Source organism: Heloderma suspectum, chromosome 2 (assembly GCF_057233095.1).
Source record: "Heloderma suspectum isolate Gila_16-S chromosome 2, 16-S_ref, whole genome shotgun sequence".
Classification (NCBI taxonomy): domain Eukaryota; kingdom Metazoa; phylum Chordata; class Lepidosauria; order Squamata; family Helodermatidae; genus Heloderma; species Heloderma suspectum.
In genome coordinates this window covers 100,547,292-100,821,460 of record NC_139459.1, presented here as the reverse complement: position 1 = coordinate 100,821,460, position 274,169 = coordinate 100,547,292, and the positions used below count along the sequence as shown (strand labels likewise).

Genomic DNA, 274,169 nt, shown 5'->3' with positions numbered 1-274,169 from the left:
AAGAGGTGGTCCATTACACCCAAAGGTGAGAGGAAATCCTGACATGGTTGGAAAAGTACGTCATGGAACTGGCAGTCCCTGAGAATTAACGGGCAGCTTTTGCTGCTGCGATGGTGACTAAACCTACCAATTCAGTCAGCAAAACATAGCAAGTCAATGGCATACTGAAAAGGACAAAACAGGAATTGGGAGTGGGGGAATGATGATTTTTAATTCCTGCAATGTAATATTTCTTTACTTCTTTTTCTATGCCTGGCATAAATGTACAGTTGCCTAAATATAAAGTGTTATTTATTTAGGAATATTGCCACCACTGCTGGTAATAGTCATGCGCCATTTTAGTATGAGGCCAGTTCAAATGCTCAAGCAGTCTTGTGGATAACCATTTAAAATGTAACCCTGTAGAAGTAGTTCTGTATGCAGCTTACTTTGACGATGTTGTCATAGCTCCTCTTTTAGTACCATGGTTAAAATTTGATTAAATTCTCTACAGCAGCCTCCCCAACTTGGTGTCCTCCAGATGTGTTAGACTACAACTCCCAGCTTCCACAGCCAGCATAGCTTGGGGATGCTGGGAGTTCTAGTCCAATGTATCTGGAGGGCACCAGGTTGGGGAACGTTGCTGGAGGGAGACTCGCTAGGAAATGGGTTGAGAGTTGTCTGCTTGAATGAGTCAGACCTAAAAGCTGTCTGGATAGGTCTGAGTGGCATATGTCATCTACATAAGCTTTATAAGGATGGTTCAATTAGGCATTTAAATAGAAAAATGTAGAATCAGCAAGCTCTTTGTGTGAGGGGCTTCCTCTGTGGTTTGGATAACTTTCAACCCTCCTCCACTATCAACACTGGCATAGTTAAAGTCACCAGAACTCAGTAAAGAGCCACAGATTCAAAATGGGAATAGGATTTTGAAGGGATGGAGTAGGTAGGTAGGTAGGAACCAAGTATAGATTTATTAATAACAGTATATATAACTTTTTATGTTTAATAAGTTTTATGTGTTTTATTATAAATACAAAATCCCATGTGTTGGTTTATTTGATTACATTACCATATTTTTAAAAACACACCTTATTTCTTTGTTACTTCTCCTATATTGGGTAGAATATGCAGAGGTGCATTTCAAGTAACCAGCAGCCCAGTCACTGTATAGAATCATAGAATAGTAGGGTTGGAAGGGACCTATAAAACCATCGAGTCCAACCCCCTGCTCAATGCACGAATCCAAGTCAAAGCATCCCTGACAGATGGCTGTCCAGCTTCCAGTGTGGGAGAGCCCACTACCTCCCTAGATAATTGGTTCCATTGTCATATTACTCTAACAGTCAGGAAGTTTTTCCTGATATTCAGCCGGAATCTGTCTGCCTGTAACTTGAGCCCATTACGCCATGTCCTGCACTCTGGGATAATCGAGAAGAGATCCTGGCCTTCCTCTCTGTGACAACCTTTCAAGTACTTGAAGAGCGCTATCATACCTCCCCTCAGTGTTCTCTTCTCAAGCCTAAACATGCCCAGTTCTTTCAGTCTCTCCTCATAGGGCTTTGTTTCCAGTCCCCTGTTCATCTTTGTTGCCCTACTCTGAATCCTCTCCAGTTTGTCTGCATCCTTCTTAAAGTGTGGTGCCCAGAACTGGACACAGTACTCAAGATGAGGCCTAACCAGTGCTGAGTAGAGGGGAACTAGTACTTCCCGGGATTTGGAAGCTATGCTTCTATTAATGCAGCCCAAAATAGCATTGGCCTTTTTTGCAGCCACATCACATTGTTGCTCATATTCAGCTTGTGATCTGCAACAATTCCAAGATCCTTCTTGCTTGTAGTATTGTTGAGCCAAGTATCCCCCATCTTGTAACTGAATATATGAACTGAACCAGCCTTAGAAAGCGTCCAGCTATGGCTCTGTATTTATGTTGCCATTTTGAGCAGCCTGGTCAACTAGAGTAATGTATACCGATGCCCTTGTTTTAAAAAGCCACTATACAAGATGCCGTTCCTTATTACAGTGCTTTTGCTGATTTACCAGGACTATGACCATTTTTATCACCCAAGGGTAACATTGCTGTTCAACATAGGAACAAAAATATATGGGTTGGATCCAGATTCAGGGGCATGCGACTGGATTAGACTTCCCTATGGCATTTCTTGCAGTCCCCTGAAAATGCTACACAGAGGGTTGGGGGATCCTTCTGAATGGAGTAAGGTGTGGTGTGTGTATCACAGCTGTGTGTGTGTGGAATCTCCCCAAATTGGGTTGAGCCACCTTTTGTGAGAAGCACCCTTCTATTCATGGAAGGCAGAGCCTGGATCCAATGCTGTATGTATTTTAAAATTCTAACTGCTACATTTCTTCCAACATACATGCTTCATATCTATATAAAAAGTATTTATGTATTTGGGCTGTGTGGAAGGCCAACGTTTGACTGGCACATCCCACTGCTACTAACATCAAAATGTGGAGAAACCCCATATAGGTTATTCCACTATTCACATCTGTTACCACCATAGAGGTCGTTTATTTTATATACCCCTTTTACCTAAGGTAGCTGGTCATTAGGTGTGAGACAAACAGACCAGAGATATAGGTATAGTAAACAAAGATATGAAATATTTTATTAAAAAGAAATAAAATGGGGAAGCTTATTAATTTATGGTTACTGATGCCTTAAAATGGGGGGCCAGATCCAGCCCTCCTGGGGTCCCAATATGGCCCTCTGGGGTTTCCCTTTTCTGTAGTAAACCCCTTTTCCCCAGCCACCAACTATGTGCGGTTTCTGGGCTTTTGTGCGGCTTTTCCCTATTCTAAATAGCTTCGTTATGGGCAGTAAGAGCTTTAAGCTAAAATATGCTGGTATTTTTGTTTTATTGGTCCTTTGCCTTTGGCCCCAAACACCACTGGAATTTGGCCCGCAGGCTGAATGACATTCTGCACCCCTTCTTTAAAACAAGGCTTTTACGTTGTTATCGTCGCCACCAATCAGGCTACAGAAGCTACAGTCCCTAACCCTAACCAAACCTAAGCCAATTCCCCTATCAAGCTCCACCCCAGTTAAATCGCACAGGTTTTGTACTGACATATATGATGTGTATTACTCCTTCTGGTAAAATTTGACTACTACCTGTGTGTACTACCTGTGACTACTACTTCAGTGCATTTTACCAACTGCAAAATTTTTACAGTTGGTAAAAAAAAAATTTTTTGTTGTTAAATATGTATTCCCCCCACTCCCAATAATGCCCAGAAGAGAGGAAATAGCTTGCAAAGTAAAACAACAACAACAACAGACCAGCTTAATTTACCACATTATAGAATGTGGCATGCTTTCTCTGTCACCTTTCTGCACCATCCTTCCCCAACCTGGTGCCCTCCAGATGTGTTGGACTACAACACCCATTAGGATGGGATGATGAAAGTTTTAGTCCAACACATCTGGAGGGCACCAGGTTGGGGAAGGCTGTTCTATGCTGCCCTATTTTTCTTAGACTGAGGGGCTGTTCACACAACACGCTAACCCACACTCAGTGGTTGAGTGTCAGTTGTTTTGAACTGTGGGTTGTCTGTTGAACCATGGGCTAGCATGTTGTCTGAATGCAGCCAGGGTGGCTTGTTAACCATGTGGTGTGGCTTTTTTGTTGTTGTTGTTGTTCAAACAAGCCACCTTGAGAACCCATGGTTTATTGTTGGGTTGTTCAAGGTGGTTAACAAGCCACATTGCATGGTTAACAAGCCGCCCTGGCTACATTCAGACAGCATTCAGTTCAGCAAACAACCTATGGTTCAGAACAACCCACACTGAACCACTGAGTGTGGGTTAGCATGTTTTGTGAACAGCCCCAACGTGTGGATGTCAGCAATACATGCATTCTATACAAGAGTGGATGAGTATTCACCATGGGCAGTGTGTCAAGCTTGTGCAATGACACACGAGGACTTATACAGCATTTTGTTGCTGAGACAGTTCTAATTTCAGAATTTCAAAAATGATGGCCTTGGACAATTCTCTTGCTTCAGGCCTCTACCCTTTCTAATGAGAATTCAGATACTGAAGCTGAAGCTCAAATATTTTGGCCACCTAATGGCGAAGAGAAAAGTCACTAGAAAAGACCCTGATGCTGGGAAAGATTGAAGGCAAAAGAAGAAGGGGACGGCAGAGAATGAGATGGCTAGATAGCATCACCGATGCAATGAATATGAACTTGAGCACACTCCGGGAGAGAGCGGAGGACAGGAAGGCCTGGTGTGCTATGGTCCATGGGGTCACGAAGAGTCGGACATGACTGAACGACTGAACAACAACAACTGTTCAATTAGGGAGCCACTATTCAATAGCCAATCTGCCACTTTCACAGTGGTGTGCTTATGGTGTGTATAATAAGGCATTGCTATTTTAGTATGTGCCCACTCTGGTCACTTAAGGAATAGCCCTTACTAAATGCTGCATGCAGCTATCATTCAGCACCTAACAGATACAGATGAGTATGGGATAAAAAAAGTTGCTAGTTCTATTTAATTACTTTAAAAAAAACACATAATTATTGGGACTCAAATACGAAGATCTGGGATTTTTCATTAGAGTATCTCTCTTGCCCCTCCCTCCAGATTTAGTGTCAGTTACAAATGAAAAATGGAGAGAAAAGCAAGAGCGACAGAGAGAGAAGGAGTCAAGAAGGAGTCAAGCAGAAAAGTTCAGTCAGGATCACATGCTGAATGAAGCTGTACCACTGTACTGTAGAAACGTTTTATCGAGATCTCATATGCACACTTTTAGATTCTTGGCTATGCCCATGTGGGCTAGAAACCTATACTTTTCTTGCTGTGATCTCCACTTGGTTATCATATTCGGTAAGTATGTTCCTACACTGGATAACAGGATTCAGAGCCTCATTCATACGGGAAGCCATATAAACCAAGCCTGTCCTTTTGTGTCATTGCTTGGAGAGCCAAGTCCCACAAATGGCACTAAGTAAATGCAGACCTCTTCAACAGTAGCATTTCAGAAATGTGCCCTTGCAGGCATTCTTGTCACCCTCAGAATGCCATGTGGGATGCTTTCTTCTTCTTCTTATAGCAGTCAAAAATAAAGACAGACATTGTTCTTTTGTTCTGAGCAGAATAACTCATTAATTTTAATGGGTGGTCTGTGTCACTTAAGGGGAGAAAAATGCCCAAGTTAGGATAGAAGGCAGCGCCTTATAAGAGTCCTTGGTTTGGACTTGGCAAAAAAGAAGCTTCAAGGTTCTGTTGGTCTTTTCTAGGGGTAGGTTGCAGTGGAGGCTCATGGCTCCGATGTCAGTGGGGCGGAGAATCTGCTCTGGGTTTCAGTCAGAACTCTAAAGTGCAGAGCTTGGATAACTCCTCTAGAGTTCTGACTGGTTTTGACTGAAACCTGGAGCTGATTCTCTACCCCACTGACATTGGAGCCACCAGCCTCCACTGGTAGTTTGCTTTCTACACTTCACAGCAGTAAAAGGTACATTTTGCACACCATCTCAAACTATACCACTTCTTTGTGCAACGGCAGGAGTTTGTAGACATCACCATAATGCAAATAAGCAAAGTTTACTCTTCTGTATCTTATCAAGCTTGTCAATCAAACCTCTTAATCTCTACCTTGTTAATCTTTAGATCCTCCAGTACCACAAATACAGCCACAGGAAAGCAAAAACTATCAGGCATAAGTTATTATTTATTAAACTTCTAAAATGTACATCAAATCAAGAAGGGAGCAGAGGGAAGGCTCTAAACAGTGTAGAAGAGGGGGCCATGGGTGAAGAGTGCTGAACTGGGGGGAGAGCTTATTGATGGATGAGTGTGAAGTGGGTGGGTGTGAATGGGGGGGTAGAGAGAGTATCGATGGATGAGTGTGAATGGAGTGTTCCTGCCCACTTTTGGCTTTGCCGCTGCCCATGTGGCCCTTGATTTTAAAAACAGCCCCATTCGTGGTCTAAAGTCATGCTGGTTTTTACATCAGCCCGATAATCTAGAAGTTCTCAATTTAAAATCCCAGTAACTAGCTAGACAAACACCCCCAATCACAGCATACCTTGCCTATGTAGGAAATTTTTTGACAAAAAATGCTATGGGATGTTCTTCACCAAATTTCTGTAACAGAATTATCCCACCCTAAGCACATTCCAAATACAGTGAAATGAGAGTCAGGTAAAACTGGATGTTGACACAGATCTTGTAGGACATTAAATCAGGGGTAAATTTGGGGTCTGAGAATTTGAGAAACTGTTCTGGGCACCACCACAAAATGGCTGGCATGGGAGGCACAAGTAACCTTCCCCAAAGACAATACCATCCAGAGGTGGGGTCTGAGAGCCAACACACTAAGCAACTCCTTTGAACTCACGGGTTTCAGCACCAACAGAAACTTATTTCACAGTGACCCCAGAGCTGCCAGTATGAAAATGTGTTTTTTTTAAAGTGGGAGGGCACATCGGTGGGTGCCAAGACAGGTGCCTGGGGACACATTGACTACCCCTGCACTAAATGCTCCTTCATATTCTTCTGTCCATGCTACCTTATTTTTTACTTAATCAGTTCTGTGAGGGGTGCTGCTATTATTAACCAATGAGGAACACAGGAACTACAACATTGTACTACATCCAATAAAGAGCCACTTTTTAATATTTCAGGTCTTAAGCAAACCTGAAAGGCCTTAATCTTGTTAATCTCAGATTTTATTATATCCTCTCCAAAAAATGTATTTTGGGTTGTTAACTTCATTCCTTGCACAACCATATTTATCTGGGTTAATGGTTAAACTTGCTTTCTAAATCCTACTTCCACTTTTAATATATTTACAAGCCAAATCTTTGTTTTTCCTAATCAAGCATCTCAATCTCATAATTAACAGCCCCTGTTTCCTTTATGATTTTGTAGGGGGCGTGCCACTTTGTAAATAGATGATTTTCACTAGTTGATAAAATCAGTAACCCTTTGTGCTCTGCAATATGCTTCCTCTTTTGAGAGTGTTGATCCTCTTCTTCTGAATATTGAAGACTTCCTCTATGTTTTAATAGTTTGCTCTGACTATTCCAACTTTATCCCATGCTATCAAGCTTAATTGTCTCCTATGAAGTAATTCAAAGGGCAAAACCCTAATATGTTTGGGATACCTCTGTATAGGCAAATGCCAGAACATGTCAATTAGTTGTGCTCCATCTGAGAAACCAAACCTTTCCCCTTCTTTCTGGAAAAGTTGCTGAACAAAGAAAATGGTCTGGTAGGATAGACACAAAAAATCACATAAGAACATAAGAAGAGCCATATTTGCTCAGACCAAGGGTCTATCTACTCCAGCATTCTGTTCCCACAGTGGCCAACCAGCTGCCCACAGGAAACCCACAAGCAGGACATGAGTGCAACAGCACCTCCCCACCCATGTTCCCCAGAGTACTGCCTCTGATACTGGAGTTAGCATATTGCCATCAAGACAAGTAGCCATTCATAGTCTTCTCCTCCATGAATTTGTCTAACCCCTTTTAAAGCCATACAAATTGGTGGCCATCACTACATCTTGTGGAAGTGAATTCCATAGTTTAATTACGTGCTGTGTGAAGAAGTACTTCCATTTCTCCGTCCTGAATCTCCCGCTAATCAACAGTTATGGGATGACCCCATTGGGTTCTACTATTATGAGAGAGGGGGAAAAAATGTCTCCCTATCCACATTCTCCACACCATGCAGATCTATGCAAAACTTGCTTGCCTAGTACAGGAACTATGTGGATATTGGCAAGGACATCACTAACAGTAGTGTGCAAAAACAATAGAACAAACAGCCCCTCCCTCATATTGTCACCCAGAGATTCCCTCATATTCCTTTGGCCCCCGCAACTTGGGGACTAATCCATTTTATGGGACATAGGCCTCTCCCACAGGTGCTTCTTCCTGAGAGGCCTATGCCCCATAAAATGGATTAGTCCCTAGGAGCTGAGAGGTGGCAGAGCCATATCTACTGCCTAAATTATGTATAACTAAATTATGTATAACTCAGCGGTCAACCTGGGCTTCACAAGTTCTTCTTTCTGATGACAGATAGATAGATAGATGTTATCTTGCAGGATAAGTGTTTACTGAGATAGGTGTGGTAAGGTATGCTTGTGTTCCCTTAAACCAGGGCTGGGCAACCTTTTTTCTGTCAAGGGACACACTCCCTCACAGGTAATCTGTTGAGGGCCACATGTTGCTGGTGGGCAGCACCAGAGCCAAAAGCAGGTGGGTAACCCCTGTTATTTTTATGCCACCCCTTTTCTCTCTCTTTATTTCCCTGCCACACTGCTTCTCTCTTTCTCCCTCTGTCTTCCCACCCAGTGAGCTGCTAGGGTAGGGACAGATCACTCTTGCCAACTGATTGCTTGCAGAAGGCTTTTGAAATTAGGCTGAGGGCCACATGATATTGGGATGAGGGCCACATGTGGCCCCTGGACAGCAGGTTACCCACCCCTGCCTTAAACCTGTGCTTTCAGGGGAGCAGAAATAACAGAGACTGGGAACTCCAAACAGAGAATTTTATTTATTTATTTATTTATTTCCATACCACCCCATCGCCAAAGCTCCCTGGGCAGTTTACAGAAGTTAAAACATTAAAATACAATATACAAAGTTTAAAAACCATTTACATAAAAGCATATGGACGGTATATACAAACAACATATAACTAAAAGCAACTCTGCCCTAAAAACAGTTTTTAAAAAATCCAACAATCCAAAACAACACAGCTTAAAAACAGTATACAAAAGGCAGCAAAAGGAACAAGAATTCTAAAAAAGGAAAGGCCTTCCGGAATAATAAGAGTCTTTGATGCCTGCTTAAAAAGCTTCAAAGAGGTCAGCAGGCGCATTTCAACCGGCTGGTCATTCCACCACTGGGGGGGGGGGCAAAGGAAATGGTCCTCTTGAGCGTGGCTGCCAATCTCACGTTATGCAGCCACAGCAGACAGCCTCCAGAGGACCTCAGGTGGCAGAATATGCTATTATGTACTTGTTCTGCTATCTGGATCTAGTCATGCTCTCAGGCAAGGTAATGGACCACTAAGCTGACCAGGTAAGGCAGACCACAAATCGAAAAAACTAAGAGTATTGGAACTCTTGGAAATACTTATGAACTATTATATAAGTTAACCCTGGGTATCTGACTGAACATTTAAATGTGACAGGAAACTGTTACTAGTGAATGAAATGAAAACTTATAATGCATCTTTGCATTGTTGATGAATTAAATAGCTTAGAAAACTAAACTCTTACCTTTGAATGAGATATACTTCTCATATGTGAACAGATGAGGCTTTTGTGGTTAATTAACATCCACTTAATGTTGTGCAGAAATTTGACACTAGGTGTCACTGAAGCAAAGGCAGGAAAGCTTGCTCCCAAGATTATACTTAACAGCAGAAATTAACTGACACCAAGATTTTTCTTTAGGGCTTCCTGTATGATCAGTCAAAGCTACCCCCAAATGTGTGTTGTTGTTTAAATTTATAGTCCCTATACAGAGACAAAATCCCCACATTCCGTCTATGCATCATCATAGATGTCCCCTCATATAAACTTGAGGAAAGATATGTGGATTGTGTAACATGAGAAACACAGTGGCTGTAAACGGCACAATGGTTCACGCTAACCCATTGCCAGTTGCGTTTGGGAGTGAACCGCTGAGGGTTAACATGTTGTGTGGGGGGTGTTCCCCCCATGATTGGTAAATTACGCACCCCAGGTACCCACCCTCAGGATTTTTTTTTTCTAATGATTTTTTTTTTCTAATTCAGGCATGATCTTCGAAGATTTGAAGTTATGAAGCTTCACAACTTCGAATCTTCGAAGATCATGCCTGCATTAGAAAAAAAAAAACATCGCTGAGAAGCCCCGATTCTGCAAGGATAACACCTTAATTAAAAAACAACAACATCCGGAGCAGGGGATAGGAGGGAGTAAAACTTAGTCTCATTTGAAGGGATAAAATAACGCCCTGCTCAGTGCAGGAAGCCTGATTCCCAGGCAGTCGCTCATCCAACTACTGACTGGGGCCAACCCTGCTTAGCTTCCGAGATCAGACAAGCGCGCATACATCCAGCCCTTTGCTTGTTGCTGAGGAAACGGGGGCTGCTGAGGAAGCTATGCGATCAGTAGCCAGAAGAACAGATGGGGCCGTTGAGAGCTATGATTGGACAGGAGGGTAATACAAACACCGCGGTATATGGACAGGCAGAGGAGGGGACTATGACTGGATACGGTAGCAAAGGCGGAAAATCAGAGCACATTAAGGGGAAATACCGGGATATTAGGGTATTGGAAGCGGGAGCACGGAAGTGGGAAATTCCGGTTCCAATTCGAGGTGGGTACTGCGTAGTGTGAAAGGCGGGAGGTGAAACCTCATTGGAAGCGAAAAAAGGCGGTAAGTGTAGATCCAGCCTGTCAGGGTGGACACTGAGCCCATAGAATCCCAGAGTAGTTCTGATTTGGAGGAAGAGCAGTCGCTCCTGGGAGAGGAGCGCGCCCCTTTTTCCCAGGGCCCGCAGCTGACAGAGATTCCTCCCACCAACATTCCTAGATTAGAAAGCAGTCCAGGGAGTGACCCAGCATTGATAGCAGACTGGTTGGATGTGCGGTGTAGACGCAGAGAGCGGCACCAAATGGAGAGCGCGGAAAGGAGGCATAGTGCCCAGTTGGCGCTCAAAGAACGGTTGCGCCCAGAGGATCCAAGGGAAAAGGGGAGGGATTCTCCCTAGTCCTTATATTCAGGGGTCTGCCAGTAATTGCCTTTCAAATGGGGACCAACTGTTCCAACTTAGGGCATAGGGATGCTGCTGCTCAGATCTAGTTGCTACCTGTAGAGTTGTAAGTTGTAAAAGAAGAATAAAGCTTTGAAAAGAATCCCTTTGTCTGCGTCTGGACTTGGCTACTGGATTAGACTGAGAGAGCCCTCCAAGGAGCCCTTGACAGTTTGGTCCCCGTTCCTCTTTTTTTCTCTCTCCTCTCTCCCTCTTTTCTCCTACTGCCTTATGGAGGGTGCTGGGAACCCAACGGTGCAAGCTCTGGCGCAAGAGAACCAGATGCTCCGTGATCAGATGGCTCAACTGATGGCTGCCGTGCAGAATCTACAGCCAACGTTTCACCCCCCCACCTCCGATTCCCCCACGCCACAAGTGCCCGGTGGCGTTGCCAGAGAAGTTTTCTGGTGAGAGAGGACTTTTTCCGATTTTCAGGGTACATGCGTCTTAGACCTGAGGATTTCCAGACAGAACAGGTTCGTGTGGGTTTTGTTATTAACCTGCTGTCGGGCATGGCCGCTAAATGGGCTTCGGGACTTCTTCTCGCTAATGACCCCCTGCTCGGGGACTATCAAGGTTTCATGACAGCCATGGCACGTTTTTTCGGTGACCCCCTGCGCACGCAGATGGCTTCTCGGGAGATTCGCCGCCTCCGGCAGGGCAAGGACTCAGTTTCCAGCTATGTGACAACTTTTCGCTTGCTGATGCAGGATTTACAATGGAATGATGCTGCGCTAGTGGCTCAGTTTTTGGATGGTTTGAACGACGAGATCTTAGATGAGTTGGCGTGCACGCCCTGCCCGCCTACTTTGGAGGAGCTCATCCAGACCTGCCTTCAGATAGATAGTAGGCTGGAGGGGCGCCACCAGACCCGGCGGGGCGCCGGGAACCGGGATTTCCCTCCTCCCATTCCCCCATGTTTCCTGCCTCCTTCCCCACCCCCCGCTCTGGTGCTGGGGGTGGAGGAGACCCCGATGCAGCTGGGGGCTACCCGAGCCTCACTGCCGCCAGAGGAGCTTCAGTGCCAGTGAGTTGAGCGCTGATGTTTTCGATGTGGAAGTCTGGGGCATTTCGCCAAGACCTGCCCAGTTAAATCCACGGCTCTGCTGCCTCCTCCTCCTCCTCGTCCCCAGGCTTGACTAGACTGCCCCCCAAGCTTGTTGGGGGCCTCCAGTGTGGGGGTCAGCTCCCCACTGGCTGGGTGCCTTCCCCAACTCCCCCCACCCTCCCATCTGCGGTTGCATGTTCACCTCCTCTCCCCACAGCGGGGTGGGGTGGAGGCACTAGCTTTAGTGGACTCAGGGGCTATGACCAGTTTCATGGATGAGACCTTCGCCCTCTTACACGGGATTCCTACCCTGCCCCTTCCTGCCCCCTTCGCAGTGCAGACCATTGATGGGCATCCTCTCTCTTCGGGCGAGGTGACCCGTATTACAGTTCCAATCACTCTACGCACCCAGTCCCACGTTGAGCAGATTCAATTTCACTTAGCCAAGGTTCCCTTATAACCAATTGTGCTGGGTTTTTCCTGGATCTCTAAGCACAACCCTCAGATTTCTTGGGGGTTTCGGCAAATGGAGTTTGCATCTCCCTACTGCCGGGAGCATTGCCTCAAGGAGGAGGCGCCAGTCCCTGCCCAGGCTTTCCCCCTTCCTCCCCCCTCCTTCTCTGCTTCTGGCAGTCCTTCAGCTACCGTCATCCTCCCAGAGAAGTATGCAGCTTTTCGGCATGTGTTTGACAAGAAGGAGACCGACCGGCTTCCCCCCCAAGGCCTGGCAGCAGCTGTGGTGCCTCACTCTTGGGAAGAGCTCCTTCACTCTGCACAGGCTCAGGATGATTTTGTTCGCACTAAGGTGCAGGAATTGGGTCTAGCCTCTGCCCCCCCCACTCTACCCCCTTTTCTTTGCGAGGTGGCCTGCTTTACCATTCCGGCCGGGTCTATGTGCCTTCTAGACCCCTCCACGAGAGGGTCCTCCATCAGTGCCACGACTCCCCCACATCGGGGCATTTTGGCATTGCCAAGACCCTGCATGGAGTGACGAGGGATTTTTGGTGGTCTCGTGTGTGTCAGAATGTCAAGTCCTATGTCGCCTCCTGCCCAACCTGCCAGCGAGCGAAGGCCCCCTCAGGCAAGCCCACAGGCTTGCTTCACACCCTGCCTACCCCCTCAGGACCTTGGAAGCTGCTCTCCCTTGACTTCATCACTGACTTGCCTCGCTCACACGGTAAGACCACTATTCTGGTGGTGATGGATTTGTTTTCTAAGATGGCCCATTTCATCCCCTGCTCGGGGTTGCCCACAGCCAGGGAGATGGCGGAGCTGTTCGTGACGCATGTTTTCCGCCTCCATGGATGGCCCGAGGGCCTCAGTTCCGATAGGGGGGCCCAATTCACTGCCCATTTCTGGAGGGAGCTACTGGCGTTGCTCCATGTGACGCTCCGTCTTTCCTCCGCCCACCATCCACAGACAGACGGTCAGACCGAGCGCACCAATGCTACTCTGGAACAATATCTGCGCTGTTATGTCAATTACCAGCAAGATGACTGGGTTTCCTTGCTGCCTCTCACAGAATTTGCTTATAACAATGCCTGCCATGCTTCCACCCACCAAACTCCATTTTTTGCCAATTTTGGTTACCACCCCAAGGCCTTCCCGTCAACCCTAGCTCCTTCTTTGGTGCCAGCGGCCCAGGACTTTTTAGAGGAGTTGCGAGCGGTACACCACCTCTTACGGGACTCCCTCGAGCAAGCCAAGACAGCTTACAAGGCCTTGGCAGACCGGCGCCAGCCGGGTCCGTCTCTGCAACCGGGGGACTGGGTTTGGTTGTCCACCCAATACCTCCCCTCTCACTCGCCCGCACGGAAGCTCGCGCCTTGCCGCACGGGGCCTTTCCAGGTTACGGCCCATATTAACCCTGTTGCTTTTCACCTGGCTCTCCCCCCCCTCCATGAAGATCCATCCTGTTTTTCACCGGTCCTTGCTGTCCCCCCTGGTTTCTGGCGATCCCCATCGCTCAGTCGGCTCCCCCCCACCGCCAGTGCTGGTGGAGGGGGAGGAGGAGTTTGAGATCGCGGAGATTCTGGACTCCCGCCTTTCTCGTGGCCGCTTGCAATATCTGGTGGACTGGAAGCGGTACGGGCCTGATGAGCGATCCTGGGAACCCGCAGAAAATGTGCATGCTCCGTTGCTGCTGCGGCGCTTCCACCAGCTGTACCCCCACAAGCCCGGGGCCCCAGGGGAGGAGCAGGAGGGGGGGCCTCATGGGAGCGGGGATGATGTCAGGGTGGACACTGAGCCCATAGAATCCCAGAGTAGTTCTGATTCGGAGGAAGAGCAGTCGCTCCTGGGAGAGGAGCGCGCCCCTTTTTCCCAGGGCCCGCAGCTGACAGAGATTCCTCCCACCAACATTCCTAGATTAGAAAGCAGTCCAGGGAGTGACCCAGCACTGATAGCAGACTGGTTGGATGCGCGGCGCAGACGCAGAGAGCAGCGCCAAATGGAGAGCGCAGAAAGGAGGCGTAGCGCCCGGTTGGTGCTCAAAGAACGGTTGCGCCCAGAGGATCCAAGGGAAAAGGGGAGGGATTCTCCCTAGTCCTTATATTCAAGGGTCTGCCAGTAATTGCCTTTCAAACGGGGACCAACTGTTCCAACTTAGGGCATAGGGATGCTGCTGCTCAGATCTAGTTGCTACCTGTAGAGTTGTAAGTTGTAAAAGAAGAATAAAGGTTTGAAAAGAATCCCTTTGTCTGCGTCTGGACTTGGCTACTGGATTAGACTGAGAGAGCCCTCCAAGGAGCCCTTGACACAGCCATATTTAGGCCACATCATCATTGAAGAATCTCGGTTGTTAGATCCAGGCCAAAAGGCAACGATTGCACATTTACCCACTCCAAAAACCAAGAAGGCTTTATGCCAAGTCTTGGGGATTGCAGGGTACTGCAGGCAGTGGGTTCCAAATTATGCCCTATTAGTAAAGCCACTGACAGATCGTCTGCATGATCATTCATCCGATCCCATTCCATGAGGCGAAGAGACTGAAAATGCTTGGCAGGCCCTGAAGACAGCTGTTGCCTCTCCTCCTGCTCTAGGGTTGCCAGATTTTAGGAAACCATTTTCTTTGTTTTGCCATGAGCAAGATGGCATAGCTTCCAGCATGTTGATACAACCCTTTGGCTCAGCTGCCCGTCCAGTTGCCTATTTTTCCACTATCCTTGATCCTGTGTAAAAGGGTCTCCCCTCTTGCCTCCAGGCAGTGGCTGCCACTGCTCTCCTTGTAGAAAAGGCTCAATCTCTGACTCTCGGACACCCCCTTGCCTTATTAGTGCCTCACTCTGTCTCTGTGCTCTTAACTGTGCATCATACTCAGCACCTTTCTGTCAGGTGGCAAACTACCTATGAACAAGCTTTACTCTCTAATCCTGCCATCACTATTGTTCGCTGCAATGTACTGAATCCTGCTACTCTGTTACCCGCTCCTGTAGCTGATGATGATTCTTGGCACAATTGTGAAGAAGTAATTGAACTTGAAACTAAACCTCGCCTGATTTAGATGATGTTCCTCTGCAAAATCCAGACATTGATGGATCCTGTAAAAGGCTGATGATACCTATGCAGTTGTTACTGACTCTGACACTCTAGAGGCTTTCTTTCTTCCAAAGATTCGATCCACACAAGCAGCTGAACTAATTACTTTGACCCATGCCTGTGTTTTAGTCTCTGGCCAGACAGTAAACATTTTTACAAACTCAAAATATGCCTTCAGAGTGTGCCATGCAACTAGGCAAATTTGGAAAAATCGAGGCTTCATGACTTCAAGTGGCAGTGGAGTAGCACACGGAACTTTGATTGCTGACCTATTAGATGCTATTTATTTGCCTCGAGGCATCGCTGTCATCCATGGCAAAACCCACACGGGCTTATCATATCCTATTGCACTAGGGAATGCACATGAAGATGCTGCAGCAAAGGCCGCCTTACAAGTGCAGGGCGCCCTTCCTTTTTCTCTGCAGGTGCCCCTATTCACCCCTTCCACTGTTTCTGAAATTCCCCTTTTCCAGACACAAGCCCCATTAAAAGAGCAGAAGGCATGGACCCTTGTGAGAGTCACAAAACACCCTAAAATGGACTGTTCTGTTTGACAGATGGCCGACCAGTTGCACCCCGCATTCTCGCCTATTGGCTTGCTCATGTGTTCCATCAGCAGGGGCACATGTGCAAGAGGGGAGTGGTTGCTAACTTTCTTAAGCATTGGTACAGTCCGAGTGTTTATGCAACAATTACAGATGAGATAACCCGAAGGTGTGTTTCATGTGCAGCTCACAATGTGGGCCAGAGCACCTGTACACACCCTGGTGTAGCACCACGACCAGGGGCACCCAGAGTGGCTTGGCAAATGGGTTAAATGGAGCTGCCCCCTTCAGAAGGGAAAAAGTACTGTTTAGTGCTGGTATGCATGTTTTCAGGGTGGGCAGAAGCTTTCCCAAGCAGGAGGGCAGATGCCACCACAGTAGGGAAAATCCTACTAAGCGAAATGATCTCGAGATTCGGCCTGCCCAAACATTTGGAATCTGACCAAGGCAGTCACTTCACCGCCAACGTGGTAAAGGCGTTGCGCAAAGTACTGTCCATAGAATTAAAATTTCATACTCTATATCATCCACAATCCTCTGGTATGGTAGAACGCATGAATAGCACTTTGAAAAATACTCTAGCAAAAATCAGCTACTCAAGAGGCCTAAGCTGGCCTCAAGCATTGCCTCTGGCTTTAATGATGGTTAGAAATACTCCCAATTGGTGAACAGGACTAACACCCATTGAAATTCTCTTTGTCATGTCGATGCCCATAGGCTTAAAGGTGCTAAGCAGTCCAAACATGGGAGAGTTAGTTTATTTACAGGTGGGATATGTAAAAGCTCTCACTAAAATTTTGTCAGGCTTTCACCAACAGACCCAGAAATCATGAGGTGAGCCGCCCGACGAGCCATGCCACGAGATTCGTGCTGGTGATTGGGTGTAGATAAAGAGCCATAGGTGCAAAATGTGCCTCCAGCCCCAGTGGGAAGGTCCATACCAAGTGCTGGCCACTTCACATACAGCTGTTTGAGTTGCCGAGAGGCTTACCTGGATACATGCCTCCCATGTGAAGAAGGATTCCTCCTGCCAGTGGAAAGTGAAGCCAGGTCCAGGAGAAGGCCTGAAACTGAAAAGTTCTCGCAGTGTACCTGCTAAGTGAAGTTTAGACAATGTAGCCTCAAAGAATATCTAGAATATAGCTGAACAATAAATATATTTCAGGTTCTGATGCCCCCAAACTCTACGTTCTGGAAAGTAAAGTGGACCCCCATAGCTAAAGGAAAGGAGCCAAAGGGAAAAACCTTAGATGTAGGGAAATTTAATCTCCAGGTATTTTTGAGTTGTTTTGCATTGTTCTTTGTGTGTTTGTACCTCATTTACAAATTGCTGCTTTGCCATTTTAGTTTATGCTAGGGTTACCAGGTACTGCAGTTGCGGCCATCATGGTACTAACCCCGAGTGCAACTCCCTTGATGCTAGTGGCAAACCTTCGGACCTTAGAGTGTTTTACTTGTTGTTTGTTGATTCTCTTCTTTTGTCTGATGATACTGTTTTGTGGAGGAGTGATCTAACGGGAGAGATGAAGACCAGTCTCCTGTTGGGATTGTGCTGGATAGGTCAAGTTGTTATGACCTGACTGGTGCACGCCCATCAGAAGCCTCTCCAAGCATTGGCCACAGGAGCTGAGCTAAAGAATGGTTGGATATGTGAGAAATTGGCAGCCCGAGAGGAAAGCCCCCCACCACTTGTGGGTATTCCAGCACTCCTGAAGGAATGGGCAGAAAAAAGGAACACAGGGTGGGGTCCTAGTCTTGTTCACAGAAGAGAGTGGACCATAGAAGCCTCATGCAAACATGTCACAGGAGAATTGAAGAGGGTGCGGTATAACCATGCTCTGTCAAAAGGCATTCCCTTTGCAGAATGCCTCATCTGATATTTTTCCAATATGCCTGGAACACTACAATGGGTCAAGAAAGAATTTGAGGTGGATACTTGAGAGACAATGTGCTCACGTCTTGTGGTTTGATTCTGAAGATGGGGAATGGATCAACCTTAACTGAAAATGGGGTGATGTAGGGATGTACGAAAGTCACTTACCTTTTCGCAGATTCTGTTCATGGTGGGGGGGAGGCATTCTGTACCTCCCCCCGGAATCCTCGACTGGGGGGGAGGCAATCCGGTCCTACCCCCCGGAATCCTCAGTGGCTGGCTGTGCTCCGCGGCGGCTCCACGGAGCAGCTGGCCAGGCCCAGGCCAGGGCTGTCCGCAGCTGGATTTCCGGCCGCGGAGGGCTCTGGGTTAAAAAAACGCGTACGCAAATGGCGGCGGCTATGGCCGCCGCCATTTGCATTCCTTATTTTTTGCCGTCTTAGTCTACGTAAATATTTACGTAGACTAAGATGAAGAAAAGAAAGGGGAACGCAAATAGCGTACTGGGCGCTATTTGCGTTCCCCTTTCTTGTCTTTGTCTTAGTCTACATAAATATTTACGTAGACTAAGATGGCGAAAAATAAGGAACGCAAATGGCGGCGGCCGTAGCCACCGCCATTTGCGTACACTTTTTTTTTTTTACCCAGACGTGATAGGCTACGTAAGTCTTTATGTAGCCTATCACGTCTATGGGGAAAAAAAGAAGAAGAAAAAAACACAGACTGCAAGTGGTGGTGGTGGCAGCTGGTCGGAAGACCAGCCGCCACCGCCAAAGCCGCCACTGGAGCTGCCGCCGTCCGAAACATCCGCCCCAGGTAAGTCTCGTCCCGGAGGGGATCTGCGGGGGGCGGGGGGTGGCAGGCTGTTCCGCGATGGATTTGGGGGGGCCAAATGCACTGGCATTTGGCCTCACCGAGATCCGTCGCGGAATTCTCTGACATCCCTAGGTGATGTAAGCCATTGTGCATGAGAACAAACCTTGGGTTTTTCAAGACTGCCCCCTTATGAGTTATCCAATGTAAGTAAAGATTTCTTGAATTTCTCAGACCCCAGTTAGACTGAAGAGTCTTCCTTTCTCTTCAACCATTCCCTATATTTTCTTTATGAGAATGGGGCTGTTCAAATGCCCTCTTTTAATGCTTCCTTATGTCCCAGCAATGATGATTTAGTGCCTTCTGTTATTCAACAGGTACATACAGGTATCCTGTGTGGGTATAAGAACAATAAAGCATGGGAAGAGACCACAAAAGAGTGGGTTACCACAAATTTTGCAAAAAGATGTACAGATCACTATTACAGTCGTGAGACACTGGAAGACTCAAGCCATCCAAAAGGGGGTAAGTTCTAGGCAAAAGGGAACACACTAACACTCGTCTTAAATACAAAAGGGCTCTATTTTCAGTGTAGAATGAAAGTGTACAAAGCCCTCCCTCCCTTTTAGTGGGGCAGGTGCACTCTCATGTATGTAATGCCCCATTTTGCTGTACACAAACGCCTGACTTCAGAAGGCATCACTAACCTAAGAAGCTTTGCCCATGAAGTCCAAGGCAAGCGAGAGGTCACTTGGATAGAGAACCCCCTCATAAAATGAAGCTCATGATTCTACACCTTCATGCATATGATGATCCCTGGGTGGGGGATATATGACCTAGAAAGAGCCATACTGAATGTGTCTATGGAGATGGAGATTTCTATAAATGCCACCATGGATGCCATTCGAGAGTTAAAAGAAAAAATCCCCTCCTTGAGTGGGGTAGTGCTACAGAATAGAATAGCCTTAGACATGTTGTTAGCACAGCAAAGAGGTGTGTGTGCAGTGATAAATCAGTCCTGCTGTTTTTATGTCAACCATGACAGCAAGATAGAAACAGACTGTCAAAAATGAAAGAAGCAGTATGTGTCCTGCATCAGGTTCACACCAACCAAGCCGTAGGTTGGTTTGATTGGTTAGATAACCTCCTGCTGGACATTGGAATAGCACGGGAACACCTACTAGCCAAAATCTTGATGGGAATACTAAGGGTGGTCATACTGATTGTGTTGGTAACCCTAGTATGGAAAGTGTGCTTGTGTCTCTGCCAAAAGGCAAAGAAGGTGAAGATAACCCCTGAGCATAAATATCTTAGTATGAAGATAACCCCTGAACATAAAGATAATAACCCCTTAGTATGAAGATAACCCCTGAACATAAAGATAATAACCCCTTAGTATGAAGATAACCCCTGAACATAAATATCTTAGTATGATAGCCACCACAGAAGAGGAACCCGAGTATGTAGAATTGAAGATTGAGTATGTAGAAATGCAAGTCCTTAGAGAAGATGAAAGAAATGAGAGGAGTATTTTGGTTGAAGAAGTAGCAGAAAGGTTAGGACAAATTAAAGTGTGATACTTACTCTTTTCTAAATATCAAATAGGTGATTGAGAGGATTTAATTATCCTAAGATAATTGAGAGGATATTGAGAGGATTAAGATATTGAGATATTGATATCTAAGATATTGAGAGGATTTAATTATCCTGGTCATTTGGCCAGGTTAACCTTGTCCTGGATCAAGGGTCAAGGTTTCTCGGTCCTGAGGTCTAATGGAAAGGAGAACTTGGTAGAGGTGCTCAAAAAGCTTAAGCAATATGCCAGATGTTTCCTGTTTTTCTCCTACAGTTCGAAATTGCTGTTTGCTAACCAATGGTTTCTGTAAGGTTTGCAAAATCTGTACTAATTTAGGAATCATCATATGATAAGGAATAATCTTGAATAATGTATGACATATGCTAATAGTATGCTGTATTATGATTGGCCATTAGGCTACAGTGTGATTGGCCCTTGGGCTGTCTCATATCTCAGGTATGACTGTGTGTTTGTTAGAAGAAGGTTGTTGTTCCCACCTGTTGGCGACCAACCTTTATGCATAAATAAAGGAGTGTTTAACTCAACCTTGACCTCCAGCCTCATTCCTTATTGAGTGAAGAACCCCACAATGCCCACAAACTCACATTATCTTGAGTCACTGTACTAAGATGGACAAACCTCATCCCTTCGTATTAGCAGAAAGGGTCCCGTAGGCTAGCTTAAATCATTTGGATAAAAATTAATTGGCTTAATTGGCTACACTGGCCTAAAACACTGATGTCACATAAGGAAAACAAAAACTCCTCTCTGCCTTTCCTGATTCTGAAAAAACTTAAAAAATTGTTATCCCATTTTAGGGATGTACGAAAGTCACTTACCTTTTCGCAGCTTGGCTTCGCGGTGGGGGGGAGGCGCCTCGCTTCTCCCCCCGAAGTTCAGGCGAGGGGGGGAGGCGTCCCACCTCACCCGGCCGAAATTCAGGCTGGGGGGGGAGGCGCCCCGCCTCGCCCGAAATTCAGGCCGGGGAGAAGCGCCCTGTCTCCCCGGCCATGAAACAAAAAGTAAAAAAAAAAAAGACCCCGTGATAGGCTACGTGACGATTTACGTAGCCTATCACGGCTAGATTTCCAAAGTCAGCCGTGATAGGCTACGTAAATTGTCACGTAGCCTATCACGGGTGACTTTGGGGGAAAAAAAAAAGCGCGTACGCAAATGGCGGCGCCCATGGGGCGCCGCCATTTGCGTTCCTTATTTTGGCGCATCTAGTCTACGTAAAGATTTACGTAGACTACGGCGAAAATAAGGGCAACGCAAATAGCGTGCCCTTATTTTCGCCATAGTCTACGTAGATCTTTAAGTAGACTAGACGTGCCAAAATAAGGAACGCAAATGGCGGCGCCCCATGGGCACCGCCATTTGCGTACACGCTTTTTTTTTTCCAAAGTCACCCGTGATAGGCTACGTGACGATTTACGTAGCCTATCACGGCTGACTTTGGAAATCTAGCCATGATAGGCTACGTAAATCGTTACGTAGCCTATCACGGGTGTTGTTGTTGTTTTTTTACTTTTTTTTTGCAATGGCGGCAGCGGCAGCTGGTCGGGAGACCGGCTGCCGCCCCCGCCCGCGCCGAACCGCCGCCGAACCGCCGCTGGGACCCGCCGCTGAGAGGGACATTCGCCGAAGGGAAGTCCATCCCGGGGGGGCTGGGGGGCCGGCAGAGAATTTCCCAACCAACTTTGGGGGGCCGAATGCGTCGGCGCTCGGCCTCCCGAAGATTCGGGGAGAAATTCTCCACCATCCCTATCCCATTTACAACAATGGTAAAAAATCAACATCTTCATTCAGTCCTATGGGAGAAACACTACCAAGCTTTAAAATCCAAAACATTTCTCTTCTGAGGAGCAGTTTATTATCAGATCCATGCAGCTTTTCTGTTACCCAGGAGGTGAGCCCCTCTGTGGACTGGTGCACTTGTGAACAATGACTGAATAAGGCACCTGATCTCTTGTTCCGTATGTTGCGGAAATGCTCACTCAGACGTTTCTTGGGTGGTCTTTGTGTCTGGCCAACATAAATTTTGTCACAGGTGCATTTAATAGCATAGACTACACATGCGCTACTGGAAAATTGTTTGATCTCATATGTTTCCTTGTCTGGTGGGTTCGTAAACATCTGGCATTTTTTGGTGTATTTACAGAATATACAATGGCCACATGGATGATGCCCTCTAGGTGCCGTGGCACCAGGAAGAACCAGCTGAGATGGTCTTATTCGTAACTGAGTGTTACTATGCACCAGCCAATCCTTCAGGTTCTTAGTCCTTTTGAAAGTAATGGAGGGTTTGTTTGTGGAGCCAAGTAGTTCCTGCAGCAAGTACCAATACTTATGGATACTTTTCTGAAGTTCCTTAGTAACGCCATCATATGTAAGACTGCAATACAATTTGCCATCATCCCGCAGCCCTTGTTTATTCATTAGGTCTGTCCTGCTTTTGTAAGATGCCCTTTCTTTTTCACCAGTTCTGTCACAGCAGTAGGATATCCTCTCTCTGTTAATTGGTCCTGTAGTAAATTAGACTCATGTTCAAACACCTGGACTGAGGAACAATTTCTACGAATTCTTAAAAATTGGCCATACAGTAAATTTTATCTAATAAAATGAGGATGAAAACTGCCATATGACAAATATGAATTTCTGTCTGTAGGTTTTCGGTATACTGATGTATGGAAAGTATTCCAGTCCCTCTCCACTGTAATGGCTAGAATGTTTATGATCCTTTCATCCTTCAGAATCTCAAATGCTATATTGTGGTTACAAGTATTGAGCCACGTAAAAAAGGCTAAAATAGAATCATGTGAGCCAGCCCAAAGCATAAAAATGTAATCAATATATCTCCACCATTGTATGATGTTAGACCTCCACGGGTTTACCCCACTATACGTATTTTTTCTCAAAATCATCCATGTAGAGATTGGCTATCTCAGGGGCCATAGCACACCCCATAGCCACCCCCTTTTTCTGCCAATAAAATTGTTCATTGAATGTGAAATAATTTTTGTGTAGGGATACCTCCGCTAAAGAAACTATATAATGGCTGGGAGGTAGGTTTTTTGGGTGTTCATCTAGGGTCTGTTCTATGATGTTAATAGCTCCATCCTGTGGAATGCTGGTATAAAGTGACGTCACATCCAAAGTGACAAATATTGTGGGCACTGATATATTGAGTGTACTTAACTTTGAAAGAAAATCCATGGCATCACGAATGTAGGACTTCATCGCTGGGATGAAAGCTTTCAGGAAAAAATACATGTACTGTGATAGAGGTTCAAGAATGGAATTGTTGCCTGAGACTACAGGGTGTCCTGGTGTGGGATGGGTGCCCTTATGAATTTTAGGAAGTGTAAAAAAAGGTGGAGTCCTAGGATTATCGTTCTGCAGAAATGTATATTCCATTTCTGAAAAATATCCCATTCGAAGGCCTTCCCCTAAAAGGGTATTAATGCCTTTTATTTCTGTTGTAGGGTCCTTTACACATGGTTGATAACATGATGTGTCTGCCAACTGTCTGCATATTTTGGCCTCATAGTCCTTACAATTTTGTATGACAATGGCCCTTCCTTTAAGTTGTTGGGATCTTTTTTAAACCAGCAGCATAAGAAGATAAGACAGATTTTTTTTAAAAAAAAAAAATCAAAGGAGGCCTCTTACATCTGTTGCTTTGTCTTACTATTTTTTAAAAGAAAAGTCATTCCATTTCTATTACCTGCCATGGCACGACAGCCCATTGTGGCTTAATTTATCTGTTGGCTGTTGTGTTGTACTGGGTGCCTGCGGGCACTGACTTTCCGTGGTTTTGTCATGTCATCTGAATCCAGGCAGCAAGGGTTGTTTGAGAGACCCCTGCCTCCTGGGTTTTCATGACATGACAAGCCATGGCAAGCTGGAGTCCCAAGGTGTCATCCAAAAATGGTGCTTGTGGGCACCCAGCACAACACAACAGTCCCCACGGGTAAATTAAGCCACGGTGGGCTGCCATGATGTGTGAACAGAACTGTGTGTGTATGCCTGTGAGAAGAATGCCCATTCCTCCTTCTCACTGTTCTCCTTGCCTACCCCATCCCAAGCAACAGGCCAGATCTTTTGAAGATAAGCTAACCACTATGATTCAAGACACAGCCAGCTGCAGTGGCTGGCAGCTAAGGAATGCCATTGCAAGCCGCTACCAGCTTCCATTGTCTACAAGATGTCGATGGTGCTAGTTTCAGTGAGTCTTTAAAGGGTTAGTTAGATTGTCAGATTAGGGCTGGGAGGCCTGAATTCAAATCCCCATTCAGCCATGAAGCTCAGGCCAGTCACTGTCTCTCAGCCTAAACCTAACTTGCAGAGTTGTTATGAGGATAAAATGGGGAAGAGACCCATGTATGATACCTTGAGCTTCTTGGAGGAAAGGTGGAGTATAAAAATGTAATGTTAAAAAAAGCAATAACAATGTATGTGCAGGGGATGGGGCTACATCATGCCTACAACTGAAGATACGGGCATTCTTCACTTGGAGCATTTTTCCTGTGATTGAGATTGCTCCTTCACGGAAGTCTGTGGGCTCTTTACATGACGCTGTGAACCTCCAAGGCATCTCCTGCACTAAATGCGTCTCCTTTCTTCCATTTTTAAATAGATTGCAGATAATGAGCTATGAAATTACCCCGTTGTGTTCCACTTGAGTTTCCTCCATGAAAAGAGGAAAAGCGGCAAGAAGAGGAGCGAGATCAGTGAAAGATATGGAAGACTCAGATAAGGGGAGAGGGGAAAGGAAGCAGGTGAAAAGTCCATTGTGATCCTGCATTTAAAATGGAAGCAGAGAGCCCCATTTTAAATGCAAGACTTTAGGCTGGTGTAGAGATGCCCGCGATGTGGTCCTGTCCCTTTGTTTCCACCCCACCCCCTTTCCCAGAAGGATATTTACATGCACTGAAAATGACTTCTCATACTTACTGATGATATTCCATCAATGTTTTTTTGTTATTCTTGCTTGTGCATCTGTGAGGTCTGAAATAGCTCGAGTAAAGACATCTGAGACAAAAACCGTGAAGCACAAGTGTGTGGGCAGCCCAATTATATTCCAGAAACACTATGTTTGGTTGGCAGAGTATGTAACCATAGTGACTGAAGATCTGCACTTTTATATACCAAGGTAATAGAAAATGGTCCAAAACTGTCAGTATTCTGTTGACAGACAGTGCCTCTCCAGCTGAGCTAATTAATTTACTTCTTCCTCCATACTAAAGTGCATTTAGACTAGGCAAAAAATACTGGACATAATGCTGGTAAATATAATGCACCCCTCCTTTTAAGGGTTCGTTATTACACAATTCAGTGCAATGGTAGAAGCAGAAGCCAAGTTGTCACTCAATGCAAAAGAACAGGGTGCAATTTAACAAAGAGACATGGCAAAAGATGGGATGGGATGGTGGTTTCTTTGTCCTATTCCATCTTAAATAAATTGGTTCTGGCAGCCACACTTCGCTTTCTGATCAATCTCTAAATGAGCAGCATTGACCATATCATAGGTGGTACTAGTGGAAGGACCACAGCATTCACAGCTGTAGGCTACAGCCTGTTCCAACTTGCTCAGGTATTAGCATTGACTATTAGATGCCCATAGCCAAAGATTTGGCTGGTTAATTAAAATCAGTATATGAATTTCAGCTTCTGACTGGATTCACACAATACAACAACCCATTGTGCATGTGTGAAAAAAGCCATGGTGGGTTGTCATGTTTTCTGAACCTGGACCAGTTCCCGCAGGGTGGCTTGTTTTTCACCAACAAGCCACCCTGACAACCCATGGCTTGTTCTAGGGGTTGTTTTACCCACAGTGGGTTGGTGTGTCATCTGAACCCGGCAGAGCCAACCCATTATGGGTTGCAGTGATCATGTACAGAGCCACTCAGCAAGAGTGGCACCCCCGCCCCCGCTGCTCTTCCTGATCGCTCCTGCCTGAGCTGCCTCAAGCCTCCCTTGCCAGTGACAGCTCCTCCAACAATGTCCGAATGGCACCTTGGAAGCGCTGTCACGCATTCACCAACCTCCTTTAAAAAAAATGGAGCTCTCAAAATTTGTGCAAATGGGGCCATTACACACACACACACTCACACACACGCGCCCCCAGGAATTTGCGCAGATATGTTCCTAATTTCTAAAAATATTTTAACTTGAACATATAATTCTAAAATATGTATGTCTATATATAAATTTCATCTTTGTACCCAAATGCAGTGTCAGATCTACACAGCGAGTGGCCCTATATTAAAGACATAGAAGCCTTATGCTAAGCTATATTTTGAGCTACGCATCCGTACACTCCTCATCCTCTACTTCTTGCAGTCACACTGACAGGTTCTACATAAAAATATATCCATCCATGAAAATATATCCATCCACTTTCACTGCTATTTCCCCATGTTGTCTTGCCCTTTTTAGCACATATGTTGTGATGCATCTTTTCCTGATATGCCATTACCACATGTGCTTTGTTTACAAACTGAGTAGATCAATATGGAGCCACAGTTGGGAACAGCAGCTCCATATTGGACAAGTGACAGCAGCAACAACAACACTGCCTGTTGGTTGGAGAAGCTGGCATTTTGCAGCTCCTGCAAGTCACTCCATCATTGCCCAGGCGGTCTGATGGAGTTTTTCTGCTACATGCCAACTACGTTCAGAAGTGCAGAAAAGAGAAATGAGCTCGTAATAAATCTCAAGTTCAATTATGAACATATCAACACTTTGGTAGGTCAGAGTCAGAGCTTGTTATACAAGCAGGAATTACACTCAGCCTAGATCTGAGGTATGGACCAAAGAATTATGAGATTCGTTGGCATGACTACTCCACACAGCATACAATGGATACTTTTAATCAAATGTGGAATGGCTGATCTTTTAACAAAAGTATGCAACATGCCTCTCAAATTAATTTCAGTACCAGAGGATTGGAAAACAGGCCATGGAACCCACGATTTTTAAAAAGTGGATCACAGGGGGATTCAGGAAAGTACAGGTCAGATAGCTTGTTCTGGGTAAATTGATGGAAAGTATTAAAACTAAAATTGTCAAGCTTATCGAAGAACAAGTCTTGCTGAAGAAGAATCAGTATAACTCCTGCAAAGGTAAGTCTTGCCTTTCTAACCCTTTAGGTTGCTTTGAGAGTGTCATAAGAACATAAGAAGAACCATGCTGGCTCAGACCAAAGGCCCACCTAGTTCAGCGTTCTGCTCACATCGTGGCCAACCAGCTGCTTGTGGAAAACCCACAAGCAGGACTTGAGTGCAATAGCACCGTCCTGCTCATGTCCCTCAGTAGCTGATGTACATAGGCATGTGCTATCTTTGGTTCCAGCATTAACACACATCCAACCATCCTCCAAATCTCTTTTTCCTTGATTCCAAACTTTTTGAATTGTAGGACAGCACCACCACAAGATGCTGCTAAACTGTTTTTAGAACTGGGAGTTAATGAACAGGGGTTTTGATTAGCCAAAAGACTTGTGGATAGGGAGCAGGGTCAGCAGCTCCCCAAACATCTTATTGCTGGAGATTCCAGTGCTAACCTAGATGTGTCTGTGAGGGCTCTGCCATGTCCCTCAACTCGGCGGAAGGGGAGGAGCTGGTATGCAGTTTCCACCTGGACTATGTTGGAGGCAACCCCACCTGGTGAAGCCTGCATGTAATTGCAAGCACAAATTCATCATTTGAGGCTATATGGAAGGATTTTGTAACAATTAGTATTTTCACTAATGAGTAAGTGGCCTGGATTCTATTAACTCTGCTTCCTATTAAGTTTAGATGGGTGAACTCAGAGATGAATTGTTCTGAGGTGGTCCTTAGTTGTAGTATTCATAAAGCCTATAAATCCTAAACATTTGAACTAAGGAGAAAGCAATGTAGGATGAGTTTAGATTATGAAGAAATATAAATATATAACACATTATTTTGACAGCCATATTTTGGCTACTAGACAATCCAAAAAACCTATTGCTGTAATAGATGAAGACAGGATACTGGCTATTGGGGATATTCAGAGTTTATTTTCCTCATAATTCAGAAAGTTGGAATCAGAATTAAGAGTTTTCAGAAAGGAAGTTATCTCAACCATCAAGGAAGTAAAAAGAAGACTTGGTAATAGACTAACATCTTTGGAACAGAAATGAGAGAAACCGAGAGAAAGAATGGTGTCAGGACTGGTTCCCTTGTGGCATTAACAACTTAGCACAGGTTTGAATAGACAATTAACTCTCTTTATTGTAGTGAGATTGTAACACAAGCAATTATTTAGAGTCCATGCCATGGAAACTTCACAGAGTTTATAGATTCAATATTTCATTTCATTCAGTTAGGAGCACAGACATGGTTGTAAATCCAGCATTAAGTTACAAGGCACAATCCAAACAGAAATTGGGAGCAGGATTCTGAAGACCAATGATGCAATCAAAACAGAGTTTCAAAACCACAGGTTTCTAGATTTATAAGAGTTACAGTTCAGGAATAATATTAATGGCTAGGTCCCACAAACATGAGAACTGAGGGAAGCCCAAAGATCAAGTCCAAATATATCCAAGCAAGAGAGTTTTCCAGTACTAAAGACATTGCATCCACCAAGCTCCCTGAGCACTGCAGCTGCTTTTAAACAAAGGCAGGGCACCTAGAGCTCTTTGCTAGTCCACCTATCCATTCAGGAAAACTTTGTTTGTAAGCAAGAACTATGCCAAAGTGGGTATATCTCTTCCAACCTCTTTAGATGCTTCCATTCCCAAGGTGACATCACTGCAGTCTTTCCTTCCTGTGAGAAATGAGCAGTTTTTCCCATGCTCATTTTTCACAGAATGTCTCTCAGTTCCCTGAGCTAAAGACATCCCTTCCAAGGTCGATTCTTGCAGCTGGCTAGGAATGCCAGACTCCTACAGCCTACTCCCTGCTGTGAAGTCAGGCAGAACTGAGCTCCACCATTCTGACATTCCACAGCCTGTGCAGGCCCTAAATTATCACCCCCTTCTATATCTGAATCTGAATCTTCCTCCAAGGCCACAGTGCCAGGGACAGGGAAAGGCATGACGGGGGGCAGGCATGGCAATGGGGAGTTGCAGGAGACAGTAGAACATATGCAGGAGGAAGCAGACAGGAAAACTGAGGAACTTACACAGGCATTTAGACTACTGGAAAATGATTTGGGAAGATGGGAAGAAGATCTAGATAAAATGTATAGAACTGTGGAGGAAATAGATAATAAGGTGAGGTGAAATAACCTCTGCTTTAGAAGACTGAAGAAGGCAGCTGAAGGGAATAATTTAAAAAGAGATTTGGGGGAGTGTTTTAGAGATATCACTGGAGTTGAGCTGAGAGATGAAATTTATGTTGACTCTGCTTATGGAATGAATAGTGGTTTTCTGAAAAAGAATAGAGTTCCCAGGGATGTGTTGATCAAGTTTATAGGTTTGGAATAACAGAATATTGTTATGAAACCTCTTTGATCTCTGCACAGGAATGTGGAGGGAATGGAGATATTTATGTTTGTTGACATTATAATTTCTTACATTAAAATGGAGAAGGGAGATTAAATTTCTCACACAGCAATTAAACAAAGATAGTACTGTGTACAAGTGGGGATTCCCTTTTCAGTTAATAATTCATTATAGACACAAAAGAATCGTATTGAAGGCAGTGGAGGAGGCAAAAAAATCCTTCATGGAATTAAATACTATAAGGAGGTGGTGATGCCTGAAGAACTGAATGATATTGATCATCAGAAGAACCCTCCAAATAGGAGGGCCTCTTTGACATTTACATATAAAGTGTGGAAACTACTGAAAAAGTGCAAGAACTCTTCCTAAGCCATTAGAAAAATTGGGTCTTTCCCTCCTTGTTTTATCTCTTCCCTTTTTATATATCTAGTTATCATCTATCTATTCTTTTGCTTTTGTTTTTTTAAAAAAACCTAAACAATGAATAAAATAATTTTGTATCCAAAAAACATAGTTTTAAGAGTCCTTACAAAAGAAGAAGAATAAAAAAGACCTTGGGTAAGAACAATCCAAATACTGTGATAGAGTCTATACAAACCAAGAAATTACCAATGTGTTTACACTCTTCTATGATAATCTATATAAATCTAATAATCCTTCTGAAGCAGAAATCCATAATTATTTGGATAGTACATATATAACTAAGCTTAACAAGGACCATCAGGACCAATAAGAGGCAGAAATCTCCACTGAAGAGGTTACAATTTAAATATTAATACTGGTAAAGCACCAGGCCAAGATGGTATTGCTGGGCAATTTTTATCAAGAATGTAGTGATTTGCTAAACCCAAGACTAGTTAAAATATTTAATGAGGCATTATTGAGAAAAAGAATAGCTACCTCTTGGAATGAAGCACATATAACTAGGATCGAAAAGCAAGGAAAAATGCTGAGAAGACAGAATCTTATAGACCAATATCCTTATTAAATGAAAACAACAATGGCCAACAGAATAAATAAAAATTTGGGAGATAATGTAACAGAGGACCAAACAGGCCTTATGAAGGAGAGGCAACTTGCTTGGAATACTCAGAAAATGATACATTTGATAGTTCATATACAAAGGACAAACCAACAAATAACATTCTACTTTGTATATTTGAAAAAGCATTTGATTCCATTGAATGGAGATTTATGGATAATACCCTTAGGAGGTTTGGATTTGGCCCATATTTGATTCCATTGAATGGAGATTTATGGATAATACCCTTAGGAGGTTTGGATTTGGCCCATATTTTTGTAATCTAATTCAGTTTATTTACATAGCACTATTTCTAGGATTCTGATAAATGGCATAATGTTGCCTATAATAACACTACAAAGAGGCACTAGATAAGGATGTCCGTTGTCACCATTATTTTTTTTAATGTCTGGAAATAATGGCTCAACTGGTGAGACAATAACGGAGAATAATAGGAATTACTCTAAATCAATATGAATATAAAACAATGCCAAATGCAAATGATGCTGCGTTTTTGTTGCAAGATCCTATAAGATCAGCTAGAATTGTCAAAAACAAGTTAAATGAATTTTGCAATGATTCTGGATATAAAGCAAACCCAGGAAAATCAGAAATATTATTATTATAAATGGAGAGGAACAAGGAGTAGAACTTGAATGCATAATAGGCTCAAAATGTAAAACAAGAGGGGTCAAATATCTGGGAATAATGTTCTCTGATAATGTATACAATCTAGTTCAGGTTAATTATATGACAGTGTGTTTTTAAAAGCTGTACAGGTTCACAAAAAGTGGGCAAAATTGCCTGCTTCATGATGGGGAGAATTGCAGTTGTTGAGATGAAGATTCTACCTAGATTTGTATTTCTCTTTCTTACATTGGCAGTTAAGGTTCCACAAGGGTGTTTGAATAAAATTCAATCAAGAATACTATATATGGGGATAGAATGTTCAGTTCTATAGGTCAATTCATCAGGACATTCAACTCTATTTCCTGAGGTTTGAATAAGGACAATGGTTTGGATTGGTTTCAATTACATTACATATGTTAATCGGCTCACCATTGCAATGATATCTGTCTTAACACTCAACAACAGTTTTGTGAATGGCAATTGTTAAGGTAATCATCACTGTCTGTACTTTTTGCATTTCAGTTCCCTCTGACAATGCAGTTTACATCTCCCCCGCCCCCCCACCAGCATGCATATATCTGAGGGTGGGGGCTGTAGCTCAGTGGTAGACAGACACCTGCTTTGCATGTAGAAGGTCCCAGGTTCAATCCCTGGGATCTCCAGATAGGGCTGGAAAAACTCCTGCCTGAAATCCTGGAGAGCCACTACCAGTCAGTGTCAACAATACTGGACTAGATGGACCAAGGATCTGACTCAGTATAAGGCAGCTTCCTATGTTCCTGAATCTGCCAACTTCATGCATCTGATGAAATGGACAGTGTCCATGAAAGCTTATGCCAGAATAAATGTGTTAAGTCTCTAAGATGCTACGAGAGTCTTTGTTGTTTTTGTTACAACAAACTAACATGGCTTTCTTTGGTCTTCCTTAGTCTTCCATTTTTGAGCTCCTGTACTATGGTACAGCTTGTGTTATTCAAGAAGTGCTAAGCTGTGGGAGAAGTATATCCACCAGCGGGTATCATTGTTAACGGAGAACATAGCGTAGATTCCTGTACACACTGCCAAAAATGCAGCTGCAGAGCATATTTCTGTAAGTGCAAGATTACAACTCAAAGAACATCAGTTACAGATAACTTACCATTTGTTGCTAGTGAACAGGCACAAATACCTCTCCCCCACCCCATAACTTTATTCTCTATTCTCAAATTTATAAATACCTATTTGAAATTTATTTTTCCCATCTCAAATAATATTTGAATCATGGAGCTGTGATGAATAAGAGAAAGTATCTTCACTCTGTTACCACAGCTGTGTCTGTTTTCTTTTGTAAGATAATAATTTCCATTAAAAGCTGTGAGATTTTATTTTGTATGTATCTTTTGTACCTGAGCAAAACACTTTGCAAAAAAGGGGGGCACTTTAACACAGGAAGCCTGCAAATGAATACAAAATGTCCAAGGGTAGCATTCTTGAAAAAACAAAAGAGTTGCCTATCTACTTTAGTCTTTTTTGCTAGAGCTCTTTAAGGGTGGAAGGAACACACATCCACATCAGAACTTTATCTGAGTCATGTAAATTATGAGTCACAGCCATGTTCTTCAGTTGTAAGACTGAATTATATATAGGCTGCAATCTTATATCCACTTACCTAGGAGTAGCCCCACTGAACTCAATAGGACTTACTTCTGAGTGAATATACATAGGATTGTGCTGTTTTTAACAAATCTAATATTGCTGGCACCCTTGAAGTAGCATTAATCTATAACAGCAAACTATGATTGGGCAGCTGGCAGCTCATTTCACGATTTTAGAAGAGACATTTCATTCTTACTATGGCATCCAAATCAAAGGTTATGGTAAAGTAACAAAAATAGCACACGTTCTTAATATGATGTTTCAGCACATTCTGGAAAACTCTGTGGTGACTTTTCCATTGGAAAACTTCATGCAAGTTCACGGTGAATTGGGCCAAAAAACAAACACCATTTTCCTTTTTAAGAAGTAATGTCATAGGGTATGGAATGTATTAAATGAATGTGAGCCATGCAGTCCCAGCCTATGCATTTTAACTCAGAAGTAAGCATTCAATAGGACTTACTCTCACATATGTCCTAAGGCTGCAATCCTATATATCAGTGGTGGGGAATATGTGACCATCTAGATGTTGGATTGCAACTCCCATCAGCCTGAGCCAGCATAGCCAATAGTGAGGGATAATGGCAGTTGCAGTCCAACAACATCTGGAGGGACACATTTTTCTCATCCCTGCTATAATACTTATGAATAAAACTCATTGAACTGCTTACTTCCAAGTAAACATGCGTAAGATCAGGATGACAAACTATAGCGGAATCTCTTGGAAATAATCACTAACATTCTAAAACACAATTTAAAATATTAACCTCTGCCATACAAATAAAAATTCAATGAACTCAAGGGAATTTATCTGATGCCAATTATTTTAAAGAGATTGATATCTCCTTAGTTCTGTCTCTGAATGGAGGAAGGAGCACTGAAATGTTCATTAATCAGGGCACCATCAGCTCTTCGGAGTAGGATTTTTTGCAATGAAAGCCTGGATCAGATAGTTCTTATAATTATGACAACCATATGACAAGAGGCACTTCCAGACAGAGAGCTCCTAGCATTACCAATCAGAAAGCCATCTTTTTTTTTCTTTAACAGATTTTCTGCTTTATGAAAAAAGATGGACGAAGTGGTGGGAAAACATGGGAGGGTTATGAGTGGAAGATGATAATGTCTGGATCCCAGCCCCCCATATAATACTGTGAATGAGGCAGGGTGATGGCACCGTAAAAGCCTCATCTGGAAGCATCCAAGCTGACACTCTTCATGATGAAATTTAACATGTTTATTGTGATAACCTATGCATGTTTGCATAGAAGTCCCATTGTGTTCAATGGCATTAATGCACACTTACCTTGAAGTAAGCCTCTTCAACAAAATGAAACTTTCTTCTGAGTAAACATGCATAGGATTGTATTGCAAAGGTTTTAAGGTTTAACATCATTAGGAAGACAGAAGAATAAATCAGAAGGCAGCATCACAGAAACCATGAAATCAGATGTCTAAATGCTTTCAGCCACTTACTGGAAATGCCAAAACTCTGGAAGCAAACTTGAGTCTTTGGAATCTGACATTCACAAGCAGCAAAAAAGCTGCAGTATAAATAGAAGCTAGACAAATATAGACCTGGAATAGCACTTGAAAGGAGGCAGCTAGTTTCTACAGGAAGTGAAAATGCAGATAAAATAATAAGATACAAAATCCTACATCAAAGCAATCAGTATATGAGGGAGCAATATTCTTGACAATGAGTAACAATATGCCACTATAAAAAACAGAAGAACACACATGGTCAACACGTAGTCAGTCACATTTACTGCCATCTATGTACATATCCCTCACAGAGGAATTGATGGAGTGGTTTGGATGCTTGGTTATATTCTTGAAATCTGCAGGTTTGGATCATATTTTTATTGAAGCATTTTCATTTAGAAAATTTAGAGTGGCCTACATGAGAATCCCAGTGGTCTCTGATCCAGGCACTGATGAAATACATACCCAATTAATTTCTGCAATACAATTGCATCAGGTATTCCCAGACAATTCATTCTCCCTGACGCTGAATTTGAGATGAAGAGCAAAAGACAATTGGATGGAATATTGGTCAGATCATTGCTTTGAGTACTATATAGAAATTAACCCATCATGTTAGATAGAACAACTTTTCACCTGTATTATGAACGATGCATCTTACAGGAAAACAATTGAGGGAGACCTGTGCAGGATCTTCCTCAAAGAAACAACATCCCTTAAATGCAAGCCCTAGATCTTTGTGTTTCAGCTTTCTCTCTGTGAGACTTTATTAGCATGTATTCTACCTAACATCTCAGCCTTTAATGCATTAGGTGAAAGGAAACCATAGCTGAAGAGAGCTGGTACATGATACCTAATTGTTCAAACTGAGAAGCTTCCCAGTTTAATCTCACCCCAATCATTAGTTCATTAGTTGACCTTAAGCAAGCCACTATCTCTCAGCCTCTGTCCCCTATCTGCAAAACAGAAATAATACTACTAGGCTGGCTTGAAGGATACCTTAAGGATTACTGTGGAAATGTATGTGAAAACTGGTGGGAGAACGTTGTTCTCCAAATATAGGATGATGAAAAGTGGGGGCAACACTGCTGAATGACTGGGTGAATGACTTTGAAACAGTGGAGGAACTTTGCCCTACACTGAAGTATAATTACGAAACAACCCATACCAGTAGAAAAATGAGTCACCATTACTATTAGGAAGTTAGCCAATATTGCTTTCTACAAAACAATAGCAGAGCAATTCAGATTTGGATCAACTGTCACAGAAACTGTTGTTGAGGTCTGCCTAGCAATGGAGCATGAGCTATTGAGGCATACCGTGAATCAAAGTATTATTCATGAGGTGCATATTTCCTCTCTTTGTTCAGAGGTTCAGTGCTGCACACCCCTGCAAGAACAAATCTTATAGTTTCTTTTTTCCCCTTCAGGTAATGGATGGAGAAAACTTGGTGTTCCTCACTCTATTAGTGCTGGTAATGGTGTCATGGAGTCATAGTCTCTCCTATTTGTCAGGGACATGATTTCATTACTAGAAAAACTTCTACTCCATAATCCTCCAAGGCATGATGGACCATTCATTTATTGAAGTGAGATGGGATGGTGAAAATGCACAATGCATCTCTGTTTAGAAACTCTGCACTTTGTGAAGCTATGGATGCGGTGCTCTTGTTCCACATGATACAACAGTAACTGTCAGTGGTGTGCAAATTCCTCATCTGATAGTTGTAGACAGTGCTGCTTACCCAGTACAGAAGTTGCTAATGCTGCTGCACAGCAGATACCTACATCTGCAGAAGGCACAGTTGAACTATTGCTTAAGTCACACCACTTAAGTGCTGAAGCAACTATGAATGGTCGCAATTATAATAATCTCTGTTGCATTAAGGAACATGCTCACATCCTCAGTAGTGTGTGCCAAAATGAACACATCGGCGTTAGGGAACCTCAACATAGATATTTTCAGTTCACAATGTGTTGGAGGCCTAATCCGCATGGTTTCCTTTATTATCAGCATCTCTGCAGCTAAGGAAGCAAATAATTTTGTAAACCTGAGTGGCAGATCCACTAGTTAGAGCTAACTTATACAAAACTTTAGAGAGAATTAGACAGTTCTTTGATTATTTATATATATATTTCTTCAAAGCATTTTTACCCTGCTTTTCAGTCAAAAGGCCCCCAGAGTGGCTTACAAGAGTCAATAAGTTGACAGCCCCTGCTTTCAGGTTTACAATCTAAAAAGACATGAGACACTAGGGAAGGTATTGAGAGAGAGGGAGGGAAGGGAGGAGGAAGAAAAAAGCATGGATGGTGATGCTTGATTCAGTTGCCCAGATGGATGGGAATATGCCTATTCTGGAACCAATTGTACTCGGGTTTGCACTGCATCGATTGTTCTTCAGTCACAGCTGGCCTGTTCTTTGCTGGCCTGTCCGTCTTTTCTTTCTTCTCTTCTGCAGTTTTTCTTCTCCTTTTGAGTTCAAGCATAATCTTTTTATACTTCAATCCCATCAAGGCCCAAGGTGCACTAGTTCTTCCTGTGGCCACTGGAGAAAGCAGGGGCCCCACTGGGAAATACATGGTGCCAGCTCACCTAATTGTGACTTCTTCTCCCATCCCCTTAGGGCAAAATGTTTTCTCAGAAGCCCTTCTGGTGACAGTTGTGGGAGGGAGGGGCTGCCACTGCTACTAGATGGTATCAGCTCACCAAGTTTATAGTATCATGTACTCCCCACTTTATTTGTTAGTTTCTTTGTATTTTGTTTATTTCGTGTTTTGTGCCTGATCACAAAGGTCTCATTCTTTCATTGTTTCCATTTTCCTAGATTGAAATCGTGTATTTTTATACAGTACTCTTATATTACGTATTACTTAGGGTGCAATCCTATGGGGATAGGCGGCCACCTCCCAACGTGGAGGCGACTGCTTATCCAATGCAGGGCAGGAGAAGCACAGAGGGGGTCATTCCCTCCACGCTTCTCCTGCCCTGCATTTGTGTCTAGACAGCTGATTTTGGCTGTCTAGCAGCAGGAAGGCGGAGTGGAGGAGGAAGCTGCCGGACAATACACAGGATGTGTCATACTGGCATTTCTGCCTTCCCCGCCCCGGGATGACTCCCGCAATGCCCCGTTTTGGCCACTCCGCACTCCTCTTCCGAGTGCGGAGCATAGGGCCATTCCGTGCTGCCTGCGAGCAGCACGAAACGGGGGGAAGGTCAGTTCTCAGGGAACCGACCTTGGAGCATGGGCTCCGAGGTCAGTTCCTGGAAAACCACATGTCCTATGGCTGTCTAGCCGCGGCGCTGACTAGTGGCCATAGGATTGCTCCCTTACTTACTTACTATTGTGTAAATGAACAGCATTTTGCAACTCACTAATATCCCAACTCCAAGTCCTCTTCCAACCCAACCACATGCTCAGGCCACATACAAAATTAACATGTAATGGAGTAACAATTGACTATCATACAGAGTAACTTGTAACTTTCTAAGGAAATGCTTTCAACTCCTGTCAAAGGTGACCTCTTCATGTCACAGAAAATACATATTTTCCATTCATACTGTGGACAAATGCCTGTCATCAGTTCACATTTATAATATAACAGTAATGCAAGGCTTGGAACACTTGGGTCATTCCGCTAAAGAGACATATTTAAATCAATTTCCTGTACAACAAAGGAGAACACAATGTACTGAGATGAATGAAAGATTCAAAAAGCAGAAAGGAAGAAAGAGAGTGTTCCATGTCTAAAACTGTGGCCTTCTCCCTGCTGGCTGTTTGTGTGTTTTCTTTAGAATGACTTGCACAATATTTGCTTGTGTGGTTCAGTTTCAAATCTGAATCTGAGCTCTAGTCTCAGCAAAAGAAAACAAAGGGAAGAGACCATAGCTTACTGCTGTATATGCAGAAGGTCTCAGAGTCAATCCATGGCATCTTCAGCTAAATGGATCAGGTAGAAGGTGAAAGGAAAGACCCTGGGGAGCAGCAGCATCAGAACAGAAAATACATAGTAATCCTCAGAGTAAACCACATGGAGAAAGAACATGAGTGTCAGCTTTTATGATAGTGTGTTACTCTAATTGCTGACAACCCACAAAATCCTACATTGGTTAGACTTTCTTTTCTGCTCAATAGCACATATATGAAAGCCTTTTAAAACTGTGGATAATTTATGCACTACTTTTAGTGTGAAAAAACAGTCCTCAGTTATTACTTTCTTCATCCTCACAACAACATAGAAAGGTAGCTCAATGGTGCTCCATTTTGTGAAGTGGTACTGAGACTACCCCTTCATGGATCACTGCCTTGTTGTGGCGAAGGGGCTTGCTTGCGTAACTCAGTGAAGCCATAAGCTATGCCGTGCAGGGCCACCCAAGATGGACAGGTCATGGCAGAGAGTTCTGACAAAATGTGGTCCATTGGAGAAGGAAATGGCAACCCACTCCAGTATTCTTGCCAAGAAAACCCCATGGAACGTATCACAAGGCTAAAAGAGATGACGCCAGAAGGTGAGCCCCTCAGGTTGGAAGGTGTCCAATATACTACTGGGGAAGAGCAGAGGGAGTTTCCAAGTAGCGCCAGAAAGAGTGAAGCGGCTGGGCCAAAGCCGAAAGGACACTCAGCTGTGGATGTGTCTGGTGGTGAAAAGGAAGTCTGATGCTGTAAAGAACAATATTGTTTAAGAACCTGGAATGTCAGATCAATGAATCAAGGTAAGCTGGAGGTGGCCAAACATGAGATGGCAAGATTGAACATTGACATCTTGGGAATCAGCGAACTAAAATGGACAAGCATGGGCAAATTTAATTCAGGTTACCATCATATCTACTACTGTGGGCAAGAATCCCTTAGAAGAAATGGAGTAGCACTCATAGTCAAGAAAAGGGTGGGAAAAGCAGTACTGGGGGACAATCTCAAAAACGATAGAATGATCTCAGTACGAATCCAAGGCAAACCATTCAACATCACAGTAATTCAAGTCTATGCCCAACCACTGAGGCCAAAGAAGCTGAGGCTGATCGGTTCTATGAAGACCTACAACACCTTCTAGAACTAACACCAAAAAAAGATGTCCTCTTCATCATAGGGGATTGGAATGCTAAAGTAGGAAGTCAAGAAATCACCGGGATAACAGGCAAGCATGGCCTTGGTGTACAAAATGAAGCAGGACAAAGGCTAATAGAGTTTTGCCAAGAGAACACGCTGATCATAGCAAACACTCTTTTCCAACCGCACAAGAGGCGACTCTACACATGGACATCACCACATGGTCAATATCGAAATCAGATTGATTATGTCCTTTGCAGCCAAAGATGGAGAAGCTCTAGACAGTCAGTAAAAACAAGACCTGGAGCTGATTGTGGCTCTGATCATGACCTTCTTGTTGCAAAATTTCGGCTTAAATTGAAGAACCTAGGGGAAACCACTAAACCGTTCAGGTATGACCTAAATCATATCCCTTATGAATATACAGTGGAGGTGAGGAATAGATTTCAGGGATTAGACCTGATAGACAGAGTGCCTGAGGAACTATGGACGGAGGTCCGTAACATTGTTCAGGAGGCAGCAACTCAATCCATCCCAAAGAAAAAGAAATGCAAGAAAGCAAAGTGGCTGTCTGATGAGGCTTTACAAGTAGCTGAGGAAAGAAGAGAAGCGAAAAGCAAGGGAGAAAGGGGAAGATATACCCAACTGAATGCAGAGTTCCAGAGAATAGCAAGGAGAGACAAGGAGGCCTTCTTAAATGAACAATGCAAAGAAATTGAGGAAAACAACAGAATGGGAAAGACTAGAGATCTTTTAAAGAAAATTGGAGATCTCAAGGGAACGTTTTGTGCAAAGATGGGCATGATAAAGGACAAAGAAGGCAGGGACCTAACAGAAGCAGATGAGATTAAGAGGAGGTGGAAAGAATACACAGAAGAACTATACAGGAAAGATCTGAATGTCCCTGATAGTCATGATAGTGTGGTCACTGAACTTGAGCCGGACATCCTCGAGAGTGAAATCAAGTGGGCCTTAGGAAGCATTAGTAACAACAAAGCTAGCGGAGATGACAGTATGCCAGCTGAGCTATTTAAAATCCTAAAAGATGATGCTGTTAAAGTGCTGCACTCAATATGCCAACAAATTTGGAACACTCAACAGTGGCCACAAGACTGGAAAAGGTCAGTTTACATTCCAATTCCAAAGAAGGGCAATGCCAAAGAGTGTTGAAACTACCGTACAATTGCACTCATTTCACATGCCAGCAAGGTGATGCTCAAAATCCTACAAGCTAGGCTTCAGCAGCACATGAACCAAGAACTACCAGAAGTACAAGCTGGGTTTCGAAGAGGCAGAGGAACTAGAGATCAAATCGCCAACATTCGCTGGATCATGGAGAAAGTGAGAGAATTCCAGAAAAACGTCTCTTTCTGCTTCATTGACTACACTAAAGCCTTTGATTGTGTGGATCACAACAAACTGTGGCAAATTCTTAAAGGGATGGGAGTACCAGACCACCTTACCTGTCTCCTGAGAAACCTGTACAAGGGACAAGAAGCAACAGTAAGAACCGGACATGGAACAACCGATTGGTTCAAAATTGGGAAAGGAGTACGACAAGGCTGTATATTGTCGCCCTGCTTATTTAATTTATATGTAGAGTACATCATGAGAAATGCCGGGTTGGATGAATCACAGGTCGGAATTAAGATTGCCGGGAGAATTATCAACAACCTCAGATACGCAGACAATACCACCCTAATGGCAGAAAGTGAAGAGGATCTAAAGAGCCTCTTGTTGAGGGTGAAAGTGGAAAGTGCAAAAGCTGGTTTGAAACTCAACATTAACAAAACTAAGATCATGGCATCTGGCCCCATCACTTCCTGGCATATAGAAGGGGAAGAAATGGAAGCAGTGACAGATTTTATTTTCTTGGACTCCAAGATCACCGCAGACGGTGACTGCAGCCATGAAATTAAAAGACACTTGCTCCTTGGGAGGAAAGCTATGGCAAACCTAGACAGCATAGTAAGAAGCAGAGACATCACCTTGCCGACAAAGATTCGTATAATCAAAGCTATGGTTTTCCCAGTAGCAATGTATGGCTGTGAGAGCTGGACTATAAGGAAGGCTGAGGGCCGAAGAATTGATGCCTTCGAACTGTGGTGCTGGAGAAGACTCTTACAAGTGCCCTGGACTGCAAGGAGGTCAAATCAGTCCATCCTAAAGGAAATCAACCCTGACTGCTCATTGGAAGGACAGATACTGAAGCTGAAGCTCAAATATTTTGGCCACCTAATGGCGAAGAGAAAACTCCCTGGAAAAGACCCTGATGCTGGGAAAGATTGAAGGCAAAAGGAGAAGGGGATGGCAGAGGATGAGATGGCTAGATAGCATCACCGATGCAACGAATATGAATTTGAGCACACTCCGGGAGAGAGCGGAGGACAGGAAGGCCTGGCATGCTATGCTCCATGGGGTCACGGAGAGTCGGACACGACTTAACGACTGAACAACAACAACAACAACAACTGAGACTAGAGGCCATTTGTGGTAGTAGTGGAAATAAAGAGATGAGACAACTGTGCTGGGTGGAAAATGGGCCACATTTATTTAATTATTAACCAAAATTTGCAGAAAGGGGAAAACTGTGCGTGAGGCTAAATCACTCCATTCAGGTCAGGCATCAGCCTATGAGCAATTAGGGCAATATGCCCAGCCTTGAGACAGGAGTGGGTCACATACTTCCACTCTTTCCTTAAGCCACACCTTCCAATGTGGAGGGCAGCCTTCTCGGATCACCCTCCCCCCAGTGCTGCACAGCTCCAGGTGGATGATCCAGGTTAGCTCCAGAAGCCATCCTTATCCTGCTATTAGGTTGCAGAGCCCTAAGTGACATGTCTCAGGGATGGCGAATCACCATAAGGGTGCCTATGGGTGCTCACCAATCCTGAATCCTACCTGTCACTTTCTGCACATCCCTGCCACAGGAGAGGGGCAAAACAGAATATGAACCCTCTACCCCGACCTGCCAGGGAAGAATTCCTGCAGCCCGTTATGTAGAGAAATGAATAAAGTATCATTATCCAGTTCGGATAAATGAATCCTGTCGACCCTATACAGTTCCTCTCTGGAAAAAAGAATGTTTAGATGGGGCAAAATCTCTCCTTCCCAGCCATTGAGAGCTCAACATATCTCCCTGTTAACTTTTTTCCTAGGATTGTTTAAACTTCTAGGGTTTCTAGCTCCCCTCCAAACCCTTCAAGGAAGCATATTTGACCATGTGACACTCCTGCCCTGGGTTCTACCTTCTCCAGCTTCCACCTAATGAAACTGAGAAGAAAACCTCCTCAAGACGTCTGCCTCCACTGGGTCAGTTGCCTTCACTGACACACAACGCTTCAACCCCTTTTACTCTCTGGGTTAAAGAGACACCCAATATGCCTAATTGGTTCCCTCTACCCAATACAGAAGAAGTAACAACGAAATGGGTTTTCTAATGGTAGTGCAATAAGCCAAACACACACATGGGATGTTGTATTAAAAACAAATAAAATGTATTTAACACAGGAAGAGTTATATATTTATCTTTAATCAATCTATGCTTGGTCCTAACCTATCTACTTACTCTACCCCTTCTAAATCCTATTCCCAAACCCCCACTCACTAAATGTAGCTTCCTCAATCCCTAAGGCCCTATCTATCTCCTAAGGTCAGTTCATTCCTTTTATAATCTCAGAATACTCACACACACACACACACAAGCCCCACCCACCTTTCACTCACTCTCTAACATTCTATTAACCCTGTCTTACCTGGGTCAAATTTAACATTGCAAACACAAACATTACTATTAACAGGCATATGTTACAGACCACATAATATGAACTACAGGCCATAACTGCCAAATCTTCTCAAAATCTGACCAGATTTTCAAAATAAGGCCTTGCTTTTCACATCACCAAGGTCGCTCCCTCCTAAATGAACAACCAAAGCTTGTGGAGGGGCACTTACATAACCAGATAGTATTAGGGTATAAATCAAATTTCCACATCTCATGCCATGTTTGCCAAGCCATTGCACAACTGCAAATTGGCTAAAGCCACGCTGCATTCTGATCAACGTTCTTGCTGCATGATGACTGGTGCAGAAGACCATACTATGGCCACAAGTCAACAAACACCCTTGCTTGCTCGGCCACCCTCCCGTGATCTGCAGGAAAAAACAAGAGCCCCACACCAACTTCAAAACTGAGAAAACGGGTGGACGTAACTCCGAAATGCATCCAATCGCCATCTACCCGTGGCTCTTATGTCCTGATCATCAAAACCTGCATGGGATGCCATGGAGGTGGCTCCAATTCTAAACAAATGCATGCCAAAACTGGTGCTGCTCAGTCTAATTGCAGTTAATGCCCTTTTGTCACACTCTCACTCTCCAAAAGTGGTAACGTGTAAGCGATGCCCCAGATTTATGACAAAAGAGGGGGCCCAACTCGGTGCCCCTTCTGGACATGAATGCCTTAAGGGCAAGCACTGGACAAAGGTTTGGGAAGGATGATTTATGAAGGGTAACTGTGGACTCTTGGAATATCTTGGATCAGTCTTGGAATACCTAAGTTGTATTGAAACATATAAGTCAACAATATAAAAATCCTGGAGTTGCAATGCCAGATACTAGGCATCTGCTTTCTTGGGGTAAAAATCCAACAACTGACTAAGCCGTTGGAAATTAATTGGGCTGGGCCCCTTTACCCCGATTCTGTGGTCCTGTTATGGGCTTTTTGGTTCCTTTCATGTCGTTTCCTGCACCTCTAAAACCCCTCGCCCTGGAGCAACTGGAAAATGGCTAGTTCCCACCACATATGGAACACTCATGGCAGAAACTACATGGGTACCTGGCATAGAACCCACAGGAACTGAACTCCCAAGAGCAAGTGAGAGTGAACTCTCTGCCCCGGGGGCCCACGGGAATGCCAGAACTAGCCAGTTTGGATAATAGGTGGCCACTATCTGCCCTCTCTCCTTGAACTGGCCAGGCAGAGATAATAAATTGCAGCCACAGCTCAGAGTCCTTTCTGTCCCAAGGCAGGGATGGATCAATGGATGCTCTAAGCCTGAATACGCCGCTGTAACCCAGCCAAGCCAGGCCCAGAAATTCAGAGTAAGCTCTGAATATGATGTCTAGGTATTTTGTCAAAATACTCCTCTGTGTGGGATGTTTCTCGTATACCACTCCCATGAAGTTAAGGAAATTTGGCCAATTTGACCAATTCCTATCCACTTTCTCCTTCTTGATTCTATCACGGTCCCTATCCTATCCCTTCTCCTTGTCTTCCATTTCTTGCTCCCTAAAGAGCAAGAAGAAAACATCCACAAATTCGCCCTTTCAAATCTTCTCTTTGGTGGCCAGTAGTAGGTGGTAACCCAGTGGAGATCTTCCCATAATGCACTTTAGCATCCTTGATGGAAGCATAGGGATCATGATCTGATGGCTGACTGGAAGTTACTGATGTTGCTTCTATGGCCACCAGGGGTGCCAGTTCAACTGCTGGAGTTGGAGGCACCACGACCACCGCCAGAGACGTGTGTGATGTTTGTGTACCCACCTTGGGTCTATTTGGGGCGGGAGTTGGGTTTGGCTGCCACACCTCTGCACAAGCTGCAGTAGCAAACTCTTGCTGATTAATGGGATCTGTAGCGGGGAGATCCTGCCCCATGCCCCCCACCATCTGAGTAACAGGTGGTGAAAATGGCCAAGCCTGTGGCGGGCTGCAAAAAGGAGGACCCAAGAAGGGAAAGAACCCCAGCCAGGCCAGCCCCCTGGCTGAGGTGGATAATGATGCGCGCCTATGGGAGTCTCAACTGGAGTTGGCGAGGCTGAGCACCTGGCCTCTTTCTGGGCAGCACAAACCGGTCTGGGTGTAGTTGATGAAGGAGTCGGGTGTTCCAGTTCCTTCTCCAAGGCAGCTAGCCAAGGTGAAAGATCAGGCCCATAATTATTACATGCCCTGCTTATGGACCTACCTTTGTGCCTGGACCTGCCACTCTGTTGCAAGTTGGCCTGTTTGCTGCTCTCAGCCAAAGCTTCTAGGGCCTTGAGATGGGACAGGAAAAGTCCTACCCACCTCCTCCTCCTCAGATGAAGATGAGGCTGGAGAGCGTGTGTGTGTTGCTGGGTGGATTTCACACAAGGGGATTTACCCTTCCCTTTTTTTCTCCTTTGACCCTTCTTGGGGGGCATGTTGTTTCCACAACCTTGACCCAGGGGTAAGATCCAATACCAAACATCAGACCCATGCAGGCCCAACTGATGGGCCAGAAGAACCAGCAGCTATATGGCCCAAAGGCTCACTAGGCCTCTCGGGCCTGCAGGTCAGTCGCAAAAATGCTGAGGCCTACAAGGCCAGCAAATGTGGGTCATCTAGGCCTGCCCAAGCAAATGCCTTCTGCCACCACAAACCAATAAAGGTGTGCGTTGGGAGGGTGAGTCATGCCCAAGATATGAAGTCACTGAAAAAACACTCCCCCCGCCCCCCGCCCTTGGTGGCAGCTGATGTCTGAGATTCCTCAAACCTATGGGCACAAAGGCCAAGGAATATAAGGCCCTGAGGTGTGCTAGGCTGTTTGAATTTTCAGGCTGGGTGCCAAAAATGCCATGGCCTGCAAAGGCAGGCAGAGGCAGCAGTGGCTAGGCTCTCAGGCAAACATCTCTCACCACAGATTAGCAAGTAATGCGGGGGAGGAGACAGGCGGGGGGGGGAGGCACTCTTTCAGTTCCAAACGCTTCCACTAGCATCAACTCGTCATCCAGCAAGGGGTGCAACCTCCCACTCTTTCACACAGCCTGGAGGAAAGAGGCTGAATCAGAGGGTGGAGCAGGCTTATAAATCTTCAGCTCTGCCCCCACTTCACAACCATGTGATGTGTGGCTATACACCATGCTGAAGAAACCTGGTCTCTCTTTTCCAATCCCACAAAGGCATTCTCTACCGGCATGTTCCAGCTGATCAGTGGAACAGTCTTCTAACATAATATTCAGAAGTCACATATTTTCAAAAGCAATCATGTGACCACCTCAGCAGGAAATGAGTATTAGCCATCCACACAACTGTTCAAGAAAACATACAAACAACTGTGTTTGATCACACCAAAGGCTTATCTAGTCCAGCATTTTGTGACCAACCAGATGCCCATGGGAGGCTCACAAGCAGAACATGAGTGCAACAGCACCCTCATGCTTGTATTCCCAGCAACTGGGATATAGAGTCATATTGCCTCTGATAGTGAAAGTATGACTAGCAGCCACTGGTAGCCTTATCTTCCATGAAGTTATAAGCATATGTAGGACCTGATAGAAATCTAGCATCCTGTTCATGGATACTCCATGTGTGTGTTTTTTTTTTTCCATTGCCTTCTTCAAGCATTCTTCCTTCTGTGTTGAATGAACACATTAGGAGTGCTCCAGCCCTGTACCCCCATCATCGCATATTTCCATTGCCCTTTACAGATGGAGGGTAACAGTCTGAACAGGAGAGCCTCCTGTATCCATGGGGGCCCTCCACGTGATCCAGGACCCTAGAAAATCCGGGTTCTTAATCACATGGATACAAGACGCTCTCCTGTTCAGACTGTTGCTTGCCATATGTACAGGGTGAGGGGGGTAGGGCTGGGGCACTCCTCTGCTCCTGCGTCCATTCAACATGGAAGGAAGAATGCCTGAAGAGGGCTCATTTGAAGATAGCTATGTGATAACTTCAAAACATTCAGCTGTGAACTCCATGTTATGTCAGAAACAATTTTGACAGATCGTAACTTTTACTTGCCCAAGGCTATCTGGCAACTCTGTTGTAAAGTAAAGATGTCAGTTTAGATATTTGAGGTACAAGCCAAATGCTCAGTCCACCACATCCCTCTAGCTTTTGTAACTTTCTCACAGCTGAGGGAGTATACAGATGATATTATTATAAAAGTCCTTAAGTGCTTGGTTTGGTTATGCATAGCAGTAACTGCTAGCCAGAGTGTAGACCAGCCTTCCCCAACCTGGCACCCTCCAGATATTTTGGAATGCAACTCCCAGCATTCCTGGCCATTGGCTATGCTGGCTGAGGCTGATGGGAGTTGGAATCCACAACATCTGGAGGGCACCAGGTTGGGGAAGGCGATACAAACAAAGATGTTATTAAGGATGAAGCCCCAAGCATACGTACTTGGAAGTACATCTTATCAAAATCATTGTTTAGGATTGTAGTGTACTTGCTAAAATATTAAGTGTCTACATAAATAAAACCATTCCTGGGTGAATGGTGTCCTACACTACTGCAGCTTAATATGTAAGATGGCTGACAGCAGGTCTATTTAAACTTGTTACAGCCAAGTCCTGTCCTTAAGTGAATTGTTCAGTAGATCATTTGCCAAGTAACTGGTGTGTCCTTGGCAGCTCTCTCATTAATTCCAGGAAAACTGGCAAATAAACCTTGAACTGCAGTGACCACTCTTAAGTATACAGTTCAATTCATCTAAAGAGTAGTTAGTGCTTTCCTAAGATTAAAAGAAACTCATCACTTGAAAATTCACAACTCCATAGTTTTGTTAGTTAACTCACTAACTCAGGGGAGGCAAAATGGTGTTAGTAGGCAGCAGCGCCTCCCCCCCTGCCCCTGCTGATACCTTTCTTAACATCCTCCAAGATGGTCTACCCTTTCCACTTAATAACAACAACAACAACAACAACAACAACTTTTCTTACTGGCCACTGGGATCACTTCAAATCAAGGTTACTCCAGCCTCTGCTATTTTCATTTATCATGAATGTCTCTGGGCCACATGTGGGCTCAGAGACATTCTTAAAAAATAAAGATGGTGGGTGGCTGCTGGCTGATGCTTTCCTCTGCAGTCATGTCCAGGAACCAAGGAAAAGAAGGGGGAAAGAACAAGGGACTTGTCATCTCTGTCTGGTAAGATGGGAGGGGGCCTAAAGAGAGCAAGAGGGGGCTAGGGATGGCAATGGGGCTAGGAAGGGCAGTCATAAGCCAGCTGGGGAGTCAGGGGAGCCAGCTGGGAGCAACCTGGGGAGTTGGGGAGGGTTGTGTGCATCTATGGCTGCATGGATCAGGGATGTATGTGTGTGAGAAAGAGAGAGGGGGGGGGTTTAGGGGGATTTTGGAGGGATCCTGAAAGACAGCAAGTGTGGTTTTTCTTGTGCTTGCAGCAAGGAGAAGGGGGCTGCTTAGTGTGTTGGGGCTCACTTCTGTCTTGTACTCAGTCTTTTTGGGCAGGTTACTTGTCCTTTGTGACTACCCATAGCAGCCATTTTGTGGTGGTGCCCAGGATAGTTTCTCAAATTGCCATATGTACCCACAAGCCCCAAATGGTTACCTACCCCTGATTCTAACTAATTACTTTTAGCAAAACCACAGATATGTTGCTACTTCATTCTGTATACCATGCACAATACATGTGTGCAAAATCACACACCTCCATATCTGAAAATGATCACTATATATTAGTCCTCAAATTGTATAAATGTTGTGCTTTCCTGAAAAAGTGCATGATTGCTGTGAAAAGTTGAGCTTAGGAAGGCACAAGGGGTTAGTTTTTAGACAGCCATACAACTGTCATAAAAAGTGAGAAAGGACTTTGCTCTTTGAATATGTTCAACTGGTATTAAAGTAGTCACAATTGCAAACAAGATCCTTGGCTAGAACAATGGCTGATTTTGAATTAAAATTGTATCTTTGCTCCAAAATGCAGATCTGTCCAATTTCCACTGAATGGATTCAATTTCACTGTGCCCTGTGTTATTCTCTTGGAGTGTCCCTCACCATAGCAGACTTTCAGGTCTGAGGAGAGTCCATAGCAGGCCTGAGAGACTGGAGAGTGAACAGCACCTGCCACATAACTGGAAAGACAACAATTAAGTATAGTCTTATCTAGCTGCATATGTGGATTTGGGTATGAGAAATATAGGTTTGAGTCCCACTTGAAAGCCACTGTTTTTCAGTTCCTGTTCCCCCTGTGAAAAATGGCCAAACTCTGCTTTGCAGGGTTGATGTGAGTACAAACACAATACAGAGTGTAAAGAATTCTACAGAAGTAAAAGTGAAAGATTAATGATTAGTGTTAGTGTGCTGCTATACAATGCTTGTTTTGTCTTATTGATTTGTCTGTTTATTACATTGATCAGACAAGTCATACAGCCGAGGCTGCCTGGGTAATGAACAATTAAAAACAAATTAAAATCACAATCCAATAAAACATCAACAAATAGCAGCATAACAATCCTAAAACCAGTCAGATTGTGACAGAGTGGGATTCATGCAATTTCAGCCACACTCTAATAATATTTATTTATTTATAGTATTTTACCCGCTCCTCAGCCAAAAAAACAAAAACAAAAAATCACACGCTTAAGACAGCCCCTGCCCTCAGGTTTACACTCTAAAAGACATGACACAAAGGGAAAAGGAACTGAGAGGGAGAAGGAAAAAAGCAAAACACAGGCACCAGTTCTTAGTTTCCAAGTTCTTACAGATGTTCTTTCTGGCAGGGAAAGGTGAAGCAACCTCCCTGCAGCTGTTCCTTCTCTAGCCAATGGATGGGGCTAGGTTAGTGTCTGCCTTGCCATGATCATGTTCTTCCTGGGAGGCAGGGATTACAGCCTCCTAGTGCCCCTTTATTCTTTGGCCAAAGGAGGAGGATAGATAATATAATGAAGACAGTGATAAAACATCTTTGTGGAGCTAAAACACATCCTAAAACCACTGTAAGATGGAGAGATTAAGATGTTAATATCTGTGATTTTTAAATCATACTTGTAAGAAGTCCAGGGAAATAAAAAGGTCTTTACCTGGTGCTGACAAGACATTGAAGTAGGCACTAGGCAAGCCTCCCTGGGAAGAACATTCTGTGGGGAGGGGGGAGGCACAGCAGAAAAGGTCCTCTCTATATATCTTGGAAGGAGGGCCTCAGCTGATGAGCTCAGGGCCTGGGTAGGTGCATATGGGAAGAGATGATCCTTCAGGTAACCAAGCTCCCAAGCTGTGAAGGGCTTCATAAGTCAAAACAAGCATTTGAACTGAGCCTGAAAATGAGACAGAAGCTAAATGATAAAGCACTGATATCATATATTCATAATACCTGGTCCCAGTATTCTTCCCAAGAACTCTTGCCACCATAATCTATGACATTTCTAGACTGTCTTCAAAGGCAGACCTATGGACAATGCATTGCAATAATCAAAATGGGATGATATCAGGGCATGGACCATTGATTGCCTTGACATGTTTTGTGGCACTGTGTGCACAAATCCTGGCTAGGAAAAAAGAAACTACCTTGTACCAAGTTGAAGCCAATTATTCATCTAGTTGTTAATGACCTAGAGCAGCAGCTGCCTCAAGGTTTCAAGCTCAATTTTGCTACCTGATATTCTTCCTTTTTTTTTTTTTTTTAAAGTCTTATACACACCCAATTCCTTTTTCCAGGAAGCTCAGAGCTGTTTACATAATCTCCCATCCAGGTAACTTTCAGGCATATATTCTGCAATTGAGGCACACACTAAGACCTGGGTGGATATATATTTTCACCGCCCGCCTACCAGATCATGAAGTAACTGTGGACAGAGAGAAACCTACCAGGCAGAACAGAGATATTTCATTATCGGGACGTGTAAGGAATGACCCCCTTCATGGATCACTGCTTTGTTGTGGCGAAGGGGCTTGCGTAACTCAGTGAAGCCATAAGCTATGCCGTGCAGGGCCACCCAAGACGGACAGGTCATGGCAGAGAGTTCTGACAAAATGTGGTCCACTGGAGAAGGAAATGGCAACCCACTCCAGTATTCTTGCCAAGAAAACCCCATGCAACGTATCACAAGGCTAAAAGAGATGACGCCGGAAGATGAGCCCCTCAGGTCGGAAGGTGTCCAATATGCTACTGGGGAAGAGCAGAGGGTATTTCCAAGTAGCGCCAGAAAGAGTGAAGCCGCTGGGCCAAACCCAAAAGGACACTCAGCTGTAGATGTGTCTGGCGGTGAAAAGAAAATCCGATGCTGTAAAGAACAATATTGTTTAGGAACCTGGAATGTCAGATCAATGAATCAAGGTAAGCTGGAGGTGGTCAAACATGAGATGGCAAGATTGAACATCGAGATCTTGGGAATCAGCGAACTAAAATGGACAGGCATGGGCAAATTTAATTCAGGTGACCATCATATCTACTATTGTGGGCAAGAATCCCCTAGAAGAAATGGAGTAGCACTCATAGTCAACAAAAGGGTGGGAAAAGCAGTACTGGGGTACAATCTTAAAAATGATAGAATGATCTCAGTACGAATCCAAGGCAAACCATTCAACATCACAGTAATTCAAGTCTATGCCCCAACCACTGAGGCCGAAGAAGCTGAGGTTGATCGGTTCTATGAAGACCTACAACACCTTCTAGAACTAACACCAAAAAAAGATGTCCTCTTCATCATAGGGGATTGGAATGCTAAAGTAGGAAGTCAGGAAATACCTGGGATAACAGGCAAGCATGGCCTTGGTGTACAAAATGAAGCAGGACAAAAGCTAATAGAGTTTTGCCAAGAGAACATGCTGATCATAGCAAACACTCTTTTCCAACAGCACAAGAGGCGACTCTACACATGGACGTCACCAGATGGTCAATATCGAAATCAGATTATGTCCTTTGCAGCCAAAGATGGAGAAGCTCCATACAGTCAGTAAAAACAAGACCTGGAGCTGACTGTGGCTCAGATCATGAGCTGCTTCTTGCAAAATTTCGGCTTAAATTGAAGAACGTTGGGAAAACCACTAAACCGTTCAGGTATGACCTAAATCATATCCCTTATGAATATACAGTGGAGGTGAGGAATAGATTTCAGGGATTAGACCTGATAGACAGAGTGCCTGAGGAACTATGGACGGAGGTCCGTAACATTGTTCAGGAGGCAGCAACGAAATCCGTCCAAAAGAAAAAGAAATGCAAGAAAGCCAAGTGGCTGTCTGATGAGGCTTTACAAGTAGCTCACGAAAGAAGGGAAGCGAAAAGCAAAGGAGAAAGGGGAAGATATATCCAACTGAATGCAGAGTTCCAGAGAATAGCAAGGAGAGACAAGAAGGCCTTCTTAAATGAACAATGCAAAGAAATCGAGGAAAACAACAGAATGGGAAAGACTAGAGATCTCTTCAAGAAAATTGGAGATCTCAAGGGAACGTTTTGTGCAAAGACGGGCATGATAAAGGACAAAGAAGGCAGGGACCTAACAGAAGCAGATGAGATTAAGAAGAGGTGGCAAGAATACACAGAAGAACTATACAGGAAAGATCTGAATGTCCCTGATAGCCATGATAGTGCAGTCACTGAACTTGAGCCGGACATCCTAGAGAGTGAAGTCAAGTGGGCCTTAGGAAGCATTAGTAACAACAAAGCTAGCGGAGATGACAGTATTCCAGCCGAGCTATTTAAAATCCTAAAAGATTATGCTGTTAAAGTGCTGCATTCAATATGCCAACAAATCTGGAACACTCAGCAGTGGCCACAAGACTGGAAAAGGTCAGTTTACATTCCAATTCCAAAGAAGGGCAACGCCAAAGAGTGTTCAAACTACCGCACCATTGCGCTCATTTCACATGCCAGCAAGGTGATGCTCAAAATCCTACAAGCTAGGCTTCAGCAGTATGCGAACCGAGAACTACCGGAAGTACAAGCTGGGTTTCGAAGAGGCAGAGGAACTAGAGATCAAATCGCCAACATTCGCTGCATCATGGAGAAAGCAAGAGAATTCCAGAAAAACGTCTATTTCTGCTTCATTGACTACGCTAAAGCCTTTGATTGTGTGGATCACAACAAACTGTGGCAAATTCTTAAAGGGATGGGAGTACCAGACCACCTTACCTGTCTCCTGAGAAACCTGTACGAGGGTCAAGAAGCAACAGTAAGAACCAGAGATGGAACAACCGATTGGTTCAAAATTGGGAAAGGAGTACGACAAGGCTGCATATTGTCGCCCTGCTTATTTAACTTATATGCAGAGTACATCATGAGAAATGCCGGGTTGGATGAATCACAGGTCGGAATTAAGATTGCCGGGAGAATTATCAACAACCTCCGATATGCAGACAATACCACCCTAATGGCAGAAAGCGAAGAGGATCTCAAGAGCCTCTTGTTGAGGGTGAAAGTGGAAAGTGCAAAAGCTGGTTTGAAATTCAACATTAAAAAAACTAAGATCATGGCATCTGGCCCTATCACTTCCTGGCATATAGAAGGGGAAGAAATGGAAGCAGTGACAGATTTTACTTTCTTGGGCTCCAAGATCACGGCAGACGGTGACTGTAGCCATGAAATTAAAAGACGCTTGCTCCTTGGGAGGAAAGCTATGGCAAACCTAGACAGCATAGTAAGAAGCAGAGACATCACCTTGCCGACAAAGGTCCGTCTAATCAAAGCTATGGTTTTCCCAGTAGTAATGTATGGCTGTGAGAGCTGGACTATAAGGAAGGCTGAGCGCCGAAGAATTGATGCTTTCGAACTGTGGTGCTGGAGAAGACTCTTACGAGTCCCCTGGACTGCAAGGAGGTCAAATCAGTCCATCCTAAAGGAAATCAACCCTGACTGCTCATTGGAAGGACAGATAATGAAGCTGAAGCTCCAATATTTTGGCCACCTAATGCGAAGAGAGAACTCCCTGGAAAAGACCCTGATGCTGGGAAAGACTGAAGGCAAAAGGAGAAGGGGACAGCAGAGGATGAGATGGCTAGATAGCATCACCGATGCAATGAATATGGACTTGAGCACACTCCGGGAGAGAGCGCAGGACAGGAAGGCCTGGCGTGCTGTGGTCCATGGGGTCACGAAGAGTCGGACACGACTGAACGACTGAACAACAAAAGGAATGACCAGTGAACGAGGGATGGGGTGGTCTCGACCACCACCCAGACGCTTAGAGAACTGGGAGGGGTCACAGTCCCTTCTTAGCGGACATAATAAGTACAACTGTATACTGAGGGCATGTACATCTGACTCAGGATTAAGCTCATCGGCACTAGTATTACATAGAGATGGCTGCTTCATGATGGTCTTGATTTTTTTTTTTAAATAAAGAAGCAGCCGGATGCTATTTGCGGCAGTGCTTGCCTGACTGCTTGTGGTAAAAAGGATTTATTTTAAAAAAATATAACGCAGAAAGGGCTGAGTCACTGCCACGTTGCACCTCCCGCGCCCAAGCTCTGCTGAGGGGAGGGCGACGCGCGCTTTCCCTCCTTTCCTCAGCGAGGAGGATGAAACGGGAGGGCAACTTGGGAGTCAGGCTCCGCCGGGCGGGAGGAGGGTGGCGAGCATGCCGGCGCTGGTTGTAACCACACCCCAAAGGGGGAAAGTCTTCGGGTGGCGGGGGAGGAGAAATGGTGACAGATGCTGTGGAGCTGCTCTTGGCACCGAAGGAGGACGGACTCCTGGGAGAAGCAGCCGCCGCCGCCGCCGCCGCCTGCAGGGAGGGCAGCCACCTGCATCGCAGGCGAGCGTGAAAGCAGCCGGCGCCCGTGGTGACCCCGTCCCGCTTCGCCCCGGCCAGCCGAAGAAGCGCGCGCAATGGGCTCCCCCCAGGCTTCGCCGCTCGCGCACATCTTCAAAGGGACCTTTGCGCACTCCAGCCGCTCCTCGCCAATGGACGTTCTGCAAGGCCACCTGTTGGGGGTGGCGGAGAGCGGGAAGGTGAGCCCGGGAGGGCGCGCGCGCGAGGGTCGGGGGGGGGGGGAGAGGCGCACTGAGGTGCCGGCTGCTGCCTCTTCTGGCACGTGGGCGGCTGGAGGATGAGCGTCTTCGAGCACGAGGCCGTGGGTGGCAGCAGCGCTGAGCGGAGCGCGTGGAGAAAGGTGCGGGGTGAGAGGAAAAGTAGAGTGCCAGCCCCTCTGGTCTGCACGCCATTCAAAGACAAAAGTTGTAAACTGCTTTTCCGTTATTCATTTGGAAAAAAAAACCGGGCAGACAACATTTAGGGGGCAGGCCCCCGCTAGCTCACTTCCAGACCGCCCCTGGCTACAGGCCCATCTCTTAGTGCTAAGACTGGGTTATATAACATCTGACTGTGGGGAAAGAAAGAAACGAGGTTGGAGAGGTGATGGGAGGCGAGGCTTAATTGAAACCGGGAAATGCACCAGGAACGACTTTGGACTTAGGAGACGGACTAAACAAATAAAGCTTATTCCATCGGGGAAACAAATAGCCGAACAGGGACACTGAACCACTAGTTTACGAGGGTCAACGATAAATCACAAAGCAGTGGCCTTGTTTTCAGGTTTCACAGAACTCTTCCTCAGGCTGGGGCTTAAACAAAAAGAGGAAAGTGAGGGTGGAGATGGGAGGTAAGGGGTTGGTGTTAGAGAGCATGGTGGAAACACAGTCTACAGTATCTTACAGTCTTAAAATGGTGATTCAGGGAGCTCATGTAGATTGTGCAAAGTGCAAAAAATTACAGGTTATGCCAAAGTGTGTTTGGATAGTCCTAGGAGGCAGTCACTGACATACATACACACACACACACACACACACACATCCGGGTAGGTCACAATGCATTATAAGTATTTTGAGTGACTTTTAAATGTGAGGACCTAGAAAAAAACATATGCTTAGAAAAGTGCTAAAGAAATTATAGATAATAATTACTGCTGCTCCCTGATCCTGCACCATTAATTGCTAACGTAGTTTAGAAACCCAGCTACATAAATATGCAATGAAAGAGTGGAGCACTTGTTACCGTTAGAACTCTTTTTCCATTCTGATTTTGTATCCATTTAAATTCTTCACATGAGTGAACTAATCTACATTAATCCACCTAAAGGATCACTTAATCTACATTAGGTGTTTTTGAGTATTCAATCTCAAAGAGCCTGAAATTGTAATAGTATTAGTATATCAGTTGTAAGGAATAAATTATTACTGGGGTTCTTGAGGGGAAGGGGGAAGGAGAATGATAAAAATACTGGGAAGTGGTGGAGAGAGAACATTAGATGTCTCTTTGAGGAAATGAGCAGGAGATTAGTGCTGAAAGTGGAGTGTGTGTATGTGTGGTTTATTATAGGGCATGTCTGGGTGTTCGTTGACGGATATAGTGGTTAAGTGTATTTGAGATACTGGGGCTTGTACATAGATAGTTTGTATAGACTTAGTACGTTTGATATAAAAACAGAAGTGGTGTGCATCTCTCTTTCCTGTGAAGGTTTCAAATATAAAATTATGGCTATGATGATATTCATTTCCAGCTGTAAAGTGGACTTGATCCTATCTGTAGCTCCAAATAATTATATTCTTTCTGGAGGTTATGTCCAATCAGATTAAGAATAAATTGAGATGATTCACCAGCAGCTCTTTTTATGAGGGGTTTACAAATCATATGGCTACAAAACTGGCTTTTAGTGTATTTAATGTTATTTTCTAGTATATATCTTAAATGCTTCAGAAAGCTATTTCATGCATACCTTTGCACAATTTGTCCAAATACTATTTATGTTTTTGTCTCCAACTCTGCAAAGACAATTTTTACTCAACCATTGGACACATAATATTGCTCAAAGCTTCCAGGTTTTGCCTCTTTGGCCACCTGGCCTTATGTATTCTTAGAGCCAGCAAACTCTTGTGCAATTAGATGTTCATTTAACAACTTGTCTAATTATATGTTTCACATTCATTGGAAAGTATACAGGTAGAGGCTTAATAGAGTATATATTGTGCATGATCATACACTTTCAAATATGTGTGGAGAACACATGATTGCAGTAGCTAATAACTGAATCTATTTGGCATAGCAACTGCTTTGTGATCTAGTTTCTGACACATTCATACAATTGTAAAGGTTGCTTTGCAAAGCTGGTTTTCCTCACTATCATATGTTACTCTCTCTGTTGGACTAGAGTAGGGATAAGAAACAGGTGGTCTTTGGGACCAGAACTGTCCTAGGAGGTATGCCACATTGCTGTCAATTACCAACTCAAGCATAAAAGGTGGTGGAGAAAAGAGGTGGTAATCTGGCTAAGAGACTTCTTGGTGTTGCACTTTAGTGGCTGGTGGTTCATCACTGTCTTTCTGAAAATGGTCCTCTGGCAAATCTGATTGCTGATCAGGAGACTAGAGCCAAATGTTTGGGGTAGGAGGAGAAAAAAGAGAAAAGGCTGGCTTTGGAAACGTTCCAGTGAGTTTCAGATGTGGACCTCTGAAATGACTGTATACAGGGTAGCTGTCTTTCACATGATTGACTGGTAGGGGCAGCTCAAACTATATTGCTACTGCAGGTGAAAACTAATTTTGCTACCCCTGTCATACATCTTTTGTATACAGGGATGGGGATTATGCTGCTTTCTGACAGTAGTATAGTGGTAAGATTTGATATGCAGGTGCTCTTCATGACAGTACCCATAGTCACGTTCCCAAGGAAAGCCCAAAGTTGTAGGCAACTGTATTGATCTATATGTGTGTTGTATGTACATAGCAGGAATACATAATACTCAATTAGAATAGTCTGGCAGACATACTATAGTGAGATGATAAAGGGCAGTATAATGGATAGAATGTTGGACTTTGGCTGGAAAGACCTGAGGTTGTGCAAGAAAGGGAAACAGAGGGATACAACATGTCATCAGCTCAAGGGATTGGATACAATAGGACCCTTGTGCTGGCAATCTAGGCCCGGTGGTGGCAGCCCGTCTGCAGCCCCTGCCGCTCGCAATGTAGTGCTTTCATGGTCCAGCGCTGAAATGAGCAAAAATGCTAGCTTCTGGAAGGGACAGGTCGTACCCCTTCCAAAACCAAGCATTTCTGCTCATTTCGGCACTTGGCCACCGAAGTGCTCCATTGCGGCCACCAGCAGCTGGGGCCACACATGCACCGCTGTTGACAGGTCTAGAGCACTAGCACAAGGGTTGTATTGGATCCAACCCAAGATTTTCTAGGAGTTTCTTTTCCCAGCACCAGGAAAAAACATTTGATCTCAGTCAGCAAGCCAGTTCCAGAAGTTTTCATCTCTATCAAGTGCAGGCCTTTTGTAATGCTAATGGGTGGTTGTTGTTATTATTTCAATGTATGAGCAGCCCTATAGCCAACTCATAAATTTATGATTTTAAAATACAGCTTTAAACATATCATTAATATTAAAACAAGCAGGAGTTTAAAAATTTTTTTTAAGGCCTGAGGGAATAAAAGGTTTTCGCCTGGCACCAAAAAGTCAACAAAGGAGGTGCCAGGCAGACCTCTCTAGGAAGGTATTCTACAGTTTGAGGACTACTACAGAAAAGGCTTAGGCACAAGTAGCTACCCACTGAATCTCAGGCAGGGGTGCTCAGAGCCAGGCTGCAGATGATTATCTCAGGCCACAGGCAGGAACATATGGTAAGAGGTGGTCCTATGGCCCCAAGCCATGGATGACATTTTGGGTTAAGACTGACACTTTGAATTGGACCAGGAAACAAATTGGGAGCCAGTGAAGATGGTACAATACTGGCGAAATATGGTCATAATACCCAGTTCCAGTCAGTACCCTTGCTGCCGTGTTTTGTACTTATTTTTATTATTAATTTCATTTCTATACCACCCCATAGCTGAAGTTTTCTGCGCAGTTTACAGCAATTAAAAAAATACACAAGCATTACAAAATACAACATAATAAAAAGAGTCTGAAATTTTAACACAAAAATTTAAACAATGTAAACAGCTGAAAGCAAATTAAGTAAACTATGTATTCCCTAATAGACCTGTTCAAAACCAGCAGACATGCAGTCAGGGCCAGAAATATTGGAACAAGGATAACTGTTTTGGCAGTTGGCCTCTGTACACCACCACATTGAAGTTGAAAGGAAACACACCCAGATGGGAGCGAAGTCAGGACTTTCAGCTGTAATTCAAGGGGTTTGACAAAAGTGGGGCACTAACCATTCAGGAAGTACTGCCAGTGGCATACGCACACACACCCATCGTTGGTGGCTCATAAGTAATGGAACCAACCAACATCATTTCAAACTTAAGGATCGCCTTTAATACCTGGATGAAAATCCTTTGCAATCAATGACTGCCTGAAGTCTGGAACCCATGGACATGACCAAATGCTGAGTTTCCTCCCTCGAGATGCTTTGCCAGGCCTTTACTGCAGCTGCCTTCAGCTGCTGCTTGTTTGTGGGTCTTTCTGCCTTCAGTCTTGTCTTCAGTAAGTGAAAAGCATGCTCTGTTGGGTGGAGATCAGATGACTGACTTGGCCATTGAAGAGCATCCCACTTGTTTGTCTTCAGAAACTCTTGCTTTTGCTGTATGTTTTGGGTCATTATCCATCTGCAATATAAAGCGGCGTCCTATCAGTTTGGCAGCATTCAGCTGAATCTGAGCAGAAAGTATAGCCCTATACACTTCAGAATTCATCCTGCTGCTTTTCTCAGCAGTCAGGTCATCAATAAACACCAGTGACCTGGCTCCATTGGCAGCCATACATGCCCATGCCATAACACTGCCTCCACCATGTTTGACAGATGATGTGGAATGCTTTGGATCATGAGCTGTTCCCTTCCTTCTCCATACTTTTCTCTTCCCATCATTCTGGTACAAGTTAATCTTGGTTTCATCAGTCCAAAGAATCATATTCCAGAACTGGGCAGGCCTTTTTAGGTGTTTGATGGCAAAGGCTAATCTGGCCTTTCTGTTCTTGAGCGTTACCAGTGGTTTGCACCTTGTTGTGAAGCCTCTGTATTTACATTCATAAAGCCATCTCTTGACTGTAGATGTTGACAATGACATGCCTACCTCCGCAAGAATGTTCTTGACCTGGCTAGATGTTGTGAAAGGGTTCCTCTTCACCATGAGCAGAATTCTGCGGTCATCCACTTAGTTGTCTTCCATGGTCTTCCAGGCCTTTTGCTGTTGCTGAACTTGCCAGTTAATTCCTTCTTTTTCAGGATGTTCCAAACTGTTGTATTGGCCGCTCCCACTGTTTTTGCTATCTCTCTGATGGGTTTATTTTGTTTCCTCAGCCTAATGATGGCCTCCTTCACTCGCATGGACACCTCTTTGGACCTCATGTTGGGAGTTCCAGTGAACAGCTACCAAAAGCAAATGTAACACTCAGAACCACCTCCAGGCCCTTTATCTGCTTGATTGGTCATGGAGTACCCAGGAAATAGGCTACACCTGGCCATGCAGCTGCTTGTCAGCCATTCATTCTATTACTTATGAGCCACCCACGATGGGGTGTGTGCATGCCACTGGCTGTCCTTCCTGAATGGTTAGTGCCCCACTTTTGTCAAACCCCTTGAATTACAGCTGAAAGTCCTGACTTCGCTCCCATCTGGGTGTGTTTCCTTTCACCTTCAGTGTGGTGGTGTACGGAGGCCAACTGCCCAAACAGTTATCCTTGTTCCAATATTTCTGGCCCTGACAATGGGTGCCCCATTATATACCATTAAATGCCTGGGAGTAGAGGGTGGTCTTTACCTGGTGCCAGAAAGATGACAGCTCCAGTGGGAAGCTCATTCCAAAGGCCCTCTCATAGCCACTTTCCGAGCTTCCCTTGAAGGTGGCGCTCAGAGGGAGGCCCCAGATGTTGATCGTAGTGTCCAGGTATGTTCAGGTCAGGAGAGGCATTCTGCCAGGTATTGCGATCCCAAGTTGTGTAAGGCTTTATAAATTAAAAGCAGCACCTTGAATCGGGCTTGGAAACATGCAGGCAGCCAATGCAAGTAGGCCAGAATTGGTCTTATATGCTCAGACCTTCTGGTCCCACTTATTAACCTGGCAGCTGCATTTTGCACAAGCTGGAGCTTCTGAACAATCTTCGAGGGCAGTCCCATGTAGAGTGCATTGCAGTAACCAGTACCAGAAGGCTGGTAGAAGGCACTCTGTGCCACTGAGGCGACCTGAGCCTCAAGTGACAGAGATGGCTCCAGGAGAACCCCCAAGCTACGAGCCTGCTCCTTCAAGGGGAGTGCAACCTCATCCAGAACTGGTTGAACACCCTGCATCTGGTCAGAAGAACCACCCGCTTACAGCATCTCAGTCTTGTCTGGATTGAGCTTCAGTTTGTTAGCCCTCATCCAGTCCATTGTTGCGTCTGGGAACATCCACAGCCTTATCTGGTGAGGATGAAAAGGAGAAACAGAGCTGTGTGTCATCAGCATACTGATGAGAACACACTCCAAAACTCTAGATGACCCCACTCAGCGGTTTCATGTAGATATTAAATAGCATGGGGAACAAAACCACCTCCTGAGGAACCCCATGCTGGAGAATCCACGGGGCTGAGCAATATTCTCCAAGCACCATCTTCTGGAGCCAACCATCCAGGTAGGAGCAGAACCACTGCAATGCAGTGCCTCCCACTTCCAACTCAGACAGTCACCCCAGACAATACTATGGCTGATGGTATCGAAAGCGAGCAAGAGATCAAGGAGAATCAACAAGGTCACATGCCTCCTGTTTCTCTCAGTCTCTCCTGACATAGGTCATCATTCAGGGCAACCAAGGCTGTTTCCATGCCAAATCCCGGCCTGAACCCCGACTGAAATGGATCCAGATAATCAGTCTTATCCAAGAGTGCTTGGTGTTGGTTGGCCACCACCCACTCAAGGACCTTGCCCAGGAAAGGAACATTTGCCACCGGCCTAAAATTGTTTAGATCTTCTGGGCCCAGAGAGGATTTCTTCGGGAGTGGTCCCACTGCAGCTTCTCTTAGGCAGGCTGGGACCACTCCCTCTCGCGAGGAGGCATTAATTACCTCCCTGGCCCAGGCAGATGTTCCCTCCCTACTGGCTTTTATAAACCAAGAGGAGCAAGGATCCAATATGGAAGTGGTCGCATGAACCTGTCCGAGCACCTTGTCCACATCCTCAAGCTGTACCAACTGAAAATCATCCAAGAAAACTGGACCAGGCTGTGCTCTGGACACCTCACCTGATTTACCCGCAGTAACACTGGGGTCTAAGTCCTGGGGGATGCAAGAGGTTTTATCTTGGAAGTGCCTAGCCAGTGCATTACAATGGGCCTCAGATGGGTCCACAGTGTCCTTTGGGCCAGCATGTAATAGGTCCCAGATGACCCTAAAATCCTGTGCTGGATGGCATATGGAGGATTGAATAGAGGTAGTAAAATGTTTTTTCCTTGCCTCTCTCGCTGCCTTTGAATATACCTGGCCATAGGCACACACCAGACTTCGATTGCATCCACTAGGAGTTTTTCTCCACCTGCACTCAAACTGTCTCCTGTTTTGTTTCATCACTCTCAGCTCTGGGGTATACCACGGAGCTGTACAAGCTCTAGTACAGAGAGGGAGCTCAGGAGTGATCATGACAACAGCCCTGGTCATTTCTGCATTCCACAAATTGACCAGGGCTTCAACAGGAGCACCAGCCAGGAAAGCCCCTAGAGCTCTCTGGAAACCATTTGGATCCATTAGCCTACTTACTGTAGTTTCCACAGAGTCTTCAAGGGCAGTCCTGCATAGAACATATGTGGGTAATCTACCCAGCATGTTACCAAAGCATGGATTGCTGAGGCCATAGTTGCTCATTCGAGACCAAGCCACCCCCAAATACTGAGCATTACAATATATTGTTACTAGGAAAATCCCCCCTCCCTGCCCCCACCAGCTACTGTGAGGATTGCAGCTAAGCTCAGGGGGAACAGGGAAATGGTGGAGGGCAGACGACATCATTGTCCCTGCTAATCAAAAAGTACTGGTGCTTTGACCCTGTGAGCCCTGGCTCCATGAAGCCCTCCGCTCCTACAGGAGAAGGGGCTACAGCTGAGAGAAATCATGGGGAAGGGCCGGGGACATACTTACTTTGAGTTAAGGCCCCCTTGTCCTGGGGTTCTGGAACACAGTGGGACATTATATTACCCTTTTCTGTTTTTCAGAGTTGCCTGAGGCATCTTAGAGTCTGACACCGGAGACAGCCACTTGTACTGCTTGTTGGATTGGACTGTACCTGGTGACAGGTTTTTCACCTGGAGCTTGTTTCATGAGAGACGTTCCTAGTGGCTGTTTTATTTTAGTTTGCTAAACCCTCTTGTCCCTACCCACAGTGAAAGAGGTGGGTGGGCATGTCACTGTTGTGGCCTGCCAAAGGAAGAAGGTGACAGAGGAGCATCGAGAGCTGACCTCAGCAGCCTCCTGTGGCCTGGTCAATGGGAAGCAGGCTTTGGCTGGGTATGAAGGGCCAGCTTGCTGCCTCACTTTGGTGCAGCTACATACCCACCCACCGTCCCTTTTCCCAGTTCAGGACTAGCTAGTCACTTCGGGGCCAAGTAGGATTTTTTACTTTCTTCTCACATAGACCTCTGGGTTTGCACATGTGTGTTCTCCTCTGCACTAGTGGCTTATTGCTAATTAGGTAGATTTGCCTTGGTCATACCTGACAGAAACAGAGAAGGGAGTAAGGGGATATTGGTAAGCACACTGAGGCATCAAGTGGAGGGTGAAAGGGCCTTTGCTAGACCACCCTTTCAGAGCTAGTGGGCCTGGGGGTGCAAGGAATGGGACCCTCTTGCAGCATGCCACCCTCACCCAGCCAAAGGTAATAATCCAAGGGGAGGGGGGTGGCAACTGATGGAGGTCTTCCTGAACACATCATGGGATGTGTGGTAATGAGAGCTGAGAGCAGTTATAGCAGCTGTTCCTAGGCTCAGAGCCAAGATAGAGCTCACCCACAAGTGGGGGTGAAGTGGCTGAAGAATTGGCGTCCACAGACAAATTGTCATCTCTGTTCAGGGAGTTTACCAACACCATGGGAGGAATAGTAAAAGTTAACAACAATAATAATGCTGTTGCAGCTCCTTCAATTCAGTTAAATAAAGTTGTGGCCCTTAATGAACCCCAGTAATGACAGAAATGGCTATTAGAAGTAGGAATTCAAGGCACCCATACTTAGCAGTACTATTAAGATCAGTAAAACTCATCACCAGACCCAGTGCAAGGTGTCTCGCAGCCTGAGGTGAGCGAGAAGACACAAGGTGGTGGTGGCAGCCCTGCTGTCTCCCCCTTCCCCGGTCTGTTGCCCCCTTACCTGGTCTGTTGCTCCCTTACCTTTACCTTCACTGCTGCTGTGTCAGCTCTGTGGACAGCCACACAGATGGAAGAAGCGGCCTCGGGGCTCTTGTGGGAGTTCATGCAGGTATTGTGACGATGGAAGGAGAGGGTCATCGGCTGCTCTAGAGAGAGTGGCTGGTGGGGCTCTCCAGAATATCTGCTGGACGCTGCAGCAGCAGGATGTCCTGGTGGGGGTGCAGAGCAGTGCAATTCGCCACTCCTCCTGCTCTGCTGCTTGATGCCTCACCTGTTTTATGGGCAGGCCAGCCCTTCTCATCACTTCCAAGGAAATGTGCTAGGACTGAGGTGTATGTGAAGGATAGAGAGCTTCTCTACATTAAGCAAAACCCCCACATCCTCACTGAGGCTTTCTGCTTTCTGTTTCTTTGCGGGATTAAAATGGGCTTCTTTACATGGTGGACACGTGGTTTGAATCGAGCAAAGCCCTTCCTCAGCAAGTTTTATATGTCTCTCTGTGTTTTCAGCCACTAGATGGCACTGTCATTATAGCACTATGCCAGCATTTCACACAGCCAGTAGATTGGAATAGCGTCCCTTTTTGCGTTATCTCCAAACTTTTTGAAAGCAGAACAGGGAAAACTGTGGGAAATGTCCTGTGGGTTGACGACGTCATGTAAAGGACCCACTACCATGAGTGACCAATCACAAGTGTGCAATAAATTACTCATATAGAGAAGCTGAAGGAATCTTTTTGTAACTGAGGAACTGTGTTTGTTGTTTTGCTTCTTTGCAGTCCTGGTACTTACCTTTGCTCAGTACAAGAACAGTTTGTATTTCCGTCACTAATTGTGACAGATCATTTGTTTGCCTTTTAATAGCCTGCAAACAAATATTTCAATGAATTAAACATCTATATTTGCATTTGCCTTACTTCAAACATTAGCTTGCATACTTGCTATTAAGCAGTGGGCTTCCCTGGAGACTTGCCAAAGCCTTGAAAATTGATGGAAGACCTTTTCATTTGGAATAGCTGATACTATCTTTTTGTACTCAAATGTCTACCGATAAGGAGCTATGCACATGTTGAGTAGAATACCTTACAATAAGTTCACCTCTGTGCTTTATTACTGATATACTTCATTCATTGCTCTGCACTAGAGCATCTCCATCAGATTTCCTGGGTACTAGTGCAGGGATGCAAATGCCTAGCAATATTTTTGTATGAATGAAAGTCACAGCCTCCTCTGCCTCCTTTTCCATTATGTTCCATCCCACCACCACCACCACCACATTTTTGTCCTTTTGACAACTTTGTGTAAGACTGGACATCTTTACCACCACCACCACCACCACCACCACCACCACCACCAATCAGTCTGCATTTTGATCACACAGCTCTCTTGAGTCACTGCCTTGAGGCCCCTGCTGCTTCCAGACACACCCACACACCCAGCTTCCTCAGTTCCAAAGGCAAGTCTCTTTTTGTGCCCCTAATGCATATGCATGCCAGGTAGTTCCTTATTATTTTCTGTTCAGTTTATTGATTGTCCCTAGGAAACACATGTCAGGTGGCTCATGAGCCAAAGTTTGGCAATCTTTCGGCTTGTTCACACATGGCTGTGTGACTGCATCATCAGATGGTAACTTGTGCATGCAAATGTGACCTTACAGATAAAATGTCACTGACAACATTTTCATATCACCTCACATCAGACCCAACCAAACACAAACCTTTCAGTGGAGCGTGTTTCTACATTCACCTGTGAGGCATCAAGTGATGAGCCTTAAGAAATCAAGTGTTGTTTGATATGCATTTTTGAACTGATCCCTGCTTCTTCCTTCTGATTAGTTGAATATTACCAACCAGGTCTGGTATTTAATGAAATAAGAAAATCTGAATCTTAACCTTTCATATCTTGTTTTTAACAGTTCTTTGTTCTGTCCTTGCTGCCTATATTGACTTGGTTGGCACATAACGCTAACCCATGGTTTATTTAATCCATGGGTTGTTGCATTCTGGGCTGTCCTGTTGTGTGAACACAGCCATACTAACAAACCATAGTTTGTTAACCACAGACAATCCAGAAAGAGAACCCATGGTTTGTTGTTGGGTTGTGAACTCTGGGTTATTTAAACCATGGGTTGTTATTACGTGTGACGACAGAACTGTGGGTTGTTCATGGGTAGTTTTGCCAGGCTTCAGAGGTGGTGGGCAAGAGTGATAGAAAACAAAACAAACAGCCACTCTGCATGCCAGTACTACAGTACCACAAAGGCATTTGGGATACAGGGAGGGAGCAGGCAAAGGAGGAGGGAAACAAACAACTCAGGGATTATGAAAACAGATCATCTGCCAGACAAACCCTGGGTAGGGCAACAAACCATGAATTAACTGTGGGTTAAATAAACCATGGATAAGCATTTTCTTCCTAAAACAATATTTGTATGATGAATATACTATTGTATTTGCTTCTTCAGATTGGAACTATTTCAAAATGCTTTGATATGAATACTGAATAGGCAGCTCATCTTCCATGACAACAAGTCTGCTTTCAACACTTGCCATCTGGTGTTAGATGTCTGTCTTTCTTTCACTTATTCTACTTATCTAATTTGTGTTTAGTAAATGGCATTAGCCATTCTCCTTCCAGTTTGACTTCAGCATCTCTGTGACACATTTGTTACTGCTCATCAGAAGATCCTAGTTATAAAGCATATGCATCTGTTAAGTAATTGCTTAGTGTGGGTGCATATGCCAGAACATGCCAGTCGTCATCATCATCATCATCATCATCACAGCCTTTGCCTTGTATGAACTGCTAATAGATTATTCTGCCTTTTGTACTTATTATGGGCAGCAGCAAATATTTGCGTTTGAGTACTACCCAATACCTCAAGAAAGTTTTAATTAGTTAAAAACGAGATTTAGGCTGCAGACCTATATACACTTAACAAACACATGCTAACACTCAGGGAGTTGGATTCAGACTTAGCCATACTTAGAGCAGACCCACTGAAATTAATGGGAAATAAGTTAGTAATGACCACCTCCTATCCCATTGATTTTAAACAGTCTACTCAAAGTACGACTAAGTCCAGATCCAACCCATAGTTTGGAACCTGCCTCATTAACTTGTATCAGGGAGTACTTTGGTTTGGAACTTTAGATTGATACCATGTTCTGCCTACGATTGAAAGCAGAGCCTCTCAGTTTGTTTTCCAAAGCCTTGGATGTGTTTCTCCATTGATGGGAAAATCAACAAATCCTTGTAATGGCTTAAATTTTTTTAGGCAGAATTGGTTGAAATATGCAGGCATCTTCAGAGGGGATGAAGCCTGCCAAATTGCAGACAAATAGGTGTAGGCAAGTCAAACTTGCCTTCCAAGTTTGACTTAAAAAAAAAGATGCTCTACCTTCTCTGTGGATTAGTGGGCAATTTGCATGAACGTGATATACAGTTAGAAGTAGGTAAATTACCTGCACAATTTCAGAAGGATAGCTGCAAATAGTTATGCATTAAAAACCCCCCAGTATTGAGGCTTGATGGAGTGGACGGATGGGATATGACACTTCAGTGAAATATATGAAAGTGTTAACTTTCCTGATCTAAATTCTTACCACAAAGTGTATCTTCTGTCATGTGCAAATGAATAGCATGTCACCCCGTCTTCACAGTCACCTCCCTGGGTGGTTGTAGAATCTGCCTGCATATCATATTTTTCTAAGTGGATGACCCTGGGCTCTACTCATATAAATAAAGAGAGGGTTACCCACCTTCAATTCTGGCAGCCAGAGAAGTGAGACAGTAGCTTGGTAGCTCCATTTTGCTCCCTTTGCCAACAGCAAATTAATGCTGTGGTGCAACCTTCATTTGAGAACTGCTGTGCAATTTTTTCTTTGGAGGTGCTGGGCCCAGAAGGTATTATTACTTGGACCAATTGATAGGTGGGGAAAGTGTGTTTCTGTCGCTTGCAGACTTAAAACATAGGTTTCAGATACTTGAAAGTGCAAATTGGCAATATCTTCAATTAAATCATACGTTATTTACTGTTTAAGGACCAGTGCCTTGGAGCCTCCAATGTTGTTGGAGAACTTAATTGGCTCAATGAAAATGCTTAAGCCAACAATTGTTGTATATAAAAGTTTACTGATACATGGTAAAATTTATATCCAAGAGCTTAGAGGGGAATGGAACAAAGAATAACAGCTGGAGTGGGCAATTTCTGGCATGTTTTGGCCTACAACTCCCATCAGCTCTAGCCAGCATAGCCAGTGGTGTGAGTTGATGGGAGTTGTAGGCCAAAATATCTGGATGGCCACAAGTTGCCCAACCCTGAAATAGAATGTCATGTGCATCCATGCTGTAACCTCCATACGAAGTGTCTCCCCAGAACTAAAATCATGCTCAGTACAGCAGAAACTGGTATTCCACACACATTGGACTCCACAGAGTCTATTCAGGAAATTTTTCACCTAAGGCAGGGGTTGGCACTGTGGCGACACACGTCACTGGTTCATTTCATGTGGGCTTGCCCAGTAGTGGCCACACTACTGGATTGTGCAAATTAATTTTGTCTTGGACACTTGGCTAAAAGTTACAGATGTCCACGCACCTTTAAATTATATGCCCGTGGTATGGAAACTGCCAGATGGCCACCAAAAATGGATCCTGCAAGCTTTTACGATTGCTGAGAGGCTCATGCCCCAGGGAAGGAAAGATAAATCTTCTCCATCTGTTATACAGTGGACCAGAACCCCTTGGTCCTTGCTGCATTTGAGAGAACATTTTACCACCATCACCATTGTGCTGCAGAATATTTGGACATTTGGTCAGTGTACCAAATGTGTAACAAGAACCAGGAACACCAGTTACTGTATAACTGTAATATGGTTTGCTTGTTTTGTATTAAAATGTATCTTTTTTTGTTAATATAAGAAAAATATGAATAAACACTATTAATGGAAGGGGGAAGAAATGTATGAGATTGCGCACTAATGTAATCCTTGGTGCACAGCAGTAACACTGTGTCTGAACAGTCACACAATGCTCACATCAAAGACCACGGACAGTTTTTTTCCGTCATTGTTATGTTTTTATTGTGTTTTAATATATTGTTTTATTGTTTTAATCCATCTTAATTGTTTGTGTAAGCCTCCTTGAGTGCCATTTTGGCAGAAAGGCAGGGCACTAAATAAATAAATACATACAGACAGGCAGAATCCTACAAATATATTAATTCTGAAATTATTAAATCAAATGCTATTGGAATGGTGTGTGTGTGTGTGAAGAGGAGTGACTTACCTAATAACTTAAAGACAGATTAAAGACAGAGCTATTCTACATGAGGCATTTATTGTGTGCTCATCGTTTCTTAGTTGTGGTTGTGTACGGGTTCTTCAGATGACGACGTGACCCTCCAGTTTCACTTCTGTTTTTTAAGAGCACTTCCATGGGGTTTTTTTTGAAGGGGGGAAAATGGAGTATTATTTGTGAAAGTGAAAGAAAACATATTTTCCTACTTGTGTTATTCTGTTATTGCAAGTCTCACCTAAAGGTTATGTAGTGGAAAAGCAGGAAAGAAAAAACTCTTTGTGTAGCTTGGATCTCAGTTCTACAACGAAACTGAAATGGATTAACAACCTTGTGTAGAAAAGCTCAGAAACAAACCATGGCAACAGTTTAAAAAGGCAGGTTGCAAAGGGGATTGGAGTTTTGGAAAGGATTTTATAAAAAGTTTGGTCTGGAATAATAAATGAAGGAACAAAAGGAATAAAGGAGGTCACACAAGCAAAACAACTAGTTGCTGCTATATCACTCTTAAATAGTACGCAAACAACACACAAAAACCAGAGAATTCACTGAAGAAGCTTCAGATATATTCCTTCAATATCCCTTCCAAAAGCATTGTTAATGGAGATCCCTAGAGAAGTCATTCCTTAATTGAAGCTAGAGCATTCAGTCATAAAACTACACCTGTCCTCCCCCCGCAGTATTTTCAATTTACAGAGAATTTGGGAAGGGATTCAAAATTGCATTAAATTGGACACACACACACACACACACCTCCCTCCTAGGCCAATCTGAACCCTCAGGACCTGTCCACTTTGCCTCAGGCCACTTTGGATTAGAATCACCTTGGCTTGGAGCACTGATGTGTGATACTAGGAATTCCATTCTGTTTAAGCCCAACGGGATTCTGCAGCATTTCCATTCCAGTAAGCAGTGGTGGACTGGAGCAGATTGTTTTTTCCAATTCTGGAAATATTTTGTGCATTTTTCCAGGTTTCACCATTTGTACAAATTGTGATTGTAATTTGCACAAATTTGGGCAGGAGGGATCTTGAAATTTGCACAAATGGTGCCAGAATTTTTTTTTAATTTTTTTTTTATTGAGGATCTTGGGAAAGTGCAGAAAATAGCAAGTCTGCCTGTCAGCTATGTAGCCCCACAGAGGCATACTCCCTGTTGTCAATATATTTGTGAATTTCATCCTCTCCATGCACTATTTCATTTAGCCCAGCAGAGCCAGATTCAGTTCTTGTGAAGGAACTTGTCAATTTCTTCTTCCACTTCTGCACTTCCTCAGGGAAGTGGGGGGATTGACAAATTCTTTGGCAAGTATGGAATATGGCTGTCCTGTGCTAAACAAAGTAGTGTGTGGGGAGGATAAAACTGACAAGGATATTGACAAGAGGGGAATATGCCTGCGGGGCTTCATAGCGGGGTAGGCAGACTTGTGATCGTGTGCACTTGTGCAAGATCATCAATAATACCCCCCCCAATTTTTACAATACCATTTGTACAAATGCCAAAATCCTCCCTCCACCAAAGATTGCTCAAATTGCTGCCATTAAACCCCCCAGAATCTGCATATTGGCTCAACTCTCTACAGATCAAGTCAATACCAACAGGGGGAAACAGAATGAAATTTGCAGGGATGAACCAGAAAAATCCATTGAACTTTCAGCCCCCAAACAGAATTCTCATATATCCCTAGTTTGGAGGCAGTCTGAATATCTCTAAAGCAGGATATTTGTCTTGGATATATGCTCTGTCTAGGGATGTACGAAACTCACCTTTTCGCGGAATCTTTCACGGTAGGGGGGGATGGCAGGAGGCAATCCGGTCCTCCCCGCCGGAATCCTCAACGGCCGGCTCCGCTCTGCGGCCAGGCTGCAGAGCAGATGGCCAGGGCCCTCCACAGCTGGATTTCCGGCCGCGGCCGGGCTGCTGTGGACGCAAATGGCAGCTGCCATTTGCGTCCAGCCAGGCAGCCGTGATAGGCTACGTAAGAATTGACGTAGCCTATCACGGCTAACCCCCCCCCAAACCCCCAGCATACGCAAATGGCGGCGGCTACAGCGGCTGCTATTTGTGTTCCCCTATTTTGCGCCGATTTATCTTACGTAAATATTTACGTAAGATAAAACGGCGAAAAAAGGGGAACGCAAATAGCGTAGTGGGCGCTATTTGCGTCCCTTTATTTTTCACCGTTCTAGCCTACGTAAATATTTACATAGCATATGCAAATGGCGGCTACGGCGGCCGCCATTTGCGTTCCCTATTTTTCACCGATTTATCTTACGTAAATATTTACGTAGGCTAGAATGGCAAAAAATAAAGGGACGCAAATAGCGCCCACTATGCTATTTGCGTTCCCCTTTTTTTCTCCGTTTTACGTAAGATAAATTGGTGAAAAATAGGGAACGCAAATGGTGGCTGCCGTAGCCACTGCCATTTGAGTACGCTGGGTTTTTTGTGTGTGGGGGGTTTAGCCATGATAGGCTATGTAAATTCTTATGCCAGTGCATTCGGCCTCACTGAAAGCCGTGGCGGAATTCTCCACCATCCCTAGTCTGAAGTGAATGCACAACTGCCGAAAACACAAGAGATGGCATCTTAGAAGAGATATTCTTCCTTCTCTTACATGAAGATGGAAAGCCTCTTTTAAGATGGCGCCTTAATTAATTAATTAATTAAAACTCGTGTGATTAATTGACTAAGGGCACAATCCTATGGGGATAGGTGGCCGCCTCTGCCTATCCAGTGCAGGGCAGGAGAAGCACGGAGAGGATAATCCCCTCTGTGCTTCAGCCGCCCTGCATTTACAGGTAGACAGCTGATTTCGGCTGTCTAGCCGTGGGACCTCGGAGCGCGGGAAGCAGTAGCCGGTCGACATGTAGGATGCGTCATACCGGCATTTCCGACTTCGCCGCCCCGACACCCCCCCCAGAACACCTGTTTTGCCGCTCCATGCTCTTCTTCGGAGTGGGGAGCATGGGGCCGTTCCACGCTGCCTACAAGGCAGTGCAGGAAGGGGCAGAAGTTGATTCTCGGGGAACCGACCTATGACCATCTAGCCGCTGACTAGCAGCTATAGGATTGCTCCCTAAGTTTTTTTAATTGAGTGACCGCACTCATCTTCAGACATGAAAATGCCATGTGAATATAAGAGTTGGCTTGATGGATGAGACCAGAAAAATGAACTTAAAATGATATCGAAGAAAAGATATGGAAAATGAACTTAAAATATTATATAATAACAAAACTTTACTATTTTGCCTTTCTGGATTCTAAAGAAAACATTTAACACACACACAGAGTAATAGCAAACACATAAATTTGAATACCTTATCCTTTTTCTGTGTCTTAGATTGCATTTTTGGAACCAGTTAAAGAACAAGAGAAGCTGGCAAAGGAGTGGGGATTCAAATCATCTGATATACGAGAACTCAGTAATAAGTAAGTATGCATTTGTTTTATTTTCCCTTTGTCATCAGATACTTCCATCTGTCTTTTCAATGATGATGACAATTATATTTATGAAACACTTTTTCTGAGTGTTTAAAGTATTTTACATTTTCTCCTGTCATCCTTAACAATAGTTTCTTAAGGTAGATTGGTATGAATATCTCCATATTACCCCTGTATTACAAGGTGGGAGGCAGGACTGGAGCTGAGAGATAGTGGTTTACCCAAGGTCAGACAGTGAGTTCATGGTTGAGGTGAAATTTGAACTGGGAACTTCCAGCTCACAGGTTACGCTCCAATTGTCTTGCACCTTAATAGGGTACATATATGCAGCAACATAGACCCAATAACGTGGGGGAAAGTCTCTCTTTAAAACGTGCATTTCTGCCTGGTCAATGAATATGGAATATACAAAATGTAGGTAGTGGTTTTACATTTCATTAAACCTGTAAGGGCTGCAGCTTTGATTGCATCCATAATGTTTTGTTTTTTGCATTCTAATTTCTCATCTGAGTTGGGTGCTGCAGGGTTGTGCATTTCAGATAAAGCAGGGCAGAGCACCCGATCCTATGGCTGTTTTAAATGCTAAGTAAATGCTTGACGGGGGCGGGGGGGGGGAATGGCAGCTTGGAGCTGGACTACTTTAGTTTATTTATTTGAAAGGCAGCAAGAGGATCCCACAAACAGAAGGAAATCCACAGTCTGTCATGGTACAACCCTGACACAGATTTACTGCTTCAGCAAGAAGTAGATCTGGGATGCTTTAATACCATTGCGTGTTGTATTATATGTCCTGGGTCTTGTAGTGGAACAGTATAGAAGATGCACAGATACAAGCATTCTAGGATACTGGGGAAGAGAAGAATGCAACCTGTTCAGCCATGGATTTGGCCTAGTGGTGCTGTGATAGCTGCTGTTAGCTGCTGGTGTCCGCTACAAGATCTCCACCTGGGCCTGTAGACACACAATGCCACTGGTGTACATCCCAGCTAGAAGGTTAACTTGATCAGAAATGTTTAGTTTCTGCTGTGCTGACCAGCAGGCTCAAAATGCTTGTCTGAGCTAAAGGAAAATCCCATTTACAGGTGAATATTTGCATACTGCAGCAGGTAGGAAAGATTGTTGGTATATTTCTTCATAGTGTTGCCGCCTATATTTTCTGGATTGTTAAAAGGGATGTACTAGAATTTCTTTCCCCTTACACAAATGCACATTTATGCTAATGTGCACTTGTACTAATGCGCATTAGCACAAGTGAAAATTTGTACAAATCCCCCCCAGTAAAAAAACAGTCTGTAGAAAAAGCCATTCTGCTGCAGAATCTACTGATCAAATTCATGGAAATATGAACTCATTTGAATCTGTTTCGGATTTCTCCGACATCCCTAATCCTCAGCAAACACAAACTTATGAGATGATTTTGCATTTCTTCCCTAAACCAGTGATTGGGAATGTGTGGTCCTGTAGTTGCTGTACTGCAACTCCCATCAGCTGTAGCCAGCAGCATAGCCACTGGTGAAGGATGATGGGAGTTGCAGCCCAACAACATCTGGAGGGCCACATGTGCCCCCACCTTGCTCTGAACAGAGATACTTAGTAAGAATCCGTCTTTCGAAGCTCATAATGAGTTTTTGCAGGATCGTCTTTATTGGTCTTGGAATTTCCTTCTCTGTTTGCCCCGGGGGGCGGCGGCGGGGAAACCCCACTTATCTCTCCTCTAGATCCCTGCTCCAAAACCTAAAATAACACCACACAGAGGATAGGTCTATCAACAGATATTAGCCATGACACTCAGTTGTGGAATATCCCTGTTCAGAAGCCATGTGCCTCTGAATACCAGTTGCACAAACAAATAATGGGGAGTGAGGGCTATTGCCTTCAAACCCTGCTTGAGGGATTCCCAGCAGTATCTGGCTGGCCACTGTTGGAAACAGGATGTTGGGCTAAATGGACCCTTTGCCTGATCCAGCAGAGTAGTTCTTATATTAACTTCTCCCTCCCTCCCTTTGCCTCAGGTGTAAAGGGGAAATTAAATATAGGAATGAGAAAGTGTGGGATGAAAGAGAAAACCCTTGAGTGTTTAGGAATGACATCAACATTGATTCTGCTACAGGAGGTCTAACCCTAACTGCCCAGAGAGCTTTGGCTGTTGAGCAGTAGACATGTAAAACCATTCTGGGGCAGAATCCACTGAGGTTAAATAACTAAGGGAGCAATCCTGTGGCCCCTAGACAGCATCTGGGGGACATAGGATATTTCGGATTCCTGGATCCAAGGCCGGAGAAGCACTCTGACCTCGGACCCAGGAGTCCGAGCTGCCCACCCCCCCTTCCTCTCCCCCTCGCAGTCAGCATGGAGAAAACCGCACTGGATGCCTGTATGAGCTCACAAAGACGGGTGAAAGGAGGCGTGCTGGTGGGCAAGGTGGGGAGGTCACTGGGGACGCGGGGATATGAGCTTCCCCAGCTGTCTCCAGCCTCCTTCCCTGGGCTGGGGTCGAGGGCAGTCCTGCTGAGAGCCCACATCCCAGCAGGGGCCCACCGACAAGAGTCCCTTGGACTTACACTGCCTTTTCATCATTACAACCTGGTTGTTCACCTGCCTCTCACTCTGGCCCAGACCACGGTGGTGGTGAGGAGGGGCAGTAGATGCCCCTGCTTCCTTGCTCACTGACTCCCTGCCTGTCATACAAGCAAGTGGTAGCCATGTTGAGAAAGAGGAGAAGGATCAATAGCAGCTGGTGGCAATGGTGGTGACAAGGTAGACTCAGGGATAGAGGGAATCCGTAGAGGGTGCCTTGCCCAAGAACCCAAAGAAACCTGAAACTGGCACTGCTTGTATATGACCTTTGTTTACGATTACAAGAGGTATTTAAGTGTGCAGGTTTAGATATGTGCAATGTGCCAACCATTTACCCTGCAGCCATTCCAGTGAAATAATGTGTACTGCTAAAAAGTGGGTGACTACAGCCATAGGGTGTGGGCCTTACTTTCAAGGAAATGCATTTAGGTGTGGGGTGTTAGTCTGTACAGAAGACGGAATGTTATTTTAATGTGGAAAAAATGTTATTTTTCATCTTTAGTGATTTGCAGCATTTAAAAAGCTTTGCCAGAACAGGTTGGCTGTGATCTCCAGCTGAGTTAATAAGTGTGGGTTGTCTTAGGTAGCAGGAAATTGGCAAAGCAACATGATGTCTCTTTGTTTTATTTTCTTGTACCACAGAAAGGAGGCTAGTTTTCAGTGTGTGCGGGAGATGTTTGTGCATCTCACACTGCTGAAATCTAGCTGAGTAACACATTCACATGCAATCCAGCCAAAGTTCATTAAAATTAAATAATAAATCTTGATGCATAATAAATCTTGATGCAGTCATGTCTGTAATTTGTTCACATTTTCTTTCTTCAAATGTTAGCATTGTCAAGATTTACTAGTATCAATACTCATGGAAAGCAAACCTTTTAACGGTGTTTAAGAAAAAACTGGCTCGTTTATGATTGGGCTGCTGCAGAATTAAAACATCCAGAAAAAGCTTGAATATTTACTGGAATGTTCATGAATCACATATGATAATAGACTAAGGGCACAATCCTATGCATTTTTAGACAGAGAAAAGCAAGCTGGCTGGGGAATGCTGGGAGTTGTGGGCCTTTTCTCTGTCTAAACATGCATAGGATTGCACCCTAAAATGCTGAGAATAAGATATGACGTGTGGAATAGCAACAGAAGTAGGCATCTCCCAGAAAGCTGAATCAGTATTATGCAACTCATGGAATTAACCAACATAAAGCAAACGTTGGGTTAAAATTATCTAGGAATATGTTCAAAATTATAGGCACAATCCACACAAGGGGTTATTTGATTTTCTCCCCCATTCTGCATGCCAGTGTGGGTGGTAGAGCCATGACAAACCCCAGGCACACCTTGGAGCAGTGATTACTGTGCAAGAGGGATGCTTGGGCTTAGCTCTGCCTGGAAATAATGTACTCTCATCTGCAAGCCCTTTCCCTCATCTGTGATGTCTGGGAACTGTCTTCACTCACTCATTGATGATGGAAATTTATTCTACATCTGTTCAGGGGCATTTTCATCCATACTTACTTCATATGTTCCAGGCTTGGTGAGCCCTGAAACAAATTAAGCCCTGCATTGGAGCCAGATCTTGGGTTAAATTCAGATTTAAACTGGATCATCTGTGCTGGCAGCAGTGGAAGCATTGCCCTATCCTTCCCATGGCAGGCTGTGCAGTCCTCTAAAAATGCTGCACAGAGACCAGACTGGGTGCTCACGGCAAGTTGTGGGTTTTAGGGTGGGTACAAAGCTACATCTGCTGCGACCTGTGCACAACACATCGCGGGATATTACGCAAATGGTGATCGCATGCATGGCACGCATGGAGGTGGGAACAGGAACCACAATGATTCCTTCCCCCACTGTAATTGTCTGAACCCAGGTGAGGGTGAGTTGTTGGTATGGTTAACAAACCACTCACAACCCATGGGGTGTTCTAGGGTTGTGGGTTGTCAAAGTTCCACTTATGACCTGGACCCCTTCAGCAACTCCTTAAGGATCTGTTGCCTCCTTTAAGAGTCCCACATACCTTCTTTTAAACTTCCCCTTCTCAATAATGTGGGGTTTAGGCTGTAGATGTGGGGTGACTGACACTCTAGACACAGGGTTTAATCACAACAGTTTACTGGTAAATTTAAAGCTAGCAAATCACAACTAAAGGTATGTACACAATAGAGCTGAGTGATACAAAAGGCATTAAAAGAAAATAAAAGTTGCAAAATGCTGCAAGTTCCTTTACCCTAGCTATTTTTAGACTTTTCTAGGCTGCTTCTTCTTGCTCACTCTTCAGATTCTGCTCTCACTTCAGGCTCTGGCTGACTCTCTGACTCTCTCTTGCTCTTTCTCTGGCTGAAGCCTGATCTTTCTGACTTTCTCTTTTTGTACCCTCCTCCCAGCAAAACCGAAAATAATGTGTTAAACCTAAAGAAATGAAACTTAAGTGGAGAATTGAAACTGACACTTAGCTGGAGAAATGAAACTACTCCTTTCAAGGTTGCCCCCTCCCAGTAGAAAAGTCCAGGCCTCTAAGCCTGACCATTTTTCCCTTTTCCTCTGTAGGCCTCAAGCCTTCACAGGGTGGTTTGTTAATCATGCCAACAACCCACTCTCACCGGGTTCAGATGACACAAGAAGCCATGGTGACCACCTGCTGCGGCTTGAATATTCAAAATGGCCGCTGGCACACACTACAACCCACTGTGGCTTGAATAAGCCATGGTAAGCTGTGCTGATTGCATAAACTGGGTCAGAGAGTAAGGAGACCCTGCTGAATGGGGTGAGCTGTAGTGTGTGGGGAGAGGGGGATCCCCCCAAATTAGATGGAAGGACCTTCCATGAACAGAACCTTTCCTGTTTTGGAAGGCAGATCCTGGGTCCAACCCACCATGTGGCCTACAAGCATGCAGTTGTCATTAGGAAATGAGTACCTGAAGTATTCTCTGTTCCCACATCAGCTTGCCTATGCTCTGCAGTCATTTGGGGGGCTTTCCTCTGGGTGAGGCTTTCCCCTGCTATCTAAGCAGCGCAGCGACTGGAGGGAGGGTCAGTTATGGTGCCTTGTTTGTAGATCTCTCTCCCCAGGAAGGCTCCTCTGGCACCTTTGCAGATGTATTTTTGGTGCCAGGCTTTTAACATATGATGCAATTAAAATTTCTGCCAGATTGTTTTTAATTCTGTCTTTTCATTTATTCATTTTTATAACAAACATTTCTACCCTGCTCTTCAGCTCTAAAACAGCTTCCATCAGGGCTAACAATTAAGTCTGAGCCATTGCCTGGATGCAGTGAGGGATTAGATGTGGGTGAACAAACTGAGGCTCAGCCCAGACAAAATGGAAGTGATGTTGGTCAGTAGATACAACCTGTTCTGGATGGGTTAGCATTTCCTCGGAAAGATCAGGTACACAGCTTAATCTGGTGTGCTAACAGCACTCTTTCTTGGAGAAGGAACACAGTGATTCATGCTGACAGTGATTCATGCCTTAATCACCTCTTGTATAGATTATTGTATTGTGCTCTGCATGGCTGTCCTTGAAAAACGTTTGGAAACCACAGCTAGTGCACAATACAGCAGCCAGACTTTTGTTAGGAGTGGACTTTGAAAACCATATTACACCAGTTTTGGGACAATTCCACTGCCTTCCACTTTGTTTCCAGGCACAATTCAAGGTGCAGGTTTGACCTACAAAGCCTTAAATGGTTTGGGTTGAGGATATCTGAAGGACTACATCCTTCCATATGAATCTGCCCACAACTAATGGTAATTGTCAGAGGCCCTGTTATATGTCCCAGCACCTAGACAGGCTAGGTTGGCAGGTACTCAAGACAGAAGGGCAGTTTGCACAACACACTAACCCACACTGAGTGGTTGAGTGTGGGTTGTTTTCAACCGTTGATTGTTTCTTGAACCATGAGTTATTGGGTTGTCTGAATACAGCCAGGGTGGCTTGTTAACTATGCGTGTGGCTTATTTTCTCAAACAAGCCAACTTGAGAACCTATGGTTTGTTGTTGAGTTGTTCAGGGTAGTTAACAAGCTGAGTTCAGACTGTGGTTGAGTTCAGACAGCACGATAACTGACCCTGCAGAAAACGTGCTGTGTTCAGACAACATGGTAACCCATGGTTCAACTAAGTGTGGGTTAGCATGTTGTGTGAATAGCCCCAGAACCTTTTCAATAGGAGCACCCTGATTGTGGAACTCTCTTACGGGGAGGTAAGATTTATTCCCTCCTTGCTCTGCTTTAGATGGGCAGTAAAAAACTGCCCTGATCCGGCAGGCTTTTAATGTTTAATGTTTTTGCTGACCTTTTATTTTAATGCCACTTGTAAATTTTATTGTATGTTTTTGTTCCTTTAGTTCCTTGGGGTTTTTGTGAAGTTTTAATGTTATTATTGTACATTGCCTTTATTGTACATCTATGGTAAAGGTTGGGGATCTTATCAAGTGATAAGCCATGCCCATGTTAACCAACTGGTAAATTGGTCATCTGTATCAAAAATCCATGGCAGGTGACATTTTGGACAGGGTTGCACCCCCTTGAAAAGAACAGCTGCAGTGTTTGGAGGACTCCTAGATCCAGCTTTGTGACTAGAAGCCCAGGTGGCCTCAGTAGCATCAGCTGGTCTGCCAACTGTGGCCATTGCCCTTCTCCGTGAGCCCCTGCCAAAGGAAGTGGGGTGGGTGGCTACTAGGAGGAGGGCTTTTTCTGCTGTGGCACCCCGGCTCTGGAATGAGCTCCCTAGTGAGGTTCGCCTGGCGCCTACATTGTACTCCTTTCGGCGTCAGGTGAAGACCTTTTTATTTTCCCAGGCATTTTAGCTTTCTAAATTTTTATCTTTGCTGTTTTAAATCTGTATTTTAAACTCCTGTACTGCTGCTAGGTTTTATTGTGGTTGTATTGTTATATTGTGGTTTTAATGTTCTGTATATTTTAAATTGTTTTATTGTGTGTTGTTTGGTTTTAATTTTTGTGAACCGCCCAGAGAGCTTCGGCTATTGGGCGGTATAGAAATGAAATTAATAATAATAATAATAATAATAATAATAATAATTGCTGGACAAAGATAATCTGGCCATGGTGACCATGTTCTGGTAAACTGCAGGCTTGATTACTGCACTGTGTTTTGCATGGGCCTGCACTTGAAGACAACCCAGAAGCTTCAGCTGGTGCAGAATGCAGCCACCAGAATGTTGACTAGTACAGCCAGGTTTATGCATAGGATATCAATTTTGAAAGAAATTCATGGGCTGCCCAATTCAAAATGCTGGTACTTAGCTTAAAACCATAAACAGCTTGGGGACCAAATATCTGAAGTAGCATGCACCTCTTCCCCTATCAATCTGCCCATGCTTTGAGATCTCCCACTGATCTCAAGGCATGTTGCCTCTTTTATTAGAGGTACAACAAAAGAGTAAACTTTTTCAGTGTGGCATCCCAGCTATGGAACATTCCACCAAGAGAGGCCTGCCTTACACCAATGTTGCAATACTTTTGGCATCAGGCCAAAATCTTTTTGTCTACCCAAGCATTTTAATCTGTTGGAAGTTGATTTGATTAGTGTCTTTTTGTTTGTTTGATTGTAGACTACCTTGAAATCTTAAAAAGAATGAAGGGTGGTATAAATTATTTTAAGTAAATAAATAAGCAGGGAAGATATTTCTCTAGACTGTAGTCCCATGGCTAGAGTTGGCTCTTAAGGCACAACTTGTCTTCCCTGCTTTTTCTTAGTGGTTTCAGATTTTAAATTAAGATTTCTATCGCTATTTCAAATGTTGTATATATATTTTGAAAAAAAATGTATTTACAGTTTTTGTGAGTTTAAAAAAATGCACTTAAGTTTTGGGGTGTTGTTATAGGAACACCTTTTATGTATAATAATAAAAGAGAATGTGTGTGTGCATGTCTGTCTGTCCATCTCTCAGTGCCATAGTGCCAAGATTGTGGAACTTAGATACCTGGAGTCTGCACCTTGAAGTTATTTTATTCTAAAAACACATTAATTACTTAATGTGTTTGAAGCCTGCAGTGACATCTTCAATCACTAGGTGGCAGATGTCTCTAACCAGTGCACAGCTTTGCAGTTGATACTGTTTGCCACAGCAGATTAGGAGGCAAAGGGACAGAGTTATATGGCTGCTGCTCCTCCTTGGTCTGGGGCAGCACCCCTTAGGAGAATGGAGTGGACAGACCCCTCCCTCAGGGGGCTATAGGGGTGCACTGTGGCAGGGGCTGTGCCTAGGGGTGCCTGCAGGGATGCCTTCACTCAGACAGGGCAGGCACAATGTGCCCTATTCTGACAGTTGTGTAAGTTTGCTTGCGGGCTTCACTGTATCAAACTAAGGTCTTTTCCAAACGTACAAAGCCAGGTCTGCTCACTAGTAAATAAATAATCAAGGAGATCCAAAATCCACAGTTGAGCAATACCTTTATTAGGACCAACCAAAATGTCACAGAAGTGTGTGCAAATTTTCACATTGTCCAGAACTCTTCATCAGACTACGTGGTACAAGAAGCTGCAGCTGGGGGAAGAAACAAAAAAGTCCAAAAATTAGGCCAGATATTAATGGCCATGAGGTCTGCATTTTAGACTTAGTCTCAAGACGGAGATTGCAAACTGAATAAATTAGTCACTGCTAGGAGCTACAGATATCAGATTATACCCAGGATTCTGGGACAAAGAAGCAATAGCTAAGCTGTAACCCAGATCTCTCTCTTGCCTTGGGCAAAACATACAGGTTCCTGAATACATAGAGAGTGGAAGTAAAGAGAAACATGACAGTCTTTATATTAGTAAAGCTAGAGATTCATTTTAGGTGTTGTACTCTGTGAAAGAAGTCAATTGAAGCCAAATTGTGTAGTAAGACCTAGGAGCTGGAGGGAATGGAGGAATTATTCCTTTTGTACAATAGTAACATTTGATCTTTAGATGCTGAGTTTCTTATGCTTTATTATACTCTCAAGCTGAGGCATGTTACACAAGCATAGTATGTTTCCAAGCCTGATTCAAGGTGATGGTTTTAACCTATAAAGCCTTACATGGTTTGGGACCACAATACCTGACAGAGCGTCTCTCCCAACATGAACCTACCCGTACACTATGCTCACCATTTAAGGCCCTCCTCCAGCTGCCTACTCTGAGGGAGGCTCGGAAGACGGCGACAAGGGAAAGGGCTTTCTCAGTGGCGGCCCCCAAATTATGAAATGATCTCCCCAACGAGGCCCGCCTGGCCCCAGCATTGTTATTTTTTTGACTCCAGGTTAAGACCTTTGACGTTATTTTTTTAAATTTTTTTTTTTGACGCCAGATTAAGACCTTTGTCTTCTCCCAGGCATTTGGCAGCATATGATAAGTTTTAATTGATCCCAAATGGCATATGGTTATGGCTGTCTGCTTTGAGATTGTTGAAGTTGTTTTAGATAGATGTTCTTGTATATTGTTCTGTTCCTGAGTTTTTAATGGAATTCGCTTGTAAAATCTATTTTTAAATGTTTTAATCTTTGTAAACCGCCCAGAGAGCTTTGGCTATTGGGCGGTATAGAAATGTAATACATAAATAAATAAATGTTATTAAGACCCAGGAATCAAAGACTTAGGATATTTATAAGAATAACATTTTAAAAGCTGAGCTATTTCTCTCTCTCATGCTTCTCTTCCCTAGTGAATTCTTCATGCCGGGTTTGGTTGATGCACACATCCATGCTCCCCAGTATTCTTTTGCAGGAAAACAACTACAACTGTCACTTTTGGATTGGCTAAAGAAAATAACTTTCCCAACAGAGGCCATATTCAAAGACATTGATTTTGCTGGAGAGGTGTACACTAGAGCTGTGGTGAGTAACTTCTTTCCCTACTGTTAGAATAGCATTTTTGTAAGCAAGAGTATTTTGGGAGAGTTTTTTGAAACCAACGCTGCCTATCTAACCCTTCTGATAGCTCCATATACATATTCAATAAGAGCATGACCTTGGCCGAGCCACATCGTGTGCTTGCTGCATCCTCTTTGCATCCACTTTCATAAACAATCTGGGAATGCCCCATTCCTGGGTTGTTTGCGATATATGTTGAGGGACAAACAGCCCAGAGTTTAAGCCAACAAACAAACCAAGGGGTTCAAACTCTGGGTTGTTTGATCTCAACAACCTAAGGTTCTGGGTTGGGACGTTGCATCAAACAACACAGGAATGGGGGCTTTCCTGGGTTGTTTATGAAAGCTGATGCAAAGCAGATGCAGCGAATGGGCAAGAGGGCTCCAACTAACTATTAATTAACTATTGTGGGTTGTTTAACCCATAGTTAGTCATTCTGTGCAAACCAGGTCATTATGAAGAACAGTGACTCTTTCTGATCCTTCCAGTTTAAGCTGAGCCATGAACAATTTATGGACAAAATATTACCAAATGAAATATGTACTAAGCACCACTCCAAAATCACTGATTTGTGTCACTGACCTCTGTGCCAGTGTCAACACCCAGATTAATAAAGCATAATAAAGCAAAATGGAGATTTCTCTTTCTTTTTAGCCCCTATACTGGGGTGGGGAGGGGGGATTTAAGGGGAAATTTGGCTGAGTGGAAAGGTTTAAACCTCTTCTAAACACACACAATGGTCCCAGTCAGGATCAGGCCCCTACATGCTCACTTTGAGGTTTAAAAAAGTGAGGACCCACTGCACACAGCATGTAGTTTAGTCCTCTGTGACAGTTATGTTGCGCATTATATTTGAATGGCTTAGGATGCAATCCTATGGCCACTAGACAGCATCTAGATGGCCATAGGATTTTTTTGAGTGTATAAGGTTCAGCACCTTGGATAGCGCCATTAGAGCTTTGGCTGGTGGCAGCTAACTCCGAGCCAGTGCTCTGAGCTTGCTTCCCAGAAATCCGACTCCCTGCCCCACCTTGTAGGCAGCACAGTTCATCCCTGGCTCCGCACTTGTAAGAGCAGCATGGAGCGGGCAAAAGGGGGCATTCCTGGGGGTGGGGAGGGAACTGCAGAAGCACCATTATGACACCTTCTATGCACTGTCCGGCCTCCCCCCACCACATGCCCTAGCTAGACAGCCAAAATCAGCCATCTAGCTGTAAATGCAGGATGGCTGGAACATGGAGGAGAGCATCCCCACTGTGCTCCACCCACCCTGCATTGGATAGTCGGCCGCCTCTGAGTTCGGAGGCGGATGACTATCCCCATATGATTTTGTCATCCAAATGCTGGAAGGGTATTTCCAGATGAGGCTTTTATTGTGCAATCACCATGCCTCATTCAGATAATTTTATGGGGGTCCAGATGTTGCAGTCTTCCATTTGAGAGCCAATGTGGTGTAGTGGTTAGACTGTCGGACTGGGGAGATGCAGGTTCAAGTCCGTCACTGACTCTCAGCCTAACCTACCTGACAGGGTTGTTGTGAGGATAAAATGGAGAGAAGGAATTTCATGTATGCCACCTTGAGCTCCTTACAGGAAAAGGTGGGATATAAATGTATCAAATAAATAAACAAAAAATTGTAACCTACTTCTGTTTTCCCACTGGTTCTTCCATCTTTTTTCTTAAAATCTGCTAAGGAGGGAAAGACGGAATAGCTGCACAGTTGGTAGCTTTGATTAAGAGTGCTAGGAGCTGTATGTCTGGAAGCATCCTAATAGTAAAAGGAAAAGAAAGACACAAAGGAGGTATAGTCAAGGAAGAACAAACAGAAGGAAGAGCAGACTGATAAAAAGAAGCCAAGATAAAAAGATTATGACAGAGGGAATGGGAATATGCTTGTACAGCAACTAGCTCACATTGAGTACTAAATAGGATGAGAATAATGAGAAGGAGGAGGAGGAAAAGGAGAGGAAAAGAAGCAGAAGGTGAAAACGTAGAACATGAGAGGTATGTTTTAAAAGTACCTCACAGCCTAGAAACAGATCATTTTTAAGTGAGTTGGAGGTGGTTCAGCAGAGGTATTATTGCCTATAATGTACACACTAATTAATGTATTTTCTGACTGTTGCCTCCAGTCAAAACATTTTGCAGTTTTCTGAATCATTTCAAAGACCTGCCTAACCTGTGATGACACCTGGCCCAAATATTGCTGTCTAATACTACTCATTGCATGACTTCTTTTGCAAATAACTAAACTTTTGAGTTCTTTTTACAGAGGCGAACACTCAAGAATGGAACAACTACAGCCTGCTACTTTGCCACAATTCACACAGATGCCTCTTTGCTTCTTGCTGATATTACAGGTAAAATTATGAAAGGCTTTTAGAGGATTTCTCAGAAGTCTTATTGTTAGCTGAAACCAATTTAGCTATCATTTCTCCGTACAACACAGTGGTTCATATAGAAGTCTTTTGTCTCTCTGACTCTGGCCTGTAGAGTGCAAATGGAATGATGAATGTAGCCTTTTCAAAAGTCCCCTTGTGTGAGATCCAATTCAATTGGATCCTGCCTGTGAAAGGAACAGGAAGTCTACAAGAGCTTTAAGTGTGCTTCAGATTATCGCTGAAGTTTTGGATTGGGACATTAGATTATTTACCCTGTGTTCCTCATCATAACCCACTCAAATTCTTCAAGTGGTTTTCCATATGGTTAATCTAAGAATTACATTGCTGGATCAGATGAACAGTATCACTCTGATTCTGCATTCTGTCTCCAACAGTGGGCAGTTAGATTTTTGTAGGAGTCTCATGAGCAAAGCACGATAGAGACAGTCACTTACGTTATTGCCCTTAGCTCAGTGAAGGCTCTATGCAGATATAGCTAATCGCCATTGATAGATCTGTCCTCCATGAATAGGCCTTTTTAAAAAGCCATCTAAGCTTGTGGCTGTCACTGTAACTTGTAATGATTCTATAACTATGCATGTTGTTGTTGCTGCTGTTGTTGTTAATCCACTGCGACTTATATAGCACTTTTGGGTGTTCAAAGCTCTTCACTCGGCTAAGAGATGGGGCTTGCCTGTGTGCACCTAGGGAGTTCACAGCTGAGATTTGAACAGAGGGATTCATATTTCACAGTGCACACTTGTAGCCACTGGATTCCACATCACTGTAAACTCTTGCTTTCAGAGACAGAGTTGTGTTGTTATGGTTAAAATGCACCTAAATTGCATGGGAACCTGGTCATACAAATTGTTGACCATATGGTACACCTCCAATGCAGTTGGGTTCCAAATGGATGGGTACCGCAGGTACAAAGTCTGCTTATAAGGGCCAAATTTATTAGCATGTTTTCAAAACGAAGACTTGTTAGCAGTGTGGGTGGAAAACATTCTTTTGAGTTTTGTTCCCTTTTCTTCTTCACAGATAAATTTGGCCAGCGGGCATTTGTGGGCAAAGTTTGCATGGATTGCAATGAGAGTTTTCCAGAGTACAAGGAGACCACCACAGAATCTGTCAAGGAGACTGAAAGGTAAAATGCTGATCATTCTTCCTGGACAAATTAGGCAGCATTTTTTTCTAAACATAATGAAAGAAGAGACTGTAAGATCTAGAACAAAGACTTGATTAGAACAAAAAGACTGAGTTTTTGTCACAAACTTTAACATAGCTGTAGAATTTGATTCTGCTGTTACAGCTATTATTATACTCATGTAACATTGTTCTGAATAGTTATCACCGAAGTAAATTGACGGAGGCACATTTCTTCTTGAATGTATTTTCAGATGCACTTCTACATTTTAAAAACATTGTCTCTGTTTCTATTTCCCATGTTTCACCTGTTTTAGTAGGTGAAATTATTTCCCACTGTTGGGGATTTACCTTAAGTCCAGTTCTTAAAGAATATTGTCAAAATTAGCCTCTTTAAAATGAATGGAGATAGTGGGTGCTTCTAGATGAGGCTTTTGTCCTGGAATTGCCCTGCCTTGTTCATATAATTTTACAGGCAGTCCAAATGATATTGTCTCCAATTTGTAATCCTCCCATGTTTTCCCACCCCCCTTTTCTGTCTTTTTTTACCAGAAAAAAAATCTATTAAGGAGGCAAAGAATAACAGCACAGTGTCTTTTGATTGGTAGTGCTAGGAGCCCTCCATCTGGAAGCATCCTAGTGTTAGACAAACTATTGCCTGTGTTCACTTGAAAACATACTAATATATTTCAGACAGGTTTGGCTGATTATTTATACATATATAAATATGTTCACATATTTTTAAGTTTCAGAAACTAATGTTCCCATTACATTGTTTTTAGGTTCCTTCATCACCATATTAGTATAAGTGTTATTATTAGAATTCGTAGGCTATAAAGTACTTGACAAGTATACTGTGTGTTTTAGATTAAAAGCAATAACAAGGTCTTGCATGCATGCTTATCGTCTAATTAAGAACAAGAAACATAAAGGAGGAAAAAGGTAAAGGAGAAATGGGACAATACACATTTCCATATTGAGATGGGGGGAGATACTAATGTCCTGATTAGTGTTCCTGGGAAACTGCTGGTCAACCCCTTGACTTCATATCTCCACCATTTCAGAAGCTTCACCCTACTGCCATTCCTATGCCATTCAGTGGTGTAGTGGTCCATTTTGAAGTGCAGGTGCTCATCATGACAGTCCTCATAGCCATACCTCAAGAAGAGTCCAAAATGCAGGGGGATAACCATGCTGTGTGTTGATCCATATCAATAAACTAGTTCTAACAGTTTTCAAATCCACCAGGAGCAGGTCTTTTGTAAAGTTAATTGGTCTTTATTGCCTATTCAAGATATTCCATTGCCCATTCAAGCCACCCCCAAATACTATGCATTACTGCAGGGAACAATGTATTGTTGCTGGGAAAATTCATTTTCCTCCAACTACTATGAGGATTACAGCTAAGCTCAGAGGGAGCAGGGAATTCTGAAAGAGGGTAACAAATGACATCAGCATCCCTGATAATAAAAAACTGCTGGCGCTGTGTTCCTGCAGATCCTGGCTCCACTACACCACTGCTGTCGTCCTTTCAACTATTTTTCATGGGATTCCAGCCAGTTAATTAATTGGATTAATTGGAGATCTCCAGCTGGTGACAGTTAAAGAAATATCCACAAGACTTTAGTGCAGTGTAGTACAGTTAATTCGACTATAATGTTCCCTGAACATATTAAAAGTTTTGAAGGGAATGTAAACAGTTTCTTTTTAAAGGGGCTTTAAGGGCTGGCTGATACAGAGGTGCTGGCATGAGTTCAGCCTTACATTTCATAGGAGGAACATTCCACCTCCGGCTTTCCTCATGATAAGTCAGTACGCCCCAAAGCCTTTATGTGATATTCTTTTCACACGGGAACATAGGAAGCTATATTATATCAGGTCAGGTTATTTGTCCACCTAGCCCAGCATTGTCTATTCTGACTGGGAGCATTTCTCCAGGGTCTCCTGCGGAGGTCTTTCCCATCAGCTGCTACCTGATCTTTTTAACTGGAGACACCAGTGATTGAGCCGGGGAACTTCTGTATGGAAAGTAACTGCTCTGCCACCGAGCTGTGATCCCTTAAATCTCCAAGGTCCACACAACAATAATTGGCTCTAGAGAGGGATAACTATGATATGGGACTGGCTGTATGGCTGTTGGTTCCTACTTCCCGGCCATGAAATTAAACAAATGGATATGTGGTTCAGTACTGGGGGGTACTGCACAATATCACAAAAACACTACTAGGGGCTTGCCCACATAACTGCAAAAACTCATTTCATAGACTAGAATAAGATTAATTGGAGAGCTTTAAAGGGGCCTGTGTATTTCCCCTCACTTTAGGGGCTGTTTCAGGTTGGGGAAAATCATGTGGGAGGTTAAAATGTTAACTCCCACTCCCCCAACCCCACTTCCTAAGCAACTGCCTGGGGCTACAAATTAGAAAAAAATAAAAAATCCAGGAGATCCATAATCCAGGAGATACCTCATCGTGTTTGGCTTGGTTCTAAAAGTGTTCTAAAAGTTTTCAATGAAAAAGTGTTCAACACTAATCATCAGTGGTTATCAATAAGGAGCTGGAAAAGCCCTATGATTTGGTCTACATGTGCACATCTGAGAGGCACTGACCAGTTCTCACAATGTTCTAGGTGTGTTTATAGTGGTTCCTTGAAGTTTCTGCATGCATATGCAGGCATTGCCGTGCATGGGAGCATTCTTTTAGCACCCTCACTTTGGATGGCTCTCAGAAGCATGCAAAACAGCCAGTATTGTGTATGGTCATGTCTATACAAAACTGGCTTACTCCTAGTAAGGAGCCTGTGTCCTCAACTACATCAAAAGGATTTAGAGCAGCTACCACAAATGCAGTGATTGTGACGCACCCATGGTATTTTTTTTAAAAGCCCTGCTGTTAATACTGGCTATGCAGTTAGTCCTATCTTCATAAGTGTTTAAGAGAAGTATCTTTTCCCTACATACTTTAAAAACAAATGAATGCTCCTAAAAGAGGCTGCAGGGGAGGCAGACAGTATCAAATAAGTGAATGAAGGAGAGATCTAAAATTAGACCTAAAATTTTCAATACACATAAGCACTGTAAAGGAAGCAGGTTTATGCCGTCTAAAAATAGGACTATAAAAATAGAACACATTCAGTATGTGATACAGAGCCAAAATTAAGTTTTTACTTTAAAAAAAATACTGTCACTGTCGTATATAATTATGTTTTCACTTGATTTTGCATGTTAACTATTTAGTTGTCACAGGAAGCATAGTAATGACCACTTGTCTGATGTTAATTACCAACAGCTTGTGCAAATTTGAGGTCAAAATCTTTAGCTGGTGTACATTTGCACAGTCTTATTAACCTCCATAAAACAATGGTGATTTACTGTGGGACACACAGGTCACACTTTCAAATGATTCATACACAGATCTCTGTATCTGTGTAAGTATACATACAAATATACATCAAACTTGTAAATATAAAAAACAGTGTATATTAAATACTAAAATACAATACAAATATCATTTCTATATGTATTAACCCCCCTCCCTGATCTTTTCAGGTTTGTTAGAGGAGTACTGGAAAAGAAAGTAAGCAGAACTACATTTTTTTCTACATTTCGAGCAATAACTAATTATGCTGTGCTTTCAGTGTATGCCTTTTACTATGAAAAAAGATAGGATGTTTTCCTATGAAAAAGGTTAGACTTTAGACTGCTGGTAAAATGCTGAGCTTAGGGGTTCAGGTCTCAGCTTAGGGCCAAACTAGATCTGATGGTAATAGACCCATCTCTTTAAATGCTGATCTGCCCCATCATGTATAAAACTAGGGGTTGGAAGTCCACTTTTCAAGGCAAAAGGGGCATGTGCAGGGCCATTTCCATGGGGAGGCAAAACGAGTGATCACCTGGGGTACCAAGAGATCAAGGGCACCAAATGACCCCTTAGGCAGGCAGCAACAGTAATGGCTGGGCAAGGCTTGGCATGCAGCAGTGTTGGCTGGTGACTCCAATTCCAGAAGGGCTGTGTTCCCTTCAGTCTTTTAGTTACCAGTGACCACCAGCCAAACCTCTAACGGCGCTATCCAAGGTGCTGAACCTTAGCCCCAAAATGGGTTCAGCGCCTTGGATAGCGCCTTTAGAGGTTTGGCTGGTGGCAACTAAAACACTGAATGGAATCACAGCCTTTCTGGAACTGGAGTCACTAGCCACCACTGGCACGCAGCAAAGGAAAACAGTGTGTTAGCCAGTCCAGGCTGCAGCTGTGTGCCATTTTAAATCACAATATTTCCATTAGCGCATGAGGCAGCAAGCTGAACCAATCATCTCACTAACTTTGGGGGGTGCACAGCCAATGAGGACATTAGATTAGAGGTGCCATGAAGCCATTCCATGCTGTTCAGGAAGTAATAGTGGTAGCGCTGGAGGGGGTTACAAAATTGTACCTTGCCTAGGGTGCCAAAATGCTTTGTGATGGCCCAGGACATGTGGGAGCCAACCCCTCCACCCTCACTTATACTATACCTCCTAGCCAGATTAATTTCCAATATGTTGGTGTATAGACCAGGGGTGCAGACCCAGAGGTGGAATCTGGCTCTCCAAGGTTCCACACCTGGCCATGCCTCTTCCTCTGGCCCCATCCCCTTTCCCCAAGCAACAATTGGCAGTTTCCCAGCTTTGGGGAAGTTTTCCCCGCATTCTAAAAGGTTGAAATGCCACCCCTGCTTAGTTACTGGCATTAAGAGCTTTAAGCTAAAATATGCTAGTATATTTGGTATTGTATTTTGATTTATTTATTACTTTTCTATACCACCCAATAGCTGAAGCTCTTTGGGCAGTTCACAAAAATTATTTTGGCTCTGCCTCTTTTGCCTTTGGCTCTTCCCATCACTGGAATGTGGCTCCTGAGAGCTTTTCCAAAACAGAATGTGATCCTCAGGCTGAAAGAGGTTCAGCATCCTGGTATTGTTGTTGTTGTTCAGTTGTTAAATCATGAACATGGGGGTAGAAAGCTTTACCCCTGCACCCCTTTTGCTTTAAAAAATGGACCTGCCACCACTTTATACCTGATAGGGGTAGAATGACATTGAAACTGTCACCATAATGTCTAGTTTGAGCATTAATCATGGACTTCAGGTTGTTGTCTTTGGGCAAGTCCTTGCGTCTTCCGTAATTTACTTCTGTAAAATGGGATTGCCATGTGGACAAACAAGATACTTTGTGCTTTAGAAATAAGAGTATTCATATTTGGTGCTTTCAAAATAGTGAGTTCTCCTTCATTTATTCTCCTTGTATTCCTCACAATTTTGTATTTTATATATTTCTCTGTGGTTATCAATATACATATATGAAAACAATAAGTAATTTTAAATACATAATAACCTTGTGATATAAATCAACAGACTGACCTTCTGATAATTAAATAGCACTCTCCTTTTAAATGATGATGAATTAAAACCTGAATTTGCACATACTGGGTGCTTTGTGCTTGCGAGCTGATATCATTGTTTTGGTATGTGTATATATAGTGATTTAGCCACAGCAGAACAGAAATTACGTTCTTTGGAAAAAGTAATCTGTAGTGCTGCCCTTTTAATAATTTGAAAAGAAACAAGTGAATAATAGATATAGGTCAGCATGCTTTTGTGCATAAATATCTATTGTATATCTTTGATATTATTTGAATATTCACAGTATCCAAGGGTGCATCCCATAGTAACACCCCGCTTTGGACCATCCTGTACAGAGGAATTACTTAGTAACCTTGGTAACCTGGTGAAAACTCATGATATTCATGTGCAGGTAAGTCTTTTCTTATTGTATTTAGTGAAAACCCATCAATTAAGCAGTTTAAAATGTCTTAAGACAAGAGCAACCTTTGCTTAGCTCACTAGCTCTGAAGTCAGGCTTTGCAGTCATGATACACATGGGAAATAGTCCAGTGCAATTTTCCTTCAGGTTCATAGGATCAGCTTCAGGTACAGTAATTTCTGCCAAAGGCAGTGCACATTCAAATACACCCAAGGAAATTGGGAAGTATGAGAATGTTCTATATTTACTTCACAATGCAAACTTTAGCATAGGGAAGAGTAAGAAGCTTTGCATTTACAATGGGCAAGTTCACATGTCATGATAAGCTCCCTTGAAAATAAGCCACGGTGGGTTGGTTGTTCACTTGCTAACCCATGTTACTCTTGACAGATGAACAGACACTCCTTGGCTTGCTGTGCTTTGTTTCTCCCATAGTCCTCCCACGTGCTCCTGGCGCATGTCCCCTGAGAAATTCGGTGAAATTATTCTCCCAGTTTCTCTCCTTACAAATAGGTTAGAGCATTTGAGAGGCCATTTACTCACAGCTGTAGTATTTATCGTGAAAATTGGTTTGGTCTTTTTCCTGTCCTTCGCAAGTGTGGATGTGTGCACTTGCAAACACAACAAATGAAAAAAAAAATGAACCCAGTCACTTCAAGAGAAACTGTTTGGTGGTACTTCCATTCTTCTTTGTAATGAGCAGTGGGCATCTTTGTAGCAGACCTATCCTCCCTGACTTCATCTTCTCCTGTACAGCAGAGATCCTCCCCTTCATTATAACATTTTTCTGAGAATACACAAAGTTGCTAAGCAAGCAGAAGTAAGCATGTCCTTTAAATCACAACTCACTACATCCTACCCATGTAATTAACATTTTAGCACTTTTTCTATATAAGGCATTACTCATGAACACCAGATGTTTTCTTTCTGTCCACAAGATTCAGCCACAAGAAGACATCTTCCCACTGACCCTGCTTGCCTCTTCAGGTCCCTGTTTCCTCAGGGTCAGATCAGAACTAGGCAGCTGAAACAAACTGCTTGGAAGCCAGCCTGGTCATGCATGTTTCATTATGTGCCCTTCTACCACCTTCACCGCTTCCTCTGACCATACCTGTTGGTACATAATATTAGGCAACCTTCATGCCGCTCTTTAAAATGCTGAAATCCTGCTGATCAACTATAGAGGAGGGAAGGCACGGTTGGATTCAGTCCTACCAGCTCCTCCTTCCTATTAAATAGCTGATATAGTCAGGTCCTGGATTGTCTTTGGTTGATTGTTTAAAAGAATGATTTTTAAGATAGATGTTGTCTGTGTGTATGCTATCTGTTTATATGTTTTTATGTAAATGGTTTTACACTTTGTATAATCATCATCATCATCTTTATTAGAGTCACTGACCAGACTTTGAACATACACAAATACAAAGAGTTTACAAACACATTTGGAAAATATACAGTAAAATCAGTTCTGAAGAGATCTTATTCTCATAGCATTCAAGAAGAACTTAGCAAAAGCCTCGATTGTATCCCTATCCTCTGTTGTCCTAAAACCGTAGAGAAGTACAGTTATATCTGATCTAGTATCAGACAGTAATTTCTCTCTAATCTCTATATAAAAGGAGCAGCAAAGTAAAACATGAATAACTGATTCGATTTCATTCCTTCCACTTGGGCATAGATGATCTAAAAGGCTAGTTTTCTGAAACCTCCCTTGTAACAGAGCAGGCGGTAAGACATTTTAAATCTTGCTAAGGTAAGTACACACCAATATTTGGGAATGTTAAGGATTGAGAGATATTTCGCTTCTACCAGCCCATAACTCAGATTTGCATCCAAAAACAGAGCAGAACAAGTTCTATCTGCTGCAGAACTTAAAGCTTGTAGATCATAATCTCTGACCCTTTGAGTCAGAAGAGCTCTGGCCTGCTTACCTTACATCATTCGTACAGACTCTGGGCATACTTTGTATAATGTATTTTAATGGTTTTTAATGTTTGTGAACTGTGCAGAGAGCTTTGGCTATGGGGCAGTATAGAAATGTAAAAAATGAATGAATGAACAAATGGATATGAGATTCTAGAATTTCAAAAAGAGTGGACAGCCCAGGCAACTCTGATGGGCTTTGTTGTACTGAAGCCATTACACAGTTGTTAGGACTGGGGGTTTCTTCCTGCTGCTGCTGTTGTTTCAACTGAACAATCCTGCTTTTATAATGAAAATCATGTAATAAATTTCATAAATAAATAAGCAAGCAAGCACACATTGAAATGCTGACCATTTTCTTTCCCTTCCATTATAGAGCCACATAAGTGAGAGTGAAGAGGAAATCAAACTAGTAGAAGAAATATTTCCTTCATATAAAAATTATACAGAGTTGTATGATAAAAACAAGCTTCTTACAAACAAGGTATGATAAACACAGAGATTTATCGATCAGGAGTATGTATGAGTAAATCTTATGCTTTTTTCCAAGAGGTGAAAAGTACTGCTGAGATAAAATAAAATGTTGGTGCTCAAACTGGTAATTAACAAAATAGGCATAATCAAAGTGGTGTCTGGGCAGTGTCCCAGCCAGGCACTGATCAAATCCAGGCCTGCCTAGCTTCAGTAAAGTGATTGCATCATGTGCCTTCACATCATGTCCTGGCATCCAAACCTATATTCTAACCAAGCCGTAGGCAACCTGGTCTTCTCCAGATGTTTTAGACTACAACTGCCATAATCCCTGACCATGGGCCGTGCTGACTGGGGCTTATGGGAGTTGTAGTCCAAAGCATTTGGAGGGTACTAGGTTGACCGCCGTTGTTCTAACCTGATAAAAATAGTAAGGGTCTCTTGAAACTTGTAGGAGTAAAATGCTTCTAAAACTACTCACACAAACATATGAAGACATAAACAACTTTTCCCATAACTTACGTTTGAATTAAGAAATTATTTAACACTCAAATCATAATGCATGTAGTTCTTTGAGTGGCTTATGCATAGTTCATTTTAAATATGTTATATAATTCATTTTAATATTTCTGATGATGTATTATAAATTTCTATGTATCTACCTTTTAATATATTGGAATGATTAATATCTGCTTGTCTTCATTAGGACAGCTGCCAATCTGTTTTTTTCTCTTGAGACCTTGGCCTGTTCCATTATGTCAAAGCCACTTTGTTTTAAAATTCCATCCCATCCCAGTTTTCAGATATTGTTATGGTACTTCTAAAGTAGTAAGCAAATTCCCATTACACTAAAAATGGAGGATACATATATATATCTATATCTATATATATCGTGTGTGTGCATGCACGCACATGTACATTTGAATTAATTTCACTGTTAATCTCCACGATTTTCAGGCAGTTTTCTTGTGATTTCCCTCCACCACTGGAAGCACTCTGAAATTAATTATGACCTCATTAGTGAATGCAGTTTTACAAACCTGACTTTGAGGCATACATTATAAACTCTTTTATTCTTGTAAGGGAGTTTTTTCCAAAGACATGCAAGACATTTTCAAGTGCCACTGAAAATCTTAGGGGAATCTGACTAGTTTGCCTTTGAAAATCTCCCTTTGGATTTTCAGATTTGCTTAGCATTTTATTAGCTGAATTAGTGTCAATTAGCAGCTTGTGTATACAGCATTAATTAAGTTAATGAGATTCAAATCTAAGCGCTATGCTTCTAAATAAAGTCATTAGTGATGAAGGTTTACTACCAACAGTTCCCAGGTTTGCATATGTCAGTGCTCTGCTATGCTGGTTTTTCATATATAGCTGGGAAGATGTTCTTTGATTATCTGAGAAGCAAACATTCCTTTCTGTTGTAAGGAATACCCTTTCTTTAAGAAAGCATTTAAAAACCACTATAAAACATAGTTTCAGAATTATTACTTTTCATTTGTATTTAGTTATTTTGATAATGTACCAAGGATATATGACAGCTTACCCTAGACATCTAAGGGAGCAGTCTTAAGGGCACCGGACAGTGTCTGGGGGGTAGTGGGGGATAGGATTTTTCAGATTCCTGGATCTGAGGCTGGAGACAGTGCTCCGACCTCAGACCCACAAGTCCGAGCTCCCTGCCCCCACCCCCTCAGCATGGAGAGAACTGCGCTGGCTGTGTCTATGAGCTCACAAATGTAAGCTCAGAAAGGAGGAAAAGGGGCAATTATGTGGGTGGGGCAGGGAGGAGACCAGGCCAGCCAGCTTACAAAGAATCCTCTGGCTGCCCCAGCCACCTTCTCTCCCACTCTGCAGAGCCCCAGCTAGATGGGCAAAATTGCCCGTCTACCAAAAATACAGGGCGAGAGGAACGCAGAGGTGATCATTGCCTCCATGCTCCTCTCGCCCTGTATTTTTGCTAGATTTGCCCTTGTAGCTGGAGCTCTGCAGAACAGGAGAGAAGGCGGCTGAGAAGGAGATAATCTGCCCTGCATAGGATGATCATAAGCCACCGAGTTCAGGGGCTTATGATCATTGAGGGCACAACCCATAGGATTGTGCTCTAAGAGGTCAAAAAAAGAAACAGGAAAGGTAAGAACTGCACATGCAACACACATGGATGGCCTTTAGGCACATAACATACCTGTGTATACATGGGGTTTATTTTGCAGTTCAAAAAGGAACAGTCCTTTAGGACCGAGAAGTCTTATAAACAGGTTGGAGCAATGTCATGCTAGAGTGCAAATAATCCTAATCCTATCAGTGATTTTAACACAAGAAAATAAGAGTCATGCTGGATCAGACCAAAGGCCTGTCTCGCCCAGCAGTCTGTTTGCACAGATGCCTATGGGAAGTCCACAAGCAGGACATCAGTACAGTAGCACTCTCCTGCTCATGTTCCCCAGGAACTGGCATACTGAGGCATACTGCCTCTAGTACTGGAAGTAGTATTTAGCTGCCAGGACTAGTAGCCACTGATAGCTATCCTCAGTGAACTTGTCTAGTCCCCTTTTAAAGTCATCCATTTTGGTGGCCATCACTACATGTTGTGGTTGTGAATTCCATAGCTTAACTATGTGCTGTGTGAAGAAGTGCTTCCTTTTATTTGTCCTGAACCTCCAACCATTCAACTTCAAGGGATGACCCCAGCTTCTAGTATTATGAGAGAGGGAGAAAAACATCACGCCATGCATAATTTTATGTACCTCTATCGTGTTTCCCCTTCCCTTTTTTCTAAACCTTTTCTAAGCCCCAATCCTTTCCTCACAGGGGAGTTATTCCAGCCCCTTGATCATTTTGGTTGCCCTTTTCTGCACCTGTCCTGCTGAATTTTCACAAGAGATCCTCAAATCAGCATCTGAGATAAAATCTAACTTGAAAAGAAGGGTTGTAATTCACAAGAACAAGAAGTAAATTACACTGTTTTTATCTTTAGACCATAATGGCTCATGGCTGCTATCTTTCTGATGAAGAGCTGGAGGTTTTTAATCTGAGAGGCACTGCCATTGCACATTGCCCTAATTCAAACATATCGTAAGTAAAATAGTGTGATTTACTATATGTAAATGAGTTAAATGATCTAGAGCTGTGTTTCAGATAGTCATGTCTTTCATACCTATATTTTAAAGCTGCCCACATTTCACTATGGATAGCTGGAAGGCTTAGATAATTTTAAAATGAAGTAAGCACAGGACCAACCTCTTCACCGGGAAAATGGACATTTGCACTGACCCTTTTGGGCGGGCTCGAAGCAGTCTATCACCAGGTGTTCCCATCACTGGAATGAATCCCAAGTGTCCTAAAGGCACCATCTTTTTAACCAGCCCTGCTCCTATGCCTTTTACAATCAATTCAAGACATGAAAATTATGCTGGAAAAGCTATTTGACAGAGTTTACTTGCTGATATAGTGAATATTGCTTTTAAAGCTACAAAGAGAGCTGCAGTCTGACACCATGCCTGCTTGCTGACAGTATTGAATTGGGATGGCAGAGGACATTTGCTGAATGCAAAGGTAAAGCTGGGCTTTCCACAGTGGCCTTGCTGAGCCAAGGAGGGAAAAGCTTTAAAAATAAGTAACGTATCCAAAACATAGTAGCTCGGAGGCACACCTAGACTCCCTTGGAGCCCTGAGTAGACTAAGAGCAAAACAACAAATGTGGGGAAGGGAAACTGAAGGAAAGGAGGAGGGAACAAAGCTAGCTACAGGTAGAGGGCTGAGAAAAAGAATAATTTTTAAGACCTTGGTTTAGGGAAGGGGCTTTCCTTTAAGAACAAAAGAAGGAAAAGGGGGTATCTAGGGTAATAGTTGGGTTGCCATGAGTAGTGTGTGTGCAAAGGAGGAGGTCCATGTGGAAATCCTGGGCGTAGGACCATCTTAACAAATGCAAATGAGAGGAGATTTGTTTTTATCGGTGGTGGCAATGCTCTGTCATTGTGGAGAGAACCACAATGGCCATCCAGAACCTCTTTATGGTATTGGATTGCCAATTAGTAGTGTGCCTTGAATGATTTGATCGGGTTAGGAACTGGGCAGGAGAAAGACCTTTCCATAATTCCAAAGGTGCAGTGCTGATTACACAGGAGCGCAACCGTGTACATCAGAAGAGGAGAGCTTATGTGCAGGTGCTTTATTGCCCTGGATGTCCAAGCTTTTACTAGACGTACCTTTCTCAGGCCATGTGGACATTTCTAGGGTCAAGGCATTGGGAGCTGCTTAAAATGACAGTGAGGCTGAGCTCCTCATTGATAATACTTCTTTCTATCCTTTGCTTATAGGTTTCACTTTTGGCTTACACTTTATGAATGGCTTTTAATGGCAAAATGTGACAATGCATCTGTCTCAACACCCTCTTCCTTAATTGTAAAGTTGGTGTCTTTTTCTTTTCCCCACTTCCAATCCAGATTGCATAGCGGTCTTTTAAATGCTAAAAAGGTTCTGAAGCACAATGTGAAGCTTGGCCTTGGCACAGGTTAGTAGTTTACTGCTCAATTGCTTATTTTAAATAATGGTTTAAGACCAATCACTATATCTATACTATCACTATATCTGCTACCAAGAAAGCCACAGTCCTCCATATTTTTTCTTATTCAATAGAGATTTTAAAACATTTAAAGCTTATGATAGACTGGAACAATAGAGCATCTCTCTGTAGAGAAGATTACTATCAGAATAATATCCTTCCCTTTCAACTCACCTGTAGTGGCTCAACTGATGAGGATGGGAATTTCTGTGGGATAATGACTAGAGAGGTTAGCGGAACACAGCTGATAAATCAATCATTGTCAATTATAACTGTGGAAATGGGGTGCATCTGGAAGAGGGAGGGGAATGAAGAAAGGCTTTAATATTATTACCTATTAGCTTTAATATATAATGGAGTCTCAGTAACATTAGATAATGCATTAAATACAGAAAATGAGTAAGATTGTTATCCTGTTTCTTTGGGTGAAGTGTGTCCATTGGGTTGGTGTTCTGGAAGAAGATAAAGATCCCTGATTCAAGATGGCCCTAGAGTAGAGGAACAGTATTCTGAGCCCTGTAGAAGGCATGAGACAGATGGTTCAATTTATTTAAAACATTTTTACCCTGCCTTTCAATTAATTTAAATTTCCAAAGTGCCTTGCAACCCAAAATAAATAATAAAACAATCTTAAAAATATGGAACAACAGCAGAACAGAATACAAATAATAAAACCAGCAGATAGCATCATCATCAGGATTAAAGATTTATAAAAGTCTGAGTAAATAAAAGGTCCTCAGTAAATTCTCTGTCTAGGCATTTATTACCTGGGCAGAGCATTCAATTAATGGGGCATCACAGCTAGCACAGCTCTTTCCCCAGAACCTTTACCACCTACCTAAGGGGCACCCTGAGAAGGACTTCAGATGATGATCTTAAGAACTGGGCAGGTTCATGTGGGAACAGGTAGTGGTACTTCAGGTACAAGGGCTGCAAGCCATATAAAGCTTTCAGGTTTCCAGGACTGGAAAGGGGTTGAATGTAGCACTGGGGGAAGTAGTGACAATTCTTGGGTTGGGAAATCTTTGTGAAAGCTTCCTTCTAGGCATTCACCTTATTAGCTGGAGTAACGGATCAATAGTGTTACCCTGGAGTTTGGGAGAGAAGACAGAGCCTTGTTGGCAGGCACGTCTTTCCATCATGGTGTAGGCCCAAAGGCATCTATAAAGGACACCTTTGGAAATGACCAGCAAACCCAGAGCTAGGTAGAAGTTTCTGATGCATCCAAGTGCTTTCAGATAGGCATGCAGGCCTGACAATGCAGCTGACATTCAGGCATGCTCATGCACCCTAAGGCAGAATAACCTGCAGCATGGGCATTATTTTCTAGCTAGGAGGATACCGTACAGGAGATACTGCAGTTGCCAGGGAGGAGCTCCTTAGTAGAAGCCTGATCCATAACATATCTATGTCATAATATTCAGCCGGCGTACTGACCTGCCATGTTGAATGAAACTCACCTTTTCACCCAGGGTACATTGCTTGCAGGCTGATTTTTAATATTCTGTTTTATTATAGATGTTGCTGGTGGCTATTCAGCTTCCATGCTTGATGCAATCAGAAAGGCGATTATGGTATCTAACACTCTTATCATTAATAAAGAGCTTGAAACTGCCTTAACTCTGAAGGACGTTTTCCAACTAGCAACTCTTGGAGGGAGCCAAGGTAATGAAGCTCTCCCCCCACCTTTAAAAACAAAACAAAAACAAATCTGTGTCATAGAAAATGCAGCAAAGTTTAGGATAATTTTGTCAAGGAACCGCTGGTACAAAGTCAGAACTTAAACAAATGCAGGACATATTTTCTCTCATATTCTTAAATGATGACATTTCCCTAATAACTGAAGATCTCAAAATCTGAATTTCATATTTGATATTTGACTTTAGCTCTGAATGAATTTTCCATTTTGGAGAGAGGACTTCAACATGTGTGAGTTGTTTTTGTGACAATGTCTGTTTTAGGAAAAATGTAATTTTTAAAATGTGCATACTTTTCTGCTTTTATTTCCAGACAGCGCTTCTGTTATTTTTCCCCTGATTCAGCGTGTAGTTACGTTAAAGTTTGTAGTATTTGCTCATCTCAACATCACTACAGAATACAAAATCCAAAGTGGTGTCTCAGGGCCAAACTAGATGTTACATGCAGATACATATAGTATTATTGGAGCAGCCCTTTTCAGCCCACTTCTGGAGGGGTGAATAAGACTGGAGAAGCAGCAGTAAGGGATAGAGAGCTTAACTGTTTCACCATCCACTGTTTCCTTGCCCCAAATTGCTCTTCCAAGAGGCTTTTTCTCCACAGGGTTCCAGAGCTGTGTGTTCTGTGAGGAATAAGGTGCTGGGGTGGCTGTGATTTGGAGAAGGGGAAACTGTGGTGGAAACGGTTTAACACCTTCTCTCTCCCTTGTCTGTAACCCTAACCCCCTCTCCTCTAAGCTTGTTTTCCTGGTTAAAAAAAGGCACTTGAGGTAATGTTACAAAGCATCTCTGTATAAACTGCTAGTTTGGGTCTCTTCTGCTTTCTCGGATTCTTCTGACAGACAAGACTCTTGATCTCCTATTACCCTCTTGTGTTTAATATGGAAACTGCACCAAAGACACCTTAGGTAGGAAGCTATGCCAAGAGACACAATCATTTATTGAGTTACAGTGCAATCCTATACATGTTTACTCAGAAGTAAGTTCCACTGAATTCAATGGGACTTATTCCCAGGTAAGTATGTATATGATTGCAGCCTTAATAACTTTCAATATTATGAAGATAGCATTGTTACCATTTCTAAAACATGTATCTCCCATTGTTCTATTTTATTTTCTGTGGCTGAAATGCTACTGCTAATCAATGCAACATTTAAAATAATAATAAAATAATTATGTGCAGTTGCATTGATGCTTGGGTATAATAAATGACATTTATTCAGATCAAAACTGGAAAAAAAAAAAAAAAGGAAAACAAGACCAGACATCTCACAAAAGAGCCAATATTTTAAAAAAACAGATACACTTGCAATATTGAACACTCAATTCTTGCATTGACTGTGTTGTGCACACAGTACTTTTGGAAGCCAGAGGTCAATGGTTATACAATACATGTAAATATAAAGGGAGCCTCCTCACACAAACTAAAATAAAATCATGTCACAGCCTAGAGCAACGGGGCAGAACTTCTTTCAGTCCAAGGTCCACATTCCATTTTGGAGAAGCTCTCAGGGGCCACATTTCAGTGGTGGGTGGGGCAAAATAGACAGGGCCAAAATGCAAAAATACCAGCCTATTTTAGCTTAAAGTTCCTACAATCGGTAACTCAGCTTTAGGAGAGGCACTTCAACCTTTTATAATGGGGGAAAAAACTGCACAAAAGCCAGGAAACCACCACATAGTTGGTGGTTGGGGGAAAGGGGATGGGGCCAGAGGGCATGACCTTCTGGGGAATCCCAGAGGGTCAGATTCAGCCCCCAGACCTGAGGTTCTGCACCCCTGGCCTAAAGTCTCAAGAGCTGCTTTCTGTGGAATTTCATATCCAGCAGCTTCCTGTGGGTTTTCCAATAGAATGTACTGGCAAGATGCTACATTTGTTGGTGGTGAATCAGAAAGAAAAGACAAAGTGACTTACTCCAATCACTGATCGATGGAATTATCTCTTAAGCTTATAAACAACTAATAGTAACTCACTTCCCTTTATTCATATATTCCAAATATTTCCAAGCTATTTATAGAGCTAGGTGAGCAAGAGCATCTCTACACCAGCCTAAAATCCTGCATTTAAAAGGGGGCTTTCTGCTTCTGTTTTAAATGCAACTGACTCCCTTTACACGTGCTCACTTTGCCCCCTCCCCTCCTTCTCCCCCATAGCTGAGTCTTCCATTATCTTTCATTGATCTCGCTCCTCTTCTTGCGGCTTTTCCTTTTTCACAGAAGGAACTCAAGCGGAACATAAGTGGGGTAATTTGATAGCTCATTATCTCCGATCTATTTAAAAATGAATAAAGGTCATTTAGTTAAAGCAATATATTACTTTTCCGCTAAAGTGCAATTGCGCATTTCTTCGCATGACATTGCTGGCGTAGACACTTTAATGTGTTCCCAGTTGCGCATTTCACCCCATAGACACTACTGAAATATTCCGTGTATGCTGTTTCCACTACAGAGAGAATGCCCATGAGTAGAATGGCAGGAGTCAGGATGCTCTTGCAGCACAACTCTGTAGGTGACCAAAATAACCCATGATGACCACCAGATGACACAATAACCCACAATGGGTTAAATAACCCGTACTGCAGACCGTGGGTTATCAGAGTGTGTTAGTTTGGCCCATTCTCTGTATTAGTGGGTCTTGAGGAAGACCCCACCCCTTGATCCATTGGCTCCATCAGAATGGCAACAGTCAGTGAGTGTTAAGATAGCTTTTATTGATGAGGACTGCCCTAGTTATATTCAGTGGTAGTCCCCGTAAAACTATACCACCAAAGGGATTAGCTCTCCATAAACAATAACAAAACAGTCTCTGACATTCAAAGAATGGATCTTCTCCTCTCTGGAAAACAGTCCTCATCCTCAGTGCTAGCTGAAGAAGGGCTCTGCGCTAAGCCCATCATTGCTCACGTCTTCTCAGACAATTCCCCTTGCTGCTTTGCCTCTAATATGCAGTCCTGCTCATGCCTCCACCTTCTCCACCGCCCAACAGCTGAGCCACAAGGTCGTTCAGTCCAGTAGGGTTAATGACAGGAGGTTGGAAAGCCTCTCTTTCCCCCAAGGGAGCAGCGAGAGTGGTCCTAAATGGACTGTGCATTAACTCTTCACCCCATTTGGAAACCCCCTGCCAGTATTCCTTTTCTTTGTCTTTCCCAGGTTCCTTCCTCTTTCCTTCCCCTTCCTTGCCTTTCATTCTGTCTGTCTTGCCTCCTCTGCTGTCCTTGCTTACAGGCAATCTCCCTCTTCCCACAGCCACCACCTTCCTTGCTTTCCTGTCTTCCTTTTATCCTCCCCACTTTTCTCCCTTTCCCTGCCACCCATGCCCCACCTCAAGTGATGCTCATTTTGGTTGATGGGGCCAGCTGCAGGCATGCAATGGCTGGCAATGCCCTCTGTTTAAACTGTTGCCATCCTTGGTGCTCTCTCCATGCCCTTTGCATTGGCACGGGAGGCTCAGCATGTGCAGGGAAAACCAGTGATGCCATAAGTGACTCGTCAGGCATTTGGTAAGAGGCAGCGAGCCCCGCTGACCTTCACACTCTGTTAGAGACTTCTCATTACCTTTGCAAAATGACAGTTCCCAGCATACTTGGGAGGAGGCCATGGCAGTTAAACTGGTATAAAACCAAAGCTGATGTTAAGTCTATATAGGGCATTTCTATACCAGCCTAAAACTCTGAAGTTAAAATGGAGCTTTCTGCTTCTGTTTTAAATGCAGGATTGCAACTGACTCCCTTTACACGTGCTTCCTTCTCCCCCTCCCCCCTTCTTCTCCCCGTATCTGAGTCTTCCAGTATCTTTCATTGACTTCGCTCCTCTTCTTCCCACTTTAACTCTTTTCACGGAGGAAACTGAAGCGGAACACAACGGGGTAATTGGATAGCTCATTATCTGCGATCTATTTAAAAATGGAACAAAGGGCATTTAGTGCAGGGTCACTGCGTCATGTAAAGAGCCCACAAACTTCTGTGAAGGAGCAATCTCAATCGCAGGATAAAAGCCCGGCTTGAAGGAGCCCATAGTATATACCCGGCCATTGTGAAGAAGAGACTGTCCTGAGTCTTATGTTTTAAACCATTATGTACCATTACATATTGGGCAGAGCTAAATGCAGAATTTGTGTTCAGTAGGATTTTTCTAAAGTCAATTGAATAAACATCAAACTCTTCATATAATTCCCATTGACTTTTAATTCTGCAATATTTTCCATCATAAATCTAGAATCAATTCAGTTTCCTTTTCCTCCAGTTTCCAGACAGGTATCCATATTAGTCTGTTGCAGCAAAAGCAATTGTCACTGCCAGTACTTTCTGCATTTAATTTCCTTCTGATCTCACTCTTAACCCCCTTCCCACCATGTGTACTGTGTATATTATACCTGAAACTCTCGATAACATTTCATGCATCTGGTGAAATGGACTATAGTCCATGAAAGCTGATTCTATAATAAATGTGTTAGCCTTTACAGTGGCACAAGACTCTTTGTGGCTTTCCCCCACAAAGTAGTTTCTGGTGCCATTCCATGCTGGATGACGTTCCCCTCTCAATAGGAAGCAGGCTATAGCAAAGATTATTACGGACTTTCTTTAGGACCTGGCCTTCCTTCAGCCATCCAGTGTTTGTCTGCCACAGCAAAAAGTGACAGGGTTTTCTTTTACTGCTTAAGCAGCGCTTTTTAATGTGTAAAGTGTTCAGGTAGTTTTCACAGGGCCAGCATTGTGGGTTGGCATTGTCAGTTACTGTGAACCTCTGGACCCTCCTCCTCCTTATTTTCAGTATGTAAACCCTCAGTAAAGCTCAGCTGCTTCTTCTCATCATCACACAAGAACCTGATCTCAGGAGAGGTGGTGTTGGCAGCCATGTCAACACCACCTCTTTTTGTGAGGGAGGTTCACCTATTCTGGAGTCAGAAGCTAGCAAGAAGTTATTTAAGAGCCTGAGAGGAACAGCATGGCTTGCCCCAGCAGTGGATGTTAACTTCCTCTTCTTCCACTGTCTACATAAACTGAAGACTTGTCACTCTTCACTGTAGTGCAAGGGCCCAGTCTTGGTTGAGGCACTGTTAGCTCAGGTGGTTAATAATGGAAACAACAGAGAACAGCAGCATCTTAGAGCAGATTCCTTGAGAGTAAATACCAAAGGCACTACTGTTTTTCCTTTCCTTGTTGACTGTATCAAACATGCAGAATATGGGGCTCTTTTGCCTAGAGCTCAAAGTTCTGGGAATAACATAAAAGAATCTAGAGATGTAGTATGGAGTCTGCTGCTGGATAGTCTAGGGCAGGTATGGGCAACTTGTGGCCCTGCAGATGTTTTGGCCTTCACCTCCCACAATCCCTCACCGTTGGTGATGTTGGCTAGGAATCATGGGAATTGCAGGCCAAAACATCTGCAGGGCCACAAGTTGCTCACCCCTGGTCTAGGGACTTAGATCCCAGATGGGCATGAAGCAGAATCAGCTTCCGTTAATTTTCCCTAAAGCTGCTAGGGAGTGTACTTCCCAAGTCACAGCACTAGACTGTTAAATCAAGGTCTAGCTTCTCACTCAAATCTGTACACCCCAACAACAACAAGAAACCTGTTGGACGTTTTATTTCCACTGCAAGCTGTCCTACATGCAACTTGTTGATACAGAAGTTGTATAGAATTTGATTGTGTGGAAGAGAAAAAAGGTGATTTATGATTTGACTTTTTTTCATAGCTCTAGGACTAGATACTGTGATTGGAAACTTTGAGGAAGGCAAAGAATTTGATGCACTGCTTATCAACACAAAAGCTTCAGACAGCCCTTTCGACGTGTTTGCTTCTGATACTTCTGAGGTAATCAAATATTATATCATGAAAATATGTTGCTCATGAATGGAGGAACGTGCTTTAGTCCAGTAGGTTGGACTACATGACTTGCTGGTTGCTACATCTATCTAAAGACCCTGTAGAATGCCTGGCAGCCCTTATTCAAGACTGCTATTACTCACCACAGAAATAAGCAAGATAAACAATGACAGCCTTGAGTTGTTGGTTAGGTTTCTAGCCCATGGGAATGATGAGAAAGACGATTTCCTTTATTCCAGGAGATGTTAAATGTGGATAAATTAAATGGCCCTTGAAGATTCCTACCAGAGCCGGTGTCAAGGGTAGCATGGTTGGGACCTGCTGTGCATCCACACCCCAGCAGGGGCCCACTGACAAGAGCCCCTTGGAGTTGCTTCTCCTCCTCACCATTGCAACCTGCTTGTTCACCTGCCTCTCGCTCTGGTGGTGAGAAGGAGGAGCAGTAGATGCCCCTGCCCACTTGCTCACTGGCTCTCTACCTGTCAAGCGAGCAAGTGGTAGCAAAGAGGAGAAAGAGGATGAGCAGCAGGAGCAGCTAATGACAACGACAGTGAGAAGGTAGACTCACCAAGGGAGGGGGCCCATTGATTTGGATGGTGGTCTGCATGTTGAAAATTAAAAGACTGCATTGGAAAGGAAGAAACAGGATAATATGGCAATGTGAGAAAAAATAGAATATGAAATGGGAAATAATATGTACTAAAAGTGTTTACAACAGATGATCATTTATTGTAACATTTCAACATTTTAAAATACTGATAATTTAGATTCCCTTTAAAGTCAATAGCTGTCTTGGATTTGTAATTTGCTTTTTAAAATGCTACATTTGTTTGGTTTTATAGACTACTATTAGTGTTTTATTGACTGATTTTATTAAGGAGGAGGAACTACATTTTGAATATTTGCTTTTTCTCCCACATTTTTAGGATATTATCCATAAATTCCTGTATCTCGGTATGTACCAGTTCTTCCTATATAGATATTTTCATCTACTTGCTACAAGCATTAAGGCACTCCCTTTGCTTTTGTTATTTCCTTTCAATATGTATGCTTTTATTTATTTTTATATGGTTAAAATTTGTAAACTTTACTAAGTAGTGGATTATTACCTCATTAAGGTTGAAATCTTAATGAGTAAGTACCAGTAAACTTACTTGGGCTAAATTCTGAGTAGACATGTATAGGATTGCACAGTGAATCTATTCTAATACATTCAAAAATGTCTGTTCATAAGGAAACAAAATATTGGCTGCGTTCACACAACACGCCAACCCACACTCAGTAGTTGAGTGTGGGTTGTTGTTAAACAATGGGTTATTTGTTGAACCATGGGTTATTGTGTTGTCTGAACCAGGACATTTTCCACAGGGTGGCTTGTTAACCATGCAGTGTGGCTTGTTAACCACGCTGAACAACCCAACAACAAACCATGAGTTCTCAAGGTGGCTTGTTCAAAAAATATAAGTCATACTGCATGGTAAACAAGCCACCCTGTGGAAAATGTCCCTGGTTTGGACAACACACTAACCCACGGCTCAACAAACAACCTATAGTTCAATAACAGCCCACACTCAACCACTGAGTTGGGTAGTGTGTTGTGCAAATCCAGCCACTGTCTTACAATGCTTTACTTGAAAGAGGCCCATCCAGCATCCCCATCCAGTATCAGTTTGTCTACATGACAAAGTGACTGCATGTGTGGAGTTGATGTTCTGCATGTGCAAACTTGCATTGGTAACTGTGAGCAACATAGGTAGATCCAAAGACCTGCTTGCTCACATGTAGGCTGGCACTAGATGGCACTGCATGTGGGAAAACTGACTTATGCATGTGGCTACTGTTGCAACTCTGCAGGGACAGATGCATGTGCAGTTTCAAATGTTCTTACGCATTCCTCCTGCCCTGGCATAGTGTGTTTGAATGTACATATTGCCATTCATCTCTTGAAGCAGAAAGGAGTGCTGTCTTCGTGCACTGTCTGGTACTATTTCACACAGATTAAATATTCCCACTTGTTTCTAGTTGGATGCAATCTTTCTGCATGGATTATATCTGGATTAGGGCCAAGATGTTTTCTAAAATATTTCAGTTTTTTAGTCTACACAGAGTGAAGTGCTGTCAGTGTCTTGTCCCAAATGGGTAGTTATTGTACAGCTTTTTATATCTGTTCAAGGGACTAGAAAGCTTCTGTACATACTATGTAGATGACTGGGCAGGAAAAGCAGGATTGAAGTATGAGCTAAACAGCAATGAAAGGGATTCATACATTTTACTAGAATTATTATAATGTTATATATATTCACACGCATGGACTGTCCACACAGAATACTTTTTCTCCATTCAAACAGTCCCAGCATTCCCTGTGAACACCCTTGCATCAAGAAACATAATGTTCTGTCCTGAGGATTAAGTTATAGGCAGCTCCAATTTCTATGACTGTGTCTGCCATTGTGAGAACTGCTGCTGCGTTGCTCTGTGCAAGAGCATACCTGGGAAAGCTCAGGACTGCTTGAATGGAGTAAAAATGTTATATGTGAACTGCCCGAGTCTTAGGTTCGAACTACATGTGATGGCAGCAAACCTGTGTCTTCCACTGTGGGTATGCTGCAATGATATGTGATGCAGGGGCTTTTGTCCTACCTAGTCTCACTTCTGATATGGGATGTAGCTATGGGGGTTGAGGGCACGAAGGACATTGGGAGATGGACTGCAGGATAAACTCAGAGGTGCTTTCCGTTGTACCCCATGCCCCACTTTAGATATGACTGAGGCAGACCCATATTTGAAGACATGGTTTGGCTGCTGCACATGTAGTTTGGGCCATAGTGATGATAGCTGATGAAATGTTTAGCTGGAGTCCCAAAAGTTATCTCATTGCGCCATACATAACTGTCCCCACCTACTTTCCTTACTGGAACAAACCCTATGGCATTGTAACCACAGTTTCTTCCTCTGCGAAAACCAATCGGCATAGCCGGAGCAAAATAAGTAAGTGCAGGTTGCTCCTCATTTCTTTGAATAGTGAGAAATTCTAGGAGAGCTCTGCCTGGGTTGGGTTTCCTTCTGGAGGAGAGATCACTGGAGAGTTAGAGTGTTTTTGTGATATTTGATTCCTTGTCAAATAGACAAGTAAAGCGAACATGGAGGCAAGCAACACAACACTCTTAGCAGGAGTAGACCCACCGTCCCACATTAGATACCCAGAAAGGGGTACTGAGTGCCCAAAGCTGCTTCCTTCCAGTCTTCATCTGACTCCCTTTCTTTGTCTTTCTCTGTGTCTCTCAGAAACCTGGAATTTCTTTCACACAGAGTTGGTGCCTCAGAAATTGCTCCTGAAGGTGCCGTCTGAGAGCATGTAGGCTGCTGCTCACCTTCCCCACTCAGGGAAGGCAAGTGGCAGGTAAAGCCAGCTTGGGACTTAGCATCTTGAGGAGCCTGTCTTTGAGGCACTGGTTGAACCCAGACCTGGCTTCACCTGCCCCCACCATCCCTGGTCAGGGAAAGCGAGGGGCGGGTGTTCTGAGTCCTTGTAGGCATGTGAATCTATGCCTAATTCAATTGTAGAGAACAGTGTGCTCATGCCTTAGGAAAATATAGATATCAAGATAAACAGTGGTACGGGATGCATTCCTTAAAGGGTAATCATCTCTTTCATCTTTGTGATTTCAGGTGACGACAGGAATATTGAAGAAGTTTATGTGGCTGGCAAACTGGTGGTTCCATTTTCAAGTTCTGTATAAAATTAGATCCCCTTTCTGCAAATTGCTCTGCTGGTAACTCTATAGCTTGGAAGAAGTGGGTGAAAATGCGGTGCCTTGTTGTGATGCCATGCTCACTTTGTTTAGTATGTTTCAAATTTGCACAAAAAACATTGTAAATCTCATCAGATACACAAATACAAAATTGTGCCCAAAATGTATCCTCCTTGTACAAGAGACCATAATCTCTAAAGTAAGAACAAACTTGACTGTGGAATGAGCACTTCCACACAGATATAAAGAAGAATTGATAGATTCCTAGTATGCATTTGCCCTCTTGAGGTATATTAATAAGAGCCCTAATGTTAAATGTTTACCCCACAACATGTTGGGGACCTTCTTCATGAATATACTGAGGATCTCATTGATTGAGATCCAAAGCACTTTTGTACTGGGTGTGTGGGTGTGGCAGATTTCCCCCACCCATCTGCATCCCTCTCCCCATGGACATCACATGCCACACCATAGAGCTCCCCACTCCCCATATGTTACTTTTTATGGGGCATGAGGGGCTGTGGAATAAAGGGAGCTGGAAAAGCCCTGGTGTGTACACAAAACATCTTTGGAGCCTGGTCACAATTTATAAATATTGCTGAAGCAAAGCAAAACATAATTGATAACAAAACCTAAACCCATTAGTTTTACACCTGAGGACAACAGAAACTACTCCAGCATAATTAGGCAGGGGTGGATAAAAGGGAGACAGGCCAGGGAGAATTGAGCATAGGTACAAGCTTATCCCAGTTTTGTTCAGGCATCCCGGTTTGTAACCATTCCTTGTATTTTTGTAACATCTGTTTCATTCCTCCCCTGAAAAGCATTTTTAAGGAAGGTTCAAAGGCCAACAATAAGATCACATTCTGCTGTCCTATTTCTTTCTTATATGCACTGCAGGATATTTGTGAATATGAGTATTTCCATAGATCTTGTTTGGACAAACATTTGCAGCAGGACACGTGCACATGCAGCCCAATTTCCAAATTGCTGCAGATCTCAGTGCCTGTTTCGTTCTGTTCTAGGGCAACAGACCAAGGCTGGTCATAACATGAGACAGGGTGAGGCAGCTTGCCTCAGGCCACATATTTTGCTGTACCGTTCTAAGGCAGCAAATGGTCAATTATATAGTTTATTAAGTACAGCTTTGCCACCATGGGGGAATCATCTGAGGTTTTTGCCTCAGCCACCAAAATGTCTTGGGCTGTTTCTGCTAACCACAGTGCGAATGCACACTGCATAGCCTGAGACCAATTTCATATGATTTTCAGAGAGTAAAACAATTGCGAACAAGTGTACAACTGCTTCAGCAATGGTACACTTCGACTGGTTGCCTTAAAAGAGAATGGTATTGAGCTGTAAACTGTCTGAGAGGGTAATGCAGCACTGCATTACAAATGTTCCCCTGCATCATCCTAATGCTTAATCCTTTTGCCACCTTTTATTTCCCCTTTCCGAATAATTCCCCCTATGATGATTTTTCTTCCCATGGGCATTTCAATGTATATTTTCTTGCATTCAAATCCACTCAGGGAGGAAAGCTGCTGGAGAGGGGGAGATTTGCAGCTTGGAAACAGCAGGTGGGGAAAAGGTTTAGCCTGCTGCATCTCTGATTCCAATTGACCCTCTGGAAATAGTTTTTCCCAGTTTCAAGAGTCTCGGGATGATGATGGCTGCATTTGCAAGCAACATCTAATTTAGCTATATGAGCAATGCTTTAGAAAATATACAGTGCACTAAATGATTCAATTTACACTTGACAGTTCATTCTGATAAGGCCCATAGTTCTTTTCAAGGGAAGGATCACGTTTTATTGGATGGCAAGAGAAGGAGATCCACTTGTCATCCATATAAAGCTGTGAATATATAGTTGTGTGGACCACTGTATTTATTTTAGAATGAAAGTACAGATCCCTGCCTAAACCTCAAGTATTGTATGCTACTTTTCCAACAACAGATGTTGGAAACATTTTTTAAGTGAGTGTTTAGATCAGGGATGGGCAACTTCAGCCACTCTGAGGGTCAATTCTGCCCAGCCCAGACTGCACTGTTGCTGCAGCAGTGGCATGCATGCATGCATGCATGCATGCATAAATAAATAAATAAATAAATAAGCTTGAAAGGAAGCTAAATTTGTCTTTAGTAAACCTCCATAGTGGTTCGTCTGCCAATGTTTCCCTTTTTTTACCCAGTTTTTTGGGGGGACAGGGGGAAGTGGGGGTGACACAGGGTGGCAGCAGGTGCATGTGGCACATGGGCCATGTGTTGTCCACCCCTGGTTTAGATGAACTCCCTACCACTGCAAATTAGGCAGAGGCCAACCCGTCTGTGTTTTCAGCTCTTCCTGGAACTATACCTTTTCCAACAGGCATTCCCAGGAAGGCAATCTTGTCTTCTGTATGAAGACCTTTGTTGTCATTGTGCACTGCTTAGACATTTATTTAATGTGAACAATTCATAAATATTATTAAATAAACAAACAAAGAATAATATTTTGTAACAGGTTTGCCATTTTGATCTACACAAAAGCTGTACTAATTGCAAACCTACCCTCAAATATTAGAACTTGCCAGGAAAGGTAAAATAACAGACCAGATACAATGTCAAGAAGCACCTTGTTCTCCCAGAGTCCCACACACTCATCTAAACATGCCCCCAGGAAGTATTCAGTCAGGTGGTGGCTGTGTGTCACTGTCAACAGCCTGGCTTATGAAAGGAAATTGCATGGAGGATTTGCAAGCACCAGAATTAGCCATATTCTTCAGAACCTGGAACTGTCTTAATAGTAATCTTTGCAAGTAGCTTCAGGAGCTGTTTTTGGCTGAAGAGTGGAGTAAAATGCTGTAAATAGATAATAAATAACTTATCTCTGGAATTATAAAATTCTTGACCATTGGGAGTGAGAATGTACCCATGGGAAATGAATCAGGAATGGTAGGAACTCATTTAGGGAGCAATCCTATGTCCCCTAGGTTTCCTGGCTCTGTGCTTGAAAACAGGGCTCCAAGCTCAGAGCAGGGAAACTGCACTCCCTCCCCCTCCCCCTCCCCATCATAGCTGGCATGGAGAGAACCATGCAGGATGCCTCTCTGCGCTTGGTAAACAGAGCATGGAGATGGGAAAGGAGGCTTTCCTGGGAGCGGGGAGGGGAGGAGACCAGGGAAGCTGGCTTAAGCCTTTTTCAATTGCCTATTGCCACCCCAGCCTCCTTCCCTTCCCCTCCCTGAAGCCTCCGCTAGACAGGCAAAATCACCCATCTAGCTCAATTGCAGCGTGCTCACTCTCTGCCTAGGGTACTCGTAAGCCTCCAAGTTCGGGAGCTTACAAGTACCTAGGGTACAACCCCTAGGATTGTGCCCTTAAGACAAAATAGTCTCCCTCTCTCAGTTTAGGAGAAAGAAGCATCTCTTGCTGCTTTCACCTTCATTGGCATCCCTTCTTGTCAATCTAAAGTGCATTGAAAAAGTACTGTCACTTAATTGCTGATGTGGCATAGTGGATGAGGACATGAGGAATGCGATGCAGGGTCTTAGTTCAAAGTTTTTTTCAGCCATGAACTCACTATAGGTGGCTTTAGACAAAACAGTGTTTCTTAGCCTCAGTCCTCCCCTGCGTCGCTGCCCCCCGCTCCCAGTAATACGGGGATAATGGCACTGACCTAGCTGTTTTATTGCAATAATGTATGTGAAGTACTTTGAAAAAGTACTCTGTAAACGCTAATGTTACAAGTATTGTTATTGCCCTGCATCCACAGACTGGCCGGTGCAAATGTATCAGGCTTGGACAGAGGATGTGTGCCTTCAATTGATCCTTACAGGTTTTCAAATTTTTGTAGTACACTTTCAGGGTAACTACTATTGTGCAGTGATGCTCTGGAAGATTCTCAGTAGAAAAAGGTGAGGGTCCTCAGTATTGTTCATAATTGTATAGGCAAAGCAGAACACACACACACACACAAGCTTAGGTTGGTCACAAGCTGTAATAAAGGACGTCACATTGACTTAGTCAAGGATCTGTCCCTAAACTGCGAATGGGGTCAGCCACTTAGGAAAAGTACCTGATGAAAAGCCTCACATTCTCCACCATTTTCATTGTTAGGAAGTTTGAGACTGGATGTGTCTTTTTCTTTCTTATGTTCTGTGTCAGCATGAAATTTAGACTAAAGTGAGGAAGAAGGTAGATTATGGAAATACAGCTTACTGCGAGTAAAATGTTTAAATGTGCACTTTGTGGAAACAAGCACTTTCTTTTTATTACAAATGGAATTGATTTAAATTCATAAATCTATCTTTATCTTACTGTGCCACTTGTTAACCTTCTGTTTGAAGATGTTAATGAAACTGAGTATAGCCTGTGCTTTGTACAGTTATTTAAATGGCACATGGCAAGTAGAGTTTGCACTTTAAAATGTTGCCTTGGCTTAGTGTCCACGTTCTGCAGTATTTGCAAACAGATGGCTTAGTGAACTAAGGAGAGGGGCTTCACTTTATTTACCTATACTGAATGCTTTTTCAGAGTATAGAGCTGGTACATTTTTGCTATAATGAAGAAAGCAAAAAAATTAAAGTACTCCACCCTGTTGGTTTACATCAAAAATGTAGAACTCCTGCTTTGTAAAAAATAGTCTAAATCCTCAATAGAAATGAAGGCGGGGTGGTGTGATGACTCAGCAGCATTGCATCTGCTTAATGAAGACCACAAAATTCAGGTATACATTAAGAGGACACAGATCCTGTTCACACATCAAAAACAACCCACATGTTATTGGGAATGAGTAGAAGCACGTGAGCATGCTGGCTCCTGCCTGCCTGGCCCTGCTGAGTTGAATAACCCAGGGATGCTCCATCTCTGGGTCGTTTATCATGACATCCAAACCCAGAATTGGAGAACATTGGGGGAGGAACAACCCTGCCTTGTAACAAACCATGTGTTACAAGTCTGCGCTGTTCTTCTCCCAACAGCATCCAATTCCGGGTTCAAATATCATGAGGAACCCAGGGACAGAGCTGTTTAACTCAGCGGGGGTGAGCTGGTGGGTGGTTGAGAGCTAGCTTGCTCCCATTCATTCATGGCTACCCAGGGTTTACCCTGGGTAGCCATGACGTGCAAATCGGGCCAGAGAGTTGGAAGGCTATAGCTTTTTTCATGCTAGCACTAACTTACTTGGAATAAGAGTGTAAGTTTTTCTTCACTTTATTTTCTGGGAGGAACCTGCAATACTGATACTGTGCCCTGCAGTTTTGTTGTCATATATCTGGGCTTCAACTACGAAGGAAGGTCACTTAACCAGTATTAACCCAGTTTTTGTTGTTGCCAAGAGATTTTGTCTAGCCTTGAAGTCAATGAAAGAAAAAAACAAGACTAAAAACACTGTCATTTTAACTTTGTGTGTATTTAAATTAACTCATCGTATATGGACATCAGCTGTTTTGTTCATGCCACTAATAGATTTTGCAAGCTACTGGAATGTTTATGATGCTGGATTCATTTAAACTTTATGGAGAGGAGCAGTTGCCCTCTCTCTTCAACATGCACAGCAATCAATGCTGGTGTGAACAGTGCTCTAATCTCATTTTGTAGAAGTGTAAATCTGATTTTTGAAGAAAGCACCTTGAAATTATCTTGCCATGTCTTTATGTTCTTCTGATTCCATTCCTTCAGGATGAGAAATGCATTTGGAATAGTGACTGTTGCTCTGTGTTCTGACTGCTTTGTTGTCAGTTACGCTAAATGAGCACCGTTGTGCTAATGTAACACAATAAAGAGGTCATGTTTACATAAACTAGCATCTGACTAATTGATTGGGGAAAGATAAGAAACTACAACACATAGATTGGTTCCAGGGAAAGGCAATTGTTGAAAGGGAAAACATTGAGGGAGGTCTAGCTATTGCATGTGGGTTCCAGTTCCCTTCCTAATGTTATTTGTCTACAAATTGGTGAAATGGTGGCTAAACTACATATTACACCTAATGTGTAATCTTTAGCTATGTCTCCCTCTTTACTTTTATTAATTGCAGGTATGCAGGGAGATGATCCATGCCAGAAAGGCAGCATGCAGGGAGGGGAGGCTTATCTCTTCTCTCCCCGCTGTGCCAGGAACTAAAATCCCGTTGTGAATAGTGATAAAGCTTAGGGAAAATGTTCCCAATGTCTTCCATTAATCTGAGAAAACTGCTGTCCCCAACTCACATGACATAGTCTGAAAGCAGAGTTTAGGTGGACCCATTAGTACTTTGGATCCCTATGCTTGCTGTTTTCGGGAGTGGGGGTGATTCCCTAGCATTCTAGGAATTTAAGGATTGTTGAATCTGGCATTTGCTTACATGCACTTAGACTGTGAGGGAATTTTTTGTCATCTAATCGCTTTGAAAGATTATATGCTGGATTCTAAAAACTTCAGTAGGAGCACGTAAACTCTTAATAAAATAAATCCACCAAGAATGGCACCCTCTGCATAAATATTTTGTGCTTTGAACAACCTTGAGAAAGAACTTTGATCCTGGTATGAGCCAGGACTAATGGTTAGATGTGCCTCTAGAGGGTGGCCTCCTCTAAGAAATTTACCAGCACAAATTTACCAGGGATGTCAGAGAATTCCACCACGGACCCCAGTGAGACTGGATTCCAAGGGGTCCGTGGTGGAATGGAGCACTCACCTCCGTGGCGGAATGGAGCACTCACCTTCGTGCCCCTCCGGAATCTGTCCAGGCCGGCTCCTCCATGTGGTGATCCTGCAGAGCTGGCCCCCGGCTCCGCAGTGCTGGCGATATGGCTGGCCTTGCTGTCCCGTATCGCTGTGCTAAGTCTGTATGCAAATGGCGTCCACTACGCCAATTGCGTCCCTGTTTTTTCACGCGATAGGCTACGCAAATATAATTTGTGTAGCCTATCGCATGAAAACAGAGACGCAAATGGCGTAGTGGATGCCATTTGCGTCCAGACTTAGCACAGCAATACGGCACGGCAATGGCTGCCGGCTGTATCGCCAGCGCTGTGGAGCCAGCGGCCAGCTCCGTAGGATCACCACAGAGCAGAGCTGGCCTGGATGGATTCCGGAGGGAGGGATGGATCACCCCCCCGCAGACACCCCCCCCGGAACGGGGTAAGTGATCCGCCCATCCCTAGCACAAATGCCTTAAATTATTTCCTGGAGTCAAACCTAAGATGAGATGGTCAAAACAATAGGGGTGCATGTATCCATCAAATTCAAATGCCAATTTCACTATCAGGATTTAAATACTGAAATCAACATTTCAGTACATTACACCTAAAATCTCATTATCTATATAGTGCACTCCCTGAAAAAAAAAATACATTAACTATAAATATATTTTTATTCGAGTGCTGTCAAGTGTTGCGAGAAAATTAATTTTAACATAATAGAATACTAATAACAATTCTGAATTTCCAACTTTAAATTTCAGTGAAATTTTTCAGCACCTCACTCAGTTCTGTCCATTAATTTCTCCTTACTGGTCTTGCAATATTTATTTTAAGCTATTATTTTAACTAACCTATTCTTCAGAAAGCTTGTATATTGCTAGAATATTAGCAGGGCCCCTAATGCAGCTGATATTAAGCACTTTAGAGTCTCATTGGTTATAATGGAAGAAAGTTAAGCACATGCTTAACTTTCCCATTCAAATTGCCACTTCAAAGTGCTTAACTTTGGTTGGATGATGCCCTAGCAATGCAAACATTTATAATCTATGAAGATTTGATTAAAGGTCAGCTCTTGGAATAAAACTTAATTTATTCCATCAACTGACTGAGAAAGAAAATACCCATAATGAGACTTGGGAATAATATATTTTAATCAGCATGAGCAAAATGTAAAGTATTTCGCAGTTGCAACAAGCACTGGATAACAAGCTGATGGTGTTGCTTTTTTAAAGGAAGCATGAAATGCAGTAACTTGGTTACAACACACCGCTGCCAAATCCATTTTGTTACAAATATTGCAAAAGACAATAATGGGCAAACTAAATATGAGCAAAGATTACAAAATCAGGAGGTAATTAGCTCTGTGCAATACTACGATTACCAGCACTATATGTAACTACCCGCTAAATCCTGTTCGTATACCAAACACCTAACATCCTGTCTTTGTTAGCTAGTTCAACACAGGTGTTTTTGATGGACTTTGGAAAGGGGAATATGGTGGTGTAGATCTTCCCACATTACACCATTCCAGCTCTCCAAGATGAGACCCAAGCATGAGGATGGGAAGGGTATACTTTACCAGGGCCCAGGGATCCGTGGGTGCCTGGCCCAGGTTGCAAGTCCCTTACCATGAGGGAAAAATTGATATACATTCTAGATTGTGCTTGAGGATATTTATGAGAACTTGTTTCCCTCTATCCAGGGCTGGCCCAACTCATTTTGCTGCCTGAGGCAAAGGACAAGATGGCACCCCCTCCCATCTGGCTAGACTGGCAGATGAATTTGTCTTCAACACTAATAAGGGGGCAATGTTCTCCACTGAATTTGAAGGCAGCAAGCTAACTTAGGGGGCTCAGAGTAGACTGCAAGGCACAGTTCTCTTACTGAACACCTTTCTGCTGCCTCCTAGCATCTGCTGTCTGAGGCAACTGCCTCATCCTGCCTCTATCTGTGTACCTGTTGTTCAGTTCTTGTGATATATGCTGGAGCAAATCAGAAGCAGTGTGAGGACAGAAGAAGCAACCTTCTCAACAGTGAGTTGCTGGCCCAAGCCTTTCTCTAGAGAGTGTATGTGCTTGTGCTGTTAAACTAGAACTTTGAGAAGCAGAGACATTTGTGCTTCTATGTGTGTCATGATCTCTCAAGAACCACCAGATCCAAAGTTCCTTGTGCATAGGTGGGAGGGACGGGGACAGCTGGTGGGAGGAATAATGCACCACTATAATCAGGGACATTAATCCCAGGGACAGTGGGGAGCATGTGCTGCTAGTAAGATTTACAGACCCAAAATATATGTGAGTAAATGTCTCACACACACACACACACGCCATGCTGTCATATCTGGTTATAAATACAAAACAGGCAGCCAACAATGTAAGAAGGTTAAACAAAGAAGCTAAGGACACCAACCAATCGTCCAGTTCTTCAAAGCAGACAAGGCCTTTCTGCAGTCTTGCTCCAGCAATACAGTAATTAGGAAGGAGATGAACAGAATAAGATTAAACTGATTTCAATATAGAAACTATTACTTGGTTCACACAACATGACAACCCATGGTGGCGTGTCACCCTTGTTTGCTTTGGGGTGGCTTGTTGTGATGTCCCAACATGGTGCAATTTCCTCAGCATGGTTTGTTAACCACCCACAAGCCAACCTGAGAACCCACGGCTTGTTATTGGGTTGTTCAGGGTGACTTGTTTTCAGAGTGGCTTGTTGTGACAAGTGGACCTGGCAGAGTGGCTTATGCATGCCTTGTCAGAAAGGGCTACAGAGCCACCTGGCAAGAGTGGCAAAAATCTGGTTGCTCCTCATAATCTCACTAGTGCTGCCTCCCTCTTCTCCTACAATCCGCCCCTCCTCTGATACATTGATAAGAAATGACACTTGTCAAGTTTACTCCTCCACTTTGTCACTTCCCTAGACAGTGACATCTTTTTTTTCATCTTCGGGGAGGTTTGAGCAAATTTAATGTTTTTTTTACCACCTTCAGGGAGATTTGCACAAATGTAACTTTAAAACATACTTTGGGGGAGATTTGCACAAATTCGCAGTAACTACAGTGCTTATTTGCAGTAACTATGGCACTTTAGTGAATTTGCACAAATCTCCCCAAAGGTGACAAAAAGTAATGTTAAATAAGCTATGCACAAATCTCCCTGAGTGTGAACTTTTATATTACAAAAAAACCCTCTACTCCACTAATGAACACATTTGTGGTCATCTGCAGAGTAGGCTGCTGAGGTTGCTCATAAAGGCCCATGGGATACATGATGGGAGTTGGTGGGAGAACTAAGGGGGAAACAAGCCATGGCAAGCCACAGAGCGCCTGATCATCTGTCAGGAGTAACATGGGTTAGCGATCAAGCATCAAACTCACTGTGGCTTATTTTCAGGGTGGCTTATCGTGACGTGCAAACCAGCCCACTGTCTGCAGGCATCATAAACTGCTGACCTCATTCCATTCCACTGACTTGCCTGCCCTTTCAGGCCTAGACATGATTTTTTCTTTTGGCATGGTCTCTAGCTTCAGTGGTGAGGGAAAGGCACTTGGTACATGGTCAGAGGTTCATTGTCTATGGCAATCAGTGCCAGTAGTCTAGTGGTAAATTTTGAAGGCACTCATCATGACAATCCCCACAGCCACACCTCCAAGGAGAGGTCAAAAATGCAGGTAGCTGTACTGATCTATATCATAAAACCAGTTCTAGCAGTTTTCATCTCCACCAGGAGCAGGTCTTTTCATATAATAGTAGGGTTGGAAGGGGCCTATAAGACCTTAGAGTCCAGGGGTCTTAATTGCTCATCCAAGATCAAACCCCTCCAAAATACTTTGCTTTACAATAGGAACAATATATTGTTGCTGGGAAAATTAATTCCCCCCCAGCTACTGTGAGCATTGCAGCTAAGCTCAGAGGGAACAGGGAAGTGGGGTGGGGCTGGTGGCAGATAACATCAGCATCCCTGCTTATAAAATAAAGTGTAGGTGCTGTGTTCCTGTGAGCCCTGGCTCCACTATATCACTGATCAATGAAGAAAAGCTGCAAGATGCATCGTGCCACTTCAATTTAATGCTTTCAAAAGACAGGCAAGTAATATCATCATTAGTACCACCATACTCAGAAGAAGGTTTATAAAAAGCACAAGAGAGGAATGCTACACTGTCTGATTCATATTTTTTTCAAAGACCTTTTTCAAAAGATTACCTTTGGGCAGGGGGAGGCTATGAACTAACCCCACTGATCTTATTAAATGAGATTTACAAAAAAAAACCCAGCTGCAAGTAATTTTCAGTGAAGTGTGGTTAGCGCTATGGATTTTTTGCATCCAGTGACTATGGCAGAAGCAAAAAGAAATAGGCACATTCTCTGGTCAATATACATTGTCTCCAAGGAATGTGACCTTTGTTTTATCTCTAGTTCAGAGTGGACAACCTGCTGCCCTCAGGCTGCATGCACTCCGCTGTTTGATTTTTTGTGACCAGTGGCATCCCCACATGCTGATCAGTGGGAGAAGGGAGCAGGGCTTCAGGCTAATTTTTTTGCTGCTCAGCTGTTCTCTGCCAGTCAGCTGAGTAGCACAAGGGAATCAGGGGAGGGGAGGTGTAACCCTCCCTCCTTGCTGCTCTTAAGCTTAGGGAAACCCTCACACACACCCATGCGGCTCAGCTAATGGGCTGCAATTGATCTTTATCTGCAGCCCCATCTTCCTTTCTCTGCTGCTCAGTGCTACCCACCAATCCCCTGAACAGAGGGACTCTGAAGCCCCGCCTCTTCCTCCCCATTACTTAGCCACACCTCTTCCTCCCCATTACTTAGCTGTTTCCTCACTGCTCAGCTGTGTGAATGGATAGATGGAGGGTGAGTGGTAAATACATGTGGATGGATGGGCAGTGAGGGGTTGCGTGAATTAATTCACACACATACCATCTAATCAAAAAGTGTGTTGTGTGTGTATAGATAGGGGGTTGATTGATATGTGTGAAATAGAGAAGTTCAACATCACCCTCCTGTGTATGTGGGTGTGAAAGAATGGAAGAAAAATAGAAGATCGTCACTCATACATCGTTTTTCCCTTTCTTTTTTGATATGCACGCACGCACACACACAGTGTTCCCTGACTATCAACTGAAGTGTAGGGGGAGGTTTAAGCCTTCCTCTCCTGCAATTCTGATGTAGATTGCCCTCCCTCGTGTTGCTTTAAATTTTTTTCTTAAGCTTTATAGCAGCACCAGGGTGTGTGGGAGGAAGGATTGTGAGGGGAGGAAAGGGTTAAACCTCCCAACCCCTCTTGATCCCCTCCACACCACTCCACCAAACAGCAAGGAATAGCTGGGGACGGGATGGGGGGGGGAAGCATCTGCAGCTGTTGCCCCCTTTTCCTGAGCTTAACAGAGGAAGGATGGGATACATATGCAAATAATATTTGTAGTAATGTATGTAGTTTGATAGGAATGGAAGCCAGGCAATAGAATCCAAACAGTAGCAGTATCATAACACCTTTATTAAGACCAACTAAAAAAATTACACAACAGTGATATCACTAAATGATATTTTCTTAAAATAAGAACGATAGACTAACCATCAGTAGGAAGTGACATCTGCTTGCCTCCCTTGAAAACAGCCTGTTTACAGTCTCCTTGCGAGTTACGGTTTTTCGCATGATATAAAAATGGATTCAAGTTGCATTAGTGTCACACCATTCCCTCTGGGAAGGAAGTGCTACAAACTTGCTCTTTGTTGTCAGTGTCTTTAGTAATCAGCTGCAAGAAAATAGCAGAGACGCTACCCTTTTGATGAATTCAGAGCAAAGGCATTTTCATTTATTTATTTTGCAATTCAAGTTGGAACTTGGAAGGCAGCTCAAGCATTAGAAAAAAGACTGACTGGAATGAGCTAATTTCCATTACAGACAGAAAGTAAATACCACTAGCTCTCCCACACAGGAAGAATAAGTAGTTGTCTAAAGCAGTGTTCTGAGTTTCCTATATCTCAATGTCATTACAGGCACATGGCTTGGATCTATTCATTTGGGGTTATAGTTAGGTCTATTCATCTCCTATAATTCCATGCTCATGGAATTTATCACAATATTTGGATTCCTAAAAGATCAGCTTTTTAAATAAGTGCCTAGCCCTCATGAATGTGGAGGTATGTGACCATAATCAAATAGGATTAGATGCACTGAAGTGCCATTGAAGCTATGGAGTAAAGCACAATGAACTCAGTCTTCAGTTGTGGCCAGAGTCTACAAAGTATTCCAGGTTTTGAGGATGAAACATCCTTCTCCATCATAATTACCACTTTGTCGCTTGTGGCCTTCAGTGATCAAGGCCTCTAAATTTCTACATTGTTGGGGACTGGGATGTAATGAACAATAAGTAGTTGTAATCTCAAAGTAACTATAACAGACTGGCAATGCAATACTACCAGTTCTGTCTCTTAAACTAAATGACAATAGTCACTTGATTTCTCTAAATATAGTAGAACTCAACTTCATAGGAAGCAAGTGGATAATAATGTAATGAATAGTGAAGCAGAGTTGTTTTGTGACATATGAAATTCTCTTTCTAATATTTCTTTCCCCAACATCATTTCTGCATATAATAGATTTATGTTAAACAATGCAGGTTGTACATTTCTTCAGATTTCTAGGCACCAGCCATATGCAAGGATGAGGGGAAAACACACACAAGAAACTAAGTATCTGTAGGCACTGGCTGCAGTTTTTTAGGCAGCTGGGCAACCAGGCGGCTGGATTCTTCCCAGGCCAAGCCAAAATGGATGCAAAGTACAGAATATTCTTTCAGACCATTTGTGAAGGTTTGAGGGCTACAGAGGCAAGGAAAAGAAAATGGTCAAGCCTAGAGGCCTGGGTTATTTGTTCGTTTGTCTGTTGGGGGGGGGTGGTATCCCTGAGAAGAGTAGTTTCATTTCCCTGGTTATGTTTCATTTTCCTGACTTCAGTTTCATTTCTTTAGGTCTGAAATAGTAGTTTTGGTTTTGGGAAAGGAGGGGATATACAGGGAAAGAGAGGAAGTGAGACTGGGACGAAGACCAGAGAGAGAGGAACACCACAGCCTGAAGACTGAACAGGAAGAAGCAGCCTGGAGAAATCTAAGTGCAGCTGGGGTAGAGGAACTTGCATTTTTGCAACATTTATTTTCTCTTAATGCCTTTTGTATCACTCAACTCTATTCTGTAAATACCTTTAATTGTAATTTGCTTGCTTTAATTTACCAGTAATCTGTTGTGGTTAAGACTCAGGTGTCTGAAGTACCAATCACCCCATGTCTAAAGCCTAAATCCTACATTATTGGTAAGGGGAAGTTTAAAAGAAGGATGGTGGGACTCTTAAGGAGGCAAGAGGTCCTTAAGGAGTTGCTCAGCAGGTCTCAGTCACTCTGACACCATTATTCTTACCCACTTCAATGACTCATTACAACTTTTGCAACCATTATCTTCTGTCTCCTACATTGTCTTTGGCTGGGGGTGGGTGGGGAGCGTACTTGGCCAGGCATTTCAGTGTATCATGTATGAAAGGCTTTATACCACATCTAGAAGCTGACTAGACTGAGGGGCTGTTCACACAACATGCTAACTCACACTCAGTGGTTGAGTGTGAGTTGTTTTGAACTCTGGATTGTTTGTTGAATTGTGGGTTCAACTGTGTTGTCTGAATTGTGTTGTCTGGGTTACCATGTTGTCTGAATGCAGCACGTTTTCTTCAGGGTGGGTTATTGTGTTGTCTGAACACAGCCAGGGTGGCTTGTTAACCATGCGGTGTGGCTTGTTAATCACCCTGGCTAACCCAACAACAAACCATGGGTTCTCAAGGTGGCTTGTCGAGAAAATAAGCCACAGTTCATGGTTAAGCCACCCTGGCTGTGTTCAGACAACACAATAACCCACAGTTCAACAAACAACCCATGGTTCAAAACAAGTCACTGAGTGTGGGTTAGCGTGTTGTGTGAAAGGCCCCTGACAGTTGAATATGGGCAATGAGCAGCACACCTGAGGGCAGCAAGCTTGCTAAAGGATTTAAGGGAGGTTGCGATGTTCCTCACCCCACAGTGTCTGCTCCCTAAGGCAGCCACCACATTCAGCAGCACTGTGGGAAATTTTAAATGGCAGCTCACTGCTGTCTGCCACTGCCACCAAGTAAGTCCACAGCTGGGGGCCTATTTATGTAGGAGGGCCCAACAGAGGGCACTTTGCTGAAACCCCCTCAAAACTGGCATCCACCTTACTTTAAATCTTCATTTCAACCAAGACCACCTCATAGACCCAGTGTGGTGGAATTGGTTGAGTATTCATGGGAAACTCTGGTTCAAATAAAATTCACTGGGAGACTTTAGGCAACTAACGGCTGCCTCTCACCGTAACCTACCACACAAGGTAGTTGTGAAGCTCTAATGAACTTTGTGCACTACTCTGAACTCCGTGCACTACTCTGAACTCCTTGGTGGAAAAGTGGGATTGAGATATATCTATCTATTTATCACATGTATATCCCACTTTTCTTCCACTGTGGAACTCAAGGTGGCTACATGTGGTTCCCAGGAGGTCTCACCTCCAAGCACTGACCAGACCCAGACCTGCTTAGCTTCAGTAAGGTGGCTGTCTCTTGTGCCTTAAGACTAGGGCTGTGCATGGACCCCCCAGCCCAATTCGGAGGCCAGTTTGGGTCTTCAGATTGAACCCTGATCTGCTTTGAACTAATTTGGACCTGATACATCCTGGTTCAGACCCCAGATCCGAATCAAGATTCAGACCCTGGATTCAAATCAAGATTCGGAGATCCAAATTATTCAGATTTTACCTTTTCCCATTGACTTTATTGGAAAACAGAAACAGCCACAACTTTTTAAATTTTAATGATAAATACATGTAATTTGGAGGACTGGCAGCCCCTATAGAGGTGATTGAAACTGCCAAGTTTCAGACAGATAGGTCCAGTCCTTTTTGTGGTAGCTACATGTAAAATCTGCTTTTTTCCCCAGATAATCTGTCAAAGCAAAGAGCTATAATTTTTTTGTTCTTCCAAATAAGTGCATGGAATTTGGTGACATGGCAGCCCCTTGTGGGTTGACTGAAGGAGGATTCAGCAGCCCCTATAGAGGTGATTGAACCTGACAAATTTCAGACAGTTAAGTCCAATGGCTTTTGTGCTAGCCATGTGTAAAGTTTCCTTTTCTCAAAACTAAAACAAGAGGATAAAAAAAAACCTGTCAAGCCACACAGGGGATTAGAGATCCTAATCAGAAGGTGTTTAAGGTGACTTTTAGGAGGTCACTATCCCCAATCTCTGGTGTAGGTTTTTTTGAAGTACAAAATAACCCCTCTCCCCTAGTACTTTCCTTTTGTCTGTCCTGAATCTGCCACTATTCAGCTTCACTGGATGAAGTTGAATGAGGCTCTTCTCATTAAGGGAAGAAAAACGTTAAATCTCTCTTTGGCTGCAATACACATTACCTGGGAATAAGTCACACCGAACCCAGTGGAGCTTATTTATTGCACTGCTCCACTTTCTCTACTCCATATAATTTTAAAGACCTCTCCCTTATTTGCTTTTTTTCCTAAATTAAATAGCCCAAATAATGAAGCCTTTCCTTATAGAGGAGTTGTTCTAGCCCCGTGATCATTTTGGAAGCCCTTTTCCTCATTTGTAAAAGGAAGAGTAAGATGAAGCAAACATTTTTTTTTTTTAATGCATATAGCCAAGCCTGATCATATTCTTAAGGTCATTTGACGTACACAAGGGAAAACAAGTGACAGGCAAAGTGTCTTGGAAAATCAGCAAAAGTGAGTAGGTGTAACTTCTTTGGTGAGCTAGCCTGGTGCTGGTGCTGCTGGTCCCACCAGCACCTCGCCCACACCCAGCTCTGCCCCTGCCAAGAGCAGCATCACGGGTGGTGGTACCCCTAAATATTTCGTATTATGTATTGTGTGGTGCTTTGCCCCACAGTATGTATTGGACTGTGTGTTAGTGTACTGCTGTGGCCACAAACTGACTGTGTACAGTAATGTGTATGCTGCACTCACACATGACCAAAAGAAAAGCAGGTACAGAAAGAAAGAAAAAAACTACCTAGACTAGCTAGGGGTGGGGGGAAGGGGAGTAACACACTATCTAAAGCCTAACCCAAAAGGTTATTTTTTGTGTGTTTTTTAAAAACAAGAATATAGATGAAGAATTGAAAAATGGGGAGGGAAGGAATAGTAATTGAGAAGGGCGGAGGTGGGGAGGGTGAAAAACAAGCAATAAACGAAGCAAGGAAACAAACTGAATCCTGACACCTAGAAGAGAAAGGGTTAAAAAAATGTTTTTGGTGTTTTGTTTTTTTTAAGAATCTAGAAGAAGGATTTAAGGGAAAGGGAAGACTAAGAAATGGAATGGAGAAGGGCTAGGTACTGGGAAGAACAAACAAGTAAAGCTGCACTAGCACAATCCAACAAGCCCTCGGCAACAAAGAACTCTCCTACTACCAGCTCTCATGCTGGGAAAGGAAAGCAGAACCTCCTGTTATATACAACTCCTCCTCCACCTCAGTGATTGGAGACTGCTGGGTTAAAAGTTCAACCCTATTGGCACCTAGAGATGTCAGTTGCCAAGGCTGAGTTCCCCCCTCTCAACTCCTCCTCTCTCCCTCCTTAATCTTAAACAAATAGTTACATTTCCCAGACAGGCTGTCTGGGCTTCAGAATTGTCTGGATTGATCTGAATTGATTCGACCTGATTCAGACTGATCCGGACCCGATCCCGACCCATTCACCCCACTTCACTTTGGAATTCGGATCCAGAACCAAAGTGGTGCACAGCCATACTTAAGACCATGCCCTAAGCATTCACAACTTAGTGTGCTCTGAAGAGGGAGGGAGGTGGGCAGGTGAAGATCACCTCAGGCCCCTTCTCCAGCTGGACTGTCCCCCTCCCCACATAGGGCCATTACCACCAACTGCCCTGTGGGAACGATTCCAGGAGAGGGGGGGGGGCAGGCAGGCAGGCAGAGAACACCTCAGGTCTCTACTCCAGCCGGACTTCTGCTTCCTCACTTCTCTCACAGGGCTTTATACCATTAATGGCCCTGTGGGATGGATCCTTACATATTATTTTTAATATTGGTTACAGTGGGTTTTATTAATATAGCATTGACCTATTTGTAAGCTGCCTTGGGAGGATTTTTATTTTGTTAGGTTGGATATAAATAATTGTAATAAAAACAAACAAACAAACCTCATTGTATTGACACATTTCACTGATGCGAGACTGTGTAATAGCTTTCTTAAACTTAATGTTTATTTCCAATTAATATTTAACACCATCTGTTCACTGAGGGCTATCCAGAAGGATTCCCAAGATGTGACAAGTACAGCAAAGGGGAAGGTGGCCTAATAGGAAATGTGTGTGTGTGTGTGTGAACTCAAACCATCCTCCAACAACACCCATGTGTGGTGGTGCAGGAAAAGCATCTTCGAAAAGTGTGTCCTGAAGAGGAAGTTGAAAAGATAAGAAGGCTGGCAAATTCAAGGAGGGGGGAGGCAGGGAGCACTTGCTTAGTTCAAAAGGAGCTGCCTCATGTGGGAGGAGGAAACAAAAGGAGAGCAAGATGATTTGGGGAAGACCAGTGTCCAAGAAGGGTAGGTCCTTTGAAAAATATAGAGGTCAGGAATGAATTTTCCCTCATGTTAAATTGGTTAGCCTTTTGCCTCCCTTCATAGCATGCTCACATAACAGTCCTCAGAAAGTATTTGATACTAACTGATGTGTATCTTACTTTAACGTTATGGCAACATCTGTTCTGAAGTGTGCAGGTTGATCTGTGGTGGCAGCTGATCTTAGCCAGCCCTACCAAGTCAAGCAGATTCTGGGTGCCATTTAAAAGCAGCCAATTATCAGCGACGATTTTTAATGAGACTGTCTGCTGCCGGACTTGGAGTTTCTCCTTCAGGCACCAAAATGTTTTAGGTCTCCTTACATGTGAATGTCCCTAATCATGTGACACAAGGTTAACTTAGGTGGGGTTGTGTTGTTATGGCATTCTCTAGTTCTAGAATTCTATATGGGGTTAAGATCAGGGCCGGCCCAAGACATTTTGATGCTTGAGGCAAAGGACAAAGATGGCATCATCCCCCTTCTGTGTACAGAAGCAAACTGGACTGGCAGTTGAATTTTGCTTAAACACTAGTGACAGGATACCTGAAGGCAGCAGGCTAGTTTACGGGGTGTAAGACAGGCCATGTGGGACACACAGCTGTGTCCCCCAACAGAGGGAAATTGCTTGGGGGCTTAGAAGGAATTTATTTAGTTATTTATTTTATTTGAACCCCGCCTTTCTACCAAGAAAAATGGCACTCAAGGCAGCTTACAATCACATATAAAACTTGATTAAAAAGATAATTAAACAAAGGCATTAAAACACAATGAAAAATGCAACAGTAACAGAATAAAAACACCATCGAACCCACCAAACCCACTTACATGTCAAAGACCTGCTTGAATAACAAGGTCTTTGCCTGCCGGCAGAAGGACAACAAAGAGGGAGCAGACCCAGCCTCCCTCGGCAGGGAGTTCCACAACCTGGGAGCAGCCACCTTCTTTTGCGTCACCACCAACGCACCTCTGACCGTGGCAGTCTCAAAAGAAGGGCCTCTCTCGAGGATCTTAAGACCCAGGCAGGCAAGGGAACCACTGCTGCCCCAGATGGTTGGATCATTTTGCCTAATGGTAGGGCTGGCCCTGGCTAAGAGCATCAGGTTGAAAGACAAGGACAAGGAGGAGGAAATTATACTTGAGCTGTACAAGGCCTTGACAAAGATATAAGAGAAAAGGGTGTGTTAAGGTGGTGGTGGGTCCATTTTCTGGCAAGCATGCAACATGTCAAATCAAAAATATATGATAGTGCCACTGTCATGTGCACCGCAGTCCATATGCATCCCCTTGTCCATGCTTTGGGATGCTTTTGCCTCTAATCTATGAGCCAAGAAGCAGGCAGTAGTGCAATGCTGGAGGAAGGCTAGAAAACAGGCCTGATGCCATACAGAGACCTACTGGCCCTTCCTGTCCAGGGGTGTCAAACTCTTCTGGCCTGCATCACAGATTGGCCACCCATATGTTAAGAGTGTCTGAAGAATGCTCCAAAATGATCAGCGTTGGTAAAAAAAATGCTTATACATTTTATAATCCACATAAAAATATTAACATTTCTATCTTGAGAGGAACTTAAAAATAAAAATTCACTTTGTGTTCATGTCTTCATGTATCTGCCTTCATGTATGTGTTTCCAGCAACAACGAGAGACTTTTGTGCTAGACAGCTTTTCTCCCACCTCTCTAATTTCGTACAGGGCTTCCAGCCTTGAAATGCTTTCATTGCAAATTCCTCACACATCATTACTCTGGGTTGAATCCATGTGCCTGGGTTTAGGCACATGCAACTGGGCTGGCGGAAGCATACTGCCCTCCCCTCTTCTCCACGGAAGCCCCTCTAGCCCCCTGAAAATGATACACAGAAGGTCAGGGGACTCTGCTGTGTTGTGGGCATGTGTGGGGGCAAGGAAGGCCCCTTCTCTGAGCTGAGTCCTTCTATTCACAAAAGGCAGATCTTGCAGCCAACCCTCTGAGCTCCTTTTTCTTAAAATAGTTAGACAGGTTTATGGAATGTTAATTATATGAATAAATGTCAAAGTACTTGCCATTCTTTTCTTTAGATCTGGGCTGCAATCCTGTGCACACTTCCTTGAGAGTAAGACCCACTGAACATCAAGCGACTTACTTCTGAATAGACATGCCTGTAATTGTGCTGTCAGACTACAGGTTCTTCCAGATTAGGCTTTTATTGTGCCATCAACCTGTCTCATTCACAGAATTTCACTGGTGGGGTGGTGGTCCAAATAAAGTCATCTTCCATTTGTAACCCTCCCATGTTTTATCACTGTGTCTTCTGTCTTTTTTTCTTTACACACACACACACACACACCCCATTATGGAGGAAAACATGCTTTTTGACTGGCAGCGTTAGGAGCTCTCCGCCTGGAACCCAGTGACTCACTTCTCTTTCTCGTTTCTAACAGTTGTTTCAGTTTGAAACCTATCACCTTGGGGTTGTGTAGTATGAGGAATGTGATATTTAGTGAACCACTCTCTTTGTAGCCATGCTGCAAGAACAGTTTTCTTTATCCACTGGTAATTCTTACGCCTTCATGCTGCAGTACTTAAGGGATCACTTGGTGGTATATAGTATGAAGTGGACAATACTTCAGTGTAACTGAAGAAGCATGGAGTATGTGTCTTGAAGGAAGAGACTTTCAAGATCTATGCTTTGTCATGGCTTTCATTCAGAAGATGGCATTCTTCTCTCCATATCAGCCAAAATGAGATACTTGAACCGTTCAAAGCAAGAGGTGCTTGGATTTTGAATTGCAATGAAATCAAGCTCTGTTGTACCACTTACGATCACACTAGTTTACCCAGCCTCACTGTGAGTATTACAGAATGGGTAATGGTTATTAATGAGTAACTAACCCACACAAAATCACTTTGCTATACTGGAAAATTTAGAGGAGAATCAATATTTGCATCCATCTATCCATCCTAGTCAGTGAATATCTTGCTTTTAAGTCTAAAGACTTCCAGGGTATTCACAACAACAATGAAATCAAAGAGTTGGATCATCCTGTTGCAGTTAGACATGCCTTAAATTAGTCATGACTAACTTGTCTCATTGATTTCAATGGGACTCAAGTGTGACTAAGTGGATCTAGCTCAAAAATATTATTTAAATCCAGCAGAACAGAATAAAAAGGCAAGGGCTGCAATCCAATGCACACTTATTTAGGAGTAAGCCCCACTGAATATAGCAAGCCTTCTGAGTAAACATGCACAGTATTGGACTACAAAAGTCTAAAAGGTCTAAGGCAGGGGTGCAGGACCTCCGGACCATGGGGCACCACAATCCATCCTGTGCAGCCTTTTGGGGTTCCTCCAGGAGGTGGGGTTTAGGCTCCAAGCCCTGGCTCCTACAGGGATCCCCTCAAAGGGCATCCCCGGCTGCTACCTCTCCTCTGAGATAACAGCGGAATTCCTCTGCTGGTGCACTCCACTGTTATCTCCGATCTCAAATTGGAGGTAACAGCAGGGAAGTGGGGCGGCCTAGGCATTGGGACTTACCCAAGGGGCACTTGCTATCTCAGATCAGAGATAGCAGCAGGGTGAGGGGCAGACTGGGTCCCTGTCCCCATGCTGGGAGGAGGCACAGTTCCATGCCTAGTTCTATACTGTCCAATTTGGAGAATTTTCATCCTCAGCCCCTAGAAATTACTCATCCTGAACTGGATGCTTTCCTCCACAGGTCAGTTTGAAAGCTGCTCTGCTACCTTTTTGATACTTTGTCTGCCTTTACACTAAAGAAACCCCCCATCCTCCCGTTCTGGGGTCTTTCCACATTTATCGCAGGGTCCCAGTGACCATGTGATGGCTGGGGGGAAGCTTTAATTTTCAAGGTTCCATAGGCCTCAGTGAAACAGCACCATCTAGTGGCTGTTTTAATCGCATAACATTCTGAGTTAAAAAAAGGTAGTTTGTTATTTCCAGATCTTTCTGAGATAGAATCACCAGAAAATACCTCTGGCTGTGCCCTGGAGGTTGATGACATCATGAAAAGGACCCACAAACTTCCGTGAGTGAGCAATCTCAATAGCAAGATAAAAACTCCATGTGAAGGAGCCCTAAATACCAGCAGACTGGATTCATTCAGTTCAAGGATTATTCCCCTCCCTTAGAATTCAGTTCCTGAGTTGTACATTTCTATAGGATTACCCACCCACCCACCACACACACACATACATTCTCCTGCCCCTGGGATTTATTTCCTTGCAAGCAGTACCCTAGGGGAAGCATCCAAGATATGCCTTCTGCAAGAGGGACAGACCTTGAATAAGAGGAAGGGCTCTGCTTGCAAAACATTCCTCCGCCCGATTTTGGGGGATCCTCCCCTGCAGCACACCCCATTCAGCCTGCTGCTTAATTAATTAAATGCATAGGTAGTACTTACCTTCTCCTTGCTCAAGTGCTTAACTTGCTGGTCTACTTGTTTCCCTTGATGCTTTGTTTCTGGAGCTCAGATGTCAGTGGGGGTTCCCCTTGAGCTCATAGGACTGGGCTCCCTCGCAAGCCTATTTTACTTTTATAGCCTTAGTTAGCTTCCCCCAACTTCTGCTTCTCCTCATACAGATGGTTAACTTCACTGGAATACTTAACTGTTTCCCTTGATGCTTTGTTACTGGGGCTGGGAGGTTTTGTCAACTGGTGCTCATACAGAAGGGTAGGCAGAAGGTTTCTGGCTACCATTGGTTGAACTATTATTATGCTAAGGATCTATGCCTGCTTTTGGTTGCCCTGTTCAGCTTCTAGAGCCAGGGAGGGCAAAGTCAGCATAGGATAAAAGGGGTAGAAGAAAAAGGACTTAGGAAAGGTGGGGACAGCAGGCTAATGGAGGTGAAAAAGGGAGGTTTGGGCATGATAAGGAGGAATAAAAAAGGATGAATCTGAGAGATGGCAAACTGGGGATAAGAATGGGTGGTGGGGAGAGTTACACATGACTAGGAACAGACTGATTTGAAATAAGTTCACAGATTGGTTTGAAATAAGCAGCCAATAGTAAGACGAGCATTGCTTTATGCACCTCCAAAATAATTATTTCTGTGGAAACCAAAAATAATCCATACGTACACACACACACACACACTCTCTCTCTCTCTCTCTTTGTGCTATTCCATTAGCACTGGTAGTGCTTGCTTACATAAAATGACTCTGGGTGTGAGCCAAAAAGTTAAGCTTAATACAAATTTATCTGAGAGTTGTTAAGCGTTCCCTAATTCATGGGCAAGTGATTTTCCAAAACTCCCTGTACTGCACAAAAAAATTACCACCTGAAAAAGTTCTTAACTTAATATACTCTTCCCCACTACTCTTCAGCCCCAAATCATATCGTGCAAGATGGCAGTTCAAACTGTTCGGTGTTACAGAAAGAGAGTATAGGAAACACAGAGTACCACTTGCCGGCCCAGTGTGCCACCACTGTTGTGCAAGCCTACTTGAGTCTCGCTTCTTTCTTGAGATGCAGATATTTCTCTTCCATTGGAGGTTGGTCTTGGAGATTGGAAAACTTCAGATTGGCCACTGCTCCCCTGATAACAGACCTTCCTTTACATTTGCTACCTAGTTCCCTAATGAGAACTCGCCATCCCCCCACGCCCCCACCCTGATGCACTCTGTCTAAGGAGCATTGGTAGTTTTGCAATATCTTCAACAGGTTTTTGTTCATCCACAGAAGTCATTGCTCAGGATCACATTAGGGTGCTGCCCTCTTGTTCCTGTTTCATGTGCCATCTAAGCCCTCTTAAACACATGTAGCATAATCCTATGCATGTTTACACAGAAGTGAGTGCCACTGTGCTGAATGGGACTTACTCCCTAGTAAGTCTGTTTTGAAATCCTGTTGAACTCAGTTGGATACAGGGTTTAAATACGCGTTACGTTCAATATGTAATTCTGCATTACATTAATCTTTTGGCAGCTTCCATCCCATGCCAAACAGCAGCTTCAATGGAGTGTTTTAGTCAGGACCTATGGGGCCAGAGGAAAGGATGAACACACAGCACAAATCCCCACTGCAGAGCAGCCATTAATAATAGCCCAAAGATCCAATGAAAACTATAGTTTTGTGGGCTGTGCTAAATCTTAGATCTCATGATGGTGTATGCAGAAGGAAGGCTCACCACATGCACATATTGGAGAAAAGTCACCTCGTGTTGATGTTACCATTTCAAAATGGATGCAGTTCTTCAGCCTGTTACGCGTTTCCTATATAGCTTTATCAGTGTAATAGGCAATAGCAGCAGCAGCAGCAGTTTTCGGAACTATTTTATCATTTTGAATCTCCTCCCTGCCTTTGGATAAGTGAAATTGTACTATCATGCATTTCAATGTGAACGAGTTCAAGAACAGAGATACATCTCCGGAATGGTAGGTTTAAGGACCTCCCTGTCAAAGCAGGAGCACATCAAGGAACAGCAGCAATTCCACTCCTGTTCAAAGTAATGGCTGAGCTGGCTGCACAGATCCATAGGAACGCTCCACGTAATAAGTTATTTGCTGATAATGATTAACAGTACAGTGACTATCAAGAGGAATGGTAGGATCTGGTGGCAGAGATTATTTGAGCAGAATAGACTAAAAATCGACCTAGAGCAGGCAGACAGAAGAGACGATCTGTGGAGAAGATATGAAGGCAGGGAACAGTTGAGGAGAATACATGAATCGCTGCAGGGGTGACATGAATTTAAATACATTGGTCTTATGATGTAGGAGAGGAGGTGATACCATGCAATTTGAAAGGTGTGCAGGACAGTTCAGGGAGGAATATGGGTAGTCAAAGGCTAGGGATGAGGTTGCAAAGACACACAGAACAGGGCCCCATCCACATGGCACCGCTTTCAGGTGCCACCCCGTCACAACTGTGCAGCAATGCGGCTTCGAACGAGCATCCCCTGCGATACACTTGCGATTTACTGCGGGCTTCCCTAACAGACTCACAGTGCCCCCCCCCTTCGCCATTATACTTAAATGCGCAGCTGTGCAGTCTCGTGACCGTGGGGGTGCAACACTTCATTGGCTGTTTTGTATTTTAGGGGTTCTGTTGTGTCTTTCCTTCCCTTATTAGTTAAACATTGGTTGTTCTGTGCTCCTTCATTTCCAAGCCATCTGTTTGTCAGTTCCCCAGCCCAAGACTCTCACAATGGTCGCACTCACGCAAGTGTGAGCAGTACGTGCCAACCCATCTCTCCGAAATGGTGGCCGGAGCGAAGATGAGCCTCCCCCAAGACCCTCCCCCCAGCCCTTGGGCACCGAGTCCGAAAGCAACCATGCAAAGATATGAAGCTGCAAAAATGTGCAGAAGTGTGATTAAATAACTGAAAATGCCTCTCTGTGCCTCTGTAACTGTGCAGCTGCAAAGGGATGGGGGGAGTAAAGGGGTGTCACAGAGCAACGTAAGCACTATGCATGCCTACAACATGCTCACCGCAAAATGTGAAGTCGGTTCGGATGGCCTGCAACCGCGGGGAAACCCACAGCAACCCCCCAAAATCACAGCAAAACGCCACCTCGGAAATCCGCAGTTTCTGGGAGAACACCACGGCTGTCTGCGAAGTGGCGACTGCGTCATCTATCCCGAGGCACCTCGACTCACAGCCGCCCCGGAGTACAAGGCTCATGTAGGTGGGGCCTAGGAGTGTTGGGCAGGTAGATGGACATGGTTTCAATTATTTATTTAAACTTTTATCCTGTCTTTGGACTGAACGATCCTCAAAGCAGCTTCCCAAACCCTCACGATCTATCCACCCCTAGTCCCCTGGCGAGTGGATGAGGCCAGTGTGTGTTTCCCTTCCACCATGCAGTCTCAGGGCACTAGCAGTTGCAGCCAAGGGTTCTTTCTGACAGAGAGGAAGAAACAAGCTCCCTGCAGCTGCTGCTCCTCTGGCCGATGGATGAAAAATGAGAGATGACAATGATACACCGGATGCCCATATTAACAGGAAATGATTTAATGAGATACTAAGTGGGAATAAGGCGGCAGCTGGGGGGAGAGGGCATGATCAATTAGGAATGAAGTCCAGAAAGCTGTTCCAGGATAGTTTGGGCCACACAAAGAAGCCAAGGCCTGACCATACATGCAAGTAGCAGCACCACGAATTTTAAGACACAGGAGCATGTCTGTGACAGCGCCCTAGCAACAACGATGCAAAAAATTAGTAGAGGGCACGCAAGATCTAGGAACGTGCCTGCCGTGAGATGCACAAATTCAAGAGAAATCTGTGTGGAAAAGAGGAAGGGCTGCAAGCTAGGCCAGAGCTGAGACACTGGAGTGCTTTACAAATGAGGAAACTTTTGAGTATGCTTTGTTTGCAACCTGCAAATCCACAATACTGGGTGTGGAATTCTGATCCCATCTGTGCAAAGATGGTGGGGAAATAATATTTAAGCTAGCTTTTTCATCTGTTTAGCCAGAACATTGAAATCCATATTTCCTTGGGGCATATTGTGACAGTGTGCTACTTCTGAAAAGAAATGGGGAAGGGGGTATAATTAAAATAGTAATTTATACAAACAGTACATTTCCCTGTACTTTCCCCACCCATATATGCAAAGTGATTATTGCAATGATAATAATGCAGACAAGCTCTCTCCATCAACAGCCCCTTCCAATGTCACTTTTCCTCAAGAACTTTACACTGCCTCTCTCATCCCTCACCTTCAGAGTCTATTTCAATCCGAAGTAGATGCTTCCTTTTTCTCACATTATACTTAATTGTGCCACCGATGATGCATCCTCATCAGTTCAGAACTCCACGGGATCAGGTGCAACACAGGTTTGCATTGCAGGCTTCCAATCAGAGGTAGATGGCTCTTGCCCTCATATGTAGACATTTGCCAATGTATATAAAGCTGATAAAAGCTCGCATGCTGACTATTTTTTTTTTTTTAAACTGATTAATTGGTCAAGATTTACTTAACTGGTACTGCAAAACCTTGGTGACTTACCATTTAGAGATTCCTGAATAAGATAGTTCCGTAAGGGAGCAAGCCTATGGCTGCTAGACAGCGGCTAGACGGCCATAGGATATGTTGTTTTCCTGGAACCGACCACGCTCCAAGGTTCGTTCCCAGAGAACTGATCTCCCCCCAATTCCACGCTGCCTCGGAGGCAGCACAGAACAGCCACATCCTCCGTGCTCGCAAGAGGAGCACGGAGTGGCTGAAAACGGGTGTGGCTGGGGGTGTTCTGGGGCGGGGAGAGCCTAACTGCCTGTATGACACATCCTATGTGTCATACAGCAGCCTCCTTCCCTGCTCCATCCTCCCGCAGCTAGACAGCCGCAATTGGCTGTCTACCCGAAAAAGCAGGGCAGGAGAAGCGCGGAGGGAACGATCTCCTCTGTGCTTCTCCTGCCCTGCTTTGGATAGGTGGTTGCCTCCGAGTTCGGAGGCGGCTGCGTAACTAGATAGGATTGCTCCTTAAGTTACCATATAATCATAAGTTAAGTTACCATATAATCTTAGGCCTGGAGGCCCAATGTGCCCACACCCCACACCAGCTATCATTTGGTGGTTTCTCAGCTTTTGCATAGATTGTTCCCCCCATTCTAAAATGCTGAAATGCTTCTCCTAAGGTATTGGCAGTAAGAGCTTTAAACCACAATACGCTGGTATTTTTGGCTCTGCCCTTTTGGCTGTACCCACCACTGGAATGCAGCCCCTGAGTGCTTCGCTGAAATTGAATTCGGCCCTTGGGCTGAAAGAGGTTCCTCACCCCTGGCGTAATTTAATAAAGTTATCTCTCACTTTTCAATAGAAGGCTGCCATCAATATTTTTTTCTTCATCAAAATTGGATGATAGAATATTTTCTCCGATGATAAGACATACGCTCACTAAGGCTTCAAAACTAACAAAAAAACACAAACCCACTGTTGTGGAAAATCCAGACCAGACTTAAAACACAATGACACTGATTTCAGATGAGCGCTGTCTGGTTTCGGTTGTCTTGGTTCTTATTTTTAGATGAAAGCCACAGTTTCAGCCTGAAATCAAAATCCATTCATTTCATTGTGTGCCAGCTTTGGCTATAAACTGGAAAGAAAAGCCATGTTTAACTCCCCTTCTCATCTGATACAGGGAGATGTAATCCAGCACATTTGTGTACCCTGCATGGTGGCAGATGCAAAAATCCTGAACTCAAAAGTCTGTGTTTGTTGTTAGGCTCACCAATGAACTGGGAAGTAAGGTTTAACCTGAGATTTAAGTCTTGGTTGGTTATTTGCATGAATTCACCAACTAATACTTGCAGCTCCAGTAAAAATGAAGACTGGAAATCAGTGCATCTCTGAAAAAAAAGTTGAAAAGGCAAGGTTGGCACCATCTGCTATAGTCTGCAAACTGTCTGTTATGATAATTTCCTGTTCAGCATCTACCAAGTAGCCTTGGGGTCTCCACCAGTGTGTCTGCAGAGACTTCTCTTGGCCTTCACCAGGCTCCCTGCCCATCCCAATTTTTATTTAGGTTTATTTTTCCATTATTATTTTTTAGTTGGGAGGTTTCCATGCTGCAAGTCAAATTGCTGTCTACCATCATCTTTATTGGGTTCAACAGAGTGGCTTTGTGTTTTAGAGCTCAGACCCCACCTCTGCCTTGGCTTGACTGGGAACTAGGCCCTGAAAAAAGTGAAACTGAGCAGTCTCTCAGATAAAGTATTGAATGCTTATGGACAAACATTTAATGACACATAGAAACACAACTGCAAGCTCTTAATTGTCTTGCACAGACCACAGACTAGCAGGACCTACTTCATTTTTCCTAGGTGGAAAAGGGTGGCTCGGGAAGAGGACCTGCTCCTGGTCTACCTGCCCATCTCCAGCTTTAAGCAATATTGTAATAAGCTGGAGATGGGCAGCTAGACCAGGAGCAGGAAGAAGGTAGACTGGGATCTGTTGGTACTAGCTCTCCAGGTGACTTGCGGTAGATCAGCAAGGGCTCGCAACTCCCAATGCCTGAACAAAAGCAACAACAAAAAAGCCCCTTTTCTCCTAAAACAGGCTGCTGAAATCAAGTAAGATGAGGAGGGGTGGGGACAGCAGTGGATATGACTGCAAAAGGGTTTGTCTGCAAGTTCCAGTTCTGGTACTGAAAACTAATTCCCGGGCTGAGCATGATCTCAGAGGCACTTTGTTCCTCAGTTCTATAGCCCCCTTCGTGAGCCACCCTTTTCCACCTGGCTCCGCTTTGTGGACCTCAAGGTTGTAGTGAAAAATGAAGTTGATCTCGCTAGTCTACAGTCTGCACTCCTGAGCTAGATAATTAAGAGCTTGCAGCTGAATTTCCAAGTCCTTTTTCATAACTGACACGGAAGCCATGGGATTGTTGTCCACAGCTGCGCTGACGTTCTTATATTTTATGTCTTTAGCCTGTTTTGCAAACTGCCCAGACAGCATCAGCCATTGGGCGGTATAGAAATGCACATATATACATACATACATACATAAATGGGCCCATCTGTAGATAACTCATACTGCTGCTGTGAAGGCATAGAATCATAGAATAGAATCATAGAATGGTAGGGTTGGAAGGGGCCTACAAGGCCACCGAGTCCAACCCCCTGCTCAATGCAGGAATCCAAGTCAGGGCATCCCTGACAGATGGCTGTCTAGCCTCGTCTTGAGTGCCTCCAGTGTGGGAGAGCCCACCACCTCCCCAGGTAATTGGTTCCATTGTCGTATTGCTCTAACAGTCAGGAAGATTTTCCTGATGTTCAGCCGGAATCTGGCTTCCTGTAACATAGAGCAATGACAAGCTATCGAACATTGGTCCTGCATGTTTTAAACTTAAGGATTGGGGAAACTGGATTGCACCTCCACACTTTCATAGCTGATTGGTCTGCTGAGGTACTCCTAAGCACCGGCCATGGTAATGGAATCTTTGGTGCGTCACAGAGGATTCTGGGACATGCAATATGGGCACACACAGAGTTCATGCAGAGCAAATGCAAGGCTTGGGCCTCTTCATTGACTCAACAGAAAAGCCAGCTGGGTCTTGCTTTGGGAAGCATGCCGGTTAGGACCAAAACAGATTTAACACATCTTGTTTCCCCCATCTATTTAACAGCAGCTGCAGGGCCCCCCCAATTAGGATTTGGACAGTGAGAGGGGGCGGGGGGCTTAATCCGTTATTGCATTTCTAGCTAAATTAGTCATTCTTTCTAAATTTGCACCTACATGTATAAATCAGCATATGCAAGTTATATGCAAATCTGTGTCCTTATTTTGGTAATGCATTTCCTTTATTCTTTCTCTTTGGCAGTGTGTAAGTGGCCACCCTGATAAAAGCAGCTCTGTATGTGTGGTTTCAGGAGGAAAGGGTTAACTCCCATCTCAGCACTCCACAACCCCAATCACTCCTAATTTCCATGGCAATTTTATATGTTTAATGGAAAGAACAGGCACATTAAATACATTCACACATTTAACATCATGTCTCTTTTGGCCCTTAAATAGCTAGAAAACTGGATAAGACAGAAGAACAGTAAAGTGAATCAACTAAAATGTGTCTGACCACAGGCTGACAGGCATTTGTGTCTCCAAAATGGAAATGTTGTTCTTAACCAGTTAAGTCAAACAGGCTAGATATTAACAACGAAGATCAACGTAGAGACAAGTCCAGCACATTCCACTGCACACAAATGATTTGCCTAATGAAGAAGGCTGTCATGGGAACAATTTAAAGCAGGCTCTAAGCTGCATGTATATTCTGTGTACTGGCTGTAAACTGTGATATCAGCTCAAAGGTTATTTTTATGGTAATCTGTCCCAAGTTACTTTCCCTTTCCCAAGGGTCCTTATGGGCGAAACTTAACATTACACGAGCAGACGTCTGCTTGTGTAATGGGAATTTCCCTTGACTTCGCCCCTACTGAAGCCCCTCACATCTGCTCTGGAGGGTCCACTAATCCTCCAGAGCAGAACTGGAGAGCATGCAGGGGGCAGGAGGGGTAACTCCACCCACTAGCAGTGTCTGTTCTGCTGACAGAACGACACCATTGGGTGCAACCCTTCCTCTCAGAGTAATCCATTGCTTTCATAAAACCATTAGGTTTTGAAGCTAGTTAATTTGCCCATATCAAGGGATAATGAACCTGAAAGAGAGCTGACTGGGTAAAATCCATGAACAGGTAACCTGCCTTACCTTTACACCTTGAAGCTGTGGGAGTTCTTTGGAGAAGCAGCTAAACATATGCATGTCTCTGTGTGCATGCACGCACACACTACCACAACAGTAGCACCTTCTGTTAAGCCACTTTGGAGTGAAAAGCCTTTTATGTAAATTACTGCTTTTGTCATTTATGGTTCCTCTACTGTTCAGTCCCTTTCACCTCCTGCCCCCAACATCCAAAACACAAACACCTAGGTACTGGGAAAAAGCCATTTATTACAGTTTTCATTTCTGTTAAGGATCCATTGGGCCTAATCCTGTGTCCTTAATGTCTTTCCTGACATAAAAGTAATTCCATCTGTGAAGCTTTTCTCACTGCTTGTCTCCACACTAGGAAAAAGTTCACCTACTAAAGTTAATCAATTTTATTTTTATAGCAAAATAGCCATCACAACAATAAAACACAAAGATATAGTCAAAATACATACTGCAGCCTAACAGGATAGCAAACTGTGAGTTGGCTTGTTTTTAAGAGAGGTAGGAGCAGAACCAGTAAAAAACTCAGCAACCATAATAGGGAGCCAGTTACTTTAAAAAAGGCACTCATAAATACGCATTTCCAACCCAGACTATCATCCCTATTTCCTGCTGTTCTACTTGACTGGGCAGCACAGTTGTTTACTGTTAACAGAGTTGCTTAATTTTACTCAGAGGTCAGCGTGTCCATGGTGGCTTTGCAATCAGTATAAAATCTGAGTCATTATCTAGAAGCCGAATCTTATTGGTGAGAAATCAAATACTATAACGTACTTTATGGCTCACTGAGTGCAACACCGGGGTTTTAATTCCAAGGGAAGCGTTTAAATCATTCCACCAAGCACCTTCCTTTCTTCCAAAGCTCCAAAATACAAAAGCCAAACATTTCTTTAACCAGATAAGATATTCCACATCCCTATCTTGTTAAGTTCAGCTACAAAAATGAGGAACAATGGGCCTGCAAGGCAAAACACAATTATTTGAAATGCAGTAGAAATCTGTAAGTGGAAAGAGTTAACATTTGTTCTCCACTTTCATATTTTTATGTATCTCCAGTGTAAGCAACAGCACATCCCTATAATGTTTTCATATTCTAAAAACATAGTGTCTGGGTTTGGATGTCACATAGCAACCCCTAATCGGCGACTGAATATTCAAAAATGCCTCAGAAAGGCACCCACCGTGACAAATTGTGGGTTAATTAACCCAAGATTTGCCACCATTACATGTGAACAGCCCAGTACTTGGCCTCAGGCTAACAGTCTAAGAGACATTATAGAGAAGGGAAAAGGTACAGGAAAGGCCCCTTCATGGATCACTGCCTTGTTGTGGCGAAGGGGCTTGCTTGCGTAACTCAGTGAAGCCATAAGCTATGCTGTGCAGGGCCACCCAAGACGGACAGGTCATGGCAGAAAGTTCTGACAAAATGTGGTCCACTGGAGAAGGAAATGGCAACCCACTCCAGTATTCTTGCCAAGAAAACTCCATGGAACGTATCACAAGGCTAAAAGATATGACACCGGAAGATGAGCCCCTCAGGTCGGAAGGTGTCCAATATACTACTGGGGAAGAGCAGAGGGTATTTCCAAGTAGCGCCAGAAAGAGTGAAGCGGCTGGGCCAAAGCCGAAAGGACACTCAGCTGTGGATGTGTCTGCTGGTGAAAAGAAAATCCGATGCTGTAAAGAACTATATTGTTTAGGAACCTGGAATGTAAGATCAATGAATCAAGGTAAGCTGGAGGTGGTCAAACATGAGATGGCAAGACTGAACATCGACATCTTGGGAATCAGCGAACTAAAATGGACAGGCATGGGCAAATTTAATTCAGGTGACCATCATATCTACTACTGTGGGCAAGAATCCCTTAGAAGAAATGGAGTAGCACTCATAGTCAACAAAAGGGTGGGAAAAGCAGTACTGGGATACAATCTCAAAAATGATAGAATGATTTCAGTACGAATCCAAGGCAAACCATTCAACATCACAGTAATTCAAGTCTATGCCCAACCACTTCATGGAGAAAGCAAGAGAATTCCAGAAAAATGTCTCTTTCTGCTTCGTTGACTACGCTAAAGCCTTTGATTGTGTGGATCACAACAAACTGTGGCAAATTCTTAAAGTGATGGGAGTACCAGACCACCTTACCTGTCTCCTGAGAAACCTGTACAATGGTCAAGAAGCAACAGTAAGAACCAGACATGGAACAACCGATTGGTTCAAAATTGGGAAAGTAGTACGACAAGGCTGCATATTGTCACCCTGCTTATTTAATTTATATGCAGAGTACATCATGAGAAATGCCGGGTTGGATGAATCACAGGTCGGAATTAAGATTGCCAGGAGAATTATCAACAACCTCCGATACGCAGACGATACCACCCTAATGGCAGAAAGCGAAGAGGATCTAAAGAGCCTCTTGTTGAGGGTGAAAGAGGAGAGTGCAAAAGCTGGTTTGAAACTCAACATTAAAAAAACGAAGATCATGGCATCTGGCCCCATCACTTCCTGGCATATAGAAGGGGAAGAAATGGAAGCTGTGACAGATTTTATTTTCTTGGGCTCCAAGATCACCGCAGATGGTGACTGTAGCCATGAAATTAAAAGACGCTTGCTCCTTGGGAGGAAAGCTATGGCCAACCTAGACAGCATAGTAAGAAGCAGAGACATCACCTAGCCGACAAAGGTCCGTCTAATCAAAGCTATGGTTTTCCCAGTAGTAATGTATGGCTGTGAGAGCTGGACTATAAGGAAGGCTGAGGGCCGAAGAATTGATGCGTTTGAACTGTGGTGCTGGAGAAGACTCTTATGAGTCCCCTGGACTGCAAGGAGGTCAAATCAGTCCATCCTAAAGGAAATCAACCCTGAGTGCTCATTGGAAGGACAGATACTGAAGCTGAAGCTCAAATATTTTGACCACCTAATGCGAAGAGAAAACTCCCTGGAAAAGACCCTGATGCTGGGAAAGACTGAAGGCAAAAGGAGAAGGGGACGGCAGAGGATGAGATGGCTAGATAGCATCACCGATGCAATGAATATGAACTTGAGCACGCTCCGGGAGAGAGCGGAGGACAGGAAGGCCTGGTGTGCTATGGTCCACGGGGTCACGAAGAGTCGGACACGACTGAACAACTGAACAACAACAGGAAGGGAAGAGGAAGGCTAGCAAATTTGGGTATAAAAACTTTCCAATTACAGATATGACCCTCATTAACTGCAATAGCCTTTCATGGAGTCATAAGATCCAGCTTCAATGAACCGAACAGCAAACAGTTGTCACCTTGAACACAAGCAAAGATGTCAAATGAGTATGTATGTGGTCTTACATGACTCATGTATCCAGCCATTTTCTGAATGCAGGAAGAACACGGTTGCCCTAGGAAGCATACTTTAGTACGCTCTATAATAAAACATGTTTTCTGCAGTTTCACAGTGGATACTTGGTAGCTGACAATAGCTCTTCTACCCAAAGGGAAATAAAACCCTATGGCAGTGTTCACAGACACAGGGATACTAAGCATAGGGGAGAAAAAAGATGACATCAGGAAACAAAGCAAATGATTCCATACTGGGAGGAACCAAAGAGCTAAGCATCAGCTCTGCACACATATGGCATTTGAGCCTAATAATAGAGGTAATAGGCTGTAAACACTGTTTTATAGCACATCTGTTTGAAGATAATTTTAGGCCTCTGTTAAAGAAAGTGCAAGTTCTCAAACTACAGTGTCACAGGCAAGACAGATGCATAGCTAAGCTTTGATTAGGGCGTCATTAATAGCCCACCCCCTGTGATGTTTGTAACTGGTATATGATTTTTTAAACACACACGAGCTAATAAAAAAGGTTAATTTGCAACTTTAGTGAGAAAGCTACCAGAAGTTCCAGGCTAGTTTTAAAAATCTGTTCTTGAAAACGAACCTATTCCTACTGTAAGAAATTCCAGCTTCAATACAGTTATGTATTACACAGAATAGTCCCAGTTTTACATCCTATTCAATTCTGAAATAGTTATCATCATTGCCAGCTACAACAGGGCAGACTACCGTACACATTTATCCCACATCCTGCACCCCACAAAAATACAAAAGTAAACAGAACTAGAAGTTAGAGGTATCAACTTCCATTTAAAAGGGCTGCTGAAACATTGGAATGTAGTGGTAAAAATAGTTCACATAAGAAGTTACTGAAAATTAAAATCATGAATTTCGAAAAGTCAGCCAGAAGTGTGCTGTTTACAGCTCATCTAGTTAGAAGCTATTGGAATAAACAGAATTTGAAAACAAAGGGAAAATCTGCACATACTGTATGACTTGATATTTACTCCTATGTAAATAGCGTACCACCACAGGATAATAGGATTTGGCAACGGCAATTAAGACAAAAATGGTCAAATGGCACAACTTTCTCTGTAAAGGATCCTAAACAATGGACTGCTGCAAGTGGTTCAATAGGACTGTACTCCAAGTTACATTCCTTGACCATATTGTACAGGCATTAATTTTTCTTTTACGGCACACAGAACTGAATGTAATCAAAAGTATTCCAGATGACAGCAATAATTTTATCCTTCTCATTATATCCTAGGCACGCTACTTGTGAATATTTTTTCTGAGAGTGATTATCAGGCATCAGGTTTCTAATTAAAACCCAATGCCTGGCCTCCCATAAGAAAAAAAATAATAATCCCTGTATTGTGTTGATTGTAGCACAATATGAAGACTTCTGTTTAGGGAGTGCAGGGATATACAATCTGAATCACTTCCCTTCCTATAATCAAGATTCTTTACTCCTTTCACCTCTTCCTGTAACTCAAAAGCTGCTATTTATTTTCTTTTCAAAAAGAACTGTGTCATTACTTTCTACTTCCGTAGTAATGGACTGGGAGTTGGGAGATCCAGGTTCTAGTCCCCACTCGGCCATGGAAGCTCACTGGGTGACTTTGGGCCAGTCACAGACTCTCAGCCCAACCTACCTCACAGGGTTGTTGTTGTGAGGATAAAATGGAGGAGGAGGAGAATTATGTATGCCGCCTTGAGTTCCTTGGAGGAAAAAAGGTGGGATATAAATGTAATAAATAAATTATATCTGGGTCAGCTGGAATAGTCAGATACTATCTGCCACTACGTAGGTGGGTAACAATGACTGAGAGTCACATTTCTTCTATTCCAACAGAAAATCCATTAAAAAGCCCTAATAATTTCAACATAATTAGCTATTTAAGGTACACCATAAGTCCTCTTATCCCATTCTATGCACATGTGAGACTTCCACATCAATAAAGGCTTGAGGATTATTTGATCTCTTGATGTATTCTGCTTGCTCATCATGCATTTCTATCATTGTACTCCTGGATTTGAGACTATGATCCCAATTACAGAAAGTGCTTTAACTTTCTGTTCAGGCTCTTTACCTAAACAAAAAAGGTTATCTTCTTTGAAATCTTGCTATGAAAAGATGAACTTTTAAATAGGAAGTCAAATAATAGTACAGTGCAGCAGGTTAAAAGCTAGGTACTCTGAAAGCTTTGCAAGAAGCACTCTAGGCCAAGTTGGGTAACTTATGCCCAGATATTTTGGCCTACAACTCATCATCCTTCACCTTTAGCTATGCTGGCTAGGGATCATGGGAGTTGCAGGTCAAAACATCTGGAGGGCCACAGTCTACCCAGCCCTACTCTAGACTTTTAAAATGAAGTATATCCAGACATCAGAATGCATATAATCTTTGCATGTTTTTGAGTTAGGCAGCTAGAGACTGATTTGATCTATGCTCTCAAGTTTTTTAGGAAAGCCAAGAACAGCATCTGGGTTTGGAGGAAGCACTCAGCACATACTGCCCCCCTCCCAGAGTCACTTACAAAGATGTTTTACAGGACAGCATGTTTCATTCTCACCTTGTAGTTTTAAACGTATCAGCATTTATTGCCTAAGGTCATATGAGGCCATACTGTCAAGTAAACTGGGGTTTTTCTCAGGCGATTTTGCATTTTCTACCTTTCTGCCATTGTGGAAAGAAATCTCGGGACTAGAAAGTCTGAGCTAGTTCAACCTATACAACTTTAGTTGCTTCAGTTTTTGTCAAAATACAGTGCCATATGATTCCAATTTAAATAAAGCTACTGGTGATGCTGCTTGTACTGTAATGGTGACAAGGAAGATACCTATTATACTGCTTATGTAACAGCCTTGCTAGATTTGCAAAGTTTAGCTTTTTTTTTTTTTAATTGCCAGAACACTGAAATACAGGTGCTGCATACCTCTATTTTGCTTTCTTGGATTAGATAATCAAAGAATCTCTGCTAAGGATTTGCTTTCTACTTAAGGGAAAAAGTAGGTAGGCTCTGTGATGTTCTAATACATCAGTAAGCAATAGCCATCAGCCATGCTACAGCAATCCTTTACTACTGCAGTGCTCTTCTCTTATTAAAATTAAGAGTTTGGCCTGGTATGAGCAAGGAGCACACAGGTATGTAGCAACTCAACACTGACCTCATCCATCTTATCATACTAGGAGAGGACTGATTCTTAAAAAACATGCACACAACGTAGTCCTGATCTTTTAATGCACTGTAAGGACTCAAGCTTTTGTTGACTGGTTGTGTTCTCACTGTATGTAACTACATGCTTATTCAGCCACTATTCCAGAAGGTATTGGCATGTTTATTCAATCTCTCGACCTCAGTTGCCATTCATCTCATATATCCACCAGGCCAAAGAATGTTCTGATCTTCATTAATGCAGCAAATCTTACTTCCCACCAGATCTCTGACATTTGGGAGAACTTTAAAAGTAGGGTCTGACTTGCGAAAATAAAACTGGAGCAGCAGTTTTAAGATTGCATTTACTTTATATTGAAGGTTAATCTCCATCTGTTGAGTGTGTAAAGGTAGCAACACGTAGAAGAATGGATATGGAAACAGTTATCATATTCCTGCTTTGTTTTTTTTTTTTAAGTCTGCACTTTCCTTCAGTAGTTGTGCATATAAGCTGTCTTGCTATTCCTTTTTTCGAATTATAAGGAACCAATCAACCTGCATCCACATTCAGGCAATAACTCAGGGTTGAAGCCAGTGAATCTGGCCAGAGAACAGCTGCCAAGGTGGCAGCTAGAAGAGATCCCAAATGGAGAAATTTGAAGATCAAAGCAACTAAGACCCGTAAGGATGCAGAGGTTTTCCCCTTTCAACCATGATGTTGTTGTCGTTTGCTGAACTTCTATCCAGGTATCATATTTGTATTCCATCTTATATGCTTAATAAATAAACATATAAATCTTCATCACTTGATGTATAAAAATAAAATCCAGCGAAGGGAAAAATACACATGGAAGAACAGGATTGATCAGAATCCAATAAATCCTGAACAGTTAGTTGCAACCATCTCTTCACACATAGCACCAAGTTCAGGTTAATCACTTCATTTTAAAACCCAATGAACCATCACAAAAGGAACTATATCCCTCTGTACATGATTTTATTATTTACATAATACAATATAGCATAGATGCCGGGTAGCATGATTATGTGCAATACATAAATATGAACTATCTGTACACATTTGTATATCTAATAACTCAACTGAGGACAAAGTTTAAAGCAAAAACCTGATGCTTTTAATGAAGAAAAACTAAGACTGAACACTGCAATAGAAGTCAGAAGTAGTGCCCTATGTATACACAACTATTTACAGATGAGAACAGGCATTACCACTATACTAGTCTAAACTGTACTTGTTTATATAAAAAACACAAGTTTCATACATCACAAAAAACCCTTCCATTATAACACAGAAGTGATATTACCAGACAAGCATCAGTGAAGTATACTGCCTTTTCTAGAGTTGTTATTGTACAATGCTGTAGATAATGCAGCCCATGCAATACACCCAAGAACACTACAGTCCTACACCCAAGTACTATTAAAATGATAAAGCAGCCCTCAGAGTGGTTCCAGGTACCACTTAAAAGTCTACAGCAGCCATATTGGGTATGATTTTTTTCCATGCAAAATGGTGCAATCTCGCTACATTTGAAAACTATAAAAATTAAGAGCTAACATTCGCTTGAACCCAGAACACATTCAACATAAAATGCATATGAAAAATTAAATGCTTGAATACATTTGCAAACTAGGTTCAGATGCATGTGTTACTTAACAGAGCTGCTGTGGTTACGTTTATTAAAAAAGTAGCCTTTTCTTTGTAAACTGTAAAGCAAAGTCTTGTAGTACTGTGCTACACAACTTATTTAGCTACATAAGAGTAAGAAGCAGACAAGTCTTCTGTTGTAGGCTAATTCAAAAAGTTCTGAAAATGAAGTTTCCTTTGGGAACCAGTTTTTAATAGTTGAGCAATTGTTATCAGTTCCATGGATTTCACCCTTCAGACTCAAGATTTCTTGCTTTCATTTAGTAGGTAACTTTAATGCAGCTTATGGCACCTGAACACCCATTCTCATCTAGAAAGTGGCTCCTCTGCAGCTCAGCTTCAAAACAATGAATTGTGGAAATTAAAAGAGGACAAAGTTTAACTATGGTAAAAGTAGACTCATTTTTTTCCTGGTGTATCTTTTAATCAAACAGGCACATAGCACTATCCAAGGATGATATACCTCAATTTCATTCCCAAAAGGCAAATCTGCTGCAAACATGCAGATTTTATGCATCTGTTTGGCACATGTGAACTAGACAACTCTGTCCTTTGTGCGTGTCTGTTTTCCAGTGCAGGTCTTACTCTTTCAATTAATTTTGGGGAGGGCATGTACACATTTTAAAGGGCTGTATCTATCCAATTCTGCCTGTAACACCCACAATATCCTAAAATATCAATCAATAAGACAGACTAAAGTAAAACTCTGGAGAACATCAAAGGAAAATGGCCATGCATCTGCTCTTTAATGTTTTCCTAGGATATTTTAAAATAAAAACAAAGGAAGTCAGTCTTTTCACCAAGTAGGTTAGTTTATATTCTCTGGATTTTTTCGGCCACAACAACTGGATTCTCTTTCCTGATTTTTGCTGCAGCTTCTGCTTTGTAATCATATGGGCAGTTGTGCTTGTCAGAATAACGGTGAAGTCCACAAAACAGATTTCCACATCGGCAGTCAAATCCTGTGAAGACACAGAAGCATCACTTGAAATACTGTATGATAAAGACTTGCGGTTAAGGTGACAACAAATCTAAACTCCAAAATTTCCCTTGAAGAGCTTTAAATATTTCCAAAGTAAGCAAAATCTAGGAAGCAATTAGATTAAGACCGGTTAAGTGTGGATAATACAGAGTTCACCAACATACCTGTAAGGCCAACCTTCTTTCTACACATAAAACATCTGTTCTTCTTTGGTTTGGGCATTTCAGGTGTTTTCTCTTCATTTTGAGATGTACTAGGTTGAGTAACTGTAGGACTTGGTTGAGTAACAACTGAAAGAACACCCCCCCCCCAAATTAAAGTTGATTAGAAGTGCCTTGCTTGTTTAATTTCAAACTGCTTTAATTTGCATTGTCTTTCACACACTACAGTGTGCACTGTCTTTCACACACTGCAATGTTGGTGCATTATCATTTCTAGGAAGAACAGCTGAGCAAGTTTCTGGAAAACAGTTCTTAAAGACATCTAATACTACCTCGTTTATAACCTGTCTCAGACTTTCAAGGATGTGCTCTCCTCTCCGCATCTTTTTCTTTTATCTATCTCAAGGTCAAGAATACTCTGTAGTGGGTTCTCTTATAATTAAGACAGTTGTATCCAAATGTGTCATTCCACCAATGAAAGCAGTTCTGTCAGAAGAACCAGGAGGGGGCCAGTGTCCTCTTTCCCCTACAGAAACCACAACTTGTGGTGGTGGTTCACGGCCATAGTGAGTAGAGATGCAGATTTTTAGATGAGCATTTTCTGGCATTCTGTGGTAGTCCCACTCAATATTCAGCAACAAGCAACCAATGCCATCGTTTAAAAAAACTACTTTGACTTCCTTGGATGGAGTTCTCTTGTTTTTCCCCCTCCACCACATCACCTTTAAACAGCTGTTGCAAGAGTTCACAACTCATCAAGAGAACCGTATGTAGGAAGGCATTTTGTACCCCCACCATTCTAGTGTGATGTGTTTCATCTCTGTGTGTCTATCTTTCAGAGATGTTGTACTTTCACTACAAAAGAGCTAGTACGGCTGCAAACCTATAAAACGACTTTACTGTATGTTATAAAAATTGTAGATGCTCCTTTGCCACTTTTGAGACAAAGACATCTATAAAGATGGACATATTATTCAGTATGCCCCTTTCACTTTATTGCCTATTACCTATAACTCAGAATGTGAATTTTAATAAGCTTAAGGAAAGACACATAGTCAACTGGGGAGACAGACTTCATGCACTCAAAACGTTGTGTTTAAGAAGAACACTGCTTCTTTCTAGTACTCCTACTCAGGTTGAGGGACTTTTAATATATATGATCATGTTACTTGATTCTAAGCCATCCCAATATTCCAATGTGTGGATGTGACTGCAATTTAAATAACTTTCAGTTTGCTTTCTACCTGAAAATTTGACAGAAATACAAAAAAAGTCACCCTGGTATATAAAGCTGTTCATTAATAGGTCTGTATCTGGGGCATCCTTTTGCCTTTCAGTAATTCTGTATGAAACCCCATGTCCAATTTCACCTTATTTAGAGTTAACTCTTTGGTATTTGAAAGGTCTAAACCTTTCCCCAGTAATCTCATTTGCTGGTGTACTGTATCAGAAGGGTTAAGAGATTACATTAAAAACCACCTTTAAAATATTTTTTTGGAATAGGGGTTCATCCAGCCTTTCCCAAGCTTGTGTCCTCCAGATATTTTGGACTGCAAGTCCCATCAGCCCCAGCCAGCATGGGGTTATCCCCCAGGGATAATGGGGGTTATAATCCCCCCAAATCTGGAAGGCATCAGGTTGGGGAGGTTCAATCCATTCTATTAATATAAATATGTCCACATTACTAGTCACTTCAGCACAAACCAAAATATTCAATGGAAATGTATTGAATGTAAATAAATACACAAACTTCCATGCAAAATGCCCAGTGCATTTCAATCCTGTGCACTCATTCAGCAGCTAGCAGTAATACATCCAATCTTCACAAGTACTACAGGTTCCTTCAAAACACGAAGTCTTCACTAGTGCCCAAAAATGCATTTTGAACGATGGTTAACAAATATCTGACTCGTCTCTCTAGAGGTTTCAGGCCTGGGCTGTACATGTAACTGTGGCAGAATGGATAGTACCATTGGACTAGTGGTAGTAAACTCTGGACTCATAGAAAAAACCAACAACTTCTTGCCAAAAGGAGATCGCCTACGAGGGAGCTTTCTGAATGCTGTATACTGCTGTTGTTTTTAATCTGCAAGGAGTTTAAGGGTAGGGGAACATTCAGAAATATATTCACTCACATGCAGTCACAAGTGGTAAAAGCCATTCTGCTACATGTATAGAACAGATCTTAGCTCATTTCGGTCAATGCTGAGACATGTTGCACTCTACTGCTAATGACCTTATGGTGTGGGCAGCAACTTTCCCTTCTCTATTCAGTTTTTATGCCTTTGTCTTTTTTAGAAAGTGTTTTCTTAGATTCTATATTAAAAGGGAATAAAACATGTGTTGGAGGGGCAAGAGTTTACTCTATAGGAAGTATTCACTTTGATAAATGACTGCATGGAGGTATGAATTATCTACATTAAAGGAATTGGAATGCAGAAAAACATTTGACCGACCTCTACATAACAACACTGATTTTTCAGTAGAACAGGGGTGTAAAAATGAAGGTGCATCTAAGAAACTTTAAGGAAAAATCATTAGATTCCCCAGTGTTCTGAAGGAGCTTCTACGGCTTGTAAAGATTTGTGAAGTATTACAAATAGCTGCTGAAAATGTTCTCAGGATTGGAACACATTCAGCATTTCACATGGATTTTTTTTAAAAATGGATTCATTCAGTATATCCCCAGTACTTAATTGATTAGTTTTTGTTGATATGACTAGCAATGTGATCATTTTTATAAAATGTAAATAAATTTATTTTAAGAATAGCAAAGTATATATTTTTCTCCCTGGTTAGGTTTAGACCTGCCAGGTCCCACTGAACTAACTGCACTCAAGTTACTTTTAAAAAGGCATACCTGGCTCTGTTGTCTCTGTTTTCGGAGTTACTTTCTCCTCTCTTGAAATGCTCATTTCTGTCATTTGCTGTGTTACAGGCAAGGCGGCAACAGGCACATTTCTGCTTGCATTCAGTGAAATGAAAGCAATCCATTAGTGCTATAAGGAAGACTAGTATAACACTAAAATTTAAAAACCTTAAGCTCAGCTTGCTAACTATTACTGAACTCACTGGTGATTAAGTATGAAGTAGACTATTAACAGCCAAGTGCCCTTTTAATCTCACCTTACAGTAATCTAAGGTATGATTTTATCATTCCATCACTGCAAAGCTTAAATACTTCTGAATTGCAGGAATAATCAAACACTGGTTATTTCCTCTACGGACTAGCTGTAATGCAAACTACTGCATTATTATTGAGAGTTTACCGCACACACTCAGATTTAACTCATTTCGACATCACTGTGTTATTCTATACTTTTCTTACCTTGATTTGTCCGTTGTGCTGCCAGCAGCACCTTCACAGTTGTTTAAACTAGTATCTGCTCTCTGTACAGATGTAGAGTCTGAGGTAGGGCTGTTGGAACCACTTGATGTTCCTGAACAATGAAGAAAAATGTAAGTAAATATTAGAAATGTAACAATTGTAATATACAAACGTTAGAATTTTCAGAGGGGTAGCAATGGTACTCTGTAGCAGTGAAAATAACAAAGTCTTGTGGTACCTTAAAGACTAACAAATTTATTATGACACAAGCTTTTGTGGACACTGTCCACTTCAACAGATGCAAATAAGTTAAGAGTTGTTACTAAATGCTTCCAAGTCAAACTAGCTGGGAGTGAATCCAGAGTATAAAAACACAAAATACCTCAAAGTTGCGAGTGTTCACTCAAATAGTTACTACTGAAACTGTATTCACAAACAGAACTTCAACTGATATGTTCCTCTAACACATACCCATTGGACTGATTCGGCCACTATTTTGCTGTCTTTGAAGATGTTCTTTATAGCAGACTGAACACATTCCATTAGTTCTAGGATTCCCATAAAATCCACATCCTGTGCTACACAGCATGGGCCCTGGGGTCTGGTTGGTCTCCTGAGCCATTTTGTGCTGTAAATAGAGGGGGGGAAAAAACTGCATTAGGAGCCAACACATGATCACAATTCACTTGAAGTGGCCATTAGAAATGCTGACATCACATAGCACCACTCCCCATATTTGTAGAGTAGGAATTCTGAGTATGGAAGGGGGCAGAACTGGAGGAGAACCCTAGAGACAAAAGATTGGAGGTCTGCAGGGGGAAAAATGCTTTACCCCCACTCCAGCCTTTAAAAAAAAAAAAGAAAGGCACTGGCACCGCTGAAAACCCAGATAGGATGGAGAGTGGCAACTGAGTGCTACCATTATCTTGCTAGACAAACTGGCAGGAGCGGATAGCATGCATCCTCAATTGCCGATAGGCTGAAAGGAAGTTTGCAGCTTGCCGCTCAATTTGGTGCACATACTCCAAGCCCAGTTCAACCCCAGCCAGATACCTTTCCTGTAGAAGGGAATCTCCCTAGCAGCTTAGAAGACCTAAGGATAAATGGAATGCACATCCATGTGCCAATGTAATCTACCCAGACTGCATTGCTCTCAAGCGAAAGTATACCCAGATGTGCATCTGAGTGTCTTCTTCCATTGAAACACTTCAGTGCTGAAAGACAGAATCTGAACTTAAATGCTTATTTCATTTAAGCTCATAATTTCTGATCCAGCAAGTGATACTTGGCTTTAAAGCTGCTTCTCTACACCATGATCTTTGTTGGATTGGGGAAGAAGAGTGGGTGGGCAGAAAGGGAAGGCAGATGAACATTTCCTCCAGTTTGCTCTGCCCTGCTTCTGGAGTGGCATGCACAAGAACAATGCTAGGAACAAAATACAGAAACTGAAAATGTTTTGTGTGTCCATGCCTGTTCATCGGTATTCCTGTACCATTCATGGAACTTCGTGTAGTTATGCCAGAACACAATTTGTAAATACCAATCCTAGAATTTAAGATTACTGACTATAATTTTAGTTTGTCATTGAGAAGAATAAACAGCTTCTCATGGTTATTCTCCATCCTGATGTTTAAAATTGCAGAATAGACATATACTTGCCTATGCAATACACTTCTGGCTATTATCTCTCAATAGGCCCTGCAGGTGAAGAACTACTTTTAGTTTCAAGTAGCATGCTAGTCTGTTTTCTACAAATTATGGAGAGCAGGAGATTGGGCAATAGTGTTGGTAGGAATGAGGTCTACCATAGCAGTACTTCTGAAAACAGCACAAGGCATTAAAACAACTTGGGCAGGAAACCCAATACCTTGCTAACTGAAAACATCACATGTCTGAATGCTTCAATACACAAAATCAGCTACTACTTGAAGACTAGAACTGTTCAGCTCAGACATTTTACTTAGAGCAGGCCTTTTTAAAAGACGCCTTGCTTAATATATTAATTAAAACAAGTTACTCATTTTACAGCAGCTCAGCAAAATGCTGCAACTATCAAAGCAAGCTGCCCACATTTTTCTACTTGCAGAGGTTCCCTCATCTGTGCATGCCGTGAGAGTCAGTTTAGGAACATAAACACTTCAACTTCATTACTGAATAAGCTAAGCAAGGCCAATAAACAACTTGATATAGGATTCAAGCCCTCTGTTCCAAAGGACTGTACTTTAACTGGATAACAGTGTAATAGTGGTCTACTAGAAAACTATTTGGAAGTCCTAAATAGTGGGAAAGCATGATACAAATCTGTGAAATGAATAAAATCAATTAAGACATAAATGTTTTAAGACATTATACATGTTAAACAGCAAGCAATCTTCAAAAGCATTAATTTATGTACTTGAGTAGACACACTTTTTCAACTTAGGATGCTTTCACTGTGGTAGTAAATTTCGTACCAAACATAAGAAAATCAACTGAAAATCGTGTCAGAGACTATTCCTTCTCTAAATGGCCACAAGGGAGTCTTGTATGGGGTACCATGCATACAATGTGTCACCGTTCCACAGTGTTTATATACAGCCTTTTAAAGACATGTTCAAGGTGGACAGAAGATAGGATTTGTTCCCCCTTTCCCCAAATGGTTGATAGACTTGCCCAATAGAATCACATTACCAGCACTAAGTTCATCGTTAAGGCCATCCTATCCACTGAAATCAGCTGTAGTTTTAAAACACCATGTTTGGGAGAATGTGCACTCACAAAATTCAATCGACTTTTTAAAATAGATGTAAAACAGACATAGTAAATGTAAACTATATAAAACCAAAACTAATTGAAAGACAATATTTAGTTAATTGGAAATACCAGCCTATAATGACAAGGCTGACCTCAATAAATGCCAAACCATGCCATTTTCAGTTCTCATGTACAATCTGCATCATCCAGTTTAAAACCCTGAGATGACATCACCACTATCATTATGAAAAAAAGTTTGCATCTGCAAATGACTGTTGTAAGGCAATTACAAACCATATATGGCTGAACAAGGGCTTTATAGAAATAATATTTTTGTTTTCAAGTAGCCCTCATGTGCCAGCTGGAATCAAATGTTATAACCTCATGTTATCTACTAGCGTTTGCACTTGTAGCTTTTCATTGGGATGCTAGATTCTAATGCTATCACATGTGTGTCAGTTTTCCTTAATATTTCTCAGAAGCTAAGGTCACATGGGTGAGTGCATTAGCTTCCGCTTGTCACAAGGCTGCAATGTGACAGGCTGAGCTAGAAGCTTAGACAGAACCTTGTCAACAGGGGCCTCTGAAATCAGCGTCTATTTATATCTCAAAAGGCTGCCCAGCTCCTGCACAGTCCATAGTACTGAAGCAACGAAGTATGTACTCACTACAAAGGAAAAATATAAAAGCCAATTAACATGACTACAGGATGCTCAATAAAGAGAAACTGGACAGGCTGATATCTAAAGAATTAAAGTAGTTTAATTGCAATGCTTTTCATTTTTAACCCTGAGCAAGAGTAGCGGGAACAGTAAAGGGTAACAGAGCCCAGATGACAGCTGTTCTGCCACTCTTAAGTACATGCTACGTACTATAGTACCAGGTGTTTTCTTTCTAAAATATCTGTTTATTTTGATTCCTAATCTCCACCTAAAGATGGCAAAACCTAAAATAAAAATGCCCTTGTTCAACTTCGTAGCTTGCCCTTATGCAACTGCTTCCTTTGAGCTCCACCAATACTTGTACAAAAGTCATGGCTACAGAATAGGGGAATTAGCTCAGCGTGATATGCTGAATTCAATGACATGTCAAAAAAGCTATAATAAAACCTCAAAAGATTTAGCCTTCTTTACCAGTAGGAAGGAGTTCACTAAATGCAGATTTCAGAGGTCACTAGCATATGTATGTTGACTAGCATTTTTTTTAAAAAAAAGAATTTAAGAGGAGGACAAAGGAAGAAAGGATTAAAAACTCTTAAGTGACTACTAAATCCATGAAAATTGTACCAATGACAGTATTAAATTGGATGGATCACCTTAATACTCATTTACCTAAATAGCTAACTATAAGGCATACGTAATAATGGAGGCTGGGTAAACAAGGATATGTGAAGAAGAGTGCAGTAGCTTATTTCTACATCAAATTCTAAAGCGGGGGGGGGGGACAAGAATAGGGCAAGAAATAGACATTTCATAGTGCCACAACTGAGACCAGCCAAGTGAGAGAAACAAAGGAGAAGAAGCTGCCAGCAGCTCAGAGCATGGGAAAGAAGGGGGAGGGAAAGAGTAGAGGAAAAAAGAGAGATCCGCTCTAGAGCGCCAAGGACTCGGGGACATAAAAAGCGCTGAGCAAAAAAGATTTAGAAAATGGCAGGCGATGATGGTCGGGGCGGACTCTCCTTGCAAAAGGGTGGTGGTGGTGGTTGGAGAGTGGGAGGCTGTAAGAGGAAAGAGGCAGGGGCCGGCCTCTCCGATCCACATCCACCCAGCTGACAAGCACGCACCAGGGCCTGGGGGCCTCGTGAAAGAAAACCACTGAGTCATGGCAAGGCCAAGCCAGCCTAGGAAAGCCATTCGATCGCCCCCACCCGCCGGGTCAACACATAAAAGCGCGCGCGCGCGCGCACGGACACAAAGGCACAAAAAGCCTTTTCTGTTCGGACACGGGGGTGGGGCGAAGAGAGAAAAAGGGGAAGCTTCGATCCCACGCAAAGCCGGGAAGAGCTCATTGTCTTCTTCCAGCTCTTTGTTTCTCCGCCTCTCTCTCCCTCTCATTCCTCCCCCGCCACTTTCACGTTTGTTATTTTTTCCTCTTCTTGAGAACCGCCACCCACCCCGCCACTGTTCAATCTGCCACCAAACCCCACAATAATGAGGTTCGGGGTGGGGGAGAAAGAAAAGGCGTCCATGGGTGTGTGCTCCCCAATTCTCTCCACCCCCGTCGAAAACGCCAGCCGAGTTGGCTCAGCGGCCCTTTGTCCCCTCCGCCCCCCCCACCAGCTTTCTTCCGTGGGGAGGAAGACAGGACGACGTGGAAGCCTTCTCCCCCCCCCCTCCGCCCCACACGAACAGCTTTCCCGGCTCACACAAACTGAGGCGAGCCCCCGAAGCACCGTCCCCTCGACGAGCCCCCGCGTGTCTCTCCCCGCCATTCTGTGTGGGAAAAACAAAGGACGTCGCGCCCCCTCCCACTCAATGCCATCCCACCCACCCCGCATACGAGGGCTTCTCGAGTCGGGGAAGGAAATGAAGGAGACCGGCCTGGCGACTCACCCGCTCGTTCGGTCCTCGCGAGGCTCCTGCTTGCTGGAGAAGGGGACAAAGAAAGAGAAGGCGAGGCGCCGCTGTCCCGGCTCTAAGGGCAGGAGAGTCCCGGAGCTGCTGCTACTGCAGCCGCCGCCGCCGCTTCCTTCCTTTGTTCCAGCAGCAGGAGGAGGAGTTGCTGGTGCTGCTGCGCGGGGCCAGACGCGCCGCGGGGGGAGCGAGAGGAAGATGGTTCCTTGCCGCGCGCTGGTGATAATGGCGGCGGTCGTGCCGCCGCCGCCACGAGCCTCCGGGGCCTGATGGAATATACGGCCTCACGCGCACAAACCGCCACTTGTGTAGCGAGAGGGCGCGCGCGCGCCGGCAGCCGAGACGCTCTGAGGGGGGGAGGCCGCCCGCCCGCCCGGCTGGCTGGCTGCTCGCTGGCGCTGACTGGCACGAGCACGCTCGCTCAGCCCTGATGGGGAGTCACTGGCTGTGGGCGAGGGGGAGGAGCAGGAAGGAGGAAGGGCGGCCTACTACGTCACCATTCCAATCCGCCCCCCCCCGCGCGCGAGTGCGCGCGCGCGCTGGGAAAGAAGTTAGCAGAGAGGAAGGGAGACGTGTGCGCGAGCGACGGCGACGGCGCAGGCGCCGCCGCCGCCGCCTCACAGTTGAACAGTCATCGTCAACGTCACTGTCATTCCCCCAGCAGCGCTTTCTCCCTTCCCCGCCTCCTCCTCGTCTTCCTTTCCCCCTCTGTTGAAGCCCTGTGGAAAGGGAGGAGCGGCGAGGGTGGGAATGTGGAGAGGAGCGGGGCGGGGAGAGGGCGAAGAGCGCTGACACACTCGCCCGCTGTGGCTTTTTCTTTGCATTTCTTCATTCGTTTCGGATGTAGAGAGGAGCAAGTAGAAGAGGCTGGGGGAAAGTGGAAAAGGGCCCGAAGAGCCGGTTTATTCAGGAAGACCCCCCAAAGATAGACGTGTTGAGCGTCAAGAAAAATGCCAAATACCTTCATTACCCTCGCCAGCCGATCAGTCATGGAAAGGCTTTGCGCACTTTAGTGATCTTTTGGCTGGGCCTAATAAAGGAATTACACTAACAAGGATTTGGGGATGTTTATTCAGATGGCCTACTGGTTTTCAGGAGGCTCACTTTCAAAGGGCGACTTTCGTCCCTCCGCCCCTTCCGCTAAACTTGCACCGCCTTAAGTCGTGGGATCAGAATCAGAGATGGAAGGGGCCTAGAAGACTGTCGAGTCCAACCTCCTGCTCAGTGCAGGAGGCCTGATTCCCAGGCGGTCTCCTATCCAAGTTACGGATGAGTGAATATGCATAGTGGTTCAGGTGGCCGTTGTTTTTCAGTATGGAGTATGTATGTGAAACATCCTGTTGTTTAAAGCATTTATATCCCTCTGTACAGCCAGAAAGGCTCAGAAAGTAGCTTATGGATTAATAAGAACAAGACAGTTCCTGCCTTCAGGCTTAACAACCTAAAAAGAGACAACATAAAAAAGAGGAGGGGAAAGGAAAGAAAACAAGACAACCCCAGAACCAGTTCTTAATATTGTATGCTTCTGATAACGACCAGCTGTAATGCAATGAGATGCTGGTCTTCTTATCACAACCAGCTGGAATAGAAAGAAATTCAAAGAGGAGAAGCTAACAGTTGCTTGTCTCTCAGCTGATGGAAATGGCCCTGCTTTCTATCTCCCCTTCTGCCACAGCCTGATTGAATAGATGCTGGGTGATAGTTGTTAGATATTCTGCATGTTCTCACTGTGACATCCTTCAGAAAATATGAAAGTTGACTGGGAAATACTCAAAATCCCCAGTTCCTGTTGTTCATTTGTGTGTATTCTACATGATGTTCACTGATTGTGCCCTTGCCAGTTTTATGCAGCTTCTTAATTCAAGTCACATTAACCACTTCTCCCCCAACTCATTTCTTAACACACATGTGCATATATGTGGCAGCCTGATCCTGGAAGAAAACATACTGTAGAGTTGGTCTCAAACTGTGTTACTACTTCTTATTTATCAGGAAAGGATACTGGTGAAGTCTCAAGGAATTAAGCTTCCATCAATTTTTATTAATAGCATTAATACCAAAATATTACTGTAAGCCTGAGGTCAGGGACTGTTGTGCTCCTTATCTTTGTAAACTGCTTTGGGAGCCTTTGGGGCTAAAGGATGGAGTATGCTGTGTGTGTGTGATATGTGTTTACAGTCTTTTATTTCTTCTTACAGTTCCCTTATGCCACAGTTATTCTCCTTGTTGATTTGAGTGGGATAAGAATTTTTTTGGGAGTTGCTGCTTCCTAAATGATCTGATAAGTCCTCCCCGCCCCCCGCCCCCCCTTAATTTCTGTGCCAGGAAAAAGGCATTTTAAAGTTGCATCTGTGAAATATGTATATAAATGCTCTATGGCCCTCTTATTTCTCTGGGAGAGATGAAAACTCTGTTTTGATAGTTGATTTTCCAGTTGCTTACAGTTAAGATTTTCAGAAATTCAGTTTTTGCAGTATCTGAATTTCCACTTTTGTTTTTCCCCCAAGGTGGGTTGGCCATGGTCACAACACATTAAGCTCTGTTATTACACAAGACTTAGACATGTGAATTATGATTGTGTCAGAGCAATGCTTCTGAACAGGGTGAACAGTTTGTTTTTCTTTTGAGAATTTGTTTACTGGGTAATATTTCATCCTGGTAAAATTCTGTTGATTGGTGCCCATAGCTGAGCATTTCTTGATCTCTGCTAATGTTTGATTCTATCACAAATCCCAATTCATGTATTTCTTTCTGCACAAATCCAAATCACTGTGCTAATATCTGGATAAAGAATAATTAGAGGTATATTCCCTTTGTAAAATCCTTTTAGGTGGCTTGTTTATACCAGTGCAGTAGATAAAATTTGTGTTGTGAGTTGAAAGAGTGAAACATGAATGCAGAATGGATGAAAATGAAATGGATCTATTCACTTGAAGCTATTTGTTTTCTTTTGCTTTTGAGCTTGCCGAACAGCTGTGACCTTTGTCCTACATGTATATTACATGGTACATAAGTTCAAGGTGGGACCAAGCACAGTCATATTCTTCTCGTTTAACTGGGATTCTTTTTTTAGCTGGGGTAAGATGAGTGTAATCAATGCAAATATTCTCAGTATGCTAGAGTTTCATTGTAAGTATGTTTTTTTTATTCCTGGGACTGCCAAGTGTTGCAATGAATAGGTGCGTTGGGCCTTCAACTTCCTACTTCTGTGGGTAAGCTTGTGCTGCTGAGATGTGGATAAACCAGTTGGCTCTTTCACTCAGGCAGTTGGCATTTTCACAGAATGGGGCACCTTTTTCTATGACAGTGACATGAGAAACTGTTTCCCCGAGGTCAGCTGTGGTGACTGTGCAAAGCCAGGACTGTAACATTCATATTCATATTTGGATTAAATAGCTGTGGGCTATTGGAGCTTTAGGGGTCTGGATCCAAAGATCTCAGTGCATGAGCAGAAGGTGCTTTTGCTTATGCAGTGGGGAGGTGTTGCTGATTTCCCCCATTTGCAGCCCCCTGCTTCTTTGGAAACCTTGTGCAGCAGGATCTTTGGACCCAAAGCTGAATTTTGTGAAATCAGCAGTTTGCAACTATGCATGCTTACTCAGAAGTAAGTCCTGCTTAGCTAAATGGAACTCTTTTCTGAGTAAACATGCTTAGAATATGGCTGCATGTGTTTGTACTTTTCTCCTCTCGTGTTACATTCTCCCATGCGTTTTACTACATCTTTACATTTGAATTCTCATTCATCTAAGCTTTTCTCTGACGTTTCACCTGTCAAAAGTGATGCTGCTAGCAAGAGTTCGCGTCCTGTCTCCAGTCCTGGCTGTCTCTTCTGTTAGTAGTAGCTCATGAGGAAAGACCTGCAATGTTGACCTTTTATACCAGAGTTGATGCAAGCAGCTGTTCACATACCATCATCTCATATCTGAACATCCCCATTTCATTAATTCAGAATCCAAGAAGTGAACGAGGAATATGTTTTTGCTGCTATCCACAGGACGAGTGAAGTAAACAACAAAAGGTATATTATGAAAGCAATAATAAATCATATAGCACAATCTACTTCCTCTAACCTAGTCTCCAGGCCAGATTATGACTTCATTTCTTTCTTCCTGTATGAGCTCACCAACAGGGTTACAGTCAGATAAAACAGTTTTCCCCTATGTGTTGACTAAATGCTGCAAAGTGATGTGAAGGGCAACTTCTTAGGACTGTGGTGATTCATGATTTGTTTCCTAAGATCAGACATTTAATTTTGTTTACAAATAGCTTTCCAGAATTGTATGAATAGAAATTTCTTGAGCTAATGATTGAGACATGGTTTGTGCTTAGGTCAGTCACAGAGATCTAAGTATTTGATTGAGACCACGTTGCCAATTATTCATTTACACAAGAATGTCATGTGGTTTTAGTCTAGAAATATATATTTTTGGTGGTTTTTTCTTGAATGGGGTCAAACTGATTAGGTAGACAATTTTGCAAAGATAAACAGTTTAAATTTCCAGTTCCCTTTTGCAATCAATGTTTGTGTTGAGATGATGTAGTAAATGTATTTGCTACAGCACTGAATCATAAACTGTTAACAACTATAATTTTATAAACAATCACTTGTGCATACTTTTCCTTGCATGAGTGGTATATCCCTTGAAATGAGTGCTGTATCCTTTAAAATGAATAGTGTATTAGTGTGCAAGCTGTTGTGGTTAAGAACGTCATGTTTTCTCTCATTTTTGTTTCATTTCTGCAGTCTTGCTAATGCCATAAAGGACAGAAAATGTTGGTCTCTTATGGTTTATGAATGGAATCATTGTGCAGATAGAAATATCTGCACAATTGTAGCCAGAACTATAATTTCAGAATGAATAACAAGAATAAAGAGCGTCGCTGGTGTTCCACAATATGATTTGCCACTTCTTTAGGACAAGGTCCCTGTGACATTTGTATTGTCTAGCTTCTTTCTTTTTTTCTTTTACCTACTTAAAGCTTTTGTGAGGTTCAGACATGTGATTAGTTTTTTAAATGAAATAGGGACGGAAGTATGTCAGAAGAAAATAGGTATATGTTTTGACCATTACATTTGTTGATGTTATATCTGGAGATCTTTTTTTCCCAGTTAGCTTTTGTAGTTAAGAGATGAGATTTGTAATAACTCTTGTAGATATTTGGTTATTCTGACATTATTATTTTTGACATTCCACCCCCCCCTTGTAAAAATTGTTCGTACCCTAGTTTGGGGCACATGGCTGAGGATGTTTAAAAGTGCTTTCCTTTGCAAAGGAGATATTATGAGTGGCCAAAATCCACTTCCCTCTTATAAGCTATTGACATCTTTGTACAGAGCCGTGTTTCCACGGTATTGGCTGGCAACTTTGTTGTGCTTTTTCCATGATCGGATGTGCTCCTGTTCCAATTTACACAGTGCTCCAACTCCCGGCGTATCAGTGGCGTTGCCTGGGGCTCTGTGCTGTTTCCACTCACCTGAAATCGAAATATTCTCTCTCGGCTGATGGTGGGTGGTTCTGCTTAGCTCATCTGTGTTCCCTCTTGCTGAATCCCCCCTCCCGGTGCCTGTTCTGCTCCTCTCCAGTAACCCCTCTCCAGCCAGTGTCTCCGGCACCTTTCGAGCCCCCCTTTTTTTGTTCAAAAGAGGCCTTTAAAGCGTAATTGCACATTAACGAAAGCGCAGCAAGGCACAAAGGCGCACTTGTGCGCTCAGTCTCCCTGTAGCCCGATACCCCTCCCAGCGCCCGTTCTACTCTGCTCCAGTAGCCCCTCTCCTGCCAGTGTTTCCTGTGCCTTTCAAGCCCCCTTTTTTTGTCTAAAAGAGGGCTTTAAAGCGCAATCTTGCATTCATGAAAGTGTGGAGAGTAATATGGGCACAATTGCATCCTCCCACATCGCCCCATTGTGCTCCTCTCCTTGCAACGGGATAGCTCCCTACAGGCTCTGGGAGTTGGGAGGTGATGTCTGAGTTCTGTCACTATTAAGCGCTCTGCTGTCAACTTTTAAAGTGCGAGATCGCTTCAAATCATGTACTTCCCTGCTGCCCGCAGTGCTGTAAACTAACAACTATGTATGTAGACCCATGGTGGAGAGATAAATCACTTGCATGTTTGGGGTGCTTATATGTTGTTCTCTTCTACTCTGCTCTGGCTCCTCCCTCTTGCGACATTTCCCACTTCTCCTACATCTGCAGCTTCCAGCTGTATGCATATGTGGGGCAGCTTCCAGCTGGCGTGCAAAGGATCCATTCCATCATGGAGCCTCAAAGCCTGCAGCTGTGCATCTCGGTGATCTGCCTCCTGCTTGCAAACCTTAGGGCAATGGTATCCCTTCTGTGGCTCATGCAGAATCGAGAGTCCACCTTCAAGCAGCTCAGGAGGGCTAGGAGGAGCAGGTATCCTAGGATAGAAGCCCTCCCGCTCTACATGAAGGTTAACCCTGCTGCCTTTCTCATGGGTAGTTGCACAAAACCCCACTGGTGGTGTTACCCAATCACTCAGGATTGGTGGGAGAACTTTGTTCTCCAAATCTGGGATGATGCACCGTGGATTGCTAATTTCCGGATGACGCAGGGGGCTCTCTTTGAAATAGCAGAGGTTCTCCGGCCAGCACTGGAAAGGAAAACCACAAACATGAGGGAGCCAATTCCACTTGTAAAATGCGTGGTGATCTGTGTATGGCACCTGGCGAATCCCTGTGTGTACCAGAAAATAGTTCATCAGTTTGGAGTGGGAAGAGCGACTGCGTGCAAAAATGTTATCGAGGTTTGCCTGGCCATGGAGCACCTCCTCCTGAGAAGGGCTGTGGAGCTTGGGGACACAGCCATGGTAAGCTGGGGACGATGGGTGGGGAGCTATGGGTGGAAGCCTGGCTCTGGGTATGGGAGCTTCCTAGGGCAGGAGGAGCCATGGATGATGGGTGGTGGGGAGACTGCCTCTGGGTACGGGAGCAGCCTAGGGTAGGATGGGCTGTGGATGATGGGTGAGGGGGAGCCTAACCCCGGGGTAAGAGAGCAGCCTAAGGCAGCGCGGCAGCAGCAGATGGGGAAGGGGTGTGTGATTGGTGTGGAGGATCGGGGACTTGGGGGAATCTGCTGTTCCACAAATGGAGCAGTGATGAACTTGCTCTCTTTCAGATCATGGATGGGTTCAGAAAATTGGGGTTCCCTCGGGCGATTGCAGCTGTGGATGGGTATCATGTGCCGATCATCTCCCTGAAGAGGCAGGGTGACGACTTCATCAACTGGAAGAAGTTGTTCTTCATCCTCCTCCAAGGAGAAACTAACCACACAGGATGCTTCATTGACATTGAGGTGAGGTGGAGTGGAAAGAACCATGACACCTTCATGTTCCAGAACTCCGCCGTTTTTGAAACAATGGCGGCTGGGGTCTTTGTTCCTGGGAACCCCACCATCACCATCAACGGGGTGGCTGTCCCACCACTGTTAGTGGCTGATAGTGCCTACCTGATCTGGAGATGGCTCATGAAAACCTACGGAGGACATCTGGACCGGCGCAAGGCACATTTCAACTACTGCCTTGGGTGGGCGCAGAACGTGGTGGAGAGGGCATTCGGAAGGCTAAAGAGCTGCTGGTAGTGCCTCACTGCCAGGTGAGGGATTGCAGAGGAGAATGTAACATCGGTCATTGTCTCCTGCTTTATTCTCCACAACATCTGTGAGAGTAAGGGGCGTGCTATTCGCACGGATGTTGAGAGTTGCATTCCAGATGGCCACTTCTGGTGCTGAGCCAGACAACACTGAGCGGCAGCACGCTTACACAGGAGAGTAGGTGAGAGAAGCAGTCACCCAGTGGCTCTGGACTTCAGCAGTCCCCCAGTAGCTCCTCTGTCACCCAGGTGGTTATCACCTAGGAATAGAAGTCCTGGGAGTACGTTGAAGATAATAACACTCAATAAAGGTTGTAATAAATGAAGGCAGAGTGTTGAATGCTGAAATTGGGTCTGTCGGGAGAGGGGTGAGGGACAAGGGGCTTGGGGGGCCATATGAGCACAGCTCTATCCTGGAAATGTGGTGTAATTAGTACACTTGTTAGGCCACAGTCACTTTTATGCAGCTCCCTTGTGGTATGGGGTGGTGGTCTGGCTGGGCAGGAATGAAACACAGGGAGTGATGAAGCAACGTCCAAAGTTTTGGGCTGAAAGACTGCTGACTGTGCAGTTTAAACTCCTGCAGAGATGTGGGAGTGTCTGTGGGTGCCACTCGGTCCACATTATACTCTCTATGGGCTACTGCTGGCAGACTCGAAGCTCTTCCACACAGTGTGCTCCAGTCAGCCCAGCTAGGGAGCTCTCTTCCATTGGCCATGGTGGGCAGAGGAGGAACTGGTGTGACATTATTTGGAGTCCCACAGCAAGCCTGGTGGGGTGGCCAGTTCTGTATCACCCACAAGGGCCTTCCCTTAGGATGAGAAAGTGCCCTGGATGGGAGCTGGGGTTTTGGCAGGGTGCTGGGGGGAGAAGTGGCCTTTCCTTTGAGTAGGGGAGCATCCTGGGTGACGTCCGGGACTTTGGCATTGTGGGGGAAGGGCCTTCCCTTGGTGTGAGGGAGCAGCAAAGCCGAGAAGTGGGACCTCGGCGGGGGGAGGGAACACACATACACACACACACACACAGAATGAGGGAGAGAGAGAGAGAAGGCATTTCCAGAGAAGACACATCATCTTCCCCCTTGCCCGATGGCTTCAATTCTGTGCATTTATTCCTGTCGGGGAGCCCCTTTGAATGAAGTCAGAGCTACTTCTCCATAGATCAGCTAAGGATGGCTCTAGTCTAAAGAAAGACACACACACAGACTTTCACCACTTCCCCCAGACCTGGGCAGCGTACCCAGAAAGGTATGTATTGCAGTGTCCATGCTTTCAGGAAAGGGGGTGGGGGGGATAGGAGGGGATCTTATCATTTACTCTTATCCCACTTACCATGGTTATCATTCCAGCAGCAGTAGTAACAAGTACTAAAATGAAATGCATATGTCTGGGCCCACCACTCACCACAGTATGTAACACTGCCCGTTTTGTGGCACATTCAGTCTGGCTCCTAACAGAAAACAGACTTGTGTGAGAGCTCACACGGACGGGCCAGTCTCGTTGGGCTGGACCCTTCAAAATTCATGCGGTCATTATCGCCTTGGGTCTCACCCACATATGTGGCTGAAGAGGGTGATGTAGCAGCTGTGGGACATAAAGGCCATTAAACCAGTGGTGTGCAGGCGGTATTGCCAACGGCGAACTTGTCTGACGTGAAGGACATTTTGTCCGAGTGCCCCTGACTCTGCAAGCAGAGGCCCTGGGCACCTACTCACCTTGTGGTTGATCAGGCCGAGTCTCTCCCTCTGCAGGGTCTGCTGTTATGTAAGGCAAGACAGAACGTCTCAGCAGCAGGCTTACAGAGCTGAGGGCGGGGGGGGGGGGAGCATGCAAAATGCTTGAGAGGAGGTTGTTGTTCAGTCGTTAAGTCGTGTCTGACTCTTCGTGACCCCATGGACCATAACACGCCAGGCCTTCCTGTCCTCCGCTCTCTCCCAGAGCGTGCTCAAGTTCATATTCATCGCATCCGTGATGCTATCTAGCCATCTCATCCTCTGCTGTCCCCTTCTCCTTTTGTCTTCAATCTTTCCCAGCATCAGGGTCTTTTCCAGGGAGTTTTTTCTTTGCATTAGGTGGCCAAAATATTTGAGCTTCAGCTTCAGTATCTGTCCTTCCAATGAGCACTCAGGGTTGATTTCCTTTAGGATTGACTGATTTGACCTCCTTGCAGTCCAGGGGACTCGTAAGAGTCTTCTCCAGCACCACAGTTCGAAGGCATCAATTCTTTGGCACTCAGCCTTCCTTATAGTCCAGCTCTCACAGCCATACATTACTATTGGGAAAACCATAGCTTTGATTATATGGACCTTTGTTGGCAAGGTGATGTCTCTGCTTCTTACTATGCTGTCTAGGTTTGCCATAGCTTTCCTCCCAAGGAGCAAACGTCTTTTAATTTCATGGTTACAGTCACCATCTGCGGTGATCTTGGAGCCCAAGAAAATAACATCTGTCACTGCTTCCATTTCTTCCCCTTCTACATGCCAGGAAGTGATGGGGCCAGATGCCATGATCTTAGTTTTTTTAATGTTCAGTTTCAAACCAGCTTTTGCACTCTCCTCTTTCAGATCCTCTTTGCTTTCTGCCATTAGGGTGGTATCGTCTGCGTATCTGAGGTTGTTGATAATTCTCCCGGCAATCTTAATTCCGACCTGTGATTCATCCAACCCGGCATTTCTCATGACGTACTCTGCATATAACTTAAATAAGCAGGGCGACAATATACAGCCTTGTCATACTCCTTTCCCAATTTTGAACCAATCGGTTGTTCCATGTCCGGTTCTTACTGTTGCTTCTTGACCCTTATACAGGTTTCTCAGGAGACAGGTAAGGTGGTCTGGTACTCCCATCAATTTGCCAGAGTTTGTTGTGATCCACACAATCAAAGGCTTTAGCGTAGTCAATGAAGCAGAAATAGACGTTTTTCTGGAATTCTCTTGCTTTCTCCATGATCCAGCGAACGTTGGCGATTTGATCTCTAGTTCCTCTGCCTCTTCGAAACCCAGCTTGTACTTCTGGTAGTTCTTGGTTCATATACTGCTGAAGCCTAGCTTGTAGGATTTTGAGCATCACCTTGCTGGCATGTGAAATGAGCGCAATTGTACGGTAGTTTGAACACTCTTTGGCGTTGCCCTTCTTTGGAATTGGAATGTAAACTGACCTTTTCCAGTCTTGTGGCCACTGTGGAGTGTTCCAAATGTGTTGGCATATTGAGTGCAGCACTTTAACAGCATCATGTTTTAGGATTTTAAATAGCTCAGCTGGAATACTGTCATCTCCGCTAGCTTTGTTGTTAGTAATGCTTCCTAAGGCCCACTTGACTTTGCTCTCTAGGATGTCCGGCTCAAGTTCAGTGACCGCACTATCATGGCTATCAGGGAGATTAAGATCTTTCCTGTATAGTTCTTCTGTGTATTCTTTCCACCTCTTCTTAATCTCATCTGCTTCTATTAGGTCCCTGCCTTCTTTGTCCTTTATCATGCCCGTCTTTGCACAAAACGTTCCCTTGAGATCTCCAATCTTCTTGAAGAGATCTCTAGTCTTTCCCATTCTGTTGTTTTCCTCAATTTCTTTGCATTGTTCATTTAAGAAGGCCTTCTTGTCTCTCCTTGCTATTCTCTGGAACTCTGCATTCAGTTGGATATATCTTCCCCTTTCTCCCTTGCTTTTCGCTTCCCTTCTTTCCTCAGCTACTTGTAAAGCCTCATCAGACAGCCACTTGGCTTTCTTACATTTCTTTTTCTTTGGGATGGATTGAGTTGCTGCCTCCTGAACAATGTTACGGACTTCCGTCCATAGTTCCTCAGGCACTCTGTCTATCAGGTCTAATCCCTGAAATCTTTTCCTCACCTCCACTGTATATTCATAAGGGATATGATTTAGGTCATACCTGAATGGTTTAGTGGTTTTCCCTACGTTCTTCAATTTAAGCCGAAATTTTGCAACAAGCAGCTCATGATCTGAGCCACAGTCAGCTCCAGGTCTTGTTTTTACTGACTGTATAGAGCTTCTCCATCTTTGGCTGCAAAGGACATAATCAATCTGATTTCGATATTGACCATGTGGTGATGTCCATGTGTAGAGTTGCCTCTTGTGCTGTTGGAAAAGAGTGTTTGCTATGATCAGCGTGTTCTCTTGGCAAAAGTCTATTAGCCTTTGTCCTGCTTCATTTTGTACACCAAGACCATGCTTGCCTGTTATCCCGGTTATTTCTTGACTTCCTATTTTGGCATTCCAATCCCCTATGAAGGACATATTTTTTTGGTGTTAGTTCTAGAAGGTGTTGTAGGTCTTCATAGAACTGATCTCAGCTTCTTCAGCCTCAGTGGTTGGGGCATAGACTTGAATTACTGTGATGTTGAATGGTTTGCCTTGGATTCATACTGAGATCATTCTATCATTTTTGAGATTGTACCACAGTACTGCTTTTCCAACCCTTTTATTGACTATGAGTGCTACTCCGTTTCTTCTCAGGGATTCTTGCCCACAGTAGTAGATATGATGGTCACCTGAATTAAATTCGCCCATGCTTGTCCATTTTAGTTCACTGATTCCCAAGATGTCGATGTTCAATCTTGCCATCTCATGTTTGACCACCTCCAGCTTACCTTGATTCATTGATCTGACATTCCAGGTTCCTAAACAATATTGTTCTTTACAGCATTGGATTTTCTTTTCACCACCAGACACATCCACAGCTGAGTGTCCTTTCGGCTTTGGCCCAGCCGCTTCACTCTTTCTGGCGCTACTTGGAAATACCCTCTGTTCTTCCCCAGTAGTATATTGGACACCTTCCGACCTGAGGGGCTCATCTTCCGGCGTCATATCTTTTAGCCTTGTGATACGTTCCATGGGGTTTTCTTGGCAAGAATACTGGAGTGGGTTGCCATTTCCTTCTCCAGTGGACCACATTTTGTCAGAACTCTCCGCCATGACCTGTCCATCTTGGGTGGCCCTGCACGGCATAACTTATGGCTTCACTGAGTTATGCAAGCCCCTTCGCCACAACGAGGCAGTGATCCATTGAGAGGAGAACTCACCCATATTTTCTTCAACTGGGCCAAGGTATTCCTCCACATTAACAGTCTGGAGGTCAGGGCTGAAGAGCTCCTCTGATCCTTCAGCCAGAGGTGCTAAGAAAGCTGCCAGAGCAGCTGGAATGCACAGAATGCTGATGCTCCTGCAGACACACTTGGGCTGTATGGTAGCTTCCCCTCTGAGGATGATGTGGAGCTCCTTATAGAAGGGATGGGCCGTGGCATCACTCCCAGAGCGGGAGTTGTGTGTAACTACCCTTCTGTATTCCAGCTGCAGAGCTTTGGTCTTTATCCTGCACTCCACAGTGCTGCGTCTGTGCCCCCAGAGGGACATTTGGTGGGCTATTTGCTCGTAGGGATCTATGTTCCAGTGGCTGGAGCGAAGTTGCTCCTGGAGCTTCTGCTCACCCCAAATGTCCAGTAGATCCATAACCTCCTGATGCCTCCATGACACCCCACGCCCCTTGCTGGCAGACTGTGACAAAGCCATGGGCCCCTTCCACCAGCACTGGGGGAGAAAGAAGTGGCATTGTTATAGTCATGAACCCAAGGGGACTGCAGACTTTGGGGAGGTGGTATGAATTCTGTTAATTTCCAGAAGAGAAGAATTCCCCTACTCTTCTGGTGTATTGCTGTAGGAAAGTGGGGCATAATTTTGAGCGGCCTGAAGTGATCCCAAAGTTTCCCTGTTTGTTCTAAACAAACATTATTGTCCTGGTCCAAAGAACACAAGGCCATCTCCCTGGTGTATCCTCATTTAGCATCTAGGCGCCTTACTGACTTTGGCACTTACGCGCCTCTGTGCCTCGCCGCCTCAGGAGAACACTTGGTAATGCTAATTGGGGCATTGCTCCCCGGCCCAAAGAACACAAGGCAGTCTCCCCAGTGGATCCTTGTTTAGCGCCTAGGAGCCTTACTGCCTTCGGCGCTGATGCACCATAGCACCTAGCCACTCCACGCCTCATTGTGGAGGCAGACAAGTTTGACACGATCCTTGCGGCATCATTTTGGGAGTGCAAACCACCCAAAAGAATGTTACCTGCATCCTTCCCATGTGGATCCTTGCCACCCTAGTTCTGGGGAAGTGGTTGCTTATCTGATTGTGGGCTGTGGTGGGAGTGCCTGCTCACCCGTGACAGCAAGCTTACATGCACTAGCGATCTAGTGCTTAATATCTTTTTTTTTTTTTTAAGTTGGTACCTCGGAATCCTGCTCCAAAATGGCTGAAAACTTCTGGAAAAGAGGGAGGAAAAAGGGTTGGGTCAATGAGGTGACGGGCAAGTGAGCAACACACACTCAAGGGCTACACGCCCCATGGGCAGGACTAGGATGCTGAAGCAAGTGGAGGTGATGGAACACATCACAACAAGACCATAACTGAGCTGAAGTAAAGAGGAAAAGTCGGACTATAGCCAGTCTCAAAATAACTGTTTTTTCCGCGATTAACTCCAGGGTGGCTGCAGGATGGCCATGATGTCATGTAAACCATGTGACCTCCACACGCAGCCAGGTTGGAGTAAGTTGCTGGTGGAAACACACCCCAGGAGTCAGCTTTGCTTACTGCTTTAACTGCAACTGCTCTCACTGTCAAGGAGACACACTGCAGTGTAATTTTAAAGCAATTTGTCTTTTCAGCACTTGAAATTGCAGTGGTGATAACAGCTCCAACTGTGCACTCAGTTTTCTCTCATGTACATCTGTAAACATGCCCATATAAACCTGTTTGGCAAGCCTTCTCGTTTGGTGGCCTCTAACCTATGGAATTCCATAGAGATATACCAACAGCTGGAGAGATGTCCAGCTGACTCCATCTGTGACTGCTTTTGAAGGGCTTTAAAACATACTTATTCTCTTTAGTTTTTAACTAAAAAGGCTGTATGGCATTTGCTGCTCTTAGATATTTGAAACTGTATTTTATTTTAACTGGCTTATTTTAAACATAGTTTAAATTTTTAGGTGCTTTTTATATGTTGATACAGAATTTTACTGTTCTATATTGTAAGGTATAGAACCGTGATCTATACCTTAGATCTTTTGGGGAGACCGTGATCTTGAAAGGTGGCTGAGAAGTATATTCAATAAAATAAAATAAATAAAAATCCTTTTTTGGATTCCAGCCGTGATTTGGTCAGACATTAAAGACAGGCTTAGAACCCAATCCTATATGTGTTATTCAGAGGTAAGCCCCATTGAGTTCAATGGGACTTACTGTCAGGTAAGTACGTTTAGGACTGCAGCCTTAATTTTGTTAATTGACATTTATTCTTTATTTGATAAAAATATAGACGGTTTGCAATATGAATATATCTGAAATATCATTTACTGATGTTCACTGGAATTTTGAGTTAGTTGTAAAATATTTTTCTAGGACTAGTCTGTTATCTAGGACACCACCTTCTGAACTGTAAAAATTCATGCTTTAAAGAATTTAAAGGTTTCTAACCAGATGATGGAATCTGGGATTACCCAACAACTGGACATAGCTACAGGAATCCCTGTTCTTTCCTCAGAACCATGAAAAAGTCTCACATAGTTTACAGCATTTAAGCTCCCATATGAGTGTTCAAATTACAGCAAGGGGCTCATTCCAGGCGCCTTCACCCAGCTGCCCGGAGCACAGTATGAGAGATGATGAGAATGTAAAATTACTGAACCAGATCAACCAATTCCCTTCTTATGCTCTAAAGGGACAGTGAACCCAGAGACGCTTCACTTTATCTCTATCGCCACCATTTACTATGTCTGAGATTTCTTTGTTCCTTTATTGGCCTGAAAGCTTCACTTTATAATGTTATGACTTTGGCATATTTTTTGCCTTTTTTCCTCTTTGTACAAGAAACATAACTTTAAATGTTCCTTATAAAAGATCAGAAGCAATACCTTGCAGCCAGTATAAGATGGTGTTAATGTGGAATACAATACTTAAATGTAGTGTTGTCTCAGGTGGTCTGATTTGATGCTTCAACTTCTCCAGCTGAACTATCTAATTTTAAAATGCATTTTAAGCTGAAGTTGCACTGTTGACCTCTGCAAAGAAATGTAATTGTGCATCTATGTATTCATCATTTCAGAAATGTTATCTCAGCTTGGTCCTTGCAAAGAAGGAAATGGAAAGGAGATACTGACAGATTTTACCAGCCTTCATTTTTTAGGGCTTTTCATTTATTTTCACAAGTTTTTTTAGTGTATAAATGATATAGCTGGTAATGGATAATTTCTTTCATTTGTGTTTTTGGGCTTCTTTATGCAATCAGTTATCTCTGTGATAAACCCCCCTCTAAATTGTCACTAGTCTTTGATTTGCATACATGAAGAAGTTATTAATCCAAGAAGGCTGAAACAAGTTGATAGGAAGGAAAAATTACATTAGCTAATTAGATGCTTGGCTGTATTTCATCTGATAAACGGCCATGTAAACAATAGCATAGTCATTGTCTGGGATTTGCAGAGGTGGATGGAGTTAATAATCATAATAAGCATTTACAAAGCACCTTGGAGTGTTCAGACTGCTTCACATTCATTATTGCAATCTAAATCCAATGCGTGCACGTAGTGACCTGAACATGACCTGACACAGAACGCAAGGCTATGTTGCTGGAACATATTGAGTCTACAACCTCTGGGGGCAAATTAATCTGGAGTATTTCTAATTGCCAGGAAGTGGATGGAGGAACCCTCCTTCACCCTATTAAGAGAAATGTCCTAAAGGAGTGGCAGAAAGGAAGTTATGCCTGACTTCTTAGAGCAGGGATGGGCAACACATGGTCCATGGGCTGCATACATTCCCTCCTGGCCTTTTCTGTGGCCTCCACTTCCTCCCACGATGTGGCTACTGCCACTGAGTTTTGCTGAATTTTGGTGGGGTGGCAGCATGATAAAGGTGCATTTTCATTCTAGAACAAACCACACAGGGACCATGCACCTTGTTTTAATGCAAATTGTCACTCCCTGGAGCTTTGGGAGTGTGATAATGCAGTAAAAGAAGACACGCACTTCCCCACACACCTTGTTTTAAAGTGAAAATGTGGCTTTTTTGCCACCGCTGAATTGCTGCCAAATTTCAGCAGCAATTCGGCATCAGTTATTTGGGAGAGGGGGCAGGGTTTGTGCAGCCTGTAGTGGGTTCTGGGGGTGGCAAATTGGCCCCTGTACCCTCACATGTTGCCTACCCCTGCCTTTGAGGCTAGCCATTATTTGCAATACCTGTTGGCCTAGCGGCAGTGTTTGCGGCCAAATTAATTTATCGATTTTGGTGCTGACAGGTAATAAGAGATAAATGGGAATTGGTACCTCTACGATGAGACCTCATTTATTTAGGATATCTGCACATGGGCCACAGTCCAGAAAATCACACAAGTAACTCTGTTTACCCAGAATGGCTTTTTAAAACTGGACAGGGAAGAGTTCAAAAGCAGTCTAAAACCCTGTTGGGCATGCTCTAGTCCTTGAGTGCATGTAAAATAGCTCTTCAGATGTCAGCCATAGAATTTTGTTGGTAATGTGAGCCAACCCTTTGCTCTAAGACAGGATGTCCTATGTCCAAACATCTCCAACTGATATCTGACCAGTCTTTCTTTCTAGTATATCTCTTTTTAGTTGTGTTTGTAATTATATTAGAGAGAAGAGTTTTGACAGATTTTGCATTTTCTGATCCAGACAGCCTGTCTCCTACAACTATCTACATGTGTCTACTGAGAGACTTTCTTCCCCCATATAGGCTGCCCCATTCTCTACAGTCTGAGGGGGAGCCTTGCTTTCCATATTGTGGCCTGCTAGTGTTCATTTGGCCATGGAAAAGGGCCTTCTCTGTCGTGGAACCCATGATATTGAATCGTCTCCTCACTGAAATCAAGTGGGCTCCTATTGTGGGCTATTTCCTCTGCTGACTTAAAACATCTGTTTGCCCAGGTGTTTCCCTGACTGCTAGTGTTGTCAATGATTCCTGGTTATTTTAATGAGATCTTTTATTTTATTAATTTTCATTGTGTAATTGGTTGGTTCTATGGTATTTTATTGTTTTATTGATTGGTTTTATGGTATTTTATCATGATTTTATCTTGTGAGCCACTTTGGGATTTTTTAAAAATCAAAAGCGGTATAGAAATAAATAAATGAATACTGAAAATTGATGAAAATTCTACACATCACAGATTCCAGAATGAAGTAACAATCTTCCATTTACTGTCTACCCTACCTGCTGCAACATTATGTAGACTTGGAGAATGGTATAAAGTACCCATGACACTGTTCTAGGTATGGCCAAACCATTAGATCTTTAAATATGAAATCCTGTTTTTTAGTTTATTTCTATCCCTCTTTTTTTCCTCTTGCAAGGAACCTAAGGCGGCATACATGATCCTCCTCCTCTCCATTTTATCCTCATAAGAACCCTGTGAGGTAGGTTAGACTGAGAGTCAGTGATTGGCTGAAAGTCACCCAGTGAGCTTCTTGGCTAAGTGGGGACTAGAACCTGGATCTCCTGAATCCCAATCCAACACTCTAACCGCTACTGGTCTTTACCATCTAGCCTTGAACTGTTTGGATTATAATTTATTTAAGGGTATTCACTGTGTCACTTGGAGAATTAAGAGATTTTGTGGACAACTGCATTCTCTTGGAGTTCAGCTTGAGCCAAAACTTAGCCCTAGAATCTCCTAATGTTTAGTAAGAATTAAGCCTCAGTCCAAAGAAAGTTAGCTATACTTTGAAGTTGATGGGACAGATTAGTCATGACTAACCTACTCACAAAGAAAGAACAGAGTGCCTTTGAGGATGTGCAGAGTGACTTCCATCATCATGATGTAACCATAGTTAGCCCACATGTAACTGGCATTTGGAGAAGATGTTCCAGGGCATGCAGGCTTGATTCTCATTCCATGCAAGCTTGTTTCCTCCACCTCTCATTCTAGAAGTTAAACACCACACCACTTTAAATCAGTACAGAAGTCCCCACTGCATAGTATAGCATAGTCTCTTTCCAGATACAGATCTTGAGAAGCAAGTTTGCCTTTCACATTGTGTCTTTTGATGATGTTGGTCCACTATTAATTCTTTCCTGATCCTTAGTAATCTGGCAACTTACTTACTGTTTCATCGGGTAGGTTTAATTGCTCAATAATCCAAAGGTCAAAAGTTGCACAGGGCAGTTGGCAACTCAGAGAGAATATCCTTTGAAAGTTAGTGCTGTATTTTTCACTATTACAAAATTGCTTTGAGCTCCCTAAGACAACTCCATGTCCAGGCTAAGCCTAGACTCTCATTGTTCAGTAACTTCCATTTTCTATTCGGTCCTTTGTTTTGACAGACAGAGCTAATTCGTTCTTGTGTAAATTATAAATCTCCTTGAAGCAGGCAGCACTAGTAACACCCCATGTTACTAATAGAAAACACTGGCATTTGGTATCTGATCTGTTCTACAGTATTTGCCTCCCATTGTCTTATGCTCTTCTTATCTTGTTGATCCTTTATCGTATTGGCTTGCCTTGTCATCCATTTTGAGGATTTTACAGATCACTTTTTTACCACCATATTTCCTGTCACTATATATAGAGCCATTGGGCCAGTCCACACATCATGACAACCCACCATGAGTTAATTAACCCTTGGGGCGCCACGATGTGTGCTGGTCGCCATTTTGAATATGCAAACCCAGGCTAGCGGTTGCCATGGCTTTGTCGTGCTAATCTGGGTGGCAGGGGTTCTGTGAGGGTTAAACAACTATCACGTAACCCTAGAACAGACCATGGGTCATGTGAGGGTTGTTTAAACTTGACACAACCCCTGCCGCCCAGGTTTGCATGACACGATAAACCGTGGCAATTGTTGGCTGGGGCTTGCATATTCAAAATGATGCCCAGCATGCACTCTGGTGCCCCAAGGATTAATTAACACAAGGAGGCTTGTCATGATATGCAAACTAGGAAGCTGTGTTCTTAAAAACCTTCCTAATCACATGGTTAGGAGTCTAAAAGCCAAATGGGTTTAAAAAAAGCTATTTGATTTTATGAAAAAGACAGCATCCTCAGCCCGCCATTAGATCAGCAAGCTATGCAGAACCCTCAGGCAGAGATCGTACAAATGTTTCTATCCTACAGAGAGATATGTAGGTTGCCTGATCAGTATGTCTATTTTGCCTGTTGTGGCCCATTTCTGTGACTTTATGCTATTGATTCAATGCAGTCTGTCCTTGTTCTTAATTAACCATTTGCCATCTGTTTAGCACACTATGACACCAATATTGTTGCAGTGTATAACCTTTTATTCTCACTTGAGGGAGGACAGTGACAATGAACCACCCAGTGAGTTATTTTAGATCAGGGTGGGCAACTTGTGGCCTTCCAGATGCTTTGGCCTAAAACTCCCATCAGCCCTAGCCAACATAGCCAATGGTGAGGGATAATGGGAATTGTAGGCCAAAAACATCTGGAGGGCCACAAGTTGCCCACCCCTGTTTTAGATGATATCTTAATGTCCACTTTGTGTTTGTGATATATATCCTTCTGCTTTTCTAGGGCTGAGATGATTGCCTTTATTCAGCTCTGAAATAGATAGCTTACTGAAGAGTCCATAACCATTTTACCTTGTGTGACACTTAAAAGGAGGCCACAGACTGACTGAAAAGACGATGAAGCTTGCTAAAACATTTTGCTATCTGACTATAACTGCAGTTAATAAATGGAGCTACATTCTTGTTCAACTATAAGAGTGAGTGAATATATTTGAAACTACTCTGCTACAAATACTTGCTTTTCTCTGTGTGTTTTTAGTTATTTTGCATTATAGAAACAATAAGTTGTTTGTAGAGTGTGTTTTATCGTTGATTTTATCATTGGTTCTGTTGTATTTGCTTTTATTATGTATGTCTTCCTGAGAGCTTTAGCTATAGCGTGACTCATAAATGGAATAAATAAAATAATAAATAAATAAATAAATAAATTACACCAACAGAGATACGCTGATCAACAATAATACAACTGGATGTGACTGGGTTCAGTGTAAAAACAAGACACTAATTTATAGACTGAGCAGGAGAGAATAGTAATCATACTGTCATTTATGTGGAGGCCACTGCATATTTTAGTAAAAGTGACCACCATGTAAACATGCATGTATTGCGTATTAATTTTGTACATCTTGACTGTAAAGCCTGCATAGTATCAGAAGACTGAATATTCCAGATTACTTGCTGAATGTTTACTCAGTTTATTCCTATCTTTCTTTACTTTCCCCCTGAACCCAAAATGGAGCCTTTTTTTTCTGTCTCCTATGTTGGTGATGCTGGCTAGGTATGGTAATGAGATTTCAAAAATGCAAACTCCCTTTCCTAAGACACGACTCTGTGCTCAAGTCTTCTGTAACCGGTGTTAAGAGTTAAGCACTCCAAAATTCCATCTTCAGAAGGAATTCTTCCTTTGACAAGAAGAGGATCTTGGGCGAGTCAAGGTTAGCTGCCATTGCTTTCATAACTGACTGGCTTCATATGCACACCCTTCTAACCATCTCTGCCAAGATGAGTTTGCATGCTGTCTTAACAATGACCTAAGAATACTCATCCAGGAAAACATGGGACACCCGTCACTCGGTCACTCTTCTTGAATGCAAAGGTGGTGCTGCCCATTGATAGCAGAAAGGCTGGAGCAAGCGGGGCTTCCCAAGGGGCGAAGATAGGACCAGTCCTTAATTGACTACCTCTTCCCTCCAACATCCCAGCAAGGCTGGGTGCTTTGAGCAGAAGCACAGTGAGGAGGAGACAGAGCACCAGGGGTTTCTTCTGAAAGCCCCTAGTTTCCCTTCCTCTTGGCTGGGAAGAACACCTGTGATAAATAAGGGGGAAGGCACAGAAGTCTGAGCTTGTCTCCCTGAGCTTGCTTCCCTTCCTACAGCCAGGAAAGAGATAGAAAACAATCCCTGAATGAATGAATGCAGGGAAGTCTTCTCTCCTGTTCACTGTTGTTTCAAGTTCTTCTTCTTTAACACTTACAGAAAAGAAGCCTCCACTCTTCCAACAGGGCAGAACAAATGCCATGCTACTGGCCATCTGACTCAAGCCTTTGCTGAAAGACTAGCTTCATCAGGCTCCATCCGCAACTGCTACCTGGCTGGCAGCAGCCATTCCATCTGGCTGAAGCAAAGGGAGCGATGGGAAGCAGGGCCATTCTATCAGATCGGCTGAAACACCACCTCCTTTGGGCCTTCCCTCCCTCAGCTGTCACCTAGAAGCAGCCATTTCTTTTCATTTATTATATTAGCTATTTCATCAGGCTGCAGGAGAGAGAGAGAGAGAGATGGGAAGCAGAGCCACTCAGTTGGCTCCGTTGAGAGACCAGCTAGCTCCTTCTCTTCTGGAACAGTTTACCTTTCAGCTGGTCATTATAAGAACTATTTCATTTTAGGAACTCGTGGCTGAGTTGTTTGCTTTCCTCTTTCCTCCCTTTCCCTTTTTCCTTTTGTGTCATGTCTTTTAGATTGTACACCTTCAGACTTCTTTGTATTGATCCCATGTAAACCACTCTAGGAGACTTTTCAGCTGAAGCATAGGGTAAAAATGCCTTAAATAAATAACAAATAAGTGGACATAAATGGCTCAGGCATTTGCGTCCTGGGTCCCTCCTTGATTGAGTCACTGCCATCCTGCTATATTACCTTTTTATTGGTCTGAAATTATGTAGAGTTTTTTTGGGGTGAGAGTATATATTTTACTCTTATTTAACAGTTTTTTGTTTGCCCTGGATTGTTCAAAGCTTCAGCTAGTCTGCAAAAGCCTTGCTCAAACATTTAAACCACATTACGCACAATGTAGTACAACGGGAAGTCAGGTGGTGAGATGGAAAGTAACCTGGGTTAAATATGAAATGCGTTCATAGACAGTACCTAAACATTTGATTGATCATGAAGTCCGAAGAGCCTTTACCTGCCTGGAAGTAATGGAATAAGGTGATAGCAGCTGCCTAAGTTGGACCCCAGCGTAAAATCTGATTAACCTAGTGTATCTCATGAATGCTGAAAAAGTCACCCCAGAGTGGTTTTGAGAGTGAGAAGCCTAAAGCAGTTTCTGGACTGTGATGAGATATGTACAAGGGCAATTTTATCTTGTCTTGTAGTTGGGGTGAAAATGTGCTTTTAACTGAATTAGCTGAATGAGGTTAAGATGACTGCACCACCTAGTTAATGCACATTATGATAAAGGCTGGCTTCTGTGAAGCCCTGTTAAATCTGTTGGGAAGAAAATTAAATTAAATCTCCCTTATTTGAGAAAAGGGTATATTTTTAGCACTTGCTACTAGCCCAGTCTGCCTCTGACAGCTAGCATGCCTTAAAATAGCAACCATATCTACCATGGTTTTTTAAAATGAGTATAAAATAGCAACAACAAAAAATTGACACCCACTGGCAGAAATGAGAAAATGGTCATTTTAAACTATTTGAATACACCAGCCTGAAATCAAGCACTCACTTCTAACAACAGAGTATATAATTTCAAAGTCTGAGTTATCAGAGAAAGGATTAAAATATTTTCATTAATCATGAAAAAATCACGCAGAACAATCATATTTATAATTCCCACATTCTTCCTTCTGGCTATGAGGCTGCTGTTACATAGCTGCAGATTAGGAAATATTCTGTGTTATCATCAAACTCTTCAGCACATGAATGTGAATGTTCAGTGTCCTTTTCCATCATAACACCGCTGGTATTTTGTACTATAAAGGAAAATGAAAAGGAATGGGAAGGAGAGGGAGCTGACATGTCTGTACAATGCCCAGCCTCTAATTCCACTCTTGTCATTTTCAATAGATACTACCTGTTTTCTTAAATATACTTACAAGTGTGTTTGCCAACCCAGTGGTTTCCCATTGAATATGGCCAAGATTTATTCAGGGGTTTGAGAACAGAAGGCGAAGAGGCCAAGCCAGGGTTTAATCTTGCTCAGGATTCACTAGAGTGTAGCTATATTAGAACCTGATGTTGATTCAGTCCTAAAACATGTGAGGTGCAGTGTCTTCAAGCACCCAGATCACCAAGTAAGCACAAGTAGCCTGCGTACATCTGCAATCTGCAGGACAGGCTGCCCAATTAGAAGGTACTTCTTCTAGACAATCTTGAGTCCTGGCATGAAAAGGCATGTGAGATGTGTGCAACCTGAATTAACATTAATTTAGTGCAATCTTCTGGTCACTGATTAGTAGCCAGACTGGAGGAATGAAAAGCAATTTTTGCTAGTAAAATCATTGTGTATATAACTACAGCATAGAACCGGGGGGGGGGGGGGGTTGATAGGCATGACTTTTAGATCTATTTCTATGGACTGCATTTTGTCCCATCTCTTTTAGTTCTATTTCTATGGACTGCCCCCTTCATGGATCACTGCCTTGTTGTGGCGAAGGGGCTTGCGTAACTCAGTGAAGCCATGAGCTATGCCGTGCAGGGCCACCCAAGACGGACAGGTCATGGCGGAGAGTTCTGACAAAATGTGGTCCACTGGAGAAGGAAATGGCAACCCACGCCAGTATTCTTGCCAAGAAAACCCCATGCAACGTATCACAAGGCTAAAAGAGATGACGCCGGAAGATGAGCCCCTCAGGTCGGAAGGTGTCCAATATGCTACTGGGGAAGAACAGAGGGTATTTCCAAGTAGCGCCAGAAAGAGTGAAGCGGCTGGGCCAAAGCCGAAAGGACACTCAGCTGTGGATGTGTCTGGTGGTGAAAAGAAAATCCGATGCTGTAAAGAACAATATTGTTTAGGAACCTGGAATGTCAGATCAATGAATCAAGGTAAGCTGGAGGTGGTCAAACATGAGATGGCAAGATTGAACATCGACATCTTGGGAATCAGCGAACTAAAATGGACAGGCATGGGCGAATTTAATTCAGGTGACCATCATATCTACTACTGTGGGCAAGAATCCCTTAGAAGAAATGGAGTAGCACTCATAGTCAACAAAAGGGTGGGAAAAGCAGTACTGGGGTACAATCTTAAAAATGATAGAATGATCTCAGTACGAATCCAAGGCAAACCATTCAACATCACAGTAATTCAAGTCTACGCCCCAACCACTGAGGCCGAAGAAGCTGAGGTTGATCGATTCTATGAAGACCTACAACACCTTCTAGAACTAACACCCAAAAAAGATGTCCTCTTTATCATAGGGGATTGGAATGCTAAAGTAGGAAGTCAAGAAATCACCGGGATAACAGGCAGGCATGGCCTTGATGTACAAAATGAAGCAGGACAAAAGCTAATAGAGTTTTGCCAAGAGAACATGCTGTTCATAGCAAACACTCTTTTCCAACAGCACAAGAGGCGACTCTACACATGGACATCACCAGATGGTCAATATCGAAATCAGATTGATTATGTCCTTTGCAGCCAAAGATGGAGAAGCTCCATACAGTCAGTAAAAACAAGACCTGGAGCTGACTGTGGCTCAGATCATGAGCTGCTTCTTGCAAAATTTCGGCTTAAATTGAAGAACGTCGGGAAAACCACTAAACCGTTCAGGTATGACCTAAATCATATCCCTTATGAATATACAGTGGAGGTGAGGAATAGATTTCAGGGATTAGACCTGATAGACAGAGTGCCTGAGGAACTATGGACGGAGGTCCGTAACATTGTTCAGGAGGCAGCAACGAAATCCATCCCAAAGAAAAAGAAATGCAAGAAAGCCAAGTGGCTGTCTGATGAGGCTTTACAAGTAGCTCACGAAAGAAGGGAAGCGAAAAGCAAGGGAGAAAGGGGAAGATATACCCAACTGAATGCAGAGTTCCAGAGAATAGCAAGGAGAGACAAGAAGGCCTTCTTAAATGAACAATACAAAGAAATCGAGGAAAACAACAGAATGGGAAAGACTAGAGATCTCTTCAAGAAAATTGGAGATCTCAAGGGAACGTTTTGTGCAAAGACGGGCATGATAAAGGACAAAGAAGGCAGGGACCTAATAGAAGCAGATGAGATTAAGAAGAGGTGACAAGAATACACAGAAGAACTATACAGGAAAGATCTGAATGTCCCTGATAGCCATGATAGTGCGGTCACTGAACTTGAGCCGGACATCCTCGAGAGTGAAATCAAGTGGGCCTTAGGAAGCATTAGTAACAACAAAGCTAGCGGAGATGACAGTATTCCAGCCGAGCTATTTAAAATCCTAAAAGATGATGCTGTTAAAGTGCTGCATTCAATATGCCAACAAATCTGGAACACTCCACAGTGGCCACAAGACTGGAAAAGGTCAGTTTACATTCCAATTCCAAAGAAGGGCAACGCCAAAGAGTGTTCAAACTACCGCACAATTGCGCTCATTTCACATGCCAGCAAGGTGATGCTCAAAATCCTACAAGCTAGGCTTCAGCAGTATGCGAACCGAGAACTACCGGAAGTACAAGCTGGGTTTCGAAGAGGCAGAGGAACTAGAGATCAAATCGCCAACATTCGCTGCATCATGGAGAAAGCAAGAGAATTCCAGAAAAACGTCTATTTCTGCTTCATTGACTACGCTAAAGCCTTTGATTGTGTGGATCACAACAAACTGTGGCAAATTCTTAAAGTGATGGGAGTACCAGACCACCTTACCTGTCTCCTGAGAAACCTGTACGAGGGTCAAGAAGCAACAGTCAGAACCAGACATGGAACAACCGATTGGTTCAAAATTGGGAAAGGAGTACGACAAGGCTGCATATTGTCACCCTGCTTATTTAACTTATATGCAGAGTACATCATGAGAAATGCCGGGTTGGATGAATCAGAGGTCGGAATTAAGATTGCTGGGAGAATTATCAACAACCTCAGATACGCAGACGATACCACCCTAATGGCAGAAAGCGAAGAGGATCTCAAGAGCCTCTTGTTGAGGGTGAAAGAGGAGAGTGCAAAAGCTGGTTTGAAACTCAACATTAAAAAAACGAAGATCATGGCATCTGGCCCCATCACTTCCTGGCATATAGAAGGGGAAGAAATGGAAGCAGTGACAGATTTTACTTTCTTGGGCTCCAAGATCACCGCAGACGGTGACTGTAGCCATGAAATTAAAAGACGCTTGCTCCTTGGGAGGAAAGCTATGGCCAACCTAGACAGCATAGTAAGAAGCAGAGACATCACCTTGCCGACAAAGGTCCGTCTAATCAAAGCTATGGTTTTCCCAGTAGTAATGTATGGCTGTGAGAGCTGGACTATAAGGAAGGCTGAGCGCCGAAGAATTGATGCTTTCGAACTGTGGTGCTGGAGAAGACTCTTACGAGTCCCCTGGACTGCAAGGAGGTCAAATCAGTCCATCCTAAAGGAAATCAACCCTGAGTGCTCATTGGAAGGACAGATACTGAAGCTGAAGCTCCAATATTGTGGCCACCTAATGCGAAGAGAAAACTCCCTGGAAAAGACCCTGATGCTGGGAAAGACTGAAGGCAAAAGGAGAAGGGGACGGCAGAGGATGAGATGGCTAGATAGCATCACGGATGCAATGAATATGAACTTGAGCACGCTCCGGGAGAGCGGAGGACAGGTTTGTCCCATCTCTTTTACTTCTAGGGTGATAGGAGGGAGCAGATTTTGCTAAGGACTCTCTGGTAGTTGACCCTCTACAGTAGAATAGCATAGGGCAGCCCAAGCTAATGTTACTTACGTGAAATTTTCGCAAAGCCAAATGAGGGTAATATTTGTCTTCATCCACTGATAGTCTATTCTGAAAATGTTAACCAGGGGAGAAATGTACAATGTTGGAGCCATGCTAACTTGTGAATCGTATGGTAGCTGTGCAATGAACACTTCCCTCAAATTAATTAAGTTTTCGAATGTATTGTAGGTTTTCCTGTGCTCTATTTAGACAGGATTATAAGCAAGTTAAAAATGGATGTTTCCTGAATTGTCTGTGTATTTTTATCTGGACAATTGTAATCCAGTAGTGAATACACTGCATAGTATAATTTGTGTTTTTTTTTTTTATCAGCCTGCTCATGGAGTAACTCATAAGACGTGTGGGAATTTTGTTTTGGGTTGTCTTGAAGATTGCTTGGAGCTGTGTCTTTATATATGTTTTGCTGCTGAAATAATTGTCATTACTATTGGCTCTGACCCCTCCCCATGGCAGGCTTACCCTTCTGATAGAGTCACAAAGCAGAAAGGGACCAAAATTCATCTAGCATTATGCCACGATCCTTCTCAAAGGAGGACTGTTTGTGTACCATCTATCCATTGATCAGCTTTTGCAACCCAGAGGCAAAAGTGTCTTACAATATTCAGTTGATTTCATTCCTTTAAATGACATTCCTAGAACTTGTTATCACATATACTAATAACAAGTTTGGTTTCCCATGCTTGTGGAGCTGGAGCCAAAACCTTATCACCCATGGACAAGAGGGATGTATTGGCAGGCTTGGGGTATCCCAACATTTGCAGAAATGTAAACATTATGTGTATTTAGGAAAAAGGGAACCACCCCCAAACAGCCCCAAAGTATTCAGTTTCACAGAATTTGAGAGACTGAATGGGAACAAAGCCTCTTTACTGGTGGGAGACGGGACTGATGGTACGGGTTAAAAGGGAGGATAGAGGGAAAATTCATTAGAAGGGTAGAATGAACCCAGTTATTGTCTGGAGAGGTAATTTATGGGTTCAAACTGAGAAGCCGCCCATAGAAATTAATGGAGAAATTCAATATTTTATTGTAGCTCGGATTGGGAACCAGTGTGTCCACCCCACCAAACACACACACACACACACACACACCCCAAAATGGAGAGGAGGGAAAACCCAAAGCAGCCCGATAAGGATTTAGGTATGCTCGGTGGGCATGGAATGTTGACCAACAGCTGGAGAGAGAGAGAAAAAGAGGAAAACTGCAGGGGTGGGATTGGAATGAAATGGCTAGAACCCTGAACAGAAGCATTCCACACTGTAACCATTTGGTACAGGACCATACTCCACACAGAGCCATATTATTGTAGAACCTATTAGTCTCATTTAGTTGCCATCTGCCCTAGAGCAATCTTCCCTAACCTGGTACCCTCCAGATGTTTTGGACTTCAACTCCTATGAACTCCAGCCAACATGGTCCATGATCAGGAATGCTGGAAGTTGTAATCCAAACATCAGAATGGTATCAGGTTGGGATAGTATGCCCCAGAGGAAGAAAATTGCCATCGTCCCTATGGCACAAGTACATTGTACATTTGCACACAACAGAATCACAATGACTGTTTTTCCTAGGAAAATCATCCACAGGAAGGAGATTTGGACTGGGGGTATGGGTGTGAATGGTGCTTAATATTTTCATCCTTCACTGCTTCTGTGTTTTCTTCTCCCACCAGCTTTTCCCCCTGGTATTCTAAATGTATGCTTGGAAAGTACTTAAACCTCTGAAGTGGAGCTTTTCAAATTAGTTTGGGAATCTCTGATAACCTCTGCTAATTCATTACACATCCCAAGTTTGGATTCCACAGTTTGTGAGAAATTATAGGATCTAGGAAGCTTCTTAAATGAACAGATCTATCTAGTATATGTTAATACATATGAGCACATTATATTCCTTTAAACAACAACAAACTCTGTCATTATCATCGCACAATATATTCATATTAATACAAAGCACAATGACAGTTTATAATTGGTTTTGTAAAGTGTTGCATCCTAAGCACTCTGAAAGAAAACAACAGTGTTGTTAAAACCAGTGCTGGTGAAAATAAATATTTTGATTTGGGGGAATGGAATATATTTCTGAGTGTTACAACTTATAATGTCATTGTTTAGGTAGTGATTTCAGAAAACAGTTCCATGAATTTTTATTGAAATTATAATTTAGGCAAGTTATGTTGTTGTTGTTGCTCAGTCGTTAAGTCGTGTCCGACTCTTCATGACCCCATGGACCATAGCACGCCAGGCCTTCCTGTCCTCCGCTCTCTCCCAGAGCGTGCTCAAGTTCATATTCATCGCATTGGTGATGCTATCTAGCCATCTCATCCTCTGACGTCCCCTTCTCCTTTTGCCTTCAATCTTTCCCAGCATCAGGGTCTTTTCCAGGGAGTTTTCTCTTCGCATTAGGTGGCCAAAATATTTGAGCTTCAGCTTCAGTATCTGTCCTTCCAATGAGCAGTCAGGGTTGATTTCCTTTAGGATTGACTGATTTGACCTTTAAAAATAAGAGCCATGTTCACATGTGTTTTTTTGGTCATCAAAAACCTGTTACCTAATGTATTCAATGATCACAAGGTTATCTCACATTGGCTCAAACTCCACAAAGCCAGGAAATGGGAAGCCAGTATCTTCACTGATATGTACTGTGATCAGTGATGATGCTGTGCAATGTCATAAATGATGGTTGCTTACAACATACATCAGGATTTTCCACCAAAATTTGAAAGCAATATATGAAAAAAGTATACTTGTCAATTTTCAGCACTTTTTCACTTGCTGTACCTGTGGCAATTTTTATTGGATTGGTTTGAAATATTGCACAATTGTAGACCTCATCCCTAAGTCATGCAAGCCAAGTTTCAGGTTATTAGCTCAACTGGTGTCATTTTAGTAGGCAGTAGAATTTTGAGGCTCTGTGAATCTGCTGTAGGCCACCACCTGATAAGCTGGACTTCCCAATATTTGATATGCATCATGCTGAACCTGCATGTTCCCAGTGTTTGGAGCTAATGCGTTTTTGCTCTGGTAAATATTTCCCAAATATAGAGCTGATTAATATACAATGCACATTACATGCAGTCTCATTAGGGTACAATCCTATGCATTTTTAGACAGAGAAAAGGCCTACAACTCCCAGCATGCCCCAGCCAGGCTGGCTGGGTCATGCTGGGAGTTGTAGGCCTTTTCTCTGTCTAAACATGCATAGGATTGTGCCCTTAGTCAAATTTTGCAGCTAATGTGTGAACTGCTTTGACTGTGAAGTAGTAGTGAATGTACGTGCTATACAAGTTATGTCCACAGTATTTGTTCTGTGTCAGCTGTTTCACACATTCACAGTATCAATTCATGCTACATTGGGTTTAATGAACTTGATTGTGTGACCACACAGTTAAGACTGTGCCAGGCCTGTCCCCAGTGATTTTGCACTCTGATGTTTTGGCCCCTCTAAAAAGACACACAGCCTGGGTTTGCAGGACATGACAACCCACTATGGGCAGCCAGCCATGGTGGGATGTTGTGTAGTCTGTACCCAGTGCGTTCTCCATTGGGTGGCTTAATTTTTGCAAACAGGCCAGCCTGAGAATCCATGGTTTGTTGTAGGGTTGTTCATATCTATAGTGGTTTATTATGTCATTTGAATGCAGGAAAGCAATTTTATTGTGGGTTGCTGGGATTGGCTACAGAGCTGCTTGGCAATAGCAGCAGAAAAACCCATGCCTCTCTTTGCAATCTTGCCAGTGCCACCTTCAGCCTCCCTCCCCAGTGACTGCCACTCCACCAAAGTCCAAATGGCACTTTGTAGGGACCGTTACTTGTTTGCCACTTTTTAAAAAAATATTTTTTCAGTGCTTTGTGAGAATGCAAATGTGTTTGTAATTTTTAAATTATTTTTCCCCATTGTCTCACAGGTGCACTGGAGTGCACTTTCATTTGTCCAATATGTATAGCCTTGCCTTGTCAATTTCTTTGTATGTTTCAGCTGTCAAAGGGAGCACAGAGCTGGAGAAGGTAGTGGCAAGTGCACAAATTTCCCATCCATGTACTTCCCAGCCCTTCAATTTTAGCAAATTTCTCCTCCATTTACTTCCTAGCCATTACATTTGTGCAAATATTCCCAACAGGTTTAAAAAAAAAAAACCCTAGAGGGTGGCTGAATGGGATAGAGCAAATGGGGCACCCACATCAGCAGTACTAATACCACCACCCCAATGGGGCCCCATTCACCCTGTCCCATGCAGCTGGCTTCTTAGGGTTTAAAAAAACTGTCAGGCAGATTAGCATGTACAGTATCTGCTGAAGCACAGTAACGGTAGCAGGAACTGCTCTGAAAAGGAGCCACAGGGGGGAGTTAATAACTCCCACTTCTGGACTAGCTGGAGACTCAGAAAAGTGCTGAATGGGAAGAGAACACTGAGAAATGTCAGTTTAACACTTAAAAGCAAGAGGATTACATTGCCAAGGGGGAGATATCCCCCCCCCATTTGGTGCACTTCCCGTGTTCACCTTTTCCCTCCATTTTCAATGCTTCTGAATTTCACTACTGTGTCCCTCCTTTTTCTTACTATTATTTATCCCCTGGTCCTTCGCAACTGTGCACAAATTAGTGTATATGCAGCCTTATCTTGTCAGTTTCCTTGTATGTTACCTACACCACTTCAGTGTTCCCTTTGCTGAAACGTACAAGGAAATTGACAAGGCAAGGCTACACTATTGGATAGGCAAAAGTATGCTCTTGTGAAAGAATGGAGGGGGGAGGGAGAAAATAAAACATTACAAACACATTTGTGTTCTCCTGAAGCACTGAAAAACATTGTGAACAAAAAAGGGGTAGCAGTCGGAGTGGGGAGGGGGCCAGGGTGAGGAGAGAAAACAGGTTCTTCTGCAAAGGTGCCTAGGGTACATGCCAGAGCTGGCTGGAAGACTGAGGGGGAAGGTGGGGGAGAACAACCCCAGCAAGCCTGATTGTCTGTTGGGCATAGCATGGGTTGTTCACTGAACAACCCACCCACCATGGTTTATTTGTATGGTGGCTTAGCATGACATCAACCCTGCCCACTGGGCTGTATCTAACTGTGTTTGTTCGCTAGTGGAATGGACACACTGGCAGAACAGATTCCCCCTCTCCCCTCAGCCCCCCTGCAATCTTCTCCAGAATGGGAAACCTTCTGGAGCAACTTTGGGAGGGTGCTGGGGAAGGGGAGGGGAGGAAGGGCAAGTCCCATTGCATGAGTGGAAAGCTTTTCACATAACGTTGACAGTAATAGAACCATACTCTGTACTATGGTGCACTATGAGGTTCATATTCTTGCGCCTGACACCTTTCGTGGAAATAAAAGCTGGAGAGCCAAGACCTGCCTCAGTGGAGCCAGCAGCCAGTGCAAAAGTAGCAGGGTTGCAGAAATGGCTGATGAGATACAATATGAAATAGCTGTGTGTGTGTGTGTGTGTAAGAGAGAGAGAGAGAGAGTGCATAGAGAATACGGTATGATGGGAATGGCAAAAAAAGAGAGAAAACACATGCATTGCAAAGCAGATGTCAGGGAAAGGGTAACCCAGAGTGAGCCGGGTGTGTGTGTGTGTGTGTCCAACAAGAGCATTTTTTTTAGTTTGGCTTTCTTTTAATGAAAGAACACATTGTTCTGCCTCTACACAAAAGAAAGGAGAACACACATTGAACAAGGGGTTCAGCAAGGGAAGAACTGGGCAGCTATGAAATCTGTTGATGGCTACAAGACTGCTATTATGGTTGACTAATCTAATGATGATCTCTGATGCTTCTCAGTGCTGCTTGTGATTCTGATTTAATCTGGTATTAGACCTTTCAAACAGACTTTGTAAACCCCACAGGGCTACAGTTGCTTGTCAGCTGTGATTAGGTTTAATTAGAAGAAATGGGGAATTTGCTAATTTCTCCCCTAATCTTAGCTCATCGGTACTAGGATATCCTTTTGGGGGGATGAAACAAGAAATATGCAATACCACTCAGTCATTAATATTCCTGGCTACAGATTCATGGTATTCTGTAAAGATAAGTCAGATGGGTAAATGAAAACAACTGTCTATGAAATAAGAAGGGAGAAAGCGAGCATGAGGCAATAAATACACTATAAATCTATTTTAACTCTCCTTACACTCATATACCCTGTTTATACAGAATTAATGTAGAATTATTTTAAAACTCTATAAATCTAAATATGTATGAAGTTAAGAGATGCAGTTCCACATATTGGGTTTATACTTCTTCCTAAGCCTGTTCCAGTAGTCAATAAAAATGGCTCTGAATGATGGATTTAAAATTCTGTCCAGAACCAAAGACAGCTGCTTGAATTGACCATAATAGCCTTCTAGAGCCTGCTTTTAATTTTGTGTGATATTTTGCTGTAGTTTTAACCTTTGAGTTTACATTTTTGTGATTGTCACAATCTCTGTATCCTCTTGCAGCAAATGTCCATCTGAAATGATTTTACAAGAGCTATTCTTCCCTCAAGCTCATTTTTCAGTCAACACATGTATACAGCCTGATACTTTAAAGGCTATGGAAGTTTTCACACAGTAGTAGGGAGTGGATGTGAGTCAGCTGTAATATTACTACTACTACTACTACTACTACTACTTGTTGTTCAGTTGTTAAGTCGTGTCCGACTCTTCGTGACCCCATGGACCATAGCATGCCAGGCCTTCCTGTCCTCTGCTCTCTCCCGGAGTGTGCTCAAGTTCATAATCATTGCATTGGTGATGCTATCTAGCCATCTCATCCTCTGCCGTCCCCTTCTCCTTTTGCCTTCAATCTTTTGCAGCATCAGGGTCTTTTCCAGTGACTTTTCTCTTCGCATTAGGTGGCCAAAATATTTGAGCTTCAGATTCAGTATCTGTCCTTCCAATGAGCAGTCAGGGTTGATTTCCTTTAGGATTGACTGATTTGACCTCCTTGCAGTCCAGGGGACTCGTAAGAGTCTTCTCCAGCACCACAGTTCGAACTACTACTACTACTACTACTACTACTACTAAATACAAGATAGAGAAATACACTTGAAGATCCGCAGGCAAGCACATTCCCAGTGTTCAAACAACACTAATAAGAATGGAAGAGCCCTGTGTAAGCAGGGGGGCTTTGTATGCACACTGGAACTCCATGCCATCAGCAGATCGCTGGATTGGGCAAAGATGTGAAACGATGAGGGGTCAGATTGGAATCTGGAAAGACAACGGAGTCAACTACTAAGTATGGCTGATGTGAACATACGTACCTTGACTCACTTCCTGAGGTAATCCTGTTCTGATTGGTAGCCATACAGCCAACTTGCTGTGAAGAGACTGACTGCTTTCCTCTTGTCTCCAGAGAAGTACCACAGGAGGAGGGGAAAGGAATAGGTAGGGAATAACCTGCAGCAGCATTTTTTTTCTTTGCCTTTCTTGTTGTGAACAGTATGATGCCAGAGGTAGTTAATGGAAGGATTGTATACTATGCAGAGATGTATTCATAAATTTTGCATTGCAGGAGCTCATCATGATAGCCCCCATGGGCAGCCACCAAGGAGAATCCACAGCCATGCCCAAATCCAGATTAGATAGATAACATAGAGTTATAGGTAAATATATCTGTCCTTTAGCACTGGTTAAAAACCTGATCATAAAACACACACATCCAAAACAAACAAGCCACTTAAAAAATCTTTCAATTAAATTTACAAGACATGTCTACAATCCTATGCACAATTACCTAGGAGTAGGGATTGATGAACTGGTCTATATCTGCTCCGTGTCAGTTTCATATGTATTAGTTCACTAGTCCCCACTCGGCTATGGAAGCTCACTGGGTGACTTTGGGCCAGTCACACACTCTCAGCCCAACCTACCTCACAGGGTTGTTGTTGTGAGGATAAAATGGAGAGGAGGAGGATAATGTAAGCCGCCTTGAGTTTCTTGCAAGAGGAAAAAAGGTGGGATATAAATGCAGTAATAAAATAAATAAAATAAAGTCTGTTCCATCCAATTTTGGCATAATCCATTCTGCGCTTTTTAATTTTTTTTTTAAAAAAATACAACTATGAAAAAGTGCATTTATTTTCATAAGTGTTTCCCCCTACGTATGCATTTTGTAGACATCTTTTCCTAATAGATGCATTTTTGTATGCATTTTTTGAGCTGAGAGCTGCATCACAAAATTCGAATACATGTGCAATCCAAAGGACAACAGTCTTCCAATCCACATATTAGCTGGGAAAGCGCAAATAACATTGGTTCAGTTAAAAATGTGGACCAAATGAAATTCACCCCCAACCCTATCTGGGAGTCCACTGAACTCAGTGGTGCTTATTTCTGGTTGCATAGGTTCCACTTGTAAAATACATTGAGCTTTAGCAAAAGATCTTGAACCAGCTGGAATGCAACTTTCATTTTTAATTAGAAATGCAATACAATTTTACAAAGAAGTGTTCCGATTTAAACTACTTGTGTGAAGTAGGAACTTTGTCAAAGAAAAGGAAAGAAATATCCAGACTCTGCTTGATTAGTTTCCTCATTCTCCAACGTCTTCTATGCTTATCTGTCACAAACAATAGTAAAACTTGAAAGCTGTTACCATCTCCTTAACTTGCCAGAGCAACAAGAATCTGTTGGTTCCCATGATGATGGCATATCTCCTGCTCTGAAAAGAGCAGGTGTCAGGATTGGGCCCAGGCTCCTTGGTTTGGTTTCTGACTCTGATTCAGATTCAGAGACAGTGTTAGAAGAAGCCCAGCTGAGACAGGTTATAGGGGAGGAAATCCCTCAAGACTCTCTAGGAGTCAGTGAAGAACCTTCCCAGGGGTTTATCAAGCAGGAGGACCAGGCTCAGATACCATCTCCCCCCTCCCCATAGGAACCCCGCCTCTGTCAAAGGAGGAGGAAGCACCAGAATTGACAGATGCCAGAGCCCGCTGCTGAGTTAAGTGGGAGGAGCTGAGAGGTGGTGGGAGGCATCCCGCCAGATTGGCTGCCTGTCAGAAGTTGGGTCAGGAGGATCCTCCCTGAAGGGAGGAGCTCAGAAAAAGCCTGCTGAGGATGGCAGGAAACCCATCCATTAGTTGAAAGGCAACTGCCCTGCTTTCAGTAGCTCTCTTAACAAAAGCTCTGTGTAGCTAATTAGGCCCAGAGGACAGCTCCCAGCCTTTGTAGTCACTTCAGGTGTGAAGAGGTGCTATTGACTGAGCAGAAGAGTTTGTGGATTGCACAGCGATTCTTTGTTGCCTCACCACTCAGCAGGAAAGCTTGGAATCCCTGACACTAGAACCACACTCCTCTGTGTTTCCCCTCCACTGCACCATTGGTAAAAGAGCTTCAAACATCCACACTCCATCATACTCTGTCACACAGGGCTGGCCTTATTGCTTGGAAATTCTAGCTGGATGTCTAGGACAGCATCTTTGTTTCTTCAGTAGAACCTTGCCAGTACCATGTGCTTCTATGGTTCAGATCCATAGATACCAGTGGCACAGAACTACTCTAATTGAACAATATTGGTTTGAGGGATTTTAAGGAAATGTAAATGTTACATAATGAGAGTTTTTATACTGGATAATGAATGTTTAGAGCTCCCAGTACATGAATGTATTATAGTTATAAATAGCATGTGTCAGAGGAGTGTAAGCAGGCCACTGTAAAACTTTATTTTAAGAAGGTTTGCTTAGAAGCAAAGGCCTTTGGCAATTACTGGACCACTTATTGAAATCAATATTGATCCTTTGTTGACCTTTTCAGTTTAGGTTCAGTTTATTACTTGAACCTTTATTAAAAGTGTGACTAATATGTCTCTTTAACACTTGCAATCAAGTAGGTGTGATTATGCTAATTTTCTTTAACCTTGAAGCAGAGGTTTCTTCTGTCAGAATGTTAATGAAAAGACTGTGTGTGCATGTGTGTGTGTGTGTATACTTTAATCATTTACTTGGAATTTCTTAATTATATGTCTGCTAGTTTATTTATCTATTTGTACATTTCTGATTGTAATTCTGTGTCCTTGATATTTTCTAGCAACTTACACAGATATTAGAAAACCATATTTATAAGGATGATCATTTCTTTCAGAATTTAAGAAATCACAAACAGTTCTCTCTCTGTGTGTGTGTGTGTGTGTGTGTGTCTCATTTTCAACCATTATTAGCTTCATAAGCAGCTAGAACTCCCCCCATGCCTTCCTCATATTAGCAAAACCTTGTTTATCACAATATACATACTCTCTTGGTATTTAGTGGCAAAGTGGCAGCCTATTGTGGTCCTTTCCTGGTCTTTTGTGCCCCAATCTGGATCAGGACCACAGTGGGGGAAAGAGTTAAGCCCCCTCTCCCCCTATGCTGTGGTCTTGATAAGATGGGTGGTGGGTTCCGATGGAACTGTTTAGTAATCAAATCCAAGCATGCAAGGTCCAATTATGTGATTAACATCATATCTAGTTTGTCTCACAGTTGCTTTGCTATCTTATTATGCTGCCTGCCACTTTCTATGCCATTATAATTTGTTTACTATAAGACACGAGGGAAATAGGGGTAAATCAAATAGTGGTGGCCAAAAGGCCTTCAGCATGCCACATGAGCCGTCTCCAGTGATGCTTTTGCCACATCCTCACATGCGCTCCCGTCTCTTCATAACCTTTGCCCATGACTATGCCATGTAATGACTTTGTTTACCACTGCTATGCTGTATCTGGTGATTGTGTGCGTGCATTTTATTCCAATGATTTCTCAAGAACTTTATCTGTCAAGATTCTGCTTTTTGCCCTGCTGAAAACTCCAATAGCCAATCAACACTCAGACAAGAGGCTGCATTTCCAAGGCTTTAATTCCATTACCCTAATGAGGCATACAGATGCAAATTGCTAGAGACTCAGAGACTACAAAGGAAAAGCCTTCAAGGAGTTCAAAGCCGCAAACTCTCTTAACTTAAGGGGTGGGAGGGGAAACTCTCCCCCTCTCCTGTGACACCTCTAGGCGCAGCTGTTGACGCTGAGCCAATCAGGCAGAGCACCTAAGCTCAGCCCCTGCGATTTCCCACTTGTGCCTGCGTCTGCGCCTTGCGTCTAAGAGTTCAGGTTGTCCTTCCCTTGCCTCCCCCTGTTCGCTATCACTCACAGGGATGTGTGAAGGGAGGGCCGCTCTGTCTAGCTGTGCCTCTGAAGCCTGGGAAAGTCCTCCCCCACGTGTTGCAGCTCTTCCTCAGAATCTGAACTGCGCTGGCACTCTATATGCTCAGAGGCAACCCTGACATCATCCATGGCAGCTCACAGTTTTCAAGTTTTGAAATACAAAACATAAAAAAATAAATCCGTTGTGTAGGCAGCTGAGTCAGCATAATACCATTGCTTGGATCATGATGGCAGAGCAATGCCTCCAGTTGTGATGTGTCAGTACTGCAATGGTCCTTATGGCCAGTTATGCCCTCTTAGGGCCTGCGCCATTCAGTCCTTCACTTGTGGTATAGGCACACACAACTGTCTGCCATGAGAGAGAAGAGGGCAATGGCAGGAACCTCCCATATGCAGAGCTGTGCCTATGAAGAATGAGAAAGATAACTGGTTCATGCTTTTTTTTTGATTTGCCATATTTGTATTCCACATCCTTTCCCCCAATATGCTCATTCAGGGAAGTTTCAGGATTTATTTATTTATTTATTATATTTGTATCCCACCTTTCTTCAATTGTGGAACTCAAGTAGGGATTTTCTGTATGGGATTTTCAGGTGTTCTCCCCTCCAAGAACTGACCAGACCCAGACCTGCTTTGCGCAGCAAGGTAGCTGCCCCAGGTGCCTTCAGACCACACTCTTCACAATTACCGCTCAGGCTGAGAGGTAATGGATACCTAAGGTCAACCATGGAGCTTCATAGCTGAATAGTATATTGAACTCTGGTGTCTCTGGCCCTATTCACTAACCTACACTGGTTCAATTTTTTTGTCACACCCAACTAGGGATGTCAGAGAAATCCGTTTGGAGGGTAAAGCTCAGTGAGCTTTTGCTGGCTCAGCCTCCTGGACTCTGAGCCAACATCTGCCAGTTGGCCCTCACTGAGTCAGGCCAGCTGGCGGATGTTTGGGTGAGTGGTGGTGGTGCAGCAGTGGCAGCAGGAGGATGAGAGGGGAAGCGCCACGGTGCTCCCCTCTCATTCTCCCACTGCCACTACTTTGCTGCCAGCACTGTGGCAGCAGGAGGGTGAGACAGGAGCATAACCATCTCTCTCTCCCTGCCACCATCAGACCCAGCCCAGAGAGCCCACTGCCTTACCTTTCTGGTGGACGGGGGCTCTCCAGGCTGGGGGCCGAATGTGGCAGGGAGATAGATGGGCACACAGCTGTCCCTCTCTTCCTGCTGCCATCAGTCCCCCAGCTCGGAGAGCCCACCGCCTTACCTTTCTGACATGTGGGGGCTCTCCAGGCTGGGGGCCAACTGCGGCAGGGAGATAGGGATGGTTGCGTGATGGCAGGGCAGGAAGTCCCCCCACACACACTGTAAATCCTGCTGTAAACCCCATTTCTGCAAATTAAAGTCATACTTTCTGCCAATTGTGGCCGTAATTTGCACAAAGTGAGTGTGATTTGCGGAAATTGGGTTTATGGTGGGGGAAAAACCTGTAAAGTTCCTGGATTTTGGGAACAGAGCCCCAGTTCAGTCGCAAAGGCAAGCCGGGAGGGGTGTGGGGAGTCCATCGGTCCCTAATAGGACCAGATTTAGTGGCGATCAGCATCTCTACTCCAACACAGGAGCTTGTTGGATTGGGCTAGACTCTCTTGCATGTGGCCCTTCCATTTATCTAAACTTTTTACTCTTGTGTACACTCTGAGAGTCTTTCAGGTCATTAGGATAAGATGAGGTTGTACATGATTAGGATGCATATCTTAGATGACTTTCAAATATTTTTAAAGAGTTTTTTCTCTCTTTTTTCCTCTTAGAATTTTTATTGCTGTAAATATTTATTACATTTCTATTTTGCTTTCCCTCCAGGCAGCTTAATAAAGGAAGGTTCCCAGACCTGCCTAACTTCAACAAGATTGTTGAATGAGTTCTGCTTCTGCTGAAAAGTGGTATATAAGTGTAATTCATAAATAATAACATAATATGCCTTCAGACCATGCCCTACATATGCAACTGCTTGATCTTAATCACATTGACTCAGAAATAAATCACTTTGATTTCAATAGCACTTATTTCTAGAAAAGTATGCTTAGGTCTGTGGGCTAACTCTGTCATCCTATGCAGACTTCCTTGGGGGTAAATCCCATTGAACTCAGTAAACTTATTTGTAAGCATCCTCCTGCATGCAAGTCAGGCCTGTTGAAGTTAGGAATGTGTGAGAATTTTGTTCCTGTTCACAGATAATGTGAACATGCCCCAAATGCAAGCAGGAACACAATTTTCAAGAAAGTTTTTTGCAATTTTTCGAACTTGTATTTATGTTCCAAAGTGTGCACTTGCACAAATATGCACTTCAGAAAATGCACATAAGTGCACTTCCTGTTTGGGCACTCACATTTGGGAACACAAATGAAGCTAAATGAGCTTCAAGGAAGAATTTGGACAACTGCACAAACTTGAACATTGCACAATCACCCAACCCTAGTTGAAATCATTGGACCAAGTGTGTGTGACTTGGTGTACAATTTCAGTCACAATATGTAGATGGAAAGCTTCATTTAAAATATTCTGTCTATATAATTTTCCTCTCCAGCAAAGAAGATTGTTACCTTGTCATGATGCTGGAGCTTGAGCACCTCAATGACGTCATGAGCTAAACCGTGAAGGGACACCCAAGACAGGAAGGTCATGGCAGAGAGGTCAGACTAAATACGATCCCTGGGGAAGGAAATGGCAACCCACCCCAGTATTCTTGCCATGAAAACTAAATGCATCAGTACAACCAGAGATATGTCGGTATACCATCGGAAGATGGGACTCCCAGGTCGGAAGATGGTCAAAATGCTACTGGGGAGGAACAGAGGATAAGTTCAACTAGCCCCAGATGTGATGACGCAGCTAGCTCAAAGCCGAAAGGACGGCTAGCAGCCGATGGTGCTGGTGGTGAACGACGAATCCGATGTTCTAAAGATCAACACACCATAGGAACCTGGAATGTAAGATCTATGAGCCAGGGCAAATTGGATGTGGTTATTGGGGAGATGTCAAGATTAAATATAGACATTTTGGGTGTCAGTGAACTGAAATGGACTGGAATGGGCCACTTCACATCAAATGATCACCAGATCTACTACTGTGGAAAAGAGGACCACAGAAGAAATGGAGTAGCCTTCATAATTAATAATAAAGTGGTGAAAGCAGTGCTTGGATACAATCCAAAAAATGACAGAATGATCTCCATTCGAATTCAGGGTAAGCCATTTAACATCACAGTGATCCAAATATACGCCCCAACCACAGTTGCTGAAGAAGCAGTTCTATGAGGATCTGCAGCACCTACTGGATAGTACACCAAAAAAAGATGTTATTTTCATTACAGGAGACTGGAATGCTAAGGTGGGTAGTCAAACGACACTTGGAATTACAGGCAAGCATGGTCTGGGAGAACAAAATGAAGCAGGACATAGGCTGATAGAATTTTGCCAAGACAACTCACTGTGCATAACAAACACTCTCTTCCAACAACCTAAGGGACGACTTTATACATGGACTTCACCAGACAGTCGACACCGAAATCAGATTGACTACATCCTTTGTAGCCAAAGGTGGCAGACATCTATGCAGTTGGTAAAAACAAGACCTGGAGTTGATTGTAGTTCAGATCACGAACTTCTTATTGCACAATTTAGAATCAGACTAAAGAGAATAGGGAAGACCCACAGATCAGTTAGATATGAGCTCACTAATATTCCTCATGAATATGCAGTGGAGGTGAAGAATAGATTTAAGGGACTAGATTTAGTAGACAGGGTCCCGGAAGAACTATGGACAGAAGTTCGCAACATTGTTCAGGAGACGGCAACAAAAAACGTCCCAAAGAAAAAGAAAACCAAGAAGGCAAGATGGCTGTCTACTGAGACACTGGAAGCAGCCCAAGAAAGAAGGAAAGCAAAAGGCAACAGTGATATGGGGAGATATGCCCAATTCAATGCAAAATTCCAGAGGTTAGCCAGAAGAGACAAGGAATTATTTTTAAACAAGCAATGCGTGGAAGTGGAAGAAGATAACAGAATAGGAAGGACAAGAGACCTCTTCCAGAAAATTAGAAACATCGGAGGTAAATTCCAGGCAAAAATGGGTATGATAAAAAAAAAAGATGGCAAGGACCTAACAGAAGCAGAAGAGATCAAGAAAAGGTAGCAAGAATATACGGAAGATCTGTATAGGAAGGATAATAATATCGGGGATAGATTTGACAGTGTGGTCAGTGAGCTAGAGCCAGACAACCTGAAGAGTGAGGTTGAGTGGGCCTTAAGAAGCATTGCTAATAACAAGGCAGCAGGAGATGATGGTATCCCAGCTGAACTGTTTAAAATCTTGCAAGATGATGCTGTCAAGGTGATGCATGCCATATGCCAGCAAATTTGGAAAACACAAGAATGGCCAACAGATTGGAAAAAATCAACCTATATCCCCATACCAAAAAAGGGAAGCACCAAAGAATGTTCAAACTATCGAATAGTGGCACTTATTTCACATGCCAGTAAGGTGATGCTCCAGATCTTGCAAGGTAGACTCCAGCAATTCATGGAACGAGAATTGCCAGATGTACAAGCTGGGTTTAGAAAAGGCAGAGGAACTAGAGACCAAATTGCCAATATCTGCTGGATAATGGAGAAAGAAAGCCAGGGAGTTTTAGAAAAACATCTATTTCTGTTTTATTGACTATTCTAAAGCCTTTGACTGTGTGGATCATAACAAACTGTGGGAAGTTCTTGGTGGTATGGGGATACCAAATCATCTTGTCTGCCTCCTGAGGAATCTGTATAATGACCAAGTAGCAACAGTAAGGACAGACCATGGAACAACAGACTGGTTTAAGATTGGGAAAGGAGTACGGCAGGGTTGTATACTCTTACGCTACCTATTCAACCTGTATGCAGAACACATGCGACGTGCTGGGCTTGATGAATCCAAGGCTGGAGTTAAAATTGCTGGAAGAAACATTAACCATCTCAGATATGCAGATGATACCACTTTGATGGCTGAAAGCGAGGAGGAGCTGAGGAACCTCATGACGAAGGTGAAAGAAGAAAGTGCAAAAGCTGGGTTGCAGTTAAACCTCAAAAACTGATTGATAACTGGCAAATGGAGGGGGAAAATGTGGAGGCAGTGACAGACTTTGTCTTTCTAGGCGCAAAGATTACTGCAGACGCTGACTGCAGCCAGGAAATCAGAAGACGTTTACTTCTTGGGAGGACAGCAATGACAAATCCTGATAAAATAGTTAAGAGCAGAGACATCACATTGACAACAAAGGTCTGCATAGTTCAAGCAATGGTATTCCCTGTAGTAACCTATGGCTGCGAGAGCTGGACCATAAGGAAGGCTGAGCAAAGGAAGATAGATGCTTTTGAACTGTGGTGCTGGAGGAAAATTCTGAGAGTTCCTTGGACTGCAAGAAGATCAAACCAGTCCATACTCCAGGAAATAAAGCCAGACTGCTCACTTGAGGGAATGATATTAAAGGCAAAACTGAAGTACTTTGGCCACGTAATGAGAAGACAGGATACCCTGGAGAAGATGCTGATGCTAGGGAAAGTGGAAGGCAAAAGGAAGAGGGGCCGACCAAGGGCAAGATGGATGGATGATATTCTGGAGGTGACAGACTCGACCTTGGGGGAGCTGGGGGTGGTGACGGCCGACAGGAAGCTCTGGCGTGGGCTGGTCCATGAAGTCACGAAGAGTCGGAAGCGACTGACCGAATAAACAACAACAACAATCATTTTCCTAGGACAGGCTTGACATTGTCAGCTTTGAGGAATTAAACTGAATTGAACTTAAGTCATGTTTGCGGAAAACCCATCTTAGCTCATTTATTCAGCTGCCTTTGAATGTGAGGAATGCCTGCTTCTTAATATTTTGTTTGAACGACAGAACGCCTCATAGAGTGGGACATGATACCAGTTAAGGTTGAACAAAGTGTAGTTTTGGTTTCTGAAAACATCTCTTTTCTCATAGGACACAGACCTTCTGTCTTGTACGGCACTTGTGACTCTGCCATTATTGGGCTAGGAAGTCAGAGGAGACTCTCATCTGGTTGTATCAGATATTAACCAAATTTTGAAGGGCAGACCCTTATATGTTGCATGTTTGCAGGGATCCCAACTTTTGTGATGTTATTTTCAATCTCTCAGAATTAGAAGTTACTAAAATCTCTACAAGTTCAGGGCAGAATCCAAATAATTCCCTCTGCCAACAGAATATTTCTGTCAGTAGAATGGGATGGGGAGTGATTTTCAGAGATTCCCTCACCCCTGTGCACCTCCATTTGCCCCAGAGAGTTGGGGGACAATTTTCTTCCTCTCTGGGGAGTCTGAAGGCACAGGAGTTTTGCTGCCCATCAGTGTTTAGTTCTTCTCTTGATAACATAGCATCTACTGTTTATATACTTTAAAATGCATTTTGCTTGGGCTAATTTTATTGACGACTAGCCTGTAATTCCAGCACTGTATGAATCCATGCTAAAGTTGACTTGTTGTTAAGGCTATTTATTATGTTCCTTTCCTTGGGATTTTGGTTGCCAAAATGCCAGAGGCATCATTTAAAAACTGAAGTATTGTTTAGGGCTGAAATATGCCATGGAACTTTGACTATTAAAATAATTTTTATCAGATCACTTACAACTCTAATATAGATATTCTCCCTGTGCACCCCCCCTCACAATAAACAATGTAAACAAAAACAAACCCTGAGCTGGGACTAAAAGCAAAACACTTGCAACATCGCTCATATTTTATGAAGCATATGCTTTACCCAACATGGATATTAATTTAATTTCTATTTTGGCAAAAACAGCCTATAAAGTATTAAAAAAAAAAGTACTTCACCATGCCTAGAGATGTAAATGTATATCGTTTGCTGCTAGATGTGGGTGCTCTTCTTTGCAGAATCATTTTGAAAGAGGAGTTAGTTTCCCTGTTTCGCTGAGATGAGAACATCAACTGCAACAGCAACAGGCCAAGGCACAAAGATCAGAACGGGATGTGAAGGCATTGCTTAGGGTGCTTCGAAGGGCTCCAGCTGCCACTATCATAAGGAAGAAGAGTCTTATAGTGACAACTATCAAGAGAGCAGAGAAGGCTGCCAAGAAGATGATGGTTCTTCCTCTCAAAGTCCTTTGAAAATGGTCTAGACAAGCACTAGGGAACCATCTGCAAAGAACAATGTTGATCTGGCAGAGAGCTGAAATGGATGAGCTAATAGACCTTCTTTGACTTTAATTTCTATGATTCATATTTCATCAGTCAAAACCTGCCATCAAGACATGGAATCCAGTGCCAGCCAAATTGGTGTCATTTTAAAGCTTGGATTGCTGTCAGCAATTACTTCACATGTGCTAAAGAGCGTTCAGTAGAGCTGTTAACCTGTGGCAAGGATGTCTGGGGCTGCAAAGTCAAAATAACAGGTCCCTTTCTGGAAGATGAAACTGCAATTGATTTCTGAAGGCAACGGCAAGAAGAATGCACCAAATCTAGCCCGTAGTATGCACAGCAAAAACAGCCATATGGACATTTGCTGTTTGCTACATTGGCTAAAAGTGTGTGTTGGCCCAGTTGTGGGACACCTAGTCCCTAAGTCCAATCGGTGGTGCAGCTAGGTTATTTTACGCCTTGGACTTAATTATCTTATGGGGCTCGCTTTAGATGGCCATGCATATTACTTCAGTTGTAAAGCACACAACTTCACTCTTAACCACCATCCCACTCTTTACAAATGCTTCTGCAATCCTCATATGTTAGAAAAACAAAATTGTTTGCCAACTCTGATTAAAAAATAATACTCTGAGCATGTGCAGTTTTTCATTTCAAACTCACTGAAATTGTACATCATGACTACAGAAATAAATTAGAATTTGCTTCTTTTACTCTGATGCCCTCATCATCTGCTTTCTGGGTAGTCATTGGGAGAGGGGCTGGGCTTTCGGGCCCTGGGCTTTGGCCCCAAGGTCCAGACTTAGTTGCACCACTGGTTCTAGTTCAGCCATGAAGCTCAGTAGGTGGACTTGGGTAGGTCAGTATCTTTCTTCCTTTAAGATAACCCATGTATGTGTGCTTCAAAGAAGAAAGATGGGATAGAAATATAAAAAATAAATAAAATAAATCAGGAAAATTTGGTGTTCACATCTCCCATCAAAGTTTTCAGTCTTTGTACAATAATGAAATTTATTAGAACTGTGCAGGGGCTCCCCGACCCACCTCGAAGGCCAAAACTTTGGGGCTTCTGAGGCAGGCCAAACCTGTTTCAGCCCACTTCAGGCCCAACCTGACCTGCTTTGGGCTCCGGGGCTGAAGTGGGATTCGGGTGGCTGAAGCGGGTTCTTCCCCTCTGGCACCCATGGCATACAAGCCCCCTGGACCCTTGGGACATGTGCCACTGGCTTTTTCAAGGGAGTCACCATTTTGGCAACTCCCTCTATTTCCGGAAATTGAATCTTGAGAAATGGCGGCCGTAAGGCTGTCATCTATTCAACATTACAGGCGTTTACACCTGTAATGTTGAGTAAATGATGGCCTTATGGCTGCCATTTGCACAGGATTCAATTTCCAGAAATAGAGAAAGTCACAATGGCAACTCCATCAGAGAGACTGCTGGCTGCTGGTGCTGTCCCGAAGGTCCAGGTATAGAGCAGGGGGCTTGTGTGGCTGGGTGTTGGTGGGGGGCATGGCTGGGCAGAGGGGAGGGAGGGCAGTGGAGGGGTGGCTGGGCTTCTAGATCACTGCAAAGTGCACTGAAGTACTTCAGAGTGACCTGACCCACTTCAGGCTGCTTCAGGCCAATCCTGACCTGCTTCGGGTGTGGCCCAACACAGCCTGAAGCACCCCACTTCAGCTTGAAATTCGGCTCCAGAGCAGAAACAATGCGCAGCCTTAAAATTTATAGCCATCATGACTGCACTGGATGTTTTGAAAACATAATTTTATTTTACCTTAAGACAGAGGTGGGCACCTTGTGGCCCTCCGGATGGTTTGGCCTACAGCTCCAAAGTCCCTCACCATTGGCTTTGCTGGCTAGGGCTGATGGGAGTTGTAGGCCAAAACATCTAGAGGTCCACATGTTGCCCACACCTGCCTTAAGGATTCAGAATACAGAATGCAACATCTTTTTTTTTTAATAGTCATGGTCCAGCCAAAGTTAATCACTTTTAAGCCTTATTGGTTTCAGTGGGAGAGGCTGAAGCCTGTGTTTAACTTTTCCAGTAAAACCAGCGGGACTGAAATGTGCTCAACCTTGGTTGGATCATGCCCAGTGAACTTTGTCCCCCCAATTATACATTCTTTGAAAAGCATTAATTTCAAGGGGAGTATCCAGTGTTGCAAGGGCCAGCAAAACCCACCGCTTGCACAAAGGAGATTTAGCACTGTGGATAGGAACTGGAAACAGGGCAGAGCAGCGGAGCTCACATAACATTTGCACTCCTTTGGGGGCTTGCTTTATGAAGTGCTAAATCCCCATTGTAGAAGTGGTGGGTCCCACTTGCTCAATAGAATCCGCAGGACCCGAGTGTCCCCTGTTGGATATTACCCAATATGCTAGTCAATATATTTAAATTCATGTGAATGCATTTAAACTGTATAATTTAATATAGCATTAGGGTTTAGATTGGGAAGATGGTGTGGAGTACACACAGCCATGAGTATAAGTTTGCAAAATACAGATATTGAAAACAGGTCTTGACATTTTGTGTTGACAGATCTTTCAAAGGATAATATATATACCTTATTGGAAATAATAACATCTACAAATAATTAACAACTTGTTTTGATTAGAGATGATCTAGGCCAAGCATGACACTGAACTTTCTGTGCTCAGGACAACTGTGTCATTCCTTCATCGTGCCAGTATTTTGGAGTTGCATCATATATGGGATCATGATGACTCATCTTTGTCCGCAGACAGGCAAAATAATGGTCTAGTGTGGTCAGGTGCACATCTGCTAATTTTATAATGGACAGATTATTTTGCTTAACCTAATGAAGGGGTTACGGAACCAGAGCTGGCGTCAGAGGTAGGCGTGGCTAAGCACCTGCTAAGGGTGCACACCCTAGCAGGGGCCCGCTGACAGCCCCTTGAAGTTGCACCTCTTCTTCACCATTGCAACCTGCTTGTTCACCACGATCTCATTCTGGTCCAATGACTGTGGTGAGAAGGAGGAGCCACTATGTACTTGTTTACTTGCTTTCTGCTTGTCAAGCAAGCGAGCGGCAGCAATGATGAGAACTGAGAAAGAGGAGGAGGAGCAATAGCAGCTGGTGACAATGGCAGTGAGAAGGTTGATTCACTGGGGGGGGGTCATTGTCGGTGTCTCGTCCAAGGGCCCTGATAAAACTGGAGCCACTAATGTATAGAACAGTGCCAAACCACAATAGTCCTCCTCCCCCTCCCCCTCCCCTCCTCCTCCTCCTCCTCCCCTCCCCCTCCCCTCCTGCCCCTCCCCTCCTCCTCCCCCTCCCCTCCTCCTCCTCCCCCTCCCCTCCTGCCCCTCCCCTCCTCCTCCCCCTCCCCTCCCCCTCCCCCTCCCCCTCCCCTCCCCCTCCTCCTCCTCCTCCCCCTCCCCTCCTCCTCCTCCCCTCCTCCTCCCCTCCACCCCCTCCCCTCCTCCTCCTCCTCCTCCTCCCCTCCCCTCCCCCTCCCCCTCCCCCTCCCCTCCTCTTCCTCCTCCTCCCCTCCCCCTCCCCTCCTCCCCTCCCCTCCTCCTCCTCCCCTCCCCCTCCCCCTCCCCTCCTCCCCCCTCCCCCCTCCTCCTCCCCTCCTCCTCCTCCTCCCCTCCCCTCCCCTCCACCCCCTCCCCTCCTCCTCCTCCTCCTCCTCCCCTCCCCTCCTCCCCCTCCCCTCCTCCCCCTCCCCTCCTCCTCCCCCTCCCCTCCTCCCCTTCCCCTCCTCCTCCCCCTCCCCTCCTCCCCTTCCCCTCCTCCTCCCCTCCCCTTCCCCTCCTCCTCCTCCCCCTCCCCTCCTCCTCCTCCCCCTCCTCCCCCTCCCCTCCTCCTCCTCCCCCTCCCCTCCTCCCCCTCCTTCTCCTCCTCCAGTACTTGAATTTAAAGCTTAGTTTATTTTAGTGATTAGCAGCATCCCCAGATGTAGATCAGTGTCTGTGTGCGACACAGGCGATGTTTCTGCTTTAATCTAGCTCACTCATATTTCATTCACAACAAGCACCATACAAAATGGAGGCTGTAAAACTATACATTCTGGGTTGGATCCAGCTTTTATTACACCAGCGGGAGCATTTCCTGAGATTAAGATGAGGCTAGAAGATTTCAGAACACAATTGGTCTCGAGGAATAGGAAATCGATTGCATGGGGTGTGTGGGCTTACATAGATGCCTTTCAACCAGAAAAGTTGCACTAGAATGTAGTTCTGAAAGCTGATTATGCCATAAAGCACGTCTTAATAACTCAGATATTGTGCCTTATCTCCCACCCTTCTAATCTGGTCATTCACCACTCTTTAACTGAGGAAACATAACATTAGCAATGAACAGGCAAAGGCCAGGAACAGCCATAGCTCACTATGGGCATGTTTCCACAAAACATTTGGACTAGCATACATAGAATAGGAAGGACAAGAGACCTCTTCCAGAAAATTAGAAACATCGGAGGTAAATTCCAGGCAAAAATGGGTATGATCAAAAACAAAAATGGCAAGGACCTATCAGAAGCAGAAGAGATCAAGAAAAGGTGGCAAGAATATAAGGAAGATCTGTATAGGCAGGATAATAATATCAGGGATAGATTTGACGGTGTGGTCAGTGAGCTAGAGCCAGACAACCTGAAGAGTAAGGTTGAATGGGCCTTAAGAAGCATTGCTAATAACAAGGCAGCAGGAGATGATGGTATCCCAGCTGAACTGTTTAAAATCTTGCAAGATGATGCTGTCAAGGTGATGCATGCCATATGCCAGCAAATTTAGAAAACACAAGAATGGCCAACAGATTGGAAAAAATCAACCTATATCCCCATACCAAAAAAGGGAAGCACCAAGAATGTTCAAACTATTGAACAGTGGCACTTATTTCACATGCCAGTAAGGTAATGCTCCAGATCTTGCAAGGTAGACTCCAGCAATTCATGGAACGAGAATTGCCAGATGTACAAGCTGGGTTTAGAAAAGGCAGAGGAACTAGAGACCAAATTGCCAATATCTGCTGGATAATGGAGAAAGAAAGCCAGGGAGTTTCAGAAAAACATTTATTTCTGTTTTATTGACTATTCTAAAGCCTTTGACTGTGTGGATCATCACAAATTGTGGCAAGTTCTTGGTGGTATGGGGATACCAAGTCATCTTGTCTGCCTCCTGAGGAATCTGTATAATGTCCTAGTAGCAACGGTAAGAACAGACCACGGAACAACAGACTGGTTTAAGATTGGGAAAGGAGTACGGCAGGGTTGTATACTCTCACCCTACCTATTCAACCTGTACGCAGAACACATCATGCGACGTGCTGGGCTTGACAAATCCAAGGCTGCAGTTAAAATTGCTGGAAGAAACATTAACCATCTCAGATATGCAGATGATACCACTTTGATGGCTGAAAGCAAGAAGGAGCTGAGGAACCTCATGACGAAGGTGAAAGAAGAAAGTGCAAAAGCTGGGTTGCAGTTAAACCTCAGAAAAACCAAGATTATGGCAACCAGCTTGATTGATAACTGGCAAATAGAGGGGGAAAACGTGGAGGCAGTGACAGACTTTGTCTTTCTAGGCGCAAAGATTACTGCAGACGCTGACTGCAGCCAGGAAATCAGAAGACGTTTACTTCTTGGGAGGACAGCAATGACAAATCCTGATAAAATAGTGAAGATCAGAGACATCACAGTGACAACAAAGGTCTGCATAGTTCAAGCAATGGTATTCCCCATAGTAACCTATGGCTGCGAGAGCTGGACCATAAAGAAAGCTGAGTAAAGGAAGATAGATGCTTTTGAACTGTGGTGCTGGAGGAAAATTCTGAGAGTGCCTTGGACTGCAAGAAGATCAAACCAGACCATACTCCAGGAAATAAAGCCAGACTGCTCACTTGAGGGAATGATATTAAAGGCAAAACTGAAGTACTTTGGCCACGTAATGAGAAGACAGGATACCCTGGAGAAGATGCTGATGCTAGGGAAAGTGGAAGGCAAAAGGAAGAGGGGCCGACCAAGGGCAAGGTGGATGGATGATATTCTGGAGGTGACGGACTCAACCTTGGGGGAGCTGGGGGTGGCTATGGCCAACAGGAAGCTCTGGCGTGGGCTGGTCCATGAAGTCACGAAGAATCGGAAGTGACTGACCGAATAAACAACAAACATAAGCAAGGGAACTGTGTGTGTGCCCAGTTCTAAACAAGTGCTAAAGTAGTTTGAGTAGTGCTAGATTTAGTACAAGCAAGTACACCCCCACTCTCAGTAGCATTTGTGCACTGGGAAGTCAAAATAAATACTTTAACCCAACATGATATAAATACATGGACATATTTTCTTTCCCCCCTTTTTTGTCTACAGTCTTCAAGGGCTGCACTGCAGTTTTGGTGGTGAACATTTTTTTGGGAAAGGGAAAAACAGGGTTTTTGGGGATGGGTTGAAATATTCCCAGTAAAATCACTTAACAGTACCTTGTACATCTGTGCCTAATGTTGGTTTCCCATCTCTGCTGCTTTTGGGTGCCATTTCCCCCCTAGGCTTTCTTTCCTGAGTGATCCCAGCCAACCAGGGATCATGTACTAAACAAGATAATATCACAGTGCCAGATAGCCAATTAAACCTGGCTGTGTGATGATGAAAGAGGGCAAACAGATCCAGTGCATTGATCTTGCTCTAAATTGGTGTGAGAAGAGGATGGAATGCATCTCTCTTGCCAAGGCAATTAGTCCAATATAATCCCTGTCTTGATGCGTTGGTGGTTTCATTGTCCATGTTCCCTGTCTCTACTGCAGTGCAGCAAGATATGGAGAATTGGCCCAGTTTCATTCTGCAAAGGCAAATGCAGAGCGAGGGCTATTCCCACCAATGTTTTCTCCCTCTTTTGAACCAACCCTAAGCATTGCCAAAAAAGCGAGACACTGTTTCAAGGAGTGCAAAATTCACCCTCCCTTGTTTGGACTCACTCCTACTGCTTTTCTCCTGCTTTTCCAGTGAGATGGCCTGCTAGGCATCTGGATGCAGAGGGAGAAAATTGGGGGGAAACCAGGACTAATCACTTTTGCAAGAACTGTAGTGTTTAAAAACCACACAGAAGTTTACTAAATGTAAAAGTCATTGTGGGTCTAAGTTCAGCAAAACTGCCTTTAAAGGAGCATTAAATGCATGTACATTCACCTTTTAGCTTGGATGTGCGGATGAATATGGGAGGATGATGGTCCAAAAATCAATCCATCAACCAGAGACAAGACCAGTTTACTGTATTAGGAGCAAAGACTCAGTCCAGTAATTCTCATAGAGAGTGGAGCAATGAGGTCTTTAATTTGAAAACACCCTAGATATTTTTGAAAAGAGGTAACAGAAGCTCATGGAGTTGGAAGTGACTGAAAAGACCATCTGAACCAGTTTGCTGCCAAAAGATAGGACCATCCACCACTTACTAACACTTTACTTCCCTTTCAAGACACCCAAAATCAGATGCCTGTGGTAGCTGCCTCACTCTGACTAATGGTAGGGCCTGCTCTGCCCTAAGCAAATATTCATGGAATCTTGCTCAGGCTTCTTTCTGCTGAGTGTTTATGAACACTGGCATGTAAATATACCTTCACTGGGCTTTGCCACCATAACTGTAATGACCATCTTTAGACCTCCATTGTGGACAAGACCTATCTTTCAAAATATGTGGGTATTTCTAGTGTCTTCTTGACCATGGAGGGCTGACTATAGAGATAGAATGAAGAAACAGAATTTTCCTGGATAGCAAAACTTTCAACAATAGTGGGCATATGATATGATATGAATAACCAAAAGGTTCTGTGAGTGTTTTGCCCTGAGGTGTCGGTGATGTCATAAAGCAGCTTATTGTTCATACTATATGAAAGTGAAGAACAAAGGTAATTACCACTGCATATAGCTAAACAGGCCATGAGGCTGGTAATCACTCCTATTACTTTTAATAGTTGGTTCCAGAGTCTTACTTTCCTTCAGAGTTCCTTTCCCCTAGATCACTGATTTCTTTCTCAACAACCTTTCTCAACCTTTCTCAACCTTCTTTAGTCTAGTGGAGTGGCACCACCACAAGAGATCATGCATAGGGTGGTCTGAGCAAAAAAGAAACCCTCAGGTGTCTGCGACACACAGAGCTTCAGTTATCTGGACCTTGAATTGGTCTTTGAACAGGGATCCACATATCTGGTCTGAACTTAAAAGCCTGTTGTTATTTGTGGTTGCCACTGACCTCTACCCTGGCATGCACCCTGAACTTGGAGGAGTTCAGATACTTGGAGCTCTTTCTGTGGCCCGGTTTACATGTAATGAGAAGCCAGCATGGGTGAATTGCTCTTTGGGGCTTCTGTCATGGTGGCAGAAATTCACCCATAGTGTCTTCTTATATGTTAACCAGGTCACTCTGTACTAGTGTGGCAAACTCCTACTCCTGATACAGATTAACAATGTGCCCTCGAGCATCTGGTCAGCTGACACCTGCCAGGAAACTTGAATAGGTATATCTAACCTATTCTCACTCTTTGTCATCTAAAATGTGACCAGAACCTTAATCCCCCCTTTTTAATAGGCTGACTGGTTTTTTTAAATTATTTTTTATTTATTAGATTTATTAGCTGCCCATCTGGCCAGCTATTTGGCCACTCTAGGCGACATACAATATGAATAATAACACAAAATACAGCATAATCAACAAAACTACATTGCTCTAAAAACCCCTAACCCACCCCAAATGCCTGCCTGAACAGCCAGGTTTTCAAAGCCCGGCAGAAGTTCATCAAAGAGGGGGCATGGCAGAGGTCGCTAGGAAGGGAATTCCACAAAGTGGGGGCCAGTTCTGCTGATCTGGGTGTATCTTAAATACTCTTTTTCCCAAGTCTTTCCATGATGTGGAAAAACATGTCTTTTGACTATGTGTTCTCATTGTACGTTAATTGGGCTCATCTTTGTTTTTTTAGAAATTCCTCTTTTTTGATGCTAAAAGATATCACCTTTTCCTCAGAAGTCTTGACCAGCACTTTACCTGATGCAATCATATGACATTTGGGTTTAGGCTTATTTTGGAAGTCTCCTTGTCCATTGTTTTCCTCTTCCAAACTCCACTGATTCAACTGCATCTTGTTCATGTTCCTTGGTCAGCTTTGCAAATGCACACACCTGTTTTGTTTTTCTCTTTTTTCAGCTCTTCAGCCTTTTCCTTCTGATAACTTTGCACATTCCATTTGGTAACTTTTTTCTATTTAAGCCTCAGGAACCCATTCCCTCCCAAAGGGGGCCATTACATGAGTTTATGTGACAGATACTGACAAGGCTGAGATATGCATAGCTCTAGCATCCCATGTCTCCAGCATTCCCTAGGACTGATATGTAAAAAAAGCGTTATATGAATCATCCCAAGTTTTACGTGCTGAAGCATCATCCCAATTCAGTACTCCATGTGCACTCATTTACTGCTGTGAGCCGCCTTGGGGGGGCTTTTGCCCTGAAAGGCGGCCAGGAATTTTATTTTATTAGTTAAATGTCCATGTGATACTAGGGATGTATGGATTCCGTAAAATCCATTCCACCGGTGTTTCGTGGATTGTCAGGCACCGTTTTTTCCATCGTCCATCCATCGATGGAATTGTGGGTTTTTGTTTCCAAATTTGCACAAATTCGCAAAAATGCGTGAATTCCCCCCAAATGTACATTTTCACGCATTAGCCTATGGGGGAAATGCACATTTTTGGCAGTTTTTTTTTTTTAATTGGTTCCATGGTGGATTCTCTGACATTCCTACATGACACATCCCCAGTCACGAGTGCGTTTCTTTCTGTGCACAGAGCTATCTTCTCCATTGAAATAAATGGAGAAGCTCCTGTGGGTGAGAACTTCCAGTGGCACCAGAGTTCCTAGAGTTATGAGCGTGTGAAGGAGGAAGGCAGAAAACCACAGCCCCTTTTTCTTCACCCCTTTGGAAGTATTATACCTCTCTATTAGTAGCCGTTATGTGCAACACCCTTTCCTATATTTTCCTCTCCCACCCCAGTTCATTTCACAAATCTCAACCAGCACCTGGAACGCAAACCTGACCCTAAACAGGACATGGCTGGATGTTTCTCTGGTAATGCAGAGAGAGAAGCACTCAAAAGAAACATCACTCTGACCTTCCTTTTGTGTTTAGCAAGAAATGGGGGTGAGGTCATGTAGCGTCATGACATGGCATGCAATCTTACTAAGTAAGAGGCAGTTTCGTTTTCCACGGCTGTTGAGCTATTTTCACAGGGAATTTCTTCAGAACAGACTATGAACAATAGTTTAGCTCTGCCAGGCCAAAAGAAACTAGAAGAATAGGGAGTGTCCGCAAAGTTTCTACTTCCTGTTTCCTTAAGAGAATCGTTAACATAGTATTTTATTTATTTATTTTATTTATTACATTTATATCCCACCTTTTTTTCCTCCAAGGAACTCAAGGCGGCATTCATAATCCTCTTCCTCCATTTTATCCTCACAACAACAACCCTGTGAGGTAGGTTGGGCTGAGAGTTTGTGACTGGCCCAAAGTCACCCTGTGAGCTTCCGCAGCCGAGTGGAGACTAGAACCCGGATCTCCCGACTCCCAGTCCAGCACTCTAGCCACTACACCACACTGGCTCTCGCTATATCTGTGTATATACACACACACACCAGCTTTAAAACGATTACCAGTTACCTCAGCATCACTGCCAATTTCTTTTGTATGCTTCTAAATATATAATATTGGGAAGTATCCAGGTTTGGCATTCTGCTAGTGCTAATGATGTTTGGGTCAGCCGAGCTCCTTGGGGAGCCATGCCAGGTGCTCGGGTGGGCTAGAAGCCCTCAGAATGAAGCATCAGCTTTCCAGAGCGGCCACCCAGCCACCTTATGCCTTACTCCTTCTGTTGTGACAGCTTTGGTTTCCACTCGCACAATGTCATTACTGCTAGTGGAATGCCACCACTGGATACTAGTCAATAATTTAGGAACTGCAGAATTGGGAAGGAATATTGGAAGCTGCCTTATATCATGTCAGACTACTTGCCCACTTAGCTCAGTATTGTTCTACACTGACTGGCAGCAGCTCTCCAGGTTCTTAGGCAGAGGTCTTTCCAAGGCCAGCCCTACTATTAGGCAGATTGACCATTAAGCAGCCACTTCAGGCAGCCAATTTTGGGTGTCATGAAAGGGCAGCAAATTGTTAGTTATTTAATTTGATATTACTTTATTTTTTACTGCCATGGATGAAGAGAGACGCTTGTGGGATTTTCTGCCTCATGCCAAAATAGCTTACTTGGTTTTGGGTACTATGGGCAGAATCCAATGGGTGTTTATACCCCTGCCAATTCTCTTCCACCACACCAATTCTCTTGCACAAGCAGCTCCCACTGCTTGCGCGATGGTAATTTAGCACTTCCAGGGCAATCCAAAATGAGTGGACATTCTCATTTCAGGGCTTCCCCTAAGAAGCACTAAGGACTTCTGCTTCCAGATTCTTTGTGGGATTAAGACTGGCTACTTATATGGGCTGACATGGGCTTTTTTCCTTGGGACTTTCTTTGTCCGCAAGTTCTACCTGTTTCATTATACAGCCACTAGATGGTGCTGTGGTATAGCAGAACTGCACAATTACACATGGCCATTAAAGCGGATTAACATTTATTACTGCATTATCCCCAATCTTTTAAAAATTGGGATAAAGATCAGAAAGCACGGGAGATGCCCTGGAGGTTGATGACAATGGTAAAGGACCCACAAAGTTCCATGGATGACCAATCATGAGTGCACAATAAAAGCCTCATGTAGAAATGCCCTAAATCTCCCTTGCATTTATTTATAATTTATTTATTTTATAGTTATTTATGCTATGGAATTGGCAGGACCCACTGCTTGCAGAAGGGAACCAGTGGGGTCCAAAGGAATCAGCAGGGGTGTAAGTACGCCATTGGATTCTGTCCTGTGTACCTTGACTTGGATGGCTGGATGGGCAGAATTTGGTGCTTTGACTCTGGCAGTTAAATATCTCAGGCTAGCCCTGGGTCTTTCACATCACCTGCTACCTGATTCTTTTAGCTAGGGGAGCCAGGAATTGAATCTTGGACCTTCTGCATATGAAGTCTGTGTTTTACTGCTGAGCTGTGGTCCCTCTCCTAGTGATGGTGATACATACCAAAAATCCTGGAAGCATTTTAATGATAGTTTGTTTTTTGTTATACTATAACTCATATATAAAGTTACTGCCTTATTAGAATCTATAAATCACCGGATGTATGAGAAATGTGTAGATTCGGGGTTTGTACCAGCATATGTTGCACAACTGTCCAGAAGGAAATTGCTTACAACTAAGTCTTTTCTCCCCTCCAAACTTCACTGCACTCAAGAATTTTGTTTTGATTTCCAGTATATGAGTAATGGTTCTATAGGAACACTGTTGGGTTGCGTCTTAATTCTTTTACCCTGCGCTCAGGATTTCTTGAATAGCAGCCTATGTGACTTACCTATCCCATAGCTTTCCAACATGACCAGAGTAGTGTGGGATGGACAAGCAATTACCACACCACTGATGTAATGTATGGATTGATCCTGTATCTTGAGTTATGCTTTGTGTTGTCATCAGCTGATGATCTCATTGTTTATGTGGAAAGAAAAGAATTGGGAAAGCAGGTGAAGAAAAGCTCTCTGGGGGACTTCCGAAACCTCTGCTGGTTGGGGTATGCTATTCAGGAATCCCAGATATCTCAGCATATATGAAGTCCATGGTGGGCTTTCTCTGCAGCCAGTAGGTTATCCTTCCTAGATTTAAAGAATATGTTGGTCAGGGTTTATCACTAAAGAAGGGAAGGCCTCCTTTTTTCAATTGGCTGTGTTTGCATGGTTCTGACCCAGCTGTAGTTAGGAACATCTAGCTAACTTCACCAATGGATGGAGTAGATTGGGGAAATTCCTCTACATCAAAATACTCATCTGGAGAGTTCAATGGGACCCAGAGGAGCACTGTGATGTGGACGCCTACCTATATGTGAATCAGCACGGGCTACACGTGGGGAAGCCTGTTTGTATATATAGATCTCCCTTGCTGGATTGGGTCCAAAATGCATATAATATTCAGGCTGCTTTAGTTCGCTTGTCCTCTGGCTAACAGACCTAGAATTATTCATGCCATTTGTCATTAAGGCGAATTGGCTCATATATACTGCACTGAGAGAGAAGCTTCATGTAAATGATGAGAGCATTTAGGACTCTCAGATAGAGAACATTTTGTTCAGCGAACTAGTCTCTGTTAACCATATTTTTAAAAAATAAGTCATGTTCACATGATTGTGCTTGTTTCGTCATCTTAAAAGAGAGGGCCTGTTCACAGAACTGTAAATGTGCATCAGTCTGGGAGAAGCTAGATCCTCTTGTACTACTAGTAGTAGACAGCTTATGCCATAATACATTGCTAGTCTTTACGAGGCCACAAGACTCTTGGATGCTTTGGCTACAGCAGACTAACGCGTCTACCCCAATGGATATTGATAGAATGCTGTTTCTTTAGCTGGCTAAAAATGACTTAAATCATCACGACTTTCTTCCTCCAAACACATTTCAAATTACAGTATCAAAGGTGATTAAGAACAAAGGAGATTTCTTCAGGTTAGACCACTGGTAACTCCTAAAGCTATGCTTCCTCATCTTTTTGAACCTAACTATCCTGGATTCCTGCATAAAAGCCTTCTTAGGGTGCAATCCTATCCAGATAGGTGGCTGCCCCCGAACTCGGAGGCGACCGCCTATCCAAAGCAGGGCAGGAGAAGCACGGAGGGGATCGTTCCCTCTGTGCTTCTCCTGTCCTGCATTTTTGGCTAGACAGCTGATTGCGGGGAAGGAGGCTGCTGTACGACACATAGGATGTGTCGTACAGGCATTTCCGCCCTCCCCACCCCGGAACTCCCCCAGCCATACCCCTTTTTTGAAGTCCCCAAAGCAACCAATTAAAGAGCAGTGGGTTGATAAAATTTGGGAGTCTATGACTATGTATTCATCAAATGCAGCAAGCAAGGAATCCTAACTTTAAGAAGGATATTATGGCACCATGTTTTCCATTTATTTCCTATGTTGAAGCCTTTCAAACCTTCAAAATTCCAACCAAGTACAGTTGTCTATATTTGTTCTAATACACACATACACACAAAATAACACACACTCACACATGCTCCTTCTATATACTGCATACATTGTATTTTTATTCTTTCATCAGATATTGAGCTCAGGCCGTTTTACTGTAGATGTTCCATAAGCTAAGAATTATAATTAGTGAATTCTTTTGTTTCGTAGTGATCTTGATTTATTATTATGTATGTTCTTCCTCGTCCTTATGTTGCCTTAATTTTGTTAACTTTATTTCGAAATAAAATAACATTTCATGACAACAACAAAAAGAAGAAAAAGGACATTTTTTGACAACATCAAAAAATAGCATTTGTTCACCAGTGATCTTTTGATGAACCCTTGGCTATGGGATTGGCAGCACATAACCTTCATGAGAGCCTGGCTGGTCAGATTGATGGGGATCCCCCTGAAATGTTATTTATTTATTTATTTATTTATTTATTGGGTTTCTAACCCATCCTTCAGTGCATAGGCCTCCCAAAGCAGCTCACAAGGATTTCTAAAAAATAAAATCACATAAATTTACCAAATAATCCCCCTCATTAATGAATAAGAAGAAACAGAATATCAACCAAGTGCAGACTGAAATAATAAAACAGCCTTCTCTAACCTGGCCGTGCTGGCTGGGGGTGATGGGAGTTGTAATCCAGCACATTTGGAAGGCTGCCAGGTTTGGGAAAGGTTCTTTTAAAGGTCAGTACTGATGGGCAGTACTCTCTTGAAGAGGAAAGAGCAGTAATGGGTTCTCCTTTGGTTAGCACCAATATGGGCCCAGTGTCTTTGCTGTCAAAACAAGTTAATTCCCCCCACCCCACCCCCAGCGACCCTAGTCCAGCATGACAGAGAACCTTTCTACATGAGGCTGTGAATGAGCTTGTGAATCAGCTGTATCTACTTTCAGTTTCATCGCAGAATTGAGATCTGAATACTACATGAATGTTTCCTTTCCTGCTTTTCCACTATATAACCTCTAGGTGGCACTGTGGTATAGCAGAAATAGTGCAAATACAGAAGAGGAAATCATGCTTTCTTTTGCTTTCACAGTTAAATGCCACATTTTCCCTGCTCTAAAAAAACTCACCCAAAGTACTGGTTAGCCACAGCAGTGAAACTGGAGGGCCACAATGACATCTAAAGAACCATAAACAACCACGAGTTAGGAATGATGACTACACAATAAATGCTTCATGTTAAAAAGCCCAGAATTGCAGGAACTAATTGAAAGCTGTAGTCTGTGAGCTATTATACATATATATATATATATATATATATATATATATATATATATGGTGGTGTAGTATAATGGTTAATGGTGTGAGCTGGGAATGAATAATTGCTTGGTTCAAATGTTGACTCTGGAAGTGATGTTTCTTTATTTCAAAATTATACCCTGTTTTCTTCAACTTAGGGGAACTCACAGCAGTTAACAGTACTGAGATAGAAATAATCGAGCCAATATAAAAATGGGATATTTAAATAACAGAATCTGCCGACAGCACAGATGAGCAGTTGTGCAGTTGAAACTCCTGCTGTGGGAGATCTGTAACAGGATGTTTTTCATTTCATTTGAAAGCAACTATTGGGAGGGGGTTCAACTTGGATCAGAGAGAAGCACTTCTAGGGAGGGTGTTCAACCTTTTCCCCTTCATACTTTTCCCCCTGATAAATCACCCGCCAAACTATTAGCCAATAACAGAAGAAATAGAGGTGATCTGATAAGCATCATATACTTGCCTTGGACGTCAAGAAATTTTTAACAAAATCCATCACCAAAGTCTCCTGGATAAACTTGGCAGTGTGGGGTAAGAGGATGGGCTCTTTTATGGAGTGGTAAGCGATTCAAGAATAGGAAGAAAAGGGGATCAATAAATGTACACTTCTGACATTAGAGGGAAATAAGCAGTGAGGTAGCCAAGGATCTATGAACCTGAGCACACTCCGGGAGAGAGAGAGGAGGACAGGAAGGCCTGGTGTGCTATGGTCCATGGGGTCACGAAGAGTCGGACACAACTTAACAACTGAACAACAACAAGCCAAGGATCTGTTTGGTGAGGACTGGTGCTATGTAATTTATTCTTACATTTTAATCATTACCATCTTAAATGATCTGGACTTGGAGTGACAGGGGGGAAACGGTGGGTGACGTCAAATTATTCAAGACTGAAAATCCAAGTAAGCTGTGAAGAGCTCCAAAAGGATCTCTCCAAACTGAGTGAAATGGCCACAAAAAGACAAATGAGATTTAAGGTAAGTGTAAACTTATGGACATTGGGGCAAAAAATCTTAATTTCACATATACACTGATAGGATCTGAATAGTTGGTGACAAACCAGAAAAGAGATTTTGGGCTTGTGGTGGAGCTCAATGAAACTGTCAACTTGGTGTGTGGCAGTAATGAATAAAGCCCAATACCAAGTTTTTGCTATGCCTTATTAGGAAATGGGCTTGAAAATAAAATGGCCAATATCATAGAGCCTTTATAAAACTATGGTGGAACAAGATTTGGAATATTTTGTACAGTTCTGGTCATCCCATCTCCAACGAACGAATGAATGAATGACAGAGCTGGGAAAAGATGCAGAAAAGGGCAACAACAACAAAAATGAGCAGGTGGTTGGCACATCTTCCATATGAAGAGTGGTTAAAACAGTTGGGGCTTTTCAGTTTAGAAAAAAAAGACCATGGGAGGAGGACAGTTATATACCAATTATGAATGGCATAGAGTGAGTAGAGAGAAAGTAGGGTTGCCCAATGAAATTGATTGGTGGGAGATTCAGGACAGACAAAAGTAAGTACTTAGATAGGGAGAGAATGTAGGAGTGGTGTCAGCCCAGCTCCCTGCCAAACCTGGGAGGTAGGTATGACCTGCCTTCTTAATTGATCATGGTTGGTCAATAATCAGCATTCATTTTTAATGCCCAAGCCACTAAGCAGGAGTGGAGAGCATTTGGTTCATCATGATGCCATCTGTACTTAGGACTCCCTTTGGGACCATTACCTTGACATATGTCGTTCCCTGCGGCACTAAGATGGTTAAGCATGCCAAAATTGGGATTTCAAAAACCATTCTAATGTAAAGAAGTAAAGGGAAGGGTAGATGCAAAAGCTACCCAAGTTCAAAGCCTGCTGTCTTTTTATATAACTATGCAAGAAGATCTCAGAAGAAGAATGCATAACAAAAGGAAAGAGGGAGACTAATTACTCAGCACACACGGTTGTCTGGTTGACTTTAATTAGTAGCGAACTCCTTGACACCCACGTGTTTTGTTATTAAACACTGTTGTCACTTCCCATTTGAAAGGCTGAAGGAGGCAGAGACAGCAGCAGAGAGTATTGGGGTGCTGTCCCAAGCAGAGCAGAAAATCTGCAAGGAGGCATCATCAGCAATTCAGACCTTTTTATGCAGTATACATTGGTACAGGAATGGGAGATGTTCTTATCATTTTCCTTCTTGGCAGAGAAAGGAGCAGCATGTTGCAGCACAGACCTTGCCTGGGCCCCTAACTACCAGCTCAATTTTGTCCCTCAGAAAGATGCTTTGTAAGTAAAGGATGATGTCCATTCCTGCAGATAATGTCAGGTGTTTTCTTTTGAAAGGCTCAGAAATACCTCATTCTGCATGTAGAGAGAAAGACAAGTCCATGAACTTCTCAGCATGGTGGGATTCATCCATCAACGACATCACACAGACTTTCACACACTCTCTTGGGAAATTAGGAAAGGGAAAGGAAGAGGAACATTCATATGCTGCAGTAGCTATTGCTCTCCACAGGCTGCTGGCCCCATAATTTCCCTTCAAATGCAGCACTTGGATGGTTCAGATGATCCTGGCTTCTTAGGCTATATTCTGGAACTCCTTAAGAATATATCCATCCAACTTTTAGCTTATTCATTCTACTGTTTCCCCTAGTGAGGCTTGAACCTGCATCACATGCTTCCCATCCCGGTGAGTGCTCTTTGCGGTGAGCTACCAGCATGTGAGAGCAGTTGGGGCTTCCCCTAGTTCCTCCCTTTCTTTCCTTGGCAAAAGGCTCCTTTTACTCAGATGGTACAGCTTCCCATAAGGACTTGAACCCTTGCCCCCGGGAAGCTTGTGGCTTTGTTATACATGCCTCCTCCCAAGCAAGGTATCTAGGTGTGCAGTTGTCCTGCCCATTCTTCCTTCCATATGTGTTGGACAATCAAAATTGTGGCTATCTGCAGTTTGTGGATTGTATAATTAAGAGATTTGACCCCCCCCCAGTGTGCAGGGCTCCCTGGAGTCTCTCTGTGATCTTACTGCCTGTGTTCCAGAAGCTCTTATACTTGAGGATGTTGCAGAGTATTTATTTTGTTTGTGTAGTAATGTCGTGTGTGTGTGTGTGTGACAGAGAGAGAGCTGTGCTAGAACTTGGGATAGGCAACCTGGTACCCTCCAGATGTTTTGGGCTACAAGTCCCATAACCTCTGACTATTGGTCATGCTAGCTGGGGCTTACAGGAGTTGTAGTACCAAACATCTGGAGGGCACCAGGTTGCCTAGCCCTGTGGTAGAGTGATGCCATGGGTGGTGTCTCTGTTACTGCACGTATTGGTTCCTTACACGCCTGGCTGATTGGTGGGGAGGAGTTATTGGTAAGCTGCTCCATGATTGGTGGGAGTAAGTGTTGCTGCCATGGATTCTGGGGCACTGGCTGGCAGCATTTCTACATTCTGTGTGCTTTACAGTGGTGTTGTTTTTTTATATTTTCTGCTGGGAGTGCATAGGACCCCAACAAAACTATGCTAATGTTACTCTGGTATAAGATGGCCACCAGTTTGGTGGATGCATTGGACTGCCCTGCCCATCAGTCACCCCATCTAGGACAGATCCCAAGGGTGAGAAGCAAAGTCCTCTTCTTGCTCAGTTTTACTGCCAGCATATTCATAATTGGCTGAAGCTCCAAGCTCCAGACTGGGGAGCTGACATTTCCAGACAGCATAAATAGCTTGTGTAGCAAGCCTGTGTGTCTTTCTTTCTGTTGCTTCTTCTTTCTGAATGGAGGTATGAATTGTTTGGTGGGACCTAAAGGGTTGTTGGCTACCAAAATATATTTTGGCAAGTGCTGAGCAAACTGGCAGTCCTCTCTGCACTGGCCCATAGACCACCAGTTGCCTACCATGGCTTATTTATGGATCCATTGTTGTACTTGCTACTCTGCTCTTCTCCAAAGAGCTCAGGAATTTTGAAGCTTTTTTTTTTTGTGAACCGCCCAGAGAGCTTTGGCTATTGGGCGGTATAGAAATAAATAAATAAATAAATAAATAAATAAATGCTCCCTTGGAGCCCCTATTACAGTCCAATACATATGTACAATAGTAGTCTTCAACTTTTTCAGACCCCAGACCCACAGTGAATTCCAAACTTCAACATGAGACCCAATTCTAATATGTTATTGTTTTATTGTTCTCTCTCTCTCTCTCTCTCTCTCTCTCTCTCTCTCTCTCTCTCAATTTTTCAACTTTTCTCTTTAGAGTGACTGTAGGAAAGGAAGGTAGGATGCTCTTTAAAAAAAATCTGTATAGAACAAGGAATTTTGGCAGATGTACTTTGTCATGCTGGGCTGAAGAAGTTACATCTCTCCTTCTCTTCTTCTACACGGTGATTAAACATATAGTAATGCTGTCCTCCTTTGCATGGGGTCACACTTTCTCTCTCTCTCTCTCTCTCTCTCTCTCTCTCTCTTTAAAAAGATTGCCCCCAATAAAAAATAGTAGTTGTGCTACTGGTGTATCACACCTCATGATAAAATGCAACCCTAACTCACCAGTTGAAAACCAGTTGTGTAGAGGGAGAAAATATGTCCCCTAATAAGCCGGTAGGATTCTCGCAGAGATCACAAGAGAGGGTACAACTGGCATGGGAGCTGGGGCAGTGATGAATCACCCCTTGCGTGTTTCAGTCCCCATGTGATTATGACCACCTACAGTCAGGGCCAGAAATATTGGAACAAGGATAACATTTTGGCAGTTGGCCTCTGTACACCATCACATTGAAGATGAAAGGAAACACACCCAGAAGGGAGCAAAGTCAGGACTTTCAGCTGTAATTCAAGGGGTTTGACAGAAGTGGGGCACTAACCATTCAGAAAGGACAGCCAGTGGCATACCCGCACCCCCATCGTTGGTGGCTCACAAGTAATAGAACAAATGGCTGACAAGCAGCTGCATGGCCAGGTGTGGCCTGTTTCCTGGGTACCCCATGACCAATCAAGCAGATAAAAGGCCTGGAGATGGTTCTGAATGTTACATTTGCATTTGGTAGCTGTTCACTGAAACTCCCAACGTGAGGTCCAAAGAGGTGTCCATGTGAGTGAAGGAGGCCATCATTAGGCTGAGGAAACGACATAGACCCATCAGAGAGATAGCAAAAACATTGGGAGTGGCCAATACAACAGTTTGGAACATCCTGAAAAAGAAGGAATTAACTGGCAAGCTCAGCAACAGCAAAAAGCCTGGCAGACCACGGAAGACAACTAAAGTGGATGACCGTAGAATTCTGCTCATGGTGAAGAGGAACCCTTTCACAACATCTAGCCAGGTCAAGAATACTCTTGAGGAGGTAGGCATGTCATTGTCAACATCTACAGTCGAGATGGCTTTATGAATGTAAATACAGAGGCTTCACAATAAGGTGCAAACCACTGGTAATGCTCAAGAACAGAAAGGCCAGATTAGCCTTTGCCAGCAAACACCTAAAAAAGCCTGCCCAGTTCTGGAATAAGATTCTTTGGACTGATGAAACCAAGATTAACTTGTACCAGAATGATGGGAAGAGAAAAGTACGGAGAAGGAAAGGAACAGCTCATGATCCAAAGCATACCACATCATATGTCAAACATGGTGGAGGCATTTTTATGGCATGGGCATGTATGGCTGCCAGTGGAACCGGGTCACTGGTGTTTATTGATGACCTGACTGCTGATAAAAGCAGCAGGTTGAATTCTAAAGTGTATAGGGCTATACTTTCTACTCAGATTCAGACGAATGCTGCCAAACTGATAGGACGCTGCTTCATAATCATATTGCAGATGGATAATGACCCATAACATACAGCAAAAGCTACCCAAGAGTTTCTCAAGGCAATGAAGTGGGATGTTCTTCAATGGCCAAGTCAGTCACCTGATGTCAACCCAATACAGCATGCTTTTCACTTACTGAAGACAAGACTAAAGGCAGAAAGACCCACAAACAAGCAGCAGCTGAAGGCAGCTGCAGTAAAGGCCTGGCAAAGCATCTTGAGGGAGGAAACTCAACATTTGGTCATGTCCATGGGTTCCAGACTTCAGGCAGTCATTGACTGCAAAGGATTTTCATCCAGGTTTTAAAGGTGATCCTTAAGTTTGAAATGATGTTGGTTTGTTCCATTACTTATGAGCCACCAACGATGGGTGTGTGTGCGTATGCCACTGGCAGTACTTCCTGAATGGTTAGTGCCCCACTTTTGTCCAACCCCTTGAATTACAGCTGGAAGTCCTGACTTCACTCCCATCTGGGTGTTTCCTTTCCTTTCAGCTTCAATGTGGTGGTGTACAGAGGCCAACTGCCAAAACAGTTATCCTTGTTCCAATATTTCTGGCCCTGACTGTATATCTTGATGCACTGTTTAATGACTATAAGCAATTAAATAAGCATGTGTACTATGTATGCATATAAAAAGTTACAAATTCTTTTACTTAAATCAGGGGTGGGCAACTTTGGGGAGTCCAGGGGCCATTTTCACACCCAGATTCCGCCCCCCCAACAGGCCACACTCCCACTGCTGCACCACCAAATTTGGCAGTGGGAAAAAATTGGGATTTTTCTGCCAAGTTTTTTGGTTTAAAACTGCTACAGAAGCCTGAAACAGTTAAATTTTGCTTGTTCAAGAGAGATTTGGCCATGTTAGGCTTCTGTAGCAGTTTGCTGCCAAAAATCAGTGGCAAACTGGCTTTGTTTTTGCTGCCACTATGAATTCTGGCAGCAGCGGGGGCCTCATGTGACCCGTGGAGTGTGTATTGCCCACTCCTGGCTTAAATAAAGTGGCTGATCAGAGCTGATAATATTGCTATAGCTATCATGAGGTATTAAAGAAAAGAACTGCAGCAAATGCTTTTAATATGCACCACTTACTGATTTTGTTTTGTAGTTTAGGTTGCAATCCTATACTCACTTACTTAGGGGTAAGATCCATTGAATGTAGTGGGACTTACTTGTAGGTAATTACATATAGGATTGTATCATTACTCTAGGATGTTCTCAGGAACAGGCCTTTACACTTTGCTGATACACTTGCTTCCCTTCAAATTGCTTTTGTCCCTCTGCTTTCACTACTGAAAGGGCGACCCTGGAGAGAAGAGCCAGAACTGGCTTCATGTGTTGAAATTAGCTCCTCTGAGTGTCCATAGTACTGAATGTCTTGTACTAAGAGCCCACATACATGGACTAGGGGCGGGGGACTATGACGATGCCATTTTTTAGCTGGCTCCTTTTATGAGTTACCTCACATATTTAATTTTTGTTCTACCTACTGCTGGGAACTATAAAGTTAAGCCCTGAATCATGCTTTGGGGAGAAATAATCAAGTTGTTAGAATTAAAAAGCAATAGCACTCACCAACCAAAGCCTTCATAAATTCCTCATCCCCGTCTGAAAATATTTAATACAATTTCCAGACTCTATAATGTGCCACTAAGCCATATATCCTAATAACTGCAGGCATTTCTGTCTGGACGAGATAGAATTGTTCAGCTAGGCTATTAAAGGTTATGGCTACCAGGATACAGAATCTTAGAAAGTTGCTCAGCATTAGTGTAGGAGAATTCCCTCCTAAATAAGTAAGTTTAGGTCAGTTGAGAGGGGTTTTTTTAAACACAAGAGGTGTTTAAAATTTGTGGGTTTCTTTTTACTTCAATGGGTTTTTCCTTTGTATTTTCTTGTAATATGCAGCATGCAACTTTTAGCATTACTAGAATTCATATGACTGATAATTCTATTATATTATCAGTCAAGAGGTTTTGCCAAGAGATCTCCAATTTATTAAGTGGCTAGAAAGATAGTTACTCCCATTACAGGTTTAATCTACCATGGGAAAATTTAACAACTTTTTTTGGGTGAGGAGATTTTTTTCTTTATGAACGTTGCCATTTTCATAAGGTCTGTATGCACTGCAGATATAGGCTGGGTTCAACCCTGCTTAATTTTATTTATTTTATTTAAGATTATTTTAGGCCACCTTTAAGAGTGGAATCTTCCCAAGGTGGCATACAAGATAAGAAACAATGCAAGATTTTTTTTAAAAAAACATAAATTAATACAATCAACAACAATTCAAAATAATAAAATACAATAAAAACAGTACTTTAACTTTCATTGAACTGTGGTGCTGGAGGAAAATTCTGAGAGTGTCTTGGACTGCAAGAAGATCAAACCAGTCCATACTCCAGGAAATAAAGCCAGACTGCTCACTTGAGGGAAGGATATTAAAGGCAAAACTGAAGTACTTTGGCCACATCATGAGAAGACAGGACACCCTGGAGAAGATGCTGATGCTAGGGAAAGTGGAAGGCAAAAGGAAGAGGGGCCGACCAAGGGCAAGGTGGATGGATGATATTCTGGAGGTGACGGACTCGACCTTGGGGGAGCTGGGGGTGGCGACGGCTGACAGGAAGCTCTGGCGTGGGCTGGTCCATGAAGTCACGAAGAGTCGGAAGCGACTGACCGAATAAACAACAACAAAACTTTCATTGGTTTCTTGTCAGTGTATCTAGAAGCAGTGAGTCCATTAAAGTCAAGTGTTCAACTGGAAAATCTTCAACAGCCTTGTAAAAACATACACTTCATTGTTCTGAGGTGACGTTGTTACAGCTACTGTGGTAGTTATAATTCCATCATGAATAGGGTACAGTTTTCTACTTAAACTGCCTCAGCATATTTCCGAGGCTATAATTCCCATAATGTTTGTGGAAAGCTATCACAGATTAACCAGCTATTTAAATTGCTTTCATTTTGCTGTACAGCTGTATCCCCAGTCCCAACGTCTCTAGCCACCATTCTGCTCAATTGCTGATGTAACAGGAACTTTTTGTAGAATGAGGATGACGATGCAGTGGTCAGGTTGGAATTTCAATAAAAGACAGGAAGGAACGAGCACTAGATGGCCCCGTAAACTGCACAAGGACCTTCCATACTCTTCCTCTCCTGTGATGAAATGAATGGGGGATGAATGGAGACTTCTAAGTAAGGGAGTATTTTATTTGATGTTTTAGTTCAAATGCTTATGTGCTCCCAGAACCACTGTTGGAGACAGAGGGCATTTCTACATGAGGCTTTTAGCCTGCACCTTTATCAAGGCTTCTGCTTCCAGATTGTTTGTGGGATTAAGAGTGGCTCCTTTACATGTGCTTTTTCCTGGTGTTTTTCTTTCTCTGCCTTCCTATATGTTTCATTATACAACCACTGGATGGCACTATGGTATAGCAGAATTGCGCAATTACATGAGACTCTCATTCCTCCATTTTGAAATAATACCAGACTTAAGAACATAAGACGAGCCATGCTGGATCAGACCAAGGGTCCATCTAGTCCAGCATTCTGTTCAAACAGTGGCCAACCAGCTACCTACAGGAAACCCACAAGCAGAACATGAGTGCCACAGCACCCTTCCGCCCATGTTCCCCAGCAACTGGTGTACATAGGCATACTGCCTCTGATACTGAAGTCACCGTGTAACCATCAGGACTAATAGCCATTGATAACCTTCTCCTCCAGGAATTCCCCTAACCCCTTTTTAAAGCCATCCAGATTGGTGGCTGTGACATTCCTGCTCTGGATTATTCTCCCTCCAGTTTCCAGCTGTTGAAACTGAAAAAACAAACAAACCTCAGGATGTCTGCCTCAGCTTTGGCCAGTTGTCCTCACCAAATCCCAAAGCCGCAGCCCTTTTACTTTGTATCAAGGAGACACCTAATAGATTGACTGGTTTCCTTTAACCAATACAGGAGTAGTAACAGGAAAATAGACTCTTCTATTTGGTAGTGTTAATAAATCAAACCAACACGTGGGGTTATATATCTAACAAAACAACTGAATTGTTATTGAATACAAGAAGAGTTTTATAGATTATTATTGAATCATCCTATACTTAGTCCTAACCTACCCCTTCTAAACCCTTCACCCCAAACCCCACTCACTAGATATACATTCACTGAATCCCTAAACCCCTTATCCAATGGTTAAACTGTCTGTTCTCTCCTTTTAAACTCCTTAAATTCTCTCACTCACAAGCCCCTCCCCCCTTCCCCCCTCCCCCAACACTCCATTAACTCTAAGTTACCTGGATAATGTTTTACAATTCAAACACAAGCATTTACATTATCATGTCACAGTGGTCATCGCTGCTTCCTGTGGTAGCGAATTCCATAGTTTAAATATGTGCTCTGTGAAGAAGGACTTCCTTTTATCTGTCCTGAATCTCCCACCAATCAACTTCATAGGATGACTCCAGGTTCTAGTATTTTTTGAGAGAGGGAGAAAAATGTCTCCCTATCCACATTTTCCACACCATGCATAATTTTGTAGACCTCTATCATGTCTCCCCTTACCTTCCTTTTTTCCAAGCTAAACAATCCAAGCTGTTGTAACCTTCTCTCATAGGGGAGATGCTCCAGCCCCTTGATAATTTTTGTTGCTCTTTTCTGCCCTTTTTCCAGCTCTACAATATCTTTTTGTAGGTGTGGTGACCAGAACTGGACACAGTATTCCAAGTATGGTCGCATCAAAGATTTGAATAGAGGCAGTATGATATTGGCAGTTTTATTCTCAATCTCTTTTCTAATTATGCCTAACATTGAGTTTGCCTTTTTTACAGCGGCCACCCACTAGGTTGACATCTCCATCGAGCTGACCACCACAACCCCATGATCTCTTTCCTGGTCATTCACTGCTAGCTCAGATCTCATCAGGCTATAATTGAAGTTGGGATTTTTTGCCCCAACGTGCATCACTTTACACTTGCTTACCTTGAACTGCATTTGCCATTTAGATGCCCATTCTCCCAGTTTGGAGAGGCTTGCCCCCAGGTGGCCAGATTTGGCTCCTGAGCTTGACTCTCTGTACCCCTGGTCTAAAAGGAGATAACAATACACAAGCTTGCTTTGAAGCTACCTCTGTGCCAGGGAGGCATCTCCTAATCCCAGTTATGTGAGTGGGCTCCTATTACTCGATGTTAAGGAAGATTCAGTCTGGACATCAGATCAACTCCTTTCACAGACATTATTTCACATGTTCTGGGGCTTGAGCTGGAACAGATAAAGCCCAAATACATTGCAGCAGAAAAATACATTTTTCACTCCATGAAAAATTCGATGTCTTTGGTGCACCCCTCTAATCAAAAGCATCCATCATGAGACTGGAGCTCAGGACATGCAAGGTGAAACTTCTCTTGCTGCCTATAAATGGTACCATCACCATTGGTGTTGCTTGAACCAGTATTACAAGCCATAAGCAGACCCAGTGGCCTTGTGTACAGGGTAGATGTAATGGAGCTGAAGCTCACGGTGAGTCATCTTAGCAGAGAGGGCTTATTATAGCAACAAGATTTGTCTGGTAACTGTCACCATCATATCAACCTCCCACCATACTGCCAATTGCTCGTAGCAATGGGTGCCCTGACAGCTTGTTGCTAATATTAGCTTGGGTTTCTTCTACTTTATTTGCTGCTTTACCTCACTGGACATTTTTGTTACATCTTCATCCTGATCCCAACCCAAACTTTCATCATACAGTACCGAGGAACACTGTTTGGTGCCTTGGACTCTGACTGCATTTTCCTTCCAGACAAGTTACTTGGTCGGCCCTATTTTGAAGGTATTTTCATAACACAACAGTCTACAGCCTTTTTTGCACCATCACTGGGATAGATTTACTCTAAACAGGGGTGGGAACCTTGTGGCCTTCCAGCTGTTTTGGCTTACAACTCCCATCATCCCTCAGCATTGGCTAGGCTGGTTAGAGCTGATGGGAGTTGTAGGCCAAAGTATCTGGAGGGCCACAAGTTGTCCAGCCCTGCTCTAAAACAACACTGGGCCTAATTCTTCATTGCACCACACTTTGTTAAGCATTTTTATTTAATGGTCTCAGTTTTCTTTCCTCTTTGGCTCAGTTCCTACATCCCATGTGGGCTGGAAGAGATGCTTGTGCAGAAAGTATGATTAGGGTTTCCCTGTGTGACTGGAGCTTGAAATGGTTGCCTAGGCAATATGGAATTGGATTACCGGGGGAGCATTTTTTTTCTTGGCAGCTGCTTTGCTGCCTTGGTAACGTATGAATTGGTAAAGATGTGTGTGTACTGCAGGATTTTTAAAAATGGAAATGTGGATACTCCCTGCACCATTTCAAAACATTTGTGAAGATTTGTGAAGAACATTGGCCATGTCCTGGTCTGAGCAGGAGCCCCTGGGGCTTGCGGGAAGGGTGCAGACCAGATGTTGCGGCACCCAGGAGAGCTCCTAGTGAGCAACTTAGGCTAGATCTACACTAGTGCTTTTCACCGGTACAAGAGTACACTGTTAACTGTTGGGGCACATTACACACGCCATGTGCCGCTTTTGTAGTGTTATTTCCCACTTTTTCTTCCGTATTATCCAAACCATCACAGCAGATGTCACTGTGTGTGCTACCAGGTATAAATGCTCAAGAGGGATATAGCGTTACCATGATGGGATCGGATCAGTATGACACGAGGTATAGATCCAGCCTTGGTCCAACAAGGTTGGAGCCTTTTATGCTTCAGTCCAGAGGCCTACTTTCCATGGGAACATTTGGCAATTTGAGAAAGTGTCCAGGGTGCCAACACAAAATGGCTGCCATGGGAGCACACCCCCCCAGACTGGATTATTGCTGCCCTTCCTAGCCCCTCCCCACCACTCTCTTTAGCTCCCCACCCCAGCTTACCAGACAGAAGTGACAGGAGTCCCTTTTTCTTTTTTCCCTTCTTTTTCTTGGTGGATGGGCATGCCGCAGAGGAAAGCATTGGCCTGTAGCCACCCACCATCCTCATTTCCTAAGAATATCTTTGAGCCCCACCATGTTGCCCAGAGGTATTCATGGGAAATGAAGATGGCAGTGGCTGGAGGTCCTCACTTTGCTTTGAAGTGATCCCAGCTGTGGCAAAGAAAATGTGCTTATGACGATATATATAAAAATGGGAGGAGTAGGGCACTTTGGCGGGCACCAAGAAAGATGTCTGTGGGTGCACTGGTGCTTGCAGGCACCACATTGCCTACCCCTGCCTTAAAGGGACAGGGCTGTGGCCTGGAGCCTAGCACTCCTCTGGCTGGGGCATGCTGGCACTTGTAGGACTTTTTTCTGTCTAAACATGCATAGGATTGCACCCTAAGGGCTCATGCTGGGAGCGTGTCTGGCCTAGGTGCATGGAATGTGGAAGTCTGGGAGATAGGTATCCTGGCCCAGTGCTGGAGCTAGGCTCAGGGTCCACAGATGTTGGTCCAGGCTCAGGGGACTCAGGCCCAGGGATCTCCGGAATCTCAGGCTCAGGGGTCTCTGGTGCCACAGTGGTGCTCGGGCCTGGAGCCTCCTCTGTTGGCTGCACTGGTTCTTCAGCCTCTGAATCCATATCCAGGTCCCTGCTGGACTCTGGGGTCATGGCAAGATGTGCCCCAGGACTAGGAAAAAGGGAGAAACATCAACAGTGTGTTGGCAAGGAGATTAGGGCACAGAGTATAAAGAGAATAAGACAAGGCCACACATGCATGTATATCTCTCTTGATCCCTTAATTATTCAACATTTGGGGCTGGTTCATGGCAGCATGGTCATTACTTGATGAGTGCAATACCAAGTGATGACTTGCACAGGTGAATATGCAATCCAAGATGAATAGTAGACCTTTCACATAGCCCCAGACAGAATGATGTCTGTCCACATGTTCAGCTGCCAGTAATTAACTGTACAATCATCAAACGTAGAGGAATCAAGAGGTGCACATACATGTGGGAACTGCTCCTTCAGAACTCACAGCTAAATGTGCAAGCAGACTTCCCTGAAAATGATTGGCTTGGATTCTGAGTTGCCCTTCTGCAAAGATTTCTTTCATTCTGATGCGGTGCACTTGCCTGAGGGTTCCATTCACAAAAGGGACTTTGATCCAGCAGAGGCTCCCACTAATGGAAGCAGTTTTGACCAATTCCCCCTTTCCCTTCTCGTCCCTGCACCGGGAGCCAAATCCAGCCCACTTGGGGTCCCAATCTGGCCCTCCAGATTCCCCAGATGACCATGCCCCCTTCCCTTGGCCCCATCCCCTTTCCCCTAACCTGTTCCAGAAGATCCTCCAACCCCTGGAGGAGTTTCAGGGGACACGGGGCTGCAGGGGGCAAGGGGAATTGGCAAAAATCACCCCCCCTTCTGCCAGTGGGATTATCCCATGAGTGGAGTTCTGCTCACATGATGTCAGCATCCCAGCCATTGAGTCTGAGGTGACATGACACCGCTGTCTGTAGTGTTTGATCTGTGATAGGAATATAGCGTTTGATCTGTGATAGGAACACAGGAAGTTGCCTTGTACCGAGTTAGACTGAGTTAGACCATGGTCCATGTAGCTCAGACAGGTATATTTTGCAGCCCTACCTAGAGATGACGGGGCTCAAAAAAGGGAATGTTTGCATGCAAAGCATATGCTCTGTCACTGAACTACACTCCTTGCTCTTTCAAATCTGCAAGTCATCACTTGATGTTGTTGCAGTCATCACCCAGTGAACGCGTATGTGTGAATAAGGCCTGAATAAACACAATTGCTGGGAGCTCTGTCTTACTTAGGACATCTGTGTAAGAGGGGAATAGAGTTTAGAATTTCTGGACATGAGAGAAAAGACTGAGAAAGATGTTGCAGGACGTGTGCACTTAGAGAGGGAATTCCAGGTGTAAGGCACAGAGAAAGAATAGACCCCAAAGGGAGCAAAATACTCTTGAATGATGGAATTAAAGCAGCACTGATTAGTTCATGCAGAAATGAGATGCAAGAGTCAGGCATTTCAATAATGTTGGCATGCATGTACTCTGTGCTCAAACAATCCAATCAGAATATATATTCTGGCATGCATCTATTTACATATATTATTGCACTTTCAAGAAAATATAGGTTTCCAGTAGATCTGGAATTTTATTCTTTCCCTCAAGGGCAAAGAGAGCATAGAAGAAAGGAAGAAGGATATAGAGCAAAACTGAGCAACTTGGAGCCCTCAGCCTAATTTCTAAGGTCCTCTGCAAGAGAACAGTTTAGAACTCTGATCTTTTCCCAGCAGCCTGCCGGACCAGGAGGAAGAGGAAGAAAGTGAGGAGGAAGAGAAAAAGATGTGGCAGAAAGAGAGAAAAGGGAAGGCCCACCCACTTTTGCCTCTGGCCTCATTCCGTGCTGGCCAGTGATGTTGTGGTAAATTTGGAAATGCATGAGCTAACTTTGGACTGTCTTCAAGGGCAGTCCAAAAATTTCAGGCAGCTCTGTTGACCCATATCAACAAACCAGTTCTAGGAGTTTTCATCTCCACCAGGAGCATGTCTTTGGTAAAGCAAATAGGTCTTAATGGCCCATTCCAAACCAAGTCATCCCAAATACTTTGCATTCCAATGGAACAATATATGGTTGCTTAGAAAATTCATTCCCCCCTAGGGATGTCAGATAATTTCTCCACGAATCTCAGGGAGGCCGAATGCCAGCGCATTCGGCCCCCCGAAATTGGTGGAGAAATGCTCTGCCCCCCCCCACCCCCCCGGGACGGGACTTACCTTGGGTGAATCCTCCTGGCGGCAGTGGCTCCAGCGGCGGTTCAGCGGCAGTTCGGCGGCGGCAGCAGCCGGTCTTCCGACCGGCTGCCACCGCCGCCATTTCCAAGTAAAAAACAACAACAAAACCAAACGTGATAGGCTACATAAAGATTTATGTAGCCTATCACGACTAGATTTCTAAAAAACACCATGATAGGCTCCGTAAATGTTTACGTAGCCTATCACGGCTGACTTAAAAAAAAAAGAAAAAAAAAAGCGCGTATGCAAATGGCGGCGCCCATGAGCGCCGCCATTTGCATACGCGCTTTTTTTAAAAAAAAAGTCAGCCGTGATAGGCTACGTAAACATTTACGGAGCCTATCATGGCTGACTGCAGGGACGCAAACGGTGGCGGCTATGGCCGCCGCCATTTGCGTCCCGGCAGGAGACGCGGTTTCGCGGCCGGAGGGACGGGGCGCTTCCCCCCCGCCAGAATTTCATCGGGGAGGGACGGGGCGCCTCCCCTCTGCCCAGAATTTCGGGGGGAGGGACAGAGCGCCTCCCCCCCACCGCGAAGCAAGCGTCGGGATCAGGTAAGGGACTTTCGTCCATCCCTATTCCCCCCACAGCTACAGTGAGGATCGCAGCTAAGCTCAGAGGGAACAGGGAATTCTGGGTGGGGGGTGGGGGGTGGCAGATGACATCAGAGTCCCTGCTAATGAAAAAGTGCCGGGGCTGCGTCCCTGCGAGTGCTGCCTCCACTACACCAATGCTGCTGGCACATGGTCCCTGAAAGATTATCTCTGAGGAAACATAGCCCTTGAGAAAAAAATTGTTCCTCCTCCCCTGGTGTAGAAGTTGGAAGCCAGTAGGCAGTGAGGTTTACAGGGATTGTAGACAAGCTGTAGGCACAAGTGGTCATGCCAACAATGAAACTGTGTCCCTTGATCACTGGGAATGCCTTTATTTTCTGTTTGGCTTCTCCATTTTCATCACTTAGGGCATCTCTATGCCAGCCTAAAATCTTGCATTTAAAACGAGGCTTTCTGCTTCTGTTTTAAATGCAGGATCACAACCAACTCCCTTTATACGTGCTCCCCTTCCCCCTCCCCTTTCCTCCTCTCCGTATCTGAGTCTTCCATTATGTTTCATTGATCTCACTCCTCTTCTTCCCGCTTTAACTCTTTTCATGGAGGAAACTGAAGCGGTACACAAAGGGGTAATTTGATATAGCTCATTATCTGCAATCTATTTAAAAATGGAACAAAGGGCATTTAGTGCAGGAGACGCCCTGGAGGGTCACGGCATCATGTAAAGAGCCTGCAAACTTCAGTGAAGGAGCAATCTCAATTGCAGGATAAAAATTCCGTGTGAAGGAGCCCATACTGCGTACATTTTTTTCAAGCTTCTCTCCAGATCTCTGTTTGCTTTTAGTCCCCCACCCACCCCGCCCCAGACCCCTCAGGACACAAGTTTCCAAGTGATGCACTCACGTAACCTTTCTTTGGATGTGTGGAATAAACAGAGGCTTGACAATGCTGCAAACAAAATTTATAATGGTTTTGGACATGGAATTGGGAGATGGATGTGTCATTCAATTAAGTGTATAACCAAATTATCTTGCAATCAGGCCAGTCCACATTTCCAACTGCAGTGTCTTTCATGGGTACTTTTGAGATATGGTTTTATTTATCATCAGTAAAGAAAATACATCTCCCCCTCCTTTCCTTGGTTTGGTAAGCATTGACTCAAAGCAGCATCACCTACTGAATCAGCTTGGGCAAGATCCCCCCCTTCAAATAATCAGCATCAACTCTATTTAGCTTGCTATGTTTCATGAGGTAACAACCTGTAAAGGCATGAAACTTCCAGCCATTTTGTGCTTGATTTGTGGGCTATAAAATCATTACGTTTTGTTTTAGAGGCTGTTCTTAGAGGGTCAAATGTACAGCACAGGAATTTCACACGCAGGGGGAAAAGGAGCCCCCAGAATAGTCAAAGGTTCAGCCCAGGATATGCATATATAAGCAAAATGAGCTTACAGGAAGGTAGGAATTTCAGCTCAGAAACTTGCCAGTTAATGAGAAATGGAAATTTAACAAGACCCAAAAGTTGGGAGGGGAGTGAAAATGCTGCATATAAATAAAGCTTGAAAGTAAATTCAGCAGAGAGAAGAGGAAACAAGACATGGAAAGGGGAAGAAATGATGCAAGAATTTGAGAGAGCCAGGACTGAAGTTTTAGCATTGTTGCAGAAAGAAGGCAGGATAGAAGTCTGCATTGGACTGAAGAAGATGCTGAACTTAGAAACTGGAAGTAGTCTTATTGATAAGTATTGGCTGGGTTAGGGAAACAGTCTAGAATAAGTTTAACTGGATGCATTTTTTCCTCGGTTATTGTCTCCTATGGTTAACTGTTCAAAACACTATACAATTAGATTTTCTTCTTAAACTATCTTCTGGATAACTGGTTAACGTGTTGCCTTACTAAACCTTAAAGTGCAAAGGCAACATTTCTTTCAGACTCATTGTCTGAGATTTCATTTTTCCACCCCCAGGGCCCAGGTCTCGTGAGAACCCCACAGCCTCTTCTTCCAGCTGCACAGCTCTCAGCAAGGGAAGCGGAGGGTGGGTGGCTGTTCCAGAGAATCCTGCCAGCCGCTCTCTCACTGTGGCAAATGGCTGCCAGGGCTGTCTAGATCAGGGGTCCCTAACCCCCGGTCTGCGGACCGGTTCTGGTCCGTGGCCTGTCAGCAACCGGGCCGCAGGGGTGTGCGAAACCCCCTCACCTTGGGTCCGCAGGGGGGGGGGGTCCGTGGGGGGGGGAGGCGATCTGTCGTCCCCCCCCAGAATCCTCACTGGCCCTGGCCGGCTACACTCCGCAGCAAGTCTGCGGAGCTGCCAGCTCGGGCTGGCTCTGGTCGGCTCCAGCTGCTGGGACGCAAATGGCATCTGCTATGCGGACGCCATTTGCATCCCTGTTCTACAAGTAATAGGCTATGTAAATCTTTACATAGCTGATTACTGCAAAGAACAGGGACGCAAATGGCTGCTCTAGATCACTGGCTGGAGGAGGTGGGGCGGCAGAGGTGGCCCTTCAGGGCAGGGGCAGGGGCAGGAGCAGGGTGTGATCAGTGCAATTGGCTGGTCCTCCTGCTCCGCTGCCTGATGCCGGCACCTCACCCTGCTTCATGGGTGGGCTGGCCCTGTCACTGGATCTCTGCCTGTCAAGCAAGCAAGTGGTAGCAATGAAGAGAAAAAGGATGAGAAGTAATAGCAGCTAGTGACAGTGGCAACTATAAGAAGGCAGATTCACTGAGGGAGGGGTCCACTGAGGGTGTCTTGCCCAAAGGCCCTCAAAAACCTGGAGCTAGAACCCCATCCCTAAGTGCCATACCATACTACCCAGGACAGAGTGTTGGCTAGGCCAGAAATTAAGTTGTGGGGCTTAAAGGTGTTTTTAGTGGAGGGCTGGAGGCAGCCAGGGAATAAAAACATCCACTGGGTGCCAGCAGTGTGTCAGGGTGGAAACTGAGCCCAGAGAGCCCCAGAGCAGTTCTGATTCTGAGGAGGAACAGCAATCTGTGGGAGAGGAGCCAGCTCATCCCTCCCAGGCTCAGCACCTGGCAGAGATTCCTCCTGCCGGCATTCCAGAGATAGATAGTGACCCTGGGAGTGCGGGAGGGGGGCTTGTTAGATGCTTGACGCAGACGCAAAGAGCGACGAGCGATGGAGGGTGCAGAAAGGAGGCGTAGCGCCCGTTTGGCGCGCAAGCAACGGCCGCCTCCCATGGACCCAAGGGAAAGAGTGAGGATCTCTCCCTAGCCCATAAGTTCTGGGTCTTCAAGTGACTCTCTTTCAAACGGGGATCAACTGCCTACTTGAAGCTTAGGCCACTCTGCTGTTCCTTGCTTTAGTCGCTGGTGATTAGCATCTGAAAGAGTCATTAAGTTGTAAAAGGATTAAAGCTTTGAAAAGAATTCCTTTCGTCTGTGTCTTGAGTTGGCTATTGGAATCTACTGAGAGAGGCCGCCAAGGCGCTCCTGACACAGTGAGGACCAAGACGGCGGGACTGGATTAGCTGGTTTGCTCCCCTCCCTCTGACAGTAGAGGCTACAGCCCATGCTATCATACAGGGGTCCCCAAATGTTATGGGTCAATGGGCACATTTGGAATTTTGAGAGAATTCTGTGGGTGCTCTCACAAAATGGCTGTCATAGGAAGCTGCGCATTCATAAAATGGCTACCATGGAAGGCTAGGCTAGTCACAACACACTCATTTCCCAGAAGGCAAATGGGTGAGAGTAAAAGAAAATTATCTTGCCCAAGAACCTAAGTACAAGGAGAAAGGTGTGGGGTCTGGGTTCCAAAACACAAAACCTCTCTTTTGAACCCAAATAAAGATGATGTTGGAGAGCAGCCCTGCACTTTACAACATGCCATTCCCCCATTTATTTTGTTTATTTAAACAAAATCTTAATTAATAAAATAAAAACCAGGAGAGGCAGGGAGCCTGGAAGGTGCCAAGAGAGTGGATGGCCGGCACGTGGGTGCCCATGGGCACCATGCTGGAAACAGGCCTAAGCCGTTACAGGCTTTAACCAACACCGTTGCAATGTAAATTGTGTAGCACAGTCCTGGACAGTCCTTTGATTTGGAGATTAATTTTTTTTAAATTAACAATGCCCTGTGTCTGCTCCTCCAGGCAATGTTGTTATTTAAGGAATAAGATGCCATGCAATGGATCGAAAGGCCAGTGGTATGTGACGACCACATCCTGGTACATTCGGGTTAGGGAGAAAAATGTTACATAGTTTTGAAGAGGAGGTCCACTTTGCCACCTCTCCCACTGCAGCATCATTGATGTGTGTGGATGTTAAAATGTTACCTGCTTAAATAAACATTGAGGGGGTGTTGGTCACAGTATACTAAAAAATCTAAATAAATACAGTTCTAGATGGACTAACCTTTAAAGCCCCCTTGAAACTGCTAGCAGTTCCTACATTACATGATTAATACATATATTCCGGCTGAGTTATGCTATCACTCAGCATTCCACCTACGGAACCAGCAGGTTTTTTCAGTTGCTACTGCATGAATATCCCACATTATGGACTCAATTTGTACTAACCTGAATTTTCTTTACTCATTTAAGTCACTTTGTAACTTGCAAATTTCACAAATCTCATACATTTTAGGATTAAAAACCAAACAAACCTAGAGTGGCAAGACCCTTGATAAAATTTTGAAATGCTACTACCTTTGTTTATGAATGTTCATAGATCCTGTGGTTTGGGGAGCAAAGGTCTAAAGATCAAGCAAAAAATATACAAAGGGTTGAGAAGATGAATATAGTCCCCTATTCATTACAAAAAGTCATATTTTGAGGGCTTGGGGTTAGGATCATGGAGGAGATAGGAAGAGAAGGATAAGCAACAGAGAAAGTGTAGGAATGAGATTCTTCCATAGGCCACTGATTACTTTGCAAATATATATTTTTCACCCAAAACAATGGTTGCAGGCCTCTGTGATGATGACAATGATAGCTTGTTAGCTGCATTGATTATGCTTTCTGGTTTAAAGTCAGGATAAAAATGTCCAATCTACATTACAACTTTAAACTGGTTTCAAACCTGTTTTTAGCCATTACAGCTACCAAATACAGGAATTCTGGGAATTGTAGCTCTAGGAAGAGGGGCCGCTTGGGCAGGGGACAGGGGTCTCTAGCAAAGAATTCTCAGTACCCTCATGAAACTGGAGGATCCCTTTAGATAAACTGGTTTGAAACCAGTTTAAAGTTGTAATGTAGATTGCCCCCATATTAATAAATTAATGAGAAACGACTGTACATTTGTTGTGCTGTAAACAGATCTGGGAAAGCTGAAATAGCCCACCGGCCTCTTTCCTCTGGAGCTCATGGGTAATTCCTGACCTTCCCCTCAGCAGGGTATTGTTGTTAGCTGGTTCACCTGCCACAACTCACCCATGTTATGTGTCATAACACCTTCTTGGGGAGTTGACTTGAATGTGACCTCGTCTAGATGCGAATGCGTAGGTTGGTGTAATCTCCTGCTGTCTTTTGCTGGATTTGTTTTGCAAGAAGAAATACATGTTTGAAGTCACAATAATGTAAGCGTGATAGAAGCTTCAGTGCTGTTGTCAATGGTTACAGTAGCAGGAAAAGGAAATAGTTGCTTCAAATATACTAGGTTGATTGATTGCAGCATTATAAACGGTGTGCCTCGGGTTTAGATGAGTCAGGAAGACTACTGATCAACAACAGTCGGTTTCACAAAGTTGCTCCCTGGCGTTGTGTATATGTTTATGGTGTGTTTATCTCAAATCCCTGAATTCATTGCCTAAAGAAATGAGCTAATATCAGGAAACAATACTGCTTTCTGTGAACATGACACTTTATTCTAAAATCCTAAACCAGACCAAAACTTCTTTCCATCTGAGCCCCATCACAAGGCATTCCCTTAATTTTTAATTAAAATGTTCCTCCATGAGAAGAGAAATATAATATGATAGCTTTCATCTCCTTATCAGCACATATTCTATAGTCTCAAGTAGGGATGTACGAAAAACCTACCTGGCTCCGTGCTGGGCAATCCGTGGTGGTGGGGAGGCACTCCGTCCTTCCCCCCAGAATCCTTGATGGGGAGGGAGGCGATCCAGTCCTCCCCCCCGGAATCCTGCCCGGCCGGCTCCACTCCATGGCCAAGCCGCGGAGCTGCCGGCTGGCTCCAGCCACCCGCAGCCGGACATCCGGCCACTGGGCAGCCCTGCAGGGACGCAAATGGCGGATGTTGTAGCCGCCGCCATTTGCATCCCTGTATTGATCCATGATAGGCTACATAAATATTTACGTAGCCTATCATGGCAGGGGGAAAAACCCTAGCATACGCAAATGGCGGTGGCCGCCGCCATTTGCGTACACTGGGGATTTTTCCCCCCTGCCGTGGTAGGCTATGTAAATACTTACGTAGCCTATCACGGCCTCTGCAGGGACGCAAATGGCGTCCCTGCGTTAGCCATGATAGGCTACGTAAATATTTACGTAGCGTATCACAGCTATGAAGACGAAGCGAATGGTGGCCGCAGGACGGCCACCATTCGCAAAGCAGTGCGGACGGGAGCAGGTAAGTGCTCCGTCTCGCGCGCCTTTCATGGGGTGGGGGCGGCAGGGGCTTCGTTCCGCAACAGATTTCGGGGGGTCGAATGTACTGGCATTCAGCCTCATCGAGATCCGTCGTGGAATTCTCTGACATCCCTAGTCTCAAGGTGATGTTTCATTCTTTTTCCATTTATATATTATCTGTATTCAGGTGTTCAAAAAGCATGTTGTTTAAACACACATGGAGAGGGAGCGCTCCAGCCCTGTCACTAGGGATGTATGGACTGTGTAAAATTCACTCTGTCTGTGTTTCATTGATTGTCAGGTGCCTTTTGTTCTGTCATCCTCCTACAGATGGAAGCGAATATTTTTTTTCTATGTGCAGAAAAATACACAAATAATTACGTAAGTATTTATGTAAGTATTTACATAATTTACCTTAGTATGTAACGTTTAGTGTATTGTCCCCCATTCCATTCCACGTTTCCTCAGCAGAAACTTACATATTTTCCTACAAATATGTGTAAATTTCGGGAAAGTAAAAAAATCATATGCAAGGCCATGGACTTGCCGGGGTTGCTCTGCAGCGGATTCTGCAGGTTGGATTCTTAGAAATCCAAGCTCATTTTTAGTCCGTCTCGAATTTCTCCAGCATCCCTACCTGTCACTCTCATTGCACCTGTACATGTGGAGGGTGACTATCTGAAGCGGAGAGCTTCCTCTTTCCGTGGGAGCTCTCCACACAATCCAGAACACTGGATTACAGGGAAGGGAAGCTTTTTTTTCCAGCAACTACTCTGCTGCCTTGGTAATATGTTAATTGGGAAAGATGTGTGTGTACAGCAAGATTTTTAAAAAGTGATTTGGATGCTTTTGAATAGACCACTATCTATTCTGTTTGAGAAATCATGGAGGATGGGTGAAGTGCCAGATAACTGGAAGAGGGCTAATGTGGTCCCTCTCTTCAAAAAGGGTAAAAAGGACAAACCTGGGAACTACAGACCAGTCAGTCTGACATCAATCCCTGGGAAAATTCTGGAGCAGATTATAAAGCAATCCATCTGTAAGCACCTTGAAAACAATGCAGTGATTACTCAAAGCCAACATGGATTTGTCAAGAACAAATCCTGCCAGATGAATCTGATCTCATTTTTTTGATCAAGTAACCTCCCTTGTGGACTGTGGGAATGCTGTAGACATAATATACCTTGACTTCAGCAAAGCTTTCAACAAAGTGCCCCATGATATCCTGATGAGCAAACTAGCTCAAAGTGGGCTAGATGAAACAACGATCCGGTGTATCCCCAGTTGGCTACAGAATGGGACTCAAAGAGTGCTTATCAATGGGATCTTCTCAAACTGGGGAGAGGTAATGAGTGGGGTACCGCAGGGCTCAGTCCTGAGCCCAGTGCTCTTCAACATTTTTATGAATGACTTGGAGGAGGAGGTGCAGGGAATGCTGATCAAATTTGCAGATGACACAAAATTGGGCAGGATAGCTGATACTTTGGAAGACAGAAACAAAATTTAAAGTGATCTTGATAAACTGGAGTGCTGGGCAGAAAACAACAGAATGACATTTAATAGGGATAAATGCAAAGTTCTGCACCTAGGAAAAAGAAACCAAATGCACAGTTACAAGATGGGGGATACATGGCTCAACAACACTACAAGCGAAAAGGATCTTGGAATTGTTGTTGATCACAAGCTGAATATGAGCCAACAATGTGATGTGGCTGCAAAAAAGGCAAATGCTATTTTGGGCTGCATTAATAGAAGCATAGCTTCCAAATCCCGGGAAGTACTAGTTCCCCTCTACTCAGCACTGGTTAGGCCTCGTCTGGAGTACTGTGTCCAGTTCTGGGCACCACATTTTAAGAAGGATGCAGACAAACTGGAGAGGGTTCAGAGGAGGGAAACAAAGATGATCAGGGGACTGGAAACAAAGCCCTATGAGGAGAGACTGAAAGAACTGGGCATGTTTAGCCTTGAGAAGAGAAAACTGAGGGGAGATATGATAGCGCTTTGTACCTGAAAGGTTGTCACAGAGAGGAAGTCCAGGATCTCTTCTCGATCATCCCAGAGTGCAGGACACGGAATAATGGGCTCAAGTTATAGGAAGCCAGATTCCGGCTGAACATCAGGAAAAAATTCCTGACTGTTAGAGCAATACGACAATGGAACCAATTACCTAGGGAGGTGGTGGGCTCTCCCACACTGGAGGCATTCAAGATGAAGGTGGACAGCCATCTGTCATGGATGCTTTGACTTGGATTCCTGCATTGAGCAGGGGGTTGGATTCGGTAAGCCCTTTCCAACTCTGCTATTCTATGATTCTATGATTAACACCTTGTGAGCATGTCAAAATCAGCATTCTTGGTCGCATGGAGCGCCCCCACAGATGGAGGAGGCTTTCCATATCAGTTACCCTTCATGCATACAGTGTGCCAAGAGAGGTGATGGAGGGGAGGGGGGTTGGAGCGCTCCTCTCCTTACGTGTTTAAACAACACGCTTTCTAAATGCCTGAAGAAAGCTATTCTTTTTCTGTGATTGGAGAAGATCTGATTCAACATGTGTAGAATCTAATCTGCAACAACTGTGATTTTATATTTTTAGTAGTGCTTCCTTTTCTGTGACAGCATCCTGACTGTGGAACTCCCTAGAGCAGGCTTCCCCAGCTGTTGCCCTCCAGATGTGTTTGACTGCAACTCCCATAGTTCCCAGCTAATGGCCATGCTGGCTGGGAATTATGGGAGTCGCAGTCCAACAAATCCAGAGGTCTCCAGGTTGGGGGAGGCTGCCCTAGAAAGGTTAGACTAGCGTTTTCATTCCTTGTTGTCCATAGGCGATACAAATTTCCCTCCCCCTCCACTCTGCATTCAGTTATTGTTAATGAGGAGCTGGCTGTTGGTTCTTTTCTAAAGCCTTTTGTTGCTCTGCTTTTACATTTGTTGTCGGAATTGTTTTTACATTTTGCATTGCATACCACCTTGAGGGCCTATTTGCTAAAAGGCTGTGTACAAATGTTTTAATCAATCAATAAAATATAAACTCACCCTCCCGGTTCTCCATTCTCAGCCCTCTGTTCCCTTGGCCTAGTCCAGCTGCCCCCAACCTGGTGCCCCCCAGATGCTTTGGACTACAGCTCCCCGCGCTTTCCTGACCATTGGCCATGCTGGCTGGGGCTGATGGGAGTTGAAGTCCAACACATCTGGAGGGCACCAGGTCACGGAAGTCTGGGCTAGTAGAAAATCTGCAGGGCTGTGTTCTTAGAGCCCTGACAGGTAGCTTGTTTATAACTCTGTTTAATAAATCTGCTCCATTACTGATTCAGGCTCCCCACCCCAGAACCAGGTATTGCAGGAGCCTCGAGCCCTCTCTCCTCCCTCCCAGCCCTGGCCCAGCAAAGCAAATGGGGCTATTAGGTGCTGTCGGGAGCCCCTCCCCTCCGGCATGCCCCTCCCACAGACTCAACTGCCATGGCCTTGGTTTGGCCAGTCTTTCCACAACTCCAAGAAGTGAATGAACGATGTGCCTGGCATGGTCCAAGCGAGGCTTGTGGGGCTGGCTGTCCTGCTTGGGAGATGGCCACTTCATAACTAGGTACGTGGCAGCAGGGATGTCCGAGAAATCTGCAGTGGAATCAAATAAGCTGGGATTTCTATGCATCCAACCTGCGGATTCCGCAGTGGCATGGATTTTATGGATTTGTGGACCAGGTTTTTTTTTAACTTTCTGGAATTTTACACACCTTTAGATGTAGAAAAATACGTAAAATTAAAAACCACTGGCCAAAAATGCATATTTCCCTATAGGCTAAAGCATGAAAATGCATATTGGGAGAGGATTTGCACATTTTTGGGGAGGATTTTGTGCATTTTGCAAGTGTGAATTTGCACAAATCCGGGAAATTGGAAAAAATCTAATTCCACTGATGAGTGGACAACAGAAGGAAAGGCACCGGACAATCCACAAAACACAGATGGAATGGGTTTTACAACATGTGTACATCCCTACATCGTGGTGCACCTGGATTGGGACATCAGTGATGCTGTGCTCTTTCAGTGTTTTTGTTTGTTTTGGCATGCATGCAGACCCTGGATCTGGGTATAAGTGCTGGCAGACAGAATATATAATCTCAGCCTATTTTTTGCATCTTTTTCTGTGTGGACCCTAAAAGCAATCCTGAATGCATCAGGTGTAGCTATACAGGTCAGCTAAGGTTGGCAGTCTTGCCATTATAAAGGCCAGGTGCACAGAGCAATAGCTTCAACTGCCCAAGGAACTGGAGTGTTTTGCACACTCTGGCCAGGTTTGTTAGGAAATGGGGCTGTTAATCACCAAGGTTGCTTCCTTCACCCCTGTCTGTCTGAGGCTGAACTGCTACTCCCTAATTACTAGTTTCATTAGGCAATCCCCTTTGATTCATGGTGGTTTTAGAAAAGGAGAGCTACTCCAGCGTTCACTGTCATGCTGTGAATCATGTGCTTTTCTGCTCCAGGCTATATTTATCACAGACAGATGAAACTGTTGGGGAAAACTTGTGAGCCAGTGTGTGTGTGTGTAAACATTGCAGCTTTGACTTTTACTCCAATGGGTTTCATGTTGGATGAACAGAGATCCAATCATTTTTCACAGTGCACGCATGAACCAGACACTCACCTGTCTCATAAAAGCTCCAGAAAACTAAGCATCACAGACCCTGGAGGATTATGTGAGAGTAGCTCCTATTAATCACCCTCTCCTCTTCTCCTCTCTTCATTTTCTGCAAACAACAGGCACACATTTTGCAAGGCTAAACAGTACATAAGGCCATTTTTAGGTACCAATTTCATAGACAGAAAACCTCATGTACAGAGTTTCCTGGATTCTGTAACATGAGAATTCATTTTGCTTTAACAATTATTTACATATCACTGCTCATAAAACATATCACAGTGCTTTACATATTTAAAATACAGCAATACAAACAATAAAACACCACTTCATTAAAACACCCCTCCCCCACAACAAAATAGCCATAAAAAATAGAATCCAGCAATCAACTTCAGATTTTCAACAGAATAAATACATTTTTACCTGTCTGCAGAAAGCCAGCAGTTTGAAATAGCATTCCAGAGCATCGGGGCTGCAACAGAAATGGCCCTGTCTCTGGTGGAGAGTGGTGACGCGAGTATTCTTACGCGTACTGGACAAGTCTGTCATTCTGATGGGCAAAGGGGATTTTCTTGAGAGAAAGGGCACCACCACCATCCCAGTCCATGATGGCTTTGGTAATGTCATAAGGTGCGTAATCTTCAACTATTTCAACAGACAACTATCGTGTGTATGTGAAACACAAGTCTTGAAAAACTACCCAGAAGTGGAGCTTTTAGCTCCTAGGATACCTCAAAGGACACCCAAGTACCTCCACATTATGTTATAATGTACCAGTGTAATTTTGCTTGGAAAAATGTCCCAACATCTGAAATATAAAAACTGACATGATTTTAGGAGGCTAAGGCCATTTTGTCTGGAAATGTATCCTTCACATAACATATCAAGTCTGGCATAATTAGATATCTGGGATCAAATCTCACTCATCCATAGGCTCACTCAGTGGCCTTTGGGCCAACCTGGCACTTCCTTGCCCGGCGTAAGTACCAATATGTAAAGTAAGCTGCGACAAGGATGAACAACACCAGGATTGTCGCTCTCTTGACACTGAATGCACTGTGGTCTGCATGGCCAGTGCTCTAGCAAATGTACTACGTCAGCATTCAGGTGACGGATCATCCAATTCAATACTCCACCGCACCAGAAACTGTGTTGATGGGAAGCTAGCATGCCAATGGGAAGAGTTCTAGCCTAGCCTTTGTTCTAATGTGCTAGTTTTCTCTGTCTCTCTGTGTGTTTTAATTGGTGAAATCTCCCCCTTTGTTTAAGCGGTTCAGAGTCAGGGGAGCATACCATGTGTTATTTCTCACCCTTTCCCTTCCCCCATTTGTGTGGGGAAACAGCTGGAGGGAAAATTTTGAGTGGACATAGGGGAAAGAGACACCCAGCTATATGTAACCTGTAGTTTGGCCCTGAACATGTCCCTTGGCTCTTATTTAGGGTGCCATAGGGCTGTCCAGTCCAGGCCTGTTTTCAAGATAAAGAACTATAGGGCGGGGCATGAAGTTGCCCATCAGCAGCAGACAAGCAGGGACACGGGGCACCTGGTCAAAATCTTCCCTACTATGGTGAAGGTTTTTGCATTTCTATTTAATTGCTGATAGTTATTTCTAAATTTACATCTATCCACAGAAATTCGTACATGCACATTTTACCCAAATCTGTATCCCCCTTTTCTCTCCGCTTTGGTGATGCATTTGTCCTCTTTTTTGGGCGATGATGCGTTCCTAGTCGCACCACTCTTAGTGACAAATGTGACAGCTAGATATTTCTAAATGGGCTAGCACAGCCTTCTCCAACCTCGTGCCCTCCAGATGTGGTGGACCGACCATATCTCTCACAATTCCCAGTCAGCATCGCTGTACTGGTCGGGGAAGGCTGGGCTAATAAAACTAATTCACCCCGTTGGTACAGCTCTTGTGACATATTCACAGGACCATTCCTGTTTAGAGCAACTGATTAGCATATGCTTAACTCCTGTCATCATTAGCTCTCTTCAGGCATTCTAGTCCTCATGCAGTGAGGGGAGGGGAGGGCTGAGCTTGATAGCCCCACCACTTTCTATCACATCGCTATCATCTGGCCCTGCTACCCTCCACACATTGGAAGGTAAATGTCTGCAGATGTGGGCCTGCTCTTTACTCATAGGCTCCTGGGCAATTTAGGATCCTGACTGTGCCATGTTCTAGACTGAGTAGGGAACCTGCACACTCAGAGCACGAGAGCTTCCTGTTCAGACCTTCGTGGTTCAGTTAAAAAAAATTAAATTAAGTTGGGTGAACACATGCCTTTAGGACAATTTGCAACAGATTGGGTTAAGCTTTTAATTTTTTGTTTGTTTGTAAAATGCCAAAATTCTGCTCACCACTCATAAAAGACCAAACACCCCCTCATCACTTGTAAAAGCACATTGTTGTTTCAGTCAATGCCCTTTGAGTTTTTCCATGCTTAAATGTCTGACATCACTCAACTTGTAACAAGAAAGGACCGCTTTTAATGAATAATCCGCTGCTAATTATTATTATTTTTCATCAAGATGGTAGGACTGGCACCCTTTGTTACCTTGAAACTGTGCCGATGGCGTTGTGGGAATTGCCTGCAGAAGCAACTGTGGCTGCCTCCAGTGAGGTGACTTACAATCATGCATCATCTGCGTGGAAAGCATGCCTGCCAACCTTTGAAAATCCAAGAGAATCAGAATTAGGTTCCTTCTCGTGGTGAGGAGTTCCAGCCCTCCCAACTCATGATGAAAACAAAACCAGTAAAATTAGGTCAGGACTGATTCAGACGCTTATCCCCAAAGGTATGTAAAAAGCAAGAACATCAAGTCATTTCATATTTCCATATTTGAAGTCTGAAGGTAGACTGACATGACATCTCTGATTGCAACATAGTTTATGTGAAGTGTGGTGCATTTAATCTACAGAACAGAATAGAATAGAATTTATTGAATTCGTCCACAGACCATATCAAAAGAGAACAAAATAAAATACATTTAAAATTCCACATAAAATTATACATAGGACAGAATTTAGTGTTTGGATCTGACAAAAACAAAACTAAGAATTAAGATTTAAAATATTTTTTAAAAGTAAGAATTAAACTTGAGGAAATACATAATGACATGAGTTTATATCCGCAGAGCTCAGAATCTTCACCATAGCTAACTGAGATGGATTTCAAATATCTTTTTCTAAGGCCAGAAGCTTTTACTACAAAAGGAGCAACTCTTCAAGTTACATATTTTTATTTATTTATTTATTTATTCATTCATTCATTCATTCATTCTTATTTATTTATTTATTTTGTTTCTCTACCGCCCAATAGCTGAAGCTCTCTGATTAGTTCCTTGTAGTGGAAGGCTTATGAACTTGAGCACACTCTGGGAGAGAGCAGAGGACAGGAAGGCCTGGCGTGCTACGGTCTATGGAGTCACAAAGAGTCGGACACGACTTAACGACTGAACAACAACAAAGTGGAAGGCTTAATTTTTCTTTCACATACCAGTACTTCATTTCTTTTAATAAAGGCTCTAGATAGTGTTCTTTAACAACACAGTATGGCCGACGTTCAAAAATGTAGTAAGGCAAATCCTCCAGTACTGCTGCCCTACAAATGCAGAATCTGTCTTGAACTGGTATGTCCCCAAATCTCCCCAGTTGAGCCATTAATTCCATCTGTTCAAAACCCGCAGAATAGCTAAGCTATTTTCAAGAGCTCTGAGACAGTCTCTCACAGCCTTCCTCAGCCTGGTGCCCTCCGGATGTTTTGGACTTCCACTCCCATCAGGTCCTGCCATCATGGCTAATAGCCAGGAATGCTGGGAGTTGTAGTCCAAAACATCTGAAGGGCACCAGGTTGCCTATCCCTGGCCTAGTATCACAGGTTTTGCAAAGCTGATCTTGGAATTCTAATTGCAAATATCAATATTTGTACTGCTTTGCTGCTTTTCCCTGACAGCACAGGCAGCGGAGTCCGAGGCATGGCTGGGCACCAAGCCTGCATTGTGCACAGGCATTCAAAAGCTACCACCTTGCATACAATTGGCAGGAACAGTAATAATGGCTTCTTCCCTGGAACAGGGTACCCACTTGGTCACTGTAATCTACCTTTTTCTTACTACTATATTATTAACACTGCTGGAAGCCGTTGCAGACCCCAGATTTCTTAGAGGTTCGCAAGGGCCAAGGAGCCAATAGACAAGCGCCCAAACCCAACAATGAAGACATAGGCATTATTTTCGGTGAAAGTGGTCTGTGAGATTCGAACCAGGGACATTCACTTCCAGCCATTCATCCTATGCAAAGAACTGGAGATCACAATCATTACCTTTGATGATTAAACGGTTAGATAAAATGTGGGATTTAGCCATTATGGCAAAGTAAACACTTTATATTAGAGTCTTAGGGAAAAAAACCATAAAGATGAAGCAAATTCATGGAAAACTGGTCATGCTTTATTGAGTTTTATAAATGTATGATGGTATATCCAAATGGACAATAGTGTTTCTCAACAATTTAAGCTGATTATATAAGGAAATTTTTAGCTAATGAAATGTTTCAACTTAAGAGTTTTGTATTTCCCCTTTTTCAGAACTGTCACATTAAGGAAAACAAATCTTTTTGTTTTGTACTGTAACTGTGTAAGGATTTACAGCAATGTAATTAAAAGAAAGGTTTTTTTTTTTAAAGTAACATTTTAGGAGGCAGTTTATAATGTATTTTTCTGATGGAGGGTAATTTTTGATACTAGTATTCTGATTTTTATCTGATTCTAACCAGCTAAGTGAAATAGTTTATTTTGTATTATTTTTACTTATTTTAAAAATCAGTTTAAACTGCCCTTCATCCACAATGGATCCCAGCAGGGTGAATGTAACTTAGAGAAGGCCTTTGGGGTAAACTACTGCTCCATTCAACATTGTGATTGTAAGTTTGTGAGGTGAGAATTCCTCTGAACATTGAAATTTCAGAATGAAATGTAGCACAAGCATTTGGAATGCAATTCTACATTCAGCGTTAAATACCAGCTTGACTCCCCCACCCCACCCCCAGCGCAACAGCCATTTTCAAAGGTGTTGTTGTTGTGAGGGGGAGAATACAAAAGACAATGCAATGCATGATTTCCTTCGAAAACTGAGATATCAGAATGAAAGTTGGTGTGCGTGATCAGGACAATATTCTGCATTTTCACATATGAATGGCAGCTTTGCTCACATCCGTTTCCTTTTCCCTAGGGGCCAGGTAAGAGGGGTGAATCTGATATCTCCCTTGGAACATTGAGTCATCTGAATAAAGGCTGGATTGCCATACGTATATTCAGAACAACATACTGCACTTCAAGTACGATACTCAGCTCAATAGCTGCACGAATTATCGAGAGGACCAGAAGCAAGCAAGCCCTCTTCACTGTACTTTACTAGTATTTAGATTGATATTTTGTGTAGGGATGGTGGAGAATTCTGCCACGGACTCCAGTGAGACCGGATTCTTTAGAATCTGGTCCCCCAGAGTCCGTGGCAGAATGGCCTTCCCCCCGCCAGCGGCGGTGGCTCTGGCGGTGGCTCCGGTGGCGGCTCCAGCGGCGGCTCCAGCCGCTGCTGGTCTGCTGCGGCAGCAAATGGTGGCCGTCGTAGCAGCTGCCATTTGCGTCCCTACACTAGCCTGTGATAGGCTACGTATATATTTACATAGCCTATCACGGCTAAAGCAGGGATGCGAATGGCCTCCCCTATGCCATTTGCGTTCCTGCTTTAGCCATGATAGGCTACGTAAATATTTACGTAGCCTATCACGGGCTAGCGTAGGGATGCAAGTGGTGTCCCTTACACAGGACGCCATTTGCATCCGCAGCAGCCCGGCAGCGGCTGGAGGCCCCGCTGTGGGTTGTCCTGGCTGGCAACTCCGCGGACCGGCCGCGGAGTGGAGCCGGCCAGGCAGGATTCCAGGGGGGAGGAAGGAATTGCCTCCCCCCCAGCGAGGATTCCGGGGGGAGGGACGGATCGCCTCCCCCCATCGAGGATTCCGGGGAGAGGGACGGATCGCCTCCCCCCCCATCGAGGATTCCGGGGGGAGGAACGGATCGCCTCCCCCCATTGAGTATTGCTGGGGGAGGAATGGATCACCTCCCCCCCATCAAGGATTCCGGGGGGAGGAACGGATCGCCTCCCCCCACCTGCGGACCCCAGCGGAGCCAGGTAAGTTGAGTTCTGTACACCTTAGTCCCTTATTTTATATATAGAAATTAATAAATAAATAAGGGTGCAATCCTATCAGGATAGTTGGCCCCCTCCGAACTCGGAGGCGGCCGACTATCCAATGCAGGATGGTCGGAGCAAGGAGGGGATCCTCTCTGCGCTCCAGTTGTCCTGCATTTGTAGCTAGACAGCTGATTTTGGCTGTCTGTCTGGGGGCTTTGGAGGCCAGGAGGGAGGCTGGATGACACCTAGGAAACATCATAGCAATGATTCCGCAGTCTCCTCCCCTCCCCGCCCCTGGGAACGCCCCCTTTTCGCCTGCTTCATGCTGCACTTACGAGCACGGAGATGGGGATGGACTGTGCTGCCTACAAGGGGGTGGGGGTGGGGAGTGCAATTCCAGAAACCGAAAAATCCTATGGCCATCTAGACACTGTCTAGTGGCCATAGTATTGCTCTCCCCGACAGCCTTTTCTGAAAGGTGTCAAGTTCTAGGCGTGGGGCGCATGATGCTTCCTTGATTCTATTCTCTTTCCAAAATAAGTGCGATGAATGAAATACCCCTTACAGAAGCAGTTCTTTTTTTTTAAAGCAAAAAACCTTATCCTTCTTCTTATGGAACAAGCTCTGGCAGCATTTCTTCTCACACTTAAAAAAATTGCCTTAAGTGGTGTCCATGTCAGGGAAAAATAAATATGTTTTGTACTACAAAAGACGCCTGCTATGCCATGCGTATTTGAAATGGCAGATACTGTTTGATGCAATAGGGGCATCTTTAATCTATAAGAAATCCCCAAAGGCCAAAATATGAATGGCAGCAGCAACAACAAAATCTGTAAACATAAAACCAGGTTCACTTAGAATGTTATATTCAACCCCAAGAGCGAGAGTTATGACTAATGGTTGGTTTTCAGCTTGTTTTCCTGCTTGGGGGAGGCACTAGACAAGGATGGCCACTCTCCCCATTGATATTTGATTTATGTTTGGAACCCCTGGCATGTGCGATTAGACAGAATAGTAGTATTCACTGTTTTGTGCAGGCTGGTTCAGAATTTAACATTATTCTTTATGCTGATGACCTTTTATTGTTTATTTCAAAACTCCAGTCATCTATTTCAGCTTTGATGAAATGGATTAATACTTTTGGTGATCTGTCTGGTTATTCATTTAATTGGTCAAAGTCTGAATTGATGCTGATTGGAGATAATGTATTTCCTAGTGTGCTGGCTAATAGGCAATTTGACAGTGCCCTGATTCTATTACCAATTTGGGAATACTTATTTCCAGAGAGATATCTCAATTGATCAAACTAATGTGAAGAAGTTGATTAATGAGATTGCACGAGATATAGATAGATGGGCATTGTTAAAGTTGAGTTTGTGTGGTAAAGTTAACACACTAAAGATGAATATCATACCTTGGACTGTTTATGTTATACGTGGGATTCCTCTACTTACACATGGCAAATATTTTCAAAACCCCAATGCTTTGTTTCGTAAATTTTTCTGGGGTTCCTCTCCACCACAGATATCTTTGACATGGATGCAGCTTCCAATTAAAGAAGGTGGGCTGGGCTTTCCAGACCTTGTTTTATACCATCAGGCCTACTTGTTGATCTGTACTAAATTTGGGTCTTTTCCAGCTTAGTTAGATTTTCCATTCTGGTCACTTCTGGAATCTTTCTGTTTGGACCCTCTTTCCAAATGGATGCCACTAGAAAAGATAAACCTCCTCCCACAATTTCGACTGTTAGAGAAGTGTGATGTATAATATCGCATCAAATATACAGTCTGATACCTTTCCTCATGCTAAATTGACTTCATAGGGAAATCCGGATTTAAAAATTGGAAATAAAATATTTTTGTGGAAGACATGGATGGATAGGATGATTTCTTACTTTGGGTCAATTATTGGATCTGGACGATGAGTTTCTGTCATTTTCTGATTATGTGCTAAATACGATTTACCTGCTACGGCTGAATGGCAATACCTGCATTGCAACACTTGTTGGAATCTAGGTTTGGTACAGCTGCTTTTACAGCTTCAGAGCCCCTGTTGGTATTGGAAACACTTATAGCAGCTGACCAGTCTTATCAACCCACATTTAATATATATATATATATATATATATATAAATACTTGTTTTCAGTAAATAAATATGACACTCAGAGTCTAAGACAGGAATGGAATAGAGAACTGGAGCGCTCTATTTTGCCTAACCAATGGATCGTTCTTTTAGCATCTGTACCTGAAGTATCTATGGTTCTTAGGCTACGCTTTATTCAGCAATAAATAAATAAATAAATAAATGATCTTGTTTCGGGTTTACTGGACTCCACAACATTTTTTTTTAATAAGGGTTTGTCTAATTCGCACAATTGTTGGAGATTTCTTTTTTCTTTATTTGTGGCATTTATATACCACTGAATTAGGGATGGCAGAGAATTCCACCACGGATCTTGGTGAGGCCGAATGCCAGTGCATTCAGCCCCCCAAAATCTGTGTCGGAACGACCTGCCCCCCAACCCCCCGTGGATCCCCCCCAGGACGAGACTTACCTGGGGCAGATCTTCCGGGCAGCGGCGGCTTCGGCAGCGGCGGCTGTGGTGGCTGGTCTTCTGACTGGCTGCTGCCGCCACCATTTCCAGTCTTGGTAAAAAAAAAATAAAAAATGACATGATAGGCTACGTAAATCTTTACGTAGCCTATCATGGCTGGGTGGGTTTAAAAAAACAAACAAACCCACGTACGCAAATGGCGGTGGCTACGGCCGCCGCCATTTGCATTCCTTCTTTTTGGCTGTCTTAGTCTACATAAATATTTGCGTATTTGCATCCCCTTTTGATTCGCCATTTTAGCCTACGTAAAGATTTACGTAGGCTAAAACGGTGAATCAAAAAGGGATGCAAATAGCACCTGCTACGCTATTTCTTTCCCCTTTATTTTCGCCGTCATAGTCTACGTAAATATTTACGTAGATTAAGAAGGCCAAAAAGAAGGAACGCAAGTGGTGGTGGCCATAGCCGCCGCCATTTGCGTACACGGGTTGTTGTTGTTGTTTTTTACCCAGAGCCCTCCGCGGAAATCCGGCTGCAGGCGGCTCTGGCTTGGCTGGGCCTGGCCGGCTGCTCTGCGGAGCTGCCGCAGAGCACAGCTGGCCGTTCGAGGATTCTGGGGGGGAGGAACGGAGCGCCTCCCCCCCTGTCGAGGATTCCGGGGAAAGGGACGGAACGCCTCCCCCCCCATAAACATAATCCGCGAATAAGTAAGTCACTTTCGTACATCCCTACACTGAATATAATAAAATCTCTCAGTGGTTCACAATATTAAAATACAATATTAAAAACAACATTAAAACACAGCATTAAAACACTGGGTGGCGGAGAATTCTGCCACGGACTCCAATGAGGCTGGATTCTTTAGAATCTGGCCCCCCAGAGTCCATGGTGGAGCGGACCATTCCCCCCCACCACCTGCGAACTTCGTCCCGGAAGGACCCTACCTGGCGCCGGCTGGGTCCGGGTCCGTCCGCTGAGTCCTTGCGTCCACTGCCGGTGTGCGGATGCAAATGGTGTCCGGTGTAGTGGACGCCATTTCCGTCCCTGATCTTTTCGTGATAGGCTATGTAAATATTTACGTAGCCTATCACGAAAGGATCAGGGATGCAAATGACGTCCGCTACGCTGGATGCCATTTGCGTCCACACACCGGCAGGGCAGCGGACAGAAGTCCGGCTGCAGATGGGCCTGGCTGGCAGTTCCGCAGACTCGCCGCGGAGTGGAGCTGGCCGGGGAGGATTCTGGGGGAGGAGTGGATCACCTCCCTCCCCGCAGACCCCCCAGGTGGATCGGTGAGGGGGGATCATACACCCCTAATTAAAACACAATGTTAAAAATACTGTCAACTACAGTAAAAAAAAAAAAGAAAAAAAAAAGAGGAGCAATGGAGCAGCATGATTAATTTACTTACAGCCCAGGGAAAGCCTGGATGAACAAGTGTGTTTTCAGGAGGTGTTTGAAAGACATCACGTTTTCTGCCTCCCGAACTACACGAGTGTCAAGGGCTCCTTGGACGCCTCTCTCAGTCTAATCCAGTAGCCAAGTCCAGACACAGACAAACGGATTCCTTTCAAAGCTTTATTCTTCTTTTACAACTTAACAACTCTACAGGTAGCAACTAGATCTGAGCAGCACAGTACCTATGCCCTAAGTTGAAACAGTTGGTCCCCGTTTGAAAGGGAATTACTGGCAGACCCCTGAACTTAAGGACTAGGGAGAGTCCCTCCCCTTTTCCCTTGGATCCTCTGGGCGCAGCCGTTGTTCGCACGCCAACCGAGCACTACACCTCCTTTCCGCGCCCTCCATCTGGCGCCGCTCTCTGCGTCTGCGTCGCGCATCCACCAAGTCTGCTATCTGTGCTCGGTCACTCCCTGGACTGCTTTCTAATCTAGGAATGCTGGTGGGAGGAATCTCCGTCAGCTGTTGGTCCTGGGAAAGAGGAGCGTGCTCCTCTCCCAGGAGTGACTGCTCTTCCTCAGAATCAGAACTACTCTGGGATTCTATGGGCTCAGTGTCCACCCTGACAACGAGGGAGGGTTTTCCAGATGGTGGGTGCTGCTACAGAGAAGGCCCACCATCTGGGTATTTCACAGCGACATTCTGTTCATTTTGGAACAACCAGCAAGGCCTCCTCTGCTGATCTTAAAGGTCACCTTGGTATGTACAAGGGAAGGTGGTCTGCTAAGTATCCTGGTTCCAAGTTATCTAGGGCTTTATAGGGCAACAACATAGTGGAGAATTCCGCCACGGATCTCAGTGAGGCCGAATGCTAGTGCATTCAGCCCCCCGAAATCCGTGGCGGAACAGAGCCCCCTGCCCCTCCAGCTCGCAAAAGCCCCACGAAACGGAGCCTACCTGGCTGCGGCTCTGGCTTTGGCTCCAATGGTGGCGGCGGTGGTGGCGGCTCTGGCTGTTGCCGGGCTGCTGCCGGGCTGCTGTGGCCGCAAATGGTGGCCATCGTAGCGGCCACCATTTGCATCCCTACGCCGGCCCTGTGATAGGCTATGTATATATTTACGTAGCCTATCACGGCTAAAGCAGGGACACAAATGGTGTCCCCTACGCCATTTGCGGCCTTGCTTTAGCCGTGATAGGCTATGTAAATATATACGTAGCCTATCACAGGCTACCATAGGGACTCAAATGGCGTCCCCTACTCAGGACACCATTTGCGTCCGCGCCAGCCCAGCAGCGTCTGGAGGCCCTGCTGCAGGTTGGCCTGGCCGGCGGCTCTGTGGTCTGGCTGCGGAGCGGAGCCAGCCAGGCAGGATTCGGGGGGGGGGAGGAACGGATCGCTTCCCCCCCATCGAGGATTCCGGGGGAAGGAATGGATCACCTCCCCGCACCTGCAGAACCCGGCGCAGCCAGGTAAGCGTGGTTTCGTACACCCCTACAATAACATGACCTTGTACGTGGCTCGTAGCTAATAGGCAGCCAGTGCAATTCTTTTAACATAGGTGTTATGTGGGCATGGCTAGGTGTCCCAGTGAGCATCCTAGGTGCTGCATTCTGCACCAGCTGCAGCTTCGAAGATGTAATACACCTAATGCTTCTCTTATCCATATGTTTTGACAATGCCCAATAGTTGCCTCTTTGGGGGAGGAGGTCATAATATGGATAAACTTTGTACTGGAACACTCTTTAATATTGAATGTTGTGCATGTCCTCCTAAATGATGTATTGGTTTCTTGGAAGTTAAAATATGGTCAGCGCAAATGGATTTTCCAATTTTTGGCTTATAACAGCCAAAAGTCTGATATTACAATATTGGAAGGAAAAATGTTCACCTCCTATAACGCAATGGATTGAGGACCTTACAACGCTTTCAACATTTGAATGGTGGTATATTTTCACCACTTGCAAATGGATATATGGATATTTGGTCTGCTTTTCTTGAAGGTTAAGCATCATCTTCTGGGTAATGTTTTTTTTTTTTTTTTTTTAAGAATGTTGTATTTGATGTAATATTGATATTTCCATGCATGTAATTTCTTGTCCTTTTAAATGATTTGTTTCTTGTTTTGCTTTGTTAAATTAACAATAAAAAGAAAAAAGATTAATTAAAAAAAACAAACCAGTTTCACTGTGACATAACTTTTTAAGGGTGAAACCAAATGTGATGTGGGATGGTCTGGAGCAGATTTGGAGGCTACACAGGGAGCTGCAGAATGAGAGAAAAGGATGGAGTAGTCCTGTTCCACCAGCAGTATCCTTCTGCAGGCAGAGACACAATTCTGGATCCAACTCTGTATGTACTAATATGTGGAAAGGTCTATGGACTAAATAACAGTTTTGGTTTGGACAAATCAACTGTGTGCTATGTGATGAAGTACTTTGCCTATGAATTTCCTTGAATGATTGGGGCTGTTCACACATCATGGCAGCATTGGATGGCAAATTGTGGATTAATTATCCCATGATTTGTGGGGATGCACACTGTGTGCGATCCAATTCCATTTTCTGTAAACAATCTCTGATTTGTGCGATCCGAGGTGTGATGTGTGAGCCTGGACTGCTGGGTTGTTTAACCCCTGATCAGAGGTTGTTCACAGAATATGGAAGCAGCTCACAGGTGGTGTGTGTCCCCACAAATCATGGTTTAAATAACCTATGATTTTCCACTGTGATGTGTGAACTAGATCATTCTGTGCTCTAGTATTGGTGAGAGAGGGAGAAGCATATTTCTTAACCTATAGCCAGCCACTCTCTCCATGTCATTTATCATTTTATAAACCACTATTGTGATCCCTGCCTAGGATGTCAGAGAATTCCACCACGGATCTCAGTGAGGCCGAATGCCAGTGCATTCGCCCCCCCGAAATCCATGGCGAAACAAAGACCCCTGCCCCCCCGCCCCAAGAAAGGTGCGCAAAACAGAGCACTTACCTGCTGCTGTTTGCGCTGCTTTGCGAATGGTGGCCACGTCTGTGGCCACCATTCGCTTCTTCATTGTAGCCGTGATAGGCTACGTAAATAATTACATAGTCCCTGTGGAGGCCATGATAGGCTACGTAAATATTTACGTAACCTATCACAGCAAAAAGGGAACGCAAATGGCGGCCGCCGTAGCCGCCGCCATTTGCATTCCCTTTTTTTGCTGCGATAGGCTACGTAAATATTTACGTAGCCTATCATGAAAAAGACAGGGGCGCAAATGGCATAGTGGCCGCCATTTGTGCCCCTGTATTTTGCCGTAATAGGCTATGTAAATATTTACGTAGCCTATCACGGCAAAAAACAGGAACGCAAATGGCGGCAGCTACGGCAGCTGCCATTTGTGTCCCTGTGCAGCCCAGCGGCCGGATATCCGGCTGCAGGTGGCCCTGGCCGGTGTCTCTGCAGAGTCGCTGTGGAGTGGAACCGGCTGGGGAGAATTTCAGGGGGAGGGATGGAGCACCTCCCCCCCACCGCGAATGTCACCCTTTGAAAAGGTAAGTGACTTTCATACATCCCTATCCCTGCCCCTGTTTATCTTTCTTCTAAACTTCCCTGCCTTTTTATTTTTAACTGCAGTGAGAAGGCTTTATAGGCCTTTAGCATTCCTTCCACTTGCTTCAACTTAATGTTATGATTGACTATTGCGTCTTTCAGACACCTTTCAGTATCATCCATTCCTCTGACATATCAGAGGGGAGTAACTTGAGCCATTAGACCTTCTTACTTACTGAAAGCCATCCAGAGAGCAACAGAACAGAATCTCACTTTAAGAACGCTGATCAGAATCTCCACCTTAACTACTGTACCTCATGGCTTAAAAGATGGAGACCTTCTTTTCTTTTATAATGGAAGAAAATAAAGCAAACACTGGAGAAACGACATTGACATTTCTCAAGCCAGCTACAAGTGTACAATGTTAGCTGTAATGCTCAGCAGATGTGCAATGCTCCTTTTATTTGCTTTGTTTTTAAGAGGAGGTGTTGGAAGCACATTTGAGAAGTGCTAGCTGACATCAGATCTCTGACAGAGAACTGAAACATCAGCAATTTAAACTGGGCTGCTTTAGTTACATACAACATTACATCTAAGACTAAGAGACGGTTCTGGGTTTTCCTCGACGTAATCGTGGAGAGGTTTTGGTGGTAGATTCCGATGAACCCTAAAGGCTATTTGGAAGCAGCTTAAAGTTCATGGGGTTTACCTGATTCTCCATAGCTAGAGCTTATATGCTCGGCAATTCTAGGAACCTGCACTTCTCAAGTTTCACAGCTTCGTGTCCTATAAATCGCCCCTTCTCCAAAGTGCTTATTTAACCATTTCAGCATAACTGACTGAGTAGGACAGGAGAAGGAAAACAAGCCGGAGAGTTGACCTTGAATGCATGTTCTTTTCAATGCTCCAAGAGGAATCGGAGGAGCTCCAGAGTTTGAAATGGAACACGCGGCTGTACCTGGAAGGCATGGTTGCTATGAAGTGGAGTTTCATTCCATTGCTAAGGCAGCAATTAGCACTTCAGCTCTGTTTCAAATTGCTGCCAGCTAACCTTCCTGGTTTACGTAATCGTCGCCTGCAGCCTCCAGCAGTGAGGCAATGTAGAAAGAAGTGGGCTGAATCAGCAAAGTGTATGATGAAACAGATACTGGGACAATATTCAGCGATAATAGAAATGTCAAAGGAATTAGTAGAAGCCCAGACCTTATTCTTAATCTCCATGCCAAAAAAAGGCTTCACCTGCTTAAGTTCTGCATGCTAAGGTACAGAAGCAGGCTGGCGGGGGTGGTAGGGTGAAGGGGAGAAGGAGGGATCTTTTTTGATGGCAATAGCCCCAGAGCCCAAGGCAACATACATGACCCTTCTCTCCATTTGTATCTTCACAACAACCCTGTGAGGGTAGTTAGGCTGAGAGTCAGTGACTGGCCCAAAGTCACCCAGTGAGTATCTATCTATCTATCTATCTATCTATCTATCTATCTATCTATCTATCTATCTATCTATGGTCCATGACTGAACAACAACAATACTGCCCAGTAGCCAAGGTTCTCTGGGTGGTCCATGACAATTACATGCACAAAATACAGAAGAAATACCATATAAACTTTAAAACTATAACTGTAAACTGTAAAATGTATAAGTTTAAAAAATGTTCAAGAACAGAATAAAACCTAGGAGCAATGCAGAGATTTAAAATACAATAACAGATTTGAAACAACAGAACCAACAGACTAAAATGCCTGGGAAAATAAAAAGGTCTTCACCAGCTGCCAGAAAGAGCACAATGTAGGCACCAGGAACCTTCATGACCAAGTGGGAACTCAAACCCGGGTCTCTCCCGTCCTAGTCCAACACTCTAAGCACTGCACCCACTGTAGCTGCAGGGGACAGTCCAGAGAGATAACCATGCCGTTTTTTGCAAAATAGTGCAAGCACAGGGAGTGACCTTTTTCGTTTGTTTTTGGGGCAGCAAACAGATTGCCTGAGGCAGCATATCTGAATGTGTGAGCACAAGCCCTGGTCTGTGCAACACGTGCTATGTGTAGCGGGAGCAGCTGCGAGCATGACGTTTGCATTCAGAGCCAGTGTTGGAGGCTGGTGCCTGTGAACCAAGGGAGGTCTGTGCTAATGGAAGCGGCGGGGAGGCGAGTTTCACGGATTCCTCCTCCCCCCTGCAGTCCCATGCGCCACCTCCCATGCTGTTCTGGGAGTCCTCCAACCGTCCAGAGCAAATTTTTGGAGACCATAGGAAACTGCAGGGTCCCTTTCCATTACCAGAAGCCTCTGCTAGATCAAAAGCACTTTTGAGAAAGGCAGGGTTATGTTAGATGAGACCCATGATAATAGAAAATAATAGAAAATACTCTACGACAAGAGTTAAAAAAAAAGAAAAAGGGACGGCCTGCAATTCATAACTGCCACCACTCTTGCTATTTCCCCAAGTCAGCAGTTGTATTGTATTCACACCAAACATTCGCTTGCAGTGAGTTATGCGGCATTATAAAGCAGTATTTGATTGGTGCTAGAAATAAATGCTGTGTATCGCCACCTGCTGGAAGCAGTTATACGTGCACATTCTCTCTGTGTCTCTCAATACTGTTCCATTCCTTACAACCAGCGCCAACTAGCAGTATCAGCAGAGATCACAGGAGGTGAACCATGTTTCTCTTTCGAAATATGAACTTTGCAGTCCGCCAACACACTTCATGTATCACTTCGGCTGTACAGTAATTTTTGGAAAGTTCTGGTGCATTTTCATACAGATGACAAATTTAGGGATTCCCACCGCTTGTAAAGGAAGCACTTTTAAGTGATTGGTTCCGAGCCTCAGATGACCTCAGTGTTTCATATCCTTCTTTTAAAAAATCTAGTTTTTCAGAAGACTGAGGAGTCGGATCATTTTTTCACAATAAACCCACCTTATATTTGTTTAGCGACTCTAAAAGAGTCATTCCCCCCCGTGTTACCTTTAGCAAAATAGGCTGCTGGGGGGTAAAATATTGTCTAACGTGGGAACTCTTCCACAAAAGCAGAGAGGAAGAAAATAGTGTATTACACACACACACACACTCCAAAGTGTTCAAGAGGGAATACATGCCCACCCCTCTTCACAGCAGCTTTGTGGTAGGGTGACCAGGCGTCCTATTTTACAGAGGACAGTACTCTCTCTGAAGGGCTGTCCAGTCTAAGTCTAGTTGAAAGATAAAGAACCATAAGAAAAGAGAGAGGGACCTTGAAGCTGCCCATCAATACTTCACTCCTGGACAGCAGATCGAGGAGGCAGGCACACAAGTTACCTGGTCACAGTCTTCCCCACTATGGTGAACTGTACTGTATTCCTATTTAAATGAGAGTCATTATTTCCAGAGGTGCAGCTGTATAAATTACCATATGGAAACTGCATGCAAATCTGTGACCTCTTGTGTCATCTTTTTGCATCTTTTTTGGTGAAGCATTTCTTCTTTTTTTAGTGATACCGAAGTGGTTACCCTATTTGTGAGGCTGAGATAGGGGCTATTCAGACAACACACTAACCCACACTCAGTGATAGAGTGTAGGATGTTGTTGAACTGTGGGTTGTTTGTTGAACCGTGGGTTAGTTTTAACCGTGGGTTAGCATGTCATCTGAACGCCTGCAGGGTGGCTTGTTAACCATGTGGTGTGGCTTCTCAACCACCCTGAGCAACCCAACAGCAAATCATGGGTTCCCAAGGTGCCTTGTTCGACAGCCTGGTTAACAAGCCACCTGAGGATGTTCAGACAGCAAGCTAACCCACGGTTCAACAAACAACCCATGGTTCAACAACAATCCACACTCAACCACTGATTGTGGGTTAGTGTGTTGTCTGAACAGCCCCACTGGGTTGTATCCAATGTTAGTCTAACATAAGCCCCATTCATTTCAATGAGTCTACTCTAAGTAGGACTAACATTGGAGACATAGTGACTGGTCCAGGGTCATCCAGTGAGCTTTATGGCTGAGTGGGGATTGAACCTGTGTCTCCCTGCTCCTAGTCCAATGCTCTAATCATGATGCCACATCAGCTCTTGCTCCTGGTTCTTATTCCAAGAATGAAGATGAAGCTGGGGGAAGAAGTGTGGATGAGGAGGTGAGCCAGCAAGTGGAAAGAGGGGGCTTAACAGCTAGCCCTCCATTTTATGAGGACGGTTAGGAATGTAATAAAGACCATGCACACAATTACTACTTTCTAAAAAGAGAAGTGCTGGGGCTAAGGTTGCCAGAGTTGTAGGGCCTGTTCACATGACATGGCAGCCCATTGAAGGTTAATTTACCTTTGAAGAGCTGTGTGGTGCATGCTGGCCACCGGTATGAATATCCAAGCCCTGGCTGGGGGCTGCTGTGGCTTGTTATGTCATCTCAGCCCAGGTGGTGGGGGTCATTTGAGGGTTAAACAACCCTCGCATAACCCCAGAACAGACCATGGGTTATGCAAGGGTTGTTTAACCTTCAAATAGCTCCTGCCACCCAGGTTCAGACAACACGAAAAGCCATGGCCACCCTTGGCCAGAGCTTGCATATTCATAATGGTGGATGGCACATGCCATGGCACCCTGAGGGTTAATTAAATCGCGGTGGGCTGTTGTGTCATCTGAGCCGGGTCAGCAGGAGGCAGGGCTCTTTTACCTTCAGTAGTTTGTTCAGCAGGCGGAGCAAATAGTGCCACAATATTGCATAGAGAGGAGAAGCTGAACCTGCTGTTTATCTCCTGTGTACTCAATCGCAGCCAATACTAGCCGGGGATGAGGCTTGCAAAAAAGACCATCTGCCCTGCAAGTTCTAATCCTGCATCCTCACTATGGATGGGCAAGGCTATGATAATAGTGAGCAAATGGCGCTCTGCACAGCCTCAAAGGAGCGTTCCCTCTTGTTTTTAATTTACATACAGCCCATCTAGGGTTCATGGCTTGGCAGGAGATGCCCTGCTCCTTGTCTCCCTCCAAAATGAGGAGAGGGGGGGGTGAGGATGAGAGAGAGGGCAGGGGCAGCCCTCCATTTCTAGGACCCCCTCCCAAGAGAGGTGCGATTAGCCCCCACTGTGAATATTTTTCACATGAAATACCTTTTTGTTTATACAAGTGTTTGGCTCCTGACTTGTTTGTTTCTGCACCTCTCTGATATATTATTCTTGTCACCTTTATTTTATTGTAATAGTAGGATTTTATCGTTGTTTTATTGATATTTGTATTATCAATATTTGTCAGCCGCTGTGTGCTCCTCCTTTGGAGGGAGGGTGAGATATAAGAACTGTGAGTGAGTGAATGAATAACTAAATGCATATTTTGGGGTCCACCCCAAATGTAGAAAACTCAGATCTTGGAGCAGAGGCATGATAAGCCCTTGTATGAATTAAGCTATGTTTGCTCACCCTCCAATGCCTGGCAATACTGGAAGGAGAGTACATGCTACATTTGACTTTTCTGGTTACTCTTTTTTCTCCTTCTGGTTCTGTTCTCTCTCCCCCGCCCCAAAATTGGGCCCACTCGTAGGTGCATCTCACTCTGCATCTGTACTCAAAAAGTGACATTAATTAAATTATGCAGTTTGGTCTCTCTCCTGTTCTACAGGACCTGGCAAGAGGTCATCAGCAGTGGCGTTCCTTTGACTGCTCTCACGAGACCGCTTTCTCCCAAATGACCCTGTCTGTGTCAGCTGAGGTCTTCACTGGTGGCCTGGCGTTGGGTGCTCCAGTCTCCAACAGTTAGATCAGCCTTCCCCCAACCTGCTGCCCCCCAGATGTGTTGGACTGCAACTCCCATAATTCCCAGCCAGAATGAATATTAGCCATGCTGGCTAGGAATTATGGGAGTTGCAGTCCAACACATTTGGAGGGCAGCAGGTTGGGGGAGGCAGCTTTTTAGCTGCTGCTGACGTTTGCTGTTTTAGATGTTCTCATGGTTTTGATCTGATTTTTTGGCTGCTACTGTTGTATTGTATTTGGAAGCCACTTCAAGAACCTAATGGTGGAAAGGAGGGATGTAAGTCATCTGAATGAACAAATGAACAAACAAACAAAGGACTCATGGTGCACTCAGCGCTGTGCAACAACAAGCACGAAAATGCCGCTTTCAGCCAGAAGACCATAAACTGGTTAGCTAAGCATTATGGCTGGCCCGTGGTTACTCTGCAGCCAGGGAAATGCAGGGAGATATTTGCATAGGGCTGGTTCACACACCACCTATGTATGTTGGTCATTTGGTAACCATAGCATCCCAACTGAGCAGGGTTGCTAACTTTTCAACAGGCCTCTGTAACTATGCCTTTAATTAGTAGGTGCTAAAGTGAAAACCCCTAGTTGCTGATTTCTGCAGATCAAGCTTCTGTCAAAGACACAAAAGCAGGCCAGGCAGAGATTTTTTCTGGTTAGTTGGCAACCCCAGGACTCAGGCTTTCATTTCTTCCTGCTGTGGCCTGGCAAATTTATTTTACATAGGTTGCCAGTTTAAGTGAAAAGTTTTTAGCTGACACAAACATACATTTGTATGAATTTAGAAAGACCTTGGACATCATCTTTTCACCTATGACACGTTGTTGTCATTTTAAAGCTCCAAATGGCCCCAAAGAAACAAAGGATACGTCTGTCAGTTTAATTGGGAGCCATGATCTCCACTTTCTTGATTGAGTCTTCCCCAACCTGGGTCTTGCTGGATGTGTTGGACTACAACTCCCATTATCCCCCAGCCAGCACAAACTCACCATGCTGGTTGAGGTTTATAGGAGTTGCCATTCATCACACCTGGAGGGTGACAGGGTGGGGGAGGCTGAGGCTGAGAAACCGCTAGCGTGCTGACCTCTGCTGTTACCAGATCTGAGCCAAGAGCAGCGTGTGACAAAAGGGGTTGTTGAAATTCTCTGGCTGGGGCATGGAAAGCCGATGAGATGAGATGAAGTGATTGTGTTTCAGGGTTGGTTTGATCAAGAAGGGAGGAGAGTGCTTTTTGGTTTAGTTTTTGCCTGCCTGCCTGCCTGCCTGCCTGCCTGCCTGCCTTCCTTCCTTCCTTTTTAACCAGAAAAGGAACAAGGTTGGTTTGTTTTTTTAACAGATTTTTTTTAGTACCAAAAGAAGGCACAAGCTTCGTTGGTACGTTAAAGTAGTGAACTTTCTCCTGTGGGAAGGAAAACACCATCATTTGTATGGTTATGTTCTCCCCACCCCTCGAAGTGGTGAGAAGTTCCAGGGGCACAGCCTGTAGCTTTGCTCAGTTTCTTTGCAAGGAGGCCGCTGGTGGCGTATGACATTTTTAAGTATTTGTGTGTCTGTCTGTCTGTCTGTCTGTCTGTCTGTCTGTCTGTCTCATAGGTGGAAGTATGGCTTAAACACTTCAACAGACAGCCAAATCCAGTTCCCCATATCAGGTCTCCAGAAAGAGACAGCTCCCGAAAAGGAACTTCCTACATGGCGCAGAGGCCAAAGTCTATGAGGGGAAATACACATTTTGGGTAAACACTTTAAAACTTGTGCACCAAAATGCACACTTTTTTGGTTCAAAAGAAAAAAAGAAGAAGCTCATATACAGGAACGAGATGAACTGAGGTCAGCGGTAAAAATGGGAGAATCACAAGGAGCTCAACCCTCCCTGGTTCTCTCATCCCTAGTACCCATGTGTGCCAACTTTCAGTAAGGTTTCCTATTCTGAAAGAAGTATTCCTGTTTGGGGTGGGTGGGGGGAAGAAACAGGGCAGAACAAAATCTCCAACCCTATTGACCCTGGTATGCCACCCCTAAATGGCAAACTAAACATTCATGAAAAATGAATGACTTCGGAAATTAGTACCTCCTTATGTTTCAGAGCATGAAACTGCACCAGCACCCTTTCACTGACAGACAAAAGTATGCTGATGTGCTAGATACTTTATGTCAAACTACTTGTCCTGGTAATTGCCTAGGCAGCCTGGAGCTCAAACTGCCTTGTGAAATACAGCCAGGATGCCTAGATGTGAAAAGCCAACTGCCTCACCAAGTAATGGTAATGACAATTTTAATTATACATCTTATTCCTGCATTCTTTGGGTGCAGAATTCTAGCAGGCATGCAGGCACTCCTTTTTGGCACCAGTTCTCCTTGGCAGAATTCACTTTTCCTCTGAAATTTGCCTCCATTTTGTTTGCTTTTAGCTTCTTCCTTTTGTTTTAGCAGTCTAACTAATAACTTGTAAATCACACCTCTGCTCTAGCATTCTCTGTTTTGAACCACAGCTAAGAGAGGGAAGCAGAAAACAGAATTCCGGATTAATCTTGGAATCTCGGTTCCAGCAGATTATCTACACTTCCATGTATTACTATAAGACAACTAAGTTGTCAATTATCCGAGAAACCTTAGCAGTTCTTCCACATTATTGCTGCTGGTACTAAAAGCCTTTGTTTTTAAGTCTTGTTTTTAAAGATTTTCACTTCACAACTTTGGAAATGTAGTACTCTCACATTTAGGAATTGACCTCCTTCTCTACACTTTTGTGAGCATATTTCTTGAGACTCTTGGTACACACTGATGCCCACGAAAATATATGAGCTAGAGATGTGATACAAATTCATTTTCATCTACAGGTCTTCTGGTTTTATAGCATCTTGGGCTGGCTTTTCTAAGGAAATGTTCATGAAATTCTCTCCAGTTGGCATCAGGAGTGTGTAATCTATGAAAAAGAATATTTACAAAATACTGATTTAAATTTCCCATGGATCCAGGAACTGTATCATACCTTACTGTTATGTGGTGTTCTGCTCTGCGCACAGTTAAGATAATTAGAGAGATTTGGGCTCATATTAAATTAGAAACGTTTATTTAGATATTGGCCATGTGGATGTTATGAAATTAATTTCAAAAGTAAATTTCAAACTTGGTTCTGAATTCCCAATATGGCACTGTGCCATTGATTCATTCTGGAGCATCATTACAGTCCTGTACACACACAAAAAGATTTATCTGTGATTTTAGGATCAGGGAATCCTTAAGGTTTTATATACTTTGATACTGGATTTTGATTTAAAAGCCAGTAAAAAAAAACACAACTGTTGTTTTTGTTGTCAATCAGTGTTCCCAACCTGGTGCCCTCCAGATATTTTAGACCAGTGGTTCTGATCTGGTGGTATGCATAGTGGGATGCGGAAGTAGTCTAGGTGGGATGTGTTGTTGTTGTTTTTTAATAACAATTACTAAGAATTTGCGCTCTCTCATCCAGATGCCGATGGGATAAGTGTGCCATGCTGTCTCCTGCCACCCCTACCTGCCATGGATTATCCATTTGTAACATACTAGTCACTAGCTTGGTATGCCAGTAGTAACTTTTTAAATGGAATTATTATTTTTGTTTGTTCGTGTTTTAAAGCCACAGCAATAAAATTTACTACCAACAACACTACCACAATTTTTAGATCCTTAAAACTTACTGTAAATATATAAACGTCCTTCTCAGAAAAAGTGGGCTTTTTTTTCTGTCATGGTGGGACTCAGGTTCTTTGATCGAGTGACTGGCGACTGGTAAGATACAAACGGTTGAAAACCACTGTATTAGACTACAATCCCCCATTATCCTCTGCCAGCAAGATCATGGCACTTGAAATCGAACACATCTGTAGGGCACCAGGTAGAGGAAGGTTGTTATAAATCAACCAACAATGTTGTTTTAAAAGGGCCAAATTAGACCAGTCATTTGAGTCCATTTCTAAGTAGGCATTTTTGCATCTTGAGCAGGCTTAAAAATCTGCACCCTTCCTTTTCTATTTTTGAAAAACAACAAAAAATCACGCTTGAATGTTCCATGTTGGTTACGTCCTACATATGAACTTTAAACAAAAGGCAGGCAGTGTTTGGTCCCTGCCAAGCAGTATACAGGACATCATCAATTCATCTTACGCTCAAGGAAAAAGAACAAGTAGCTGTTCCTCAGTTTCTGCCATGCTTCCATGACAGCTGCCCTAGGACTGGCTCCAGGCTTGACGGACTTTTGGCCAGTTGCCCCCTCGTGGGCCCCCTCCTATATCAGAGGCCCCAGCAGGTGTGATCGACACTGGGTGGCTTGGAACCACCATCTGAACTTCCCACAATGCTGTTGATGTAGCACCATTCTTGGGAATTCTGGGAAATTAAAAAGGTGGCCCCTGATTGGTGGTGGTGGGTGCTGGGACCCCAGCAGCTGTCCTAGGATGCTTGCATGCTGATGCCAGCTCTGAGCTGCATCCTCGGCAGCTGCACAGGTCACCTTGCTTTCATTGTGGTCCTTGAGAGTACTGGTACAACGGTCAGTGGTAGAATATAGCAGGCTGACCCTACCGGGCGTTAAGCAGACTGAGGCTGCCACTTTCAGCCAGCACATACTGGGGGCAGAGAGCAGCAGAACGGTGCTGGGGACAGAGCTGTGTGGCCTGCCCTGAGCCCCCTAAGCTAACCTGAGGGGCAGTGGAGGATGCTGTCCCCTCACCAGTATTGATGGAAGATTCAACCACTCTGTACTTAGAATGGCGGGGACACCACCTTGTCCTTTGCCTCAGGCTGCAAAATGTCTTGATCCAGCCCTCCATACATGGGTTTCATGTAAAACACCACATTTTATATTGACGTTATTTGGCTACAAATTCTGTTTCAGAACTTTGAGAGCCACTATTAGGCCAAGCAGACAGTACTGGACTAGAGGAATCTGTTGTCTGACTCAGTATGGGGTGGTTTAAAACCAGAAAGTCTGCTTGTAGGGGATCTCGAGTTAGTTTGTCCACAGCTGAACCTTGCCTGAGATCAGACTGGACCAGTACTGCCACTAATTTAAGCTGATTCCTTTGTTTTGGGAGTTAACTACACTGGGCAGCATTTCACTCACCATCCAAGAGGCTATGGCTGTGTTTCCTCATGTGGCAGGAAGAAGGATGAGGAGACATTTTGAGGTACCTTTTTAAAATGGTGGAAAGCGGTGGTGTGTGATGATGTATCTGGGGTTAACTGTACACCAGGTTCAGTGCATACTTTTGCTAGTGTTTGGGTCTGACCAGTCAGTTCACAAATATGTGGCTGATAAACAAACATGTTGCCTACGCCAGTTGTCCGATGATGTGAAGCAGTTGTGATATGGGTGGCCACCTCTTGGAGAGGAGGGCCTAAGTTACAGCTGGTCCAAGCAGGTTGGTGGGGAATTGCTTTTCATGTCATCCTTTCCTACAAGCTGCTGAATCAGGAGGCTGGCTGCTGTTAAGAGCTGCTCCAGGATAAGTGAGGGACTCAGTGTCAATTGGCTGAAGGAAACTACTGGGTGAGGCATCCCCATTGCTCCCTCCCTTTCTACCAGTGGGAAGATTTTTGGATGTAGAACTGGGAGAGTTGGAATACAATTCCAATGTACCCATGGATGCACTGGAGTGCAGAGCAAGTCCCGGCTTCAATTCCCCTACCTACAAAATGGGAATACTAATTCTTGGGATTGTTAAGAGGATAGAGTGTACCCAGCACAAACCGCTCAAGTGACAGCATTCTGGTATGAAATGGAAGGGAGGATTAGCCTGGTTCTATCAACCTGTATACATTTCTCCTTCAACCACCTTATATTAGGCTATAGGTTTGCAGGGTGGATTGCCAGAAAATGTTATGAGGAATTGACATCTAGAGCTGTTTTAATGATAATACATATAGCTTTGGCAACACTCAAAGTCTAAGGAAGCTCTTACTACAGACTGCTGGACAGAGAATATGTTGGGTGTAGGGATAAAAAGGAAAAAAT

General features: G+C 43.8%; 3 protein-coding genes across 11 annotated transcripts; 2 read left to right on the top strand and 1 right to left on the bottom strand.

The window, feature by feature from the left end:
• The first annotated feature begins 54,581 nt into the window (after positions 1 to 54,581).
• GDA (guanine deaminase) lies at positions 54,582 to 131,736 on the top strand. 2 transcript variants are annotated; one of them, XM_084834303.1, is made up of 15 exons: positions 54,582 to 55,111; positions 73,068 to 73,156; positions 83,394 to 83,565; positions 85,874 to 85,961; positions 87,024 to 87,129; positions 90,676 to 90,703; positions 92,806 to 92,913; positions 95,222 to 95,329; positions 98,294 to 98,391; positions 99,762 to 99,829; positions 101,399 to 101,545; positions 107,273 to 107,391; positions 108,330 to 108,357; positions 111,073 to 111,176; positions 131,526 to 131,736. In XM_084834303.1, the coding sequence occupies exons 1-14, from the start codon at positions 54,989 to 54,991 to the stop codon at positions 111,141 to 111,143; spliced, it is 1,353 nt and encodes a 450-aa protein (XP_084690429.1). In that variant the 5' UTR covers positions 54,582 to 54,988; the 3' UTR covers positions 111,144 to 111,176; positions 131,526 to 131,736. The 2 variants fall into 2 exon arrangements, with proteins under 2 accessions (XP_084690429.1, XP_084690428.1); XM_084834302.1 differs by lacking the exon at positions 131,526 to 131,736 and having other exon boundaries at positions 111,073 to 116,496.
• A 17,780-nt stretch (positions 131,737 to 149,516) lies between these two features.
• Positions 149,517 to 160,841, bottom strand: ZFAND5 (zinc finger AN1-type containing 5). The gene is made up of 6 exons (XM_084834301.1): positions 160,511 to 160,841; positions 155,697 to 155,853; positions 155,226 to 155,337; positions 154,758 to 154,858; positions 151,901 to 152,026; positions 149,517 to 151,716 (listed from the first exon to the last, which is right to left on the bottom strand). The coding sequence occupies exons 2-6, from the start codon at positions 155,845 to 155,847 to the stop codon at positions 151,568 to 151,570; spliced, it is 639 nt and encodes a 212-aa protein (XP_084690427.1). The 5' UTR covers positions 155,848 to 155,853; positions 160,511 to 160,841; the 3' UTR covers positions 149,517 to 151,567.
• An 843-nt stretch (positions 160,842 to 161,684) lies between these two features.
• On the top strand, positions 161,685 to 183,420 carry LOC146352544 (uncharacterized). Of its 8 annotated transcripts, none has more exons than XR_014787763.1 (5): positions 161,685 to 161,826; positions 164,281 to 164,549; positions 180,683 to 180,875; positions 181,457 to 181,613; positions 182,154 to 182,747. XR_014787763.1 is itself a non-coding variant. In XM_084834300.1 (5 exons), the coding sequence occupies exons 1-3, from the start codon at positions 166,600 to 166,602 to the stop codon at positions 180,686 to 180,688; spliced, it is 942 nt and encodes a 313-aa protein (XP_084690426.1). In that variant the 5' UTR covers positions 166,520 to 166,599; the 3' UTR covers positions 180,689 to 180,875; positions 181,457 to 181,613; positions 182,154 to 182,747. The 8 variants fall into 8 exon arrangements, 2 of the variants coding, with proteins under 2 accessions (XP_084690426.1, XP_084690424.1); XR_014787762.1 differs by having other exon boundaries at positions 161,703 to 161,854; XM_084834300.1 differs by lacking the exons at positions 161,685 to 161,826; positions 164,281 to 164,549 and adding exons at positions 166,520 to 167,358; positions 167,667 to 167,843.
• The last annotated feature ends 90,749 nt before the right edge of the window (positions 183,421 to 274,169 follow it).

Bases quoted from the DNA above. Each gene is read 5' to 3' on its own strand.
- GDA (XM_084834303.1), top strand. From the start codon at position 54,989: ATGGGCTCCCCCCAGGCTTCGCCGCTCGCGCACATCTTCAAAGGGACC. The intron at 90,704-92,805 runs GTAAGCAGAACT...GAATATTCACAG, and splicing joins GAGGAGTACTGGAAAAGAAA to TATCCAAGGGTGCATCCCAT. The intron at 107,392-108,329 runs GTAATCAAATAT...CCACATTTTTAG, and splicing joins TTGCTTCTGATACTTCTGAG to GATATTATCCATAAATTCCT.
- ZFAND5 (XM_084834301.1), bottom strand. From the start codon at position 155,847: ATGGCTCAGGAGACCAACCAGACCCCAGGGCCCATGCTGTGTAGCACA. The intron at 155,338-155,696 runs GTATGTGTTAGA...TTCATTGTTCAG, and splicing joins TGGCCGAATCAGTCCAATGG to GAACATCAAGTGGTTCCAAC. The intron at 154,859-155,225 runs GTAAGAAAAGTA...GAATGCAAGCAG, and splicing joins AGCACAACGGACAAATCAAG to AAATGTGCCTGTTGCCGCCT.
- LOC146352544 (XM_084834298.1), top strand. From the start codon at position 166,600: ATGTATGTAGACCCATGGTGGAGAGATAAATCACTTGCATGTTTGGGG. The intron at 167,359-167,666 runs GTAAGCTGGGGA...GCTCTCTTTCAG, and splicing joins AGCTTGGGGACACAGCCATG to ATCATGGATGGGTTCAGAAA.